This window comes from Ictidomys tridecemlineatus, chromosome 13, assembly GCF_052094955.1.
Source record: "Ictidomys tridecemlineatus isolate mIctTri1 chromosome 13, mIctTri1.hap1, whole genome shotgun sequence".
NCBI lineage: Eukaryota > Metazoa > Chordata > Mammalia > Rodentia > Sciuridae > Ictidomys > Ictidomys tridecemlineatus.
Window position 1 is genome coordinate 74,850,692 of NC_135489.1, and position 288,358 is coordinate 75,139,049.

The following is a 288,358-nucleotide window of genomic DNA, read 5'->3' on the forward strand; positions in this document are numbered from 1 at the left end:
CAGGGCTTTTCTCATGCTGGCACCGTCCAGGGCACATGGGAGGGGTGAGCACATGCAGTCCTCCAGGTACCAGGCTGCAGAAGAGACCAAGAGAGCAGCTGTGGCACCTCCTGGGCTGCAGGGACAGCAGAGGACACAGAGAGCAACTGTCTTAGCATGTTTGCTGCTGTGACTAAAAGATCTGACCAGAACAGTCAGAGGGGAAGAGAAGTTTATTTGGGGGCTCACGGGGTGGTCTCCATCCATAGACAACAGACTCCATTCCTGGGGGCTTCAGGGGAGGCAGGACAAACATGGCGGAAGAGCGTGGCTGGGGGAGGCAGCTCACATCATCAGGAAGCAGAGTGTGAGACTCCACTCACCAGACACAAAATGTATACCCCACAGCTGCGGCCCATGAACTGCTTCTTCCAGCCACACCCCACCTGCCCCCAGTTACCACTCAGTCAATCCCATCAGGGATCAGTTAACTGATACGGTTAAGGCTGTAACCCAACCATTTCTCCTCCAAACCTTCTTGCATTGTCTCCTACATGAGTTTTGGGGGGACACCTCATCTAAACCATAACAGTAATGAACAGTTGAAGGACACTGGGAGAAGTGGATAGGCCCCTGTGGGGCTCAGAAGAAAGGGCCTCACTCACGGTCACTAATGGGATTCTCACACCGGCTGGTGAGGGGTTTTCAAATTGAGTGTGGGGTTGGGGCGTGGAGGGAGGACTCTAGGTTAGATTTTGAGTGCAAGGATTTGGATATTTTGATTCTTTAAATACCTGTGAGGATCACAGCATCTTACACATTGACTCATCCCAGAAGTGGAAAGGAGGTCGAGCCAATGTCGCACAGCTCTCAATGGGACTGTGTGGACTTGATCCTGGGCCTGAGGATTCCCATGCCCTGGTCTTTCCATGGTGCTGTGTGAACTGGCTCTAGCAGGTCCAACTTGAACCTGTGGTCCTCCGAGTTTAGTTACTGGAAAGTCCTGTTAACCTGGCTCAAAGGTGGGGCCTCAGCTTACGTACACAGAACACCGGGCTATTATTGATGCCCCTTTAAATTGCTTTGAACAATTTCTTCTGCACTAAACTAATGAGCCTTGTACTGCACTTCTGAGAAGCCTCTCACCTTGTGAAATAAAGTCCATCAGATCAAGCTCTGAATATTAACCTTGCTAGAAAGAAAAGAAAAATAAGCAATAGCCAAGATTGGTTTTCCCCATGCAAAGAAAATACTTTTCCATGAGCCACTAAGTGTAATTCATATTTTTAGATTAAGAGTATGTTTCCCACTGAGGAAAAAAAATCATTACAAACTATTACCAATATCGTGATGCCAAGTAATGAAGGCATTTAAACACCCCCATCTGCGGCAGGCTTCATGCATAAAAAAGAGGAATGTGACATGGCAGGAGCTAATGGGACATTAAGGAGTCTACATCAGCCCCGGTTGTCCACATTCGTCCTCCGGTCCACACCTCGGGGCTCCAGCCAGCTCCCTTCTCTCCAGGCAGGGGCACTTCCAAGTCAAAGATTTATAGGAAAACACACCAGATCCCTGTGCTAAGGAACAGGGAGCCAAGAACTTCCTGTCCTGGGCGGTGAGGCCAAATGCCTTTGGGAAGATCAGAAGCTGTAGGAAGGAACCCACTCAGGGCCATGGAGCCTCAAACAGAAGGCAGGAAGAATCTTATTTCCCCTAATTTTGAAAATGGGGAACCCGAAGCTCCAAGATGCAGGGTCTCCACCTGCTCATCCAATCTCAATTAATAAAAGAGACAGGACTGGAACTCAGGGTGACTTCTTCCTGGTCCCAACCCTCTTCCTTCTAAGAGCCAGGAGGCAGTGACCTGGTCTGTTTTTGCTCCTTAGGACCATGTCTTGTGTGTGGCATACAGAAGTTGCTCAATAAATGTTTGCTGAAGGCTTTGTTGTGCCTGTCACTCCCCAAAAGCATAGTGCAGTAGGAGGGTCAAGGGACTGGAAAGCGGACCCCCCCCAGAGCCACCCCGGCTCAGCAGAGGACTTCCTGCAACTGCATTGATAAGTGAGCGGCAGCCCAAGCTCTTGGACTCTTTTCTGTAAATGCAGAGGATTCTTATCAGCCCTTGCCAGGAAGAGGAGATTTCAGGATAAAGCCAGACAGGGTGATGGACATGCCCTCCCAACAGGCCATGGTCACTGGGCCATGGCTGCTTCCAAAGTGAGGGCAACTCTCCCAGAAACCTGTGCTTCCTCATCATCATGCCGAGGCTGTATGCAGCCTGTAGCTTCCCAGATGTCTTCCAGACTGTACTGGAGACCTCAGGGCAGCTCCTGATGTCTGAATGAGCCTCCGTCTGCTCCATCCCTCTTTGCCACAGCCAGGGTGATGTGTGGTGGCCCCTCCCAGCCCAGTGTGCTCCACCACTACAGGCTAGGGGCTTCCTAAACCTGGGTCCATCTGCAGTAGCTGTGGCTGGAAGGGGGTCCTTGTCCATGGTTCTCCATGCCCCAGTGAAGAAGCAGGCATGGGTCCCACTCAGAATTGCTGGCCACTCCATGCAGGGCATGCTTCTTAACTTTCTCAGCCTTAGTGTCCTTACTGTAGTGAGAGAACATCCACTGCCATTTGGGTAGCTCAGTGGACTGGCTACCTTCTCCTCAGCACTCTAAGGGGAGTGGCTGGGGCAGCCACTGTCATCGTGGAGAGAGAACCCATGATCAATCCTGTCTGAGAAAGGCACGGCAGTTCTAACTGCAAAAGACACATGGGGTGTTCAGCAGGAACCCAACCCAGGGCTTCATTTTAGTTACTTCTCTCGTGTCGGCTTCTGTCTTTCAGGTGACCTTCAATGGTGTGTGTGTGTGTGTGTGTGTGTGTGTAGGGGAGTGTTTTGCAGGGTTTGTGTCCCCACTGCCTTTCAGGGTATAGTTTGTGGACTACTGTGCGAATCTGATCACAGAGGAACCCTGGGCCTGGCACAGAGCCACAGTGAGCTCATGACCCAGAGTGAAGGTTCTGGGCTTTTCCTAAGGGACTTGCCAAGAAGACAAGGCAGTGACCCCCAGGGAACACCCTGGCAGGGGTCTGTGGCCTCTGGCAGCAAAATCGATGGCAGCCCAACCCCCAGGACTTGGTAAAGAAGGTGACAGTGGGTGGGTCCAGTGAACGGTCATGTTAACAAATGACCCGAGAATAGTGGCTGGACTCCCTGGAAGATGGGAGACCCAAAATGACTTCACCTGCCACCAGAGAGGGCAGGATCACAAACCCATGGAAATGTGCACCTTGTCCCTGAGCAGCAAGAGGAGAGGAGCGGCACTGAGGAGCCACATGCGTCCCCACCTGGGTGTCCTCTTCCCATTCATGCCTTCTGAGTGTCTCTGACGCCTTTCACATGCCAAGGCAGAAGTTCTAACGGGGTGGGCTCTGCTTATTTCTGTAGTCTACTCAGGGATGGTCTGACAAAGCTTTACAAACCCTGCAGTGTTACTTGCAGGCCTGGGCCGTACAGCACTTTTAAAAGGCAAAATTCTATTCTCTAACAAAAAGAATAATAATAAAAAAATCTTGTGCATGAGAAAACATCCAAAAACAACCTAGAAAATGTTGGAGAATATACATATAACCACAAGGTCAAACTAACAAGGAACTTAGAGTGTTTCTCCAACGTTTTAAAAAATGAATTTCCCAAAGTAGCAAACTAGGTCTGCCTCCTGCAATTCTGCAGCATTTTCCAGTCATTGAATCCCTTCAAGTCCTGTGGAAGGTCACATCAGGCCCGATCATCAAACTCATTTTTCCTTCGCAGAGTAAATACACCACTTCCCCAAATTCTGCCGCCTTGTATCCAGAGTGTTCACCTTGACCTTGTGAACGGAAACGGTGCCCCCTCTCTTCACCCACGAAGAGAAAATGTGCCAGAGACCACGCCTTCTGAAGCTTTTGTCTTGGGTGGTTGAGGTGACAGAGGGTCAGTAATAGCTGACCAGCCTTTGGGTCACCATTCACAAATGAGGTGACAGAGAGCTGCCCGCATGGCCGGAGGCCAGACCTGGCCCTAAGAGGCACCCTCATGGTCCTGGAAGCAGTCACAGAAATGTAGCCACAGATATCTCTAGAAAGACAGAGGCCTGGGGGCTACAGAGGACCTGGTCAACCAGGTGGCTGGTTCATGCAGGGTTGAGAACGCGGTGGTGTGGGGGGGGTAGCAATCAAAAGCAGAGACACGCGATGGCACCAGGGTGGGGACCCCAAAGGTGCCGGTGCCAGGGCCGCTGCATACTTACTGTGTTCCCTAAGGTGCTGGCACTTTGGATGCATCTTCTGTGGCCTCTGTTACACATAACTGCAGCCCAGTGGCTGAGAGCAACTCTGGTTTACTACAGCTCTAGAGGTCAGGACTCTGACGCTGTCCTTCTGGGGCTAAACCAAGGTCTCTCTTTTTATGGGGTGGGAAAGAGCCTCCCTAGCCTCTTGGGCTGCCATATGCCATGGCTCACGGCCATCGCTATCTGACCTCTGCTTCCATTCTCACGTCTCTTTAGGGGTCTCTGACCCTCATTTCCCTCTTGCAGGACCTCTGAGAGCCTGCAGAGTCCCCCTGCACAGTCCAGGTTGTCCCTTCATCTCAGAGTCCTCAACGTGTTCGTCTGGAGGGCCTCTTGGCTCTTAAGAACACAGTTGCAGATTCTGGGGACTGAGGCAAAGCCACCTCTGGGTGGCCCCATTATGCCTACTACACACTTTAGAGCCAGAGGGGAGAAGAGAGATGGGCTGTGCTGTAAGGAGTTCAGGTCGCTAGGAGAAGAGGGAGGGGCTTGAGGATTTAGGAGAGAATGGTGACCACTGTTTGCTCCAGAACGCAGGGACCCCAGGAGGGTGTAGAAGTGGCAAAAGGCGCATGGGTGTGGGTGTGCATGTGTGGGTGGGTGTGTATAACCTCAGTAAGGCTATGCTGGTTCCATGAGAGGGGAAAAGCTGGAGGTGGGGCACAGAGGGTCATGATGTGGGAGGAAATGCCACAGTGGGTCTGATGGCTGGGATACCAGCAAAGCTCAGAGTATGCACTTGCGAGCCAGCTGCTCAGGTGACTAAACAGTGTTAATGGAGGTCCCTAGGTCAGATGCAGAAACCACTCCCACTCAGAGGCTGAGAGGAGACAGTGTGGGTAGGAAACCCACCCAGGACCGAGTCCTAGAATCTCATGAGTGTGGGGAAGAGCTCTGGGGGCTTGGGAGAGGACAGTGCAATCAGAGGCCATGAGCTGCCGAGGAGGAGCAGAGGCACGGGGGTGATGGAAAAGGTCTTCCCAGGGACACCAAGAAGGCCGACCTCACCTCTGAGCTTTGAATATTGAGGCTCTGAGGATGGGAGAGGAGAGGGAAGCAGCTCACCCCAAAGAAAGACAGGCGACCTTTCTGCTGTGCGCCCCCAGCTGGGCTGTGGGCTTCATCTGTAGCTGCATTTTCTTTCTCTGCCCAGCAGAAGGCAGGCCTATGAGGGTGGCTCAGTCCATGTCCCCAGTGCTCAGACAGGGTGGCCACATACCAGTGAAAGGGGAGAGAAGAGGAGAGGGGCAGGAAGGACAAGAGAAAGGAAGAAGAAAGGAGGGCAAGTGTATCCACACGCCTTGGGTCAGCTGGGGAGGGTGCAGGTCTCTGCAAAGGTGAAGCAGGAGGAAAGTTCCGAAGGCCACACTGGAAGGGACAGAAGGGAGCAGAGTCACAGGAGAGGCATTTGGGAGGGGCTGAGGAGCTAAGCAGAGGAGTATTCGGAGATGTCTACCTAGGGATTCTGTACCTGGCCCCTGGCCCCGTCTCTGTGACGTGCAGGGGGCTTACTCTGGTCACGACTGGCACCTGGCAGGGAGTGAGCTCTCACAGCTAGTGTCTGGCTCCAGGGAAACAGCACCAGGAAAGGTACCTCCTAGTCTCCCTTCCCAGATGGCTTCAGGTGACAGCCACGTGCCTTTCAGGGATGTCCTATGACTGGAAGTAACATGAGATGACATCCGGGGTCTCTTTTAATTCCTAAGTCATCAAATGGCCAAAGGGACAAATTGTCCCCTCTTTCTCCCAGGCTACACTCCAGCTGCTGTGCTCATGATGGTAGGGCAGAATGACCTCTTGCAAATGTCACCCACAACTTGGAACTTGGTGGGAAAAGGGTGGCATTGCAGCTCTGGGTGGACCAGGTGGAGGCAGCTGAGGAGCACAGCCCTCCAGAGCCCTCGGGAGCAGGCGGCTCGTGAGTTGCATTTCTCATTACCATGGCAACCTGGAGGCTATTGTTGCTACAAAGGTTAAACGCAAGCAAGTGTTCATCAGGACCTTCCACTAGTGAATCCGGCCAGATCCTTGTTGGTGTGCAAGCCCACAGCTGTGTGATTCAGGGTGCTAAAGAGCTGGATCATCCCCAAGCCAGGGAGTGTGAACTGTGTAATCAACCTTGGGATTGAAATTGGTCTCCGGCTGATGCAGTGGCTCCATCTGTAACACGCATGAAATAACGATAATTGAGAGGGGAAGCGTAATAACGTTCTGAGAATTTGTCTGGAGCAAGGCTTATTATTTTTGTCATTCTTGCAAAACCATTTTTAAAAACAAATAAAAATCTTCCTTTTTATTTTTGAGGGGTAATAATAATCCTTTCAAAATAAAGAGCCCGATATTTCCTCTATTGATTGACCTCAGTCTAGTGGACATCCTGCCCAGCGTTAGCCACCACCCCAGCAGCTTCATCAGAAGGCATCCTTGATGTGGGCACGGGTGGGTGGGTGAGAAGTGGCTCAGAAAGCCCACTGGTGCAGATGCAGTGCCTGTCTAGGGCCCCCAGAATCTTTGGTCAAGGGTGGGGCTGTGCCACCCTGGGTGGTGGGTGGGCACAAGGGGCGTCGGTGGCCCCCGCTGGGCTTCCTTTCTCTCAGTGGCTTCCTGGTCAAGGCCTCATCCCCAAGCTAGACTCATAGGTGCCACTAAGGGTCGCCATGGAGCCTGGTTCAGTCTCGCCATCACAGGATGCCCGGGTTGGGTTCGGGCAGTCAGGATCCTCCTTGCACCTGATCCTGGAGTTTCCTGGAGTCCTGGGATGGGCAGAGATGTCCCGTGTGTCAAAGAGAGGGTCAAAGGATCATTTAACCTCCCCACCAGAGAAAATGCCTTGATACTGCATGTTTATTAGAGCTTCACACATAGCCATTTAAAATTTTTGTAGTTGTAGATGGACTGTGAGCCTTTATTTCATTTGTGTATTTATGTGTGGTGCTAAGGATGGAACCAGGGCCTCAGGCACGCTAGGCAAGCGCTCTGCCCCTGAGCCCCAGCCCAGCCCCCACACCATCATTTATAATGAAGAGTCCCACTGCAACAGACAGCAGTCACCACCACGGGTGGCTCTGTGAGCACTGCAGTTGCACTGCCCCGGTGGCTCTGTCACTGGGCTTACCTGATGAGGGGGATTCCGAAACCCAGTGTTAAACTTTCACTTGGGACTTTAGAAAAGCCCAGCTGGCCCAGGGTTTCCAACTTCCTCTGGTTTTGGCTGCCAAGGGTGCCCTCTGAATGAGCTCCACGTACGGGGGCCAGGGCTCTGGATCCTGCTCCCCAGGGTGGAGGGCGGCTGTGCCGTGATGGCACTCTCTCTCTTGCAGGAGCCAGGGGTGGGCCGCTGCAGGCCCCCTGCCTTGGTGTGTTCATAAGAATCTAACGAAATGAGAAATGTCAGTACGGACTCAGTGAAGGGTCTCTCGGGCGCATGTGGACACGTAGATGAAGACACTGGGGGCTGTGCAGGCTGCCCGCCGGGCCCAGGGCTCAGCCATGCTCCTCAGCGAGGAAGAGGCAACAGGAAGAACTCTTGGGGGACCCAGGGTCAGTAAGGTAGAGCACCGAGGGCCACGGTCAATTCGGCAGATCCGGGAGGGAGACGTGTGGTCCCGTGAGCTTGTGTTCACGGAGGTCTACAGCGTGAACGGAGGGAGCAGATGAACCAAACCAAAGAACAAGAGCAAAGCATCACCTAAGGCAGCTCTGCTGGCTCATCTGTCTGGCGCGGGACTGGCAGAGGGCTCAGGAAACTGTGGCCACGTCCCCTCCTCCCGCTCTGCAGCCTCACTCTCCCCCAACACCCTGGGTATTCACTGGAGCCCGGCACCGCGGTAAGCACCTTATTTCAGTGATCAGATGCAATTGTCAAAGGGAAATGCCACCCTTATTCTCCCTTTGAAGATAGGAAAGCCAGGCCTGAGAGGAACTGGACACTTTCTTCCCTCCCTTTCCCTCCCCCTGACATCATTCACCAATCACCTGTAATTCTCCGCCCTGGGGACCTGGAACGAACCCCACCCAGAGCTCCCGTCCTGGACACCCAGGTCATTCACCCAGCTGTTCACTGATCAAGGACTGGTACCCAGAGTCTGCATAAAATAGAAGAATAGGAAAATTATAGCCTTATGTGATAACACAAGGGGCTTCCTGGGTGGAACGGCGACTCTCCTGGGCAAAAGGAAACTGTTGAGTGGCCTCTGAAAAATGCCCGCTCTGTCTTGCTTGGAGGTGGGAGATCGGGTCCTGAGACTCCAAAGGCCTGAAGCCTCGTGGAAGTGAGCGCCTGAGTGCAGGGGCCTCAGGCCTTCCTCCTGCTGTCCGTGTCCTTGAGTACAGTGTGTCAAGATTTCAAGAAAGTTGTGTCTTGAACAAGTGTCACAACTGCCCTGGGGCCACAGAACCCAGAACACAGGAGTCTGCTGCCACGCAGAAGAGTGTGGCTGGACAGGTCACCACGCAGTGCCTGCGGTGTGCAGGGAAGGCGTAGTGGCACTGTGTGGGCTTCTCTTAGGGACAGGCTGAGATGGTGTCTGCAAGTGTGTCACAGCTGGTGGGAAGCTGCCTCAGGGAGGGGCCGTATAGGAGAACACGCAGGGTTCCGTGTCTCCCAGCCTCTGCCATGCCAGAGCCCACCCATGATCACAGCATCCTGTAACCAGCTATGGAAAATGGTAAGAGAAGACACTGGAGATTAATTCTCCTTAAGAAGCTGAGTTTTGCAGAGCAGCTTATCTGAGTCCTAAAATCTCCACTTGCTCCATAGCCTCATCAAAAACCAGGAGACCAGTTGACATCTTTTCTTCTTCTTCTTCTGTTGATCTCCTCAGTGTATCTGAAGGCCTGTAGCAGTTATGATCCAAGGTCCACGTGGAAGCAGTCTGGGCAACACGAACCTCCATCAGCCGCGCTCAGGAATCACTGGGTAGACTCCTTCTTCCTGTCATGGTTTTCGGTCCTTGAAGACCATCTTCTTTAGGACGAAGTGGATGACAGAGCCAGTGTTGTCACATCAACAGGCCCCAAGGCAGCACAGAGCCACCTGTTCCCCAGTGAACAGTCTCAGAAATTGTCTCCCTCAACACTGTCCCTTGGTACACTCTATGGAGAGAGAAGGTGGGTGTTCCCACGATGCTCTAGATGATGAGGCCGCCAACTGGACGGGTCTGGATCCCAGGTCCCCCTCACCCTGGAATTTGCCTCTGCCTGGTGGCTGCCCTTTCTCTGGTTTCTATGCCACCAGTTGCTGACTAAATGACAACCTGCCCCGTCCACGCCCTGTGCCCAACACTCCTAACGGGAATCCACGTACAGTTTGTCAACTACTTACTTGGTAATAGTCAGAGCAGTTACCTAGTGCCCTGTCCATGCTCTGGCGAGGGACACAGCAATGGACATGACACACTTGACACTGCTCTCTTCATGATGTCACAGACAGAAGTGCTGGGTGGATTAATGCGAGGTAGCATGGAAGAGAATACCAGCCTCTTTTTTCCATGAGCTTTTAGGTGGCTGGTGGTTCCATTTATACTGAGGTGACATCGCCTTGGTAGTCCCCCTGACCACGCCAGAGAGATGTGGTGTAGCAAATAGCTTCAGGATTCTAGAGGCCTGGGGAGAGGCCCATGGCCTCTGCTTCTCACCCCACCCAGCAGTACATGACTCAGCCTTCTCAGGCTGTTCCATTTAAAAGAAATTAATGGATCTGAGCAACTCCAATTTTTGATCAGACACCAGAAAGTGCTATCATAGGCATTAATTAATTCATGCAAGAAATTAAAGTATATTTTTCTTCAAATTATAAGCATTAGCATTCGGAGAAGCTAGCCGACTCAGCATGTCTGAGGCGCTGCCCAGCTTGGAGTCCTTTAGCTCCGGATCCTCACCATCAAAGCTCAAGGAAGTCTCCCAAACGCTGTCCAGAGCAGCCCCGATTCTTGAGTTTCTCATGGCAGAGAATGACTTCATAACTTCTCAGCAGAGTGTCCGTATGATTGTAGCTCAGTGACGTGACATCTTCAAAACAGATCACATCACACACACTACATTGGAATGGTGGAAAAGAGGGTCGGGAAAAGTCCAGAAGTCCTGGAATGTCTGATTGAAAACAGGGAATGGTTCAAACTTTTTATACTTTCTTAGCTAAGCAATTTGGTTCTTTAGTAAATCCACAAAATCTACTAATTTCTCTGTGTGAGTCTTAAAAATTGAGACCCTCACCATAAATGAATCTAGCCAACCTCCAAAAAGCCAGTTTTCGGTGGCTCCACTCCTCGCTATACACTAACAAGGGGTGGTCATGTGATCTGGAACTAAGAATACCACCCTTTCTTTTTGATTTTGGGGAAAGAAAAGACCCAGTGCTTGCCATGGGCGTTCAAATTTCCCAGATGCCTTTGTGTGTCTGAGGGCCACATGTTACAGCTGGCATCAGGTACTGGTACTTACTAGTGTTGGCCACTGTGCTACAAATGTTTCATAATTTTTCTCTTTGAATCCAACAATCACATGAAGGAGAAACTGGGGCCGCCCTTCGTCTTCTCAATGAGGAAAGCGTGGCACAGAATGTCAAGGTGAACTGCCTGACGAGGGCCACATCACTGATAAATCATAACACTGGTATATGAACGTTGTGCATTTGAAGAACCTGTTTTCTGAACTTCCAGGTTCTGCCACACGATCGGAAAGCTGTCTCTGTTGAAGCCTTTTGTCAATTCTGCCAGACACTTCCTGCTTTTGGAAAGCACCATGTCTCCATGACACAAAGGCGGGGAGGCTGCAGCAGACAGGTGATCTGTAGCTTTCTTTTCTGGTAGCATCTTCGTCTGGCTTTGATAGCAGGGTAACGCTACCTTCATACGATGCATTTGGAAGTGTTCTCTCTCTTCCAGTTTTTTGGAAGAGTTTGAGAAGGATGGGTGTAATTCTTCTTTAACTGTTTCGTAGACCAATCATCTGGCCTTAGAAGTTCTTGGCTGGGAGATTTTTGATCAATGGTTCAATTTGCATGTTCCTTATTGATTTGTTTAGACTTTATACTTCTTCCTCATTCACTCTGGGGAGGGTATCGGTTTCTAGAAACTTATGCATTTAAAGTTGTTCAGTTTGTTAGCATATAATTATCTTACAATTCTTTTTATCTCTGTGGTTTGGTCACAGCATCTCCTTTTTCATTTATGAAAATTATGTTTTGATTTTATTTGACTATTATGAATGAAGCTGCTATAAACATGTCTCACTCTAGCAAGATGGCTTGAATTCTTTAGGATAAATACTGAGGAGTGCTATAGTGGTCATGTGGTGGTTCTATGCCTAGCCTTTTGAGGAACCTCCATACTGATTGCCACAGTACATACTAGTTTACAATCCCACCAACAGTGTAAAAGTGTTACTTTTTATCCACATTCTCACTAACATTTATTACCATATGTGTTCTTGATTACTGCCAGTCTGACTGGAGCGAGATGATATCTCACTGTAGTTTATATTTGCGTTTCCTTAATTGCTCATGGTAGGGAACAGTTTTTCATGTATTTCTTGGCCATTTGTATTTCTTCTTTTGAGAAGTATCTGTTTAATTCATTTGCCCATTTATTAATTAGGGTATTTTTTGCTACTAAATCTTCTTTTTTTCTTAGCCTAGCCAAAGGCTTATCATATATATGTATATATATATATATATATATATATATATATATATATATATATATATATATGCTTTTCAAAAAAAAATCCAACTTTTCTATCATATGATTCAATATCCCACTCTACCTCTGGGTATTTGTCCAAAAGAACTGATACCAAGGTTTTAAAGAGGTCTTACGAAGATGTAATGGGAAGATAATGTTCACTGTAGCATGGACATCAGATGAGATGTGGAAATGGCAGATGAATGGATACAGAAAAAAATGTGGTGTGTGCATCAGTGGAATGCGACTAAGTCTTGAAAAAGAAGGAACTGCGATATGCAACAACATGGACAGACCGGAACATTCTAGTAAGTGAAATGAGCCAGAGACAGGAAACAGTCTTCTATGTCCACTTACGTGACGTATCTCACACACTCAAATACACTGGGTGAACGTGTGGTGTGGGGTGGGGAGACGGGGAGCTGCTGGTGACCAGTATGAAGTTTCTGTTAAGCAGGATGAGGAGGCTCCGGAGACCCCCCAGGGCAATGCTGCCCCAACTAGGCAATGCTGGGGCATTGGTTACCGGGTCAGAGCATCTGATGGATTTGGTCCTCAGAACATCTCTGGGATCTTTCCAGAGAATGGTCTCACAATGCCACGGCTGGACATCAAGGATGCTTGTCAGGGAGGGACCGCACTGAGACGTGGCTATTTCTCAGAAATGTTTGGAGGGCCGAGGAAGAGGGCACAGGGGATGCAGCTTCAGGCAGGGAGGGAGGGAGGGAGGTCTGCTTGGCCACGCCAGGAGGGTACGGCCCCTGTTTGAGTCCACGGGCCTGATGTTCTTGCCCAGGACATCCCCCAAGACTGTCACACCCTCGTCTCTAGGCGAGGAGCACAGCCACATGGCATAAAACATCCCATCACATTTACAAAGAACGCTTGACAGAGGGGCGATGAGCTGCCTAGTGCAGAATGGACGAGCTGCGTCTGGACAGAAATGGAGGAGGAGTGAGCGGTAATCACTGGGGAAGTTCTGTTTGTTTTATAGTCTGAGGTCACAATCACATTAGAGCTCAATACACTCATGTGCAGCTTTAGAGATGGCGAGGCTCAGAGCCATCGTGCAGGGGACCTGTAGACGGAAGGGAACGTGCCTCCCCAAATTTAATAGGATCTAGAATAATTTTAAGCAAAGCAGAGACCACTGAGTCTCTTCCCTGTATTGTTATGTCTTTGCTTCAGAGTATTGCAGAAGCATCATGCAGAACACTTCCAATTAAGTACCGACGGTGTAATGGCATCAGGATTGTGCTGTGAGATGCTCTGATGTATTAAGTGAAGCAGACAAACTTAAAGTTGTGTGTGCACAGTGGAATGAATGTCAGAACAGTAGACAAGAAACACTGCAGCTATGTTACGATGAGGGCTTATAAGAGATTCCTCCTCCAAACATGTCTATCAGTTATGGAAGACAGTTACATTTCTTAAAAAGAAGGAAATAAAATCAACCTTGGATCCCTTCATTTAAAAATCTTGACTGCTCATAGTTCTGGGAATTTTCTGAAGCCAGAGTTCTTGCCCTGGGTTCATGGATGCCTGAAATTGATATTGTGTGGCTTAAGTGCACAGGGGACTGTTCTGCTTTTATCAGGTCTCCTGGGGGCTCCTGACTTCACAGAGGATAAGTGCCACAGATGAGGAGCGTCTGGAGGAGCGTTTGCACCCCCGTTGTGATTCTGCCTGCAGCTAGCTGACGAGCCCCTCCTCGTCCCAGGGCTCTTCCTTTGGGGAACCACAGCTACAGATGGGCAGCCTCCCTCCCACTCCAAAGAGCTTCCATCAATGCCACTGTGAGATGACACATGTGTCACCCCCAGAGTCCTCTGTGGACACTTGTATGGTGTGATGGGCAGGGGTAGCTGCACAAGCACTGTGCATTCAGCTCATCCCTGTGGGCTAATTATGGGAGTGGAGTTCCAATGACAATGCCCTGGGCTTGTGGCTCTATTTATATCCTCTGCCTCCTTAAAAATCTCCCTCAGGACAGCATTCTTAGTGCACAGTGAGCAGCATGATCATGCCCTGCTGAGAATGTGGGTTTGGGTCCCAGATTTGCCCCATGAATCTATGGGATCCAGATGCAGGTGTCTTCATCTATAACCCGGGGTAGCCACTGTCTGCCTCAGGGAGCTCTCAGGGGATGAGATGAGAAGGCAGGTGCCAGTTCCCACGCGGGTGCTCCATGCATGTGAGTCTCCTTCCGTTTTAAACAATTTCCCTGTGTTAACCCAACTCTCACCGACCTGATGATGGAGCACTTACCACGTGTGGGGCACAGTGGCAGGTACCAGGGAGAGACGGATCAAAGTGGTCTTTGCAGAATCACAGGCTGTTTGAGACTTCACATTTAAAAGCAGTGTATGCTGAGGGCCCCATGAATTGCCATGCGCCTGGATATTTTATTTGCAAATGGGCTCATTCATTTCAACACCTTAGTGATCATTCACAATGTGCCGATCCCTGTTTAAGAGCAAGATAGACAGACCTGGATGATAAGAGATCTTGCAGAGGTGTGCGGGTGGTGATGGTTTCAGGCTAGAGAAGCAAAGGCCCTGGAACGGGAGTGATATGGCACCTTCCAGCAGTAGAAAGAGCTCCGTCCATCATGAGCATGCTGAAGGAATATGTGAGCCATCACTCTGTGGATGGATTGGCAAGGATCAAGTGGCCAACCAGATGTGGAGAGAAAAAGGCACTGCGTGGCTTGGGAATTTCAGTGCGACTGAGTGTTGAGGCAAAGACTGGAACATACACTCAGGAAAAGACTGACAGGTCCTAAGTGGCGTCTACAATCCTGGTGACTCACTGCGCACAGTGGCTCACCAGAGTGGTTTGGATGACTCACTCGGGCAGTCCTTGGTGGGCACTCAATACGTTCTGAATTCCACAAGAAAATTATCAAAATTTCAGCATCAAATTGCCAATGACCCAGTTACTTGAATGGGATTAAATTAAACCTTTTTTTTAACACTTTGGGGAAAAAAAGTTCAATGGAGAAGAAAAAAAAGTGTATCCATGAGTAGTATACATAAGTGGGGCATATTTTAAGTGACTCAAAAAGACATAAAGGAAGAAAGAATATCCTGTGATTGCATTGTATGGCTGGAACTTACAAATATTTTAACACAAAATATGGGGGCTTGTATTGCATTCAACATATTTTTTTTTCCTCCTCTCTCCAAGGCCATTAGCCAATAACCTTTATCCTACTAAACACTGAAATTAGAGTCTGGCATTATCTTGGTCTATCAATTGTGGTCAGGCACTTCAGAATGCAACATGAGTTTTCATATTTGGTTCATTTTCTAACATTTTTAGAAGGTCGAAGGGAATTACTGTATAACAGATATAAAAGGTGGGTGAGACGGCGAAAAGAGCCTTTCTTTCCCCAGAGTAGAACTAATAATAAATACCCACTCCACACCTGGATGTAGCTTTGATTCTATAGGTAATTTGGAAGGCATTGAACTTTATCTATTTAGAAACCCATGAAGACACAGAGGCTGGATTCCATTAGGAACTCTGCATCTTGGTTCTTCACTTCATATGATAAAACCACATGTCAGACATGGGCTGTGCTCATAATCTTATTACCTGCTAATAGGATTTGTACTTGGAACTCCCAGGAACCCCTTCACCAATGTGCCCACATGTCCAATGTCAAATGCATTTGATAACAGTTTGTTCAGATAGAAAGTAAGACCCACTAACCTGCTTAAGCAGGCTTTAAATATCTCCCAGAAACACTCTTGGGTTGTAATTCAGCAATTCCTTGTTAACATTTCATAAGCAGCCAGACACAAGTCGAGATTTCGAAGAAGCCTGTTAAATAACTTGGATGTAATGATATTCCAAGACTCAAATCCCTTCTGTCTTGTTGGGGAATCGCATGACATGGGTGGTTCCATTGAAGATCTTGCTTCCCAGGAAATGTCACATGACTCATTGGTCCTATTCTACATACCAAGGAGAGAGTGTCACTGTGTGACATGCATCTGCAAGAGGAGTGGGCCAGGGAGTGGGTCAGGGAGAGGGTGTTGTGTCTTGATGATATAGTCCTTAGGAAGGACGCATATGGGTAGGTTGGTCAAAGGACTGAGACCACAAGTGCCACTCAAGCCACAGCCTGGGCCCCATTACCTGGAGGAGGAGCACTGATCCAGGTACCCTGAGCGCTACAGGTGCCAAAGCAAACTCAATTCTGCTTGCAGCAGGCTCTGCCAATGCCCATCCTTAGCCCAGGTCTTATCATCCTGCCCACCTGAGACTGGACTTCAGAGCCTGTCTCCTTGCAGGAAGACTCTCCCCAGGGGCACAGAAGCAGCTCTATTCTGCACGGTGGCCAGGGGCACTGTGGAATAAACACCTTGGCAGCAGCCTTCAGCCATCCATTCATGCTCTCCAGAGCTCCTACAGTCTCTCTGGCAACTCCCCCTTTCTTTCTTATTTCGTGACACTGCTCCCTGGCATTTCTTGTGGACGGACAGCTCTGTATGCTCCCGTGGAAGCCACTGGCTGGCTGGCTGACTCCTGAGCTGCTTCCCCTCGCTGTCCTGTTCCTTACTTTCCTGATGGTGCATGCTGCTCCAAAATGAACCCTCAATTATTCTGCCTGAATCCTGGCCACAGTGCTGGCCTCTAGGGAAGCCAACAGTGGACACCCAGTGGCCCTTCCTGATTCACCACATCTCTGAAAAGCATGTGTCCCCCTCCTTATCCCCAGGAGAGATGCTGATTATTCCAGTAGGCCTTGAGCTGCTCCCCTGCTCAGCATCTGCTCCTCCTCTCCTTAGCAAGCCCTGTCTTGCTGTGTCCTTACACCAATGGGGACATCTGGGTTCATTCCCATGCTGGGCAACCCAAGCAGCCATCTGCCTTCCTTCAAAGACTGTCTTAGGTCTTTTGAGTGACAACCACAACATTCTCTGTGTTTCTAGTAAAGGTATTTGAGCACAGTCTGTGGATACGGCTCTCTGGGCACAGGGTTCCATTTTGCTCATGGAACATATAGAATCCTTGCTCTCCAGACGACGTGCTATCTGAATGACCATCAGAATGACATGGTCATAGTCACCTGGGTCCTGAAGCAATCGTCCACGTGTTGGGAGAATTAGAGCAGCACATACTTAGTTGCAGAGATGGACAGTTGTCCTCCACTCTTCTGGAGCCATTCCAGCCTGGAGGAGAAGCCACCCTCCCAGGAAGACACCAGCAGGGCACTACCTCTGAGCAATGACCCAAGGAATTGGCGGGAAAGTAGTTGGCAGGGGCTTGGGAAAATGAGAACCTCCGAAGAAATCAAGACAGAAATGGAAACTTTTCCCTTTTTAAAATGCCATGCTGAGTCAATTATGCATCTGTGAGTCAATTATGCATTTGTAAGTCAATTACAAAAAAGAAAACAGATGAGTTTTAAGACTTCTAATACTCAGTGCTGGAAAGGGCTTCAATATAGGAGAACAATAATTTTAAAAAATGGTTTTAGGTCAAATGAGAAGGGAAGGCTTCCAAAATGCCTCCTGGAAATTAAATTAAAAATGAGTAAACTAATTTTATTTGCAGCTTAAATAAAACTCCCCTGAACTGTTTAATGGGCACCTACCTCCTTTAGGTATATTCTAGAGAAAACTCAATTTCCAATTACAAGGCTAAGGAGATTAATGAATAACTACATTTTACTTGTATTAGAACAAGTGATTAGAAAGATTTTTTTTCCCTGAGTTAGAACCACAGCGAGCTAGCCAAAAATATGGGCTGAGCTTTCCCATTGACCTAGTTTGGCAGCCTGTATATTTCCTTAGGTTCAGGGACCAAAGATTTTTATCTTTCCATAAGGAGGGTGCTGAGCCCCCTGCTGGCATACAGTAGGAGCCTAAGAAGGATAGATGAAATAAATCAGCCTCGATAATGTTTGCCACTGCCTGCATTTTAAATAAATGGTCAGGGGGCGATGATGCCTCTGGAGGCCTGCGCACCTCCAGGTTGCAGATATCACTTGCTGAACAAATTTACTTTGCTCCCTCGTGCCACAGAGATGGTAGTTTTGTTTCTTTTGTCATAGTGGAATTCCTGTCCCCAAATGGCATCCTGGTGCATAGTAGGTGCTCAGAGTTATCAGATGGAGGAACATGGCGGAAGTAATGAAAAATTCTTTTAAGACCAAGCCGTGTTCTAGAAAATTCAGCTCTCATCAGGCATTTGACATATGTATTTCATTAAGTTTCTTTTTATGAAGCAATTACTGCTATGTAATAGTAATATATAAAATGATTCCAATAGTACTTCTGAGCAATGTGCCAGACACTTCATGTACATTACCTCTTATAAATTTTACACCAATCTGTTCAGGTGGGACCTGTTACCTTCACTTACGGATAAGACAGTGCAGCATGAGAGAGTGACCGGCCAGCAGCCTCAGCTGCCAAGGCCAGGCCAAGCTGGAGTGGACTTGACTAGGCTCCTTGGACTGATCCTGACACAAGGACTTGGGGTGGAATCAGGGCACAGGAGTGAGAGAAGGGAGAGGGAGAGGAGGAAGGAGAAAACTATCCCTGAACACAGATGTGTGCCTGAGCTGGGACCACTGGACACCCTGTGGCTTCTCCCACTGGGGACCTCCCAGGAATCACACCAAAGACAACCCCAGTTGCCCTTCTGCAGGCAGGGGCCTGGGCACCCATCTGCTGACTGGTCACCTCTGCCCCTGGAGGCTGCCTTCCATGAGCATCCCCATTCAGGGATGCTTCCAATGGGACATGAGCATCCCCATTCAGGGCTGCCTGGTGTGAAAGGCAGTTGCCTTGGCATTGGAAAAGCTGCAGCTGCCCATGGGAAGATGCTGGCTGGGAGAAGGGTATGCCCAGCCCCGTGGCAGCCCAGCCCCAGCTCCACGTGGCACAGGGTGGGGACCATGATCACTGTGCTTCCCAAGTGCATTTCCACCAAGCAGCTACCTTTCCTCCCTGGAGAGGGGAGCCCGGGGAAGGCAGGCAGTGTATGTGGGGGCCAGCCTGCGCCTCTGGGTTCCTCTGCAGCTGATGCCCAGGAGGGCAGCAGGGATGGGGTGCGTCCTTCTACAAGTGAAGTCAGGGCTGCAGGGAGAGCTGTACAGGAGGGAGGGAGGGAGGGAGATGCTTCTTTTGCAGGTGGTGCCCATCGCCTCTCCCCACCACCCTGCTTTTATTTTTATCATCTGCATCTATTACTTCTTTTTCTCCAAAATAAAAATATGAACTTGGTGATCTGGATCCTGAGGTTATGGGCTACTTTGTTTTCCGCTTTAGATATTTCCGTAAAGTAAAAGCCACAGGCTAACAGATTTTTTTTTAAAGTTATGCCTCATCTATAAAATGAAGAAGCATAGAGTCATTAAAGAGAAAGAGGACGATGCAAAGCACAGAGCCCAAGAAATCCTGTTAGGGAGAAAGCAATGCAGAGCCAGCCCTGGGGAGGCTTCCAGTCTGGCCAAACATACCTAGAGAGGAAGACACGTGCACTCGGTTTTGAACAAAACTTCTGTGGGTGCACACCAAACAGGGGGCCACCCTGGGGAGGCGCTGAGGGAGGTTTTGGTGCAGAGGAGGAGTTTTTCATTTGGAATCAGCCTCTGTAGCCTTGGGCCCTCTGTGCCAGGACTTGGCCTGGGTGTATTCAACCAATGTCAGATCAAAAACACTCAGGAAAAACTGCATCAGTACTGAAATCATGCAGGTATTTTTTCTTGCTCTCATCTCCTGCACCATGCAGTTGAACTGTACCTATGGCATTATGCTGTATGGGGTGTGAGAAGTAATCTAGAGAGGGTTTACCATACATGGGAGGATGAGTGCAAGTTCTTTGCAAATGCTGTAGTGTTTCAGCAAGGGACCTGACCACACCCAGATTTTGGTATCTGTGGGATTCCTGGAACCAACGACCCAGGGAAGTCAAGGGATGACTATCTACAGTTTTGCGGGTCTGGGGTACTGTATGTCCTTGGTACTGAAGGTGCCTCTTGACTGTGGGTGTGTGGCCTCCCTCAGGGTGTAGCCCATAGGTTGGAAACATTTTACTTAAGAATGCACTAGATACATCTGATCTACCAAAGGGCTCAACCCAATAGCTCAGCACACTGAAGAGCACCTGCAGCTTCCTGCCGCTGCCCAGCATGGAGGGAGAGGATCAGACCACACATCCCAGCTCAGGGAAGGACCCCTCCTAAATGTGGAGCAAGGTTTTTACTGAGTGTTGCTTTTTCACCATCTTGTAGTTTGAAAATGGACGAACTTGTGGGGAGGAGAGAAATAAGGTCCTGCGGCGGGGACAGACCAACCCTGAAACTGAGGTGAGAAGCTGGGAAATCTGGGATATTAGAATCCAGGAGCGTTGGCTGCTCCTGGGGGATCCTGTGGGCTCCCAGCGGGCAGAGCCAGTGACGCCTGACATTCTGAAACCTGGGCAGTCCTCTCATAAGGAAGTCTCCCACTTTTCCTCAGGGTCCCAGCAAGGATTCAAGGAAGTTCTTTGAGCCAAGAACCTAACTCTACATATGAACAAAAGAGTCTCTGAGTGATTTTTGTCTGTGCTGAACAGAGGAACTTTGCCATCTGTACCTCTGTGTCCCCTCTAACCAGCGTCTCCCCCACAGAACAGTCTGAGCCATCCTACTGCTCCATGCCCAAGCTGATTCAGGGCACACAGGTGTGAACATTTGACATCATTACATCTTCTGGTGGAGCCAGGCCTGAACATTAACGTTTGAAAATACATGATATTTGGGGCTGGGGATGTGGCTCAAGAGGTAGCGCGCTCGCCTGGCATGTGTGCGGCCCGGGTTCGATCCTCAGCACCACATACCAACAAAGATGTTGTGTCCACCAAGAACTAAAAAATAAATATTAAAAATTCTCTCTCTCTCTCTCTCTCTCTCTCTCTCTCTCTCTCTCTCTCTCTCTCTCTCTCACTCTCTCTTTAAAACATGTTATTTTATTGAAAACCACGTTCTTTTAATTTTTCCGTTGTAGTCAAGTCATGGCATGATCTCAGTTTTTTTCCCTAAAGTTATGTGTGCAGATAGTGACCTTATGTACAGAGGAACGGGACACAGGAGGCTCTGCATCATGCGGATGCCTCTGGGGCCAGGTGGGCTCCTGGAAATGGCCTTGAAGTGGTGCTTCAGGGGAGGACTGGCCCTTCCTCAGGCACCTGAGTGCATATTCTCTATGAAGACACTGGAAAAACCCAAGCATCCCCTGTCTTGTCCCAGCCCCAGAACTTCCAGGGTGGGACTTCCATTCTGGGAAGTGGTGAATCACTATGAATCATGGGGGACCAAAGCAATTCATCTGTCCAGAAGCAGCAGTTGGTCTCCCGAGCAAGGACCTCACAGAGCACACTGTGACTTTCCACCCTCCTAAGATATATTATTTCATTATAACAAAATGGGGCTAATGCGTAGCGCTAGATACTGCGTTTGTGTGGTTGCTAGGTAACCAATTCGCTCCCAGGGTTTCTGAAGCAGGTGAAGGTGCCAACTCTCACATCATCAATCAGGGCGCATGAACCTCGGATGCTCTAAGCATGTCTGAAGGGCAGCTTGCAGCTGGTTAGTGATGGGATGGAAGCATTTTGTGTTCAAATGAAATTTAAAAATCTAGACACGCAAACAAGAAGGGGACTTATTATATCAAAGTTTCAAGAAAAACTGGAGAAAAGGAAATGTAGTCTCATATGTAAATCAGGCAGTACAATGAAATTAATAGGAGACCAAGCACCAACCACTCGGGATGAGGGAGGCGCTCAGGAACAGCACCAGAGCTTGACTGGCATCTCGCCATCAAGGACACAAGCCCCCGAGGTACATATGCCACCGTCTCATTAATGAGAAAACTGAGGTTCTGTGGTCCCCTGGGTTCACCAGTCACCAGACAGAGCTGGGTCGACACTGAGGAGCCAGAGGTGGGCACACGCAGAGCATTCTGCACAGGGAGCATCTGTGCTCTGAGCACTGAGGGGCGTGGTTTGGCTGATAACACCTGGAGGATTTCAGGTGGCCTGGATGTCCTCTCCCTGGGGGGTAGGACAGCATACCTGGGAGCCCTACTCAGGACAGAGCACTCAGGAGAGCTGGTGACTGAGCCCGGGCAAGGCACAAAGCTGAGCGGCAGTCGAGGGTATGGGGGACAGGCAGCACTGGGACCCACTGCCCCGTGGAGGTGGCAGCAGCAGTGGCAGTGGCAGGGGTGAGAGCAATAGCAACAGGCTGCTTTCCAGCACCTGCTCCAAGTAGAGCTGTGGGGGCAGGAGATCCAGCTTGACCCCTAGCACCTGTTTTTCTATAAGGAAGTAAACAACAACAGAGACAGCAGTGCCTACACTCTGGGATCTCTTCTTCTTTTTCAAGTCATTCCTCTGGTGGCCATTGGAGTCCTAGGTCCGTGTCAAGACCTCAAGGTCTTGTCCAACAGGGCTCAAAGTCCAGCTCTGCTGCTTAGTAGCCACTGACCTTAGAAAAATTGCCCAGCCTCTAGACTTCTGGATTTTTTTTAATGTCTACAATGAGAATATTACTAAGACACTCACTTCATGTTGTGAAGATTCAATTATAATGTCTGTGAAGAATTTATTTATTTTATTTATTTATTTTTTTTAAGAGACAGTGAGAGAGGAGAGAGAGAGAGAGAGAATTTTTAATATTTATTTTTCAATTCTCGGCGGACACAACATCTTTGTTGGTATGTGGTGCTGAGGATCGAACCCGGGTCGCACGAATGCCAGGCGAGCGCGCTACCGCTTGAGCCACATCCCCAGCCCCCATCTGTGAAGAATTTAGCAGAGCATATGGCATAAGAGGGTGTGTTTAGAAAAATCAGAGACTGCTATTGTCATCAGCAGTAGCAATGATACTAACAGACTGGCTCACATGACCACATTTAAATTGTCTTGGCAGGCTTGGGACATCAGAAGTAGAGGTGCCAGCCAGCTAAGCCTCAGGGAGAACAAGGAGCCCCAAAGGAACAATCATGGGTTGCCGCATTCAGTTCACCTAGATCCAGGCTCTAACAGGCCTGTGCCCACCTCTAATCCTGCATCGTTCAGGTATCTGTTGGGGCCTCTTTTGGCCAAGGTTCAAGGGATGGATAACACTGGGGTATGAGATGCTCGTACCTCCTGAGCCATGGGGAGGACCCAGGATGGCCAAGTGGCTTCAGTCCAGGGGCACCATTTGTGTGGGCTCTGTCCTCCTGGGGGTGCTATTTGCACAGGCCGCAGGCTGGGTGGCCATGCTCTGAAGGTGGGCTGTCTGGCAGCCCTTCCTGACCACAGGTGGCTGACTGCTCAAGCAATGAGAAGCCACCTGGTACAGCTGCATCTGAACACCAGAGAATCAAACCCCTGGTCTCCACCCCAGCCTCTCTGAGGAGATGTCGTGAGAAGAAGGGTGCTGGGCAGACATTCTGGATGCATTCTTTAGAAGTCTTTTCTCTGTGGCCCAAGACTCCCTCTGAGTTTTCTAAGATATCTGTTAAATCTTCTTCAAAGAAATCCTTTGAAATTTTCCAGTCTGAGGATGCTCCTTCCCTGCCGATTTCCTGCAGTGCCATCTGGCATCCATTATTAGGGCCAAATGAGAAGACAGACGTGGCCCTTGGACACCATACCAATCTAGGAAGCTAAGAGTCGGCTTTACATCATACCTTTATAACAAAGCGCCATTCACACTATGTCCTGTTGACACGCTTGGTTTAAAGTCGAGGACATTTCAGAATGAACTGGGTATAGCCCCCCTTTGTTCATTCTGACCAGGGTTGTTCAAGTGCCTACTATGTGTCAGGCATCGTCCTAGCTGCAGGGGACATAATGGTGAGTGACAGCAAACCAACAGAGTCCCTGCTCTCCCGGGAGTCTCTGCTCTCCCAGAGTCCAGTGTGGGCTGATGTGAGTTTCCTCACAACATGATGACTTCCAAGTAGGACACCAAAAATAAGATTCCCAGTGAATAAGGTGGACACCACCTGGCCTTTCACGACCTTGTCTCAGAAGGCACAACGTCACTTCCACACAGCAGGGTGGCATTGGTTATGAGCAAGTCCTTGGTCCACTTAGATCCAAGGTCCTCACATCTTCAGTGTGTCAAGGTCACATGATGAAGAGCATGCAGCTTGGGAGAGATTCTGTCCTCTTTGAAAAAGGCAATGTGACAAACTTATTTTAAACTAAAATTCTTCTTAAGAACTATTTTTAGTACACAGACTTCCATAAATTACCTTCACTTATATTTATTTATAACCTCATCATTATAGAAAGAGCATATTTCAAAACACTTGACAACTTACAAAGTGCTCTTAATTGATCATTATAATAAGCCTGGTAATTATCAGGGCAAAATATTATCCCCACACTGTTAAGACAAGAGAACTGAGACCAAGCTTCTCACAGCCACAAAGACAGACAAGGCAGGACCTGAATCCAGAAAGAACGGAAGCATCTACAGAGATACCCCATCCACCAGGATGTGTCAGGGCAGAGGAGCATCAGGACTCACAGTCTGATGGTCTTTGTAGCTTTTTCAGGGCACAAAGCAACTGAGCAGCCGTGGCTTTGAATTATACCAGAATATGAAAAAGCCATTGTTTTAAACAGCATCCATTATAGGCTGAATATAAAGACTATTTCCAAATTGCTTCCAACATTTTTTGTCCTCTCTTCTGCAAATAATTAAGGGTTAGCAACTTTAAAATTAATTCTAGTGGTATAGCTTTGCATCTGGCTTAATGGATTCCATAAACCAATCCCATGAGATAAAATCTATTTGAAGAACTCCACTGAAAAGGTGCTATTTCAAAGAAGGCATTGTTTTATTTCTCTCCTCGGGGCAGCAGCCTAAGCCCTCACAATCTAACCTCAGAGAAACTTTCTCCATTCGTGGAGACCCTGTTAGAAATGCAAAAATGAAATTCCCAGGACTGGCACCAGCCCTACTGTAGCGGATTGAATGGTGGATCCCTAAAAGATGTACCAACATTTTAAAGAGGGGCGTCTTTAGCAGACAGAATTAAGTCAGAAATCTTGAGAGGAGATGGTTCTGGATTACCCGGGTGGGCGCTCAATCCAATGGCAGATGTTTTTCTAAGAGAAAGGCAGAGGGAGATTTGAGACGAGGAGGAGAGATGCTGAGAATCTGGAAGCAGAGCTTGGAGTGATGTGACTGTAAGCCAAGGGATGCTGGAGCCATCAGGAGATGGCAGAGGCAGGGCGGGTCCTTCCCTGCCCTGTAGGATGAGGCCTTGCCATCATCTTGACTTTGGATCTATTATTTCCAGAACTGGACAACCACTTTCATTGGCTTTAAGCTCCCATGTCCTTGGTGAGCTTTTCCAGCAGCCCTAGAACATGAAGGCCCTACTGGGTAAGCGTGGGGCCCAGCGGTCAGTGCTTAGCACGAGCTCCTGCGAGTCCCTAGCAGTTTCAGGACTGAGGACCAGTGCAGAGTAATTAGACAATGGCTGTGTTTGTGGCTGGCTAAAGACACTTTCAGAAGAAGGCACTTTACAGAAGATACCAGAGCCTCCCTGGGGCCTATAGTAGACCAAGTTTGGGCACTGGGCACCTGCGGGGGGGGGGGGCGGGCGGAGAATGAGAGTCTCGTGGCAGGTGAGTGAGTTGCTGCAGTTGGTTCTCCTGAGCTTTCTCACTGGGATTTCTGCATTTGCAAGAGAGATTCTTTTGCTCGGCATGTGGATGGCACTGTGGGATAAGTAGCCATGAGACTTGGTTTCTGTGGCAGAGCTCTGATGGCTCATTTGAGAAACGGGACAAGAGGGTACAAGCAGCAGCTCTTTCCTCTCTGGTCTGCCCAAGCATGATGTCTTCCAAATGTGTGCTCAGAACTCATCAAATGCGCAATTCTCAAAGGTACAAGTGTACCCCTGGCGGAACTCCTCCTAAGCTCTGGGCGGCATTAAATCCATACCTTGCTTCAAAACTCCCAGCTCCTACTGTCCAATGCATAATGCATGGGCTTCCCCAGCCTCTTCCTCCAGGTTCTTTTGCATATGAAGAGAAGCAGATCTTCTGAGTCACATCAGAGCAAGGCCCATGCACTCCTGGGTGCACTTTCTAGTGGTTTTCCAAATTTGAGCTTCTGAGGGAGACTGAGAGGCCAGAATGCATCCAGACAGAGCAAGAACAGATGAGCTTTGGCAGCTGATGAGAGGCAGCCTCTTCCTACCCAAGGGCGGAACTTCTTGATGGCCTAAATTTGTCCTAAAGGCTGTGGGGTGTCTGTTACCACGGAAGCCCCTCTTAGTCCAAATGATGGGTTAGCACTGTGATCCCCAGGCCCTGGGTGACCCTGCCTGACGGGAGAGGAATTCTGGGCAGGAGCCAAGAGACATTCTAGGGGGTAAAGCTGAATGCAGGGCACAGGATGGCACAGGGTGGCACAGGGTGGCACAGGGCCCAGGTTGGGTCTTCAGGTGTTGGAACCAAGGCTCCTGGGTGTGGCACTCACGGTGAGGCCCTGAACAAATTCCAGATCATCTCAGAGCCTTGGTATCTTCAGCTATAGCATGGGACAATAACAGGCACTAGCTTAGAGGGTCATTATGAGGACCAAGGAAGCAAAGCCCAGGAAGTGCTGACGGCGATGTCCAGCCACATGTCTGCTCCCCTCCTCCTCCCTGGAGTCACCTCTGCAGCCAAGTCCCAGGGTTAAACACAATCTTCCTTCAATTGCTGTGTAACCTCAGGAAAGCCATGAGCCTCAGGGCCCACCCCAGGCCAGGCTGACCTGCCTGTGATCTCACTGGTGGGCAGGGTCAGAGGTGCCCTAATCCCCTGGGCAGGGCTTAACCCCCAGGGCCTTGGGTAAAAGGCATCTGCATGACTCACAGTAGGAGGAGGGCCCGGCTCCTTTCAAAGGGAACCCACAGGGGGGTCAGCTAGCCTGAGGCTCCTGCAGACCCCTGCTTCCCTGTGCGCTCTCAGCAGTGACCCAGCATGTCACAGACAGGCACTGTGCTACCCCACTCTCCCCACAGCCCTCTGAGGCAGGGAATGGACCTCCCCACTCCACAGACCCTGAAACTGGTGTTCAGAAAGGAGAAATAAATTTCCACAGCCTCGCAAAAGTGAATTAGAATCAGGTCCAGGCTGAGCTTGGTGTAGCCGCTGACTACTGCCCACCTCTGTGTGACCAGCACCTGCATGCACCTTCCAGCAAGGGCCATGTGGGAGCAGAGCTCTGTAAGTGCACTTGGCCCTGCCCTTCAGTATGGGAGGGCGGGGAGGCTCTTGCAGAAGAGCCCTGTCACAGTGCACCCTCTGGCTCCAGGAGTCAGGCCTGGCCACCTGTTGCTGCTGTACGAGCAGCTGGCTTGGGAAGAAGGCCGTGCGTCGCCATCAAATCCTCTGTACAGCTTTGATTGAGGACGGGGTGGCCACTGGCAAGTCTCAGGACTCAGTCCGGCCTCTTCTCTCCCGCCACATAGCCTGTCCATCAGTGCCAGCCCCTCCCAACGCACATGGGTCCTGGCTCTTGCCTCCTTTGCCACTGTTTCTGTTGGGTGCACAGCATGACCGCCCTTCCCCCTGGGCCACCTGCCTCTGTTCTCATCCAATCAGTGCGCTCCAGATGCCAGCAGAGAGGCCCCACAGAACTCCACCGAGAGCAATTACTCTGCTCAAACCCAGGTGCTCAACTCTCCCTGGTGGCAAAAGCCAGGCTCCTTAGGTGCCTGCATGTTTAGATGTGATCCATCCCCCTGCCTTGCGCTCTCTCCCCACCTACTCCACCTATCCTGCCTCCTCTCAGGCCTCAACACACCAGATGTGCCTCTCCCTCAGGACCTTTGTATGTGCTATTCCCTCTGTTTGGGGAGCTCTCCCTCCAATGATCAGGTGGCTTCTTTGTCCCTTTAAATTGGAGCTGTGCTCAAAGTTAACTTCCTGAGACAAGCCTTCCCTGACCATGGTACTCAGATGACATGGCCTGTCCCTGTCCAGGCTCACTGGGCTCTGCAGCTCTCATGGCCTAAGACACCACACATGCCTGCTCCCGTGCTTACTGTCTCCCTGCACTAGGAGGGACCACGTGCTCATGAGGCCACAGCCCGGAATTAGCAGCTGTTCATTAAATGAATGTGTGAACATGTGCTGAGCCTCACCCGGCCCCGCCTTCAGTGGAACCACACAGTGATACATGTGCCGTGTTCCCTCCACACAAGACTTTGGGCCAGGGAGTGGAGCCCTAGGGCTACCTTGGTTCCTGGAGGCTGTGGTGTGCCAATAAAGATGGACCACATTTCTAGTCACTGGGCTCTGGCAGCAGAGTGGGACAGGAGTTCTGGTCTGGCTTCCAATGCCTCCTGCAGAGAAAGACCATCTTGGCTCACCCTGCACTGCGCCTGCCGTCCATCACCATAAACGAGCACACATCCTGGCAAAAGTCCCTCAGCAGCCTCTGCCTGTCCCCACAGCCCCTCCTGGAGGGACAGTAATATTCCCAGGAGAACATTTCCTTTCCCAGAGCACAGGGGCCCATGCAGACCCAGCGCCTGGCCCACCCAGGAGGCACGTCCATGGGCACCTCCTGCACTAGGGTGGCACCAGCTTCGGGTAACATGGTCTCAGGGAACAGCCCTAGATCTGTCCCTGTCTGGATGTTGGGGACACTGTGTCTTGCCTTTAAATAGTATTTTTTTTCTGTCAGGGAACTTCTGTGGCTTGTGAACTTCCTGTGGCTCCTGCGTTTCCCAGGCCTGGGCACCCACCCCAGCCCTGTCTGCATCCTGCCCCCTCCTCCCTGGCCTCACCCTCCCTCCTGACCCAGATTCCCTCACCCTCTTGAGCAGCCCAGGCCTCCTCCCCCTGGAAGCTTTCCCTGGAGCATTTCCTTTGTCTATTTCCTCTGTAATTTAAAGAGTGTGCCCCATAATTTAGCGTGTAATTGCACAAGATCTTCCACTGCTATTCTACCATGTGTGCCGATTCTGTCTCTGAGCCTGATGGTACCGCGCATCATCTTTTGCTGGTTTATTTTGCAGCCTAGGGCTGGGTCTGCGGAGGCATGGTCCCCAGTGAGGGGCTGGAGCTGCTCTCCAAGAGCCCTCCTGCCCCTGCTGAGCGACTCCAGGAGACGGCAAGGGCTCCTGCCTTGCTTTTGCTGTGAGATCTGCCTCCCAGAGCAGCTTCGGCGTTCACCAGGGGAGCCGTCACCACCACGGCAAAGGTTCTGGAATCTAATTTAGTTCTATAAATCCATGAAATAGCATGCACAATCTCGGCTCATTGCTTTCAAGAACTAACTTGTGTTAATTTTAACGGCAATCATAAATAATCTATAATATGAGTTATAAATAAAGCCAGTGCTCATTATGTGTAGCTCATAAGCCCTGTGCTATGCATCCTTCAAAATCAGTGATTAGATGCCTTATCTGTGCCCCTGCAGATGGGGACACTGAGTCGTTGGTGAGTCTAGGTGTCTTGCACAGGGACATGAAGCTCTGAGACAGCAGGGCAGGATGGCAGGTCAGGCCATCAAGGTCACCCAGAGAAGACAAGAAGAGCAACATGCTCAGGGTGGCCTTGGGAGTGCATGGAGCTGATCTTTGGTTGTTCTGATTATAGGGGACATTACTGGCATCTAGAAGAGATGGCATAGATGGTGATGTCCCTGAAGTTTAGGGCTCTTGCTTTGTAGAGACTGCACACAGAACTCTGGATGGCCTGGGGCCTTCTCTTGGTGGGTAATCATGCCCTGAATGAGGTGTTCAGAGTCTGAGGGCAGCTTGAGCTTCCACTAAACCCTCTTGCAGAGCTGCACGGATGGCACTTCACAGAACACAGCCTGTGGTGGCAGAGGGCTGGCTTTCTGTTCGCCTCCAGAGGTCACTTAACACAAGGCACAGTAAGCGTCACTAGAGTGACCAATGTACGAGAGGCCCGGGTTCCTTTGCTCTTGTGGTAGATGTGATGTGTTCCTAGGGATTTCGTGGGAAGATACTTGGGTCCCACAGTGTCATTATGTCCTCTGGGCTGGTTGTACTTGGGCATTTACACATTGACCTAGACATTAGAAATTATTTTCCCTCTGTTTCATCCTTGGGTTTATTATTTTGTTTTAAAATATGTGTAGACAGGTTTAAATCTAGACAGGCCCAGAAGGATGCTAAGGAGCATCTTGGAGGTATTGATTAGCCTCTCGGGGTCCCTGGCCAGCAGGTGGTGGAGGCAGCAGAGGCCACAGACTCAGCCCCAACAGCACACACCATTTTTTGGTCCAATGACACAAATTCTAATGCAAGGTTCGAGTCAGGAATCAGGAATGCAATATTCGAAAGCTAAGAAGAGCAAGATCAGGTGCAGGAAATGGCCAGCCAGGAGCCAGGCCTCGGCCTAGGTAGCTGTCAAGTGGTCAGCTCCAGTGGGCTTGATGTGCATCTGCTTCGTGGCAGGTGTGAGGGCAGACCTCTTCCTAGTCTGAGGCTCTTTCCTTGCTTGCTTCAGCCCCTGTGCAAAAAGCCATCTCACCAGAGCCTGGTCATGCCTGGGGGAACAAGGACTATGATCTGACAGTTTGAGAAGCCAGCAGGAAGCAGCAGAGCCCAGAGCCCTGGGACCCTGAGAGGGGAGAGTGGATGAATCAGCTGTCACTCAAGGACAGACCCTAGGAGGACTGGTGCCCTGGCTTTGTTTACTTAAGAGTAGCAAAGTGGATGTTGGCATATCTTGGTTGGGATACTCCCTGGAAACTGAGGACCGAGAGATGGTCACCTGGGCTGGGGACGTTGGACACTGAGCACAGCTTTGCTCCTGACTCTCTAATCTCTGCCTGCCCAAGAAGGATGGTGTGGGCAGTCCTACCATGATGAACCTCACTGCCTTGTTTGTTTCAGGCACAGAAATATTGAGATGAGGAAGAAACCCCAGGCAGAAGGCAACGGAGAGAACACATGCATAGAGAGTGAGATGCCCTTGAATTTGTGGACAGTGTTGATCATGGAAGGAGCTGCCGAGGCCGGCTGCCAGCTAGAGTGTGCTTGGCACTGCTCCAAAGAACGAGAATCAACCTGACCTTTCCGACAGTTTATCCAGACCCTGGAGGGATCTTCCAGGGCCGGAGCCCCTCGACAGAGAGGGCTTCACTGAGACCGACCCAAACCTCCACCAAGAAGAAACTCTAAGCAAGAGGCCTGTCTGCAGACGCATATACATGTGTCGACACATAAGGTGCATGCATGCCTGCCTAGAAAGCATCTGCAAGGACACGCAGTAGCATCAGGAGTGGGAATCTCAGGGCAATTTTAGGTTCTTGGTTTTGCCACACCGACTTTCCTAAACTTCTACAGTGCCTAGGTAATATATGTGTGATGATATTTTTCTTTGATTAAACAAATAAAGAGCGATTATGTGTTCCAGATGTGTGCCCGAGTTTGAGAAGCAGCATTTGAAGCACTACCTCTGGTTCCTTGGAGATAAGCAGCAGCCCTGAGCCTGAGCTCCCAGCAGCCCCCGCCCTCCCCTGTCCTGTGGTGCCACAGGCCTCTCATGAACCTGCTCCACGTGGCAGGGGGGCTAGAGTAGGACTGAGCACTTCTGAGTCTCAGCTTCACACCAGTGTCTGAGGCTTTCTGGAATATTCCATGCTCCTCCTATCCCCACTTAGCCACACCTGGCCAGACCCCACCGCCAGGACTCAGAGAGCGTGGATTTTGCTGGGAAAATTGCAAGCACAGGTAAGGCCCTAGCAAAAGCCCCAGATGCAGGCTGCAGATGGAAGCTACTTCCAGCCCAGGGGAGACTCTCATCACAGAATGAACATAAACCAACGGCAGGGCCTGGGCCCCATTAGTCCAGCATTGGAGAGGGACACCAAGCTCTGAGGTCACCGAACACCATCTGAATGCAGACCCACAAGGCAATGTTCTCTGCACGGTGAGAGGCCACTCATTTTTCTCAGCTGAAGGAGCCAGGACACTTTAGTTCTCAAACTCAGATGTACCCAGGGAAGTGCAAGGAATGCAGATTCCCAGGCCATAGTTTCTGAAGACTTTAATTCACTGGGTTTGAGGGGCCCTCTAGAATTTGCAGTGGATAAAGATCTCTCACTAAGATACAGCGATAAGCTAAGTTACACCATGAGGAAGTGACCAGATAGGAAGTTCAGAAAGTAGGAACTTAAGCAGAATAAATGATCTGACCTCAGCAATCCAGTATCATGTAAAAGTAAAGGATAGAAAATTAAAGGATGAGGCAGACGAGGGGAGGGGGGGCCATGGCACTGGGTCGCTCAGGCCACAGAGTTCATGGGGATGGGTGGAGTTAGCACAGGCCTGGTGAGGGCCTGGGCATCTTTAGCTTTAAAGGAACAACTAATTGTAAGGGATACCTGTGGGCCAACTGAGCTGATTTCCTTATAGAAAGAAACAATTTTTTTTTCCTATAGAAAAATACAATCCGTGTGTGTGTGTGTGTGTGTGTGTGTGTGTGTGCACGTGTGTGCACACGATGCTGGGGATGGAACCAGGGCCTGTGTACACCAGGCAAACACTCCACCACCAAGCTATGTCCGCAGCCCTGGAGACTTTTAACTAAGGAAATCAGTTTTGAAAATAGCATGCATGATGCCATTTCACTTTGTTCAAAGATATATAACACATACGCTTACACACATGCATACATACACGTACACACTCTGCTAAGAAACTGGAGGGACCACATTAAGACTGCTGGTCTCCAAGTTCTTGCTTTTGTTTATATGACTTATCTAAATTTCTACCAAACACATGTGATGTTTCATAATAATAAAATTTTTTAAATTAATAAAACAAAGACCAGTCTGGGTGAGAAGCAAGTCTTCTAGCAGTTTCTTAACTTCCTGGGGAAGTGGGATCACCTGGGGCACCCATCAGGCTGGCTTCTCAGGGTCCCAGGGACTTCTCAGGGACTCTATGGGAGGGGGGCTTTCAGATGGACCTGGGTCCTTCTTCAGCAGCCAGGTTGAGAACCTCTCCCTTAGTCCAGCTCTGGGGGTCTGGGTCACATCATGGGGTTCCCCTGGGCAGGCCTGGGGACAAGCCCCTGATTCTCAAATCCTAATAATCCCCAAGTGACAGTACGCTGCTGCCCCTGCCACACTAGGGAGCCAAGGTGGCGGGCAGACAGGAAGACACCTGGAGCCTTCCCAGAGAAACGCCTGGCATGCCCTGTCAACAGGGCTTCCCTGGAGACATGTGGACAAGGGACACCAAAGCAAGGGTCCACAACAGCCTCCCAAAGACTGTGAAAAGGCAGAGTGCGAGGCGATAGGGCCTGGTGGGGACTGTAGCAGCCCTGATCCAGATAGGCAGCTGCTGCCGAGTGCTGAGAGTCTTAAATGAAATCTCATTTTGAAAACATGGCACAGTTCAAACAAAATAAACCTGCCAGCCAGGCCTCAGGCCAGGAAAGTGCCCTACATCTCACTGAGAGTAGGTGAGCTCCAAGATGGGGTTTAACCAAAATCACTCTTGCTGACATTGAAAGCAAAAAGCCTACATGACAGAGATTTGTGAATACTCAACTCCTTTGAATTACAGTGAACACAATGAGAATTAACTCCAGTTGGCACTTGGACATGCTGTGTAGACTCTGTGTCCCAAGGCAGAGAAGGAGGACCGCAGAGGGGAAGGGTGGGGGACTATCGCAGGGGCCGGCGGGCGTCCTGAGAGGGCCAGATATTGGACACCTCTTCCCTTTAGCTTCTGTCAACTAACCATCTCACAGGTGGACATTCTCAACCACATCTGAGACTTGCCCTGAGTCAAAGTTCTTGAGATTTGCAAGAAAAACCTTCGGAAGCTCCACAGGCAAGCGGACTCATGAATCCTATTTACATTGCTCACCTCTCTGATTGCTCACCTCTCTGATTTCTGAGCACTGTTTGGGGGGAGGCCTGCTCCGTTCATTTACTTCAGGTTTCTAACTGACCAGGGTGACAGTCCCCCACAGGACCATGCCACTCCTGTGCTACATCAGGAAAATGCACCCAAAAGCTAGTACCCATCTAGAGCTCCCCAAGTCCCAACCTTCCAGAGTCACAGCAACTTGGGAAACAGGGACCGGCCGGGAGTGCCGACACCTGCCACAGGTAATTAGCTCTCAGTGGAGAAGGAAAACCTCAGCCCACCCTGGGGGGCCTCTTCCTGCAGGGGCCTCAGCTCTCAGCCTCAGGAATCACACAGCTAACGGGGGCACCCACAGTGTCACAGGTGAGCTGGGGACAGCTGCTGTGGTTCACCTGGGTGAGTTTCTGCCGTGGACACGAGAGCCTGGTTGACCGACCGCCCGTGTCTGACCCTCCTCTTCTGACCTGTGATACAGTTGAAGAACATGGGGACTTAGTCTTCCCATCCTTCCTTGCAACTAGGAGTGGGTGTGGGATTCAACCCTGGCCAAGTGCAGTGCGGCCCAAGTGTCTTACAGTAGAGGGGACCTGGGCTTCCCAGGCTCAATGACCATGAAGGAGCAGGCAATGCTTCTTCCCATTTAGGAGGGTGGCATTGAGGCCACCCTGACGTCATCCATCAACATCTGCAGTCCTCAAATGACTCCCAAATCATTTACGCCACCGTGGTCAGAATTTTCATTACTTGTAGCCAAACACCGTCATAAAATATATAACTCCTTATAAAATTAGATAAGAATACAAACTCTTTCCTAGAAGCACGTGACCACATAGAGCAAGGGGGCCCTACTTCACAGTAGAGCCTGCATCCCCAATGGAGGGCTTTATGGTAACTCTCTCTGGATGTGGCAGATGGCTCTGAGAATCCTATTCCTGTGGCTTCTAGGTATCTCTCTGTTGCCCGAGTGTCAGTATCACACCCAGAGAACTGACCCAGAGATATATTTGCTTTCACTTAAGGGAGTTGTCACTAGCAAGTCCCATTTAAAAGTGGGAAGTCATTGAGGTCCCTGACCAGGTATCTCTGCCTCCGACAGTCCAGTACCCTGGGAACAGCACTCCTCTGTGGCCAAGTCCTGATGCTGGCTTTATTGGGTGGTTGCTTTTGGATTTGATTAAGAGACTGTTGCTGCTGCTCTAGGCTAATCAGGGCTTGTCAGTGAAGGATCTGGGACCCTGAGTCCAGCTCCACTTCAAACCCAGCACAGCTGATATTTTCTCAACGCATACATGTTTCCAACTAGCTTGCCCTCCCAACCTGGGAGGTGGGCCCACTGTGATTGCAGATGAGTGATGGGTTGAGAAAACCACAGTGACTGTGAAGCATCCACAGCTGCACATAGAGAGGCTGGGTCTAGAATCTGGGTTGCCTGAAGCTGAGGGTCAGGTTCTATAGGATTATGATAAGCTACATCTTAATAACCACCCAAAGGCGCTCAAAGTGGGAGGGGTCCACGTTAGAGAGAGGCATATAACGTCTACCAGTCCCCTCTCCTTCCTTCAGCCCATAGGTGAAGGTGGGCCAGCTAGGAACAACAAACATGGCTAGGTACCAAGGCTCTATGTGTGCCCCATTGTCCTCAGCCTCTCTGCAGTCAGGTGAGGCCACATGACTAGTCCTGGCTATGGGGCTGAGAACAGATGTGACACATTTCATTCCTGGGCTGAGCAAGGTAAGAGCAGAAGTCATTCTGATCCCTCTTCCCATGCATGAGTGACCACAGAGACCGCATGTTCCGTAGGCATTAGCTGCCAGATTGAGGGGGGCAGTCCTGCCATATCAGACATCATCAAGGAATCATTTTGTCTCATGAAAGTACAGAGGCTGGGTTTTTTTGTTACTGCGGCATAGCTGAGCTTATCCTGAGAGGTGCTCAGGCTACCTCATGTGGAGCAATCAAGCAAAAGTAGGGATTCCAGACTGGAAGCTGTCATAATAGGGTTTCATTTATCACTGGGGCCACTCTGCATCCAAATCACAGGGTGTCTTATCTGCCTAATGAGGCGGACAACTTCTGAGCATTAACAAGAAGATGTTACTTGTGTTACAAAATTTGGCACTACTTAATGGAGACAGTGATCCTCTCTAATTTCAACTAATACTTCCAGCTGCTGTCTCTTAAGAATTTTGTACTTTCGTTCGATATTTTATAGGGTGAAATGTTTGCGAAATAGATGTATAAGTATCTGCATGCTAACGGATGTAATTTCATGACCCATTACACTCTTCACACCAGTGTGGAGGCAGTGGGACTGCTGCACTGGGAGTTGGCTGGTGTTTGCCAGCTGCCTGGGTTTAACAATGAACCTGAAGAGCTTATTGGGGATAAAAATAAACATTGGTTCATTAAAGTACTTACTGAGCATATACTATGTGACAGACTCTTTCCTAGAGGGTGGCCATACCATGGTAACTAAGAAAGAGACCCTGCCCACGGGGCTACTATAGAAGAAATAGAAAAACAGCCTGCCAAGGTGCTGGGTTGGAGGGCTCAGGGGGATGACTTGCATATGGGGGATGTTTGGCAGGAACTCAGCCCCTAAGCTCTAGTTGCCAATAGCAGTCGCCAGTTATGACAATAATAGCCCTCTACAGTCATTACCAAATGGACCCTGGACTTCGGAGGGGGAGGGGGCACAGCCAGAATCAGCCCCAGTTGAGAACCACTTCTGTATCTGGAGCAGAATGGGAAAGGGACATTGCTGGGACGGCTGGGTGGCTTGACTTGGGCCTGTAGTTTGGAGCGGCCTGACTTGCCCGTGTGCGTGGCGGTGATGTGGGAGAGTGTCCTTCTTCAGGGAATACTCAGTGGAGCCCTGAGTGGGAGGGGCCTCTCCAAGTTTCATATGGTCCACAAGGCTGAGGTGGATATCCAGAGCCAGGCCCTGGGGGTGCTTTGTTCTGTTCTTGAGACTTTGCTCTAAGTTTGAAATCATCTCAAAATACCCTGCTTTCACGAATGTAACTGACACCATCAGCCTTGAGTACTCTCTGTGCTAGTTGGTGGGGACGGTGGTGGGGATGGTGGAGAAGGGAGAAGCTGGTGCCTGTCAGCTGTGGAGCGAGATGGGACTGGGTCATGGTTTCACTTCCTTCTCCAGTGTCCCTGGGTGGGGCAGTTGCTATTCTCCCAGGGAGGAGGAAGCAGAGGTTCTAAGAAGGCAAGCCACTTACACATGGGCACACGGTGAGGACCTGCCCAGTGGGGTTGAAGCCCTGTGTACAGGTCCCTGGGCTGCATTCCAAGTCATTAGGTTGCAGGAGCAAGTTTTAGCCTCTGTTGTCCACACAGGGCCCAGGATGAAGCAGCCACTCCGTATGTGTGTGTGTATGTGTGTCTGTGTGTGTGCACGTGTGCGCCCACACGCATGCAGGAGCCAGGTTGCCGAGAATCAGCCAGACACACCGGTGTCCCTGTCATTCCACACTTGTGAATTCAAATGTAAGAAATTCCTTGGCAGCAACTCTAGCCTGTAGAAGCCACAGACAGGTGGGGTGACCTCATAAGGGAGGGGCTCATCTTCCTGCCTTATCCCCTATTCCTGGGTCCAGACCTGGGCAACCTTTACCTGCAGTTATTTGGCCCAGATAGACCATCAGGGACACAAGTGAGCTCCTGTGAGTGTTGGAGTTACGGAGGTGACGTGGGACGGAGTGATGTGCAGAGTGGTGGCTGCCTGGTGACTGGGGAGAGGGAGAATCTGTAAAGAGCTTACAGCTTATAGGGTTCAAGACCCGAAATCTAGAAGAGCTGCATGGCAGGGTTTGGAGGGGTCTTGCTCATATGATCTTGGCTTAAAGAACTGCAGAGTTGAAGGGAAGGAGTGCGACTCTCCAGGTCATGGCTGGCTGTAGTTAGAGAGGCCTGGGAACACCCAGAGGCAGGCAGGTGCCACCCAGTGTCATGAGTCCAGAAAGATGGGTGTGGGGCAGCAGAAAGGGGAGGGCCCGCGCCCTGGGCGTCCAGCAGTGAGGAGCCGGTGGAGGCTGGAGAGACGTGCTGGGTCTGGATGCCACAGAGGAGACGTGATCTTCAGAAAGCAGAGAAGGGAACATTGGCCTCAGTGATCAGTGAAAACCTAATCAGGAGTTCTACTATCTGCCAAGGACAAATGGATTTAGCATGTAGCTAGGGACAGGAGGCTGCAGCTAAGAACCCAGGGAAACTTTAACACCAAAACAAGGTATTCTTAATCAATCTGAACGTGGTCATCTCACACGAGGACCACGGACAGTGGGTTATATAGCCCCCCATGGAGTGTCTGCCTCCAGGGGGGGGGACAGTTCTGTGCTCCAGCTGGTAGCTGCCTCCTAGTGGACAGTTCTCTCCTCTCTCTCTCTAGAAGGACAGGGCAGGCCTTGGGTGACGCACCTGATGAAACTTTCCATTCACCATCCGTCTTGCTGCTCTGAGGCTACACAATGAATACTGGCCAATGAGTTGAAGCTAAGGTGCACTTGGGAGGGGTGCTGCAGGTCTGGAGCACAGGTGTGAAGGCTGGAGGTCCAGCAGCCACCTCCAGCCATGCAGCCCTGACAGTGGAGGGCGTGTGCTGAGGACAGCTGAGCCTTGGGGCTGTGGCCATCTCCAGGTGCCACATCACAAGCTCTGGGGTATGTCATGTGAGAGAATGAACTTCTCACTGTCATTTGAGATTGTTTTCTGATCCATGCTGCTGAGCCTCACCCTAAGGCAGGTAGATGGGAGGCTTTCAACTGTACCTGTCATGTCCCATACCCTAAAACACACCTGGGGACAAGAGGAGAAAGGACAGGCTGATGGAGGGTGGCCCATGAGGGTTAACTTCCTCCTCCTGCTGTTTGAGAATTTTAAACAAACACAGGAAAGCACAAAGAACAACAGTGGGAGGCTGTGCCCCTCCATCTGGGATCACCAGCTGTTAGCCTGACCACCTTGCTGTGTCATTATATTATTAAAGAAATAACACATTGCACACCAAGCCTGGTCCCTTTATCCACCGCACACTGTCCCATCCCTTCACACTGTGCATGTCCTCGTCTGTTTAATGTCATCTGAGGTGCATGTTCACTTCCAAGGACATTGTATTTATTGTTTTTTATATGTGCAATGTATGACTTTAAAAATTAATTATATCCCATGAAATATGCTTTAAACTTGGCTTTCTCTTTTTGAGCTCTTTGTTAACTTTACTTATATATAGAAACATTATATATAATGATTATATAAAGTTTTTGCACTCTCTCTGCAACATTTATATAAACTGACTTAATGTATAAACAAAATATTTGGTTCATTCCTTTGAATTATAATATTTTTAATAGTTGATTTTTTTGTACTCCATTAGCCCATTTTTCTCCCAGCTCACATCAAAGCAACTTCTAATTTATTGCTTTTTAAGCAATGCAGCAATGACCGCCTATGAGTGTCACCTTGTGCACACGTATGATCCTTCCTGAAGACTGAGAAGCCAGGAGATGGCAAATATGTGGTCTTGTCATTTCAGGAAGGCATCTGAAAAATCCTCTTTGGATCTTGCGCTACAGCCATTGGGAAAGAAGGGCTGGGCCAGCAGCCTCTCGGGGGCTTGTAACTGGTGGTCAACCTCTCCCACCCCTGCATAGTGGGTTTCTAAGCAGAGATGTCTCACAGTGTGGCAGACCTGTGACTGTACTCACTTCAACATCCACCCAGCCAATGTCTCCCAGTGCCTGGATACCAAGAGCCATGGTGGACACTGGCCCACAGAGTCCACTGCACCTGCACAGCTCTTGACACACAGTTGGCAACTGAGGAACATGTGTTGGCTGACACTGGAGAGAGATGTGATTGCTGCCTCCTACATCAGACAGAGCTCTTCTTGCTTTGGTAGATTCAGGGAGCTGCCTGTGAGTGTAAGAGTTAGTTTTGATTTGCATTTCTCTAATTGCTAAAGATGTTTAACACTTTTTAAAACATCTGTTGATGGATTGTATTTCTTCTTCTGTGAAGGGTCTGTTCAGTTCCTTGGCTCATTTATTGATTGGGTCGTTTGTTTTTTTTTGGTGTTAAGTTTTTTGAGTTCTTTATATCCTGGAGATTAATGTAGTATCTGAGGTGCATGTGGTAAAGATTTTCTCCCATTCTGTAGGCTCTCTCTTCATGTTATTGATTGTTTCCTTTGCTGTGAAGAAGCTTTTTAGTTTGAATTTGTCAAATTTATTGATTCTTGATTTATTTCTTGAATTATAGGAGTCTTGTTAGGAAGTCAGATCCTAGGCCAATATAGTGAAGATTTGTACCTACTTTTTCTTCTATTAGGCACAGGGTCTAGTGCCTAAGTCTTTGATCCACTTTTAATTGGTGCAACCACTATGGAAAGCAGTATGGAGATTCCTCAGAAAACTTGGAATGGAACCACCATTTGACCCAGCTATCCCACTTTTTGGTTTATACCCAAAGGACTTAAAATCAGCATATAACAGTGATGCAGCCACATCAATGTTTATATAGCTAAACTATGGAACCAATCTTGGTGCCCTTCAACAGATGAATGGACTAAATATATTATATATATATATATATATATATATATATATATATATATATTTCTGGGGTCACTAAGGTGCTAAGGAAAATATCAGGAAGACCTTTATGCCTTTATGTCTGCTACCTGGGGAAAGCCAATGCAGAGAAAAATAGAGCAAAGGAATATAGGTAAGATTCTTGACAATGCAGGAAGAGCACCTAGATATAGCCATCCCTGAAGCTGATGTTGGCATTTTAAATGAGTTTTTATATTCTTTTTCCTGCTTAACTCACTGGGGCTGGGTTCCCAAGAAATCCTGACAACACTGTGCCTGATTTTGCCTCTCTCACCTGGATCTCATGAGCCCTCCCAGCCCCATTTTAGTCCTCATCAGAGCCGCTCTCCTATGTTCTCAGATTAAGCCTTAACCTTTCACATCTTTGTACCATGTTCCCTCTGCCCACAGCAAACTTCCTGCTTATCCAGAGGGGATGACCCTAAATCTTGGTATTTCACTCACCTCTCTCCCCACTCTCAGCACCCAGAGGACTCTTATGAGTGTACAGCGTACAAACCTCCCTTCCTCCATTCACCCTGAGTTCTGTTCCAGAGCTGCCTGTCTGCTCACCTCCAAGGTCCCAGGGTCCCCCAACTTATTTCCTTGCACACGACAGAGACTCCACTGGTGTCTGTGGGATGAGGACAATCTGCCATCCACACACATCCTGTTCCACCATGGCTGGTGGTTGTATCACTCCACACTCTGACTGTCCTTGCCAAGAATTGCAGAGACAACCGCAGCTGTGTGCCAGCCCCCTATGGCCTGGACCCAGGGTGGGGTGGCTCAGCTCGTCTTTAAAAATTAATTAGTTCATTAATTAAGAAGCATGCTCATTTCTAATTAACCAAACTTCTATGTAATGTAAACAGATCCAAGTAACTAAACATTTTTGCCCCGCTCATCATGTACGTGGGACAAGGACCTAGAAGCCGGTTGCAGCTCCGTGGTGGCAGGTTGGGCTCTGGCTTACATGGGTGGAATTAAAGGAACCAGAGAGGGAGTGTGTCAGCTCCCAAGCCCTACCTAGCAATGAATTCCCCTCTACCCTGTATCACTACAGCCTTTCAGAATGTCTGGAGATGCAAATCTCTACAGCTGAGAAAGAGTTGATTCAAGCTCTTGCTCTTTGAGCACACGCACACATGCATGTCTGCATACACACACACAGACCCCATGTATGCATACACACACATGCTGCTCATGTGGCAATGTGGCCGCCTGGGGCTGTTCTGAACAGGATCTGGCTGGTTTTCAGACATGCCCATGGAAGCAGCAAATTCGCACTAGGAGAAGGTGGAGCTTGAGGGACACAGGAGGCAACATATCATAGATTTGATTTTTTTTTTGGTACTGGGGATTTAAGGGTCACTTAACCACTGAATAACATCCCCACTGTTTTTGCATTTTATTTAGACAGGGTCTTGTGGAGTTGCTCATGGCCTGGGTTAGTTGCTCAGCCTCGCCTTCCAGGCTGTGGGGATCACAAGTGTGCACCCCTTGTGGGCGGCTATCAAGACTCCTGAGTGATACCCACCCGATGCCCTCAGAGGCAGAGGAGCCCAGAGCCTGTTGATAGACTTCTGCCTTCACGCATCTCGCCGGTGTACTCTCCGCCTCCTGAAGGGCTGTGAGTCCAAGCTTGAAGTTCTTGACACCTTGACAGTGACAAATGCACAACCCAGGGAACCCCAGTCTGGAGACTGCTCTGGACATGGATATTACATCACCAAGTCAGACGTCAGTGAGCCCTGCAGTGTGTACGCCAATGGCCAACTTCATCAGAGAAGAAAATGTGGCCTCTTTAGAGATGTGAATAAAGAACAAATACACTCCCCACTTTTCCAGAAGCAAGCACCTCTTCTACCTTAGAAACCAGTGAAATATGGCTTGGAATCTCTTGGAAGGTAACTCAATTCTTTTCTCCCAGTAGTGAAAAGGATTCAAGAACAGTTCCACCTTGAATACAATATAGGTGTATTTAAATAAGCCTGAGGCGCAATGTGGGTTTTTCCAGAATTTCAGAATTTGTGGGTCAAAGTGCTGGACTCAGTCTATTTTTCCTCCATTTGAATCATGTGAACCCCATCTTTGCTTTAGGAAAAAGCAGCAGAGCTTGCAGGCTAATTTGTGGGTGTGTCTCTAGCTGGCCCCTCAGCTGGCCAAGTCACGCTCCCTCTGTCCCTGGAGGCTGGCCTGAAGGACCATTTGGGCCCTTTGACTCCCTGTTGGGGTTAGGGATGAGGACGGGGTGGTCGAGGTCAGAGCGCTGTGTCCTGCCATACCTGGGACGAGTTCCCCCAATGGGCCTAGGTGACCCTCTCCTCACAGGCCTTAACCTCCCCTGACCTCCCCAGGACCAGGGATGGCAGCAGCTCTTTCCTGACAGCCTGAGCGGCACCCTGTCCTATGCCTTGGGCCACACAGGGGCCTATGCTTTGCTCCTCTTTGTAAACAGACGCTTCTACAACTGCCCGAATCCAACCATGCCATCTGGTCCCTAGGGGGGTGCTGACACACACAGAAAATGTTCTCAATATCATTTTTTAAACATTTTCTCATGGAAATAACCAAACACTTCCACACTCTGGGTTTGGAAAAGTTTTCAGAGCTAAATTTAAAATTGGTGATAAAGAAGATCAATTCTATCAAAATGACTATGAACCATTTAGGGAAATGATCTTAGTGCTTTATTTCTAAAATCGTATAGATTTTCATAAAGATTCCATTTGGCTCTACAAAATGTCTACAGCTTGGCTTCCCTAGCCCTACATTCACGGGCAGTGAGGGCGCTCTGTGCTGTCACCCAAGCACAGTTAATGCCATGACCTGTCTGTCTACCCACCTGCAAGTTGGTTCACAGAGAGCAGCATTGTCTCTCCATGTCCTCTAACGAGGGGAGGAGACCCGGCCATAATAGATCTGCATCCCCATTTCTTACCCTGGATGTGGGGCAAAAATGGCCCAGGGCACGAGTTCTGTGCCAAGCACCCTGACGCACAGATCTGGAACTTCTTGGTCTGATATGACACACAGGTGAAAGGAGCAAGTCTGGCGCCAGACTCCTGAGGTTTGAATCTCAGCTTCCCCTCTCCTAGTCAAGGGACCCTGGGTAAATACCCCACCTCCCTGAGACTCAGTGCCCACACTCATAAAGAACTGAACTTCTCTTCCAAGCCTGTTGCAGAAGTGAAAATGAGTGAGCGGTGTGTGTGCAAACTGTCGCACAGTGTAGCCCACAGCAACAAAGGTGCATCCAACCATCACAAGCAAAGGTGACCTAGACACCCACACAGGTGGGTCTGGACCACTGCAGACAGGTCCTTCTGCCCTCCCAGTCCTCCTGGGCACTGCAGCAGTGAGCCGAGCAGGGCTGGGAGACGCCTGCTTATGCCTACTTTGTTTTCTGGCCTGAATGTCAGCAATCTACGAAAGTCCAGTGTCACTGTGTATTTATTATCAGTGTATTTTACATTGACTTTAAAACTCTACCCTAGATCTAATAAATGATGTGGTTATAATCATGGGAAGAATATTGTAGGCCTTTCTTAGTTATGTATCAAAATAAATAGATTAAAGCAGCAAAAGGTCATTGCTAGGCCACCTTGGATGATCTTGATGTCAGCAGGCACACACGCGGCTTATGTTAAGAGACTGCTCTTGCAGATAAGGCTCCCAGGTCAGGAGAGACGAAGGGGCACAGCAGGCCAAAGGGAGGACAAGAGGGCAGTGGGAGGACAGGGACCACTGATGAGGGAAAGAAGTGGTGGATGGTGAAACTAAAGACGCAGGGAGAGAAGGGTGATGGCTGAAAGAGAAGGGCCCCGGAGGGTCGGTGTGCAGAATTACGGGCTCAGCTAATGGGTGACATGGAGAGGATGGAGCTGATGATTCAGGAATTCTAAAATCAAGGTAAGGGAGAGGCAAGAGAGGCTGGGCATGCAGAGAACAGGAGGGCGCTAAGTCTGGGAAGTCATTTCTGAGGGTCTCGGCTCTTTCTCAAGGTGGAGTTCAAGGTCACCTGCAGGGTAGGGGTCTAGGGGAGTCAGTGGTTGAGCTCACGTTTCACCTTGACTTTGGCTACACGATGGATATTTTGTGTGTGCAACAAACAAACCCAAGAGTTACAGTTTGGCAATGGCTATTGTTCCTAGAGAAAGGCTGTTGGTGGGGGTCACAGAAAGTGACCTTAGACAAGGTGTCTGTGATGGACAGGAGAGGCATCAAGATGAGCAGGGATCTGGTCACACTGAAAGGGGAGGCAGATCTGGACCTGTTGTGTATAGTGGAAGGTACATTCAGGAAGGCACAGCGGCCTTTTTACTAGGAAGATACACCACTATCAGAAAGAGAGTCAGTTTTCAAATGTTTAAGAAAAAAAGACAATTGGAAATGTTTGAGGTGGCTCAGATAAAAGAGCTGAGGAGTGAAGACACATCCTGAATTTTGGCTTATAACAAGCAATCTGATTTTCTCCACAGTTAGTTACCATGTAGGAAAGGAAAACTAACAGAATGAGGATTTGGGACAATAATACATTAAACACACAACATATGCACTTCATATTTGTCTCACTCGCACATGTGGAATTATTCAGGTGCAGAAAACAAAACACTTGAGGCTCAGGCCATTGTGATGAGACTAATTGCTGAGCTTATAAAATAAGCATAGTAAGGTCCATATTAAAAGAGCATTTCCACAAGTTTGCAGAGTACCAGATCAATACGCAAAATCAATTGTATCTCTGTTTAATGACAATGAATGATACAAAATAAAACTAGAAATGATTCAATATATAATAGAATCAAAAAGTAAAATACTTAGGAATATAACAGGCAAGACTTGTATGTTGAGAATCACGAGGCATTGGTGAGGAATATTCAGGATGTGAGCCACGGATAGGCATCCCATGTTCATGGACTAGAAGTCCCAATATTGGTAGAAGAGCCAAGCTCTTTTAATTGATCCAAGATCCACCCGACGCAATGCCAGTCGAAATCCCACTTACCTTCTGTTAGTTTCCACAGAACTTGACAAGTTGATTTTTCGATTCATACGGAAATGAATTGTGGTGACGACCCCATCCCATCAATGCCCTTCAGAATAGACGAAGGATCTTAGAAAAGAAATGCCAGTCCACGCCACATGGTGCCCTGACTTCCTCACAGTGAGGCAGCTGTACTTAAGGAGGATGAGGATGCCCCGGAGGCTGGATGGATAGGGACCTCGTGCACCCCTCACAGGAAAAAAAATGTGCGCCTGCCTTGGATCATTGTCTGAACATTTCTCAAATGGTTAATGCAGAGTTACTTCAGGGGCCAGAGAGCCAATGTCCAGATAGCACTCAGGAGAAATGAAAACAGGCCTGACCCTAACTCACCCTAACAGCACTGTTCACACTCGCAAAACAGCGGTGAGGACCCCCCACCCATCCCTGTGTGAGTGGGTGAATGCAGTCAAACAATGAAAACTCCAAGGGAAATCTGCTCCATAGATCCTGTTGAGCCACATCAACAAACAACGTCAGGACAGATGTGACAGCTCGATGTGCCCCGAGGGTGTCATCACAGAAGGAGAAGGGGGGGCCTGTGCTGCAGGAGAGCCCCAACAGGCCTGCCCAGGGAGGCTCAGGTGGGGTGGGGGGGGCCAGGAGCGATGGCCACTGTGACAGGATTTCACTGGAGGTGACTGTGCACCCCCGCTGAGGTGGGGTGTTGCAGGACTGTGACATACACACTGAATTGTCCTTCGCTCTGAAGACCATGCCATGCAGTGTTCAGTGTGCCATGGTCAGGCTGTGGCACCTGGCCACAGGAGAGAAGCTCCAGGGGTCAAGCTTGCCTGTGTCCAAACGTGGGCCACACAGTCTGCATGGAGAAGTGCTGAACCAAGGCGTCTCTTGTCAGGGGTGCAGGGGTGCTGAGTGCCAAGCTGCCCCTGAGCTCCAGATTCCAGACACCCAGGGATCTTGGAGGTGATCGGGGCGTGACATTCTAAACAGATACGCCCAGGGAGGTACTCTACACACCTGTGGCAGGACACTGTCCAGGGACACTAAGAAGCTGTGCAGCTGTCACTGGCTGATGGCTAAGGGGCCAGGTTGGGGCTTCTGCTGACCTGTCTCAATGATGGTGGTGCTTTGTCCCAGAGCAGGCGCTATGTCCTGCTGTGTCATTTTCACTTGGCACTGCCCCGTCTGTGACAGGCATCTACCCTGGAAACCAGGTGGACCGTGGTCATGGTAGGAGACTTCTGGAAGCTGAATGGGTCTGGGGCTGCCCATGGGGTCCTCAGCCCAGCTGGGCACCCTGTTCACCTGAAAATCTAAAGCATTTGTGAGGAGAGCTTCGCCAGCCTGCCCAGAGGGCCTGTCACCAACCAGGGACATGGCAGACAAACAGCCCGCATGAAAGGAGAGTGGAAAACAGGGGGAAAAGGGAAAAGAGGGAAACTCCCAACCCTTGGGAAGTCTGGAGAGTCTCCTGAATAATGGAGGAGCTTTGGTTCTGTGAGATCCGGATCAACCACAGGCATCATTTGAGCAAGGACAAGGACGTGCACGTCTATTGACATCTTTCTTTGACATGGGGAGCTGGGTTCTGGGCCCATGTTTTATAAAACACACACTTGGAAGATGTCACGTGGCCTCTGCCCACAGCCCCAGCCTTCAGAACCTCGGTTGTGAAGAGGGTGGGCTTCCTCACGGGTCACTCAGGGCTGCTCAAAGGAACACTCACCAGGTGAAGGGACTTGAGTGTCCTGGGGGCGGGAATGCCTGGTGGCTCTGGGTTCTGACCTCGGGAGGGCGGGGTCAGATCTGCCCCTGGGCTCCCCAAGAGCCCCCTTCCCCAGCTCTCCAGGGGAGATACCATTTTTTCTACCTGAGGTTCACAGACCTTCCTGGCTAAAGGCCCTGTAGCCTCAGGGACCTCTGGGTTCTCCTGAATGTCTCCCAAGGGACCTCTAGGGGACAGTTGGGTGGCATCTGAGAAGGCCACCACCACTAAGCATGGGCTCCCAGTGACCTGGCAGGGCTGGCCCTTAAAATACAACCCTAGGAGGTGGGTGTAGCTCTGTCTCCCTCCCCCCACCCCCTCCCCCTCTCCCCCACATACACACACGTACACACACACACACACACACACACACACACACACACACGTCATGTGTCATGGTTTAGATATGAGATGTCCCCTAAAAGCTCATGCGTGAGACCATGCCAGGATCTTTAGAGGTGAATGACTAGATGGTGGCCTGCCAGGAGACTGATCCACTGCTGTGGACGGTGGGTGGGGCTGCAGGCGGGCAGGGTAGCTGAGGACCTGGGTCCCTGGCGTATGTATTTTGTCCCCAGCAGGTAACTCTGCCTCCTGGTGGCCACCTGAGCTGCTTTCCTCCTTTCCTTCTCACGTGTGCCAAGAGCTGTGGAGCTGGCTGGCTGTGGACAGAGACCTCTGAAACCTTGAGCCAAACTAAACTTTTCTTTCTCTATGTTGTCCTTGCTGGGGCCCTGTGGTCACAACAGTGAAAAAGGTGACAAAGCAACACCTGTACACACACACACACACACACACACACACACAAACACACACATGTACATATACATACACACACGGTAGGTAAGCAGATGCCTTCTAGGCCTTGGGGCAGCACGGGCATGACCCTAACACCACCATGGGGTTGGAGGAAGGGCAGTGGAGGCTGCAGATGGGAGGAAATGGAAGCACACAGGAGGAGGAGTCACCTGGGACTGAGTTTAAACCTGAGCGTCACCCACCAGCTGCGTGACCTTGGGGAAGTAACCTAACCTCCCTGAGCATCTGTTCAACAGTTGCAGAATCTCCTGGAGACTATCAGTTCTACTCCCTGGCAGGTACCTCACCACTCCTATCGGGGCTCATGAGAGCTGGCTGACTTCCTCCTGGGCCCCAGTGACCACCAAGTACAGGACACGCTCATCTGCTGGCCTCCTGCTGGCCTGTGAGCTGTGTGTAGCTGGCCCCTCCCCAAGCGCAGCCTGTCTGGCACCTAGTGGGCCCTCTGGAGATATTTGCTGAATAAAGACAAACATTTAAAAAAGGAATAAAAAGGGGAGTTTACAGAGATTCAGAATTCCTGATGCTCACGACTATTTGTTCATGGAGTCTATTTATCATGGGCCTGGGACTGCAGAAGGCTGAAATCGAGGGGTGACAGCAAATCACGGGGTCCCTGCCTGAGAGCTGGTGGCTGAGGACACTGCTTTCCTCTCCCCTCAGCCCACGTGGAGTGAGAAGCCTATTAGGGCTGAATAAGGCCCGGACAGCAACCAACACAGAGAACCAGTCGAAATCCAGGAGCCCCACTCAGGGTGGGCTCAGCACCAAAACCGTGTGTGATCTCTTCTCACCACTCCCGATGCCAGTCTGGTCCAGGTCATGGTCATCTTTGGCTTCGAAGGCTGAAATGGCCCTGTCACCCTCCTTTCCTTCTCCACTGAGTGGCACATGTTTTCTTGTACCAGTGGGTTCAGATGTGACCACTCTCCTACTTAAACTTCCCCCAGGCCTCCCTAGGGGACAACATGACCCCAACCTACAGGCCTGGAAACCAGTCTGTAGACTTTTGTGCAAAGCATCAGAGAGTGCATAGTTTGGGCTCCGTCGAAGGTACAGTCTCGGTTCCAGCCACCCAGTCACAGCAGCATCACAGGGAAACAGACATGGTCAGTATGTGGAGAGTGGGCAGGGCCGTCCAATACCACCTGATTTTAGAAACAGGCACGGGCCAGACCTGGCCCAGGGCCTCATCTGTTGGCTCTTGCACAGACACCCTGACCTGCCTGCCTCCGGGAACTCTCCTGGGCTTGCTCCTACATTTCCCAGACACATGGCCACATGCCTGCCCCCTCCTCTGCCACTCCTGCCCCCAGACCTTGGCATATTCTGGTACTCTACCTGCAGCACTTCTCCAGGCCCTGCCTCCTGGGCTCCCAGGTCACTGGGCTCAGCGGGGCCCCTCCCTGACCTCGCCTTCATTCTGTCACCTCACCTGGCTCTATCTGACCCAAAGGATCTAAATTACCTTTGTTCATTTAGCAGATTCTCTCATCCTTGCCACACACTATAGCTGCCTTGGAAACAGAGTCCTGGAGGGCCTTGGTTGCCCCCATCCCAGCACCTAGAATGTGACCCAGCTGGTAGCAGCTGCCCAGTGACCACGTGAAGGAATTCCTTCAACAAAATGATGATAAGGAGCTTATGGAGATAAAGCTGTCCCTGAACCTGCAGCACTCGATGCCACGTGGACCTGCTGTTCACCCTCAGCCGCAGCAAAGAGCTCCCTGTGCTGCAGAGAGGGGACGCTCGGACATGGGGTCGCTTCCTGGGACAGCCCAGGTGCTCTCCTGCCACAGCTCAGGGCGTCTACTCTGTATGCTCACTGTCACTCGATTTCCATTTTTGACTAGACATTCCCATCAGAGTTATTCTTTGAAAAGGTTGTGGAAAGATCAGTCGCTTTCTGAAGCTACGGAAGCTGCTTTACCCTGTCTCCACTTTGAACTGTTGTTTTAATGGAGTTAATTAAATTTACATCTTATTTTCAAATGTTTGAGGCCACAAATCCTCTCCCAAGTGAAGAGTGGAGGAAGGAGGGCTTCTTGCTCACCTCTGAGCACGTCCTCAGACTAATGCACAGAGCTGTCCAATGCCTTCTTTGATAGGGAAGCAAATGATGTAATCCCGTAGGCCATGTCGCCCAGTGCCCCTGGAATGCAAAGGTCTACCAGAGTGACACTAGCAGTGGGGAGACAGGCACACAGCCTGGCCTGGGAATAAAACCTCATGGTGGAGTGGAGAGCCAGTCAGGAAGCAAAGAGGCATCCCCAACCCATCTCCAGCCCCAGGGATGTACAGTCAACTTAGGGTCAAAGGGGACTATGGGAAAGAGAAGAGAATCACAAGCATCACTCAAATCCAAATCAAACTGCAAAGGCACATCCTCCGTCCTCAGTCCCACTTACATGAATTCATACTAAGTAAATTGTCACCAGACAGGGAAGGGATTCTGCTCCCTGCAGAACTGATTGAAAGTGAGAGCATCTTTGGTCCACAGGGGACTGGATGACTGGCAGATGGTGGGGCTGGACACTAGCTGTTGGCAACAGCGATGCAGCTCAATGTTCATTGATTAACAAAAGCTTCCCTGGGACCCCTGGTGCAGAGTGCCTTGCAAAAAGGCAGGTCCACTGCCCATCTCTCCCTGGGCAGAGATGCCTGGGCATCTGCAGGGTCTCCCAAGGGCCACCATCTCTGGTGAAATGTGGTATGATTGCACCTTTTTTTTTTCCACTTTGAAAAGCTAAAAAAAAATTGCATTTAAAAAAAAGTTTTAATTCTTAGAAATCAAACAACATGGTTGCACACCTCAAACGTTCCAGAAGCCCTGGGATCTGCTGGGACAGCCAGAAGGAAAGACGTTTTAAGTTTCTGAAAATATCAGTGAAGACAGGCTTGACCATAGGTGGCCTGAAAGCTGTGTCCCATGGGAAGAGGCAACCGTGAAAGGACCTTAGTGCCAGGCCAACTCAGCAAGCTGAGGATGCTGCTGCCCTGAGACAGGCGATAAATGTCAGCTGTCAGATGTCACAGCCATCCTTACTTAGCGCAAGCCACCCTGGGAAATAGCAGCTGCCAGGCAGATTGAGCCCCCAGGCAGCCTCTCTGAAGGGCCACTTGATGGGCCATTTCCCTCCCTCCTGCCTGGTGGGACTTGTTTAAGGATTAAGGTGATTTGTGTCCCGAGGAGGAGAGACCCAGGTCATCCTGGGAACAATAAAGGGCAAATGCCCGTCCTGCCCTCACATCACCTCTCCAGAGAGGGCCTTCCCGTAAGCCCAGGTTCCGTCCCTCCTGGGATAAGCAGCCAGGCTGGCTGTGACCTAGCTGTGATGCCCATCTCCCTGCATGGCATGAATACAGGAGGGGCTGAGTGCCCTCAGCCCAGGGAGCGGCACAGAGGGGTGCTCAGAGTGCCCCTGAGGGCAGGCAGTATAAACACCACCGTGGCCTTTCTCAGGCGGGGGGTTGGAGACCAAGAGAGTCCTCACATTGCCTGTCTCCCCAACAGCCCTCAGAGCTGCTCCCCCTGCATGGGGCAGGGATACAGTCTCCCAGTTCCCCTGGTGGCCTCCAAAGTGGCTGGGGCAGGGCAGGAGGCAGAGCCCAGGCCAAGCCCATGGCTCCATGCAGTATCTTGCTACAAGGGGCCCTGGGAGCCCCAGCTCCCAGTTTACCCTGTGCATGGCCGAGGTTGAAGTGATGCTGGACATGGTTCCTACCCGCTATCTTCTCCTCAGGCTGGGGGACGGGCATCCCAGCGCTCACTCCTTGGCTGGGACAACTCTGCTGTGTGTGCTTGATGTCCCATCCCCAGAGCTCCCCCAAAGCTCAAGCTGAGAAGTCTACTCTGCTAGCCACCTTAATGTCATGCCTGCAAATTCTGGCCTATTGTCCCCACGTGCCCCTGCACCTCCCTGATGTGCCGCACACCCTCACGGGGTCTCTTCTGGGAGGAAGCCCAGCTGCCTTTTGTTCCTCATGGGTAGCTCCTCACAGAGGTGCCCAGAAGGCCACTGGCAGGAACACCTGTAAGTTGGTGCTGACAGGCTCCAGGGGCTTTGGCACTGTGCCTCCAGAGTTCCCAGGGCCCTGTCCTCCTCCTCCCATGCTCATCATGTCCTGCAATGCCTTGGACTTTCAGAAAACACTAGTCTCCCACAGAGTTCTGGCTGTGGAGCCCCCAGAGTCTGGCTCAGGCCCCATAAATCAATGCCTTGTGACGCCGTGAAAGGAGCAGGTTGTGATCCGCTAAGTTCAAACACCATTATTTCCTGTTGATCTGCCTTCATGCAGGAGTGATTCCCCCAAATAACACCCTGGAGTTTCGCACGGAGCTGCTGGGAATGGTCTCCTGTCTGCACGTACAGATAAATATGGGTGACCTTCCTCCATGATGGACCGACGCTGATGGCATTCAGGTACATGGGGACATGGAAATGATGCCTGTTTGTGGGAGATGAATTCTCCTTCACACTAACTGTGTGTCCCTTAGCTTTACCTGTGCTGAAGGGTACACTGTCAGAATGAAAAGAAGAATCACAGGATTAACAACACACCAGCGTTTCCTGCACAGTTATTACACTCTAAGCTCTGGGTGAGACACTGTCTCGCTTGATCCTCCCTCAGTCTCCAAGGCGGGCACTAGTGCGTCCACCCCCTCGTACAGACAGGGCAGCTGAGGCTTCCAGAGGTCCAGAAATTGGCCCGAGGTCTCGCCTTGCTTAGAAGCTGAGCAGAGTGGCCGACCCAGTGCTGGGCCCAGTGCAGAACAAAGACGTGGAGCCCCATGTGCCACAAACATTAAAGGTTTCAAGATGGTGACAACAGGGCATCAGGAAAGCAGGGTCCTTCTGAGCATGAGGCTTTATGAAGTTGTGTGGCCATACCCCGTGCAGCCAGTCATGGGTCTGTGGGCTCAGGAGAGTGCTGTGGGCCATGACTAGGGCCTCGGGTCTATCCTATGTGCTTTGGAGATGGGCAGCAGCTGGCCTTGTACTGTGTGGATTTGGTGAGCCTGGTGATTGGGCAGAAGTGCTGGCCATTTTCTGTCAGGATACGAACCAGCTGATCCAGCAGAGCTGTATGATACCCTCTCCTACAAGCCAAGCCTGCAAAGAGCACATGATGCCAGCCAGGGATCTGAAAAGGACCCCAGTGGCCAAACAGGAACAGACATGGTCCATTATACTCAGACCTGGAGCAGGATCTGAGCAGGACAGCCTTGCACATGTGGCCAGAACTTCACCACAGAAGGGAGGCAGATTGGCAGCTGCCTGTCAGCCAAATGAGCACATCTACACCATTCTCTCTCCCCCATCCTGCCCTTGGAGAGGCCATGGCCAGCGCCAACACAGAGCGTGGTTTAAAGAGCTCGTGCGTGCCCTCAGCCAGATACATGAACACCGATTCCCTCTTCTCCATCAGCTGCCCAGTGTGGGCACGTTTCCAAACCTCTGTGAGGTTCAGTGTTCTTATCTGTAAGATGGATAGGGGTGTCCATCTCTCAGTAAGGCCCGGCTGGTGGGGGAAGTGGCACAGTGGATCAAAAGCCCCTGGTGGGGGCTGGGGATGTGGCTCAAGCGGTAGCACACTCGCCTGGCATGCGTGTGGCCCCGGGTTGGATCCTCAGCACCACATATAAACAAACAAAGATGTTGTGTCCTTCGAGAACTAAAAAATAAATATTAAAAAATTCTCTCTCTCTCTCTCTCTCTCTCTCTCTCTCTCTCTCTCTCTTTCTTTAAAAGAAAAAAAATAAGCCCCTGGCACCCAGGAAGGTTGAATTCCGTGCATCGACAGTCCCAGGGCCATTTTCATCATGAAGTGTATGGGACAGGTGCAAGAGCATGTGACCAGGGAAGACCAGACAGAATATCAAGGTCCTCCCCCACCTCCTACTTATGATCTTGGCTCTCCACATTCAGCATCCTTTCTGTAAACATGTATGCTCAACACTCCCGATACACAGGATTCTAAAAGCCACAGATGAGCGGGGTGCTGTGGAACTGCGAGAGGTGGCCCGTCTGATGGCCTGCCACGGTTGGCATAGGTTGGTCTGGGCTGGGGAGGGGCAGGAAAGGGCCTGCTCCCGGCTCTCCCAGGTTTGCTCTGTGTCATGGAGTCCACGGCCGTCTCTCCTGAAGCTCTCCTACAGGGTGCAAAGTAATCCGAGTGGTTTTCCTCCAAAAGCTTTCTATAAAATTTCCACATTCATGACCTGAATGTGACCCACTCCATTCCGATGCTTCCTCTAGAGATAAACCCAGGGACCCTGATGAAAGAAAACCAGGCCAAGCTACGTATTGTCAGCGGCAGCTACTTTACACAGAGGCCCAAGCCCGGCGCGTGGCTTTATGGGATAATACCAATCACAAATCAAAGCTCCTGTGTTTCCATGTTCCTGAAGATGTCTCTACCCCTAACGGATAGCTCTGTGCTTTAAGAAATCCAGTGTGCTTTAAAGATTCTATTTTTCTTCAAAAATATGACATGTATATGAAACAATCTGATGCTCTTTCCTAAACATTAAGAAGGATGGGGGGGGGAGTTGGCCATCATCTAATCACATCTAATCATCTAATCACAGTAGCAGAGGAGAAGCCTGGATCAATGGAGTGGGAGCAAAGCACAGAAACAACAGATGGACTCGTGAGCCATTTTGAAGAAAAACAATTTAGGAAGCACTTCAATGACCTTTCTTGACTCTGATAGTTTTTCTTTGGGCAAAATATTTAAATGGAGTAACAAATCACACATAGTCTAAACTGCTGTTTTGAGATGACATGGTTGAACATCCGGGCGTCAGAGGAGGGCATGTGGCCACATCACGTACACTTCTCTGCCGCAGTCCTCAGATCCCGGAGAATGAAGGGCGCGTATCAGACACACTCTAACCTGGGGAGACCCGGCTTCTCCTTTGGAGATGAAGATGTCTGCCACCCAAGTCAGTGTTTTCCATCCACGTTGCCTCCTGAGGCACTAAAAGGCTTTCCAGCACAGATGCTGCCATTTATGCCATTTCTGGAACACCTCTTAGGAACTTCCACTTGAGCCAATCTACCAGTTATAAACAAAAGTGGCACTCATTTCTTTTCTTTCGAATATCTTATAAGAGAGCACATTTGTAATGCTAGAACTGTGATCCTCGGCAAGTTCACTGTGGGCAACTGGAGATACACATCGCCTTACCATGGGGTATTCCTGATTAGGCGTGACTGTGAGTGCAAAGTAACCATGTGTTTGATGACATTCTACTTTGGAAGTCATGCAAAGCTAAGACGCCAGCGTTTGCCCCTAGATGAGGAGGAGACGAGACCCATTGACGGGGAGTTGCTGTGACATTAACCTGATAAAACCCTCCTGCAAAGTGGTTCAGAAGCAGGTCTCCAGAACCTCAGAGATGCCCACAGCTCAATTATGTAAAAACTCCCTGGAAGTGAGCTCACAGGATTTTTGTAAACCATGTATACCATTTGCATACAACACGTTGAGGGTTGAGAGGGGTTGTAAGATTTCTAAAAATTATATTTTCCACCAAAGGTACAATAGTTGTTGTGATAAGAAAATGATAAAACTAGCCCTAACTCATTATCAAGGTGATGCTTAACCTGCCCACTCTTTTGTACCTGAGTCTTACATATTTAACATCTTATCAATTTATTCATTTCAGTTTGGGTAGAAACATATATATTCTATATTAGTTGAGAGCATACTCATGGTCCCATCAGATCATAGGCAACTAGAGCAGCCTTTTGCAGTGTTTAATAATTAGTGCTTTGAATAATGCAATTCCTATTAAAATTAAAGTGATGTTCTTCATAGAAAAAGCTTTGAAAATCTTTACCACCAGCACCTCAGATAGAGTATTGATCACCAGGATATAAAAAGAACTCAAAAAACTTAACACCAGAAAACAATCAAACAAAAAAACAGTCAATAAATGGGCAAAGGAACTGAACAGGCACTTCACAGAAGAAGAAATATGAATGGTCAAAAAGTATATGAAAAATATGGTCAACATCTCTAGAAATTAGAGAAATGCAAATAAAAACTACATTGAGATTCCATCTTACCCTTGACCTAGAAGGGCAATTACCAAGAATACAAGTAACAATAAATGTGGGCAAGGATGTGGGGAGAAAGGTTTACTTATACATTGTTGATGGAACTGCAATATGGAGACTCCTTGGAAAACCTAGAATGGAACCACCATTTAACCAAGTTATCCCACTCTTTGGTTTACACTCAAAGGACTTAAAATCTGCACAGTACAGTGACATATCCACTTCAATGTTTATAGCAGATTGATTCATAATAACCAAGCTATAGAACCAACCTAGGTGCCCTACAACAGATGAATGGATAAGGAAAATGTGATGTATATACACAACAGAATATTACTCAGCCATAAAGAAGAATGAAATTATGGCATTTTTCCAGTAAATAGAGAAAACTGGAGGATGTCCTGCTGAGTGAAATAAGCCAGTCCTCAAAAACGAAAGGCAGAATGTTCTCTCTGATATGTGGATGCTAACCCACAATAAGCAAGGTGAAGAACAGAAGTTCATTGGACTAGACAAATGGAATGATGGGAAGGGAGAGGAATAGGCAGGAGAGTAGAGTGAACCAGACATATCTTTCCAATCCTTATATATGAATCCTTATGTATTCATATATCCTTATTTATGAATACAACCAGTGTAACTCCACATCATATACAACCACAATAATGGAATCCTAATTGGAACAAAGTATGCTTATTCTAAGTACATATAATATGTCAAAATACACTCTACTGTAATGTATATCCAAAAAGAACAAATGTAAACAATTTTTAAAAGTACTAATAGGTATTCTTATTGAGTTTCTGTGATCCTCACTCTTGCCCACCTTCTATAATTTCACAAATATGCAACAAGACTCCCTCAAAAGTACAGCTTCACGATCACTGAAATTGCCCTGGACTTGGAGTCAGAACCCTGACTTCAGCTCAGTTCCCTTGCCTCCCAGGAGATGTGGTGGGCACGATGATGCTCTCTCCTGCTCCAAGATCTTTATCCGTAATCACTGGAACCTGCAAATATGTTCGTTTACCTGATAAAGAGGAATAGAGTTGCAGATCAATTGACCCTAAAAGAGAAAGAAGAGCTTGGATTTTCTGGGTGGCCCTCAAGGTCCTTGAGAAGAAAGGACAGGAGGTCAGAGCAGTGGGCTGTGGAGACAGAGAAAGGCCACCAGCTGAGAGAGGTGGGCAGTCCCCATAGGCTGGGAAGGTGGGAAAGGGATTCTCCCCTGGAGTGGCCAGAAACTAATGTAGCTCTGCAGACACCTGGATTTTAGCCCTGTGTCAACCATGTCAGACACCACCCCTGCAGAACTGCAAGGTGACAAGGGTGTGTTGGTTGTGAGTCCCTGCGTTTGGGGTACTTTGTTACAGAGGCCGTGTGATTTATTGTTCTCATCAGAACGCTTTTTAGAATGAAAGTAGGTAGTATTAACAGTTAAGCCAAAACAACGAGTAAAAAGCAAAGTCATCCCCGGTCACCCGGGAGTATGGGTGACCTCATGGTGGTAAGCCACAGGCCTTCAGGGTGCCCTCTGCGTGAGCAACAAATGGTATGTCCCATACCTGTCTCAGGTTTATTGTTAAGGACTGGAAAGGTGAATGAGTGGTCAACACAATTCCAGGCCTGGGGCACATTCTGAATGCCGGCTTGTCATGCAGAGGAGAGTTTGGAGACCTTGGCATGAGTCTCCTGGGCATTTCCACCACCCGGGGTGCTCCCCACATCAAGATCCCCATGGCATCCCAATGAGCCCCAAGCAGCAGCACTTGGGCATTCCCTGGCTGGTGTGTGTGTGGATGTGGGGTTGCCCCACCCTTTTCGCAGGGCCCCCCCAGGAGAAGCCCCCATCTCCCAGTCAGTAGTCAGATACTGTCAGTAGTTAGATACTGGCTCACGTGTTTGCAGCACACTGGGCCAACACCCCGGAGTCAGCATACAATCACTTTCCTATCGCAATAATCCAGGTTTCTCTTTGGGGAGAGAAATTGCATTTCAAAATATTTTTCTCAGCTTTATTTCCTTATTCAAGTTGAACTTCATTATGGACCAACTCCTAGAGGAGGGTTACCTGGGCCAGACATCCTCAGCCTTTAGAACACTCCTCCACCTTCATCCGCACAGTTATGTGTGGCCCCTCCTCCCTAGATGGACTTACTCCATGTTTACAGCTGCCTCTAAAATCAATCAAAGGGGTAAAAATCTTTCCTACTTGTTAGGATACTAATTAAAGATCCTGATGCTATTTGTAAATCTTGCTCTGTTTAGAGTTTTGTACTTCCTTTCTCAATGTAAAATTTTGCTTTTTATTTTTTTTTCTTTCTTTTTAACTAGATGTAATGGAAACATTTTTTCTGTGTATGCATGCTCATAACCACAGTGTACTTTGAGGGCATTTTTCTATTTAACTTTTGAAGTAACTTTAATTAGGTGGAAGAAATCTATGCATATATTCAAAAAAAATTTACTTAAGCAGGTTGGGTGAGGTCCTAGTGAATACCCTCTGCCTCGGGGGGGGGGGCGGGGGAACAGGCTGAAAATTTTAATTGGTTGGAGTAGAAATTGTATAAATCATGGATGATGGAATTATGCCGGATCCATTAAGGAGAGGCACAAGGGTTAAGTAGATTTCTTTGCAAAGATGAAAAATATAATACTTTTGAAAACAAAGCCACAGCAGAACAATTACTAGGGATTTTGTTTTCACTTGCCCTCTCCTCTCTTCCAGAGTGAAACTCAGAGGGATAGGATTCAATACAAGTCTTTTTTTTTAAGTTTATAGATTTAAATTCATTTGGTTAAATAGTATTAAAATTTATTTTATTAAATATTATGTTCTCTAAAAATTACAGTTAATATGTAAAAAAATTAAAGTATAGCCTAATGAATTCCAGATAGGTTAAGGTATTAGGAGAGAAAAGTCATTTAATGTTTATGTAACAGAGTAGAGAAGACCTCTTTCTGAGCCAGAATTAAAGGCATTCTTACCATGTAAATTATTCATAGATTAAGCTACTTAAATGCAAGCTTTTTATATGACTAAAATATCATAATGAGATAAACAGAAAACTGAAAAATAGGTATGTCACATAAGATATCAGCTTATCTTGAATATACAAGAAGTTGGTTAAAAATTAATAGGAAAAGAATGGAAATTAGCAAAACTAAAAATTAAAATTTTTCGGATCTAAAATTTTTAAAAGACTGTAAAAAATATTATAGAATGAGATATTTTTTAACATAAAATAATTAGCAAAGGCTAAGTCTGCATTTGGCAAACTTGTGAGAAAACAAGTTCTCATACATTTCTGATGTTGAAACCTCATTCTTAAATAGAATTTTGTCAATGCTCCACACAAGACTGGAAAGATTCACTTGTAGAAATCTAGCCATGGTGTGTGTGTATGTGCGTGTGTGCATGTGTGTGTGTGTGTGTGTGTGTACGCGCGCGCGCGCACACGTGTTAACATGCATGCTTATTTCAATATTTCTTTTTTTTGGGGGGGTACCAGGGATTGAACTCAGGGGTATTCAACCACTAAGCCACATTCCCAGCCCTATTTTATATTTTATTTAGAGACAGGGTCTCACTGAGTTGCTTAGCACCTTGCTTTTGCTGAGGCTGGCTTTGAACTTTCGATCCTTCTGCCTCAGTCTCCTGAACTGCTGGAATTATAGGTGTGTGCCACCATACCCAGCCTCAATATTTCTTAAATATAGGAAAAACCAGAAACGCCACAATGTTCTAAGAGTAGAGTAATGAAGTATGCACACAGTGAAACCACATCACAGAACACTTTATAAAATGTAAAGATATATTAATAATAAAGTCTTTGTGAATGCAATATACATATGAAATAAAAATATGACTGAAAAACTATATATGAGAGATATAGTGCATCGTATTAATTTCAGAGTTAAAAAGAATAAATAAGATTTATTTAAAAATTGCAACCTATTCAGACAGTGACTGTCGTCAAATGGGGCACCATGTACTGTTATTAAAACTCAGGGACGCCTGGCCCTTGAGCACTGCTGAGAAGTGCGGAGCCTGCAGCACATGCACATGAGATTGACAGGATTAGAGCAGAACATGGTATCACTATGTTTTTTTTAGTCTTCACAGGTCTCTAAATTTTTAGATAAAAGAAGAATTTCAATGCACTTGACCCAACATGGAACTTGGTCTCATCAGCTCTATCGTGTGAACCATCGCTGTTGTCGATGTCTGCTTTCTCTGTCATGCTGCACTTTTAATCTCGCTGATAAATTCTATGAACCAGGAAAGAGCTGAAATTCCAAGCATGGACTTTCCATTCGGGGAGCCAGGACTTCAAGTTCCACTTCTCTCTCCTGCCGGCTCTGTGATTTTTAAGGTATTCAGTCACCATCTTCAAATCTCGATCGCCTCATCTTCACAATGGAAGAGTAGAACCTATCTCACAGAAAATAAGTAAGATTTGTAAAGCACTTAGCGAAATCCCTGGGCACACAAAAAGGGCTAAATAAACAGCAGCCACTAGAACCTTTGAAGTGTCACATGAGACAACTGTTTTGGTTGGCTGTTCATCTCTGTGAGCAAAGAACAATGTAGGAGAGGAAAAGTTTGTCTTGACTCCTTACATAACAGAGGTTCAGTCCAGGGATGAAGGCGTGGTGGGTGGAGGAGGGCTGCTCCACTCACTGGGCCCAGGAAGCAAGGAGCAGAGAGAGGGCCACAGAAGGATGTACCTGTCCAGGGCAGGCCCCAGTGTTCACCTTCTCCAGCCATGCTCCACTTGTCACAGTTATCATGCAGTCAGTCCTTTCAAACTAGGAGGCACTTATTAAATTGTAGCCCCACAATCCAATAATTTCACCTCTGAACACTCCTACATTAGCACAGGAGCTTTGGGGGACACCTCACATTCAAACCATGACAACCACCAAAGTGCAGCCCACCGTGACCAGCTATGCCATGTGCAGTGGAATCACCAGCTGACAAAGCCTAGTGCCCACGATGCCTCTGCTGCGGGAGGGTGGCACTCATTGTCCATTTTCTTAGGGCCTTGCAGGTTTGGAATGGGCAGGTGAAGATCTGGAAGCAGTGGTCACTCACTCAAGCTTAGCCCTGATCCGACTCAAAACTGACAGAGAGCCCGTGTCCTTATACTCCCAGCTCTTCTCCATGACTCTTGGCTTTTCCCGTTTCCTGTCACAGCTCTGCCTGTGTGATGGCATATTTTATGAGACCTGCTCCACTCCTTTATCACCAGTTTTGTTTAGTAATTTAAATCTTATTCTCCTTGTTCTAAATGAAAAATATTGATGATTTCAATATTTTATATTTATCTCCCCAAGTAAATTGTGAAGTTTGATTTATTAGTCTATAATACTCAATTAATTCTGTATTTTCCATGCCCAGGAACAACCACAACAAAAAGGTTTCTTGTGCCGGGACTAGAGGAATGAGCTACCGGGAGGCTCACCCTGGCTTGGAGGACTTCTGGTCCCCATGTCTCAGTGGGGCTGAATGGTGCCTCTGCCAGGCAGTGCAACCCTGGGGACTGGGCCAAGGGAGGGCATGTCAAAGAGGACCCCAGACATCCACCCTGAAAACCCAGACCTGCCAAGAGTTTAAAGAGAACATCAGGTTCCACCCTAAACCTGAACAGCACCGTAAAACTGTCCTCTCAATTATCGTCAGTTGACACAGACAGGAAGCGACCATGTAAGAGGTCTGCCCAGAGAACCCGTCCATCCTTCCGTCCATGCCTCAGTATCACTTGGCCCTTTTTTGTTGTTGTTTTACGTGAAATGCCTGTGCATATACCCAATGTGTTTTCACATATATCTCAATGAATAATAACTGGATATTTTTTCACCTGTGTTTTTTTATTTTTAGTCCCTCTTTTGAGTCCGCATTAAGATCTTAACCCAGCTCTGATTTTTAGGAACCAGCAGAGGGTTGGACCAAGTGTGCTCAGCAGCGACTTCAAGGGAAAGATGGCACCGCCATCTGGACAGAGAGAAAACTGCCTGCAGTTAAAAAGGCACGCCCTGGCCACTTGCCCTTGCAGACATTTCCAAGGTTGGAAGGATGACACTGGTGCTCACCAAGCAAAACATCTTTGATTTTCAACTGGCCACCAGGGAGGGTGTTTCAGGGAGAGGGATCCCTGACACAAGGAGCCGCTGTGTGCAGGCATCAAGGTGCTACATGGAGACTCCCGTCAGGGTGTGCTAGAGGCCAAGTTCATGCCACGGAAGGAGGCAGCAGCTGGTGTTGGGCAGACAGAATCACATGGCTCCTCGTGGGACCATTCACTCAGGTCAAGCCTCCCAAGATTACAACTGTCCAGGTACTGGGCAAGACCTTCCTTACCACTCTTAAAAAGCGAACATAGGAACACAGTTCTGACAGTAGTAATGACTTCTCATGGACCTCTGGAGGCCAGGAAGCTTCCAAATGCGAGAGTGCACCAAAAAAGATACAGGAAATGGAGTTATTTGATCTTGACCAAAGGAGGCAGGTCACTTTCCCAGGTAACACAGACTCAGGAAAACACAGAAAGAGCCCCACCCCACCCCCAAACAAGCCCTGCATGTGCCTCTTTCCCAGCAGCAGCGGGAGGCTGTCACACACTCGGCAGGTGTCAGGTGCTATGCTGTCCCCAGTACTTAGCTTTCCCATTTTCCTTGTTACCCCATGATGGTCTTGTTTTCCCACGATGGTCTTGTTGTTACCCCCACTTCTCAGAGAGAAAACTGAGGCTGGCTGCTCCCACCTGCAGGGATCTCTCCTTTGGCTAAACTCCACCAACCAAATCCAAACAGAAACAGCAGACCAAGCTTGGTTTCTAGTCCAGGCCTGTTTACTAGCCAAGTGACCCTGAGTGACCTACAGTCCAGGCCTCAGTTGCCTCATCTGTGAGTGGGAGCTGTGTGGTGGGTTAGCTTTTTCCTCCAGTGGCAAAATAACCCTGATATTCTACCATTGTAGGACAAACTGGAACAGGGCAGAGTTCCTTGCAGAGTGCCCGAGCACCCTGGAGGCACTAGCTAAAGAAGAACACGTTGTAAGAGCCAAGAGCCAAACCCACGGCAAGATGGCCAGCCAAAGCTCCGAGAATGAGGCTGTGCCTCGTGTGGAGTTTGGAGTGTAAAGTCAGCGTGTGAGGAGGAAAGCAGCAAGATGTCCCCTTGACATGGGTAAAGTGGCCTAACGTCCAGTACTGTCCTCTCTCTGTAATCCAGCACCCTTTTCTGACCCTTGTGGCTTGGTGGCTGACCTCCTGCTGAGCCCCAGGGGGATTCCAGGCCATCTTCACAGGGAACAGGTGAGAAGAGCTCACCCTCTCTTCCAGGGCTGGTACCACACATGGCTTGGGACAGCTCTCATCAGACTGCCTATCACCTTTCTGAGGGCAGCTGCTTGTTGAGCAGAGGGGGAATAGTCACTCCCCGCTGGGCTATGTAAACAGTTCTCTCTCCATTTTTCCAAGTGAAAGTTGGCTTGTGTGGAAACTAAATGGGCATAAAATAAACCATACCCTGGTAATTTAGGCATGGATTTCCTGCCCGTCCCAAGGGGTAGGGGGCATCCATTGGACATGATTATCAGAACGGAGCTCCTGGAAGGTGAAGGCAGTTCACAGTGTTATCTACCCATTTATAGACAGCTGTGATTTGACCATATGGGAGTGGCCTTGATAAACTGGCAACTGAACACATGGACAGGCAATCTCAGGGATATTCTGCCCATTATGGGGCATATTGATCACATCTGACCAATCAGCCAGGCTCCCCAATCTGAGAGGTCTCTGTCCTGGAGGTCATCTGATCTAATTGTACATTATCTAAGCCATCTTTGTATAGGAAATTACTTGTGTCATTATTGATCTTGCTTTTAATTTCAAATCAGTTTGGCATTTTTCCTGTACATTTATCTAATCAGCAGTTACACATTACAATGCTTGAAAGAACTGGTACAAAAAAAAAAAAACCCACACATTTTTTTTTGTGTATGAAATACTTCCCCAGTTGGGAAGATAATTGGATAAAAAAGAAGAAGAACAATACAGAAAATATTATAGATTGTCAGTTTCCCACAGGGTGGTGGGGGTGAACAAAAGTTTATTAAAAATGAATAATACTAGACACAACATGCATAGCTCATTACACTTGGGCATATTTTTGATTAGGGCTATGCCAGACAACAGCTCTTCAGATGAGATTTGACAGCAGGTAAATTACATGGCATAGAGTTTAAGTTGATCTACAGAACAACAATGTCTTGTTCACAAATAGGATTTGTGTGCTGGAAAATACATTCCATCATTAATGGAACAGACAAATGAACTGAGAAACATCACATTGCAGCATAGTTTTAAATAGCTTACCTTAGCAATGGCGTGTGGGTAGTAAGCCATGCATAAAACCTTATAAAAGCCCATTAAGTCAGGATCAATTTATTCAAAACAGCACATATTTCAAGCAACTGCTCTTCCTTAGCAAATTCCAGACACTATTGTCTAACGACATCAACTAAAATAATGGAAAACAAATCAATTGTAACTCATTATAAGTTATGTCCTTCCAAGACTCTTGCATTTTAAATTGGACAGTACTCCAAACATCTTGTATTGGTAAAGATCCTTGGGAGCCATCCATTGGCATGGCCCATCCAATACTCCATGTCAAAATTCCTCCTTTAAGTATTGCATAGCCAGGGCCCCTTTGATTTTGGACTAAGAACTTCTAAAAATGGTGGTTTCACTCTTTTTATTTATTTCTTCATTTTTAAGTGATTTGTTTACTGGGTTGTTAACATGGAGTAAACTTACTGAAAAGGCAGTTGCTAGATCTCTGTCCTGCTCAAAGTTTAGTGGCAATGTGCTTGTGATGCAGAGTTCTGATATGCCAAGAGGTCTACAGAGAAGGCTGAGTTGATATCTATATCTACATTTGCAAAATCCACAACTTTAAAGATAATTGTCCCCAAAGATCTCAAGTCACCAACATATCTGTCAAAATATCAATAGCTGTGAAAACTTCCAGATACTCAGAATTCAAAGAATCCCATTTAAAAGTGTGTGTAGGGGTGTCATTTATTTTATGTTGCCACCTATAAAATGTGAATGGCCCAGGAGAGGTCTTCACAGTGTTTAAAGCAGTTTGAAACCTATGAATATGTACATGGGATTTCTGTGGAACCCCATCGCCCATCTCTTCTACAGCAGAACTGACTCCCCAGCCCCTGTAGAAGCTGCCTGGCCTCTGATCCTCCCTGTGACTCCCTGAGATGAGCATAGGGTTAACCTGTTATTTACAACAGGCTGTGCACAGTGCCCCAGGACCATGGGAACAGCTATGGTGCAGATTTTCCGAGGCTGAGATCTCATGGATTTTCCTACACCCACAAGCTGCTACCTTGATGCTGCCAAATTTTGCATGCAGATTTGCAGTTTAGGTTTGGAAGCAGACAGAAGGAACTGAGCTTTGAGGTTTATTTGGCTTTATTCCCTGATGTAGGAGATATGAGTCTGTATTTTCTAGCACCCCTTTTTCCATTTTATGAGAAATAGCACCCTACTTATCTTTGCACCATTACCCCTCCATTTCCTGTGGTCTTGGTGGGTCTGTCAGTCACACTGTGATTTCCTCCAATCCTGCGTGTGAGGCGGGACCCAACCACAGCCAGTAAGAAACTCTCCTGACAATGGCAACCTTGATGCAATGGTCCCTGCATAGAATCTCCGTTCCTGGCTGGGGTCCCCAGAATGGAACTCTTCCTGCTCTTTCTGAGACCCAGCTGTTGGATTTTAAATTTGTAGACTATGGCCAGCATTCATCCAGTGATTCTCCTCATGCTTTCAATGGTCAGTTCATGCCTGTCCTTCCATCACAGAACCTTGGGCAGCTCATCTGAGAAAACTGCTCTGAGCTGCTCCCCATGTGTATGGGCATGAACTTAGCCTCCTCATCTGCATTGGCCTGCTGTGCTGGACAGACCAGGGTAAGACATGGACTGACCCTTCCAAAGCAGGACGTGAAAAGAACACAGGGTATGAGCAGCGCATCAGTCTGTCACCAGGAGAGACAGTAAGGCAAGGATCCTTCCTGCATCAGGAGAGGGTGCAGAGTCTATCCAACCTGAGGAAGCTGGCTCTGAAGAGAGCACCCTGGGTGCCCCAGACTTCTGCTCTTGGAGTGACACCCATTGAGTTCAGCCCCAGGGTCCAGACCTTATTGACTGCAAGACCACAAACAGCTTGCTTCCCTGAAACTCAGTTTCTGACTCACGAAATGGAATCATGTGAAAAAAAATAGAAATCTCTTGTTATGTCAGTGGGGATCCATGTGCACATACATTCACACATGTGCTTTTGGGAATTCTCAGGAATTACTAGGAGATTAATAGATTACTATAAGTACCACAAGGAGGGAGAAGATGGGTCACAATGGGCTTTCTCTGATGTTTATGTGCCCCTGGGCTCTGGAACACACACAAATCCAACCACTTGTATTTATTTCTGTTTTTTTAACGAGTCTCCATGCTGCCAAGCACCTCATTTCACACCCGAGAAGCCTGCTTCCTGATAAAGAAGTAGACTTGCTCCAAGACCCACAAGAGGCCTTGGAGGAATGGGGACAGGTGACCAAGACTTGGGATGAATTTTCAGCTCTACTGATTCATGTGACAACCAGGAACTTGAGACCCAGTCAAGGATCTAATTGCATCACAGACATGACAGAGTTCTGAAGAACAGAAGGGAGACATCAGAGTGAGTGAGGGAGGAGTGAGGCTGTGTGTGAGGACCTCCCACTTTGGACGGGAGAGGAGCTGTGGCTGCATCTGCCCAGGCAGAGGACAACTTCCTGTCTGGGCACTTGGTGTGAGTGTTATGGTTTCCCTGGAACCATCTGTAAGGTGGATGTGGCAACTAGTCATGAGATCTGACTGCTGTGGCTCCTCTCTGCCTTCCAAGGATCTGGGTGACCTATCACAAGGGCTGCTTTCTCTGGTCCTTTGATAGTCTGAAGCAAATATCTTGCAGGGAAAGAGTCTCAGCTTCAGGGGCTTGGTGGATGCTGTTTTCTCCAGGGGAATGTCAGATCCAGGGCTGGGGGCAACCTGTTGGTCTCTACATGGCCAAAACCCTGCCCAGCCCTCTGTCCATGCACAAGGGTCAATTTTGAAGGACCAGAGGAGAGAAGCAGAAATAGCTCAAAGGAGGACTTCATGAGCAGAGGGAGTTGGGTGCTGGCCAGGTACCTGTGAGGCACCTGTAGGGCCCTGCCCCAGCCGAGGCAGGAAAAGAGATTTGGCTGAGGTTCACGGACGGGTTCCTGCTTCCCTGTGAAATCCACACATGCTTTTTCCACTGCCTGCCTTCACACATGTGCCTGGGTAGAAGCACATACCCATCCTTACGCATGTTCACTAAAGTACACACAAACATATTCACACACAGAGTTCCAAAGTCTGTAGAATTTCCACTACTCATTTCCTGTTTCTCAATCAACAATCACAGAAACTAATTTACCTTATCCAAAATGCAATTACTCAGAATCTTAGACTGCTATTTATTTGACAGCCTTCTAATTTTCCCACTTTTACCTAATTTGACAGGGAATGTTATAGACATAACTAGTCTTTCAAAATGACTTTCACAAGGTTAGTTCACTTGTTAATTGATCCTCTGTGATGGAAATTTATGAAGCATATTAATTTCATCTGTCACTTCCAACACAAAATAAATGTGGAAAATAGTCTATCTTTCATAAGGGACCTTATAAAAGAAATATGTCGGAATTCTTAATTAATATATGCATATTCTCTCAAACATTGATGCTGTGTGGAACTTTCATACCCACTCATCTGAAGCTGTCTCCCTTTTATATATGTTTTGTTACTTCTTCATGATGAAGGAGAGATGCCATCACCAAGGAGCATTCTGCCAGGGAGATGAATCACTGCCTCCAAATGAAGCAGCCATTCGTCTGGCAGGGTTTCTGGAGCCACAGAGGCAAAGTTAAAAACTAAAATCCTGTGCAGTGGTAGCAAAGGGCCTTTTACAGAGGGCTGTCTACCCCGAGTGTCCCCCACCCTAGCCGCGTGCTCTATGAGGGGATAAGACAGAGCAGTTGCTCACAAGATGGAAGAGGCAGCGGTGGACCCTTGAAGACTGCACCCTAGACCATGAGGCTTTGACTTTCATCTTCCCTTCTCCTGGACCTCCCAGAGCCCCCACTCCATCTCAACCTAAGTCCTTCCTACATCACTTTGGAACCTGTGGCAGGCAAGTACTTGGTACCCAGCCTTAGGTGATCAGATACAAGCTCAGTGCTTGACGGGACTCCATGCAGGCAGAACAGGCAAGGAGGTCAGCAGAATACAAGATCATTAAAATAGGGAAGGAGCCTGCCCAGAGTGAGGGGCAGTACTGGAGACTGGGGCACAGAGCCTGCACATTCTTACTGGGAGACTCCCCAGTCCTCCCCCGCCCCCACCCTGCCCAACCCTGGCTCATGGACTTCCTTCCTTCCCAGCATCCCAGTTAGCTTCTGCTCCCAAGTCCATTCCAGCAACATGCCCAGGTTACTCACGGGCAACTGTGTTGTTCCCAGGTTCTTCCTCCTGGACTTACTCAGCTCTGACACGTGCCCCCCCCGATAAGCTGCTGCAAAGGAAGAGCTTCATCTCTGCACCCAGCCAGAGGAAACATCCACTTAGGAAGTTCTTGACATTGATCAGCACTGTCAGTTCTTGACATTGATCACCATCATCTCCAGCTACAGCACCAAGCATGTATTAGCGGAAAATAATCACTAATCGCTCCCTGCTGGGATGCTGTTGCTTGCTAATGTGCTGAAGGGCAACAGCATCCAGGGGGAGGAGAGCTCCTCTTCCTTTAGTCCCAGGGTCCAGCATTAACATTTTATTAAAGCCTCTGTAGGTAATGGCATCTCTGACTTTGCCATCTCCAGTACCTTTTTCCTGCCATTTGCCTTGTACTGAAAACTGCCTTCTCCCTTTATGAAAAGTCTTAATGCAATTTTCAAGTTTAGGGTCTCCATGCAGGAGGTCTCCAGAAAAGATTAGTCTCCCCTATTGGAACTCAACATCTCACTGGAAAAACACAGGATATGCTAAAGCTGAGTTTAGCCACATCATTTATGTTTTCTGTAGTCAAAAAGAGAACTTTTTCTTTCCTTGAAAGATCTTGTTAATAAACTCCCTAAAAGGTCATTCTTGGCTTTGAACAAAGCACAAAATAGATGTTAGGAAAGAGAATGGCTAACCCTTAACTTGACGGTAATGGTACTGTACGGGCTGGAGATTTCCTTTGTTAAAACAGCACACACACACACACACACACACACACAGCCATCTGGGGCACAGTAAGGGAATCTAAAACCATGTTAGGGAATCTTAATCTCTGACTTTCCACAACATATTTAGTAAGAGCCTATTTTAGAGCTTTAAAACGAGAATCATTTGACTTCTGATTGAGACATCCATGCCAATGATTTATACACAGAGCCTTTTTTTAAAATGCAAATCATGAAGGTGCTGTGCTGCAATATCCTCATCAATCATAAAAAAACACATACTTTGAATTAGTGTTGAAACACAAAATCTATACCTCATGGATCTCAGCACGGAAGCACCATCATCTCAAGCTACAGCACCAAGCATGTATTATAGGAAAATAATCACTAATCGCTCCCTGCTGCGATGCTGTTGCTTGCTAATGTGCTGAAGGGCAACAGCATCCAGGGGGAGGAGACCTCCTTTTCCTTTAGTCCCAGGGCCAAAAATCTAGGTGTGTGTGTGTGTGTGTGTGTGTGTGTGTGTGTGTGTGTAGGTGTATCTGTAGGTGTGTGTTTGTGTAGGTATGTGTGTGTGCAGGTGTGTGGAGGTGGGTCTGCAGGTGTGTGTATGTGTAGGTGTGTGTGCAGGGGTGTATGTAGGTGTGTGAATGTGTGTGGGGGTGTGTAGTTGTGTATAGGTGTGTGTATGTGTTGGTGTGGGGGGTGGGTGTATGTGTGTGGTGTGGGGAATGTATGTAGGTGTACGGTATATGTAAGTAGGTGTGTGCATGTGTGTAGGAGTGTGTAGCTGTGTATAGATGTGTATATATGTAGTGTGGGGGGTGAGTGTGTAGGTGTGAGGTGTGTGTAGGTGTGTGTGGTGCAGTGTACACACACAGTGTCTTTTCTTTCTCTTCAAGGTTATCAAAAACACCTTTTATAATGTTTTTCTACCTCTCGTCTCACAGTGGCTGAATCACGCCCCCATGCCTTTCCAGACTCTGTGTAGCAGAGTTGATTTTTTGTTTATACCAAACATATAAAACCCCAGGGGAAGGAATTTGTGGTTAAGTAGAGTTTCCAGGGCCTTGAAGGAGTGGATGCTCCTATTAGTGAAACTACCTTAAAATGTTCTTCAGAACTACCCACAGATCTGCAGACAGGGCAATTAGACTTTAGCTGGGGGAGAGGAAGTCTGGAACATTCCTGTGGGTTAAGATTTGTCCAGTGAACCCTGGGTCCCTGTTGCCCAGTGCTGTCACACAGCTGAGTCCAGCTCTGAGCTGACCCTTCTTCCCAGGGGAACACTCAGTGCTGAACCCCGACACCTGATTTTCATGGATTATCCAAGGAAGAGTGGGGAAGGGGTGGCCCCACATCACTCCTAGGACACCTTCAGCTATGGCAGCAGTGAAGACAAGACCCCCGCTGTTGACATTACTTGTTTCCAAATGTTGCTTCTTATCTGGAGCTGAGCTTGGAGAGATTATTCCAGCTGAAAAAGCTTTAATTTGTTCTCCTGTTCTCACGTATGACTATCTAGGGGCTTAGCAAACAAATGTAGGGGTGTGCTTTTTCTCAACTTTAGGTATGTCCCAACCTTGTTTGTGGAACACTTGCTGAGAGGGGGCACGTTCTTCCACAGTCTGGAGCAGTGGTCCTTCACCAGGGAGGATTTGACTACCTCGACCCCACCTCAGGGAATATTTGACCACGTCTAGGGACACTCTGGTTGCTGCATAGGTCAGTCCCCTTACAGCAAAGAATAACTGGGCCCCCAATGTCAAAGTTCTGGGGCGGGGGCTGGGAAGGTCCACTCTAAAGTGGGATGACCCTTGCAGTGCTCATGTGGAGAGTGCAGTGAGGATTTTGCCATTCTACAGGGCAAATGAGGACAGAGAACCTAAGAGTCCAAGCACGGTGATAGCTGTGATTCACTGAGCTTCTACCATGTGCTCTGCTGGCTCTCTCCGGAGTAGCTTTTCTTATACTCTCCCCTGGTCAAAACTGCAAGGCAAGCAGTACTCACTCAATTTGTGGATGAAAGAAAATGGGAAATGAGTTGTCTAAGATCATAGTTCCTAACTGGCCTAAGACAGGAGCTCTCTGGTGTCCAGTGATGCAGCCTATGTCCCACTGCATCAAGGTCATGGCTCCTGAGGGCAGTCCTGAAGGTATCATCTTAACTTGTAGCCTGTTCTCACTGTGTCCCATGGAAGGAAGACAAAGCCTTCAAAAGCACATGGCATTAAACAATCTGGAATCAGATTGAAAATGTCAGGGCCTGCTGGGCACACAGGTAGATTATGTTACGAATCCTTTAATCTGCCAGATACACAGGTAGATTAGGGAGTCAATCCTCAGAAGGGACATCATATGGGAGTGCCCATGTCCACAGTCCCCTCCTACACAGCTGGATGCCTAGAAACAGAGATAGGTAATGATATTAAGCAACACCCTCACTCCCTGCTCCTCTGTGTACCAGGCTTAAGTACTGATAAGTCATGGACAGCAGGACAGTCCTTTGAACATGCAGACCACAGGCAGGGATGCCTCCAGAGGATGCGGCTCTGGTTTTACTCCCTGCTCTCACATTAAGAGCTTTCTATTTTAGATGGTGAAGCTCCCAGGTCTGAGGAGAATGCATGGTTCATTCTGATGACTCATACTTTAAAGCTTAAAGAGAACACTCTTGTGCAAAATATGCAAAGTGGAAGACTTCTGCCATGCACAGGTGAGTAGAGCACTCAGCCACTCAATAAACTACAAACAAGAGAGGGAAGGAGGGAGGGAGAGAGGAGAGGAGGAGCGGAGGGAGGAGGAGGAGGAGATGACCACTGAAGCTTGACTCATCCTTATTAGCAGCTTCACCAAGGGGATTCAAGCACATGAATAAACCATAGCCTATTAACCCATAGGAAGCTGCTGGATGCCTCACTCATAAACATGTCGTCTACTCTTCCCCTCGTACAACAGGAACATCACTAGGATCCCTCATGTCAGTCAAGAACTTGTGCTAATGGACATTTCCATATGATATTCATTTATTTATCTAGCCAACTCATATCCCACACATATTAAGAACAGGATCTATCCTCTGGTAGTTGTTCTGTTTTGATTGTATTGGTTCTGGATAGCCACCTCTTAAATTCTGATTTTCTCAGATGTATCATCCCTTTAATGTAGATTTCTAGAATTGTGGAATCTTGGGAAAAAACAGAATCATAACTTTGAGCTCCTTTTCTTCTCCTCAACTCTCCCACAAAGCCAGCACTGGATCTCTGCTTCTAGAATTACCAACACGACCTTGTTTTCTGAGACCCCAATCTGGTCTCACCCTCCATTCCATTTAGTTGAGATTAAACAAAATCATCCAATCTCATGTATTCCCTGCTTCAAATATTCTAGTGAGCTACTACTGTTCCTTTAAGATAAAACCCATATTTCTTTCTGAGACAGGGTCTCACTAAGCTGCCTAGGACCTCACTAAATTACTGAGGCTGGCCTTGAGCTTGTGACCCTCCTGCCTCTGCCTCCCAAGTTGCTGGGATTATAGGTGTGCTCAGCTGCATCTGGCAAAATCCATATTTCTTATCATGGCTTATAAAGTCCTTCAAATCTAGCCCCTTTGTCCCCCTTCAGCTCAATCTTCTATCGCTAGTCAGGTCTCTAACACCACCCCTAGGGTTCAGTCAAATGAAAACACACGGAATTTCCCCAAATGATTATAATCTTTGATGTCCAATGCTGTTGCGCATGCTGGACAGGTGTTCTCTCTACCTCTAACACCTAACACCTATTCATCCCACAGGCCAGGCCAGCACCAAAGTCCTCAGGGAAAACCCCTTCTGGTAATGTCTTAGTGTTCTGCACTTGAGATTCTGACTCAGCTGTCATGAGAATCCAGTCTCCCTTGCTAAACCTCTAGTTTAAGGGTAGGTAGGTGACAATTCTGGCCTCTGTTGAAAAGTGTGCAGGGACCCTTCTGTCCCTTCCTCCTGCTCTCAAAACAGACAGAAAAAGCACCTTCCTTCTTCTCTCTGATGGTGACTCGTTGTGCCAGCACTTGGGGGGCCAACTTGATACCAGCCAAGAGCAACCATCAGACTGGAAATGACAGTGGCCAGAATAAACCCAAGAGATGTAAAGATCCTGAGACCTTGATGAGATTTTTGAGCCACTGCATGACTGCCCCTGGGAGCTCATCCTTCTCCTTACCTCCCAGTTTGATAGAATTTCTTTTCTCACTTAAGTGGAGATCAGTTCGAGTTAGAGATCTGTTACTTGAAGCTAAAGCGCCTCACTGCCTCACCTTCTCTGATATCCCCTGGTATCTCACAAAGCGCCGATGCACAGGAGGAACTCGGTAAATATTTCTGCAGAAAGAATGATGAATAATTAAGTGAGGCCCGGTTTTTCTCTGCTGAAGTTGACTGATGAGCCAGGGCGACTGAGGGGGAAGATGGAGGCTCCTACAGAGAGTGGGGAGAGAGCAGAGTGTATGCCATCCACGGAACCTGCTTTCCAGGCTGAGACCCGAGCCAGGAAGTGCACGGTAGGGCAGAGCCGTCTGTAGCCTCTTTCCCTGGTGATCATTTTGCAAATTCATCTTTTTTCATGACCCAAAGTGAAAACTTGCCAAACGGCCAAAATAAGGGGATAATAAAGAGAAACATGCGGAGTGGCAAATTAAGATTTCTCTTGCCACTGCTAAAATGTGACGAGACCCAGGACTTGGAAAGACGTGACCTCCATTCAGATTGGCTAATCCAGGTTGCCAAACAGCGAACGTGACAAGATTCCATTTTGGTAAAATCGTGTGTGTATTTATGGACTAAATGAAAGTCCAGGAGATTTTCAGACACTGCTTATCTTTTGGTGGCAAGACTATTGGTGATTTTTACTGCTTATGCCTTTTAGAGTGCTTAAATCTCTCCAAGAAGCACGTGCAACATTTACCCTCAGAAACAGTAAAGGCTACAAACTTATTGGGAAATTAAATAAAGCAGAGGAGATCCCCTAGAGATAACACATCCCTGGTAATACTGTTATTGGAAAAGACATCACACTGCGTACAGTGAAAATCCAGAAGCACTTCCCACCTGGGTCACAGAACCTGTCTCTTGCAATCCTCAGTGAAGCGGGTAAGCTGGGGGTGCTGGGCAGGGTTGCCTAGACCCAGGGTCTTTCCAGGTCCAAAGGCAGTGTGGAGGGCCTGTGCCATGGCTGTTTGGAAGGTTTTCCCATGGAAACCCACAGTCTTGCTTCTTGGGATTTTTAGGTGCTCAGGAAACCCAGACTGAATGCTAAACCTAGGAGTCTTATAAATTTTTTTAATGCAACAAAATGAACCGGGAGCTTGTTGAATGTTCTTTTTTTTCTTTTGTGAGGCATTAATTTTGCAGGGCAGAGCAGGACACTGGAATCCATTACTGATGATGTTGGTGCCTGTTAATGGAGGCTGTGCACAGGGATGTGTGGCTTTCAATCATTATCATTTTTGCTGGCTTAGTTATGCTCAAAAATAAATAATATTTTTTTCTTGTATTGATGTCTTCCATCTTTTCTCTTGTCACCAATCTGCACAGATCAGAATAGAGGTATAAGCTTCTTCAAGAAGGTCCAGGTCTCTCTTTAAAACAGTCTCAGGCATTTAAAAATCTAGCTTGAATGCCCTGCAATTATTCTATTTACTCCATTCTTCCATCAGCTGTTTATTTTCTCATAGAACATATGTTAAGCATTTGTGTGTGAGATGTTGTCTGGACCAAAGCCCCATTTGACCTTGAAGTCTCCTTGACTGGTGGAAGCATGTCAGGTTCTGTCTGGCCGGTGGTCTGAGTACCTTACATATCGGGGACTCTCCAGCATGTCAGCAGAGGCATCAGACTTCAGGGACCACTGAGAAGAGCGCATGACACACAGGTGGCCTTCCCAGAGTGCCCACTGGAAGAAGGGGCACAGCAAGGTTGGGGACAAAGCGAGGATGGCTGGGACAGTGCTGGTGGCTGTCCCCCACCTTCTCTCCCTACTCTTCTTTATGCCTCTTCCTCTCCCACTGGCTCGGCTGCAATGAAAATGGCCTGTCGCCTTCCGGGGCCTTTCTCCTCCCCGTCCTCCACAGAGGCCTTTCCAAAACACCTGCCGGACCTCACGGCTCCTTTATTCACAAAACCTGCGCTAGCTCTCATCTCCTCCAATAGCTCCTCTCAGCCTATGAATGTACCAATCCACTACGAAGGTGACAGAGACAGTCACCCCTTCTTTCCAGTACATGCGTTAATGAATTACTTGGTTCTAAATGCAATCTGCTACTGTAAGCTGCGGAATATTCACATTTTGGTAAGACTGGGCAGAGAAGATGTCACAAAGACATCATTACCTGCCACGGAAACCGTGCCCTGCTGGCTGACAGGTCCCCAGGGGGCATGGGAGTGTTGCTCTCATTGAGACCTGAACATGTGTGGCAGTCATGACAGACCTCAGGATTCTCACCTTTGTCCCATGCCCCTCCCTGCTTCAAGTTCATTGCCTTCAACCATGCTCACAGCTCCCTGGGTTTGTTCTTCCCACCTGGAACTCGTGGGATCTGGGCCATCTCTGGGCACTTGTCTTGCGAGCACTGACCACAGAATATACCTTCTGCCACAGCCCATCTGACTGGGGTGGTTATGAATCTCAGTGGGATGGGATGTTCTCATGTGTGAAGTGGACTTAAGTCACAGGTAAGTTATGAAGACCACAACAGCACAGGCACAGAGGAGAGAGAACCACAAAGAACCGGAGGAAAAACCTATCTTGAAACTGTGTCATGGGCAGGACAGAAAACATCTTTACTGAGCAAAGAAGGTTAAGAAAGTCCAAGGACACAGGGTAGAAAAATTCACCCCGAGAAGTCCCCAGTGCATGGGAGGATGCAGAAGCCTCTGTGTCCAACGTTTAGAGTGTGGTTTTCAACAAGGCTAATAGATAGGCACAACTCTAATTCCCTCAATTAAAACCATTTATCCACAGCAGTCACATGAGCCCTGGCTTGGAGCCCTTGGTGCTCTGAGCTACACAGTTCAGACACACCATGGATTTTCTGTCTTTCCCAGCTTACAGGGTCTCAAAGTACATATGTGACAAGTGACTGCAAGGCCTAAATGAAACAATGCTGGTTAAGGGGCTAACCTGGCTCCTGGTAAACTGCAACACCCCTAGAGACGGTGGAGGTTCTTTTTACCACTGTTTTCAGCATTCTATGCTGTAAAATAAGGTAGCCAAGAAATGCCTTGTCACCGAAGCTTCTGTGTTCATCTTTCCTGGCCCTGCTCATGACTAAAATTCTGCTTCCCAGGCAGCTCCACCAGCACAGAAAGAGTGTGTTGACATACAATTAAGGACATCTAGTTTAACCTACAATTATGGTTCTCATGACCAGTCACTCTATTGACATTGTGGCTTACGTACTCATCTCTAACAAATTTGTTTACTGAAAGCCCATCTCCAGGATCAAAACCAACTCTGAATGAAGACCCCAAGCCAAGCTCCAGGTCTGTGAAGATGATGGCATCATGGACTTTGGGCACAGAGAAGGTCTTTCTTCTAAGTAGCTTTGTACATCAACCAGGTGAACGTCCCCAGTGACCACCAAGGACACCACTGGGGATTCAAGTTCTTTGCCTTCCAATGGAAGTCTGCTCCATGTCCATTTGTCTGCACATGTTGTATCTCCCAAAGCAGAACAAAAGTCCCAGAAGGCCGGGGTACAGGTAAGGCCCGGGTCTCTGTATCTGTTGCTGTAAACCTGGGAGCATTGAATAAATGCTTCCTATAAAAATCACCTAAGGAAGGCTGGGGTCTGACTTCACATCAGAGGATTTGGTCCTGATCAGATTCGTGTAGCACAAAAAAACCTGTCCTGAAAGTTCGGTGCACCTTCTGTTGTTGATGGCCCATTTTAAAAAGACAGTCTTTAAAAAGCACTTGGAAACAGAACTCAATATTGCCTTGTAATTGTTGAGCTAACGTCGAATGCAATGTACACTGCTATTATATAATTGACCCAAGTGTCTGGTTAGTAACTTCAGTCCAAGAGACAGGCTTAATTATAAATTCAGTCATTTATCCAATACCAATAAAACCATGATATCAAGCATTAGAATCTAATTACACAGTAAGAGTTGTAAAACACTTTCTTCTAAAGGCAAATTCATTTGTTTCATAAAAAAACCTACTTAGTTCTCATTAATATATTATTCGGTGTAAGAATAAATAAAGAAAAAGAATCAGAGTACAATCAGGCTAAACTAATGGAACTGCTCAAGTTTTTATAATACTGATTTTCTGAATATACCCTGAGGACATTCGCAGAAATTCAGTGCTAATTAATAGTTGTTTTTCTTTAATGAACATCCCAGTAATTTCAATTCAAATATTCATAATTATTTTTATAATCCAAAGGAAATGGCCGACTTGGTGAGCATATCCAACAGCCTCATGGGGGCTGGGGGATCGTGGCTCTTGACTTGAGTCGAGTGGCCTTACTCCTAACAGACATAGAGGTTGCAAAACAAAGATGTTTCTGGATGTTTTGTCTGTGGCTGAAGCTGCTCACTTTGATAATGCTCTCCCCACAGCCAGAAGGGGACATGCTGAGCATTTCCAACAGCTGGTAGGACAGAAGAGGCACCAGAAATCCATCAGTTCCAAACAAGCCCCATGTGGAAAAGTGATCCTCAGACAGTGGACAGATTTGGTGTGTGAGAAGGAAATTGGGACCCAAAGCAACAAAGTAGTATTAATAAGCCCTTGGAACAGTCTTGCAGTGAGGAAGGGAAGTGCCCAGAGACCCCTGCGTCACCACAGTTGTGTGTCAATCACGCTTCCCTGATATCTGTGCTCAGGTTTTGGTTGACAGCAACCAAAAAAGGCTTAAACAGAAATGACTGCATTGATCTTAGGTCTAGTTACAACCTGTCACTTTTAAAATTTGTATTTTCTGAACCAAATTTAAACAAAGCTGGTGACAGAAGCTGACGGTGAAAAACGACATCTAAAGGCCATTATAAGTGAACCCCAGCTCCTCAGATGAATTCAATCAGGCATAGCCCTTGGGAGCAGGTGTGATTAAAAGTGATGTCATACATCTGTATATTGAAAAACAATTTGATGAACATTGACCTGATCAAGGTGACATTAGCTACATAAAAAATAATCATAGGAAACACTTTTTGAATATACATGGAACCTGTATGAGATGAATTTAAGGGGCAACTGAGGGCATTTTTTAAAATAATTCAGGCATAAGTCCCACTGGACATAAATTCAGGTCAAAGTAAGTCGGGCTGAATTATCTGCCTTTCCTTGTGGTAAGCACCATGGGATTTGGGTTATTAGTAGCCAGGGTTAGTTTGATTTTTAGCTATGCTGGACACTTGTGAGAACCACAAGTAAATCTTTTGGAAATCAACTGATTGAAGTCCTACCTTGAATTGTCTTTCCATTGGGGTAATAAGGCAGTGGATGGTGGGGGTTTTGAACAGTTTTCTCCCTGTAACATGCCCGAGGTGAGTGAGTGTGCTCCACCTGCTGTCCTGATATCAAGAGGGAGGGGAAGGGACAACACTGCAGGCAGTCACCACACAAGAGCTTCTGACGGCAGGTGGGAGCTGGATGGAGAAGGGGTGCAACGTGGCCAGGCACAACGGCCACGCCTACCATCCCAGGGGCTCGGAGGCTGAGGTGGGAGGATAGAGAGTTCAAAGGCAGCCTCAGCAACTTAGCAAGGCCCTTAACAACTCAGTGAGACCCTGTCTCTAAATAAGATATAAAAAAGGTTATGGCTAAACACTCCTGGATTAATCCTCAGTACAAAAGAGCCGTGGACATGGACCAAGGAGGAGGAGTTCTGTCCTGCTAGGACAGGGAGCTGGATGTAAGTCCCATGTTTCTTGGAGAGGGTGGCTGGAGAGTCAGCTGTTTGGAAAGATGCCTCGGTTTGAACATCTTTGTGACCATTCTCAGTGAAAGGAGAATGGAGCGTGAAGGGTCAGTGGTGTCACACTCACCCCTCGGCACAGTGGTGAGGAGAGGACCTGTGAGCTACAGCGACATATAGCCCACGCGGACCTAACCAATGGTGACAGGAAGGAACCTGCACAAAAGGGACACGCTGTACAGCTACATGTAGAAAGACTCAAAACCTGCCACTTGTATCTGTGCCACTGGACATCAGGAGTGGCCACCATGGAGGAGGGACCGTGACTGGAAGGGGCTGCAAAAGGGAAGTGCCCTCTCCTTCTATTTGGCTGGAGGACACCCCTCAGGGGAAATTTCTGCAAAGGTCCAGAGAGCAGAATCCACCACCTTCTGCATGCCGATTTTCTGAGAGACCATCATGAACCAGCCCCCGTACCACCAGGAAAGGAGATTCCCCATTTCACAGGTGAGGAAACAGACCCCAAGAGATAAGCCACCTGCCCAAGGTTGAGCAGCTAACAAGGACGCGGTTAGATAAACCCACTCCTGGTCTCCACCATGGGGCAACAGGCTCTGTGGTGTGCCTGGCATTTTGTAAATTCCAACTCACACATGTGGGGGGTCTTTTAAGATTGAATCCTACATATTCACCATATCAAAGCAGCCGTGATAAAGAAAAAAGAGTAAAAGGAACTTAGGTCCCCTTGAGGGGCGGTCTCAACCCTGGCTGTGCGGTAGCATCACCTTAAAATATTGAGAAATAGCAGCATTGGGGCCCACACTGGACAGCGGCCAGGGCACATGCATTTTTTAAAGCACTACAGGTGATTCTGAGGTACATCCACAAGCCCAGGGAGAAGGTGCTAGCAGACGTCAGAAGCAATGACAGTAATATACCAGAAACAGTGAGATCAATACACCTGGGTCCCAATGTTGACATTTTAATTTCCAACAGCAGAAGTCCAAAGGGCTGAGGTTGGACCACATGCTCTTTGTGCCTGGAGGACACCGGGGTGGACGGACACTCAGTCCAGACAGTGAGCTCAGGTCCTGGCCTTCAGCAAAATTGTGTCTCACTGGGTTTTGTGGCCTGGGACCAGGGACAGCCCACCATGTTCCTCACTTCTGTTCCACTAAAGACTCACTTGATAAATGAAGGAGACTCACATTTTCTCTTTCAAAAGGGCAAGTCATGGTGATGTTCAACCCCTTAAGGGAGCTGTAGCAAGCAGCCAGTTAATGAGCCCAGGTAGGTTGATTTTTCTCTTGCAAATACAATTGACATCTCCATTATGCAAATCTAGGTGAATGTTCAAAAGGATGCAAATACCATTATCTTCTCCAACCAATATTCTTTAATGTTTTAGACGCTGCTTTCATCAACAGCATTAATTTCCATTCAGAGGCGCATTTCAAGTGATTGCCATGCAGCCGCTCCTACTGCAGGGAAATGGAGATGCACCCACTTGAGCTTTATGAAAGGGAAGATAATTTGTCTTGGGGGTGTGGGATATTTGTTGAAGGCTCTCTGGGAAAAAGTTAAGTAATCAGTTTCCCAGCACAGGTCTTGAGATGCATGCTTTCTTCTTGATAAAGCCCTGCCACATGAATGTCACCACCCAGAGGCCCTGCATGCACAGCTGGCTCCCTGTGAACCCCTGGGGGATGGGTGGGTGGCTTTCAAGGGGCTCAGGTTGCTGCCACCTCTTCCTGCCTTGCGCTCACCTCTGCATGTTTACCTTGTCTCTTGCTTTCTCCATCTTTCCTTCTGGTTATTAACAGGACCCACACCGTGGGCTTTATACTCATTTGATTCCTTCCTCCCTTCCAACCCCTTAAGCTCCCTTAAGGGGTTGAACATCACTGTGACTTGCCCTTTTGAAAGAGAAAATGTGAGTTTCCTTCATTTATCAACAAAGTCATTAAGCTAGTCATTTCACCTCTCTGCCCTTCTGTCAGTAAGAGACATGGGCCATAGGTTGCTGGGACTTTAGCTAATCAGTGAAATGCACGATTCCTTTGGCAAAGCCTTCCCCAGCCCTCCAGGGTGGGCACTAACTAGGGAACCAGTGAGCTGCACCCACGGGAGTCAGGAGGGGCTTGCTTTCTGCACTCTCTGAAAGGATGTGCCAAAAAACTCGGTCATAAAGATAAATGAGGTCAAAATGCAATACATTTTTTAAAAATGGCAATTACTTAAAAAAAACATTTTAAACGGAGATAGGATCAATTACAGGGCAGAGATACACCACATTGGAATCAAAGACAAAAGGAAAATCAGCGATGCTCATATCGAAAATTGGGTATTTTGTTCATTATAGATTTTCTGCATTAATATTGATGATGACTTTATTTAAAAATTTGCACCTTATGGATTTTTATGCATTGATTCTGAGAGTTTACATGCTGCATTAAAATGCTCTTACTCTTGAAGACTAAGGTTTTTGGCCTCCAAATAGAATCTCTCACTGGTCCCATTCAGATCACCCTGGTCTGGGCTTCTTTGGTGACTGCCATGTCTTACAGGAGGTCTTCATCTGTTAATAAGGACATTTTCTTTCTTGCTGGAAGCCAACCCGTAGGATCACAAGGATACCTGAGTCCCCCAGACAAATGCACTTCTTCTAAAGGTCAAGGAGCCATGGCAAAATTTAAAGAAACACCAAAGGAAAAAGAAAGTTCATGTGAGAAGAGCCAGATGCAGAAAGGTCCCTGAGCCCGAGCTGACATTTGTGCAGGAAGAGTGTGTGGGAAGCAGCCGGAACTTTCACACTGAAAACAGTCACGGGACAGCTGCGACCAGTGCCCAGAGCCTGCCTGGTGCTCTGGCTTTATCTTATAACACCTCTGTCAAGCACAGGCCTTTGTGTCTTCAGCTTATCCTGAAAATGGTTTAGAAAAAGACAAGCACCTAATGTTATGCTATGCTGGAGTATGCCATCTCATATTAATCACACATTAATTCTATTATGTATTAATTATATGAGTCACATTTGTGTTCACCATGCTCATTATACTTATATTAGATTTACATTTCTCAGATTCTGTGATAGTGTGCTTTGCTATATTATGCAGTTAAATAACCTGCTGTTTTCTTTGCACTGAATTAACCAGAGATGTTCCCAGCCTGTGACAAGGTTGGCATTTGGAAAATGTTAGTCCTTCCTTCCCCTGAAAATTTTCTGTTTTTTCACAGCCATCTGAACTCTTTAGTATTTGCCTCTATTTTTTTTCCCTGCAGGCCATCAAGATTTTGAGTCTCATTATGCTGCCTGCACGATTATAAACATACCCAAGTGAGTGGTCTTCTTGATTCCTGCCTGTGATGTAGGCAGCAGTTTTGAATCCCATGTTTTTAAGATGTGGAAACTGAGGTCTAAGGGGCACCTTGCCTGGGGTCAAACAGCTAGCGACTCCCACCATCTCAAACTAAGTCCCGGCTCTGACTACTCCCATGTTCCTTGCAGGTAGTCTCCATTCAGGATTGAAAATCCAAAATGAGAAGCCGAAAGTAAGGGATGTACGAAGGTCCCCAAACTTCCCCAAACTAGAGTTGATCTGATGCATTCCTGTGACTGGTCACCACTCCAGGACTCCACTTGGCTAGGAATACGTCTGTGGAAGCAAGTGCTGAGGAACTCAAAGGCCGCGGCCCGTGGCTTCAGATCCTGGGAGCGCTGTGATTGGCTCTGCTGAGTGCAGGTCGCCCTTGCAGTCATCCTGTAGATTGGAGGACTTATTGTGGGGCACGCTCTAGGACAGACATTAGACAGACTATGGTGGATGAAATAAGCCCCTGCCGCCAGGAGCTTCCCGTTACAGACAGGAAAGTAATTCACCAGAACGTCATTCCAGCTGCAGGCGGTTGGAAGGCAAAGCACATGGCGAAGGTGTGACGCTGTGGGAGTCTGGCAGAGGGGGACTGTTGCTGATTGAAGCTAAGACCTCAGAAGGCAGAGTGGAAGACCAGGGGAAGGTGGGATGGAGAGGAACCTCATGCGCAGTGGCAAGGATTCCAAAGCCACCTGGGGGCACCTCCTCTGAGGCGCGACAGATGCTCCTGTGGAAGTGTCCTCAACATGCTGGGCCTGCAGCCTGAGCCTCACGCCAAGCCAGTACCATCTGCCAGCTGCCCAGGTGATTCCAACACTCAGCCAGGTCAGAGGACCCCGAGTCAGGGACTTAAAAAGTGTCCATCAAGACTGAAGGGACTGGAGACGGGCTTCTGGGAAGAGGACCCAAATACACTGAGTGGCCGAGTCAGCAGGGGGAGGTTTTCTGCTCTGAACCCACAGACTCCCAGTCTCCTCTCTCAACAATCTAATGAAGGAGGAGTGAAGAACTGCGTGAACTCCCACTACCCGGCCTGATGCTGGCCTGGAAGCACTGGGCAAAGAATCTCATTGAAATGACAATCATATTCATAAGGTCACATGATAGCCTGTCAGCCATGGAGACCATCTGACCAAGAAAATGACAGGGTGAAGCTGTGCTTTGAGGAAACCCACCCATTTGCTCACCTGAAGGAAGGGGAAACGGGGCATTTAGAAGACCCTGCAATTGGTCTGCTGGGGGGAAGACTTACTCTCAGGAAACCGCAGGACACTGCTGACTTTTCTGTGTTCTCTGTCTTGTTGATTTCAAGGAGTTTTCTATATTGAGGACAGTAGCTGTCTGTTATATATGTCACAAAATTTTCTGTCCTGTTGTCATTTGTCTTGTTAATAAAAAAAAAAAGGAAACCCGTAGGATCTCTCAAATATACAGGAGTTTTAGTTATTGATCCACTTTTATTTATTGCTTTTGGGACTGGAAACTTCTTATAGAGTCCTTTTTTCCTAGTGGAATAAAAGAAAGTCCTGTTTTTAACTTCTCCTATATGATCTTTTTGTGTGTTTTATGGTTTTTCATGTTTAGGTCTCATCCATCTGAAAATGTGTACTGCTCTAAGAGGAGGAGGCTAATGATGTCCTTCCCATAGGTATGCCCACTTGTTCCGACTCCGTGTTTTTAATAGCCAGGCCTTCCAGGGTGATTTGGGCCCATTAATAAAAATGTACAAATTGCCCCGACCTTTAAGGTGAGATTTAATACCCATTTTTAGCGACAGTTTCTAGAGCAGGTAGCTATGTGCAGTGTTTGAATGATGCTAACGTCCTCCCTCACCTGGGACGCTGATAGTTCAACCATAGCATTTGTGCTATGGTTTTGTCTAATAGAATTTTAAAACAATTATTTTGTGTGCACATTCAGGAGCCCCTTGGCATCGGGAATATTTTAAATTCAAACTCAAGAATGGAAAGGGGGCCTACATCTCCACTAACAAATCCTCAGGGATGGAATATTTACTTCCTCCTCTACTTCAGATCTATAAAAGGAGTTGACTTACAATGACTTAATTGGAATAAATCTAGCTCTGACATTTGGCTCGTTTGTATCTACTGTTTAGAATTTTTACCTTGAGCCTCCTGGAGATCTTAAAGCCATTTCCTCTGACTAAATATCAAGTTCAAATCTGATGTGAGGGAAAAAAATGTTAAAATGAGATGAATTTGCACAAAAGGAGACAAAAACTGAATTCAGAATTGGTTGATTCATTCTCCCACAAAAGAGCACCATTCACAATAAAAGTAAAAAGGAAACCTCTGGCAGTGAGTCCCCAGGGTGCTGCCTGCTTTCTGTGCCACCAGGCCCTGTGAGCTGATGGCATGTAAGAAGGTGTCCACACCATTATCATAAAGAGGAAAGGCCCCCGACCGGTGGCGCCCTCCAGTCCCAAGGTCAGCGTGGTGCACACTGCAGTATTGTGCTGTGCTGGTGGACACAGGCCTGAGTGCTGCCATGGGATTCAGGTACAGTAGGTGCTAGGTCACTCTGGGCCACAGCAGTGAGGGATGTGCTTATTACACCCCTAATTGTCATCGTAGTACACGTTCTTTCTACTTATAAAAGCACTTACTGAAAAACAGTTTATGCCAAACCTCCTGCTCAACACTGTGCACTTTGTCTCTGAGACGTTTTGCTTGCTGTTCTGTAAACCATAATTCATCTTGCATGCTTTGTCTATAATCTGTCTCTAATTTTTCATTTGCATAAAAACATTTGTCAATAAGCTGTTCCTAAATATTGTAAATCTATAAACTGTTTTATATTATTGCAAATAGATATTGCATATCAAATGACCACTTAGATGGTATTTACATTCTTCTGTAGCTTCCCTCTCTGCTAGAATTTTTAAACATATGTGCTAATGTTTGTTTCTTTCCACATGTTGAAACTGAACTACTGAAATGCATGGAATTTCAAGGAGAGGTCTTTTGCATTAGATGAAAGAGTCAGAGCCCTCATGAGGGGAATTAATTACCTTGTAAAGAGGCCCAAGATAATTTGCTTTTCCCTTGCACTTTATGAGGACCCACCTGGAAGCCACCATCCTAGTGGAAAGAGGCCCTCACTGGACAACTGCAGGGGCCTTGACCTCTACCAGCATGAACTGGGTGGAACAGATTTTGGTTGTTCATAAGCTACAAACACTTGGGTATTTTGTAATAGCAACCTGAATGGGACTTTTCCTCCACTTTACAAATGTTCCTTCTAAACAATTCCTGTAGGCATATTGTTCCCAGAACCTCAGCCTCACTTGAATGTCTAGTGGTGCTCTGGTAAAACCTGACTCTCTGGAGAGGAATGCAGGCGATGTGTAGCCTTTGTCAGTTTCTGTGGTAGATGCATTTCCACCTTGGCTGGTTTTAAGCAATCAACATCTAGATCAAAAATTTTCTGAGTATCTCCTCTCGACTGTTGGAAGGCAGACATCTCCCACTCAACAACACCCCTCTGCCCATTCCTGCTCAGACCCGAGGTCTTCCCAGCCATTGGGATGGGTATCATTCTGGATATTTCTTTACTCTGTTTCTGAACTGGATTTTTATTTCCAGAATCACACTATTTCTTATGTGGTTTGCTCTTACACAAACTAAAAAAAATTTCAAAAATTCACCAACAGAAGACAAAAGTTCAGAGATTTCACAATATTTTAAAGCCTTTTTTTTCCCTCCCACTTTACCTATTCAATAGTTTTTGTGGGCTGGGGTTGTACATCAGTGGAAGAGCACTTACCAAGCATGTGTGAGGCATTGGGTTTTATTCTCAGCACCACATATAAATAAATAAAATTAAGGTCCATCAACAACTAAAACATATTTAAAAACTAGTTTTTACTACATTACACATTTAAATTTTCTTCAGAAATATTGCCATTATATTCCTTCAAATGTCTTTTTGAGTACATTTTTTTGTCTCCCTGGACACATTTAATAATTATTTTATACTTAATGTTCCAAGTAGATGCATAGAGAATAGGAAAAAAAAAGAGTTTTGTTAGGGGATTAATGCAGGAAGAGGTGATGGGGTCTGCTACTTTGTGTTTGAACTAAGAATATTTGCATAAGCAATCTTATTTCTGGACATGTTTTGAACACATAGCTGACAGAATTTGGTTATCATTCATTTGGATGTGAGCCATGAGAAAGAGAATGAAAAATAACCCCCAATATTCTTATGTGAGCATTTGAGTGTGAGTCACTGAAGGAAAATTCAAGCCACAAGTTTTAGGTGGAAATTGAAAATTCAGATTTTGACATGCTACACTTGAATTTTATCATTATATAGGTAATTTCAATGAAATCATACAGAAGACAAGTGTAGATAGGTGAAAGAAGGTTATTAAGGTTTAAATGTGTCCCATCCAAAATTCAAGTGCTGCTGATGTGGTAGAACTAAGAGGTGAATAGGTCACAAGTTTCCTCCCTAGTGAGTGAAATTGGCTGGTTCATAAAGGGTCCTACAAAGGAAGCCCATCCTAGCTTCCCCTTATGCCATATGAGGGTAGAGAAAGCAGGCTGTGCCTCAATCTTAAGACTTCCAAGCCCTCTGATCTCGGACAAATTAATTTCTGTTCTGTATAAATTACCCAGCCTCAGGTATTTTATAAAAATGGACCAGGGCAAAGAGAATCGAGGACTGATTTTTGGCACATTGCAGCATTTAATATTCAATATTTAGATTATAAATTACTAAAATGATCTAGCAAAGGATTATGAGAAAGAGTAAGTAGGGAGGTAATACAAATACCAAAGGGGATTGCATCACCTTAGTTAAAGGGAGAAAGGGAAAATGAATTTCTGCTTCAAGATGCAGGCAGTAACCATAAGTGTCACCACTGTCAGATTGTCACCATAAGATGAGGACAGATGATTAATCATGCATAAGCAATGGAACAGAGTGAATACAGGTAAGTCTTCCCAAGAATTTGCAATTATAGAGAGAAGAGAAACTGATGATAGATAGAAGTGTTCAGTAAAGGCACTTGAAGGTGGGAGGTGGTACAAGATCTATTATTCTGGAGGAAAGAACTTGTTACTAAGGGACTATTATTGCTAAGAAGACCAGGGCTAATTGCAAGTACAAGATCTAGTACACAATGAGAGTGAATAATTTGATGATTGAATTAGTTCATTGAGGGTAAATACTTTGAATGGTGCTTGTTAAAATCTCAAAGAACTTTCAATAGGTGCTATTATGGTATTATAGATTGGTCTTCAATTTGATCAAAAATTGTATTTTTTTCAAAGTCTTCTTTATTTGTCATTGTAATTTGGCTTTTCCCCCAACATTTTTGTTAATTATTTTGGTAGCCTCTTTCTTCTCCTTTTAATTGTGGTGGGTTCATATTTAAATCATTAATTTAATTATCACTGTATTGGGTTCTAAGTTAAAGTAAACATGTGGTTCACCAACCATCAATAACTAGAATTCTCATTCATAAGAAAACGTTTCCTCATTGACCTTGGGTTTTATGAATATTTTCTTATTTTACAGATGTAATATCTAAATCAAGAGTATTTAGAGTGGTATTTTCTAATGTCAACACATAAATAAATATTGTATGTAACTGTAAATATATCTAATGCCTGAACAGTGCTATGTTTTCAACCAATTGAATTAAAAGGGTGTAAATAAGAACTGGCACTTATTTCATCCATATTTTAAATTCTTGGAAACTCTTCAAACAATTTAAAATACATTTAGTATCAACGTACAACTTGGGTTAGAAAACAAAATAGGTTCACTTGATTTGGGTCATCTACTACATCATTGTCCGCAGTCACTGGTCAAAGTGCTTTCAAAGTGGTTATTTTAGAGCCAAATAACCCTGAAACAAAGACAAAACAATAACTGTTTTTTATGCACTAGACATTAGTAATTTAAGAATTCTTCAAGTTGGAGACATCATTCTGGCTGGTATATAATTAAATCATTCCAGAATGTGCCACTAACTTTAGGCTACTCTACCAAAATTGCAGGCTTCTGTGGGAATTTACTGTGGTATAAATTGTTAATCCAAGGCTCCTTCAAACTAATACTGACTATCAATCTCCAAATAAACTACTGTTATCCAAAGCAACAAAGTGAGCCACTAAAACTGATCTGCTAGACACTTGGTGATACAGTGATCATTGGAGGAAACAGGAAAAATATGAAATACAAAACATTTCAATAATTGAAGTTTAAAGAGAAGAACTTTTAGCTTTTCTGTCTGTAGCACAATATTAAAACTTTTATCTTCACATTACTGCATATATGTAGACTATTGGTCTACTAAAAGGAACCACAGCATTAAGTCAATATACACATCCAGTCAAATAATTGAACAAATAGATGGAAAAATGCCTGAGACTGCACTTACACTAATTCTTTGTTTTTAAACCTTAACTATGTTTATTTTTAAAAAATTTGTTCTAATTAGTTATACATAACAGTAGAATGCACTTTGGCACATCATACATAAATGAAGTATAATTTCTTATTCTTCTGGTTGTACATGATGTGGAATCACATCAATTGTTTAGTCATATAAGTTCATAAAGTAATAATATCAGATTCATTCTACTATTCTTCAAACCCTCATACCCACTCCCCTCCCTTCATTCCCTTCTACCTAATCTAAAGTAACTCTATTTTTCCCTAGCCCCAACCACCCCCATTGTGAATTAGCATTCTCATAGCCGAGAAAACATTGGTTTTTTGGGGAACTGGCTTATTTTGCTTAGCATATATTCTCCAGCTCCATCCATTTACTGGAAAACATCATATTGTTTTTGTAGACTTAGTAATATTCCATTGTGTATATGTACCACATTTTATTTATCCATTCATCTGCTCTGCTGAAGGACACCTCGGTTGATTCCATAGTTTAGTTATTGTGAGTTGAGCTGCTATAAACACTGATTTGGCTGCATCACTGTAGTAGCCTGATTTTAAGTCCTTTGGGTATAGACCAAGGAGTGAAACAGCTGGGTCAAATGGTGGTTCTATTCCAAGTTTTCTGAGGAACCTCCATACTGCTTTCCAGAGTAGTTGCACCACCAGTGAATGAGTATACCTTGTTCCAACATTTATTGTTGCTTGGATTCTTGATGATTGCCATTCTGACTGCAGTGAGATGAAATTGCAGTCCTTTTGATTTGCATTTTTCTAATTGCTAGAGATGTTGAACATTTTTTTTCATATGTTTATTGATCAACTGCATTTCCTTAGCTATTTATGGATTGGGTTGTTTATATTCTAATAATTAGATTCAGCTTGTTTTAAACATGACATGGTTTTGTTTAAGCCATTATGATCAATCTATGTGTATGAGATGGAACACAGTCATGTTGTAAAGATTATGAAATCAAATAAAATAATAACATATTTTATAAGTGTTTGAAAGATCTGAGATGTCTGGGATGTGCCTCCTAACAGGCAAAGCCCCTAGGAATATTATCTGTTTGTAAGGACCTTCAAATCAGCAAAAGGAAAACAGCATAGTGCTCAGCTTTCTATCTCCATGTGGATATTATTTTCAAAAGTCTCAGAAAACATCGGGCAGAGTAAGAAAGCTCATTGGGGGTAGGCACACAGAATTTGTATTAGAACATTAACAATTTGTATGGAAAAGCGTTGTCAGAAGAATGCTATAGGCAGCCTTTTGATGAAAAGAATAACCTCCGTGGAAAGGCTTGATAAGCTTTAAATCCCAGCTCAACAATTACCTAGACGTGTGACACTAGGAAATGCATTTAAATTCTTGAGGCCATCGTTTCCTTATCCCTAAGTAACAGAAAGTGACGATTTAATGACATAACATGTGTAAAATCCTGGACTGTAGTGCAAGAATAAATGTTATTTTCGATGATCCAATTAGAATTTTATATTTTATTTTTATGTACATGTACACCTATAGCCACGGTGGTAATATTTGTCTTGCCTGACCTTTCTAAATCCTCCAGTGCTTATACGAGTAAGTGAATATTTAATCTTAGTATTTATTGTTAGAATTCAAAGGTCACCGTCTCCAAGCAACCCTGATCATTTTTTGTTACACTTAAAATATGTATGACTGAAATAGAAATCTTAGGTCTAAATATCAGTAAACTCAAATCAAATCAACTAACTAACTGAATCAAAAATACATTTTAAACGCATTCAATATGTTTTAATTAACTATTACTTCTTCAAGCAGAAGCAAAAATAGGGCACATAAGCTTGTTTTGATATCTTTTCACAAGAAACAAAGCCCATTCACTCAAATTATGTGCATTCAAATACATCTGAGGAGAACATATTTATTACTAGTACATTGACAGTTTCTTCCTAAATCTGAAGGTCAGTGTTTGGTATGGCAAACAATATATCACCCTCAGCAGATATCTAGATATGTGCACGTTGAAGTGAAATTCTGTTTACTAGGTCTTCTGCAAGATTAAAAGGAGTCTGTGTGTCCCCTTAAACCCTGGTGAGTCTATGCTAGTTATTCTCACCTCTAAGCAATGACCAGACCTTGGCAACACTAGAAAGGGCATGAAATCTAGGAGCCAATACTATGCACATCTAGCACCTGCAGTTGGCCATGATGCTAAATGCATTTCTGGAAATACTGACGGATCCACTAAGTGGGAACTTGTAACACACACACACAAAAAAAAAATCCTGAAGTTGAAGAGAGGCATATAGAACTAAAGTTGCTAGAACCTTTTGTTTTGTTTGCTTTACTTTCTTTTGTTTGATGAATTAATATTGTATATAGTAAAAATACACATGTAGGCATAATAGCATTGTTGCTGTTGCATTGAAATTATAATATTCTCATCAATGTAAAAGTGCTATCATGAAATTATTTATTTTTAAAGCAACTAGATTGTATGATGTATTGATAATCTCATGAAGGGGAAGATCAAGGTGATAACATCCTTGCTCACATTCTTGGTCCATAATGGGGGAGAAGTTGAGATTTCAACATTTCAGGTGTTTCATGCTTGTACAAGTCATGGACATCAGTGTAATTCACCTACCCAAACTATGCAGGGCCTGTCAATGCTCCCTCTATGAATAGTTAACCCCTGTTCTATTTTCCATCATATACTTCAAGACATGACTTCCCCAAAACGCAATGCAATTCAGAAATTTTGTGGTATAGCAAGCTAAAATCCACTACACATATTGCAATTCATCTTTCTAATGCTTTAATCATCAGGTATGTTGACTTCATTTTTAGGTTACTACAACTGAAATCTGACCCATCTATGGAAGATTTATAGTCCCATATTTCAAAATGTTGTGCAAGAGGAGTAGATTCCCAATCTTTTCAATAACTCTTGCAAATTTTCTTATTTGTTTCCTTCGTTAAATTTTCCAGTTTACTCATTTGACCACCTCTGGATGAGGTGTAATGTCCTGGCTTGCTGTTTCTTTCAACAGACATGTTAATTTCTGGAAAATGAAGCCATGTGTAACACACACATACCCAATGCCATCTAGACCTGTGCTAAGTTAGTGGATGAATGGATAGGAGAGTAGATGAGTAGGTTAAAAAAAACCATTTCTTTTTCTTGAAGCTGAAGATAAAATTCTATAGCTCACTTGAATCCACTTTTTATTAAAGTGGATCGTGATTCTAATTGTTTCCCAAATCACCAGAAAGCATCTGGAAACATGTCAACAGGAAGCAGAGACAGACACCACTACCCAGGGACAGAACAGGAACCCCAAAGGCACACCCCAATGAGCCCCTCCTTCAGCCACAGCCACCTGTGTTCAGTTACCACTCATCTCATCCCTATCAGGGGAATAATTCACTGATTGGATTGTGACTTTCACAGCCCAATCAGTTTACCTCGAAGCCTTCTTGCTTTGTCTCCCACATGAGCTCTGGTGGGGGGTGGGGGGGATCAACTCACATAGGAACAACAACAGAATCTGAGTTATTCTTTTGGCAGAATTTCATAATTCCACCAATCTTTCCATGACACCTCAGGAAGAGCATCTCATCACTACTGAGGTGATGGAGAAACACCAATAGTCTTCCCTGAGGCACAGAGAGTTGCTGGTATAAATGACTTATGCATCCGACTTGGTAATTATAGTAGTTTTATGAAGATGCCTTTTGGGCCACTTCTTTTAAATTGTTTTGAATCAATTTGAAATACACTGTTTGCATTTTAAATGATTCTTGAGTATGGATTAGACTTTGTTTTGTTTTAGGTTTTGTTTTCAACTGTGTCTAGAGCTGGTACACAAAGACTCTCCAAATCAATTAAGTCTATAAAGAGGACAAAATCTTTTCACCGTGATAGATCAAGAAAAATCCTTTTCTCAGAACATTTTCTAATGAAAGACACAGTACTGTATGCAAGCATCTTGTGTCAAGATGATTGACTTTCAGTTCATTAACCAAAGAGCTGGCTCTTTCTTAAAAGCTCAGCCCACATCTCAGCAAATATTTGATTGCAGAAAACTAGGTGTGAAGATTTAGAGGAAGAATTCATTACTGATATTAAATAAAGTTCAATTCATTTAACAATATACCAGTAAGTTTAAAAATAATGGAAATTAAATGGCACTTCTCAGAATAGGTTTTTTAAAGGATATTTTCTGAACTATTTGTTTCAGTTTTTTTTTCTTTTTTGTCATGTTTATAACGGAATGTGATTCAACAGAGCTGGTCAGTCAAATTAGTTTTCCACATTATTAATATGAACTGATGAAGTCTTACGAAGTTTGCACACTAAGTCTAGAAGCTCTAAAACTTTCCAGAGACAAGAATTTTAAAAAAATAATTTATGTAATTAATGACAGGAAAACATGTATGTCTTCCTTCTTTTTTTTTTTTAGATTTCTTTTCACTAGTATATCTTTAAAATACCACTCAGCTTGATTAAAATTGAACAAACATTTTTTTTCTGATTCTAGCCCTCTGCCCCTCATCCTCACAACTCCCCAGGGTACATACTTCAGAAAATTAAAGAATTGCAAATTTTTTCTTTGTCCCTTTCAGAAATAAATGGCCTCTTGCCAGCTTCCAAATCAAAAGTATCATTTTCATGAACTTAGGACCCATTCTTTTGAAATGTAACTGTAAAGAGAGGGCCCTCTCTACTCTGTAGGATCTGACTTCTGTAGTGGCAATCAGCACACCAGATGGACTGATGACAATGATGAACCTCTCCCTAAGTTCTCCAGTACTTCTCCACTAGCTCAACCGAGGACTTAAAAAATTCTCCCATGTTGTTTGGGTAGGAGTTAAGTTCAAGCTCTCTTCCCTATCGCATTAGTCCTGACATTTACTGCCATGCTCTTGAGGAAAACCTCCCTTGCCTGTTTAACGTTTCCCTTTGACATTCATAATTTTATTAAAACAAATTTTTTGTTACCTTTTCTACAATTTCTATTTCCTGCCCTTTTTTATTTTCTATGCAAAACTGAATATGGTAAAGGATTACAAATATGAGGCCTTTAAACCCAAATGGTATGTTTTTCTTCCCTTCTCTCTTTTACAATCAATTAAATGTCTTCTCAGGTCACATGAAACATATTTGTTTACCTGTAGGAGAGATTGTTAAAAATCTGCACAACACATACTTAATACTTGATGTTACAGAAGACAGTTTAGGTGGCACTTAGAAGAGTTGCATTTTATTTTCATTGCCATATATTTAATAATATTTTACACTTAATGTTATATTACTATATTTTTTGTTGTCATAAAAACAAATTGTATTTAAAATATGTGCTCAAGTGTCAGTCCATCTGTGAGAATGATGGTGCAAAGACACCTTCCCACAGGCACAGGACCCTGTGATAGCTCAGATCCTTGGCCATAGGCTGGGAAATTCAACCAAGTAAAAATGAACAACTATTACAAATTTTAAAATACTTCCAGCTTGAATTCTATGTTAAAAATTATTTGCTCATAGGTAAATTTAATAATTGAGGTTATGAGTTTATTAATTTTTCGTCTCAAATATTTATAAAAGCCAACTACTGGTCAAAAGTACTCTTCTTCTGGAATGAGAGAGAGAACAACAGCAACAAAAAACTATAAAGACAAACTTTTCTGATGATGTCATAATCCAAAGGGCCCAAAACTGTCATCACACCAGATGTACTGCTAAGACACTTTGGAAAGACATTCAATTAATAGAAAGGGAGAATACAATGTGAAGAAACATCAGAATTTATCAACAGAGAAGAGAGGAAAGACAGTCCTGGAAAGAGACCCAGTCCCCAGCTCTGTCCAGGAGAAGAGATGGAACACTGTGGCATTTGGGGACAAGGAGAGGATAGAGCTGTTTTTTGGAATGAAAAAAATGAGATTAAATCCTCATGCATTGCCAATGACTTTAGAATTAGCTTAGTTTAGATTTATCTTACTTTTTATGGTTTTATAGCTTTTGTTTCCTTTAATTTTTAATTTTTAAATTTCTTCTATATCTCTTATAAAGAGTAATAACCATTTTTATGTAGTTTTGAAATTTTTTGCAATATTATGTGACAGTCTCAGTCTTACATTTAGTATATTAATCATAAAATTTAACTTAGTTTTACCATCTTTTAAAACCTCTACATTAAATTGCAATTGACACAAAATAAATCACACCTCATTTTTAAAAGCCACTGACACAATGTATTCATCATCTCAAAGGTTTTCTTGTGCCCCTTTGCAAATCCTCCATCCCACTTCCCCAGAAAACCCTGATCTGCTTTTGTCCCTGGATTATTTTGCATTTTCTAAAATGTTATGCAAATGAATCATACATTAAACACTTTTTGGCACGTAGGCTTCTTTTCAAAGTGTAACTATTTTGAGATTTCCCCACCTTCTTAGTACATTACGGGTCCATTTTCTTATTACTGAGTTACAATCCATGGTGAATTCATGCCTCCACGTTCTTTCAAGCGACTGTTGATAGACAGCAAATACATGTGTAATGATCACTGTAGGGCCATGCACTTTCCTCTCTATGCAAATACCCACAAGTGGAGTGACTAAGTCCTAATGTAGGTCAATGTTCACTTATTTAAGTAATTGACAAATTATTTGCCATTTAAGTTCCATTTAAGAGGAGGTGGGTGGGAGTCCCAGATCTTCCATCTCTTCCCATGCGTATTTTAAGCTTTATCCTAGTACGAAAGTGATGTTTTTTTTTTCTCTTATTATTGATAGTCAAAGGTTTTTTACATGTTGTGGGTAAACATCGTTCATCAGATTTTCTCCTAGAGTGGGACTTTTTAAAATTCAAGTCAAGTCTTCCAAAGGGGAGAAATTTCTAATTGTGATGAATTTAAACATACAACATTGTATGCAACTTTTGGCCCACACCCATGGACAGTATAATTAGTCCATTTGAAATTGTTCTTCAGCTCACTGATGCTTTGGTCATTTATTTATTGGTGTTCAGCATATGTTCCTAGTGTTTCATTGCGTTGATCCTGTTGCTGTGTCTTCATGAGCTCCATAGCAAAGTCAATCTTCTATTCATTCCATCCAGCATATTTTTTTTTCATCTTAGACACACTAAGTTTCATTGGAAAATATAATTGAGTCTTTTTATACATTCTATGTCTCTACCTATGAATATATAAAGTAGAATTATCATTTCTGTTTTGATGTGCTTATCTGCTAATTCTAACATCTGTGTGGGTGCTTGCTGCATGGATTGCAATTCTTGATTTTTCTTCTCATTATGGATTGTATTAAATGGAAAGCTTTTAATTTCTTTTCTTTCTGGAACTTAAAAAAAATCCTTTATATATTAATGAGATTCGTACAGGGATACAGTTACTACTTGGACCAGTTTTACCTTTAGGAATTGTCTGATACAGATGGTTAGGTAGTAACCCAACCTTTTTAATTTCAGAGTTTTTTCCTACTATTGAGGCAAGACTCATCTCTGTTCCCTGCAAGCAGTCTGTGAACATAAAGTCATTCGAGCCAGGCTGGTGGGACTAGGTACCAATTCAGGTCTTGTGTGAGCACTGGGTTCCATTCCTTGTAACTCAGTGGATCTTCCCCTTATTGGGGGATTTTCTCATGTGCATGCCCTGATCAGACCTCTGTGGATTCCCGAGGAGGACTCTCTGTTATCTAGGCTTCCTCTCCATACACCTTTCTCTCAGGTAGTCTTATCTACCTTTCCAGTTTCCAACTCCAACTTCTGGATTTTCCTTATGAAACTCTCTTATCAATTATGAGAAGGCGCAGTGGAGAGAAACAGGAAATAAGGCAATGCCATTTAGGAGCCAGGAGGAGGAACAAAAAAGATAAGCCACCAACACACCATGAATTGAAAAAGATGGCATCATGGTGAACCATGCTTTGGAGTCTTGCAACACACGGTGTGCCCAAAGCTGAAGAGAATGGGAGATTCCTCAGCACACAGCTTCTTTTGAAACACAGGGACCCTTCAGTTTCTCACTTGCTATGTGTTTTCCGACTCTCTTTTTACCTCTTCTCTTCAGTTAGTTCTTTAACTTTCTTTTCTCCTTTTTTATTTTCTATTCAGTTTCTGCTACTGTTTTCCTTCCTCTCCCCTCCAGCATTGCACTTATGCCAGTGTAAATACCTGAATTGTTTATCTAAATTACAACCCTCTACTGTCGTAATCTATTCATTATCCCATATATATATACATGATATATATATATACACACAGACTTTTAAACTACAGCTGTTGTAATAAATAATTTTATTTGAAATTAGCTTTTCAATATTATGACAGAAGAATAATAAGGCACTTACTATTTTATAAAAGCCTAGAAAGTTGTAAAAATCTTAACTGTGTGCATTAGAAATCCCTCCATAAAAGATTTCATGGGTGCGCTTTCTATTAAAAAAAAAGGGAAACATTTCCTTACTCATGATAGCAAATCAATTCTCAGTGCTACTTTAATTTTTTGTCTTTCTTTGACTATACATTTGTCTTATGTCTTGAAAATATTAAAATTTAGAATCCTCTGATAAACCCCACATTTTACATGACATTCAGACAAAGAACATTTTTTGTTTCTTCATAAACTACTGAAAATAAAATGATTTTTTTTAAAAAAATATTTTTTAGTTGTAGTTGGACACAATACCTTTATTTTATTTATTTATTTTTATGTGCTGCTGAGGATCGAACCCAGGGCCTTGCACATGCTAGGCGAGCACCCTACTGCTGAGCCACAATCCCAGCCCCATAAAATGATTTTAAATAATTTGTAGAAATAAAAATAAGGTACAATTAATGAATTTAATTTTTTTCAAATAATTTTATTATTTATTCATTTTTGACCATGTTTGAAAAGAAAGACCATTAATTTTTCCATTATAGAAAGTTGTCTTCAAGCAAAGATATATTTTTTTTTTTCTGTGCAGTCAGGAGAGAACCCAGGGAATTGTGAGTGATAGGAAAGTACTCTACCCCAAACCCAGATGTCCAGATCCATGGATGACTTTTAAGTAGAGATTGACACAGCCCAGGAAGTGTAGCTGTTATCTTCTTTAAAAACTTGGATTTTGACTTCTAGTCTTCTAATCCCAGAAAATAGATTTTTCATAGCAAAGTGTATGCAGTGATATAAAGTTCCTGGTGCTCCCAGGTTAATCCTCTGAGAATCACGTGGACAGTCTTTTTTTTTCCACCCCACGTGGACTCCCATCTTCCAAGGAGTGTCAGGCACCACATGTTTCAAGTTATTTGTGCTGTGAGCTTAGCCTTCAGTGACTGGAACAGTTTCCCCTCCTCTCTCACTGGCTCACTCTTCTTATGATTTTATTTTCCCAGTGAATTTTTGGTCAATCAATGATTACCAAACCATGGTGGGTTGAAAGTAGTCATAGTGAGGTATTTTATTATAAAAATAAGTTTATTCTAAAAACTTTTAAATGCTTTGAATTTTTAAAAATAAATTGTACACACAAATTCTTAAGGAGTTGGTAGAATCATTGTGATATTTCTGTTCATGTGGCAGGTACTGAAGTTGTCTGTTACATACATATTTTAAATATTTTGGTACATTTTGAAAGGAATATTAACTATCAAGATGGAAAGTAAGTGCAATAGAATGTAAGATTGAAATTCATGGGTGGAAATGCAGACTTTGAAGAGAGTTACATATTTTCCTGTTCCCTTAGGCAACTTATGCTAACTCAGCAAGCAGTAGAAGGCAGATGGATCATGTAGACAATGAACTTGGTAGAATTCTGGTGTTTGAAGTTTTGACAAAGACAGACTATTATCAAATAATGAATTTGTCAGGGAAATCTTCATCATTAGATATATGTTCCTTCAATTTGGGGAAAGAAATCAAATTATATCACAATTATTATACACCATTAAAATGTTTGGATTAACCTTACAATGTTCTTAAATCTGTGGGTTTTGGAGCATGTGTACAAGCCACATTAATTGCTATGCCATCTTATTTGCTAAATGGAGAAGCTGTGTTTTTCTCAACTACATCTTCTTGAACAAAATGTTACCTCTTTCTCCTAAAAATTTGCTAAAAGTATTTGTTATCAGGTTTAAAAATGTCCCTGTTGTTGAATTTACAAACTGGTTGGACACAGAAAAAAAATATTTATTTTAAGAATTACATTTTTTGGTAATTTTTTTAATAGTTTATGACAATCTGAACAAAATGAAAATTTTTTTCTTCTTTTGTAGCCTCACCTTTATTCTTATATTGGATCTCTAATTTTTCAGTCAGGGCAGCATTCAGAATTTTGCTGTCATATAAAACAAGCCTGTAACATTCTATTTTTCCATTTCTGTTTATACTCAATTTTTTAATGATTTTTATGTTTTCTACTAACTTCATGAACTAATTTGTTTTAAGATGAAGCTTAAAATTAATTAAAATATGATTTCTTATCTAGGTGAGATTACTTTATTTAAATGGTGCATTCCCAACATATGCTTTGAATCTAAGAGAAATAGTTGACTTTCAGAAGAAATATTGTAAAAATGTAAAGAACAACTAAAAAAGAAAAAAATTATCTAGTTTGGTTTCAATTATAATGAGATTGATATATAACCTTGAAATAATAGATATAGTCTCCAGTACTTAGTATTCTGAGAGGTACTTGGAATAAAGTGAGATTTTATCATTTCAATCTTAAAATTACCGAAATAAATTTTGGAATAAAACATGAAAATATAATTATCAGTTACATTATTTTTTTTCTTTCTCTATTAAGCAAAAGTCGTTTAAATATATATGGAATTGAAAATTATAAATTTAATGATTCCTGTTTTAAAATTCTGAGAGTGTTTTGGGGTTTTAGTTATTGTATTTCTCTCCTATTTTGTGCACTTGCTCTACAGCAATGAATAACTTGTATACCATTAAATCATTATAAGTACTACAGATAACATGCTTTGGCCAATTAATAAAATGGGTGCCTCAACTGTCAAAAAATTATCTAGAATTTGTTCAAGATTTCAAGTGTCAAAAATTGTCTTTCTTTCATCGGATTATGCCTAATTTTCCCTTGGTAATGTCGTTTCTGAATCCATACTTTCAGATATTTTTTTGGCTGTGAATGACTCTGCTCTGCACTTTCACTGCTCCCTGGGATTTGGAACTTGATTCTTTTGTCTCCTTTAGTTCTGCTTGCCTTCCAAACTCAGCGTCTTCCATTGTCTCAGATAGCCACTCCTGTCTCCAAGATGAAGTTCTTTGACTCCTCTTCCCTGTACTACTTCAGATGATATATTTTTGGACCCGAATTGGCTCTGTATACACAGAGATAAAAATTTAAACACTCTTGGTCTTTGAAATCTCATAATTTTATGTGAAATAATGTTTATATAATAATAATAATAATATAACCTGAGGAAATGCAAATTTGATATTGGCTATTAAGAAGTGTATGCCCTAAATGCACCCCCCCATCTTTACACACTTATTAACTCAAGGTTAAGTGAGTACACTTGAAGGATAATAATAAATGGAGTCTTTGTAGTTCATGTTCATTGTTCTTCCAGTATCATTTTATAGAAACTGGAAATAGAAAATATTCGATTGTTGCGATGCCTAACTGAATACCACAAATTTTATTTTGATTTATAACTCAGAGGATAAAATCATTTTATTATTCTGTTATTTTCATATTGAAAAACTAGATCTAATATCAGAAGTCATTGTTATAATGAAAATATGTTCATATGTGAATACATTAAATAAGCATATCAAAGAGAAGGCATCCGCTGTACTTCAACTTAATTCAAAAGACAATTTGCTGGTTATATTATGTATTGAAATAGATAAATATCATCTAAACTCATGTTTTGACAGGAAATTTAAAAAGAAACCCTCTATTCTATAATCACCCATGACAAGATTCTTATGTATTTTCCAGGATTGGCATTTAAATGTTTTATAATTCAAAAGCTTCACTTTGCTGCTTCCTAACAGCAACTCTGTAAGGTCTCTCCACAACTCCATCAGAGGATGAAGGGAAGGCAGGCAGAGCAGGGTGAGGAAGAGTCAGCTGCGACCAACAAGGAATGCATCCTTCTCACTTCCTTGAAGATTTCTAATTCTAGAATGGATTTCACATTTTAAAGTTCACCTGAAATCAGGTGGAACCAAAACAATTTACAAATATAAAAGCTTAATACTTGAACACAAGATCTATTTCCTGTGTATGTGTAGGCATTCAGGCAGGTATTTCTGTATATCAACAAAGCTTATATATAATAACTGACAAATGTTCTTTCCTTTTTATAAGTCTTTTATTTTTTCTAAAACCACACTAGATTATTATTACTCTTCATCACATACAAATAAGTGAACAGAAATAGAAGTCATTGCTCTCTAAAAAGATAATTTTATTTATGTATTATCTTCTACTGACTTGCTTATTTACCACCTCAATATCTTGAGAAATAGACAAGTTCCTTAAGGTTACTTCAGCCTGTTCCCACGAATTTGTTATTTCCATTTCTTTAACTGCTCCCATTACTTGATTGATTCAATTTCAAGTGTCTTTTAAAGTCCTCTTTTCCCCTTAGTGCAGGGAAGATCTGGTGCTTGAGTGGATGGATCAGAGGTGGCCCGCTAGGTTTGATGTCTGGAGGTTGTGGTTGGGAGCTCTTCTCCCAGAGGAGAAAATGATGTCCCCAGCTGGCTACCAACGTGAGCTCCTAGTTATTTCCCACACTGGTCATAACTGCTCTTAGTTTTGATGTATCTTCCTTAATGTGTTGCTCACTTTCTGGACAAGATATTTTAATTCTGAATCTCTTTGAGCAAGATCTACTTTACATTAAAAATAACTTGTGTTACCCTTGCCATACCAACTACAGCTCTTTCCACTTTCAGCTCTCTCAAACTTCTTAAGCCCCTGTTCTGTGTCTCAGGTACTGCTAGTCCAATGGCTGACTAATGTGAATCAAAACATATTCCCATCAGCTTGATTTAGCTGAAGGGATTATATGATGTTATTGTCATTCAGATTTTTCTGAAGAAGAAAGAGTGGAGTGGGTCACCTACTCAACATTATGTGTTTCCCCAAATGAATGCACTGGCCACTGTTCCTTTTTTAGCCCTTTTTTCTGCTGAGGGAGGACTGAATTGTCATGTTTAATCAAGCCATTCTGGGTATGGCTGTACCTTCAGCTCTTTGCTCTGTGAACTTGGATTGTGGGGCTGCCTAAAATCCTGCCAACATCCAATTAAAAGTGATGCTGGAAATGTCCAGGTCAATTAATCACAGGGTAAAATTTCTATTGACCCAATTGGACTAAAGTTCTTTGAAATCATTGATTGCTTTCTAATAATATTTGTATCTTTGAGGTGACAATTTGGGAAAAGCATATACATTGTTAAATGTTTAATAGAAGATAAAGATGTTTAGATCATTTCAGAACCTTGGTTGACTAATGCATTTTTCTTTGTTGATGTCATGAATTTCATGTACTGTGAGCATTTGTTTTTATTTAAAGATTCAGAACAATAGGACTCTAAACAGCTTTAAAATTCAAAAATATGTGACCAAATAATTGGATGGATAATTCTATGAGGATAAAATTATAACAAGCAAGATGGACTATTTTTTGAAAGAAATAACCAAGATCAAGAAACTAAAATCACAAAAAATGCACTAGTTTATTTCATCATAAAAAGATATGCAACTAACCACTTGCTAAGTAACAATGATTTTTCCAAACATAAACAACACATATACTGTATCTAATATTTAATATAAGAATGGTTAAAATCATAAAGCAGATGCAGTCTCTTATTTTAGGATGTATTATATGTCTCAGTTGTTGAATATACATTAAGGCTCTTAGCATCTTCACTGTGTAAAATCAAACAAAGATGGAACATCCAAACTAAAGAGGGGACAAATGTATGGTATGAGAAGATGGAGTAAAATTAATTGTATTAGTTATTTGGAGTAGTTTAGAGGGCTGTAAAAAGGGATTTAACATAATCATCTCAATGGGTATAAAAATATTTATCAAAGTCGAACAGCCTTTCTTGAGATGACAACAAATTAGATATACTAGAATTATCTCAAAATATTCACATAAAAAGCCCAGTTAAAAGGCACACTGATGACATTATATTTAATGATAAGCAAATTGAAAGCTTTCACTCTAATATATGGAAAAAATCCAGGGTGTTTAGTTGTTACATTTCAGTTCAACATTGTGCTAGAGATTGCCATCAGGGCAACAGAGCAAGAAAACTAAAGTCATTTGGACTGGAAAAGAAGGGGTAAATTCTCTGTTAAGGACAAAATGTTCATATGCATATATAATTGTATGAAATAGATGTATATTTATATGTATTTTTTACATATATCTTTATAAACATATGAAAATTCTAAGGAATTCACTGAAAAGCAATCATAACTAATAAAACAATGCATCATGATTGCAGGTTCTAAGACACAATAATAATAATAATATAATAAATCAAGCAAGTGAAAAGAAAATCCACAGAATAAAAAAAATTGCAAATCATATATGTTAAGGAACTTGCATCTAAAAAGTATAGAATAGTCATAACTCAAAAATATATGCAAACAGGGTTGTTTGTAATAAAAGGAATATGCATTTAAATAAACATTTCTGCAGCAAAGGAGACAAACAGCAAGTAAAATCTCAATGTCATTAACTTACAAGGAAATACAACTCAAAACCATAATGTGTTGCCATTTCACACACTCTGAAATAGTGATAATCAATATGATAAAGGATAAATGAGAATGTGAAGAAATCAGAATTCCCATACACCCACTGTTAGGAATGTAAAATGTGTATGTAGCCCCTTGGAAGGCAATGTGAAAGTTCCTCAAAATATGAGTCTTACATGCTCAGAAAATCCTGAGTGTTTACTCAGGAAGTATGGGAATACCTGTTCACACCGAAAGTTGAATATTAATGTTCCTAACATCACTGTTCCAAGTGGCCACAAGAAAGCAACAACATCAGATGGTGAGTGGATAAGTAGATGTGATATGTGGGTAAGATGGCAGCTTTTTATAAAAAGAAATAGAGTGGTGACATTCTACAATGTGTCACCACTGGATACATACATTACTGAATGAACCTTGAAAACATTGCTAAGTGAAAGAAGCCAGCGACAATTACCACATACCACATGGTTCCATGCAGAGGTAGTCCCTGACTTAGGAGGGTTTCACTTCCAATGTTTTAAAGCTACAGTGGTGTGAAAGTGATATGAATTCAGTAAACACTGTACTGTGGATTTTGAACTTGGACCTTCTCCTTCGCCTGCTAGTGATATGTAATATGATGCTTTTTTTGTGGTGCAAGGCAGCAGCAGCAAACCTGAACTCCAAGTCAGCCAGATGAGCATGAGGGTTAGCAACAATATTTGCTACAGTAAACTGTATTGCTGAGCTACAAGGTTCAATAGAGTAGGTTAAAAATATATTTTTAAATTTACTATGCATCAATGTATGATGGGATTATTGGGACATAATCTATTATAAATTGAAGGGGATCTGTATGTGAAAAGTCCAGAATAAGTAACTATAGAGAGGTATAAAGTAGACTAGTGGTTGTCTGGGGGAGGGAGGTACAAGATCATAGAGTGGTCAGGAAAATAAGAGACAGATTTCTTCCTGGAATAAAACAAACAAACAAATAAAAAACAAAAATAAAACAAACCCCCCCCAAAGCCAAAACATTCTAAAATGAGGTTATGATGATGATTGTATAACATGGAGATTATCTAGTAAAAATAATGAATCAAAGCATTTAATTAGGTGATTTACATAGAATGCATGCTATATATCAATAGAGTGGTTTAAAATAAAAGAAATGAAAGGGGAAAAAAGATATTGCTAGCATTACCACTAAGGAGGTGAGAATGTATTGTCAATGCATGAGCTTAGCGCACGGCTTGGCACGTTATGTCCTACTACTTAAAATGCCTCATTAGATGTTCTATAATCAGTTCACCATGTAAAAATTCAAACTCATTGTGGTTATCATAATTCATGACAGAAAATATTTTAAAAGGGAAGTGAATGTACCTTTTTGTTTGAAGTAAAAGGTAAGTAAGTCTAAATGAATTATTGGACATCTGCTTGCTCAGCCTTTGGAAGAGGTCTGGGGCCCTTTGCATAACTTGGGTGAAGAAGATAGGTTTATAAGCACAACAGTTTAGGATTGCTAACACTGTGCTCAGTAAGCACTCTGGAATCACACTATAAAATTTCCCAAATTAAGGGCATTCTGAAAGTATGGCATATAGACAGAAAATTTTGAGAATATGATTATGCTGTGGTTCAACACAAGTAACCTATAATTTAGATGGTTGACTTGAGAGAATATTCAGTGGAATAATCGCCTTTGGCTAGATGCATAAAGTGACATTATGTGTGAATGGGGGCATCTTGCCATTTCCTTATTCATGGGGAATTTGAGCCAAGTCCACATTTCCCCATTTTGATTAACCATGATGAATAACTGAGAATTATCCTCAGCAGTCAGCTTTGAGCATTACTTCAGCTATCCAGAATTGCTGCAGAACAAACTTCAGGTAACTTTTATGATCATGACAATGAATGAAGTAAAACTTTTGATTGCACAAATAATCTTTCTGGTAGTTTTCTTTGACTAGTTAAGAGGGCAAGTTTCTTATATACTAATAGTAAACTATAAAAAAGTTAAGTATTTCTGCCAATTACTTTGGTTGAACTTGACATTTGAAAGATTATTTAAAAAGGACAATGGTTAAGGGGGACTGGTATGCCATCCTTACTGATTCCTTCAGTATTAATTTTGGAGTCCAGCTGAACAGCTTGGATTCACGCGGACTGGATTCCAGCTTGTGTTTACTGCAATGCCCCAAAGATGCTAGAATCAGCTGCCCAGCTGTCATAATTCAGTATGACAAGACATGGGCTTGACAATCACGAAGGTAGTTTATGAGAGCTGTTCATTTATAATATTATATCCCCAGAGAAAGCATCACAGAGGTGTGGCAAACTGTAATCACCCAAAAGACAAAAAGAATCTTCTCCTCAAATGTAGCTTAAATGCAAGGATTTATTTAAGTCTGAAATTCCTGGAGCAATTGTGGACATTCTTTAAACTTTCAGAAATGGGTTATCTCTCACTGACTCTTCCATTAAGTGAGAATCTCAGTTACTAGCAGGCTGCTCAGATTTAGAGAAAATCTCATTCTTCAAAGAATTCTGTTGATACTGATTCCCAACGGATCAGAAAGCTACCTGAATTTCAATGGAGGCTCAGCCAAAACAGCATTTAAAGTTTTACAAAAGACTAAGGCTCAGGCAGTCTTGCTGGGTTCTTGTGAACTGATAGTTCCTGTAATATTAGCAGAATATGCAAAGAGAATACACATAGACTGGTGTCTCACACAAAAATCACACAAGGCTACCAGCAGAGAGCTCTTGGGGTTTTTACACTTGAAAATCTGCCTAATGCAATTCCTTAGCATAGCTCATATGAAAGACAATTGCTGGCTTCTCTCTGGAGGGTAGTTGATACTACTGCATTAGAAAATTTGGAGAGCAGAAATAATACCAATACTCATAATGTCTGAGTGATTATGGAGAGACTTTTGAGCCCAGCAAAAGTCACTCATTTGGAGGAGGTGTTATTTTGAAGATCATGTACCTAAGGGAATCCAAGAGCAAGGCATTGTCTATACAGGCAAGTTGCTCTAATGCTGGTAAAACAGTTGTGCAAACATCCCAACACCTCTTTTCCTTCATTGTGATCTTACAGCTATGTCTGGTTCTTTGAAGAGAAATTCTTTGCCTGTTTTTTTTGATTGAGAGCACCTTGCTGTGTGTTGATCAACAGTAATATTCCATGCAGAAGGCCAATTTCAAATAAATAAGGAGTGGGAAAGTCAGCAGAGTGTATGCAATGGAGAATTGAAATTAGTGTCATGCTCCTTGGGAAGTGTTAGGATATTTATAAAACTTTAGTTCATAACCAATGGCCTCACTATAAGGTCAGGCCAGAGATAACAAGAAAATGATAAGAATAAAAATCCACTCTAATGAGGACACTATATTACAAAAATTTCTAAGGGAATTTGGAGTATTCAAGTGAGCTATGGGTGTATATACTTTAAAGTCAAGTTTTCAATGCAGAGGGGGATCAGTATGCTAAAGCAGAAGTCTTAGCTGCCCTTGTGAATGGGTGTACCCATGTGCATGAGCTGTAATCACTTGATTAAGGTATAAAGCATACCTCTTTGCACCTCCTGCAACCACTACATGATAAAAACACCTTTATCAACACCAGTAGAAAAGGAATTAGTTAAAAATTACCATAGGTGGAATTTCCTGAGGATATCACCAATGCACAGGAGACAAGTGGATTATATTGACAGTCTGGCAGAAGCCCTAAGGAACGGGTTACAGCAGTGTATTAACTGGGATTAAGATTTATACCCTAGGATCTTCTTAGTCTGTAATAGAAGGAAACAGATACTTCAATCTGAAAATTTAAAAAGTGATTTCCCTAAATTTGAACTATGTGAATATATTTATTTTGATTAAATCAGATAGTCTAATGTTACTGGTTTATGAAAATGGTAAAAAACATAATATTGTGGAAAAATACTATTCACAATTCTTATCATTGAAACTGTGCCTTTGGTTAAATTTAAAATAGTCAAGTTGCACAAATTAGTTGATTGGCCATGTTTGAATGCTTTACTTTCTTCACTAAGTTGTTGGTAGATTGAATATGAATGAATGAATGAATGATGGAGATATCACTGGAAATTTTTCTGAGATTATGAAGAGGAAATAAGATGAAAAAAAAAGGATTCAAGGATGAAATTTCACTTCATTTCTTTCTTGTTTACTTTTATTGTGAGGGTGGGTGGTAGCAGGGACTTAACCTACTTATCCACTTATCCACTGAGCCACATTCCCAGCCCTTTTTATTTTTTTTTAATTGGAGACAGGGTCTCACTAAATTGCTGATGGCCTTGCTAAATTGCTCAGTCTGACTTTGAAGTTGCGATCCTCATGATTATTTTTTATTAAAAATTCTTTATTAATATTTAAGAGCAAATGCATAAATAGTGGTTTCATAAGCATGCCCACCTTACCAGCCAGAGGTTATGTGGAGATTTTGGGAACTGGTCTTGATGTTCAGCATCAGGACAAAAGAACATTATTAAAAGCTTATCATCATGCTTTGCCTTGGTAACCACATAGGAGTCCTAGAAGATTGGTTTGTGTCCAGTCAGTTAGGAGGAATAATAATGCCAACAATAAAATATTTCATGAATGAATAAATGCTTTAGGAAAGCACCATGTCAATCAACAACATGGGGGTAAGGACTCCTACTTTTGTTATTCTAATCACTTGGAGTCTAACACTTCTGCTTATCAATGGTCAGGAGTTCTGTGAACCTAGTCTAGGAGGATATATTTATGGGAACACATGATAACCCTGAATTAAGAAAGATGACAATGGACAATTGGTGTGGTTCTAGTCATATTCCATAATGAACAGGATGCTACACATTAAAAATATTTTTTTTCTACTCATTCTCTAAATCTTGTTTACGCGCCAAATATTTGGGTGACAAATTACATATCATTGTATTGATGTTAAAAATTTTCTGATTTAGATAATTATGTTGTGGTTATATAAAAAATATTCTGAATCTTGAGATTTATGCTCTAAATTAAAGAGTCATGATGGCTTTGAAAAAAAGGTTCAGAAAAATACATTCTATGCATGTATAAATATATGTATATACTTTTACACCCACATAAATAGACAGAGAAGAGAAAGATTTCAAGCAAATAAGTCAATAGTTAAAATGGATAAAACAGATAGATAGAATATAATCAAAATAGGCAAAAATATGAACAATCTTGAAAAAGATAAAGGGTAAGGAGAATTTATTTCAGTGTTTCTGCTATTTTCTCTGGGTTACAGTTACGTATACTTTAGAAATTTATTCCCCCAAAGCATAATAATTTGTGACTAGGTAGACTTTTTTCAGGAAAAAAAAATGATCCAATTTAAAATAATCATCATATAATCATCCACATAAGCAATAAAACAATTTGATAGAGTAAAACACCATTTATGATTCATACATTCTTAGATATGTAACCTTAGAGAGAGATTTAATGTGAAGAAATATATGCACAAAATATCTACAGTAAATAATTATATTTAATGAATTACAATGTCTCCTGAAATTGGGAAAATGGAAAGAATATTCTATATCACAATATATAATACCACTTACAATTGATGTTTGATTCTGTGCTATAGGAATTTTTAAAGCTTTAAATTTTTGTAAAGGAGGAAATGCAACTCTTCAAAAATGACATAATTACATGTGGAAAAACTTTAATAATTACAGAATAACTTTTAAGTTTTGAATATAATACTTTTTGAGTGTAGGATCCATAGGCCAAATTCAATCATATTTTTATATACTAAATTCGAACACATGAAACATAAATATAAAGAATATTGTCTTTTACATTAGCATAAAAAATAAGTACTGTGAACTGGATGTAGTGGGACAGGCATGTAAGTCCAGTTACTCAGGAGGCCGAGGTAAGACAAGTGTGAAATTCTGGACCATCTTGGATAACTTAGTGAGGCCCTGTCTCATGGTGGAAGTAACTGAGTGATAACAATACCCTTGGGTTCAGTTCTCAGTACTAACAAACAAAACAAAACAAAACAACAACAACAAATATATACCAAAAGACATAAACCTATACACCTATACAGATGAACTGAAAAATATTATTGAGAGAAGTTAAATAAGATATAACAAATTAAACGATATGTCATATTAACTGATTAGGAAACTCAATATTATTGAGCTGTCAGTCCCTCCAAAATTGTATAGATTTGATGAAATCTCAATCACTAATCCCATTAGAAAACTTGTCAAAAGTGACAAGCTTATTTTTGAGTTGATATGAAAAAATAGAGTCAAGAATAGCCAAAACCATTTTTTTAAAAATAGAGCTGGAGGAATGAAAAAAAATTAGTTATCAAGGTGTATTATAAAATATAGAAACTAGGACAGCATAGAGTTGGTAGAAGTAGAAGTTGATATTTTGATAGAATAGAGTCTGAAAACAAACACAAATATATTTCTTGCAATATTGCTTCAAATTAAATTGGGGAAACTTAACTTAAAATAATTGTTTTTTGATTAATTGGATATTCACATTTATGTAGAATAATCTTCACCCAAATTGTCAACATTTAACTTAAATTAAAAGTGAAACAAAATAAACTTCCAATATAAAGGAATAATGCAGAAAGTTTGTAAACTTCACATTTTTAAAATAGCATAAAAATAGCTATCCATAAATTAAATTTAATTTCATTATAAATAATAAGTTCTCTTTGCCACAATCTTCAGTTAATCAAAATGCAAGACCCCAAAATTAGTGTGAATATGTGTATTAGATACAGATGTTGTGCTAACCTGTAGTGAAACAAATTGAATAATGGTCTCCTATAAAACTAAGTAGGGAAAAACAAACAAACAAAGAAGCTAATGTTTAAAAGAAGTATGGAGGTATCTCACAAGAGAGAATGGACAAATATCAAGTTAACACATTCATGACATGATGAGTATTAGGTAGAAAACAGAAACAAAAACATCAAAACCAGAGCATTCTTGAAAGAACTGCTAAAATCAAATCAACTATGAATAGAATGATACGACTACTTTGGAAACTGACATTCCTCCTAAATCTGAACATATTCATAAATCTTTGAACACCAAACATTTTCATTCATAAGCAAACTCATGATAAAAATCACGAAGATATATTTATGAAGAGACATATTTATAAAAAGACAAGTATGAACATGGTCAGCATCTCAATGGGAATCAATGTGTACATTTGTTACTTTAAACTGTTATAATTTACAATTATTTATTTTGCCACAAAAGATAATTTTGTAGATCTCCACTCCCCAGAGTTCGCTATGTGTCTCTTCTGGCCATTAGGAAAGGAAATGTGACTCTACCCCAAAATATAATCATATTGAATTCTTAAAGCATGCAAAGAAGGCAGGAATTTTGTCAAGGTTTTAAGCTATCCAACCTAATATTAGGAATAAAATATAGTTCTGCTCCTGAGTTTGGACAGTTAAATTGAATTTTTTTTTATTTGAGAAATCATATATAGAAAGTGTTCAGAGACTTGAAAATTGCATTATCAATACAACTTTTCCGTATGACTACATATTTGGGGAAAAAATACTATTTCTTTTCTAATGACTTTTCAATTACATTTTAACCTATTCTTTTATGGGTGTTATAATTAATGCAGATTATAAAGGGGAAACCAACTACTCCTTTCTTGCATTTTCCTCTATTATAGTTGCAGAGAATCAGAATTTTACAAGCATAAAGTTATTATAATTCATGGTAACTTTCAATTTATTTTGGGTATAGAGATTATCATGGTTGTATAAATATTAAATAAAATATTTGGAAAGGAATTGAGAAATCACAAATGCCTAGTTACTATAAGGGAGTAATGTTAAGATTTCCTTTATACATATGCTTTTGTTCCCCTGCAGTTGTAGAAAATGCATGATGTGTGAGAATAAAAAATGTGTTCCTATTAAAGACACAAGATGTCACTAATATATGGGGAATTATAGGTGTAATCATTACATTTAAATGTATTTTGATGATATAATATGAGGACACTGTAATTTATATTTTTCACATTAAAAGTCCAACAGAAAATAAATTTTTCTCTGTTAAGATGGAACAAAAGTTTAAAAACAAAAAATTATAGATATATCCAAATTTAGAATAACAGGACATTTTCTCATAAAAGGACAAGATTCTGGTTCCATTGAATAAGATAGGACCAGGATATACACAATTTCCATTACAATAAACAGTGGGAACAGCAGCCAGTGAAGTGCTGGAATCTCATTTAGGACATTGCTTGTAACCTCCTTTTTTTCAGTGATGCCTTAGGAAGGCCCACCCCCATGCTTTCACTCCTTTTTTGATGCACAGTGTGCTGTGATTTACATGTGTTACCAGGACAACAGGTGTACAGCCCTCATGGGAGAATTAAGGCGTCTGGTGAGAGGAAGGGAAAAGACATCTAGGAGAGCATCAGCATCGAATGTTCAAGTTCTCATCCACAAGTGCTCATGCAGGTTCAAAATAACCCTAGCCACACATAGCTAAAATCCGCCAAACCTCAGACTTCATAGGCTAATTAGGAACACAGACTTTGCACTCAGTGCTGCATTAAAATCCATGTCTTTGTTTATTACCCCCCTTTTTTATTACCCCTTTGTTCAGCCTTGATTTTCTTGTCTTTCCCATGTACCCTGGAGTCTGTATGGACTAGGGTGGTTCATAGTGCCATGGCTCTCAGGCCACCACACAGAGCAGAGTGAAGTGAGTGACTGACCCTTCCCAAAGATAACTGTTCCCAGCCACCTTTCTACAGGTCCCCCCCCCCCAACCATATCATCCCACAAGTAACTTTATCCCACTACTGAAATAGACCAAAATTTCATAAAATAAGGAAAGGGTTATAGAATTTGTCCCAGTTGTTGAGAAGCTGGTCATCAGGTGGTGAGGTACACCCCTGGTCAGGCAATTATAACCTGTACTGTGAAAAATCTCTATCCACTTTTTTTTTAAAGAGAGAGTGAGAGAGGAGAGAGAGTGAGAGAGAGAGAGAGAGAGAGAGAATTTTTAATATTTATTTTTTATTTCTCGGTGGACACAACATCTTTGTTGGTATGTGGTGCTGAGTAACGAACCCGGGCCGCACACATGCCAGGCGAGCGCGCTACCGCTAGAGCCACATCCCCAGCCCTCTATCCACTTTTGAAAGATGTAGTTTTGCATTCATAACCCCAAGGACCAGTTAGGTATCTCCTGGTCAAAGTTCAGTGACTTCACCTCAAAGTGGTAATCCAGCTGCCATGCCTTGAGGTTCTTCCTTGGGATCCCTGCATTTCCTGGCTGCTGTGTACAGGAAATAGACATTTTCAAATCAGAAAATGCTGTGATGGACACACAGTGGTCAGGATAGTTGGCCACACCAGTGTGCTCCTTCAGGTTCCAAGTCTCAAACTGAGTGTCATAACAGTGGGAGTGTGCACAAGTGAGAGTAGCTGAAGGTCTCCTCTGTCACTTGGGCAAGCATATTGCTGTCTAGACATCAGAGAGGAGCCAGAATTGGTCATTGAAAGTGCTCAGGAGATAGTCACCAGTGACATGCAGGCTGAAGCTGTCACAGAATTCTTCTGTTCCAAACACCCTGCAACAAGAGGCATTTGGGATAAACCAAATCTTTATAATGACCTTGAGAAAGGGAAGAAAAGAACAGAGAAACCTGCAATTCAGCACTGGAGACTCTCTTGGTCTATGACCCTGGGACTGGTCAGGATTTGGTCACAACTCCTGTTGGAGGGGAGCACAGTCAGGTATTGAAAGGGGCAGAGTCCAGTTTGAGGATACCCAGAGCTATTTTTGTGCCACCTATATAGGAATTCATGTCTGCTGAGCCAGGTTCTTGGCTCTGAGCTCTTCCCACAACCTAGACCTTCTTTTACTTCGTGGTTTGCCCAGTTCCTCCTTCAGGGACAACTCATAGATAATCTTGGGAATTGTCCTCACCATCTCACTCAAATCCATTGCTTTATAATAAGTTACAAGGATTTCTATAAAAGTGCAGTATATACAATAACTTGAATATGCAGAGATAATCATATAGTTAGCAATCTATGTATTATTGAAGAAGAAGGTGATGATGCTTATATTGATGGTGGTGATTTCTGTTGGGTTTTAATCAGTGCATTCATATAATATTAAATCCAATATGTTTTCATTCATGTGCATACCTACATGCACACACATGCTCCAGCAATAGTACATATGCCAAATAATTTTGTACAAAGTCATAAAAGTAATTGACACAGGGGCTGGGGATGTGGCTCAAGCGGTAGCGCGCTCGCCTGCCATGCGTGCAGCCGGGGTTCCATCCTCAGCACCACATACCAACAAAGATGTTGTGTCCGCCAAGAACTAAAAAAATAAATATTAAAAAAAAAATTCTCTCTCTCTCTCTCTCTCCTCTCTCACTCTATCTTTAAAAAAAAGTAATTGACACATAATTATCTTCCTATTTTGCTGATAAGGCTGGAGTTTACTGAAGGACATAAAATCAGGGAGGACAAGGGATTCAGATGTGTTTGTATGACTTCTGCTTTCAGTAACATCTCCCTGTGATTCCTCTTGAAGAAATATAAAATAAATTCATACATTCTAGCATTTCAAATCAGCTTCCAGTTAAATATGATGAAAAATGGTGAAAAGATGCAGAGAATAAAAGATTTAGCAGAAAACAGTCAAAATGTAACAATATTTTCATTACAGGTTATCAGATGTGCAACAGATGAAAATTTAGCACAATTTGCAAAGCTGACGGGAGTTCATTTAGAAGAATGCAGGAGCATTGTTTATCGCCTCATTCTTAACAGAGTTCTGGTATTGATATCCATCAAACGGTGGCATAAATTCAAATAAACAGAGCAGTGTCCTCTAAACTCTGCCTCCTTTCAAACCAAAGAACAAATCAACAGACTAAAACAACAATGACAACAGTAACAAATATGTGTCATGAGACCTACCTTAGGGATTGCATTTTTCTGAGACCCATACATTTAAAACAATGGATTTGGTTGTACCCACACACATAATGCCCCTCACATTCTGTCCCCCAAGACACCCTTCTCTCTATGATTGGCAGGAGGTTTGACCTCCATGTGGTGCTCCTCTCTTATGCTTTCTTTTTACAGACTCATGCTAGTTGATCAGGCTGTCATTGGATGGTATGGTTTAGATGTGTCTCCAAAAGCTCATGTGTGACTCAAAGCAAATGGTTTCAGAGGTAAAAAGATTGGATTATGAGAACCTTCACTTAATCGTGTATTAATCCATTGATAAGGATTAACTGGATTGGAACTGTAGGACGATAGGGTGTGGCTGGAGGAGGTGGGTCATTCTGGGCTTGCTCTCTCTCTCTCTCTGCTTCCTGGTGAGATTCTCAGCTGTTTTTCTCCACCATTTCCTTCCACCCTGAAGTTCCGTCTCACATCAAGGCCCAAGGTATGAAGGCAGTCTGCTGTGAACTGAGACCTCAGGAATCAGAAGTCCTAAAATAAACTTTTCTTCCTCTATGTTGTTCTCATCAGTTCTTTTTGTGAAAGAGATGAAATAATTGACTAAAAAGTGCACCAACTGGGAAGTTGACCACAAAAGGATAGTTGTAAAAATGTAATCATCTCATCCACTTGCAGAGCCTGGAAATATGCATTTATTTAGTTTATACTACATAAGTTGAGAATCATTAACTTAATGTGTTTTGTGTCCAATTTCTAAAGATTTTTAGTAACATTTTGTGTATAAATCTACAGCCGATCTCTTCTTCCAAAAAGGGAAATGATAGCCAAAAGAGATTTACAGTCACAAGTCTGTCATTCAATACCTGAAATGTGGAAGGCCCTGTTTTCAGCACTATTAAATGTTTTATCATTTAGAGCTTTTCAACATTCTCATTCTTGAGTTCCTCATTTACCTTGATTTTTGGTAATATTTGGTATATTTGATTGATCTCCTATCAGAGAAGGAATTCTGCAGTGTTTCACACCATGGTCTCTTGACTTCATCTTGGTGAAGACTTTGGAAAGGTTACTTGCACACCTGTGTCCTAGTTTCTTATTTGGAAAGCATTTATAATAATATCACATACTGAATAGAGATGTCACAGGGCATAAATGAGCATGCTTAGGCTAGTGCCAGACCAGAAACACCCTTCAGTGTACTTTAGAGTCATTTGACTTCCATTTTCCTTAACATGACTTCACATGGACTTTGAAACTTTTTACAAATTGTCTGACTTAGCAGTGTTGATATTCTTGTAATTGTATCAAAGTTCAGAACATGCAAAACAGACTGGAATTATTTTTCGATTTTCCAGCACCATGGGAGTTTGTGCCACATTATTAGGAATGCTTTGGGGTCTAGAAAATATCCATCTTCTTCACAGAAATAAATTATGTTTCCATAATTTGTCTTCTGGGTTTGGCTTGTGCATCACTCATTGTTTTCATTACGGTTTGGTCATGTGTGATCATGAGTCTCTGGTGGCTTAAGGCAACATGTTTATGTCAGTCAGTAGTGATGGCAGTAATTGTCCTGGAAGAGTTTGCATACATGCAGGACTTTGTAGTTTCCAAGCCTTTTCACATTCATCATCTTATTTGATCCTCGTAATAATTTTAAATAACAAAAAGCAATCCTTTATCTTTAAAAGAAACTTAAAAATGAATGTTCAAGGCAGCCAATTTGCCAAAAGTAACAAAGGAATGAGGAGCGGTGCGCTTCTCTCTGTGGCCAAGAAATAGCTTGAACTCTTGAACCCAACACCATGCTTTCCTAGTAGATTCTCTTTGTAATATTCCTTTCAGTGAAGATGATTTGTATAGTCAGGTGCCCTTGGCACAGGCATAAAGTTAGAAGTTAACCCAACTAGAATAAATGAACTCTCTGACTATATATGACTGCATTCTTTCAACAAAGTTCACCGGTCTGCAGATTAAAATCATCACTAGGCAGAAGTAAAGGTTGGGATAAAGCTAAGCCAGTATAGGAAAGTGCAGACAGGATCAAACTTAGTCTTCAATACAAGGAGCAGTACCCTGTGAGAAGGACAGACCCCAGTGGACCTATTAATTTTTTTCTAGGTGCCAACACCTTTCCATAATTATTTTGTTTTCTTGGACATGACTACTTTTCTTTTTTTTCTTAAAAGTAAAATTATATATGAAAAAATCTCTTAATAAAATGCAAAGCGCAAGTCATACTGACAAGTCAGTAGCTTCATCTCTATATAAGGAGAGGACATTTCCATATATAGAAAATGGTTTCTGATGGAGCTCTTAACTTTTCAAAAATTAGAGCCTGAATCGCAAACATGTTTTGTTTGCTCACTTGGCAAGGAAGCAGAAGATTGTTTGTTTGTTTTGTTTTACCATTTTAGTTATTTTTCACTATGTTATTTTCTGTGCCATTTCACATTCTCATTCTCTTTCCAGAATTCTGATGGGTAGAATTTGATTTTGAGTTAATTTATTTGGGGAGGTGGATTAATAATGAAAACAGGACCATCATGTGAGTGTGTGTGTGTGTGTGTGTGTGTGTGTGTGTGATTTTCAACATTCAACATACATGCTGAATTAAAAATAATAAGAAAATTAAAAGCTAGGAAGAAAGCTTTACTCAAACATAGTCATTAAGGTTATAATAAAACATTTGTCCATGGTATTTTTTTGAATATTGATCCTTAAAACTTACCACTTACATATGAACATTGACAGCTTTGGGGAGAAATCAATTGCCTTGAAGCATGAAAAGATAAACAAACATTTCCGTACTGAATTGGATTTTTTCTTTCTCAATTAGTTATATCATTGCTGACAATTGTATGATTATACTCTCTTACTTTCATGCCACGCAAACATGGGCACAGAAATAGTGTTGTATTACTTATTTTGTATTCCCAAGATTAAGAGTCTACATACAAACTTTTCACAAAAATGCATATTTATTAATGAGTAATTGTTATTTGTTTTATTTTAAAAATCCCCTGTAATTAAAAACCAGTCTTATAATATGAATCTAGTACATTGTTGAGCCTATTGAACTCTTATTTATTTATTTATTATTTCTAATCAGTTGCACATGACAGTAGAAAGCTCTTCAATTCATTGTATACAGATGGAACAGAATACTTAACTTCTCTGGTTGTACATGAAGTAGAGTCACACCATTCATGAAATCATACATGTATCTAAGGTAATGATGTCTGTCTCATTCCACCATCTTTTATACCTCTGTGACCCTTCCAAGCTCCCTTTTGCCCAATCCAAATTTCCTGTGCTCATCCCATGCCCCTCCCATTAAGGATTAGCATCTACTTATCAGAGAAAACATTTAGCCCCTGTTGTTTGGGGATTAGTTTATTTCATTTAGCATGACATTCTCCAACTCCATCCACTTACCTGCAAATGAACATGATTCTATTGTTAGAGGATCTAAAAACTTCCAAGAGAAAACTGCTAAAATTAATAAATGAATTCAGCAAAGTAGCAGGTTATAAAATCAATACTAACAAATCAAGTGCATTTCTATACATCAGTGATGAATCCACTGAAAGAGAAATTAGGAAAACTACCCCATTCACAATAGTCTCAAAAAAAAATACTTGGGAATTCAAGCAAAAGAGGTGAAAAAACTCTATGATGAAAACTATAGGACACTAAAGAAAGAAACTGAAGGAGACCTTAGGATATGGAAAGATCTCCCAGGCTCTTGGATATGCAGAATCAATATTGTCAAAATGGCCATACTACCCAAAATGTTCTACAGATTCAATTAAAATCCCAATGTCATTCTTTATAGAAATAGAAAAAGCAACCCATGAAATTCATTTGGAAAAATAAGAGACCCAGAATAGCGAAAGCAATCTTTAGCAAGAAGAGTGAAACAAGAGGCATCACAATACCATCCTTTAAACTATACTACAAAGGTATAATAACAAAAATGACAAGGTATTGGTACCAAAATAGGCATGTAAACCAATGATACAGAATAGAAGACACAGAGACAAACCCCCATAGTTATCACATACTAAGCAAAGGTCTCAAAAACATACAGTGTAGAAAAGATAGCCTCATCAACAAATGGTGCTGGGAAAACTAGAAAGCCATCTGCAGAAAAATGAAACTAAACCCCTATTTCTCACCCTACACAAGACTCAACTTAAAGTGGATCGAGGACCTAGAAATTAGACCAGAGATCCTATGCCTGATGGAAAGTAGGCCCAAATCTTCATTATATAGGATTAGAGCCTGGCACCTTAACAAGACTCCTAAAGAGCAAGAAATAAAATCAAGAATCAATAAATGGGATGGATTCAAATGATAAAGCTTCTTCTCAGCAAAAGAAACAATTAATGAGGTGAAAAGAGAGAGCCTACATTTTGGGAGCAAATTTTTGCCACCATACATCATATAGAGCACTAATCTCCAGGATATATAAAGTACTTAAAAAAATTTAACACCAAAAAAACAAAAAACAGCCCAATCAATAAATGGGCTAAAGAGCTGAGCAGACACTATTCAGAAGAAGATACACAATTGATCAACAAATATATGAAAAGATGAGTACTGGTTATTTTATCTTCTGCAGACTGCTTCTTCTTCCTTCCTTCCTCTGTTCTTTTTTTTTTTCCTATTACTCCTTTTATCCTTCAAACAATGCAGCACCATCTAAGGTAAAAATAAACTCCAAGGCACTTTGCAGGTATAACTCTATTTTATGTTAGAATTTTTAAAAAGTGTGCCTTTAAAAGACTGGCTTGGTTTTTGTTCAGCCTGGTTTTATCATCCTTAGTGGAACACTGCTCTGTTTCCTTGAGTAGCATACAGGGCTTATTTGGGGATGGAAGGACAAATTCTTTTTAAGGCCGTAGTTTGACCAATGTACCTAACAAAATCACAATTTATGTTGTGAACACTAATGCAACAAATGTACAGCATAGTCACTGCCATCTCTCAAATACTTATCTCTGCTCTGTAATTTGCATCAAAATGACATTAGCAAAAGCTCTAGGATGAGCTCACTCACTGTTGTTGCACAATGACCCCCCCACACACACAGTGTCACAGGCACAGGAAATTCAACAATTCTGGTAATTTTATTATCAACAATAGCTTTATCAATCTTTGAAGCTAATAAAACTCCTGATCAGCATGTCAATAGCTGTGCTTTCTCCTCATTTAAGGATTACATCATTTCTTGCAGAGACAGCTGAGTACCTTAAGGATAGTTACATCTCTGCTGCTCTATCACTTCTCATATTTATCAATTTTTCAATCTTGTTCAGTAAGATCTGAAATGTGCATCTTTTAAAATTAGTTGATGAAATAAAAGTGGGTCTGCTGTGGGGAATCTGATCAAATACTTGCTTTTCTACATGGCGAGAATGGTAGAAGATTTTAATGCCTACATGCAATTTGGGTGTGTGTGTTGTTGGATTAAGTTTGTGTTGGTATATTATCTGAGCCATAATATTGCTGTTGCAAAACAGATTTAAGCTCTGAGCCTTGTCTAAGTTTATTTTTGTTTTCTGCTCATTTAAATGGCACTTCTCAAAAAATAACAGTCAATACAAAAATAAAATGTACTGCCTGCTTGGCTGATGTCTGGAAGGAAGATGACAAAGCACACAGTAATTATACTGGGGCCATAATTTTGACAGTTTTTCAGTGTCTTCTATAATTAATCTGAGAACCAAATACTCTTTTACTCATCCATATGATAAAGTGGAAGAACTTAGTTTGTTGGAGATTAATAAAGTTTCTGGCAACATTGAAATGTCTCTGAACAATATATATATAGATAGATAGAGAGAGAGAGAGAGAGAGAGAGAGAGAGAGAGATTATATGTCCTGGTCTGAAACTATTTGTTTTGTTTGTTCTTTGAGAAACACATAAATAAAATAATTTTACTAATGAATTACTACACATAACTCACGTTATGTGTTGCTTTTAAAATGTATGCCTATCTTTGTTTTGGTTTTAAGAATAAGCAACCTCTAGAAGGGCCAGTGCCTATCTTTCAACTTGGAATTATTATTATTGTAAAAATGAATGCCTTAATAATTAAATTAGCCTAGGTTCTTCAGACTGGAATGATATGGGATGATGATTTCTGCATGGAATATTGTTTTTTTTACACTTAAAGGAATAACACAGACTCAAATCATTTATTTTAATGACTCCATAGGAGCCTACAGATGTGTGTAAGACTGTATGAATTTACCTGCATATTTGGGTGTGTGTGTATGTGGAGAAACTATGATATTGTATTGGTTAAAATTTTCAACTCTTTGATAAACCACAAGATTATAATAATAAATTAAATGCAATTTATTGTATTATTTCCTTTTTTCTTATTCTTGATGAAAATTAAAGAGAACTGTTTTGTGAAATATCATTCAATATCCAAGTTTTATTTTCTGAGTTCAAAATTTCCTATTTCACCAAATATTTTTCTCATTTAAATTTCACTCTGTTTTTTTTCCAAATTTTCTGTATCTCTCCATAAAAATGCAAGAAAATGTTGACAATAAAGGATTGTTTAACCTTGCAAAACAGCTGCAAATATATCACTGTACCTCTGATTCATGCTCAGCAATTTATCTATTAAGATCCCTAAATATTACCAGATGGATAATATCTGATCTATGACTTTTCCTTTAGTAGAATTATTATCAGTGGAAATACTAGCAGGCACCAGGATTGGAGGTGAAACTGATGGAAGAGACCCCATCATGTGCTGAGCAGTGACAACCAGTGAAATGTGCTTCATGGGTTTAATGGAAATTTATAATCAGGGGAACGCTGACAGAACTCAGCACTAGGAGAATGGGACCTGTGGATCTAGCCACTAACATCATACAGTGACCTACCTGCACAATCAGGTGGGCAGTTGGATAAATGCAATTTAAAGACTTTTCCAATGACAAAGATTTATTATTCTAAATACTGCACTATCATACCCAATACCTGTAATTTCAAGGACCAGATAATGTTCTAAGCATGAGCTGTGAAGGGTGGTAATTGGGTTCATATAAACACTACAAGAGATTCCAGTGGTTTTGATTGAAGTCTTTGGGGAAGTGAGGGGAGAGAAGGTGGTGGTGTTGAGGGATAGACTCACTATTACTGGTTATGATAGCTGTAGCCAAATATGATGGTATTAGTTCTTAACATTTTTCACTTTCTTTAAAGTAAGCTAATTAAAATTTGCTTCTACAGCCCACAAGATTTTGGTTAAAATATCATTTGAGAGAGGAAAGTATCTAAAATAAATTATTGACATAATTATTTAAAGGGAAGCTATGCAGAGGAGACAATTACCTTTTACCTTTGCGTCTGTGGTCTCCTGTGGAAAATCACCTGAGAACATCATTAACACTGTTTCATCTACAAGACCCTAGATCAAATTGCATGAGCAACTGTCTTTAAAACCGAAAAACTTAGAGCCACCTAACAGCATTGTTCCCTCTGCTTTCTTTACAGAGCTGAATGACAGTAATGACATTAGGGTTATAAATGATGTCTTAACATATTGTGCTGTGGTTGGAAAAGGAATTGTTGCTCTTTGCATCATCCTACTGTGCAGAATTCTCTCACTACAACAAGGGCTCTGAAGGAAGATGTGGTGGGCAGTTTGTACCTGCCCTTAAATCCACTCATGATGAGCTGGTCAGATTCCATTAATGAATGGCACAGCCTCTATACTCATCTGAATCTGTTTTTGCATGTCATGGTGTTTATTCAAATTATGAACTGTATGCTAGATTGCCTGTGATCTTGCAAACCTAAAACATGTAGACCCCAGGGGGCTCACGACCGTTGAGCCTGGAGTCACAGCAGCTCTTACACACTTTCTTTCCACTGCTGTGTAGAGACAACATGGCCTCATAATGGAAGAAATGCACTAAGAAGGAGAGAATCATCAAGAAAATTGGAGCTTTTTACACTGAGCTCATTTTTTTCTACTACACCTTCCCTCTGAGTAAGGTACTTTTCAACTGAGGAACCTCACAACCCATTTAATAATTATCTTGATACATACACATTCCACCATTTACCACTGCATGTGATCACTATTGTGAAACCAAACAGAGCTATTTGGAATTGAAAAGTGTATGGGACCATTCCATCAAGAAGAATAGAGCAAATTTTCTTCATGTAAGAAACTGGAGGTATTACTCCAGGCCTGCTTTCAGCTACTGTGGTTGCAGACATAACTTTTAAAAGAATGCTTAGTTTCAGCTTTATGTGACCAAAGGAAAAGGATTTTTAAATCAAATAACAACATGGCATGGAAAATTTTGCCATCTGATAGATCTTGAGAACGGTAATTTTAGAACATGTTAACATCTTTGATGCTCATGAGAACAGTCTGTTAAAATCAGGTGCCTGACAGACTCACAGCCCAGGTTTAAAAATTGAAGAGGACACATAAGTTCACAGGAATATGAAAGGATACATAATTTGGTCATCCAAATAATTGGATTACTTAATCATCTACTTATTCTCAAATATAATTTATTTTCAACAATTCTTTGAAAGTGCATTAGGATTATAAACCCTGTGTTTCTTCTATGCAGCTGCTTGCATACAAACATACTTGAAAACATAGATAAGACAATATATATATATATATATATATATATATATATATATATATATATATATATGTGTGTGTGTGTGTGTGTGTGTGTGTGTGTGTGTGTGTGTGTGTTACATGAGCCCATTAATTTTTGGCAATACCAGTCAATGTTAATTTTTGATATATTTTGTGTTTATTAAAATTATGATGTGCAATGCTGTATGAAAATTTATTTTCATGATTGTTTAGCATCACTCTCATCATAGGGCACCGGTCAATCTGAATTCCTACTGACATTTATCTATTCCAAGCACTCTCCTTCTTATCCACATTCAATTCAACCTCAGGCAGGCCCCACAACTATCCTGTTTTATTCCTTAGTCACTTCACAATTATATACAAAATGGCAACCCTTAGTGGAATACTCTTAGACTCTATGCACATTTGTCAATAAATACATTCTTAAATTATCTTTATCTTTCAGGCAGTGACTTTGCCTGCAGCATGGAGCTGAGTTTAGCAGTCTTCTTCAGCTAATCCAGAGACAAGGCCTTCCCAGGGTGCATTAGGAATCGAAATCCCATATGGCTTCCTTGGCAAGATGGTGTTCAAACCATACGGTACCACTCCACACACCCATGACAACCATAGTTGTTTTTCTTGATTGCTTTCTAGTATTATAGCTCTGCAGCAGCCAAGGGTACATCAAAACCATATATGCCTTCAAATGTTATATAGACTCATATTTTCTGGGTTCTTTGCCATTTATTGGGCTCTGTTTTCATCCCTTTTTAAACCCACATTAGAGTTCTTGGAAGTAGACACTGTGTTTTATGATAGAAGGCAAAATATTGATGGAGTGAGGGCTCAAATGAATTTTGCTATAAAGAGTAAGTTATTGGTATACAGAATTTAATTGCAAGTAAAAGACTATGTAAAGAGTTGTAACTTTTTCAAGATTATGTTTAAGATAACATTGAATATATATATGTACCATATATATCAACATAATATTGTATATTTAAGTTAAAAAAACATGATTTTTAGAATTCTCTAAGTGGTTCATCTCAGGTTATTTATGGTATATTTGGATGAGACAGAAGTATAAGTAACTGCAATATGTTGCTTTTCTGGTATTTCTGTAATAAGTTATTCCCAGGGTGTAAGGAAATGGTAAATCATCTGATCATTTCAAGCTCTAATTACAGTCAGTTTGCGCAGACCATTGAGCTTGTATGATTCTGATATTTGGGACATATTCCAACTCCTCTTGGTTTCAACTGACTTGGCATGTGATCAGGACTAATGTGCAGTGACAACAGGTGAAATAGGAAATATAAGTACTTAGAACACTCTTGCTCATGTCAAGGTATTCCATGTGGTTTTCAAAAAGACATTCCTTTTAACAGTGAATATTTCTAAACAGTCTATTCAATATCATTTTCAAGAGTGATAAGATTGTAGAGGACTTAAAATTTCATAAAGACAGGTTTTTATAAAACTTTTATTCTGTTTTCATTCATTCACCAAAGGTCTCAGCTGTTTCCAAAATTCTTACCTTATACAACCTCTTTCTTAAATCTTTTATCCATCCTAATGTCGTTTGTAGATACACTATTACACTATAAGAATGAAACAAGTGTATATACATACACATGCATACATGTATGTCTATATATATGTATTATATATATATATATATATATATTTTATGACAAAGGATAGAATGGAATAAAATATATGAACCATATGCTGAATATATATGCATATATATATGTACATATATTATGACTTGTGTTTCTTTAGGAAAAACATGAGTGATAAATGTCCAGAAAAAATTATATATATAAACAATAAGCAGGACATATATTGACTAAATATTCATATGTGTATGAATATTTATATATTTACATATATATAAATGTCTATACATGTATATACATATAGATAGGTAGATAGATGTCGAAGCTATGTAGAGTATAGAAAACATTATATTCATGATATATTCTTTGTAGGAGTATAGAAAACATTATATTCATGATATATTCTTTGTAGTTTCTAAATGATCTAAACACAGAGTATCTTTTTATGACTTAGAGACAAAGGAAAAAAATTAAGGGCAGAAATTGCCATGAAATGAGGATATTTTTTTAAAAAGGGTATGCATAAATAATAAAATGTTTCAGGTTTCTTGTTATAAAAACTAACAGACTATAACATACTCTCACTTCTATTTGTAGAGATTACTGTAGAAAAAAGAATGGTAACTGATAATGCATTTGAATGAAAAAATATTGTTTCAAGAGTTTTTCTTTATTACTTCATGTCTCTAAGAATAGAAATATGTGGTAGAAACCTACTTTTGGAGGATAAACACTTGAGTGTATATTTTGTTTTATATAGGAAGACACAAATTCTTGGATTATACTTGATGAGACACTTGACGAAATGGAGGTAGTTGTACATAAAGAATTGAAACAGGACAAAAACACATATCTCTCCTCTTTTTGAAAAATAAAAAACCGCAAATTGTATATGTGTGTATTTATATATGTATACAAACATATAAGTGTATATGTATATATAAGTATGTGTATATATGTGTGTGTATGTATTTTTTTCTGAAAGAACACATAAACTAAAGAAAACTGTCTCTGAAAAGGATCAAACGGAAGACCACAGCCACTTGGTGGCAGGCAGGCTTCACTAGTGATGTTGTGTCAATCTTGATTTCTGAATCAACAGAAAGTCCCATTCAGCACAAGGGGTTGCATTAGTGGTGTTGTGAGAAAGTATAGGCTGTGTCTGCACTTGGAATGAAGCTACAGGAGAGTAAATCAGCAATAAAGAGCTCAGTTTAAGATCAAAGTCCATAGGTAGGAAAGGGTGAGCCACATACAATACTTGAAAAATAGAGAAAAGTCAAAAACCGTGAGAAGGTAAGAAGGTTCTCTACCATTATGAAGCCATGGAAATCTGTTTGTTGTTGTTTACAGAGCTCTCTACAGCAGCATGGAATGGATTTTTAAATACAACCCTGTAAATTAGAAACATGAACTTTTGGGAACAATGGTCAGTGTTAGTGGTCTGATAAAAACAACCTTATTCCATGAGACACATTTCTTTTGATTGAGGTTTCAAAGGAAGATCAAAAGGATGTCTATTTTTTTCTTGGGGGATAAAAACAAAGAGAAAAACAGAGATCCATGTGCCTATAATATTATGATATTGTTAAATGGTTATTTCTTGAGACCGTGTCTGTTGTGGTGTTTGAGTCCCTATGGAGTTTCTATCGCAAGAAAACTTGTTCTAAGAGGTAGCTGGTGATACCATTTAGGGCATTTTGTCAAGAACCAAACTTGTATACAATCTGTCTTTTCATTCACAAACTGTCAATCAAGATAGTCTAAGTAAACCTCCAAGCCCTGTCCCTTAAAAAAAAAGTTACTTCCTTTGTTTCCTTAATACTTTTTATTATGGGTTGGACATAATCACCACATTAGTCATTCAGAGAGTTCCATGAAAAATATCCGAATTCTTATAAGCTGAAAAATTTAGAAACAGAATCCTCAGTTTCAAAAAGAAGAGAGGGTCCATGTGCATTTTCATGTGTGTGCATGCTGTGTGGGATTTTATTTATGCTATGGTTTCTTAATGGCACATTTAATTTCATCTCAGACAAAATTGGATGAAATGAGCCTCTTGGCCATGATTAACTGCAAACACAGGAGGAAAGTTGGTCAGCAACGAGAATGTTTATCGAGCAAATGTTTGTTGTTTTCAAGAAGCTTAATGCTGCAGAGCTGATGCTTTTCAAACACAAAGATGGTACTGGGTTCCTCTACTGTGAAAAAAAAATATTCTCCTGATAAAAATATGCTTTGCTGCTTGAATCACAGGAATGGGAAAAAATACAAACATAGAGGTAATGAGAGAAATATTTGATTAGTAAGCAATATTTACATAATGAGCTATGCAACTAAGGCAGCAAGATAGAATGGACTTCAGATACTAGTGTGTGGCTAAACGTGATACATACCCAGAGAAGTTAAAAAACAGGTGGCATCCTACATCTGGCCACATGACTTTGTGCCCTTCTATTAGGATAGCAGATGGTATTTGAAAATAAATATTTTCAAAGACAGTCATGTTGTGATCCCCAATATCTCCAAGATGGAGTGGAATCTGGGGCCTGAATTTTAACTTTACCTCTCATCAGGGGAAAGATTACTATAACTTGGGGAATTGATTATGTGTTCATTTTAGTTGAGATTGAGTAAATAGCTACCTGAATTATGTCTATGAAATGCAGAGAGGGAGATTTATTTTCTTAATTGCTTTGCAGTTGAACAAAGTGGAACTAGATGTAGTAAATGGGGATATAACACTGTAGGGTCAAGTTCTATGTATATACCAGTGAAGGTAAGCAATGATATTTGGATGATGGGAGCGATAAACTATTGGTTTTTCTACAGTACCTTTCTCTTTTATTTCCATCATATAAGAATTTTCATCTAGGCAAATAGCCATCCAACCTAAATCACTTATCCAGATAGTCATATGTAGTTAAATTCTGACCATTGGTATTAGTACAAGGAGGACTTCAATTTTACACCAGTAATGGCCCTCATCCAACTTTAGGTAACAATTACATTCAATAATTTAGTTGTGTGCAGAGAGAGCTATAACCATTTTAACTGTTGTATTCTGCACCTCACACTTTCCATGTCTCATCATGTTGCTGAATTCAGGAAAAGTGTGTTAACTGAGGAAGACCCTAATTGTGATATGGGCATCATAGAAACAGATGGGATTCAGAAACCTGAGAGAGATCCAGCAGTAATGCATTCCAGTATCTGAGAAGCAGCTGAAGTACTGTACATCACAGCTCATGCCCCTTAGTTACCAGATGCACCAGCTGTTCCAGTGCCTAGGTACCACCTGCAGTTACAGTAAGAAGGTAACAAAACATTTATTGACTAAGTGAATTTCCAAATGACTAAATGTATTTGGGAACCAAAGATCAAATGAGTTCTATAATATACAAACTTTGATTTTGTCTATAAATCTGATTTTTGGCCAGCGATTTTCATAACTTTCATTAATCAAATTAAAGTGCATGTGTAAGATGACCTTAGAAGGAACATCTCCTAAAATGGCAAATATCAAATACAAAAATACCATTGTTTGGATTATAGATGGAGTGTTGAATTAGCCAGGTAATACTCTACCTCAAATATCTTTGGGGGGTGATGTTTTATGAAGACCACAGAAGACAATTAATAAATCTTTCAATTTTTTTTTAATTTAAATTTCATTATTTTTAATGTTTTAGATCTGTTACTTTATTGTTGGTTTTTCCTGAAAAATGACTTAATTAACAAATTTGTGTGTTAAATATACTAATCTTATTGCCATGTTTTGGTCTTAATATCTGTCATTTTGCTACTAAATTTAACTGTATGATTAGTTTTGAAAATCTTTTAAATTTTATTATCATTACAGTTTTTATTCCTGTGATTTAGATGTAGCTCGTACATTAATGGACTTTAATAGAAGACTTTCTATATTCCTATGCTAATATTTAATGTCATCTGTTATTGACATAACACTGATATGTTTTACATATGTGGTATGCATAGACTTTGAGTTTTGTGTTAATTTTGTATAATCAGAAATATTTAAAGTAACTTTTTAAAAAATAACACTTTTCATCTTAAGTATTCTATGTTCACTTCTAATATAAAGTGAAGAAATGTGAAGGGTTGAAGTGTGCATTAAACTATATGGTTTTAAAAAAGAACTGTAATTGCAGCTGACTAATAGATGATAGAAATAGACATGTACATCTGTATTCTATAAAAGTCATAACTCTACATACATTTTCAAAACAAAAATGTGTTATACAATGTCTTTTACTGTGATTTAAAAAGAGATATTTTAAAGGCCTTTAAAAAATGTTTTAGAATGTCACTTTTTTTGGTAAGGGGAAGTGTGACATACATCTGAGTAAAGTGAATGAAAATTATTATGTTAGCTTCCCCATCCATCGTGTTGAAATTTTTTTTTTGCTATTTTCCCTGTCATATCTATGAATATTTATTAAATACCTAGAATTTTGACTGCATTTTTTTTCATTGCAAGTACAATACCTTATCAGAGTGCAAAAACCATGAAATAGTTTCCACAATGATTATGACAAATCCAAACCCCAGCATAAAGCTTAAAAAACAATTTGATCACACAAGATTATTAGATAAATAACATTGGCAATACAATCTAATGATCCCAGGAATGGGATTGATCTCTTTGTTCATGTCACCCATATTTACTGAGCATTTAGGATCTCATTGAAAAAGAATATATAGTGTCAAGTACTTGGATCAGTGGATACATTAGAAGGTACAAAATGCATTCATCCTGTCTTCTCCCTGGTAGCTGGAGGTATGCTGCTCAAGAACTTTGGGTGCTCTGTGTGTGTATTCTTGGGTTTGTCAATAGCAATTATCTTCCCATCGTTTTGTAAAATAAGTTTTAAAGCTATGTCATAATGATTCTGAGGAATTTTCATACAGACATATTAGATGCATAGTAGGTAAGACTCCTCCCACCCTCCATCTGCATAGGTTAGTTAAAGGATGTGTGTTGTCCAGATAATGAATATGAACTTGGATGGAATCTAAGTTTGCAGCCAAGTGAAATGTAAATGGGGCTGAGAGCTGGGGGCTGCCTCAGCCATTGATTCACCATTTTCTTATTTATTTTAAAATATTTGAAAAATGCTGCCAATTCAATATCATTTTTCATTGTTAGAGTGATTCCTTCAGGATTTCTCTTCACTCTTTAGATATTCTTTTATTTTATGAACACCTACTGGAATGCTCTGTTCTATCCCCATGAAAACAAATGAAGTGCAAGTCTGTTTGTTCCTTTTTTTGTTTTGTTTTGTTTGTTGGTTTTTATATTTTAGATAAGAGGGAACAAAGGAACATTTAATTAAGCCACATTATTTTATCACCAGAAAGAGAAGGTGTATAATTTGGTACCGTGAAAATATGTGAAGTAGACTGTCTGAATTAGTGTTCAATGTTATTTATTTATAGTGCTTAAAAATAAAAGAGCATACTATAGGGATACAGCTACATCAATGTTCATAGCAGCACGATTCACAGTAGCTAGACTGTATAACCACCCTAGATGCCCTTCAATAGATGAATGGATAAAAAAAAATGTGGCATTTATTCACAGTGGAATATTACTTGGCACTAAAAATAACAAAATCATGGCATTTGCAGGGAAATGGATGGCATTAGAGCAGATTATGCTAAGTGAAGTTAACCAATCCCTAAAAAACAAATGCCAAATGTATTCTATGATATTAGGAGGGCGACTCAAAAAACAGAAGAAAGGAAGAGCATGAGAAGAAGATTAACATTAAGCAGGCACAAGATGTGGGAGGGAATGGAAGAGAGAAGGGGAATTGCATGGAAATGGAAGGAGACCCTCATTGTTATACAAAATTACATTTAAGAGGATGTGAGGGGAAAGGGGAAAAAAAAGAGAGAGAAATGAATTACAGTACATGAGGCAGAGAGAGAAGATGAGAGGGGAGGGGAGGGGAGGCGGGATAGTAGGGGATAGAAAAAGCAGCAGAATACAACAGACACTAGTATGGCAGTATGTATAAATGTGAATGTGTAACCAAGGTGATCCTGCAATCTGTACACGTGGTAAAAATGGGAGTTCATAACCCACTTGATTAAAATGTATGAAATATGCTATGTAAAGAGCATTGTAATGTTTTGAGCAACCAATAAAAAATACATACATACATACATACATACATGATTCATCTTTTCATTAAGAACCTTCTTTTATGTCAAATTCTGCCTGCTGTGCAAACTATTGCTGTCTACCAAACTGTCTATCATTCAAAAAATTAGTGACTACATTTTTTTTGTTAAATAATTTTAGCAATTGGATGGCCATATATATTAATGAATGCATCTTGAGGTATGGAATATGCATTTTTAATAGTTCTATAGACAATTATTCTTTATGGATTAAAGAACATTTGAAGTTATTGATAATGCATTTTCTAAAAAAAAATAATTCTGAAGATTGACAAATATGTCCCACAAATCCTAGAAGTGGTATTTTATGTTTCCATAATTTTAGTAGTTACCCCTTAGTGATCTAATACTTAAATAACAATTTCCTGACTTGAGAGTGTTTCCAAGATGCATCGATATTTATTTATATAATTAAAAGTTATCAGTCAAGAAGAAGAATGCTGATGTTTACTTTTTTACTGATAGAGAATTTATATTCTCTGGTATGTTTCAAATCTCTTGTTCTCTCACATTGTTACTTATCATCACAGAGAGTGCCTGTCTGCGTTTTCCAAAAGCTAACAGAGTGTGAGAAGTTTTTCCTAGGAGAAGAGCACATAATGAATTGATTTCACCTTCCTTGACTCACAACTGTGACTCAATATAATCTCCTGATGCAGATCATTATCTTTTGACCATCACACTGATGTTTGAAACTCTCTTAAACAAATTTTGCAAAGATTTTGAGAGAGGGGCAGCTTATTTATAAGATTCATGGCAATTGCTTGCTTGAAAGTACTCTGCAATCTAAAAATAAGTGTAAAAATAAAACTTAGAAGTTCTATATTTTTAAATGGGAATAATTTACATAGTTTTAAAAGATTATGTGTATTACAATAGATTTTTCATGTTCTAAATTTTTAAAACATATTCATGTTAAATCCCAAGAATCTTAAATATGAAAATAACTTATTTCTTAATGTTTTTTCATCTAAGAACTTCTATAAATTTATTTGCAATTTTTTTGCATTTGTTGTATAAAAAATTAACTGTTTTAATAATGTAAATTTTATACAGAAATCTCCCACAAGAAAACTTTATATAATTTTTAGTATAAAAATTTCATTTTTATATTTTTCCCAGCCATTGTTCCTAATTTTTAAAAGTTCTTATATATTTCATTTTCAAAAGATCCTGTAGCATTTAATTACATCTATTTGTTTATCTAATCACCTACCTACTTGTTGGGGTTTGAGTGTGCAGAGTTTAGCTCCCTCAGGCCTGACTTTTTGCAAGAGCTGTGGCTGTGATTTAGGTCAGCTGAGGCAAACCTCAGGTAGGAGGAGGAAAAGTTCTCTTCCCCTTATCGCAAGTCACAAGTTCTGCATGGTTTGGCCAAGAGGAAGAAGCTTCCTGCATACTGGACCTGGGAACAGTACATTCTAAAGAAGCAAATACATCCTCAGGGGATTAGATAATGTCTACAAAGAACTTTGGGAGGGTACTTATCAAAAAGAACAGGAACAATTTGAATTTATCTCTGTATACCTGCTGAGGCATGATATTTGGGCAATGTGGGTGAAGTGTTACTGAAGAATTGCTTGCTTTGTTAGAAGAAGAATATAAAAGGAACTTGCAAATAAACCTCAGCATGCAGTTGCAATTGCTGCCTTGGCTCTGCATCCCCTGTGTCCTGGTTATTTCGCGACCCTTACCCAGGGACCCAAATGCTCTAGGCGTTCACACCTACTTAGTGTATTTTCCCATACACAAGTGGAATGAAACTGTATATATTGTCTCTAACATAGTTGTTCTAATCATTTTCTCTATTGTAAAACATAGACATACTTTATTCTTAATGGCTGAATAGTATTTTGCAGCTGAATGTGCAAAAAACTAACTACTCATCTATTGGTGAATATTTAGTTTTTTTATGTTTTAAATAATACTTCTGTTCATATTTGCACAAAACCATTTTGTTCATAAACTGGCATTTCCATAGAACACATTCACAAAAGAGAAAGGGAACATCAAATGGCATGACACTCCCCAAGCCTTAAAAGTGGCCAGCATTTTTTCAGATCAAAGGAGTTCAATTATATCCTCTTCCTCTGAAGTTTGATGACAATGTGTTTTCCTCATATTCTATATATTGAAGACATAACAGAATTTTTTTAAAAATTTAACTTACTCTTATGTTAGTTGATTTTAACCCCTGTAATATCATTGGCTATTTGTATTTTTCATGTGAATTCCCTGTTTATACAACTTGCCCTTTTAAAAAAAATGGGTGTTTGTCTTTCTCTCATTACTTGGAATATAGTTTTCATATACTCTTAACATTAATTTTATGCTATTCATATTACAAACATTTTCAAAATCCTGGTCCTTCTTATGGATTTTTTCTTCATGTATAAACAAATATATATTAAAACATGTAAAAAATTTAAAAAAAATGGTTCTTTATTAAATGTTTGACTTTTTTAATGTAGGTTTTTCTTTTGAAACTCAGTATTTGAATCTGTCAGGTTTTTGCTTCATGGTTTCTACTTTATGTTGTGTTTGTTGGAAAAAGCCTTTCCTTCAAATGCTTTTTTTTTTCATTTTTACTTAAAAAGTGACTTTATTTTATGCTAAATTTATAAATGTATTATGCATAACTCCTTTTCTTGCCTTTGTTTGGTATTCTATTTGTTGATTATTGTCCCAATATAATCTAAATAATATTTGGTTATATATTTTTGCTCTATTTAAAGATAACATGTAAATATATAAATGTATGATATAAAATATTACCCTGGTTAATATACCAGAGAAAATGGCATGTGCCTGAGTCCTTGCTACTCTGGAGGCTGAAGCAGGAACACTATTTGAGAGTGGAGTTTGAGACAAATCTTGGCAACATAATGTAGTAAGACCTTATATGCAAAACCCAAAAAAATTAAGAGGGGGCTATATTTACATAAATCAAATGTGTTAATAATGGGTGGCTGATAGATTTATTAATAGTAAATATCTCATTTAACAGTAAATTTTGATAGAATGCAGATAAAACTTTTGTACTTTTGCTTCTAAATTCTACTTTAATGTGTTTAAAATGGCTACAAGAGAAAATTAGTGATAGGAGAAATGAAAAAATGATATGCTTTCTAGGTCTGTATTTATAAATATTATTTTATTAGTATAGCAATTTATTTTTCCAAATAATCAATTACCTGAGAATATTTGACCATATAATTGAAATTCTAGAACATTCTGATATTTGAAATGTGTCATTTGTTAAATATTTTTAGCAACAATTTGTATTTTATAAAATTTTATTCTATTTATTTGGTTTTACAATGAGTTTTAGTATTGTATATATTTTTTAAATTTTTACATACTTTAATATATATTTGTTTATACATGAAGAAAAAATCCATAACAAGATATACTAGAATTCTAACTAAAAGATAACAATAGAACAACTCTGAAGATTCTCTCCATGCACAATTTTGAACTTTTAATGAAACAAACTTTAAACATCTAAAGAGAAAAAAAAATACACATTGAATAGTATCAGTGAAAGATAAGTGAGAAATTTTAATAAATGTCTGGATTTCTGCATTTTCTATCTTGTCTCCTCAAATAAGGAATGAGATTTAATGCTGTCAACAGGAACCAATTAAATGAAATTCAAGTGTCTTGTGTCCCTGGTGGTGTGGTGGATCCAGAGATGAGCTTGTCTCACACTGCTGGAGGGCAGAGGAGACATGCATGCAGCTGGCAATGAAAACCTCATCATGAAGTTAAAAGAAAGCTTCAGGTGAATACTGGAGGTCTGCTACCTCTCACCAAAATCAATCAGGAATAAGATGGCTGTTCAGTGAACTTGATGTTTGTTTAATTGTCATAGATAATAGAATGGTAATTCAGATAACTGAAATAAATCCATACCAATATTTTAATTAGTCTTGAGACTGAAGGATGGTAGTTTCGTATGTATAGACTACTTGTAAAAATTAGGGACTGAATCTCAATTATTCTATCTTGTAATTGTCATGTGAACTTGGGCACTTTACTTTAAAAAATGACAGCTCTTTATTTTACATATTTTTAAAATTAATGTCAGCCTCATTTTGATGATTGAATAAAACAAATGCAATATCACGGACAACCTTCCTACCCACAGCCCCGCTTCTTGAGGGGTCTTTACATTTCCTTCTCTTTTCTTTTCACCTTGTGTTTTGAGTTCCTGTCTTACATTCCAGATGTAGGAATCTGAGATTACATTTTGTTTTGTAGCTGGAAATTTTCTTAATGATTACTGACTTTATTTTAATGATTCCTGTTGTTGTCTCATAGTTTAGCTCATTTAAATCCTTTCAAGTTGTTGTTTTGCTTTTTTATCTGATGGATGACTATTATTGCTCTCTGTTGTCCAAGTGGGATTGTCCTAAAGAAACATTTTTCCTTCTCCTGTTTTGCAGTTTTCTGGTTGCTTTGACATGTTTGGGTGGGAATCTCACCTCTGTACAAATACAATCTAATTCTTTTGAAGAGATCCCTTGAAAAGGAATGCGACTGATAGAGGAAAAGCTAATAGAGGAAAAGCTGTGGATATTGTACTCCACATAGAAGAGAAAGGTTAGAGAGTTGTCTGATGAATTTAGTATGTCATGACCCTTCAGAGTAACAAACATGTTATGATGGGATGTGAAACAGATGTCTACCAAAAATCTCAGGTGTCAATGCAGAAATGTTCAGAGGTGAAATGATTATATTATGAGAGCTCTGACTTCATCTGTAGATTAATCCACTTGATGGATTGGTAAATTGAATGGCTTAGTGGGTGGTAACTGTAGGCATGGGGGGCATGGCTGGAGGGAATAGGGCACTGGGAGGATACCTATGGGGATTATATTTGTCCCTGGCCCCTTGCTGTCTCCCTGTCTCTATCTGTTCCCCAACTGTGATGACTGAGCAGCTTTCCTGTGCCCTGCCCTTCTGCCATGACAGTCTGCTTCACACTGGGCCCAGAACAGGGGCGTCAACTCACCACGAGAATTAGACAAAATACACTAAGACAGTCTCTGATAATTTTATCTTGAAAGGAAAAATGTTTATAGGATTGGGTCTCTTCCTCTGTAGTCCACTTACTTCTTTATGACTATTTCACAGTTCAGTTAAATTTTTCTAAGTCTTTTTAAGTGAGAATATTCTTATATTCATATATTCTGATATATTTCTAAAGATTAAAAACTTTTTTAAAAAGAATTAAAAATTTTAGAGATTACACTTTACTATTCAAGACTATAAATTTTCTTATGAGAGGTGAGTATTAATATTAAAATGAATCAACTAATGTTTTAGATTTATATGATCTTTTCCCTTGCAATATATTGTTAGCAATGACAAGGTTTCCCAGACATCAGCATTTTTAAAAAATGAAACTACAAATGTATTAAAATAAGCCATAGATGAATGTTTTTATATATATCTAATTATTTCACTTTATTTTAATTTATAATTGCATGCTTGTATATTTTAATATCAAGTTCAAACTAAATGTGTGACATAAAAAGTCTCTTTAGCCCATTCTAATCATTCCCTTTATTTTCTCTAGGATTTATCTGCAAGGCCTACCTAATTAAATGTTCATTCCTAGTTCTATGATAGAACTGCTTACACTGTATGATAGTTATGTTTTTGCTCCATTAACTCCTTAAAGACAATTTACATGTTTTTGATTTTTCTCCCAGAAGTTCCTAGTAAATAGTGTATGTTTAATAGATGTTTGAAAATAAACATTCAAAACAATGTATTGAACAATGTAAAAATAACTTTGATTTCTCTATTGAGCCTCTAAAGACAAAATGTATTGGGGGTAATCTATAGAAAACTATTGAATATTATAGATGGTAGTGTTGGAGGATAGAACCCTAAATGAAGAAGATGTTATCAAGTACTTAGCTTTCTAAAGTAAGTATAAAATGTGTCTATATAAGGGTCAAAAACTATAATAATAAAGATGATTATTTAAAGAGTCATTGTATTATTAAAACATTGATCTATTGAGAAGTGATAAATGGTGACTTTTCCCTTCCCTGACATGATTGTTGTGGGGAGGGAATGTCCTTCCTACTCTCTTTTCTCCAGTGTCCTTGAAAGGCATGGCTGAAGACTTTCTGGTCTTCGTGCTCCACTCAGACTAAGAACGTTTGGAAAGGAATCAGAACACATAACATTGCACAGAAAGCTGTACACCAGGAAGGTGAACTCCTTCTTGGAGAGTGACCTTGTGTGAGGAGGTCAACACTGAAAATATGTGTTAGGGTGAAAAGATCTTCAAGTTAATTATGGACAGAGTACACAGTGAGTCTCACGATATCAGCACAGGCCAACTACTAGGAAAGATCACTATTAGCCCAAGAGGGATACAGGTTATTTTCACATCACTGACCAGTAATTGACTATGCAAGATAACTCCAGCCACCTCCTATTTCCAAAACATTAAATGTGTAAGAGCTTATAATCATGCTTCCACTCCAAGGATAATGGAGGTGAATGAAGGTGAAAAAAAGCATGCTAAACTCACCTTTTCTTCTCAAGTCACCAAAGTAACCCTGAACATTAATGTTGGAGACTATTAGACTTTAGAAAATTGCTATGAGTGGACATTGAATCAACTATAAGGGTCACACTTTGTATAACTTTTGATTAAAAGTGATTGGACAGTGGTTGGCGGTGTAGCTCAGTGGTAGAGTGCCTGCCTTGCATGTGTGAGGCACTGGGTTTGTTCCTCAGCACCACATAAAAATAAATAAATGAAGATATTGTGCCCATCTATAACTAATTTTTTAAATTAGTGATTGGAGAACAATTGATTCAACATGAAAAAAATCACTAAAAAATAGAAAAGAAAGATTGAACAAAACAAAGTTAAAGGAATAATTAAAAAAAATTCTTATATTTGTACCATCACTGATTTCTGAATATTTAATAGACTGGTTATATATACATAATTATGTCACCATAATCTTTACAATTTTTAGTTGCTATTGAACTTGTTTGTGACTTTAAAGTTTATTAGACTTTAATTTAGGCATGAAGTAACAATTCTATGAATCCATATGATTATGCGCAAATGCTTATGTTCTGTGCTTTTCACCATGCTATACTTTAATTTGCATGCATCTGTTATTAACAATTTTGGCTTCATTTATCATTTCTGTAGTCAGGCTTGTGACATTGATGCTAATTAATGTTCAATTAACAAGTAGTTACTGTCTATCTATTTTGTTTCCATTAAGGTTATAAGGAGGATAATTTACACAGTGAGTTTTTTTTTTTTTATTCATCAAGACAGTTTTACAAACCTATTTGTAAATCAGATAAAAGTGGATGGCTATGTTCTGAGATAAAGAGATAGATCAGCTCTTTTTATTGGTGTGATTATCTATTTTCTATGCATCAAATAAAACATCTCCTCCACTGTTTGCACTAATAATTGGAATACCTGCTGAAAACCTTGACCTATTAAGCGCTACTCTGAGTGTTATGGAATGAAAAATTTTTTGGACTCTCATCATTGCTTTATAGTGGAGCATCTTCTACATCTGCATTCTACTTTGTTTCCTTCTTTCATTTCTGTGTAGGTCCTTTGAAGTTGTTATGTAGAAGTTGAACTCTTTTAATTAGCTTCACTTCTTCTTGAATCCCATTCAGAAGGCTGAGGCCCAAATTAATATCCTGGCTTTATTGGTCTACCTTTGGGAAAGACATTCATTTTAAGACATTTAAGTGGTTTATGATGTTTTGTGATGTTTTCTGCTGTTATCACCCTTTCAAGTGAGCTAATTTTTCATTAAGCTTTAATAAATCTTCTACATATAAGACATATCATTGTTCCCAAACAAGCTATTTGGGGTGTCCAGTGAAGTAAAAGTTATGATCATAAGAATTTTTGTACATATTACAACAATTATTGATTTTAAAAGATTCAATTTTATCATAGAAAATTGAATATTCATATGATAACTGAACACTACAGAGAATATAAACAAACAAAATTAAGAAGGTAAATATTGGAAATAAAAATTACCAGGGGAGACATTTTAACCAAGATACAATCTGAGCTGGGTATTAAAGACAAATATTTTATTTCAAGAGTAATTAACTATACCAAGAAGAAGCAAGTATATGGTAATGGGAATGTTGTTTACAGTAGCATAAAGATATGAGGAAGCATTTAGTTTAATTTGTATATTTTGTTAGTTTATAAACTTCAAATGATTTTAACAATTATTTTGAAATGTTATTATTCAATCATTTTGTTGTTTAAAAATGGGAGAAAATTTGATCTATCAAGTCTAAAAATGCACACTTACTTTGTGGAACAGGAGACAATTCAAATAGATGATATTGTGAGTCAGACCTGACTAAGCTTAAATTGTCTCATAATTTGCTAGCTGAGTAGGATGTGTTTCATTTTCTTAAAACATGTCTTACTTATTTAACTATTTTTCAAAAAAATGAATTGATGATAGGCTATAAAATAATTCTATATTTTATATATAATTGAAATACAGTTTATAAAATAATTAAAATATTTTTAAATGAATGATATAATACACCAGACATAGATGTTAATTTATTTATTCTTGATAATTTTTCATAAATATATTTTTAAAAATTATTATTTTATTTTAACTCAAAGGATGAAATAAAGCAAGCTCAAGTACAAATTTAGTATGATTTTGTGATACATTATTAAATGTAACTAGAAAAATCTATGAAGAATACATATCCAAATCTGACTCAGAAATATGACATTGAAATCCTGATGATGTCAGTTAAAACTGGCCGGGATCAAATTATGCTGTCGATCAACATAGTGCTGGGACCTCAGCACTTGCTAGTGTTGAAAAGCTCTCACAGAAACTCTGTATGTATGTGCAAACTATTTCACTAAAAAGATTATGATGTTACAGAACAGATTGCCAACACACAACCATGGAGACAGTTTGCACAGTACACTTTCTGGGGCAGAAGCAATGGTGAAGAGTAATAGAATTAACAGATGCAGAGATAAATCAGGAGGCTGGGAGCAGTTTAAAATTAATTTTCTGCCTTTGGTAACTTTTTTCTTAAAGCGTATTTTAACAAATCAAGTAAATTTTCAGATACCATGAATGTGCAAGCTATTTCCCAATGTGCTTTTAGTATATCACTGGGGAAATGTATAAATTATTTTTGACCATTTTGGCACCAAAGGAGACAAGCCTATACTAGACTAATATACTATTTCAAGGCACAGAGCTCCCCTTTGGGGTGTTTCAGTAGCTGCTGTATTTCATCTATAATGGTCAGGCATTAAACACATGACAGTTAAGATCTATTGCCAAGAATATCAGTGATAAGCCATTCTAAGTGAGCTTGTTCTTTATGTTCAGATTATTTGGCTCTTTAAGGACCTAACATCCAAAACTATTAATGCGATACAGTAATAGAGTGTCAACTTCCACCAAAGGCAGGACACAATTTATATAGCATCACAATTCTAGAAGTAGAAAAATAAACCTTCTCCCCCACATACCGTGAAACAAGTGCAATGGATGTACAAATAGAGGTACTCTACTGGATAGTTTTCCAGTCCTTTGCCACACTGGATTTAATGTATGATTACATAAATAGAAGTCATTAGGGATGCAGTCCAATGTTGGAAACTTTTGCCATGGTAGAGCCTCTAAATATGAACTATGTAGGACATTATAAAATGCTTTTACTCTTATTGGTTAAATTCAATGTTTGCATAATAAGGTGGAAATCAATAAATAATATAGTTAAGTGAAAGCATTATCTCTGAATGACTGCAAGTGGAGACATGGGCTTGTCCGCACATGGCTGGACTGTGTTGCTGCAGCTGCTTTTTGTATAATGCAAACCCTCACCTCCCTCCCAGGTCCTCAGACCAGACCGCTACTCATCCTTTCCTCTTGCTCTCAGGCACTCACTGAAAATTCCTTGGGAGGTTTTTGACTTTTTAAAACTAAACAAATGCAAGAACAATACATCATTTGATAAAATAGTAATGATATTTAGCTAGAAGTATCAAAATTTTTTAATACTCAAACCTTAAAATTTAACCTCTAGGCAATTAAATATTGCTGGCTTCAGTTGCCAGAGTAAGGCTAGTTTTATTCTAGCAGGTTCTCTGAACTGAAGGGTCAGAACAAATAGGATAAAAAAGAAAATGGATAAGTAAAAATGTAGTTAAAATCCCATTAACAGTTCTAATATAAAATCACAATTTCAAAGATTACTGAAAAAATTTGGACCAGAATGCAATGACAATATGAGAACTTTCCTCAGATCACCATAGAAGGCTACTGGTTATTATCTCTAAAAGTAGGTGCCACAGTTCTAAAAAGGACACCAAAGATGATTAGACTACAGTGGCTAGATTTAACATTCTGGGTTGGCAAAGAGAAAAGAATGAATGCCAACTGCACAGCACAGAGAGGGGAAGCAAAAAACAGAGATGCTGTCACCTCCTTTCATGCAGCACAATTTAGCGCTCAATCTCAGAGAGACTTGTCTAAATGACTGTGTCAGAGGAGAAACTGGAGGTGGCCCTTGCCAGGTCACAGTGCTGGGAGACAAAGATACTTTACCCTGAACCACAGTAAACAAAGGAGATAGACTTATAGAGTAGAAATCTTTGCTTCTTAAGGTTTTAAAGTCAATAATTCTGAACCTAAGTTTCTTGTGACCAGACTGCAAGTATCACATTATTATGCCAGCAACAGCAGCCCAAATTCAGAAAGGAAAGTGAGCCAGAAGGCCACAGCAAGGAAATTCAAGAGAAAAAAAAATGAAAATATTATTGGTAGAATAGCTCTGTAATAGCAGCCAAAAAACAATATGAGTAAAATCATAAATGGGGATGTATATAGCAGAGAGATTAAAGAAAATCCTATACATAAAATAAAAAATCGGTGGCAATGATTTAAAAATGGTAAAATGAAAATAAGTGAAAAAACTCTGCAATGCATAACCTTAATATTCACAAAGGAGCAAACAGAATGCAGCAGAGAGAGTAGTCTGAACTATCTTGACATACAGAAAACTTGGATACAATGTCCAGGGAAAATGGATGCAGAATGAACATTAAGACACAATGGCTATTTACAGAATTTCAATAGATGATAACAAATCATCTTAGGAATAGAGGGTCAGAAAAGCCAGATCAACAAATCTTTAAAAGAGGCAAATGCAGGCTACCAAGTAGGCCTCCAACTGATCTAAGTACTCTTGAGCAGATGATCATGAAACTATCTCCATCAAATTCAGAGAAAGTGTGAAACAATTATACACTGTTAAGATTTACTTTATGCACAGCAGACAATGAATAGTTTTTCAAAAATGCAAAATTCAGACTTGGGCATGTCTATCTTATTATTGAAATCAAACAAATTTGAAAGAACAATCCTGTTGAATATAAACTAAAGTTTTAGAAGCAATAGTTAAAAAGATTGAGGGGCTCATGGTATGTACCTGTAGTTCCATTTCTTTGGAAGCCCAAGCAGGAGAATGTCTTGAGCCCAGGAGTTGGAAACTAGCCTGGGAAACATCACAAGACAACATCTCAATAAAATAATAATAATAAAATAAGAAGAATAATTATGGTTTTCAAATCAATTTAATGTTGTCCAGAGAAAACAAAAATAACTAGTGATAATAATAATAATATTTTTAAAATTAAAGAAAATTGAAAATAGAACCCAAGAAATTATTGATATAGAACAGAATACAAATAACAAATAAATCAGTAGTGTATAACATAACCAGATCTTTTCCTGGTATGTCATAGGAATTCAATAAATATACTTTGGATTAAAGAAAAAATAATAAATGAAGTAACAAAGGTTTAGAAATATCAAATAAGTGGCATACCAAAGAAACCTATGTATTCTCATTTTCATATTATTGCAAAAGTCATTAATTTTGAAACATAAATATAAATACAATAATTAAACATTCCCCAGTGCATACATATTTCAAAATAATAAACTGACAATGATAAATATATACAATCATTTCTCCATTTAAAATAAATTAAATTAATAAGAAAATAAATATACAAAACCCACAGATCTATAATAACTGCAATTAAAAAATGAAAAATAGATTTTCTTTGAATTAATAAAAGAATAATCAGAGTCTCCAAACTTTTAGAGTGTTTTATAATTACATATATTAATTACACTTTTATAATTACTTTTTAAAATGATCCTTTTTGTGCATAAGAAATTCACTGAAGTTCAACATGTGTTGCTTATTTTTCTTCTGTTAGAGTATATAAAATTAGAATTAATATATGTATTCAGTGCTATATGAACTATGATCTCATTTTTGGTAATGATTCTGTCCACTTTTTTATCTGTTTATATTCACAAGAATTTGTGTAATGATGTATCCTATTTAGACAGAGGCTATTTCTGGGCTGATGAGGGCAGAATATTGACCTCTCACTGTTTTTTTTTCTTTTTTTAGCAGAAAGAAGCATAATATTAAACCATTTCTGAACTAAGTGTAAATCAATAAATTCCTCAGATGTTTATTCTATGTGAATTGGAAAATTAAAATTGTAATTTATGTAATAAAATCACATTATTTATTAGATTATATATAGGTATCTCAGTTTTGTATCTTATTTATCATAAGACAACATGTTGAGAAAAAATATAAATAATTGAAATTTTCTCAATTAAATGCTCTGGACAATTTGAATGCATGGCTACATTGTTCTCCTTTTATCTGTATATTAGTCAAATAGTTTGACTAAATTTAACATAGAAAATTCATTGTTTTCTTAAATTGACATAATACCAAAAGTCATCCATCCATTTTTAATTAATCATTTTAGAATCACTGGGACAATAGCAGATATGTAACTGTGGGCAGTGGGCATAACTCATTTGGGGATAAAGATACAATGTTTGGTAGCCTACTTCCAGTGCTTGGTATAATGACATAGCTTGAAGTCAGCAATTTTTTCCTGTGGAATCTGTGGGGTTACATAATGTCTTTCCAAAATCCATGTCCTTCCTAGAACTTCACATTGTGATCTGATTTGGAAATAGGTTTGATGCCCATGTAACTACTTAAGATGAGGTCATATTGGAGCAGATTTCCAACATCCAGGACTGGAGAAGAAACTTCTTTTGGTTTAAGCTACCTTCATTATGGTTCTTGATTATAGCTGCACATTATATCATGATTACATATAATATGATTACACATAAAATTAAGTTATGCTTGCTTATTTTCAGATACCTATAAGAATAAATAATAGTGAACCCCCAAATATAGGAGCTCCACACAAAAATTTACATTTATTAATTCATTTAATACTCAGAACAACATAATCAGAGAAATAGTATTAGGATTCCCATTTTGCAGATGTTGAAATTGACACTAAGTGAGATTTATGTAGGATATATAGTCCATGTCTGTTAGTATGTGGTAAACCTTGTATTTGAATGACTCTAGAGCCCTCATTTTTACCATTTTACCCCTGACATTATGCTATTATAAATGGTTAAGTAAATTTCATATATTGAACTATTAAAATTTTAATCAAAAGTTTTTATAAAATTAAAGCTTAAATCCTCATAAGTTAATCTACATCCCAACATAGACTATAAATATGTTTAAGTATGTTTTTATAAATTCTCATTACTGTTCTAGTTTAATCATTGTAATCTAAGAGTTAGATTCTGATTTTATAATATTAAATAATTATCTCTCTTTTTGAAGCATTTGTTCAAATTATATCCTTCTGTTGAGATTTTAGCATTAGCTAGTGCAATTAACCATTCAGTATTTCTTTTCAACCATATAATTTAAATTTAACTATTAACTACAAATTCAAGACATGTAGACCATTTATTTATACTGAAGCAAATATTTTATGTAACAAAATAATGTGCAAATTATGTATAAAACACTAAAATAGGATATGTTTGCAAAAGGTACTTAACAGAAAACTGCTCCCCCCCCAAAAAAAAGAAATAACTTGTAATATTTTGACAAATTAAAAGAGCATTTGGAAAAACATCAATGTAACATTGTTGAGATACCGATCTCTATTTGAACTAGAATTTATTTGGGGGGTGATACAATGACTGTGACTGAAAGGCATGAACAACTAACAATAAGCTATCTCCTAAAATCAGTTTTCTCACAAATCTGCTGTGATCAAACTGATGCTGTTTACAAGGAAGATGATTTATAATTTGCATACAGTAAATTGCTTATGGAAATAATTCAAGATATATGATAATTATTTTGAAAGACTCCTTTTTCCAACAAAGATTATATATTAGCCTTCAAACACATAGGCTAAATTTAACTTTTTTTTAACAATTTTAACATTGTTTTTCCCAAATTTATTTATAGTACTTGGCAAATTCTGTTTCCTTAGACATTTTTGCTGAAATTGTGGAATCTTTGTTTTTTGATGAAACTTTTATCCCTTTGTGTAGTGCACTGAGGGGTTTCCAATGGAATGTTTTATTCCTTTTTCAAAGTCCAGAACTCCTCATAATCTCCGAATCTGGTGATTTTTTCCCTCTTACAGCAGTTGGTAGGGATGGCAGGTTGTGAAGGAGACCCTTCCCCGGGCTCCTTCACTTCATACCCAGCTTCACTTGTCCCCCACCCCTAACCTTCTCCTTCAAACTGCTTTCCTTTCAGAGAATCTAACTTCCAAATGGGATTTCAGACTGACAGGAGAAAAAAGAAAAAAAATATTGCTCAAAGTTGTTTTTCACTTCAAAGCTTCTTCAGTGACAACCTCTCTTTTCTCCGAAAGCAGAAAATAGCAAAGGTGAAAGGTTGTGGCTATACATTTGAAAGCGTCTATTTCTGTTAGGAGTGAATTTAATCTGATCCAACTCTGCTTCAGAACTATATATATTGGCCAGTGTTTGGGTGTTGTGCATCCTCCTTCATTACCATTTTAATATGTATTTGCTTTAGTTAGAAAAACAAATCCTATGTAAACAATTGTGTATAAAGATACAGCTTGGAATTTAGATCTAAGTTAATACAAATATTATGTTCTCAGAGTCACTGATATTTGCTAGGGAGATTGTATTTTCCATGAAGTAATGATAGAATTTTTTGGATTTCATCTGTTGAAGCAGGGCAACTTCTAATGGAAACCCTTGTGGTCTTTCCATTCTCTTTGCATGGTGAAGTTACAGGACTAGTTTTGTTACTTAGCTTTCTGAATGTTTTGTGGTGGATTCATTACATGTTTGGGTTATTTTGAAAGCAGGCAGGAACTATCTTCATCCAAAATGGTGATAGCCACATACTTCCCTTTAGTTAACTCTGTCTGTGGTGAACATCAAGTTAGGAAACTGCTTTTTGGAGGATTGTACAGCTATACATTTTCTTTCTTGAATCAACTGCTGTGGTAGATGCAGAGTACCACAGCATTGTATAATGACATTCCAAACTATACATTTGATTGTTTCCAGATAAAATATTTGCCATGAGAAAGCAAGCAATTAATTAAAATGATGGAAAGACATGATATTACCAATTTATGAATAAGGAAATTGGGTATTTTAGATGGACTATACTAATCAGATTAATTAATAGCCTCATATTTCTAGTACAGTAACAAACAAATCACCTAAACAAAAATAGAATGTGGGCTGGGGGTATAGCTCAATTGGTAGAGTGCTTTCCTTGCATGCACAAGTCCCTGGGTTCACCTCCTAGCACCACCAGGGGGGAAAAAAAACAACAGAATGTTTGGATCTTTATAAAGGCAATACTTTGAATTTGGAAGATGTGTAGATGCTTCACGACTATTACTGAATTAAAATTTTAAGCTCCAAAACATGATTTAATGGTACACATTTTTATGCAAAATTAAGTGAATCTTGTTCCTTTTCTTTCGAAGAGGTAGTCTCATGAACTGTTTTCAAAGGCATGATGTTTATGTTTTTTTAGAGATTGAGAATTAGAATAGACAGTTTCTTTTCACATCTTTCTACTTTGTTTCCATGGATCCCTTGAGAGCTTAAGGATGGGCTATCAGGGATGAAATATGCCTCCTAAAGATTCCAATTCCATAAGCAGATAACCAATTGTTACCAGATTTTTAAAAGAACTTTATAAAGCAAAAGATCACAATAGTGGTACTACAAACAGCTAGGCATATAAGGAAATAGTTAAGAATTTGGAATCCATTAAGCCAGAGAACATAAAGGTGAATGATTAAAGGTGAGGATGGTTCACGATGAGACCATTTAGAGCACAAGTAACATCTGGACATTGTTAGCAGGTCATGGCCTCTAGGATGTATGATTTTCATGAGTAATAATACTTAAATGAGATGACAAGCCAACTAAAATAGGAACCAAGGTATGGGTTGTATTTTGCTAAACTATGGAAAAGAAAAACAAATGAGGACTATGATTTACCATCTGCTATGCTTGAGATGTGATTAGAGTGTTCCTCAAGTGTCTGTTGTGGTTGAGAGCTTGGTCCCCAAGGTGATGACACTGGACAGTATGATAGGACTTTTAGGAGGCGAGGCCTTGTTGGAAATCTTTAGGTCATTAGGAGTGTGATCTCAGAAAGTAAGTCTCCTGCAGAGCATGGTCACTCAGACCTGTAATCCTAGGGACTCTCCAGGCTGAGGCAGGAAGATTGCAAATTCAAGGCCAGGTTCAGTAACTTAGCAAGAATCTGGCTCAAAATAAAAAAATAAATAAATAAAAAGAACTGGTGTAGCTAAGCAGCAGTTCTTCCAAAAGGATTGTTATAAAGCATGAGCTTGGCTCACCCCTATTCTTTCTGCTCCTGGGCTTTTCTGTAATTATTTCTTTTCTCCCACATGAGCTCCCACCAATGCTGTCTACACCCTGAGGTGATGCAGCCCAGAGGTGGACCTCACCTGCTAGCCTATACATGCCAATTAGACCGTAAGCCTCCAAAACTATGAGCTAAATAAAATGACTTTACAAGGAGGCTGAGTTAGGTATCTAATTATACTGATGCAGTGCTAATACATCATCTATTATCTTCCAATTGATTTCTAAGAAGTAGAAAAGTTTTTTCAAAATAAAAGATACATTGAACTTATATAGAAAACTCATGACATTCTCCACATTCTTATCACTCTGCCAGTCAGACAGCTGTGAGTGGCAGTATCCTCAGGAAGGCATTTGGTCTGCGGATCAGTGTTTGGAAGCCACTGCTGCGTGCAATGCAGAAGGAGTGTTGCAGGCTTCAGGGAGGCTGAAGCATTCACTCTGGGCCTGCAGTTGGTAAGTGGTGGCATGGACATGGCTCCTGACAAGCATAGGGCATTCTGGGAAAATGTGCCATACTGACGATGAGTCAAAAGAGAAATTAAATGACTACATGATTTCCCCTCTGTTGTGTTGGATTCATTTATATAAAGAAAAACACATCTGCCAAGCTGTCTTAATGGGATAAAATTTACACTTACTACTTTAAACAGCATATGACTAAAAATGATTACTATTGAGTGATCAATTATTACTAATTTGCTCAAAATTATAGATACTGTTCACACATTACTGGCAAACTAGAAATGGGATGGCAATTTCTGAGCCTGTTACAAAACGTCTGAAATCCTTCAGCCAAATTCTTTAATAGTGAGGAAATAGTCAAAGTTTCCCTCTGTGCTCAGGAGTAAAACAATGATTTCCAGCAACTCCAGTGTTGTTAATGGCCCAACAAAAATTATTCAGGGAAAAAAAAATCTAAGAATTTCCACTGAAAGAATAAATACAATTTAATAGATTTGCAAGTGGTAAAATTGTGTTTGTATTAGTCCACAGGGATTTCTAAATAGTTAAATACAAAGTTAATAAAGTTACTGGGTTCAAAGAAAGTATACACAAGCATATTTACATCGATGTGATTATAACATGAATAGAAAATTAAACACATAAAAATAAGATTGATAATAACACCAGCAACAACCATGGGGCATCTCAGGATGGCTAAGGAGGGATGCTCCAGACCTTTCTCTGAAAGTTCCACAGTCTTGTGAATAATTAAATACTTTAACACACAGAGTGATAACTTATGAAATTGAGTTATAATTATGATATTGACATTATATTAAAGTTGTCTGCATATTCCATGACTCTACTAAAAATCAAGTTGGATTTAAATTTTTCTTTTCTTTCTTTCTTTTTCTTTTTTTTTTTGTGTGTGGGATTGGTATGGTTCCTAAAGTTTACATGGAAAGGTGAAGGGCCTAGAGTAGCTATGGCAATTTGGAAGGAAAGAGTAAAAGTTGAATAATTTATACTACCAGGTAGTAATGAGTACATATTTACTGCAACTAACACAGTGTGCCTTCAGTACCATTTTAGACAAATAAATCAATATAACAAAGTCTGCAGAAGCAACTGAGTATGTCTCTTAGTAGATGCTGCCAAAAAATCAGTGGGGAGAGAGGGGGAGATGACCAGTGTATGAACACGAGCCAAGTTAGGTGGGTATTCATAAGAACAGATGGAATTTTAAAAACAAAAATTTAGTTGTAGATAGATAGAACGTCTTTATTTTGTTTATCTTTATATGGTGCTGAGGATCAAACCCAGTTCCTTTTGTATGCTAGGCAAGTGCTCTGCCACTGAGCTACAGCCCCAGCCCCAAGAAGAAACGGGCCTAAAACTTTACAGAGGGCCATACAAAATTTATTTTCAATAAACCACAGCATAACTTAAGAGTGCTTTGACAATGAAATGTCTAGAAAAAGAAGGTTTAAAACTATCTTCATGATTTTCTATGTCAACAAATTAAACATAAAAAAATACTAACCATAAATATAGGATTCATGAACAAAAATTTGTTAAAATTAACAATTTATGTTTACTGAAAGATAACATTAGTATATTGAAAATCTCATCTGCAGACTCTGAAGATATATTTGTGTATCAATCTGCCCAAGGTTTCATGTGCAGAACGTATAGAGTGTAATGATGAGAAATCAATAAACATTGGTGACCCAATTATATATAGTAAAAGGCTATAGATAGTACAGTTCTTTGGATAACATTGACATATATTTCTGTAAAAATGAGTGAAACTCTTCTTATATGCACAGTTTGCTATTTTGGGGAAGAAAAAAAATCTTTAATTTTTTTGTTTTGTTTGAATCCTCCTATCCTTCTATCCTCCTGTCAAGGAAAATATGTGTCTGTCTAGATAAGTCTTTTAATTTGGTCCACAGACCATCATGCATTCTGAGACTTCAAACTTTAAAATATTGATATAGATTGAATAAATACACAACTTAAACATTTGACATCTTCTAGAAATTTTTAACATTTGAATTGTTTTTCTTTTTAGGATATATTCTACTTTCATTGAAATCACATTTTCCCCATCACTCATCTAAAATATTTTCTGTAAATAAATCTTATAATTCTGATGGCTAGGATAAGAAAATAGTATAAAGTAACTCAAAAGGAGTTTTGATAGACTAATTAATTGAATTATTAGTTATATATACCCCTTATCATCGAGTCAAAAAGGCATTGTTTATTTGTCTTTAAATAAATATTAGAAATTCCTTTGAGGTATTTTTACCATGAAAATGAAAAAAAAATCCACACCTATCAACCTGTAGAATGAACAATTTTTGCTTCTGTTTAAGCAGAATCATATCTAAAATACAAATTTCAATTATTTTGGTAATGTTTGTTTTACATCTATGATCTATCAAAGAAAGAAAGAAAAATTACTTCATTCTGTATACATTATCACTTCATACATAAATTTTTGTATATTTTTTTCTCACTGTATCAATGGGACATGAACAGTGACACATTTCTGTAATTTTCAGGTGCTGTTCTGCATTTATTTTACATTACCCTATTTTTTTCTTTTTTTTCTTAACTTCACATACTTCTTTTTTTAAATATATATTTTCAATTGTTGGTGGACCTTTATTTTATTCATCTATTTATATGCAGTGCTGAGAATCAAACCCAGTGCCTCACACACGGGAGGTAAACACTCTACCACTGAGCCACAACCCCAGCCCTATATCTTTAGAATATTTCTTTTACTCAAACTCACCAGAGAGCCCAAAATTGTCAGTTTTATTTAGCATTTGTAGTTTGGTTGGTTGATTGACTTTGCCCCTTAATTATATTCATGAAATGAAATTCTTTGCTAAAATTTAATAAATATTTAGATTTAATTTTATTCATATTACTTTTATGGAGATAGCATTTTGTCCTTAATGCTATATTTTTACATTTAAAAAAAAGATATCTCCAATAACCTCCCATTTAAAAATTTAGATTTAACAGAGATATTTCCAAGACACATAAAAGCTACCCATCTTTATTTCATTAATAAATATAATATTCAAAACTTCTCCCTCTCTCTCTCTCTCTCTTTTTTTTTTGTACCAGGGATTGAACTCAGGTTCACATAACCACTGAGCCACATCCGCAGTGTCCCTCCTGTTTTTTCTAATTTTTTAAAATTTTGAGACAGGTTTTCCCTAAGTTACTTAGGGCCTTGTTAAGTTTCTGAGGCTGGCTTTGAACTTGTAATCCACCTGACTCAGTCCTGAATCTCTGGCAGTACACAGGCATGTACCACCATGCCCAGCTCAAAAAATTTAAAACAATTTTGTTATTAGGAGCAAAACCAATCACTAAGGCATACAGGTGTAGCTGTGGTAATGGTGAACTCAAGTGCTCATTATCTCACTGTTTTATTTTTCTGGTTCTGTGGTGTGTGGACCAAATCTTTTGGTGAGGTTTAAGCAAACTTTATTTTCAATGGATGTCAAATATCTTTGAATACACACACACACACACACACACACACACACACACACAAATAAATAAATGCTTCGGGGTGTTTTTCCCACTTCAGATCAGATTTCCTTTTCCAATTTTTGGTTTTCTCATTTTCTTCAGACTTGGTATATTTGTGGCTTTCACTATAATCCATGATGTCAAACTCACTATTATTGGAAATGCATTATAGTCAAGAAAAGTTTAAGGGCTTGTTTCAGTTCAGAGAAATAACCTCACTTAGGTTGCTTTATCACAATTGCATGTCACCTACTCAAACCTTCTGAGTTTGTGAAACTCAACTGAGAATTCTAGAAGAAAATGCAAGCTTTATAGCAAGATTTAATCTTCCTGCAAGCAGTCAGTCCAGAAATACCGTAACAACAGCTGTTCTCATAGAATATTAGCATTTCTGCTTTTGGACTCAGCTGCTTCTCAGAAGTGCAAAGAAATGCAAACATGGGAAAAATGTTCATTTTTAACATTAGCTTGAATTTGAAAATCAGGGGACATTCATCAGCCCCCGAAAGCAATGGGTGCACAATTTTGCTAAATATTTTTTTTCTTGAACTGGTGCATGATATATGCATATCTCATAGAATATCTTTATTAGCTATAAAAAAGATGCATATTCATGATTTAGCAGCACCATTTTCAACTATTGTCCAGAAATGGGTGTGGAGTTCGCATGTGAGACAAAAAACCAGTCAGATTCTCATCCATTTGCTGTTCTTGAATTTCAGCCCTTTACCCCTCATATTCATAACTAAGAAAATGGAAAATTTGAAACTGTAACAAGTGTGAGAATATTTTAAGTGCATAAACTAATTTTTCCAATCCTGAATAATGAGAATAATGTTTTCATGGATCATTTCCAAAAGTGAGTGTGTGTGTGGGGGGGGGGGGTTGTCATAAGGGCAACTGTCTTTTAATTCATTTTAAAATTTCTTTTCCTGAATACTTGTAGTCTATGTATTTATTAAGCCACACAAATAACATAATCCTCTTTTATTACATCAAATAAGCTTTGTTTTCAACCATAATAACATCAAGGCAGTAAGAATCATACTTTCTCAGTTATTTGAGCACTTTGCTAAATATGAAGTTCTTGATAATTCTTTATAAATAACAAAATTCTTAACACAATGTTTACTCCTCCTAGGGATATTAGCATGCTATTAGAATAAAAATGATGGATTATGCTTCTAAAATTGTGATTAGTCAAATAGTTATTTGTCTTTCTTAGATAACTTCTACTTATTATTTCACTTTCCAAGTTCATCCACAGTGTACTTGAGGATCTTGAAGCTTTTTGGATGGGTTCTTCCTTTTAAAAAATTTACTTAAAATCATATTAGAAGAGAATATTTCATTATGGAACTTCACAATGAAAGCAATATTTAAGAAAAGAATTCAGATGTGGAATTAATGATGTATAATTAAATAAACAGCCACTTTGGATGCATGTAGAACAGAAACCCAAGATTTTCCTATTGGAAATTCAAAACCATGCCTTCTCTTTCTTCAACCCAAATCCTAATGTGCTCTTGTCCTTCAGACTTGCTTTTGCTTTCTTTTATCAAAATGATGGATTCATCATGGAATATTTACTCTATTATGTATAGGAGATTTCAAGAATTCATGCTGAGGAAGCAGCTTTGCCTGCAAAATGCTTATTTAACTTTGTTTCTAATATATTTTGAACATATCTATGCAAAACTCTAGGATAAGATGTTGGAATTTCCTCCTTTTGGTTTATAATACATTTTCTCATTTGCTTTCCAAAATCTGTTTATGTTGTCTTTACCTTTATTTTTATCAGAACCATAGCAAAGGAAGGGCTGATGTCTGAAGTTTAGGAATTACCTTGAATTTTGTAGAAAAAAAATCTTTGTTGTGCAATATTTCGTAAAAAGTTCCCATGCTTGAAAATAAAAAGAAAGAAAGAAAGAAAGAAAGAAAGAAAGAAAGAAAGAAACAAACAAACAAACAAACAAACTAACTCTTTGTTTGTCGTGACCCCTCACCAGCAAGGAAGACACGACTCAGGAATCTTCTCTCAGCAGTTTATTCAGGCCTTTACTCAGACATGTCTTCAAGCATTCTCTATCCGCTCGCACCTCTCACACTTAATAAAGCACACCAAGCCCCAATGCAAAGCCGCCACATGGACCTTTCTCATAGGGTGTTAAACAATGACGCACCAACTCTCCCTAATAAGGAGTTGTTTGTCACAGACCACAGCGAAAACCGGCACCATCTTGTAATGGTGGCCACAGTCCGCTGAAACGGCTCACCACATTTGTTTCCTAGTTGGCCCTCTAAAATATAAACTTGAAAATATACTTTAGGATTTGATCATGTCATGGCAATGTGTACCATGGTATACGTTGTACCAAGAATTATACTTTTTATTAAACAAGCCAGGTAGTTTAAATGACTATGACATTTCATTTAAAGAGAGTTCAAGAAATCAGACTTGTTATGCTTTAGATATGAGGTGTTCCCTAAAAGCTCATGTGGAAGACCGATGCAAGAAAGTTTAAAGGTGAAACAGTTGGGTTTTTATAATCTTAACCTAATCAGCTCATTAATCCACAATAGAAATTCACTGGGCAGTAACTGGAGGCAGGTGGGTCTGAGTCTTGCCTTTGGGGTCTGTTTGGCCATGTCCTGAGCAGTTTTTGTTCTGCCTCAACCTTCAACTATTACGTTCTGCCTCACCTTGGGCCCCTGGAAGTGGAATCCGCCATCTGTGGCCTGAGACCAGGAGTCCCAAATAAACTTTCCCTCCTCTTAACTTGTTGTTGGATTTTTCAGCCATAGGGGCAAAAAAGGAAAAAAAAATAAAATAAAAACTGACCAAAACAAAAACGATTTAGATAAACCATTTTGTATGTTTTTCGTGTGTAATTAAATAAGTAAGCTAGTTAAATTTGAAAAATATGGTTATCTATTATCTTAAAGAGAGAATGAAGGGAGGGTCTGGTAAGAGAGAGAAGGGAGAATGCAATGGAGAATAAGCCTCCATAAGCTTAAGAGATTATACGCAGTATAAAGGATCAGGGAAGATTACACAGAGGAGATGGTATCGCAAATAGATTTTTAGCAATAGATAAGATTTGTAGAAAGAGTGGCAAGTGGGAAGAATATCCTTAGGGAATAATGTGGAAGTGTAGAGTGAATATCAGGAATATCAAGAGCCAAAGGAGAAATCTAGCTTGACTTAACAGTTGAGTTTCAAAGGAAAGCTGTAGGATACGAAGTAAAATGTAGCAAGCCAGATAGTGGAAGTTCAGGAACATCAGACTGAGGAGTGCCTCCTTGATTTGGAAGGCCCAGGGGAGCCATTTTGGGAGTTTTAAGGGGAATCTGGCTGTACACATCAGAAAAATCATTCCTTTAAGGCACAGAATCCCATGATGTTCTCTAAAGTATTCCAGAACTGAAAAACCCCTGGGCTCAAATTGTTCAGATTTGGTTATAGTCTTTCAATGTTGACGCTGTTGTTTATAAGTGTAATTTCATTAGGAAAGAATACAGGGCTATTTATTTATTAAATAGGTTGCAGGAGGCACCTTCTCCTCTACAATGCTCATCATGTGCTTTTTAGAAAATTGGGACTTGCCATGAACTGCAGGCCTCTTTGTCCTGGTCAGCTTTCAACATCTGTGACCAGCTCCCTGGGCAGCTGCTTCTCTTGGTCTAACAGGAAGAGACAAAACTTGCACAGTGAAGGTCTTCCAAGAGCAGCACCTAAAGTAGTAGTTGTCAGCAACCCCATGGGACGCCGTCTTCTCCAATTTGTTCTGATTACAACTTTTACCGCAGTTCTAGAGTTAAAACACAATTTTTAAGTATTCAAAAAGCTATCATGCATTTCTCTGCCACTCCAAAGGCCCCCTCAGGGAGAAGGAGTCAGTCAGATAATTTAATTTGTTTTAAATACAAATGTCCCAGAGCAAAAAAGACACAGTTCCCCACCTTAGCCTTCATCAGCTCCTGTACCCCAGAGAAATCAATTTCCCATTGGTGAGGGATTCGCTCTATTTGTCAGGAAGTCCAGAAAAGTTAAGTAATCCTGCTGATTGGGCAAGAGACTATGGTGATAAGAGGTAGAGAAGCACAGTTTTATCCTTAACAGCAAGGAAATCAAAAGCAAAAAAAAAAGAAAAAGAAAAAAAAAAGTTCAGCATCAAACCATTCAAATATTAAACTTTCTTTTTGGTTAGAAATCATATGAATAATGTTTATTTGCTGAATTTGTTATATGATAAATACATTTGTAATTTGTTTAAATTCTCTAGGCTTATCTATCTCGATGCATAAGAAGGTTTTTACTTTATATGTGTCATAATAAGGAGCACTTTCAATAATGTAAATATTTGGCACATCTCAGTGAGTGGGAGTAGACAAGTAACTAGCTACATTTCTACATATGATTGAATTGGCAAGAGATAACTTATGGACAATTATAAATTATATTTTAATAACATATAAAAATATGACATTCTTAATTTTTTATTTCAATGTTTTGTGTCACCAAACTAAGGGAGGTTTGCCTGCTGATATGCCTTATAAATCCTGCTAGAAACAAATGGAATATTTGCAATATGTGTTTGGGCCAGGCTATATGGGCAATGACCAAACAGACTCCATTTTACCCTGAGACTCCATATCATGTAAGAAATGCTTCTCTCATGGGAAAGCCCCACCTCTGTACCTATTAATAGTTACCTAGCATAACATACTTGGTAACACAACATAGCAATTCTTACACAATCTAAAATTGCTCTCGTTGGTTTCCATTTTTCTTGGGCAATGTATCTTGTCAGAGATTGCCTAGACATTAGTAACCATTCTCTAAAGTGTACTGAACTAGAGTCATTTTGACCCCCTTCCCTTCTGCTTGCTTGCTGCTATGCCAACCTGGAAAGTCCCGTGGTAAATACCAATGTACCCATTGCATTGTCTCCTTAACTGCCCAATTCATCTCTGTACTTGTTTGTTTGCAGCTGCATCAACCCAGATGTGGGTTTGCCTTTAAATATCCTAAAATGCTTAGGCTCGGGCTGTTGCTTGCAAAGACAGTTACAGGTCCCATGGGGGGGGGTAGTCGCCGGCCGGCTGGCTAAATAAAAACTCTCCAATTTGGACAAAACTCGGACTTGGTTTGTTTTCTGAGTGACCTGTCCCATAACAGTGTGGTGATTTTTTAATGAGCCAGTTCAGGTTAAAATGGGAATATGGTTCCCTTTTCTATGTCCTCTAGGTAGATGTGGTAGGCAGGATAATTCTCCAAAGACATCCATGTCTGAATCTCTGTAGCCTATATGTTATGTTACTTTTCATGGCAAAAAAGTGTTTTGCAAATGTCATCAGGTTAAGAACCTGAGGCAAGATTATCCTGGTTATCGCTACAAATGGATCTTGTGAAACCACAAGGGTCCCTAAAATAGGGGGGCTGGAGGCAGAAGTCAGTGAAATACAGAAGACCATGAAAACAGTAGCTCAAGTGATGTGTTTGCCGTCTTTGAAGATGAAAAAGCAGTTATAAGTCAACACATTCAGAAGTCCGGAGTTGTGGAAGCTAAACAACTAAGGGAATACATCCTCCTCAGAGCTTACAAACATAAGACAGCCCGCCTGGTTATTTTATCCTTGTAAAACTCACCAGAATTATAAGGACATAAAGTGTTGTTTTAAACTATCAAATTTTGGGAAATTTTTGCAACAAAAATGGGAAACTAATTAAACAAGACAGATGTGCACAAGGTTTGTAAATTGAAAATAAAGAAAACAGTTTTTTTTTTTTGTTTTTTTTTTACACTTTAAAATTCAGAGTAATTCAGCATTTCAGGCAGTCCCTCTCTGGTACCTAGCTCACCTTGATGGTGTGGAATAACACTTCTGGCTCCTATAGGACCTCTTTCTTTGACTTCTGGTCCTGGTACCAAATATGTGTGCAGGAATATGGTGAAGGATGCTAACTTCTGTTGTGGGTCACCTATTCCATTGAGGTTGAAGGTGGTGAGAGATGAACACAAATTCTAGTGTGTCATCAAGGCCTGCAACTAGATGGAATGGTCATATGTAGATTTTTCTACCAGTTTCTACAAATGCATAAAGCCAAAACCTTAAAATGAATCCTGATTTTCTTATCAATAAGTGAATCTAGACCTTTAGAAATTTTACCTTCAGGATTTTGGAAAAAATTGAAGCAGTCCCTTGTAGATAAGCAATACTTTGAAATAAACAACTGTGACAAGTAATCTTAGTAGTGTTTCAGTACTTGACCAGCAAACCCCAAGTTTCCATTAGACCTCATCTGCCTCTAAAGTTGCTTTCGCCACATCAAAAATTTTAGCATGTGCAGCCTAGCCCATTATCAAATGTGACCACTATATATGACATCAGACCAAAAGAGACCCTGAAAGAGCAAGTTGTATGGGCAAGTAACTCATAATATCCACAGCCCATACTCCTGCTACATTGCCTCCTGCCTGTCAACCCACAAATGTGGCTTCATTGGTAACTCCCTGTAATGAACAAAGTAAGATTGAAAAAATTCAAGAATGGTTTAAAGTGCTTTAAGAACTGCATAATATGCTTCCTTTACCAAAAGTGAATGGCTCTAACATGATAGTTACACTCTGTTTTGACACAGAGAGACAATGGTGAAGGAGAATTCCCCCAGTTGGCAATGCTCTAGGTAGTATGTCTGGATGTTTATTTTACATGGAGGAGTAGATGGCAAGACAGAGGGACCTATGCTGCTAAATGAGAAGGTGATAATTTTTCATTACCCATGAGGAAGATAAGAGAAGAGGTATGCGGTTCCATCTCTCTGAAAGGGCACAGAATGTCAGGATGTTTGTGAGTCATGGAAATGCTTAGCAAAGAAAAATTTCAGCCAAGGAGGATCTTAATCAAGTGAACAACATGACTCATTCTCTCTCTGGCAGCTGCTTAATGCGGCCACCTGTGTTCTTGCTCAAAGGGTTCATAAACCAAGTGCCAAAAGGCAGCAAGGATGCAGGTTATACAATAAGAGCTGGAGCTACTGTTGTGTGCTCATCCTGTCAACCAGGAAGATCAACATGAAGTCCCAGGCAGTAGGCCCTCCTGTGGGGATGATGTTTCCAAAGCAACCTGATGGTGGACTGCAGTTCATCAGATTCACTCCCATGTTAGAAGCTCTTACTCCAGACGTGGATTTACCCCTGCCCACCACCCACAATGCTTCTGCTAAACTTCTTGTGGAATTACAAAAGGCCCAATCTATTATACTGGTGCTCCACCAACATCACCTCAGATGAGGAACCCATTTTACAGCACATAAAGTGGGGCAGTGTTTCATGCTCTTGGAAATACTGTCCCCTTGCTATGAAGAACTCTGAAGCAGCTAGTCTAAGAGAACAGTGGGACAGTCGAGACTCAATTCCTACAGTATTTGCCAAGCTCTTGAAGCATAGATGAAGATCCCCTGGGATGCAGTTGAGATTCTCGTTCTGAGAATAATGCTTGTTAATATTTCTTCAATAGGCAGGATTGGGAATCAGCTGGATGAAAATGGAAACAGATCACCTCACTATTGCTTTTTGTTATTCATTCATAAAATATTGTGAATAGGAATATCCTATTCCTACATGACCTTCAGCTCTAATGGTCTACAAATCTAGTTTCCAGGGAGGGCTGTACCTAGCAGAAGATGCAGTAGGGACCCCATCAGACTGGAAGGGGAGTCTGCCGCTGGAACACTTTGGGCTTCTTCTGCCAGTGAGTGCATGGTAAAGAAAGCTGCCAGGGTGCCATACAGGGAGCTCAATCCTGGCTTCCCAAGGAAAGTGAACAATTGCTAAGAAACAGCAGTGAGGAGAAGGTGGTCTGAGATGCAGAAGGGTTGCACCTTATATAGACACCTTATATTTCTCTGCATTTCAGTTACGAAACATAAAAGGCCATATGTTACTGAGAAAAAGCTAAGTGTAATGTTCCCAGAGATGTATAAAGTACTCTGCCTCCTCTTTGGGGGTAGTCAACCATTTTGTTTCTAGCTCTTTCAGAGGTAGGTGCATCCTACTTGGTTCAAGCATGATGTTGCTGTAGTCTGTGTCCAGAGTTAATCAGGGTTGGAGGGGGAATGTGAGGATGTGAAGTTGACAAGAAATGGACTGTCCCCGCTTGCTCCATGAAGTTTGTTCTCTGTGATGCTATGTTGGAGCCAGCCATAAGAGAATGAATTTGAAATTTAGAAGAAATGAAAGAGAGGCTCCGTACAGCCTTGGAGCTGTGCACTCGGCAAAGAGGCAGTTTGTTTATAATGTCACTGGCTGGCTCACCTTGTTGATATGAGGTGCACAATGGCCCAGAGCTCCTCTGTGGCTTCTTGGCGTTTGTTCTGGGTAGAAGGCAGCTCTCCTCCTGCATGTCAGATGACATGACAAGGGACAGTCACAGTTTTCTCCTCATTTTCATGTGCCCCATTTTGTGCAGAAGGATCCAGTTTCTCCTGTACTTCACAATCAGCTCTCCTTCCTGTCAGCCTGGCTGGCCAGATGGAAAGGACCAGCATATACTTTACCACCTCTGCAAGTTAAGTCTAATTTTCATGGTAAATTCCTCATTGCAAAGCAACCAAATCAATATAGCCCTCTAAGCCCGGCCTGAAAGAAGACATATAATACTTTTGTGAAAACATCCTTATAGGTGTGTGTGTGTGTGTGTGTGTGTGTGTGTGTGTGTGTGTGAAGAAATTGAAACGACCCGAAGCCGTTAGATGCCAGATCTGTTAGGTACCAGGAGAATCAAGTTATCATGATTACTTTCCAGTAAGAGTGTAGCTCATGGGGCCAGGTGATCATTGGATTTCTAACTAATGTGTGCATCTCAGTCAATCCAAACTGTCCCTGAACTTTCCCATGCTTCTTATCCTGACGGTTTAATTAGAATAACTTAGAACTAGAAAAGCCCACACCAAGGTTTTTACTTGTGAACTGAGAGCCATTGAGATGGTGATGGTCAAGTGTGACGCTCTAAAACCTTCTTCATCCACCACCACACAGATTTACAGCAGGATGATCGAAAATGATGAACACTATTATTTAAAAATCAAACGATCCTGTAGAAGTGGGGCCTAAAAATGCACATTTATTTGCAATCTGCCAGGACAAAAATCAACAAATTGTGCCAGGTAATTATGGAGCATCATAAAATGAAACAAATATTACCTCAATTGCAGCTAGCATGTCAGTATGGTATCCACACTTAAACAACTGACTGCAATCTCTGACACTGGGTATGTGACTATTGATCAAAATTAAGAATTCTCATTAAAATGTATTAATATTTTAAAAATACAACCCCAGAGAATGATACTTATAATATTTATAAACAACAGATTATTCATGATCAAATATAAAAATGACTATGTATAAGTAAACATTTTTGGTAATTTAATTGAAAGAAAGGCAGAAATATTTGGATGGGTTCTTCACAAAATATGACATGGAATCACTATTAAAATCTACTATCCATCAAGGTAAAATCCTAGTTTGATATCTCAAAACACCCACCAGAATTTCTAATGTGAAAAAGTAGATAACTATGTTGAAAGGATGTATAACCAAGTAATATTATATATATTAATGGCATGTAAATAGAAAAAAATCACAATAAAAAGTTATGCAGCTATACCTCTGCATCATGGTTTGAAAGTGAGGTATCCCCCAAAAGCTCAAGTGAGGGTTCTAAAAAATTGAGGGACCTGTCACCCCAAAAGCTCATGTGTGAGACAATGCAAGAAGATTTAGAGGAAAATTGAGGGCCAAAACGCAATAAGTACTTAATCCCCTGACCAGATTAAGTGAGTGGTAACTGAAGGAAGGTAGGTGTGGCTGGAGGAGGGGGTATTGGGGGCATGGCTGTGGAATATATAGTTTGTATCTGGCAACTGAATTGTCTCTGTTGTCTAATCATCATGTGAGCTGCTGTCACACTCTTCCACTATAATGTTCTGCCTCACCCCAAGCCCTGAAGAATTAAGCCACCTTGGTTTGGACTGAGATCTCTGAAACCATGAGCTTCAAATAAACTTTTTCTCCTCTGCAATTGTTCTGGTCAGGTCTTTTAACCACAGCAACGAAAAATCTGACTAAGACACTTTGTAAACCTTATTACCTAATGATTTATCTTCAAGGTACCTACCAAGGAAAAAAATTATATGTCTATCACAATAAATGTATGAAATCCTTAATAGAAGCATTGCTCATTATACTCTCAAAGTGATGGCCCATTTGTGCATAGATAAAAGGCTGAATAAACTGAAATGTAAATAGATTCCTAAAGAACGATAAGATTAAACAATTTAAAACTATGTCCAGTAGCATAGTAGGATCCCAAAAAAATAATGTTGAACAAAAGAAGATAAAGACACAGAATTTCAAGAAAATGCAAATCCATTCTTTAGTTTCTGGTGTCAGGATCATGGTTGTGCTATGGAGAGGCCAGGGACTTGAAAGCAGCTAAAGATGTACTAGGTCTTGCCATGGTGACAGTTATAAGGATGGGTCACTCTGAAATTTCCACTTTGGAAATTTAGCAACATGAAAACATATGATTATTATTTCTATTCATTTTATAATGTAATAAATATTTATTTGGTGAAAAGAACGATGGTGCAAATTCATTTTTTTTTTTTTTTGCTCAGGCTCATTCTTTTTTCTTCTGGTACAGTGTAGTCTTCAGGGTTTTTTTTGCCATCTGGCTGTCCTGAAGAACATCACTCTGGTGCACTATATTAATGCAGTCATGTTCATCGTGATTTCATTAGTCTGTGTGTAGGACTCTGAGCATTTTAACAAGATATATGCATTCCACCTGGTGGGAAGGAGGGTTCTAAAAGATTGAGGGACCTGTCACCCAATAACCCAAGGTATGATTCCTGTATACATATATCCTTTGAAGTACAAGACTGTTTTCTGCACTTTTTCTTCACCTTACTTAAACTTGCCAGACCTCTTTAAATTCTGGGCATGGCATGTATGACATCTGGCATGATATTTCAGGGCATTTAATAGCAGAATGCAAAGTCTGTCTACAAGAAAGCCTGCAGCAGGTCTATGCTGCAGTACCAGCTGCCTGCATGCCATGTGACTCCACTGATCTGAAGCTATTAGAGGTATCCAAGTAGATAAGACAGAGCATGGAATCTCTAGGAGGCCAAAAATATGAGGTACTGAACATATCTCTCACAAAATGAAGTCATGTCTTGCCTTCACTGGAAGAGAAACACAAATCATCTCAAAATCAGCCATGCAGTTCTGGTCCTATCAGGTCCAAGTGTCTGACCATGGAACATCAAGTGACTTCACAGCCAGAACAGCCATCCCGACCTGCTTACTCTGAGATCCATCAGGCATATTGGACAGCTGCTGCAGCAATCCATTTACGCTGGAAATATTACATTATAGATCTGGTCTGAGAAAGTCCAAAAGGCAAAAAATATGTTGAGTAATTAGATGGCTTAGATGCCTTTGTCACTTCTGTTAAATCAATGTTTCTTGCTTAGTTTATATATGCAGGCTTTCAGAGACTTTTCCATAACCTCGTAAAGGTGAAAAATCATCTTGTTCACAAATTTATTAGATTTCCATGCTGCATGATGGTGGCTGAGTCATACATTTACTCTTGACAGGCCAGCAAGGATGGCCCTGAAGGCAGTGGTCAAGGGAAATCTCCCCATTGAGCAGAGCAGTTAGTTGTGTCCTTGGTCATTCACCTTTTACAGAGAGATGCCTAAGGCTAAGACTTTTATGGATCCCTGGGCAAGGGCTCAGGTGTTTAGACAAAATCCCAAAAAAGCAATTTAATAGAGTTGGAGACAAGAAGTTCAGGAAATAGGCTATGTATGAGGATAAGCAGGACTGGGGAGAAAGAGTGACATTGTGTCTCATTTCCTGAGGAGCACAGTTACCCATCACCAAGGAGAACTGCTAAACAGATGGATCCCTCCAATGTTCGTCAGCTACTCCCTCTTCTCACCCAGAACAGCTTTTCTTCAAGGGTCCTCCCTGCATCACTCTCCACTGGGCCACAGAATATATGGTTTACCAAGAGGGACCCCACATAATACTGCATAGAACCAAAGGATGTCTTTTCAGGTCTGAATCAAAAGATTCATTGGCCCTACCAAACCACATCCCTTTGACAGGGCCATTAGGATCAATTATTACATCTTGGGGTTAAGATGACAGTTAAAAAACAAACAAACAAACAAAACACTCCATATGATGCGTGATTGTGATTTACACAGCACAGTGGATATATGGTTCTCTCCATGTATATACCCCAATAGTAGAAATCATGGCCTGAGAACCAGCAATATAAGTGGTATTGACTCCAGCAACATGGATCCTAGTGATGCATTTAAATGATATTTTCTTCTCAAAATTCTAAGTGTAAATTACTTTGGATTCAAATTTCTAGGGCTGAAGATTACATACTTCAGCTGAACACCAGTTGCATGGCTGTATGATGGGCTGGACATTTGTAGGATATGAATTTCAGGAATGAGGATAAGTGTTTCATACCTGTCTTATATCACTGGCCTATAGTGATTGCTGGACTCCTGTGATGACTCCACCTCTTGGCACAGGTGTAAACTGAGAGCAGTTCATCTCAGCTGCAATGTATGGGTAGCACTTTCTGTGCCCAGACCTTCTCTGATTTTACCATTTGGAGTATCTGTGGGGAATTTGGGCATTTTTGACACAAGAATCACACTGGAAAGGTCATTAATGCTTTGTACATAAGGAAATGGCTCATCTCTTAAGTTCTTTAGTGGAAAATGCCCAATTGCCCCCAAAGGTGATCAGCATTATAATGACCTCCCAAATTGACATTATATTTGTCTGGTTTTCTATGCACAGTATACACATGATCTCATTTCTGAAATACTTCTAACTTTAATAACAAAGTGGTTATTAGGATCATAATTTCTGAGCATGGTGGTGCACGTGCACACATGTAATTCCAGTGACTTGGGAGGCTACAGAAGAAGGATTGCATATTCCAGGTCACCTCTGACTCTAAGCCACTTAGCAAGACTCTGTCTGAATAAATCAACAAAGGACTAGGGATGCGGCTCAGTGAGTAGTTAAGTGCCCCTAGTTCCAATTCCTAGTACTGCACGCACGCACACACACACACACACACACACACACACACACACACACAAAGAAAAATTTCATATATGCAACTGAAAATATTTTTGTTTCAATATAATAGTCTTGACTCAATTGTATCAGGAATTACTGATTATTTTTTTTTAAAGAGAGAGTGAGAGAGGAGAGAGAGAGAGAGAGAGAGAGAGAATTTTTTTTTAATGTTTATTTTTTAGTTCTCGGCGGACACAACATCTTTGTTGGTATGTGGTGCTGAGGATCGAACCCAGGTCGCACGCATGCCAGGCGAGCTCGCTACCTCTTGAGCCACATCCCCAGCCCCTGATTATTAATATATGGGACATTCTAATAATGAAGATGTGCTTTGTCACAGTGCAAGCTATTTTACTTCATCTGCACTCAGCCCTGAGCACTAGAGCTTCAGCTCTGTCCACTGATGTATGCTGATTGCAAACTCACTGGAGTTAGGCTGTGGGAATACCTTTAGCAAATAACTTAATTTTATCTAGGATTTATTTTTCCTGCTGGCATGTGGTATAGGTAAACACTCCCAGAGAGCTTGCCTGACCTTAGATTCCTTAAAAGCAGGGCACTTGGCTAAGGTCAGCGCTCAGCACCAGCAGGAGATATAAGAGTGTTTGTCCTCAGAGCCATAAGTGGCTTTGCAACTAGAGTTGGGAAAGCAGAGAATTCACTGTGCCAATTTTCCTTTAATCCAAGAACCCTTGTCTGGATGTAGGCTTGCTCTCATTGCATGCTTGCCCTGTCTTCACAACATGGTAGAGTCTTTTATATTTGAGATTTTCAAATTCTACACAAGAAATTGAAAAGGAAAACATTGTACCAAGTATTTTCAAATTGCTTGGGCATCCCTTTTGAATGGACCCAAGGAGAACTGGAGCCAATATATGAGTATGTTGTTCTTAAAAATAAATGTACATTGTTCTTTAAAATAAATTTATCTTCCAAGGTAAGAGGTATTTGGTGACTGAACCAAAAGGACAATGTGTTTCTCATATTCATAAAGCTAAATTGATTCAACTTAAAACAACAAATATTTTAATGATCTTCATATTGCTTATTTAGAAAGAAGAATAAGAAAAAAAAGAATCTTATGGTATAAGAATGTAAGGATGAAATGGAGAAATAGATGATGTGAAGGCTGAATGAGAAAGAGGAACTAATTACTACCCACTGCCCTACCGCATAGCCTGCAAGAGTGCCCCTGAGCAGATGCCAGATCTTTGTTACAGGGAAGAATGACTTAGCCAGGTGCCATGGTGCACGCCTGTAATCCCAGCTTCTTGGGAAGCTGAGGCAGGAGGATGAAAGCGGCCTCAGCAATAGCAAAGTGCTAAGCAACTCAGTGAGACCCTTCCTCTAAAATACAAAATAGGGCTGGGGATGTGGCTCAATGTTCAAGTGCCCCTGGGTTCAATACCATGTACCCACTCACAAATAAAAAGGATGACTTCTTCTCAGGGCACAGCCTCTCCTTTCTTTCTATACAAATGACACAAGGGGCTTTGGATGGTGCTGCCTTTCTAGAAGCACTGAAATTGGCCATAATTGTAATGATATGCTTTTTTATTCCTTCCCTTTCTTTGTTACTAACTAGAATAATATCTGGCATGTTTGTGTTTTTATGTTGTGTGTACAATGATGAGTCATTCAATCTTTAAAGACATATATTTCACACAGGGACTTCTTACTTCCACCAGGAAACATGTGTCAGCAAGTATGTAAAAAAATTATCTTATTGGTTTTCAAACAGATTTTGGTACAGATGTCTGTATAATTGCTTTCAATGAGGAAGATTTTTCAGAAAAAAAAAACATTGTTAGTAATAGTGGTTAGGTTCAAGCTGGATCAAGCAAAAACACAAAAATAAGAGAAAGAAGGAAGGAAAGGAAGAAAAAGAGAAAGAGAGAAGAGAAGGAGAGAGAGGAAGGGAGGAAAGGAAGAAAGGAGAGAGAGTATTGACTCATGATATTCAACTTATTAGTACCATTTTTTATTCATAGAAGGGTAAAAAAATTACTTGAAGGAAAGATCAGAAAGATTTCCACTGTGAACATTCTCAGAACTACATAGTCTAGTTTACAATATTTCATTTGATTACAAGTATGTTGTTTTCCCATTTAATGTGTGGATCCTGAAATTTAGAGCTGCATACAACTTGTCCAAGATCACTTAGAATTTGTGAGCAGGTAAACTGGTACATAAACCCAATTCTGTCTGATTCATATATTTTTATCTCCTGGATCTTCATGGGATGGCCAAGAATTGGATGCTGCCTGAATTTTGTTCCAAGATCATAAAACCAGTTTATGGACAGTAAAGTTCAAAAGGTACTGGGCATCTTCACCTAAGCTCAGAAACATTTTTAAAAGACTATGCAAGAAACCTTATTAAAAACTTCACTTTAGTGAAAAGACTCAAAGCTATCTCTGGGTATCTGGGGGCTTGGATAACAGGCAAGAAGCAAAGAGAGGCCCAGCCTTTTCCTAAGGGTAGACAACAGGTGCCTCATAGGATTTGTGTACAAAATAGAGTCTAACTACAGTGTTTTTTATCATTAAAATAGTTAGCAGATAAATAATTTAGGTCAGCTACTTATGATCCACATAGTTAGAATCTCACTACATCAATCAGACAAGAAATGATTTTCCTTTGGATTACTGATACCAACTACTTAAAAATCTTAGCATAGGGAAGGAAACCTAGTTCTTCCTTTTGTTTGACTTTTTAATTAAGAGTTCCATTCCATAAAATGAGTAAAAATTCTTAGAATACATTTTAAAAGGAACAAATTTGAGTTGACACCTGGCCCCTTCCCTATGATCACTGCTTCCAGCAGTTTACCTGTGGTTGACTATCCGTTTGGTGAGTGGGGATTGACCACCTCTTACTATTTTACCATAAATGTTAATCCAAGGACAAAGCAGTCACTTAGGTCATTACACAAAAAATATGTATTCTTTCAAGCAGGATCTCAAGTCCACTATTTACAACTGACATAAATGACACTCAGAATGTTCTTTATGATTGGCTCATGGGAAAGTGGAAGGAACATATAACTCACTTTCATGAACTCTTTTAGATGCCAGAAGGAAGGAAGGAAAGAAAAATGAAAAAAAAGAAGGAAGGCAGAGAGAAAAGAAAAAAATGGATTACAGGTCCATGCCTTCCCTAAGGGGGGAAAAAAAAACCCTGACAGCTCACTATTCAAGTAATTTGCAGAGTAGTTTTTGTTGTATGTTCTGTGGCACATGCAAGTTCTGGGAAACGAAGGTTGTTTCCCACATACAAAAATGTAATGGGATCAGATATTTATATCCACAATTATTCCTTTAAAGGTGAAAATGTATTTTAGAAAAAATCTAATATCAGAATTACTGTGAGAAATAAAACTTGCTCTCCCTTTTTTCTGAAAGTAAATCACAAGCACGTTGAGTGTTTATGTGTGTGTGTGTGTGTGTTTATGATTTTAGAAATAAAAATTCTCCATTACCTTCCTACCAGTAAAATTCAAGAGTTTATTTTTTAAGTGGAGAATCTACATATCACACCAACATAAATGACAACACATTTTATATGCCAATATTTTGAGGAGGTCCTTGTATGTCACAGAGGGTTTCAATAGATGTCTTACATCCAAGATAATCCACACCATTACATTTATATGGTATTTAGACACAGTCCCTCATATTACTGGTCTTCCTTATTTTGAAGAAATATATGTGCTTTGCCATAGCTATTTTCATGTTTTCACATTTTATGGAAATTTTTTAAAATTAATTTTACTATTATAGTTTAGATATGAGATATCACCCATGAGCTCATGCAAGAGACAATGCAAGAATGTTCAGAGGTGAAATGATGAGATTCGGAGCATTAAATCCTTACTGGTGCATTAATGCACTGATAGGAATCAACTGGTGTAAACTGTAGGCAGGTAGGGTATGGCTGGAGGAGCAGGGTGCTGTTGGGGTTTATGTTTTGTCTGGAGTGAGCGGAGATCTTTCTCTGTTTCCTGTTTGCCATGTCCTGAGCTGCTTCTCACCTCCATACCCTTACCCTGTGAAGTTCTGCCTCTTCTTGGGCTCACAGCTGTGGAGTTGGCCAACCATAGACTGAGCCTCTGAAACTGGGAGTGCTAAATAAAAATTTCCTCCTCTTAAGTAGTTCATGTCACGTCTTTTTATCACTACAGGGATGACAAAACTGACTAAAATATTTTCTAGGTGGATTTTTATACATAAACATTTTTATTGGGGGGAGAGTGAGAAAGTGATTCAAAATTAGAGAGGTAGGAAAGATGGTGGAGTGAGATGAGCATCATTACCCAAGAAACATGTATGACTGCACATGTGGTGTGACTCCACATTGTGTACAAACAGAGAAATGAAGAATTGTGCTCCATTCGTGTACAATGAATCAACATGCATTCTGCTATCGTATATAACTAATTAGAACTATTTTTTTTTTAAAGAGAGAGAGAGAAAAAAAATGATTAACCTCTGAGTGGGGATGCTTTTTTAAAAAAGTTCTATCATTTTTAAATGATAAATTGTCTTTGACTTTACAATCTAAGTGCCAGAAGATATGAAAAATAGAGAATACACATTATTTCAATAACTTCAATTATTTAATTCTTCATTTTCATTTCAATATAAATTCTAGGATTTATATTGAAACCCAAGGATTTCCATAAGGCCAGGGTCTAAATATTAAAGCAATTAAGGATTGAGCACACTGTGAATTTTTTCTCTGATCTCTTTAGTAATAAGTTTGCTGCCATCCACCTTCCTTGAGTTCTGTCATGCTGGGAAGAATGGAGACAGTTTCCACCGTGATATGAAGCATACTTCATTTTGTAATGTGGTCCCAACGTTGATCACAGAATATTAATACACACTTTTGGTGACTGTTCTAACACCACAGCAGGGGAGAAAGCAATTAGGACTGATTCATATTATGTCCATTCTTTTTTCATGATGGGAATTCAGAAGTTAAAGTTAATTAGGTAAATTAATTCTTAAACTAACCTTTAATATATTTACATTGTAAACTTTGATTTTTCTGACACAGGGTTGATTACCTTCGTTAATTCTCTCTCAAATGTATGTTTACTTAAAACTGTGTGTGTGTGTGTGTGTGTGTGTGTGTGTGTGTGTGTGTGTGTACTAGGAGTAAGATCCAATTTTGATTTACTCTAAAAAATAATAAATGTGTTTTTTTCATTTTTCTTAATTTAATATTTTAGCTTTACATCTCTCATAATTAATAACTGGTTTCCATTTTACATTCTGTGACTTTCTGAATCCAGGAGTGATCTTAAATTCAGGAAAGATTAAAGAAAATTATTAAGGTATTATATGGTGGAATCTTTAGCAATTGGTGAGAGAATTACATTTTCCATTTCTTTAAAAGTAAAGTAATTACATAGATGGCATATTTTGGGGACTAATTTAATTGTGAAAGCCAGTGCTATGGTCTGAATGTTTATGTTCCCCCAAAATTCATGTGTTGAAACCCAATCCCCAACATGACGGTTCCAAGAGGTGGGTCCTTTGAAATATCACCAGGTTATGGAGGTTATATCCTCATAAATGTTATTAAAGCCCTTTTAAAAGAGATCTCAGGAGCTTCTTTGCCCCTCTGCCATGTGAGGACACAGGAGGCTTCAACCATGAACTAGGAAAGAGGCCCTTACCAAACACAGAATTCCATGTCTTGGATCTGTGTTTATCTGCCTCCAAAACTGCAAGAAATACATTCCTATATATATATATGCTACCTACTCTGTATAAGGGCAGACCAAATGGCCTGAGACAGCCATCTCACTCAAGTCAGCAGTTCTGACACCAAGGGGCAGGACAGGCGTTCCATGGGGAGAAGTACCTACTTCAGTGGCACCCAAGGTCTGTTTGCAGAATGAGAACCAAGTATAGTTGACCTCCTTAACTCTACTCATCTGACAGCAAAACAAATTCCAAACATGCATATAATTCCAGTGAAATATTCTGTTGGTTTAACAAAGAATTAGCCTACAAATAAATCAAATCTATAAAAGATGAATTGTGATTATTGTTTAGGTTCAAAATTTGTCTAAAACACTGAATTTGAAAACACAAATTAAAAGAATATTCTTACATTGGGGATGTATATTTTACCATACACTTCAACACCAACCCAATTATCTCCTCTGTGCTAGCTTTAATACAATCAATTTCACTGAAGTTTTAAAAGATGATGTCATTCAAAAATCAGAAAGTTATAACACCCTTTCCTAAAATAAAGCATCAACCATAATAGGTCTGCATATACATTGATAAATAATGCCATTTTATGGACAGTTTCTAGACCATTGTATTATTAGCAGTTTGGACAAGATAATGCTTTGCAAAGCAGCCTGTTCTGTGCAGTGTGGGAGGTTCAGCAGCATCCCTGCCATGAACCTATCCCAGTCATCTATCCACACACACACGCCTCCCAAGTATAACCAAACAAGTCTTCAGATATTGGCAAATAACCCAATTGCCAAATCACCTCTAGCTGGCAATTATTGAAGTAGTGTATTAAATGAAAACCTGAAAGTGCTAAAAATTACAAGAAAAATTGTCCTGACATTCATGAGGTGTGAAGGGAAGAAGGAGACAGGGTCATCTTCACAGAGCATGTTTTCCAAACAGCCTCTTGTAGTAGGATTATGACAGTGCCCCAGACAGCAGGACATAGTGGGTCAATCACAGAGGGTATGTTATGAGTGGCACTTACTTTTCAGAGCACGGTGGATAGTGGCTAGGGTTTCCAGAAAATGGGTGTTAATAAAGAAGAAAAAAATTCATGTGAGTTTTGTTCCACAATCTGCTCTGACAAGTTCAAACTTTCTGCTAGCTTTTTTTTTTTTTTTTTTTTTTTTTTTTTTTTTTTTTTTTTTTGCGGTAAACTCTAGAATTTTGGAGATGACAAGTCACCATTTGCATATTTGGAGATGGATAACATAAACTTTCTGGTTGAACTTTCACATTATGTGACTGTGGAGAAAATGAATATTACTTTTAACTCTTTTGTTATTCTTATCCTGTATTGAACAGTGTGTGCATGTTTGCTCAAGCCTTCTAATGTTTAGATCCAGCACCTTTCACATAAAAGAAATATGAGGATATGCTCTACAAATACATGAGCACATCCTTACCTGTGGTGCAGGGTGGGGTGAGATGAGCATTCTGTCCTGTGTCTAATGTATCTTTCTTCATTTTCTTCGTTCCCTTTGTCAATTAAGATAGATTTTTGTGAATAAACCTGACCTTTGTTCATTTACTTGCTTACTTCCTTATTCATTCTTATGCTCACCATTAGTAACAGATTGTCCCTTCTATAAAGGGCCAGGCTCTGTGCCAGTCACTGGGAAACAGCCATACATTGAAGAGTTATTGTTCTATGCCAAAGTGAATACATGTTCCATATGTGAAACATACCCACATGTCCATTAGGAAAAGATGAACACTTTGCCACATCCTGGCATGGGGTACTAATAGATTGCACATTGTAGTTATTTTAAAATGCAAAGCATAAATATAGATACATTAATCTTACTTTATACATGCAGAAAATGCTAAATTCTTAAAGGAAGAAATAAACTAAGACCTTGATTGTTTTACATCAGTAGCCCATAGGATAGACACCTGAATCTCTCATGTGTCCTAACCAGGACTTCACATGAAAATGTGCTGTTAAGGGCTACCTGTATTTTACTTATATAACTTTGAGTCTAAATAGAAATTGCTGTGATCCCCACTATGCTCTGTTCTCCCTCTAGGTGAATTTTTAACATTGCTCAGGATGTAATTAGCAGGAGAAACCTTCTAGTAAGAGTTCATTTAATTGAATAATTGCACCTAATTAATCAAATTACTGTTCAGAGGTAGTGAAATATATTATCCACAAACTGCACATGAAGTAGTGTACAAATAACCTGTGGAGACTAGCACACAATAAATTCTTAGCAAGAAAATGCTCCCTCCCACACACATATCCATATATATATATATATATATATATATATATATATATATATATATAAATGTATTGATGTATATGAATATATATGGATATAGATACATGGATGGAGATATTTTTGCATATATATAGATATAGATATGTATGATCTTATTGCATTGCTTTTCTAATGATTCTCTCTGATTCAGCAAAGTACTTATGAGAAAACAAAGGAGGTGACTTTTGTCTATTTCATGGAGGTAAGTGGTGACTTTAATGTAGGTGAAAGGTGGAAGGGTCTGGATGTTACATTAATTCTATTTAAGTCTATAAAAACAGAGGAACTAAGAGTAAAAACATATTGAGTTTGGATAGTTCAGGCACTCTGTGCCACATTCTTTCTTGAAATAACTTTCTTGAAAGTTATTTAACTTTTGACATATATAAATTTGATTTTCAATGAACAAAAAATAGAGAAAAAAGAAGGGAGTTGAGAGAAAGTATATAGAGCAGCAAGAAGAGGGAACATCTTTTAAGTAGCTTTGTTTGAATGTCTTGTGTGCAGACATTCTGTTTCTAACAAGTTATATCTGGATAAAGTAGCTCTGGATAAACACCAAACATAAGTTTCCAGAATGTTCGTTACAGCTGACTAAAATCATTGTGGGGCTAAAGGCAAAGAAAGTATCTTTTTTCCTGGTGTTGTATTAGCCTACAAGTCTTGCTGTCTCGATATACTCTTAGCAAATGGAGAACAGAATCCTGCAGGAGAGGGCTAAGGCTACTCAGAGGAATGTGAGTGACCCTGCACATCAGGACCTCTGTTGTGCAGCACTGGCTTGCTTCCTCTCACCTCACCTGTGATCAGTCCACTCTCTGAATCAACATGCTTGGCTTTTAGTACATAGGTTTCTTTCTTAAGTTTTGCCCTTGAAATTATTCAGTTTATAGGTATATTTTAACCTGTTCCTTGATGTCCATAGAAGATTGGTTCTAGGACTAATCTTGTGAAAACAAAAACCCATCAATGTTCAAGCCCCTTATATAAAATGGCATAAAGTTTTCATATGACTTCTGAACATCCTTTCTGTAACATGAAAATTCTGTGTAACTGGTTTTATCCAGTACTGTTTAGGGAACAATGACAAAGAAAGTTAGTATGTGTTCAATGTATACATAATTTTTAAAAACATTTTAGATCCATGGTTGATTATATTCTTGGATGTGTAACACATTGATACAGGAGTTTATCATATATGTTATTATTTCTACTGGTATATACTATGGCAACACATAATGGAGGATGGCATTTATAAAATTTACTTTCATCTCTGTACAACTAACATTTTTATACATTCTAAAACAAAAGTAATATATGATTCAAACTAGCTCAGAAACAATGCTGTTTAATGGAACTACAGCATGTCTTAATATATATATATATATATATATATATATATATATATATATATATAACTTTAATTATAAGATATGGTTTCTGAACGAAGAGTATGTCTCTCTTTTAATCAATGAATGTATAATTAATTGTTTGACAATTGGCTTAGTCTCTCATGGTATAAGGAGGAATTATTCCCCTAATATTGACAAAGTTTTCATTAATTTATTGTAGCATTGACTAAATAATTTTTTGTTAGAATGCCATATTTTCAAATTTTGTTCATTAAAAATACATATAATGGCTATTCATCTCACCATATTCTAGACTAGTTTTTCCTTCTTGCTACTATGTTATTCTAATTTGTTTGTAAATGAAACTTCCAGGTGAATATTCTACCACTCTGGAAATATAAAATAAAAAACTCTATACTTTGACATTTGGTATTCTTAATTGATAAGGTAATCTACTTGCTGTTTATAAGGGGTCAAACTATAAAATATACAGCATATAATATATACTTACACCAATATTAATGGCTCAAGTGACTCACATTAATTTTATTGTAAATACATTTTAATTTTGGTATATAGTGTAGACATTTTCCTAAAACTATTGTTCAACTCAAGAGTTGTTTGATATCCAAAGCTACAGTAATCAAGGTAGTACAATTATAAGGAGAAATAGACCAGTGGAATACAATAGGGATCAGAGAAATAAACCCTTCCATGCCTGGGAAAATGGCCTTGAACAAGGGAGACAGGATAACTTAATAGCCAAATGAAAGTTTCTTCAACACTGAATAGCCATGAAGAAAAAAAAAATTGAAGTTATCTCAAAACTGATTAAATACCTAAATTTAAGACCTAAAAACTTTGAAATTCCCAGAAGTAAATCTTCATGATTCTGGATTTAGCAGCTATTTATTGGATATAACCCTAAATGAACAAAGCACAGAAAGATAGATCAATGGATTACATTAAACATTAAAACTCTTATTCACCAAAGGAAACAATAAAACAGAAAAAAGGCATCATGTAGATCGGAAGAAAATATCTGAAAATCATTTCTATGATAGTAAGTTAATATTCAAAATACAGAAGGAGTTCCTACAAATCAACAACAGCAACAAAAATTGTATCACATGATTTCAGTAGACATAGAAATTGAATAGTGTTTTTGATGATCATGTACAAATGGACACAAATCACATGAAAAGATGCTCAACATCCCTAATCAGACACATGCAGGTAAAAGTAAAATGAGATATCACTCCACTCCAAATAGGAAGACCACCTTTGAAACAACAAGAGTTGGCAAGGACATGGAAAAACTGGAATCCTGTTGGTGAGTGCAATGTGATGCAACCACTCTAGAAAAAGAAAATATGAAAGTTTCTCAAGAATAAAATCCAAAAAGAAAAAACAAAACAAACAAACAACAACAACAACAACAACAAAACAAACAGACAAACAAAAGAACAGAACTACTAAGTGATCCAGACATTCCACTCAGGGGTGTATATCCAAAATAATTGAAATGAAGTCTTGAGGAGATACATGTACCCCCACTTTCATAGAAGCACTATTTCCACCAGCCCAAATATCCACAAATGAATAAATAAACAAAACAGTGCACACAGAATATTATTAAGCTTTAAAAATAAAGAAAATCGTGTAACATAATACAATATGGAAGAACCTCTGAGGACCTTGTGCTAAGTGAAATGGGTCTGTTTAATGGCTAGAGAGTTCAAAGGAAGGTGAAGGTGTTCTACAGATCTCGTTTTCAACCATGTGAATTTACCTCAGGCTACTCAATTTTGCATGTAAAAATGGGCAAGATGATAAATTTCATGTGATGTGGGACACAATAAAGTTTAAAACAACAACAACAAAAACACAACACAAAAATCCTGTAAGCATAGCCTTCCACCATCACCACATCCAACATCTCTTATTAGCTTTATAAAGTGCATCTTTTTTTCTTTTGTCTTACCACTCTGTGGTATGTTCTTGTCTTATCACTCTTCTAAGACCGACATTTCTTTAAATTGTAGATCACAGAGAGCCCTTCTTTGTTTCCAAACTTCTTCTTCTTCTTCTTCTCCTTCTCTTTCTTCTGGTTTTCATAGCTGTTCTTCACTGCAAGAGCTCCTTGACCTTCATTTGTCACCTAAATCTGACAGTCACCTAATGCAGATTCTCAAAGGGTGTCCCTGAAAGCCCTCTACTTCCCCTAAAACACATCATGGACTGTCACGTGGTGGGTGAATGATTACATCTGGGTGATGTTCTGCATCCTCACCTTGGCAGAACTTCTGCTTTTAATCTGTTTGCAAATTTGGTTGTGGTCTCAAAACTCATCTGAATGATTAAAAATAAAGAGCGGAAGAAAAAACAGAGCAAAAAAAAAGAAGGAGAGGAAGAAAAACAAAGAAAATGAAGAAAAACAAATGAAGATTTGGGGAATACCATATGAACACACAACCTTGAATGAAATACAAAACACACAGAGAACCTAATCCATTTGCATCGATGATACCTTGCTTTCCTTTTAGAAGACTCTGAAATCAGTGAATTTTTCTTATTTATCATAGTCCTGCAGAGAAATACTTAGAGCCCAAGACATAAAGGAAACAAAAAGGAAAGTTACTCTACAAAAAACAATAAGCTTATTTGTTCATGGTTCTTTCCTATTAGCGTTCCCTCTATGTCCAAGAGAAAGCATGCAAGAATGCTAATGCTTTTAGATGTTTCCACTTACATTCACAGCACAAATCCTTAATGAGCTCTTGGCACCACATATAATTTTGGAATGGTTTCATGATGGCCTAGTTTAACTTAATTACAGGCAACAAATTTGTCCAGCAAGGATAACAAGGAAACATTATAATGCTGTTTATTGCAACGTCAACCGGGTTTGGTAAACTCTGTTCCGATTTTTTTTTTTCATCAGAGCTGGCTTGGCAATGCATCATATTAAACACTGAAGACTCATCTTTTATATTCACCCACCATTGCCTTCCCATTTGCTAATCTGAACTCTCCTTGTCTGATTCTATTTGCTTGGGAGTTTTCCAAAGCCTTGACTTGGTACTCTGGCTTTTTGAACTGGCTCCTTCCCTGTGATCTGCATTAAGAAATCCTGCCACCCTATAGAACTCTTAATTGTCCCATATATCTTGAATTTTATTTTATATCTAGTCCAAGAAAGTCAGCACTGATCATTTCTGTTCTATGAGACCCTCTGAAGCAGAATCTCTTTTTGTCTCAATGAAGGAGATGTTAGAAGGATGAGTCAGTCTCAGGAGCCACCTTTACAAATCCAAAGGAAAACTAGTAGTTCCCAGACCTACCTTCACTGTAATAATTAGTGAGTTAATGCCACCTTCTACAAAGGCCTTAGTTACTATTTAAGGGACAAATGAGACTAACCAGGCTTCCACTCATCTGTACCTTTTTCTACTAGGAGCATAGGCACCATCAATTTGAGTCACAGGGATCATAATGCAAAGGGAACTTAAGTGCTATTACAGGGGAAATAAAATGATCAGTTTTTAACAACCAGAAAAATGTGGTCTATATTTTCAGGGGCAGGGAGTCTTTGGCTTCCTATAAAATACATGTTAGATAACTGTCAATTTTATTTGAATCAAAATCAGAAACTGCTGGCTATGTTAGGAGGGCAGTGGCCAGGCAAAATATGTATTTTCTTTCTCCTTTTCAGTGAGCCAGTTTAACAGAATGAGGTTTAAAAAATAAATCCTGTTTAGGGGGTAAAAAGAAAAAGAAAGGTTGAGTGATAAAAATCTCTGGGATTTACAATAAATTTCAAGATACTCAAACTCCTCAAATTCACTAAAGTTTCTAAAACAAAGCAAAACAAAACAAAAATAGTTCCTAGTTTGAATATTTTGCATGTTCAAATACTCTGTTTCTGAAACACAAGTTTGCCTTGTCAGACCCTTTCCTTCCCAAAAAGGGCATGGAAAATAATTTGTATCCAGCAACCGATTTAAATCATCTATTGACTATGAATTACATTCCTTTATTTACATATTGAAACCACTTGCAAGAGTAGCTAACCAAAATGTGTATCAATCACAGAGCAGCCATTTACACATGAACATCCACAAGGCAACTTCAAAACAAATGCGCAAAACTGATAGAATTTTAGGAATTAAATACACAAAGTTAAAAGATCTCCACAATCTGCAAATAATTGATAGAATAAAATGGAATAGTTAATAAGGTGGTTTATTTGGGAAAGCTACAAACTAACTAAACATAACTCACATGGTTAGAAAGTCAATTCAACACTGAAAAGTGCACTTATTTTCTTAAATGCACATGAAGAATTCACCAAATAAATCATAAGAACATAAAGTATCAACTTAAAGAAATGATACATTCAGGAGATAAATTTAAAAATAATTAATAAAATACATATTTAGAAAATCTTCCTAAATTTGGTAATTAACACACTTTAAAATAACTTAATAATTAAAATAGAAGACATAAAAAAGGAAATATTTCATAATAAGTGAGTAAAGGACAGTAAAAGGTTCTGAGATGCAGTTAAAACCATGCATATGTGATATTTGTACACTTAAAATTTATGTTTTAAAAGAAGTGTCTGAGGTTAATAGTTTTAACTTCCACTAATAATTTAAAACACTACAGTAAGAGAATAAGATGTATATCCATGAGTAAATAATAAAAATAATGGCAGAAACAATAAAATAGAGAACAGTGATAAAGTCAGCAAAGCTGAAATGTGGCCCATTCATAAAATGTATCTAAATAAAGTTGTCCAAGAGTGGGGAGAGGGACACACACACACACACACACACAGAGAGAGAGAGAGAGAGAGAGAGAGAGAGAGAGAGAGAGAGAGAGAGGAGAGAGAAATACACAAAATATAAAAACCAGGAATTAAAGAAGAAATCCCAAGAGATCTCCTATGAAATTCAATAAAGAATATGAACAACTTTATACTAGCTGACTCTGACAACCTAGCTGACAAGGGACAAAAGTAGAAATAAGAATGACATTATTTCTAGAAAACTTAATTCTGTATGCAAAGAAACGTCAGGAAAATATAAAAAAATCTATTATACATAATAAGCAATTCAACAAGGTATGGGACACAAAAATAATTGTTCTATTTATGAGCAACAAAACCATAGAAAATTAAATTTGAAACAATGCCTTCCATGGTAATGCCAAATTATAAACTAAGAGATTTATTTTTCAGAGTTGCATAAGATCATTTCTTTGAAAAGTATAGTATTGTATGTAAAGTATAACTAAGAAAGACCTAAATCAGAAGTTGGCAGTAAAATCAGAAATTGGCAGAAGGTCAGAAATTGGCATAAAGTCATCTGGGTAATGAAACAGATCAGGGTATTACAGAAGGGCAAGGAATTCAAGGTCCCAAACAACCAAATTGTTGGTTAGAGAGCTGCTGTACACCAAGTGGAGGTGTATTTCTGACTTCACCATCTGAAAACCAACTTCCAGAGGGAAATCATTACTAACAAACTTGTAGAGGAAAAATGCCAAGTCAATAGCTACATACCAGTTACCAGGGTATGTGTTGATTTCCAAAAGTGATGAAAATTGTCAATAGAAGTTTTCAAAATGAAAGAGACAGGAGGTAACCCATTGTATTAATGAGCTTATTTCAGACACCCATTTCTAGATGTCAGACATCATTAAAATTAGTTCATTATATTAAAGTCATTAAATTTAAAATCTTTATTTGGTCTTGACATTCTACTTGTTTGCAAATGTTTAGTAAATGTGGGTTTCCTTCTAAATCTTAGTGAAAAAGTTTGACTTTTTTTGTCTGTTTTCTGCTACTGATAATATTTACTTCTTCCTATGGATCTCAGTTTTTAAGGAAGTTGATGGGTGCTGAGTTGGGGTGAGTCTCTAATGAAGATAGGCTAAAGGTTAATATATTATTAATTTCTAATATTTTGTAACTATATATTTATCTTAATAAAGTATGAAATAATTCGAGGTAGAGTTCATGCATTTATTACAGAAAGATTGATAAGAAAGAGAGAAAAGAAAAAAACACTAGTACCTTAAATTCTTTCTGAACATCTTGTCAACAAGTGATGCTCTTGCTAAGAAGTGTACATTTCCTATCTGTAGGGATTAAGTAACTATTTTACATTTGTTTCACCATCTCAATACTAAGATAGCAATAGGGAATGTGAACTAGACTAAGAATATTCTGCTGTGATATTATCTATTTTGTTTTTAGATATACATGGCAATAGGGTGTATTTTGACAAATTATACATACATGGGGTAAAATATTAAAAGTTTGATTTCATTCTCCATGATGTGGAGTTGTACTGGTCATATATTCATATGGGAGCATAGAAAATTTATGTCTGATTCATTCTGCTCTTTCCTATTCTCACCCCCTCCCTACCCTCATTCCCCTTTATCTAATCCAATGAAATTCTATTTTCCCCTCTTTACACTCTCTTGTTATGTGTTAGAATCCATATATCAGAGAGCATATTCAACCTTTGGTTTGTTGGGACTGGCTTAATTCAATTAGCATGCTATTCTCCAGTTCCATCCACTTAACAGCAAGTGACATAATTTTATTCATCTTTATGACTAGATAATATTCAAATGTGTATATATACCACATTTTCTTTATCCACTCATCTGTCGAAGGGCACTTAGGTTGGTTCCATAGCATGGCTATGGAGAATTGAGTTGCTATAAACATTGATGTGGCTACATCTCTCCAGTATGCTGATTTTAAGTCCTTTGGTTTTAGACTGAGGAGTGAGACAACTGGGTCAAATGATGGTTCCATTTCAAGTTTTATAAGGAATCTCCATACTGCTTTCTGGAGAGGTTGTAAAAATTAGCAGTTTCACCAGTAAAGTTTGAGTGTACCTTTTTCCCCATGTTCTTGACAACACTGATTATTACTTGAATACTTGATAGTTGCTATTCTGACTGGAGTGAAATGAAATCTCAGTGTAGTTTAAATTCTCATTTCTTTAATTGCTAGAGATGTTTAACATTTTTTCCATATATTTTTGACCATTCATATTTCTTCTTCTGTCAAATTCCTATTCAGTTCTTTGCCCATTTATTGATTGTGTTATTATTAATTTTTGGTGTTAATTTTATTTAGTTCATTGTATGATCCTGGAGACTAATGCACTGTGGTGCAAATGGTAAAGGTTTCCTCCAATTATGTAGGCTCTGTATTCATGTTCTGTGTTGTTTCCTTTGCTGTGAAAAAGCTTTTTAGTTTGATGCCATCCCATTTATTGATTCATGATTTTAATTCTTGTGCTATAAAAAAAGCTCAAACTATCCCTATTTGCCCATAACATGATTCTGTATTAGAAGATTCAAAAAACTGCACCATAAAGTGTCTTGAAATCATAAACAAATTGAGCAAAGTAGCAGGATATAAAATTAATATCCATACATCAATTGTGTTCCTATACATCAATAACAAATTAGCTGAAAGAGAAATCAGGAAAACCAATTCATTCGCAATAGCCTCAACAAAAATAAAATACCTGGGAATCAATCTAAAAAAAAAAAAACAAGTTAAAGACATATACAATGAAAACTACAGAACACTAAAGAAAGAAAGTGAAGAAGACATTAGAAAATGGAAATACCTCCCATGTTCTTGGATAGGCAGAATTAATATTGTCAAAATGGTAATACTACCAAAAGCACTATGCAGAATTAATGCAATTCTCATTAAAATTCCAATGATGTTCTTCATAAAAATAGGAAAATCAGTCTTGAAATTCATTTGGAAAAATAAGAGGGCCATAATAGCCTAGAGCAATCCTTAGCAAGAGAAGTAATGCAGGAGTCATCACAATACCAGACCTTAAATTACACTACAGAGCTAAGGTAACAAAAATGGCATGGCATTGGCACAAAAACAGAATTGGAGACCATGGAACAGAATAGAAGACACAGAGACAAACCCACATCAGTAGAGTTACCTCATATTAGACAACAGTGCCATAAACATACATCAGAAAAAAAAATGTGGCCTATTCAACAAATGGTGCTGGGGAAACTGGAATTTCATATGTAGTAGATTGGAATTGAATCTCTATATCTTACCCTGCACAAAATTCAACTCATAGTGAGTCAAAGACCTTAGTCTTAGACCAGAGACCCTGTGCCTAGTAGAAGAAAAAGTAGACCCAACTCTCCATCACATTGACCCCTCATGGCTTTTTAAAGATATGAAAAACCCAGTTATTATTTGTTCTGTAAGTTGTAATATTTCATCAATAAAATTATTTTGTTGTTAATATTTTACCAACACTCCCAAGATTTCATGCCTGAAAATCTTCTTGGTTATCAGTTGTTACAAAGGGGTTTATTTTTGGTGTATTGTGTGTTTGTTTCTTCTGTGCATATATGTTTCTATTTGAAACATTTAAATTTAGGAACTAAACAGATTCATAGAGCCTCTGAATTATTACAGGTCTTATGTACATACCTGCTTCAACTTCTGTCCCTGGTTTTGTCACTATCTGACAAAACTAAATCAGCCTACTTTTCATTCTATTTTTTAAAAAAGAATAAAAAGCAAAATAAATAAATAAAATTATTAGGTTTCTTCCTGCTGAGCTCTACTTACCTTTCTTACCTAAGGCTAACTATTATCCTTCATGAAATTTCTTCTAACTTGAGAATATTAAGCTAAATTAGATTTTACAGGCTCAAAAACCATGTGCTTCTTCTGAAAAGTTACTTATTTTAGTTTCAACATTTGAATTCCAATCTCTCACAAAGCACTTTGCATCTGGTATATGTTTACTAAATATTCATTGAATGAATTTCCCATCATCATTTGAAATTTATCTTCTTGTATTTTGGTGCCTTTGCTATTTTACATGTTCTTATTTCTTTGGCAAATGCATATGTTTTAACTAATTAGGTTACTGGAATTGTTGCATTCCATGTGTCCACACTGTAACTGGAAAGAAGAAAAATAATCATGAAGTCCACCTGCAATAGAATTGCTGTTCTATCAAAGTAAATAGGGTTTTAATGATTTTTATATTATAAAAGTTGGTTTACAGTTTCTGATGATAAAATGACAATTGTATGGCTCAGAATTATAGTCTGAATCTAAGTTAAATTGCTGTCTATGAGTCCTGTAAATAGTAAACATTTTAAATGTAGTAGGAAGCATACCTTGCATTTTTGAATTTTCTCAGTTTGATGGGGAGTTAAATTTTGATACATACACCAGAAAAATGAATATCTGATACAAAGATAATAATAGGAGTATAATAACAAAATGCCTTTGTCTGGGCTATTCACAAATAATAACATCTGCCCATAGCTCTGGAAGCTGGGAAGTCCAGATCAAGGCCCCAGCAAATTTGGTCTGCAGGGGCTCATTCCCCAGAGGCAGCCCCTGCCAGATTCTTCCTCACTTGATAAAAGGTGCAAATAGGCTCCTTGGAGCCTCTTTTACAAATATGCTAATCCCATCCACGAGTCTGGAAACTTCATGACTTGGTCATTTCCTGAAAGTCCCACCTCTTATACCATCATATTCTGAATTCTGTTCCAATGTGTGGATTTTAGGTACAAGGATATTTATACCTAACACTCAATTGATTGGGAGCTTAATTGGATTATTGCTTTGTAGCTTGGTTTTCTGTCAAACCATACATAACTTTAAAAGTTTTCCTGAAACTGAAATGTACAAAAGTACAATGTAAATACATGGACAAGACTGTATTATGATAATCTTATGTAAAATCCACTCAATTGTTCACTAAAAATGGTATATTTTTCATAATCATCTTAATAATAGATTCATTTTTTAAAAAAAAATGCAGTATATCTATAAAATGAAATAAAGTGAGAACAAAATGGTTAAAGCAGAGCTCATTTACTCTTGAATCAGAATGTTAGAGCCTTCAAAGAAAGTTTGTCAATAGAGGCACATATATCAAATTTGCATTTAACTTATTCAACTATGGCTGCTTGGGCAAAGGCATAAAGATCTTGATAGGTAGTGGTAACTTCAGCAGTGACAGTGGGAGGAAAAAAGAAACTTGTGGAGTGAGGTTAGTCTCTCTTCCTACACCACTCACAGGCTAGTTAAAATTCATAGACTCTCTTGTGAGAGGGATAGAAGATAGGAGTACACTCCTCTCCATTTGGCCCCAGTTTGCAGATGCTGAACAAGAGCCAATTTATTAATCTGGTCTCATCCTAGAAGTGGGGACCAAGAAATAAACCTGGATGTGTTAGACACATTGACAGGCAGCATTTGGGGAACTTGGGACTCAATAAATTAGTTCCCTGCTTGAAATTGGAACAATTGAGAGACAAATAACTCACCTAGTAGCACTGAAAATATCATTCATTGTGTAGTGGTGTATCCCCAAAACATTTGTGGCATGGAGGAATAGAGAGTCTTATTTATTTTCTCTAGACAGATGCCATCCAAGACAGGGAGAAGCTGATCAACTCAAACTCAGTTCCTTTCCTCAAATCACAAATTCTTCAAAAAGTCATGTTGTAGCCTGGGAAGAAATGACTGAGGTTACCATGCACAGGGAACTTACTATAATAAGAGTCTTCCCCATAAGCTCCATTGAAATCTGGGATTGAATTCCTTTCTAAAGTGCATGTCAGTCCTCAGACTAACAACTTCCTTAAAATATTCTATCTAAATGGGATTAGATTTATCTTACATCTGAATTAGACCCTATCTTTTTCGCATTATTGAAACCTAATACAGGAGTCATAGTCCTTCACAAATGTCTTTCTTAATGCAGCTTTAAATTTTCTGGAGTTTAGCTTCTTTGCAAGTCAGAAACTATGTGTTTGTCATTTTTGTTTGTCTCAAGGCTTCACACACAATAAGTATTCCAGACATTTTTATTAAGGGGATGACTGAATATGAAATGAATGAATAAAGAGAATGATATTTTTATAATCACTAAAGTATTGGGTGACATTGTCTGAATAAACATGTTTGGTCAAATACACTAATTAAGTCACACACAAGGATTTTTAAACCCCAAAGACTACTCAGATATAAATACAGAGTCAACTTGGGACATGTGTGTCATTTTACCCTCATTTAAAGCCACAGCATTCTTGGAAGAACCAGCAAGACAGCATGATGCTTGAAGCATTTGGGATCTTTATGCAGTGGGGTATTTCATGACCTTTCCCTCCCCTGTCCTTGTTATAAATAAAATTTAATGAGAGGTACTTGGGTCTTTAGTGTTTTCCAAAGCGACTCCGGCCACTAATTGGCTGAATTGAACCGCTGCTGCCTACTTCATTTAGCACAGCATGAATTAAGCAGACTGCTTAATAAAAACCTCTACTACTCGCAGCAAACTAACCTCAGATGGGCAGGGCAGGAAGAAGACATTGTGCACCTTTGAGCAAACAGCAGAAAGTTCTGCAAACTTCTTTCAATGACAAGGAAGTGAAGCACTTCAACCACTTCAAGTTCAAAAGGGAAGGCAGAGTGGGTAACATTATCTGAAACTAAGGGGAAGATTTCTTCTCATAGTGAGTAGCAGAGGAAATGCTGTTTCACAGAGAAAGTCTTGAGGTTCACACAAAATTGAGCTTGTTTGGCATGGTTCCTCTGAATATGTGCCAAGCACAAATTAAGATTCGCTTTTCTCTTGGCAGCCTCCGATTGCATTAGGCAAGGGTTTCAAATCCATAAACTCTTTCTGAATAATTTCTTCTGGTGGTGGCCTTATCATACAGTATTGAAAAATATCCCCCTAGAAAGACCCTAAATGGATGCTTTTCCAAAATAGAAGTGTGGCGGGTCATGTGTTAATAGCATAATCTGACTAAACTGAAAGAAACTCTGCAGGGTAAAAATAGCTTTGGATCTGATGTTGAGAAGGAAGGAAACATTTTCACAATATCGAACAATTTGTCGCTATTTCAGAAAAAAAGAATTGATTGGAACGCATTGCAGACAAAATGTAATCAATGTAGAGACTCTGAGAACAATATTCAAACTCAACTGTGCAAATGCTAGCAACATAGAATTTTTTTTAGGTCACTTCTCACTTTGGTGCTTCTCATTTCCATTTCACCAGAGTGTGATCTTTCTTGAGCTGTAATATGAATTATATTTAAATTCTTTTAATAATAACAACTTCCAGCCCCTGAAGCCAAATGAACATTTTTTTTAAATATAATTAAATGAGGAAAAATGTTTTGAAACCTGGGTACACTTTGAGCATTCCTCTAGAACATTTTTTTGGCTTAAATGTGCCTGTGAATCATCAGTAGGGAAATATTAAAATGCAGCAATATGAGCTGCTTTGAATATTTTGGTTCAGTGAAGCTGGCCCTATGACAAAGCACCATTCTGAAATGAAAGCCTTATGAAGAAAACTGCATAAGGTGACTCTGAGGAATGTTTTGTTCAAAATTTGTCACTGTCTTCAAAAAGGTAAGGACTGAAGTTGAGAGTCAAGTTTCAGAAATATTTATAATAACTTGACAAAGTGATTTAATGTCTGGTAATTCTATCCATAAAATATGGTTCCTATTCTATGCTGTGCTGTCATGGCAGTTGAGGGCTTTTTAGACATTCTTTTAAAAAGGAAAATGACTATAGCAGTTTTAAGATAGAGAAAAATCCATAATTTAAGTTCATTTCAGTCAAAATTAATTAGAAAATTTAGGAGGAAGGAGCTTTTGAATTGGTGATTTAATTAATTCAATGCATTACAACATTGTATTACTATCATTTTGTTATTGATTCCTAGTTGCATCTAGGGAAACTTTCACATGTAGTTGGAAAATATGTCTGTTCTTCAGTGGTTGGGAATACATTGTGCTAACAAAGTCAATTCAGGCAAGTTGGCTACTAGTGCTGTTCAAACAATCCACATTTTCATGTTTATTTTCAATGTCTACTATCAATTAGAACAAAAAAGTTAAAATCGGCATATTATGAATTATATCTCTGCTATTAGGACATTCACAAACCAAAGCTAATATTACCAAGATAAGTTCAAACTCTGGTCAAAATAAAAAAAACACCAAGCAATAACAGAGGGATTCAGAGTAGAGCAAATACAGAGTGGGAATGCACCAGAGCAAATGATTCTGAGTTTGGAGAACATGAATTCTCCATAATTACTGCAAGTAAAGCTCTCTAAATGCAGAGGAGAGAGTATAATCCTTACACTAAACTTGCCTCTTCTCCAGAGGACAAGATGATTTCCATATTCCAAAGTTATTCACTGTTCAAATGTCCTTGAAAAGATAGTTTGAAATAAAATCTGCCAGTGTATTGGTCTTTATGTTTGCATGATAAAAATCAAAATTCCCAGGTAAATTTGGATTTCAAGTCAACAATGAATTCTTAGCATAAATATGTTTCCAGCAATCTGAGGGGTCATATTCATACTAAAATTTTTTCATGGGATATCTGAGCATCCTTAAATTTTATTTGCCAAATGTGGCTGTTATACTTGCTTGAAAATACAAACAAATGCCAAAGGCCCTCCACTAATTTTCTATCAGTGGTAAATTTTCCAAAGTCCTTTGCTTTTTATAACTTTATTCCCCAAGGGAAACCTCAGTTCCAAACCTGGGGAACATGCCATAATAGAAACATTTCTGTATCTCTGGTCATAGAAACCAGGAAAAATTCAGATAGATTAGAGACATGAGAGAATCTCAGAGAGGAGACAATAGGGAAAGGAATCTCAAATCTCTATGGTAAACTCATAACATTCTCAGTCAAGCCCCTATCTATGAATGCAGAAGAGTATAGACCCAAGCACCATATCAAAACTTAAATCACAAAAGTGAGGTTTGGCACATTCCCCAAAGAAGGGGAGACAGAGCTTTAAATCTGGCTCTAACTAAAATGATAGACTGCTAAAATAAAGTTGCCAATACCTCCAAGTGTTGAAAATAAAACTTTGAGTCTACACAACATAATAGTCATAAAATCCAGGATATAATCAAAAAGCACCAAATAAATCAGAAATTTTAAATCTAAAAAACAAAAAAAGTTATTTTTTTTCATATTCTCAAGGGAAAATGCAATCAAAATATGCTAATATTCAATTATTTAGATGTTGTATTATCAGAGAAGGATCTCAAAGCTCCTATAACCATGATCTTTGAAGCAAAGAAGAATATAAGTAAAATAAATTAAAATGGGCAATCTCAATAGAAAAAAATAAAAAGAAACAAAACTATAGAACTGATAGCTAAATTTCCAATTAAAAATATTGATAAGTAAGCTTAATTGCATAATTGAATTACAAAAATTTCAGAAACTTCAAATAGTTTAATGTAAATTTTGCGCTATGAGGGGCAGAAGAATACAAAAGAGTAGAATCGAAAGAAAATAAAAAGAAATGCTGGGGATATGTCAAAATGCAGAAGAAATTTGTAGTTGGAGTCCCAGAAGAATAAATGAGAGAATTTGGGCACAGTAGGATTTGAATAACAATGACTAAAATTTTCTAACACAGGGGGGAAATGGAAATTCAGATGAAGACCAGTAAGGACAAATTTTGGGTAAACAAAGCCTAGATATATATTTTTTTTAATCATCAAAGTGTTGAGGTCTGAAGAATTAAAAAGTAAAATCTTGAAAGAAGCGAGAAGTTGAACAGAAGTGATATCAGAAGGAGTCTGGACCTGTGGTAAAAAGAACAGGATAAAAATAGTAAATTATCAGGATAGACACAAAACATCATACTGGCTTCTGAAGTCATCTGAAGTGTATGTTCCAATTTAAAGCACCAACAAAAAGCAAAATAATTCTAGCTTTGGGACTTGGGGTGTCAACTGTGATAAGTAGAAGCCTGGCAGTTGCCACACCATTCCTATCAAGAGGGGAAAGCAGGACAAGATAAAAAAGAACTGGATAAACTTACTACCTGGGATCTATCAGGGAATTTGCTGGGAAGACTGCCATGCTGAAATCCAGAGGCGGGAGCATCAAGAGATATAAAGCCCATGTCATCCCGTCTCCAGGGGAAGCCAACCTGGTCAGAATACAAAGAATACAGAGTGGTGATCCCATTGAACTGCGGGGGCTGAGCAGGGCCATCTGAGAGGACATTCCCAGAAACATGAGTTTTGTGTGAATCCCCAAACTCTTTGTTTGCTCAATATGAATCCAAGTTCTTAGCACAAATACAACAAAGACACCATCATGGCTCTGGCAGGAGGAACCCAAGCAACACATGTAGAAGAATTTCAAATAACTGAAATAGGTAGTCCAGTCCCAAGAAGGTGAAGTTCCAACCCCACTGCTTAGAAATGGGCTATGCATGGTGACCTCTTTCCAAAGGGTGAAGGAGGGAGGGTGGGTGTGGTAGTGGAATCCCTCCACTAGGACCTTTTCAATGGCGAAACTGCCATTTATTTAATTGCCAGTATACGGTTTCTGTTAGTAAACATTGCCCACACTCCTGAATAAAATGTCATTTTCTCCTGTTCTTAGGAGTAACAGTCAGTTAAATTAATAATTTGATGAATAATATATAAAATGCTTTGATTTTTAAGTAATTTCTCTAAAAAAAGAAAAAACTAGTTTCTAATGATAATTAAATATTCTGTTTCTTCTTTCAGATATTTGTTCAGTTTCTTCTAAATGTTGTAAAGCTATACTATTAGAGTTTGTTTCTATTTAGACTTGTATCATAGTAATATATTGACATTTTTAAAAAGCAAATATTCCTTTAAGTGTTGGTAACATTGTTTATCTTAAAATGTATCTGAATTTTACACAGTTGATAAGGATTTCATGTAATCTTTTATTTATTTATTTATTTGTTTGTTTGTTTATTTATTTATTTATTGGTGTAAAAGAATGAACCCATAACCACTTAATCACTGAGACACAACCCCATATTCCCAGATCTCAACCCTTTTTTCCCCCACATCCCCACATTTCAATCTTTTTTTTTAATGCTTTATTTTGAGACCCAGTCATGCTAAGTCCTTAGGGCTTCCTAAATTGCTGAGATTGGTCTCAAATTTGTAATCATGCTGCCCCAGGCTCTGGGATTACAGGCATGCATCACTGAGTCTAGCTTTATGATCTGTTTTGGCATAATATACATATTTTTCTTTAACAGAGTGCATAGAAAAATCTGTAAAGCAGAGTAATTTATTTGCAAACTATACTTCTTACAAGGGGCTAACATCCAGATTATATAAAGAATTCCAAAAACTGGAACAGTAAAAAGAAATGACCTAACTAAGAGTGGACAATAGATATAAATAAACACTTTTTTAAAGGAAGCATGCAAATATGCAAAAGGTAGATGAAAAACATGTTCATTAACAGGAAAGTGGAAATCAACAGTACAATGAGATATCACAGACCAAAGGAAACAAGTATCACCAAGTCTGAAAAGTGTACCCCCACACACCACTGGTGGATTGTATACTAGTACAAGCACTGTGGAAAACAGTGTGGAGCTTTCTCAGAAAATTAGAACTAGAACTACCACATGATTAAGCTTTCCTACTCTTAGGTATATACCCCAAGGAAACCCAATCAGTATGTCAGAGAAGCTGCACTCCTGCATTTATTGCAGCAGTGTTTATGGCAGCCAAGAAATGGAGACAATCAAAGTGTCTATCAATGGAAGAACAGATAAAGAAAATTAGATATGTATATACTTTGGAATATTATTTTGCCCTATAAAGGATGATGTCCAATCAATTGCATGGATGGAACTTGAGACCAATGTACTATGTAAAATAAGCCTCACACACAAAAAGTGCACATGATCTCATTTATTCAAAATGTCAATCTTATATAGAAGTTGAGAATAGAATGGAAGCTACCAGAGACTGCAGAGAGTGTGGGAGGGAGGGTTTGGCAGAGGTTGATCAATGGGTACAAAGTGACAGACAGGAATAAGAAGTTTTGGTGTGCTAATGCAGAGAGGGTGACTATGGACAATGATAAGGTGTTGCAACTTTTTTTTAACTATAGAAAAAAGAGTTAAAGATGTTGGATTACAAACTTAAAATAAGTTCTCTTACATGTCAAATGTTTTGTGAGAAAACTACCTTTGTGAATCTTAGCAGAAGTGTAAGAGATTTGCATTTTCAGCTCACTTCCCAGATTTATCTGGTGCTATTGAATCATCGACCCTATGGAAAATAATAAGTGAAGAAAATTGCTACGGAGAAGAACTATACTACCTGTCTGTGTTGTTCCCCTTCAGATTCCAGTCCGTCCAGTAAAGCAAAATGTCTGGACAATTTGGTTCATTTCTTCTCATCTCAGCGATGCCACCGCATCTGTGGCAAATCTGCTGCTCTGTAGAGGCGCAGGCGGCTCTGCATCTCCTCAGGGATGGAAGCTGCAGTTGGCAGGTACCCAGCCCCAAAAGGTTTGCCCTTCTGTAAAATTTAATTTATTTAAGCTTCTCTGCTTCTACAGAAAAATAATGGCTTTTAGAAAGTTGGGAATTTGGATTTTTTCTTCTTTTTTTCCTGTGGCATAATTTTAAATTTTAAAAATATCTACATCTTTTTAAAAAGTGGGAAATTACCTAATTTGAATGATTTGAAAATAATTTAAATTTAAATTTAATTAATAAATGGGTGAATTTCAATATGTATCTGTACCTTATTTATTACAAAATATGATTTTAGATGATTTTAATTATATTAGAAAAGTTTATATTAATTATATTAGAAAAGTTTAAATTAAATACATACAAAATGGTTAAACAGTTTAAAATATACCTCAACTGCTTTTCTATTCAAATATATACTTTTCTATTCAAATATATTATAATTTAAAGTACATTTTGAGGTAAATTCTGGGCTTTTACCTATCCAAAGATTTTCCTCAAATTAATCTCTGGAATTATTATATTCATGTAAATTAAAATTTGCATTTTAGTTTTAATGGTAATTTAACATAATCATGTGAGGTAATATAATAACATATTAACATAGTGTCCAGAATGTTTTGCTCTTAATTTGGGAAAAAATATTTGCAAACTTTATAAAAAATAATTAGTACACTGCTTCAGGATATAAGCTTTCAATGGTTTATTATTAATAATGAAATGTCAAATGTATTCACATATGAAAAGATTTGAAAAGCTTTGTAATGTTGTCAATCTTCATTTTTTATTTTATAAATTTTTCTTAAAAAAATTCTCCATTTTCTCTTGCGAGATTATTCAAAATGAAGTTTTTAAGATTTAGATTATATTTTTAAAATGTATTGATGAGACAGTTTTTTAATAGAGAAAAAATATGCTGAGGCAAATTTCCTAAGAACAGATAATAAATTAAGACCCTTGAAAGCCAATTTAAGCCAATTTAACCATTTAAACTAGAGATCAGCTGCTGTGCCTTTTGCATCACTTGACCATCCTCCAGTTTTGGAAATAATTTTCTTGAAGGACAGTAGCTGCCCCACACATTCATGTTTTGTATAGCTCCTATTCTGCTATTAATGGTAAAGTTAAGTAGTTACAACAGAGACCTTAAGTATTGCAGAAACTAAAGCAGTTTCTAATTTTCCCTTTTCAGAAAAATAAAATAAAATAAAAAGTTTTTGATCTCCAGCTCTTCCTTTTCACATTTTAAAAATAGACATTTGATCCACGTTTTTGTCCTGTGTATTCTTACTTTAGGGCTTTTGTTTTCCTTTCACAGAGAATAGGGTTATTTAATAAAAGGGTGGAAATAGGATTCTGTATGTCTAAAAAATTTATTGTATTATTTTTCCTTACTTATTATCCCCAATTATTTTATGAAATATATTATCAGACACTTTGAGTCTTTATGCTGACATAATTAAATAATCTGTGTTGCACTTTTTTATTATAAAACATTTAATGTGAGGTACGCCAGATATACCTAAGCATAGTATTTTCTCCTTTGAACTTCTTCCCGGATTCTGTGTGTGTCTGGCTGACTGTCAACTAGAGATTTACCACTACTTTAATAGCACCACTCCATCTTCAGCCTTAACTTTTAATCACATCTGATGCTAAAGACATTTTGATTATCCCTTACCAAAATAATGAAGCAAAATCCAAGGAGACAGAAAATAAATTCTCAAAGATGCTTTTTCCTGGATTTGTAAATGTTACAGAACGTTCTTGTGAGATTGTGTAAAACACAGTCTCCCTCATACAACCTAATTAATGACCAAAGTTGCATAACAGAGAATTTAAATGTGCTACAGCTGTAGTCTGAAGGGTTCCTCAAAGGCACACGTGTGAAAGGCTTTGTCCTTTTGAGAGGAGGTAGGACTTTAAGAGATGGGTTTAGTAGAAGGAAATTACATCATTGGGGTATGTACTTGAAAGACACCTCAGCCTCTTCTTTACCCTTCTTTGCGTCCCAGTTTCCTGGAGGTAAACAGGCTGACTCAACTGCATGCTTCTGCCCTGGTATGCTACCACAGGCCCAAAGCAACAGCACCAAGGAGCCATAGTTTGAAATCTTTAAAAATATGAGTCAGTGCAAATCTTTTCTCCCTATAAGTTGGTGATCTCAGGTAGTTTGTTCATAGTGATGGAGAACTAAACAGACTTCAAACTTTAATATGATTGATTCCATCTCAATATAATCTGTATTTCTAGGGAGCTGTTCTCTGTAATTAAGTCTATAACTTTCAGCAAACCTGTGCATATTATTTATTATTTTTCATGTAATAGAAATGATTGCATGATAACGAAGTAACCTTTCTTTTTCTATAATGTGAACAAATAAAGCTTGCCTGAATCTCTCAGTGCTCTTCCAAAATGCTTTCACCTGCTAAAACAATTCATGTACCATGATAATTATACTTATGTCCATTGATGTAATTTATTGATGTAATTCCAAAAACTAGGAAAACATCTCAGATGCTTTCAAGAGAGACCAATAGTTAGGTTACAACAGGGAATAGGCTTACAAATTATAATCTCAAGGTGCCTGGGAGACTGGGTTTTTATCTTCCTAGGTGATTGATTTCAAAGAAGAATGAAGCCCAGAAACCTGGAGACTGGCTCCTTTGGAGATTTTATTCACATGCCAACGTGTTGCAGGAAGGAAATCTTTTTAGGGAAGGCAAGGATGGATGTTCCCTTCTCCATAATGAGCAGGAAAAACAAATTCATTTTCCTTAGCTCTCACATGTGCAAAATCCAGCCACTCATCCAGAAAAAATCCCCCCCTGGTTTCCATCATATCACCACAGTAGCAGAGGTCGGAGGCAAGGAGAAATGCTTACAATTTGCTGAAACACAATTAATAAAGAAATCAGTCTCTGATCCAGAACATATTGTGTTCACATTAAGGAAAAAAAATTATAAAGATCAATATTAAATAGCAATATAAAATGTACTGACAGATTTGAAAAATAATAATTATTTTTATATGAGATAATATATTCAAAAGTGAGAAAATTTGAAAAACAATTATTATTTTTTATATGAGATAATATATTCAAAAGTGAGAAGGTGGATATAGAGGAAGAATATTTGAAAATATAACTTCCAGATAATATGTTATGATTTTTTTTAATCTTCTTTAGGTATTGATTTATAACAAAATAAAAGCAGGGAGCAGCTGGGATGTGGCTCAGTGGTAAAACACTTGCCTGGCACGAACAGGGCCCTGAGTTTTATCCAGCACCACAAAATGATGAAGAAAGGGAAAATAGCTTATTTTGCTTATTAAATACCACTCTTTTCAATTATCTTTATTCTGTTCTGTAGAAAGGGGTTTTATCTGGCATAATTTTCTTTTATCTTGAAGAATTTCCCTAATTGATTTTAGCATTGTTCTACTATGGGAAAATTCTCTGACCTCGTATTTATCTAAAAGCATCTTAACTTCACCCTAATTTATGAAGATAATTCATGTTAGCATGAATTTTTAATACATTGCATTAGCAATTTAAAACATTTTGTGGGCAGCTGACTAAAATATAAATTGAAGGCAGCCAAAATCAAGAAAGGGATTTCAGTGAGGAAACTGTTGGAGTAAACGTGAACAAAATTGATGAATTGCTTGAAACAACAGGACTTATGGGAATTGCTGATTAATTAGAAAATGTATAATTAATAGGATGCCATTACTGATTGAATGAAGGGATGAATGATAGGAGTAGTGGGATCTAAATCTGGAAGGGTGCCCATATGTGTGGCCTAGAGAAATGGACATGTAGGAGGGCTGCTAATGGAGATAAAGATCAACATCAGCATTGTGGGGAGGGTCAATGAGTTCCCTTAGGGCCCACTAAGTCTTCGGACCCAGTTCAGTAGGCAATTGTATATGTGAATCTGAAAATCAGGAAAGTTACCTGGAGAGCAGAGTGTGTTTAGGAGTCCGCATCCTGGTAACTAGGGTCACTGGTATATATGATGGTTTCCCTAATGGTGGCTATGAGAAGAGGGCCAAGGAATGCTTGGAACAGCAGCTCATGAAAAAACAGAAGCTTGAAGGGATTCTGAGAAAGAGCAGCCCAGAGAGGCCGAGCAGGGTAAGGGGAGAGCAATGTCAGGGGAGCCAGGGGAGGATTCAGGAGGAGCAAGAATCTGCACGAGGAGGGGAGGAGTACAATCAAGGACTGTTGAATCTCTAAAGGGTATTTTAAAAGGTGACACAAAAAGACAGCTATAAAATGTCTTGCTACCCAGAGAGTAGATCTTGATTTGGAAAAATGGCTTATGTTCAGTTTCCTCACTTTTAAAATTTGCAAGTAGTTGGCTTACTACATGGAACAAACAATTTCCCTATTTAAAGTATTTACACTCTTACCTAGTCAGGACTACATATTATGTAAATACTTACTGTTATTACCTGAATCCATTTCCTTGTTTTTGTTCCTTGGATCTATTTATTGAGAGTGGAAGAGTTGAGTAGGGAAATGTACACATGAAAATATATTTCGGTAATACTTGTACTTCGATGCTGTTTTAATTTTGTTTGATTATAAGCAATAAAATATGCATCTTATCCTTGAATGCTAATGTTGGCGGCTATCATCACACACCAGAATGCACTGGGAGGAAGTCACTTGCCAGATGTGACTTGAGTTTGTTACTGCAGGAAAGAGTGTCAGATTTCTCCTTATCTCTCCAAATCATGTTCCCAAGGGTACAGCCAGACTAGAAAATGAGGGGTTAGATGTTGTCATGGTAATTGAGGGAAGGGGCTGGACCACTTTTTATTTGCTGAAGCTGTTTTCTCTGCACTATTTTTGGAAGGATAAGCTAAGTGTTCTTCTGAGCATCTCCCAGGTTGACTAATTCCACCTTCACTGCATTATGTTGATGACCTAAAGTGGACTACAGTCACCAAGAGGACATGTTGAAACACTTGGCAACTTCTCCCATCAAGAGAGTGAAAAAAAATGTGAGGGTAATTTTAATGGAGTAGTTGGAGAGAAAGCAAACCTGTAATAAATTTTGAGAACAAAGTACATGGTATACACAGGATTTCAGAAGATGAGGAAACTAATGTGGATGGCTTGAAAAACAGCCTTTAGCTTTGTCCATTACAGCATTAGAGCCAACCCACTTTCAGTTTCAGGTATTTTATATTGCAATTCTAAACTATCATTTCTATGTTTACATATAGATACAGATGCTTGTTAAAACCCAACATTTTTTTCATGCATATTCTCTAACTTTTCTTCACTATATTGTACTATGACTCTTTTGAAGTTCTCTGCTAATTCCAAGATTTTGATCATCTATCATCTATGGGACAACAGCAACTATTTATTGTTATCTTGACTATCTACTGTATGGACTTGTCTCTTTGCTTGTCTGGTATATGTGCATGTGTGTGTCTGTGTGTGTGAGAGTAGTTTTCTACCAGAATTTGTGTAAAGTAACACTACTGAAAATCCATAAGATATTTTCTACTAGTAGTGGTCATCTTTACTCTTCCATTTAAGGTCAAAGGCCAATAACCTCCAACTCAGAAGAGATTGATGGGCATAGAGTTGGGGCTACAGCTTTAATGTTATTCCATCTACCTCTAAGTGCTCTCTGTTTTCTTGAGTAGAGTTCAGCCCTGCTCTTGACTGAGAATCAGAATGACCTCATTCTCCTTAGCTATGAGAACATTAGAAGAGCTTATTCTTATTTGGGAAACTAATTTATTTAATCCTATTTTAGATTTTCAGAAATATGTTTTTGTAATCCACTTATGATTTGCAGTTGTTGCTATGGGAGCACTAAACTAACTCAATTTGCTACATGCTACTGAGAAACAGAATTATTGAACTACCCTTGAGAGTTTACCCAAGGTGTCAGCCTAAAGATAACATCATGTGAGACTTTGATAGTGTCCTTTCATCTGTGCAGTATGTATTTTGTGAAAGGTTACTATTACATAGAGAAGCAGCCCTAATATCTGCAATACCTAGTTCTAGGATCCAAGGAGGGAGGGAGGAGTCACTCTTTTCAACATTATATCAATTATCCGACTGTGAGGATTTTTATTTTTCAAGCTCTGTTTGATGGCTGGTTCTTGGAGTGGTGGTGATACGTGGTGACAGTGGTGGTGGACAGTTCATCAAGATAATTGAGTATGTGTTTGATTAAACCAAAGGTATAGCTGCCACCAGATCATACTTTGCTTTTCCTGTTGATACACCATCATGCAGAGAAATAGATTACTGTCATCTCAGGAATAACTAACTGACTATATTTACTATGAGAAAATAAGGTTATTGCTACATTCCAGGGTCTGAGACAAACACATTTTGAATTCAAAGAGTTCACTAAGCCATTTCAGCAAACACAATCTTGCTACCATGCGATGACTGGAGGTGCAAACCTCTCATGGAATAGGTGTCTGAGTTACTCAACCAGGAAAACAAGCTAGACTCCTAGCTGTGCTTGGCTGATGATGAAAAGATCTAGGACTAGTGGCAAAGAGAGATGACAAAAATGAATTTGGATCTTGAAACCAACTTCAGCCTATCTTGTTGTCATTGTAACTGGTCATTAGCATAAAAAAGTTAGAGAATGAGTAGATAGTAGCGTCGGAGAGAACCTGAGCACTTCAGTCGGGGGACTGGAAAGGATGCCCTGGGCTTGGCACACATCATCTCTACTTGAAACTACTAAGGGTTCCAAGGCTGCCTGTAACAACTCTTCATATTCCTTTCCTTGGGGCTTTCTTCTGGTTAGAAGAGCATACTCAGCATACAAGGATGACTATACCTGCTAGAGAGTTATTGTTCAAGTATCCACTATGGAACTCATCTATGGAACTGATAAATAAAATTCCTCCTCTTCTCATTCGGATGTCCTTATTGTCTCCCTTTTCTTCCAAGGACTGACCTTCAGCTGTCTTCGGAAGCAAGATGCCAGTGAGAGACCCTGTATGGGCTTCCTTCCATTCTCCATCTCCCATTCTCAGTAATTTACTGTAGTTTCCTTGGGTCATCCACCAACTTAAGTATTTGAACTAAAATCATTTTACTAGGATCTAAGCCCCAGTATCCTGTTCAAAAATAAGATAGGTGGCTGTTCCGTATTAAAGTATCAAAGCTATGTCTTAGCTATATTTGAAAAATACTATAATAGACTAGAGCAAAATTTATAATAATAACAATAAAATTTAAAGTGAAAATTAATTATACAGACAGGTAAATTTTAAAAGATGGGTAAATCTTAACTCCAAAGAAAAAATGAGCAAAATACATGAAAAATGTAGTTCACAAAATAGAAAACTTAAATTACCAGGAAATATATGGTCAGAGTACCATTCACATTAGTGATGACAATAATACAAATTAAACCATAAAACATATCCTTTCACACAGGATGCATCAGCAAATGTTAAGATTAATTTTACTTCCACTTGTAGTGTACGAAGTCTAGGTATTATGTAAAATGATGAAACAATTGCTAGCTACTTGACAATCAGTATTAAACATGAAAATGTGTATATATTCAGTCAGCCAACAATTCTTTTTCAAGGTATAAATATTAGAATAAATCTTTTATTTGTGCCATTATAATATAACAATATTATTTTTCATTGTAACATTATTTTTAATATTGAAAAATTCTGAGTACCATAAGTTTACTTCAAAAAATCGAAAAGAAATTTAGGGTATGCCCATGTAATTAAATGCTTATTGTTACAAACACTTACATAGAAAGTATTCAGGAACAAAAAATTAAAATTGAAAATGTAAACGTGAAGCAGATACACACTACATGATGCTAGTTAAAGGAAACGTGAACATAGGTGAACCACAATTTAGAACACAGGTGAACCATAACACAGAAGACACTCAGAATCAGGGCACTTAGAATCTCAATTTTGTATATATAGTCTTTGAACAAAATCCTCACGCTGGTCTTAGGTTTCTCATCTTTGCAATATAACAATGTAGATTTTTTTTAATTTTAATTTACCTATTTATAGAGTCTATTAGTTTTAGTGTTTTCTCCATCAATAGAGAAATACTTCAATTTCAAGACACATTCATGGATGGCTGTATTTAAAGTATTATTTATAAGTATTTTTGATTTATCTTCTTGTGGCCAAAGGGAAAAAAAAAACCTCTGCATAACATGGGATCTACCTTTTTAGTGTTTTAAGTGTATAAGGCAATGTTGTTAAGTATAAGCAAAATGTTGACCACAAGTTTCTAGTTTCCTTGTCCTCCATAAATGGCTCTTTATACCCACCAAACACCAGCTCCAAATCCTCCTCCCTCCATCCTTGGGAAGTCCTACTGTACTTTCTATCTGTATGAATTTGGTTTAGAGACCTTATACAATTGGATTCACGCCGGGTCTTTCTGTGACCTGGACTATTATTTTCTTATCAAGGACTGCTCAGTCTCTCTAATAAATTGGTGGGACAAGAAGCAATTCACACATTCTCTCCACATCTGCCTCACATTCTACCACTTGTTGTTGATGTTGTTTAGTTTGGATGAAAGCTTCAGAAATTAAGGGTGTTTTGTGTTTCCTGATTTCTGTGGTGTATGTTTCAGGAAACAACTGGTTTAACTTACTTCTCCACAAAATTCCCTCTCTGATTATTTTGTGTGTTTGGTTTACCTGGTAGAAACTACCTATGGTAACTTTCCTGCTTCCTTCAATACCTCTTTAACTTTCTAAGCTGCTAATTTTTTTCCCCAAGGTTGTTTAATTAGATATCAGCCAAACTCCTGGCACATATAAAACAGGAAAACTTGATATAAATGTGACTGAAAATGCTTTTCAACTCTTTCCTCTCTTCTACCTCTACTTGCTATAGGTCTCCAAATTGGCATTTTCACTTTAGGCTGAAATTATCTAAATAATTATGTCAGTAGACATGACTTTGGATTTAAAAATAAAATCATAGACACTTTATGATATAATATGTGGAGGCATTTGAAGTCTTCTGCAATTTTAATCTCCCCCGAAACCTTTTAAGGGACAAAAAGAGTTTAATTACAGTCATAGTAATTAATCACAAGATAATTTTAATCTACAAATAAATAAATAGCATAGCAAGTGCTTGAGGGCTGTTTTTATTGGCTTAGTAGTTGTAAACAGATGTCTTTTGGCTGCTAGCCATTTTTTTACATGTAATACAATAATTAAAACATACATGTGCCAATCTTTATTTCTACAGTGTCTACTGTTTTTTTATTAATTGTTCTTTCTACTTTTATATAACTTTTAATTCATTATTGCCTTGAAATAAATATTTTAAAATATCTTTTTAAAGAAAATAAATATATCCATTATCACTCATAGCATGTGTGAACATTTTGTGTGTGTATGTGTATGTGTGTGTGTGGCAAAGGCAATTAATATCTACTCATTCAGCAAAACTACTAAATACTACAGGAGTAACACTTTTGAAATCATAGAAACAAAAGGTATAACTTTGAACCTTGCAAATGATAGTAAAATATAGAATATAAAATGGTAATTTGGTGGGATTATGAATTATCAGTATATTTTAATTTTTAAATAAATATAATTATTTTGATTGAAAAATGATGACATGATTTCTAATGAAAAATTAATAGGTGAAAAAACAAAGGGTATTCCCACAAGAGACAATAAGGGCGAAATCTGACATATAATTCAAAAATATTATAGTAGTATGTATTAAGAATACCATACTAGGAGATTCAAAATGGCAGGTTGAGGAAGCCTGTATTCCTAGTTGCTCCATGGCTCAGGATTCAAGCAGCTGGAGTACTGCTTCTCAGCAAGGTGGGGGAAGAAGGGATTTCACTAAGATTTAATATTGGACAGTCAGAGTGCCTTAAAAACTCAGGAATTTGGCTGCATTGCATAAATAAAACAAATTAGTACATTGGAGCCAAGTCAGATGCTAAGAGTTGAACTCCCCTCCATATCTTTAACTTGAAGCCTCCTATGTACCATCTTCTCTGTGCCTGTTCCACCCCCGTTGTGCTTGGTACACTCCAGGATACACAGTAGGTGTTTGCTGCACTGGTTTGACAGTGTTTTCTAGGATCTCTTAGCTCCAGCTGGTCACTTCAAGATGGCTCCACCTTGGCTCTGAGCCACCAGTTGGGGAGTACAGAGCACCAGTGCAATGGGCAGTCTATGGATCAGGCTGCTTTCTGATCTCAGGTTTTCCATTTCAAATCTGTCCTTTGGGTTTCTCTTTGTGTTATCCCTCTCTCTGTGGTAAGCCAGCCCAGCTGTCATTGCTGTTGCTGGAGAGGATGTGGAGAGAAAGGAACACTTCTGTACTATTGGGGGAATTGTACATTAGTGTGACCATTATGGAAGTCAGTGTGGAGTTTCCTCAAAAAACTAGGAATGGAACCAACATATGACAAAGCTATATTGTGAGTATGTGAGTATTTATCCCAGAGAATTAAAGTCATCCTACTGTGGTAATACGCACTTTGGAACCAGCCTTGGAGTTCATCCATGGATGAATGGATTAAAAAAATCTCTCTCTCTCTCTCTCTCTCTCTCTCTCTCTCTCTCTCTCTCTCTCTCACACACACACACACACACACACACACACACACACACACACACACACACACGGGAATTTTATCCAGCCATAAAGAAATGATGTCATTTGCAGAAAAATGCATGGAACATGATAATGTTTTGTTAAGTGAATTAAGCTAAATTCAGAAGATCAAGGTCACATGTTTTCTTTCCTATGTGGAAGCTAGAGAAGAAAAAGAAAAGAAAGTTGATGTAAATCAAAGAGAAATCTGCACAGGAAACAGATGGGAGAGGGGTGAAGGAAAGGCAAAGGGGAAATATTGGAGAATGATTTTGATCAAATTATATTATTATATTATGTTCCTGTATGAATATATAAAAACAAATCGCACCATTATGTACAACTGTAATGCACTGATAAAAGTAGGAAATAAAATCACAGTGAGTCAAGATATTAGTAAAATTAAAGGGTCTGCAACAATAGAGTTAACAGGATTACATAGAATGAAATCATTGTAGAAAGGAATCTCTTTTTCATTGGTAAAATTATTTGAACATTTGATAGAATATATACAGATAAAATTGAGTTTGATTTTACCCAAATACTACCTCCAAATACATATCACTTGGAGTAAAGTCATAACTGCATAGAAGGAATTCATAAAATTCTAGAAAGTATATTAATAAGCAATTATTTGTGTGATAGTAAAAAATTTCTCTGTGCACCTGCAAAAAAAATTTAAAAAAATCTGACTTCCTAAATATGTATTTAATTTACAAATCAAGACAATAATTATGAGAGTCTAAAATAAAAGTTTGTGGACAAAAAATATACTTCAAAAACCAAGAGACTAATAGATATTTTTATATATTCCCCGGACAAACAACAAATGATTCTTAAATAAATATTGTGGCCAAACATTACTCTGATTTGGAAAAAAAATGGTTTTGAAACTTATCTGGATATCAATTTTTTATTTCTTTTTTCTCTTTTTTTTATTGGTTGTTCAAAACATTACAAAGCTCATGACATATCATCTTTCATGCATTTGATTCAAGTGGGTTATGAACTCCCATTTTTACCCCAAATACAAGTTGCAGAATCACATTGGTTACACATCCACATTTTTACATAATACCATATTAGTGACTGTTGTATTCTGCTACCTTTCCTATCCTCTACTATCCCCCTTCCCCTTCCCTCTCATCTTCCCTCTCTACCCCATCTGCTGTTATCCAATTCTCTTCCTTGTTTTTTTTCCCCCTTTCCCCTCACAAACTCTTATATGTAATTTTGTGTAACAATGAGGGTCTCCTTCCATTTCCATACGTTTCCCTTCTCTCACCCTTTCTCTCCCCCCACTTGTCTCTGTTTAATGTTAATCTTTTCCTCATGCTCTTCCTCCCTGTTCTGTTCTTAGTTGCTCTCTTTATATCAAAGAAGACATTTGGCATTTGTTTTTTTAAGGATTGGCTAGCTTCACTTAGCAGAATCTACTCTAATGCCATCCATTTCCCTGCAAAATCCATGATTTTGTCATTTATTAGTGCTGTGTAATACTCCATTGTGTATATAATGCCACAGATGAATGGATAAAAAATGTGGATATCAACTTTTTGAAAATTAAAATACTACACAGACAATTTGGTCATATTAATCAAAAACTTTGGAAAAGATTATCATCAGGAAATGACCTTGTAAATAATCACCTATTACCATAAGCATAGATTTTTTAAAAAAAAATTTAATGTGCCAGGTTGTTCACTAACTATATAACATTATATAAAGTGTAACAGGTGGAAATAGTCTAAATAAAGAGGAACAATCCAATAACTTTTTTCAAATCCATGTGATAGGATACACTCTGAATAAAAAATAAATATTCAATTAATGTATATCTTTCAATATAAGAAAGCATTTTCCTTTGCATGACAAGTGGAGAATGTTGAGTAGAAAATAATATTAAGGTATTAAATATATAAAGTGTGCCTGTGACTAAAGAAAAAAGAATATGAATAATCTATAAAACAATGATCATGATCTGTTTGATTTTAATTTATTTACAGCCAACATATTTTTCTATAAAAAAGGAATTCTACTGGTATTACTTCAAGTGTCTTTCTAAAAGATGATCAAGAATTTAAATGCAGCAGCAAGTTCAAAGCCATATCAGCAGTCAGTGGTCAGGGGGTATGCAAATTTCACTGTCAAAATAGAGCAGTGAGGCTAAATCTGGAACCGAGTCAGTAAAAAGGAAGATCAAAAAAATGGAAGTTGAGTCAGAGCCATCAATAAAACATCAAGGAAGCTCTGAGTGGAGCAGAAAGAATACATGGAATGAAAGTAAATCAACTCATTAGATTGTTTCCGTTTTAAACAGAAGCCCTTTTTATTTTGTTTTTTATTTTTGCCATGTAAGGAAGATGAAGCAGTAAAATCAAATTAATAATTAGGCTAGTGAGTTTGCAATGTGTTTAATTTATGAGAAACTGGTTTGTAATTATTCAATGACTTATAATTTTTAAAAATGGTAGACGTTGTTCAACTAAAATAATTCAAACATACTTGCTTACCACTTCTGTATTGAAATCGAGTACAAGTTCTCGAAAAAGAAAATTAAAAAGAATAAAATTGTGATATACCATGTTATGGTTTATATATGTGGTGAACTCCAAAAGCACATGTGAGACATTGCAAGAAGGTTTACAAGTCAAATGATTGGGTCAGGAGAGCCTTAAACCAATCACTGCATTAACCCACTGACAGGGATTAACTGGTACCTGTAGGCAGGTAGGGTGTGGCTGAGGAGGTGGGTCCCTGGAGGCCTGTCTTTGAAGTATATTTTGTCCTTGTTAAGTAGAGCTCCTTTTTTCTGCTTCCTGGTGCCATGTCCCCAGCTGCTTTTTTCTTCCACACACTTATGACATGATGTCCTACCTCATCTCCAGCCCTGAGGGATATTCTGTACACTAAGACCTCTGAAATCACGAGTCTCAAAGTAAACGTTTTCTCCTTGAAATTGTTCTTGTCTAGTTTTTTTTTAATCATAGTGGCAAAAAAGCTGACTAAAACACCCCACTTCAAAATATTTTAGTATTTTTTAAAGTTCTTCTCTGCCCTGTATTGCATTAATGTTTTAATCGTTTTTAAACCAAACTTAATTGTGCTGAATAGAGGATCTGTTTCTTTTGAGACTTTCTATGAAAATATTTCTTAATAATATAACCATCACATAGGTGGTTGAAGAACTCTCTTCCAAATGATTTATTATCCTGTTCTTGTCAGTGTGTAACCATATAGTGTTTGTACTTAAACTCAAAGTTTGTATCTGCAAGGATGTGCACATTTCTCTTCCATTCTTCCGTATTTTTAAATTATATCTATATACTTTATACATGTTAGATTTATTTTGTTATGATATTACATACATTACGTAAATATATTTTATTTTTTCAGCTTCACTGAGTCATAATTGACAAATAAAAATTGTATTTTATTCAGCTATATAGTATGATTTGATAGACATTTACATTGTAAAATGGTGCTAAGATGGAGTCAAGGAACACATCCCACACCTCATGCACTTTGTTATCATATGAGTGTAGTGAGAGCCATTAAGATCTAATCCCTGAGCAAATTTCAAGTATAAAACACGGTATTATTAACTTTAGTCACCACTGTGTGCATTAGATTGCAAGAACTTATTCATCTTATAACTGAAATTTTGTATGCTTTAGTGATTATTTCTCCATGTAGCCCATCCTCTAGCATTCAATGCTCTGTCTTGCAAATTCATATTAGATGATACAAAGAGGTTAACACACACACACACACACACACACATACACACACATACAAAAAATCCATAATATACTCATACAATTTGTAACAAAATTTGTTCTAATTAAAAGTATATTCTTACAATATTAAACACATTGGCAATATGTTTTCTGAAAGGTTAGTGCAAAATCAGAAAAGTAGAATTTTGGTTTTGGAAAAAAAATTTACTTTTTATTGTTCTTTTTAGATATACATGACAGTAGAGTGCCTTTTGACATATTAAACATACATGGAGTGCAACCCATTCCAAGTAGGAATTCATTCTTGTAGTTCTACATAATGTAGATTTACATTGGTTGTGTATTCATATATGTGCAAAGGAAAGTTATGTCAAATTATATTTTTTACATATTCATACAGGCACCTAATATAATAATATAATTTGGCCAATTTATAAAATTATGTTTGATTCTGATGTATTTTCTATTCCCATCTCCCCTTCCTTCCTTTCATTCCACTTTATCCAATCCAATGAACTTATATACTTTCCCCTCTATTCCCTCCTGTGTTGTCAGTAAGCATTCAAATATCAGAGAGCACATGTGGCCTTTGGCTTTTTGGGACTGGCTTATTTCAATTAGCATGATATTCTGTAATTCCATCCATTTACTGGCAAATGCCATAATTTTATTCTTCTAAATGGCTGAATAATATTCCATTGTGTGTATACACCACAAATTCCTTATCATTAATTGTTTGAAGGGCACCTAGTTGGTTACATAGTTTGTCTATTGTGAATTGGGCTGCCATAAACATTGATGTGGCTGTCTCTGTAGTATGCTGACTTAAAGTACTTTGTGTATAGATGAAGGAGTGAGACAACTGGGTCAAATGGTGGTTCCATTCCCAGTTTTCTGAGGAATCACCATCCTGCTTTCCAGCAAAGTATGAGTGAACTTTTCCCCCCACATCCTTGCCAACATTTATTGTTCCTTTTATTCTTGACAATTGCCATTCTGACTGGAGTGAGATGAAATCTCAGTGTAGTTTTAATTTCATTTTGTTTAATTACTACAGAAGTTGAACATTTTTTTCTTTTTTTTTTTGATCATTTGTATTTCTTCTGTGAGGTTTCTATTCAATTTTGTTGCCCATTTATTGATTGGCTTATGTGTTTGTTTTTTGATTTAAAATTTTGAGTTTTTTGTATCCTGGAGATTAAGGCTCTATGTGATGTGGAAGTGGTAAAGATTTTCTGTGTGTGTGTGTGTGTGTGTGTGTGTGTGTGTGTGTGTGTCTGTGGATGACGTATAAACTTAGTAGGTTTGCTAAACATAATAGCATTTTCAATTGAGCATTTTATTCATGTTAAGGGAAGGCATCTTATGCATAATTAATATGCTTAATATTCAAATACTTCTGCCAAACTGAAAGTCACAGGGTATATAATCTTGACCAGGGTCTTTTGTCCATTGAATATTTTATCTTATAATATTAATCATAGTGGCACCATATGCATCTATTAAGGTATGAAATGCGCCAGGCAATGATTTAACCTGCATTAGCCAATTTCCCTCCAAAGTGTTCTCAGAATCAAATAACATCTATTTCTCACTTTTCTGTGGCACAAACAGGTTAAATGATTTGCAGAAGGTCATTTTGAAAGTAAAGAATGAAAGGAAGTTACAGAACAGTCACCAGGAGGGAAGACATGCATGCATGTGCATAAAGCTTTTGTATCCATTCCTCAAGAATGTGCAGAAGGCTATGGAAGAGAATATCAGGGAGGAATCATTCTGTGGATGGTGAGGGTTTGCATGTAGGGGACATTGGTCTGAAACCTGATATATAAGAAGCTGTGCCTGTCACCAGTGAGGTGGCAGGAACATAAGACCCTGGGAGAGGCCTTGGGGATACAACAGAGAGCTTGGCAAGGTTTGCTCTTGTGTGACCTTTTCAAGCAGTTTGTCCAAGTGCCATATATTTTTAACGTATCTCCCTTTTTAGGCCTACCCCCACAAACTATTTTACAGATACTCAATACTAAATCAGAGGGCGAAGAAAGGGGAAGTGCTTATCAGAACGAATCAGCCAAGGACTATTAACTGGTTTATCTTTCACCACTTTGGTATTCTTTTTCCGTAAATGTGAATTATTTTTAATAATTTCCTATAAGCTTTTTGAATTCAAAACCTCACAATTCTTGAGTTTTCTGTATTGCATAACCAAATCTTCTTAACTTTTGGATATTTCCCTCTCTAAAAAAATTGGAAAAAAAAATAAAGCTGCAGAGCAAAACACATCTTCACAATTTTTATTTGAAAGTCTCTAGAGAATACAGTGAAGATAATTACTTAAAACTTTGTATCTGTACATTTTAGCCATGCAAAAAGATGGGTTTTTATTGTGGCATAGGCATATTGGTGCATGTGTAAAACATAATCTTATCGATTTCACTCTCCAGCGCTTCCCCATGCATTACAAGCCTTCTTTGCCTGTTTTTCTTCCTCTGTCCTATTGGTGCCCTGTCTACCTTTGTGATACCTTCTTTTCTTTGTTTGCCTCAATAGCTTCCACATATGAAAGAAAACGTGTGATACTTCTCTTCCTGAGTCTGCTGCACTTTGCTTACCATGATATTCTCCAGTTCCATTCATTTTCTGAAAATGAGATAATCTATTTTATATATTTATAATATTCTATTGTGTGTGTATGTGTGTGTGTGTGTGTGTGTGTTTCACGTTTTCTTTATCAATATGTCTCTTGAGTTATACCTAGGATAGTTCTATAACCTGGCTTTTGTGAATTGTGTTTTTATAAACATGGGCATGCATGCATCTCTAAAGTATGCTGATTTCAGGTCTTTTGGATAAAGACCAAAGAGTGGTAGAGTTGGATCATATTTTAATCCTTTTTTTTTCTTTTTTAGGAACCTCCACACTGATTTGCATAGTGACTGTACTAACTGCATGTCCACCAAGTGTATGGAAGTTCCCCATTTCCCACATCCTTGTCACCATTTATTGCTATTTGTATTCATGATGACTGACATCCTGACTGGCATGAGAGGGAATCTCAGTGTACTTTTAGTTTACATTTCCTTCATAGTTAAATACGTTCAACTTTTATTCTTCATATGATTGTTGGCCATTGTACTTTGAGAAGTATGTGTTCATTTCATGTAACTTTTTGGTGCAGGAACTGTGGTCGGAACTTTGTGGCATGTGGTAGAAATGCTCCTCGCTTGGGTCAACTCTCCCAGGAGTGTCCGGTGCACCCTGCCAGCTCTGCAGTGCTTCACCCCTGTGGCCAGTAGTGTAGGTGTGGGTGGGGAGTTTACAGAAACTGAGCTACTCAGGTGGGCTGTTCAAAGGTATTCCCTAGGGTAATATTTTCTGATGTCTCTCAGTGGGATGGAGATCGACAGATGTAATCCTTTCCAGAGTTACAGTCTTAGGTGTAGTTATTCCACCAATGCATGGAGAAAAGGTGAATTACTTCTCACACAGCAGGTCACTTTTCAGATTCTGCTTCAGCTTAATTCATTCTGACTTTCTCTTACACCACTGATTCTGAAGAAAGTTGATCAGCTTTGCTTCTTTTTCTCCCATTGTGACTCCTCTGACCTGAGACTGGTCCTATTGTCATGGGTGCAGAGTTCAGGCTAATGAATTCCTCTGTGCTTTTCATTCTGGAAACCAGAATTTATGAGTCTCTCCAAGTATCTAGGAGCCGAAAACTGCATCTCCATGCACTCCCTCTGTCCCTGCCTTGCCAGTCTGCTCTGGACTCCCTATCTTGGTTTCCACCTGCCGAGGAGCCAAGACATCATCTTGATGCTTAAAACTGTTCAACTCATTTCTTTATTTTTTTTACTATTTTAATAAATAAATAGATAGATAAATAAATAAATGGCAGTGGAATGCATTACAATTCTTATTATATACATATCCCACAATTTTTTAGTTAGTTATGGACAGTACAATGACCTTGACATATCTTACATTTGAATCAGATGGGATATAATTTCTCATTTTTATGAGTGTACAGATTGCAGAATCATATTGGTCATGCAGTCACATATACACACACTAATAATAATGTCTGTTTCATTCTACTATACTTCCTATCACCCTATCCCCTCCCCTCCTCTCCCATCACTTCTCTCTACCACAACTTTTCATATCTCTGTATATAAAATATTTTGATACCCAATTAGAGTCTTCATACATGTACTTTGGATAGTGATGTCTATCACATTCCACAGTTCTGGCTAATCCCCTGCCCCCTCCCTCACCCTCACACCCCTTTTCCCTCTCTAGAATTAATCTATTCCTCCTATACTCCCTCTCCCTACCTCATTATGAGTCAGCCTCCTTATATCAGAGAAAACATTCAGCATTTGTTTTTTTTAGATTGGCTAACTTCACTTAGCATTATCTTCTCCAGCGCCATCCATTTGCCTGCAAATGCTATGATTTTATTCTCTTTTATTGATGAGCAAAATTCCATTGTGTGTATATGCCACTTTTCTTATCCATTCATCCACTGAAGTGCATCTAGGTTGGCTCCACAGTTTAGGTATTGTGAATTGTTAATATTTCATACCTATGAAATATGCAATCAATATCAATTTCTTACCTATTTATTTTAAGTTTATTGAGACACAATTCATATGCTTATAAGTAATCCATTTAAACTGTACAATTCAGTGGTTCATAAAGAACAGATACATGTAACTACCACCACAATCAATTTAGAACTTTTTATAATCTTAATCTTACATGATATGTCCTTAGTCATTTCGTGCTATCTTCTACCCTACCAGACAACCACCAATAGATTATCTGAGTCTGGACTCTCTACCTACATAGACATCATTATTCTGAATTTTCCTTTGCATGGAATCATGCTGTAACTTGGTAGAAGTGGCTTCTTTCTCTTGGCAGCATATTTTCAACGGTCAATAATATTGTAGCATGGATCAGCTCTTTATCTCTATTTTATATAGTCAGTAATCAAGAACCTTCCAAATTAAATTTATTTATCCATTTGTCTGTCAATAGTGATTTATCTTTCATCTATCTTTTTGTCTATTACAAATAATGCTATTTTAGTCATTATGAAAAAATTTTCTCATGCAAATTTTTGCATAGGCTTTAGTTTGGTTATCCCTGTGATGAAAACACTCAACAAGAACAACTTAGAGGAGAAAAATTCATGGGATTCAAGGTTTCAGAGGTCTCTGTCCACGGATAGCCAACTCCATTGCTCTGTGCCCAAGGTAAAGGGGAGAGAGAGGGGGGGAGGGGGAGAGGGGAATGGAAAGGAGAGGAGGGGAGGGGAGGAGAGGATAGGAGTAGAAAGAGAGGAGAGAAGAAAAGAAAGGAAAAGGAGGGATGAGGAGAGAAAAGAAGAGAGAGATAGGAGAAGGGGGACTTCAGGAAGAACAACTTTTCCATGGAACAACCCATTTACCCAACTCCTCCATCCATACCCAACTTCCCTACAGTTATCACCCAATCTACTGATTAGTTTACTGATCTCATAATCCAATCATCTCATCTCAGAATGTTTCTTCATTAACAGAGCTTCTGGGGACACCTTGTACTCAAAACATAGCAGCATAGTTTCAATTCCCTTTGTATAAGTAACAGTGGAAATGGGAGGTCACATGGTAACTTCATGTTTAATGGTTTAAAGACCTGAAAAGCTGTTTTCAAAAATGGCTGTGCATCTCATGAACCTGTCAGTAGAACATAAGGATTCCAGTTTCTCCTCATCCTCATCAATGCTTGTTTTTTCTGACATTTTGAGTCCACTCAGTGTTTGTAAAGAAGCATCTTATTGTGGTTTTGTTTTGCATTTCCCTAATGACTCAAAATGTAGGTCATCTTTTTGTATCTACTTTGACAATTTTCATCCCTGGTTAGAGAAGAGTTCATTCAGGTCTGTTGTCTATTTTTAGTTTTGCCACATTTTTACTGGTAAGTGGGAAAATGTCATCATTACATTATTATTGAAAATATTATGATAGTGAAAATATTAATCTTTTGTTGAATTTACTCCTGTATGTCTTATTATTTTGATGCTACTAAAACCAGAATCACTTATGTTGATTTCTACATCCTTACACTTTCACTTGTCAAGCATCCTCATAGCTACCTCAATTTTCTGAGTATATTAAATCTTTACTTCTTATTATTTATTTATTTTCCAAATAATGCACAGGCTTGAATTTATGGCGTGCTCATCCCCTTCGGGCTTTCACGGTGTTTAATGCCAGAGCCAACTGTGCCTCTGAAGCATTGCCTGGTTTTTGTACCCACAGGCTGCTGGCAGTGAAGTGGGTTGCACAGTGTGAGAAAAAAAAGAAAGAAAACAATAAAATAGAATAAACATAAAAATAACCTCACAATAGTTTCAAGTGCATGGTCATAGCATTAAAAATTGGTTGTAAAAAAATAAGATAAATCAATGACAAAAAGAAATTAGGAAATCCTGCTAAGCAAATTAGTGGACAAAGCAGAAAGATGTCATTGAACATCTTCTGTATGTTAAACACAGTATTAAAAAAAAAAAACTGACTTTAAGAGTTTACCATCTGTTTATACAGAAGACACCTACATGTATTCAAATTAGAAGAATTTATATAATCACAGTAAATTATTTTATAGCACAAATATCACTTTATAAGTGCAGAGAAGAGACCAATTAATGTGTTATGAAATATAACTAAGACTTTGGAAGAAAACGGAGCTTGAAGCAGCGGTGGAAACAGCAGGGATGCTAGTCTGATTGAATAAAATGGATGAGGCCTGGATGCAAGAAGTGTCTCCTCTTGTAGATCTCTGCAAACTGGAAGCTTCACCATTTGATAGGAACAAAAATAGTAAATAATCAAACCACGATCTAGTACTGTACAGCTGAAGCAGTGAGTCTCAGCAAGAGGGTGAAAATGTGCTGGTTACACATAGCTAATTCTCTGTGTTCTGGAGAAATGAGAAGAGTGGGAAGGCCCAGGGAGCTTCATTAGCACATCAGGCCAAAAAGTAAGAGAAGGGTCGCAGTGCAAATGGAGAGTGGTGTATACAATGTGAAGATTTCAACCTTAACAAGGAGGACTTTGATGAAGACACACTGAGCTAACTTACGAGTTGACTATTTGTTCAGAACTTAGGAAGCAGTGAGACATTTCTTAAAACACTGCAGAGTTAAGACAGCAATGGCATGAAAGCCTTTTCAACATAAGTACGAGAAAACTTCTGCAATCAGTTCTTGGAAGTGTCTCCATGGTGATCATCATCTCTAGGACCTTGTTTCTATCATGGAGGGTTCTGAAAGAATGAAACCTGAGATAAGCAGCAGTGATGTCTTTTGTTTTGACTAAAGAATTTATAAAAGTTTCTTCCTTACTTTGCAGTGGTGAAATTATTATTATTTTTCTTTTTTTAAAGTAAAAAAAAAAAATGTGTATTCTCAAGAGAAGCGGGCCACTTATTTTCCAAAGTAAAAGAATTGGTGTTTCTGAAGGAGGAATTTCTGAGCTTAATTTCTCTGTCATTTGATTAAAATCTTTTTAGAAGTTTTCTAGAATTAGCATTTTACTTGTTTACATGAAGTAATATGAGCTGTGATCCTGAAGGAGTTATGCACAGTCTTTTTGTTCTTGTTGGTTTCTTTCATAGTCTTGTGATTGAAGTTTGAAATAAATTTATAATCATTTTCTTATAGAAGTCTTAATTTCTGGGTGTTTATCCCTCACTGTAGGTTGAATTCAAAGTTGTTTTTCCTCAACAGTCAGAATACATATACCAATAGCACATTCTCGTGGATCACACTCCATCCTTTATTCTCCAGCATTCCTACCCAGATTCTAAATAGTAGCAACAAAACCTGGTGGGTCATTTATGATTTCTAGTTAGTAACATTCCAAATATCTTTTTTTTGGATCCCTAGTGGTAATTATTAAAGTGAATACTGTCATTAGCATTATTCATTTCTTCCCAAGATTTGGTGGCTACAGTTATTTTCAATTTTAATAAGTTTTAATGGACTCTCTGATTTATTCACCACCATGGCTTCACATCTGTCTCACCGTTTTTCAAATGTGTACCCAGTGAAATGGCTGCACTAAAATGTATAAGTGAGGTTCGTTGCCATATTAGTCTCTGAAGTATAATGATCAATGTGTTTGTGTCTTTGATCAAGGCAAGGCAAGACAGCAGGACAGTACTGTTTCCCAGGTTAGCAGCAATGACCTTAGCTTTTCTCTTCCAGGTTACAGGCACAAAGTAACTCTCACTGCCAGGATCAGCTCCTAGTTCAGTTTTGTGAGGGCGAGAGAACTCTAGTACCACCTGTTGTAGAAAATGATAGATGCCAGGATGACACTGAAGTTACATGACCATAAATTCAGTCTTGGAGGTTCACATCTATCCATGCACATTCTCTATTTGTTTTGTTTAGAGATCATTTAAATAATATTTTTACTTTAAATTTTAAAGTAAAATTTAAAAAAATTTAAATTAAAGAAAAAAATTGAGTTTTTATTTTACCATGTATCAGTCATTGTAGGACTGCCAATTAGATTGCAGATTATCTTAGTTCTGATTCTAAAGTTACTTATTGTGGGCTGGGGTGTGGCTCAGTGGTAGAGTGCTTGCATAGCATGCATGAGGCACTGGGTTCGATCCTTAGCACCACATAAAAACAAAAAATAACAATATTGAGTTCACCTAAAACTAAAAAATAAATTTTAAAAAATAAAGTTACTTATTGTTATTCACAAAGCTCAAGTTTTCAGTTTCATGAAAAAAGAATATTATTTTTTCCAAACATAGAAGTATTAAAACAGAACAGAATTATATAAAGTACAATGTTGGAAAGTATAGAAGTATAGCACATTTTTCAAATGATTTCTGGTGTAGTCATCAGAATTTGAAATACTCGTGATCAACTATGGGCAAGAATTACAAAATGACAAAATTTGAAGATTTCATTGTAGTTACAAGCTTTAAGCATATTATTTTGTAGGAAAATTTTAAGAAATTACATTAACATTGAGAAAAAGAGAATCTAGTTCAATTCCTACCTTCATTTAATCTAATGAATCAGCAGAACACAGCAAATTTAAAAATATCTTCTTGCCATTAAACCAACAGTTGAAAACACCCACCTATATATGCTATGTTTGCATTTATCTTTTTTAATTACATAAAAAATTAGAAGCATTTAAAAAATCATTTTGGACAATAGCTCATTGAATATTAATACATAATGTATTAATACTAATAATAACCAGTGTATTAATCCTAATAATAAATTGTAAGCTCTATGATGATAGAGTATTTGTATATTTAGCTATTTTATTTTTGATGTCTTATATTCAATAACTAAGCACGAAGAAAATAGATGAATTAATTTGCCCAACAAATACATTTAAAAAGGCTAAATATTTCCCTAATGGATCTCAATTTCAGTGGAAATCACCAGTCCTAATGACACTCACCTCCTAGTAATCAAAGCAGTAAAAGGATGATAGAGATTGAAGATGTTGGTGTACTAGGAAATATATCCTTGGAAATTTGGTCACTGTAATTTTAGAAAGTGGATTTAATAATGAGTGATAGAGTATAAGCTATGTGAGGAAAATACAATTTTGGCCTGGTCTCTGTTTTATCTTTCTCATGTCTCTGATCAAAACACCCAACAAGAACAACAGAGGAGGAAAAGTTTACTTGGCACTCATGGTTACAGAGGTCTTAGTCCATAGATAGCTGACTCCATTGCTCTGGGCAAAACAACATGGTGGGAGTGTGTGGCAGAGGAAAGCAACTCAGAACATGGCACTAGGAAGCAGAGAAAGGTCTCTGCTCATGAAGGATACAATATATGCCCCACCCTCAAAGACCTACCTTGTCCAGCTACACCCTACCTGTCTACACTTACCATGTCATTAATCCATTTAAGTGAATCAATGTATAGATTAGTTTAAGGTTCTCATAACCCAATTATTTCACTTGTAAATTTCTTGCATTGTCTCACACATGAGCTTTTGGAAAACACTGCATATCTAAACCATTACAGTCTCTTGTTTCTAGCAATGGACTCTACTAGAGAGAAAGTGTTATTTATTTAATAAATACTAAATCTGATGAATTGTATCACATATATGTGAAGAAAGATGGTTTTAGGTTGAAATGGGAAAGCAGAGAGATATTTCTTCCCTATTGTTTTTATAACGAATTTTCCTAAACTTCTCGGCTTAAGCTAATAGCAACACACTCTTGCAATTCTGTGATTAGAGAGAGGTTAGATCCAGGTCTCACTGGAAGAACCTCCAGGTATTCATAGGACTGGGTTCATTCTGAAAGCTTCAAGGGAGATATACCTTCTAGCCTCTTTCAGACTTTGAAGGCTGCTAGTGTTCCCTGGCTCATGGCACCACATGGCCGCAACCTTTGTACTCACCATCTTCCCAATTTTTGCTGAAAGACCCTCCTGATTCACTTTCCTTTGTAATCTAATTGGGTTCCAGGATGATCCTGTCTTAAAACCTTTAACATAACCTCCCCTCTCTCTACAGAGTTAGGTGATAAATTCACAACTTCTTAGGATTAGAATTTGCACATACTTCAAGGGCCATTATTTTCCCTATCAAAGAAGAGACATGATCCACCATGAAGCTAAGAGATTTAGCTCTAAATATTAAATCTCTCTCAGCCAGTGACCATAGCTATGCCTATGAATGCATATGGTACAACTATGGGATTGAATTCATTTGGCTTATACAACCAAATTAAAAGTAGGGATGATGTTGAATTTTATAATTAAAGTTAACACAACAAATAAGTGAGTTAACTGTCATTGTAATTGTTCAAATAGACTTTTTAGGATAATCAAAGGGGACTTATTTTAGGTTAAAGGGATGGACTAGAAGATCAACATAAAACTTTACATCCATTTATTTCTTTGTTTTATTGTTAACTTATAAGATTTACAAGTAACAAGCAGTTTGGTGAAAAAAAAAGACATTACTTTGTGGAACTGATCTCATTGGTTATTATAAAGTGCTTTTTATGACATGGTTAGTTGTTAAAATACATAATTTGGAATATTGGGCATGGCAATTTTGCTTTCTAAGATACATGTTAATACTAAAAGAACTTACCCAAGTGACTTGGCCACCTGTATCCACAGAAAGTATGACTTCACCCTCTGATTTTCAAAATTCTAATTTTAAATTTAATATGATTTTATTAAATACTATCTGTGTACTACATTATCTGCAAAGCTTAGTATAAGTTTTGTGGGGGATCTAGAAATGAGAATGTAGCAATTATTATCCCAAAAGAATACATTTATAAACTGCATGCTTATCCATAAAAAAGACAACCAGCCTACTCTTTTTCCTCTGATTAATCAGTTGAAATACACAAAATGCAGCAGCAAAAAGATTGCTTTAGCAGTGCCTAGTTTGTTGGGAGGATATATCTGTATCTAAATTGGTTTTAAAAGTAGTATTTGTTTTTTTTTTCACATTAACAAATTCACAGATTTGACATCCTTATCTATCTTCCAATTAAAATAACACTGTAATTACCTCAAATTCCAGAAAGATGTTTTGTGAATCCAGTCAGTGAGGAAATATAATCATAAAATTAGAGTTAATGTTATTTGAGAAGTTGATTCTAATAGTAAAGCTTTATATCTGTTATGAAGTATCGTATCATTAGTATGCTCACAATTACATGGATAAACTCATTGTGAAACATTTCTTTCTGAAGTGAGTCTTATAAAAATGAATTTTATCAAAATTGTATAATCATCTTTTAATACTTAAATATATTCCCCTTCAAGTATTTATTTATTTTTATTTCCTGGATTTAAATAAAGGGGTATAACCCAAGTTTAACTTCAATTATGGAGCTGCTATATATATTTCTATTTAATTATTTTCTACAATGGGAAATATAACCTTGCTTCCAAAGGAAATAAATAAAGACTGATATTTGAGATAAAATACCCATTTAAAACATGAAAGCAGATCATTGATTCTTATGCATGCTGCTGTTGTCTCTCTGGAGCCTGAAGACTTAAATGACACTGATTATACCTGTTACACTAATGCATTATTCATGAAATTGGTGATGGAGCATCTTGAAACAGCCTGTCATTCCCCATTACATTCCATCAAAGAACCATATGCTGTTCATGCAGTGTTGATACTGAGGCATACATAACACACTCAGAAGGCATATGGAGGCATTAGAGGCTTTTGGGTAAGGCTTTGAAAATACTTTTTCAGTGTTTTGAATGGCTTACATGAATGTGCAATGGCTTGACTGTCCAGTTTCAAAAGAGAAGGCAATAGGTAGCCATCCCCTCAGCAACATTACCTGGCCTGTGACTAGCTCTCAGGCAGACTTCAGACACTGCAGCCTTATTGACTTTCCCCCTCACCAGTCACATGAGTTAACAATGTGGTTGTGAACTTGAGCTGAGTTCTGTCAGTGTCTGTAATTAATCCATTTCCTGTTACAAATAACACAATACCACAGAGTGGGTACATTTCAAAGAAAAGAGATTTATTTTGGCTCATTGTTTTGAAATTTCAAGATCAAAGGGTCACATTGGGTGATGATCTTCTTCCTGACAGGACCCCAAGATGTCACAGGGGACAGATGTGCTCATGGGTATGTACTCTGCTCTCTTATATAAGCATAGGTTTTCAACATGATGGGCAGCCTCACCTTGATTACCTTATCTAATCTATCTAATCCTAAAGCCTCCTAAAAATGCTGCCTTAAAATGCTTTTTTTTGGATTAAGTTTCCACTTTCTCAATACCTTACACTGGGAATTAAACTCCAAAAGGAATTTCAGAAAGGATAAACCATTTTCTAATTATTGTAGCCTCTGTCAGAATAATGATATTTAATAAATCCTGACTGTATTTGCCAGATTTCTGGCATGTAGTCAGGTAAAAACAGAGGCAGAAAGGCATCTTTGAAGAACAGGAAGTCACATTACAATTTGCACTAAAAGAGGCTCTGCATGTTTCTTATATTTTGAAGCAATCACCATTTTACTAAGTATATTCTTTTACACAATTTATTATGTTGTCCTATAAACCAAATGATATATAAGGGATCTTTGTGGCCAAGAGATTTTGAGGATTTTTTTTTTAACCCTGTGACCATTGGCAGTATCCAAAGCTTTCTTCTAGTTTGTCTGAGCCATATGCCATTGGATGATAGCATTTAGTTCTGTGTTCATTTTACCTTGAAAATGTGATGCTACATTTTTTATCAGTGGGAAACACAGTCAGAGTGGGTTTTGATTATTAAAATAGAAAACTTCTCTCTCTTCACCCTCCTTTTCATAATCAGTTAATAATAGTGGCAAAGAATTCATGTGCAGCTAGCTCTCTACCTAAGCACATTAAAGATTTGCTCATTTAAGATTAGGAAATAGCCAATTCCTTTGGACATGAATGTCCCTTAAAACTCAATAGAGTTATCTCTACTTTTCATTTTGGGATTATCCTTTTTATGCCTTTTGAGACAGAATTAACTATAAACTCACCATATGGGAAACATAAAATCAAAAAATAAACTGAATTAATTCTTTTAGAGTGACAATATGGGAAGACAAAGTATCAGCTCATAATCCAGCACTAAATTTTAGATTGTCAAAGAGTTAATATTTTAAAATTAGAGGATTATTTCTTGATGCTTGTAAAAATACTTGGATTTTGAGTTTAAGACCACATAGCTTCTGCTATGAAGTAATTTCTAAAATACACTGAAATGAAGATGTAACATTAATCAAATTACAAGTGATATTTATAACAGTTTTTCATTGAAAGCTAGCATTACAAACTGCTGATGTTTGTCAGAAGTATAAGACATTTATGGCTGAAATTGATATGAGTATTGAATGTTTATTCCTCTTAAATAATGCAATTGCTCCCCCAAAATCTTCAATAACAAATGAATGCATATGTGTGTGAGTATATCAATATGGATAGATCACATATATTTTAAATTATTTGGTGATGGATAAAATTATATAATGTATTATTATATAGCATTATGATATCTACATAACCAAAGCATGTATTATATGTGTGATGTATACATGCATTACATGTAAAACATATATAATAACTGAAGCAATTTGTTCATGAGATCTCTAACTCCTTGTGTTAATGCAGAAGGTAAAATCAGATTATGAAAACTTTCATCAGTGGACCAATACATTTGATGGATTAATAATTAAAAACATTAGTGGCCTGAGTAATAACTGTAGGCAGGTAGGTATAATAAGAGGAAGTTGGTCATTGGGGTATGCCTTGGTGGTTTGTTTTTTGTCCTTGGTGTCTCAGTCTCTGTGCTTTCTTGGTTCCCTGAGTTGAGCAACTTTCCTCTCTCCTACACTTTTGCCAGGATTTTCTGCCTCAGCTTGGGTCCAGAGTGATGGAGTCCAATGACCATGGACTGAATCTCTGAATTCCTGTGCCCCAAATGAATATTTCCTCCTCTGAGTTGTTCTTGTCAGATAGTTTGGTTAAATTGAGGCAAAGCTGACTTTCAAAATAATGTAATACTTATATACACAGCATAGACAATTTTTTTCTGAAAATAAAATGGTCACAGATCTCAAAAATAAACATGCAACTTTCTAAAAAATAAACATATACATGTTGCTGTACATGTCTGTCATGTGAATTTGTTCATAAGGAGATTTATAGTACAACATTTTGTTATTTTTGTATACTTAGAATAGTCTTTTACTTTGTGCTTTAGTCCTTCAGAATAATTATTGACAAGTCCAACTTACTACTTGAAATTCAATTAAAAGTTAGCCTGTGCTATGTTTTATGATTGAAATATTTTTTATAGTTAAATATGCATATGTTCTGGATATTATTTTTTAAGTAGTTGTATGTCATTAAATATACTGTGTGTTCTATGTAAAATAGAAAGTGTCTGATATCAGTGGGAAAAGATAGAGATCTACCTAGGATTTGTGTCTTGGTAGCTCTTTTATAGTTGTGATGACCTTTGTGCATTTTGATACCCATGGCTAGCTTTCATGTATATATTAATATATATGTTCATTTACTATCAGAATTTCTGTGCTTTTTTGAGCCTTGGATGGACACTCACTGCCTTATCCTGAAATCACACATCAGAGTTCTGACATCATAGCCTTAGAATGCCTTTTCACAACATCTAGTCTCATGATCAATGTTGGATATTTTCATCTTCCTTTCTCCTCAATTGTTGAAGTTTCCATATGGTTTTCCTTCTGTGTTTGGTTAGCATGCTAAAATCCATAGAAAGAGAGTTATTTTGTATTTCTTTTTAAATTGACAAAAATTGTATATATGCATGAGGTTAAATAAATTTTAAATATGAAATTAACCTTGTTATCTTGGGGTAAGACTTACTTGGTCATGATTTTGATAAACACACAAACACACACACACAGAGTTCACATTTATTATGTTTGTTTTAATAAAAATTTCTTAAGAATTTTCTTATAACATTTATGAAAGATGTTAGTATATATTTTTCTATTTTATAACATCAAGTATTGATTATGAGGATTAAGTTATCATCTTAAATAAGTTTAGAGTATATTTCTATTCTTGTATTTCCTGGGTGGGGGGGATGCTGAGTTTAGATGCATATTTCCCTTAAATATTGGATAAAACTCACAAGAAACCTATCTGGATTTGGAATTTGTGTTTGCATTTAATTTTTTTAGATATAATATGAGTTATTTAAATTTATTTCAAACAGTCTGGTTTATAAAAATAAATATTGAAAAATACAAACAGTGTAAAGTCTTCTGTATTACAGTTTTGACGCATACAATTCAGGAGGATGTAGTGTGTTCACAGTGCTCTGCAATAGTCACTTCCCAGGTCCACAGTATTTCCAGCCTCCTAAAAGGAAACCCACACCCATCATCTACTCTCTATCAGATACTCTACCAGCCCCCGACAGCCTTGCACACTCGCTTGCTGTAGCCACTGGCTCCTGTCCAGACTCTGACAACATTGATTCTCATCTTTTGATGTTTATTTGAAGGATCAAACCCTCAAAGACATTTTCCCATAACTATGTCCTGACTTTATTTCTCATCTTTCTGGAGTCATTAAAATTTAGAAAAAAATTTTAATTTGAATTGTTTTATTAACCTTTAAACTAAATACATAAGTAACCATTAATTATTGCAAATGAACCAATGAAACTGAATTTCTGTGATGTTGGGACTTGTCTGCAAGGGTAAAAGGAAAAGAAAGAGGGTAATGTTTATCACTGTTATTGTCGACTCCTGTGTGTTACAGAATACACTAAGAGATTGTCATTGTTCTCAGTGGCTAAGTGCCAATGAGTTCAATCCCCAGTAGCAAAAAAAAGGGGGGGGGATTGTCACTGTTTTTGTATTTATTCAAAACTTAGATTTCAAATGGAATTCAAACTCAGAATTTCCATCTTACTGTAGCAGAGCCTAGTCCTTAATAATAAATCACATTTATATAATCCCTCAATTTTTACTGTATTTTATATAATCTTCATTTTTATAAATAAGAAATGAATGCACACATTCTTAGGTAATTAGGTATAGATTACAAGGGTATGATGAGCACTGGGTGAGGCCAAAGCTTAAAAGTACACTTTCTGATGTTCCATCAAGTTCAATTTTACTCTATTTTTGTGACTTATGGTGTGTTTGTGAGAAACTTGCACATGCACACACACCAATAACAATAGAACTGTGCAAGTCTTCTTTCTCTCCTCATTCTATTTTCTTTTCTTTTGCTCTTATGTTAAGCTTATTAATGCCTTAATAAGTAGAACTATGAAAAATATTTTAGAATCTTTTAAACTTAAATATTATGATTTGGATTCATTCAGATGGACAAAGTTTTCTTCTCAAATGATGTCAGCCCTAATGGAATTAGCTGTAGAGCCAACGGGGCAGTAACCAGTTATATTCCTGAGGTATTTGTGATATATTTTCTAACATCTAGTATTTATTTTCTTTCCTAATTTCTTATTCTAATTCCTGGGCATTTCAGTGAATCTTGTGAGGCACCCAATCTCCTCATAATAAATTTGTTTTTAATTTAATCATTGCATTAGGACTAAGAAACCTGACTGGTCAGAATATTTTATTACATGTGAAGTTCAGTGAACTGAGTGCAATTCAGAAATGAGCTGTTGGTCCAAATGGGGCTGAAGTCATTTACAAACCAGCTGAAGTTCAAATGCTGGAAGATTATGATTGTGGTATATTATAGCAAGATAGCTAAATACATTATCACTGGGAGTTACCCTAATAAATTTTTCTTTGAAGAACAAGCTTTGAAGATCCATCAAAAATTATATGGCTGAGGGATAAGGTGATTGAATATCCATAAACATAAAGGATAATATATTTAAATTCCTAGAATTCTTAGTTAAAGAACAGTAGAAACCATAGGGGATTCCTACAACTGTTCTAAAGGAATCTATCTGTAAATATTCACAGAGCTAAAATATTACTACAGGTGCTAATTTATGCCTCAAGGATGCTAACATACAATTTTCATCTTCATCAAGTTTCATGAAATAAAGTATTTATCAGTTGGAGATTATGAAAATTTTAAAATAGATACTTTTGGAGTATCTATTTTGGTGAGTATTCCAGCTCCAATGTCACAGTGAGATCTTTTTTTTTTTTTTTTTTTTTTTTTTTTTTTAGAGAGAGAGAGAGAAAATATATGAAACTTTTTTGTAGATGGATACAACACAATGCCTTTATGTGATGCTGAGCCCGTGCTAGGCGAGCTCTCTACCCCTGAGCCACAATCCCAGCCCACAGTGAGATCTTCTAGACAATCAAAGAAGTCACTACTTCATTGAGTGGTAACTATTCTTGCCTTGTTTGAATATTACCACTCAAATGGGTTCCTTGAAACATAAAATTGGTTACCAAACTGAAATCTCCCCCATTGCCCATTCTTAGAAGAAACACAGATCAAATTTGGATAACAAAGTATCCTGGGAGGCAATTACAAATTCAAACCTTGAAGGAGTACTCCATTCAGAGAAATTCAGGGACTTTCTGAGTTAAATTCCCAGGAATCTAAGAAGTATGTGTGACTGAATAGAAGAGAGAAGTAGAAAATTCAGGTTGGGTTTCAATTAAAATGAATTAAATCTAGATTTCTAATTTGGAAATTTGGATTTTTCAGAAGCTCTACATGCAAGAACCTCTGGTACCACCAAGATTTCTTGTAGTCTCTTCTGAAATCGATTAGTAAGGGGAGAGCCAGCCTCTTTAAAGGACTTTGGTTGGATGTTTAAATTATTTTTTGCATGTTTTGGCTGATTGTGATGGTATTGCATTTTTATGGACTTTTCCATTTCAGTGGTGATAAGAGGTACTTTTCATCAGAGGCCACATGACATATTTTTGTTCTTTCCAATGGACCAGTCAGTGGTAATAACAACAACAAAAAACAAAAAAACAAAACAACAACAAAACAAAACAACAACAAAACAAAACAATGTTAAGGATGTGGATTCCAAGGAGAAATTCAAATGCTAACACAGGAATGAAAAAATAATGGGGAGAATCTGGACTATCCACTGGCACCCCTGAACTCAATGTAAAAAGCCAATAAAAAAGCTTGAGACCATACTGAAGCACCAGTTGTAAAGTCTGACTACTGTCCAAACATAGACACCAGTTTAGATGCTAAATAAAGACATAAGGCCATAGAAGTAAAGGAGATTGGTAGAAGAAAGACATGAAGGTCAGCAAAAGCTTATTACCCATTTCAGAGACAAAAATTACAATTTCTCTATTATTTTTCTTGGTGATGTGACAGTTACTATATATGATTATATTTTCCCCTTTCTTTCTTTGAACATGTAACTATTTTAGGGGAATAAAAATTATTTTTTCACACATTTATTTGCTAAAAATGGCTGGGCTCCTATAACATATGATTGAGAGAAAAACAAATACAAGTATGTGATAAAATTCATATGTGACAAATGAATCTTTTGAAATGAAAACACACACACACACAGAAGTAAATCTGTATTTTATTCATGTTAGTTTTGATAGAGAAGTGGATAGTTGTGAAGAAGTTTGAGTGGATAAAGAAGTACCATGTCATGGCAGTAAGCTGAAGGTGACTTAGGAAGGCCAGTAGGTTCCTTTCTTCCAGGTAAAGCAAGGGCACACTGACATAGAAGATCTGCTGCCCTGCCTTAAGAGAGAAGGATGAGAAGGCCAGAGAGGGAACTTTCCAGGTTTAACGCCCTGCCTCCGGAAGAACTTTGAGGGGAAGATGAAAGCAATCTTCTTGTGCTCAGATGCCTGAGTATGGCGGCCATTAGAATGGATGGATTTGGTGGTGGTGAGTAACCAACATTTAATGCATGGGTTGCTGAGATTTATCGTAAGAGAAAATGAATGAATGGGTACCACTCAGAGACTTGGCTGGGAGTTCTAATTACTAAGTGATAAAACATTGAGCTGTCTCAGAGGAAAAAAAATATTGTCAATGGTCTAAGGAAATTGTGCATTATATTAGTTTAGCTATTTATGTTAAGAGCCACATCTATGGAAAGAAAGATGTGTGATAATGTTTGTAGTTAATGTGGGTTGATTAGATAGTTATAATTTTGGGCTGTTTAGTTTCTGAATCCCTTGTTTAGAGACCATGGCCTATGGAGAGTTCTGGAAAACACTGCCATTTTTATCAAATTATAAAAGCAAGATACATTTGGCCTTTGTATTTAGCAATTAGGTAGCTGAAGATACCTATACTTAATAGGGTTTACTATATTCCAGCTACTATTCTAGATACACATATAGCATAACCATGGGAACTTATTAGAAGTCAATGTGAATAAAAATATAGAACAAAATATATAAACTTCCAACACTAAACATGAAGAAAAATACATAAATATCAAATTAATCTTTAAGCAGGAAAAATGGCTATTTGATATTAGTAACAGGTAGAGGATGAAGGTGTGGAACAGTTAGCATAGGTACAGTTTTTGATTAATAGTCCAAAGAAAAACTTTCAAAATCAGAAAATGAAGTCTGATATCCTATGTGTCCATAGAGAAGTAGTGAAGATTTTCAAGGAGACAGGAACATTTCCTCTGGCTGCCAAGTATGTAGCTCTTTGAAGTGAAGATATTAAGCAGATGAAGGATGGATTGTGAGGCTACATACAATGTTTGGCAAGGAAGTAGGTCATAAGAACCAAAGTGCACAGTGAAGGGCATAAAATGTACTCTAAAGGAAGGAAAGTCCCTGTGGAGAGGAAATTAAGGGGATTCATAGGAGTAAGAGGAAGTGCAGAAGCTGAGATCAGTTAAAGCAATAATCTAAAATTTCTGAAATAACTCAGTCTGTGGATGATAGCGATTTAGATAGAAATTTTAAAGGTAGACCAGTACACGTTCTTCCCTCCACATCCATGGATTCTAAACTCATGGATTCAACCAACTGCTGTTCAAAAATATTCAGAAAAACCATGCACTTCTACTGAACATGTACAGATTTTTTTGTCATTATGCCCTAAACAATATAATAGAACCACTGTAACCCAATATTCACATGTTGTGAATAATCTAGAGAGATTTTAGTATAGGAGGAAGTACATAGAATATATGCAAATTCTATACCATGTTACATAAGTCTTGAGCATCCACAGATTTTGGTATCTGCAGAGGGTTCCACAACCAAACTCCCATCCCCCATCCTCCAATGATCCTGAGAAACAATGGTAAAGTAAATAATTTAGTTAGTCTTCCTCCTGGAACTCTTGGAAGTCAAACTCTAGATGACCAGAGGAAAAAACAAGAAAAAGACTGCATTTTATTCCCAGGTCCTGGGAAATAGCCTCTAAATCCTTTAGATTTGCTGACTGATAATGTCTTTGTTATTCCTATTGGGCATTGAGAGTTCATACTAATTAGGTGACTCATAATGGACCCTGAGACACTTTATGCTAAGGAGATATTTCAGTATGGTGGCTGGACAAATGAAAATATGTCTTTGTGAAGACTTGCATACTCCTGAAGGAAATGTTTGTGGTTTGAATACAAGATGTGTGGATCTATGTGATAGAACTTAAAGAAATTCTGCTTATCCAGAAAGAATTTTAAAAAAATCAAAGTATATTTTGTAATTGTAACTTTTCACATTAAAGTTGAAATTTGAATAGCTTTGTAACTGAATTCAAAAATTAAGTACCTTAATCTATTAATAATGAAATATAGCAAATTTGTAGGTTATAACAAACTATTAATATCAATATCAATATTTACCTCAAAACATAGTAAGTATTGACTCTTTAAAAAAACAAGGTTCGAAAACCATAATGTCAACAGGAATAGGATTCCTACTTTTGTACTAATGTTCCTTTAAAACAGTTTATTGCTTATATCTTAATCCCTAATCATAGAAAACCTCTAAATCCATTAGAAGGGAAGCATTGCCAAAAATATCATAGTTTTCTCATTTAACTATTAACAAATATATGTGTGTATATATACACACACACACACAAACACATATATACACACATTTATATACATATATAATGATGTTATTTATCATTTATGTACTATTGATTCAGTTTCTAAGTACATTTAACTCATACTATTATATGCTCATAGAAACTAATTTTAAAAATTCTGTTAATTCCATTTTTTATCAAAAGCAAAAAAGAAAAAGAAGGCAATATCTCAAAGGATGTTAATATAAGCCATTGATAGAAAAGACAAAAAATTAAAATTGTACTTTTACTTTGTTTCTTCTCACTCTAACTTTTTATAGTAACATTTGACATTCAATTAGCTCTTTTTTCTATGTTATCCAGTTGGTTCACAGTTTGCCCACATAGAAGAACAACTCTGCCCCAATAAAAAGAAGGAAAATCCTTGGGGGCAGTAGAAAAGACGGCTAGGATCTCTTATAATGTTGAAGCCCTAGAGCTCCCAAACCCAAAGGCCTCCCACTTTCAGTTTAGACAGTTCAGAGGAGGGTCTGTGTTTCCGTACTTCCTTTGAAAAATCTCATCAGATGCCTGCAGAAACTCTTCTCTTGTTTGCAGAATCCCATTTAATGCTCACAATCTTCCTTTTGAATGTCTACAATTGCCATGCCCTTCACATGAACGAAGAAGCATCTGAACAGGGAGGCCAGGAAGCTTTCTCAGAAATGCAAGCTTTGGGTGTCTATCACCAGCCTGCCCAGTTGCAGAGCCTGCTGTGTCTGTCACTGCCTTGGCCCGTCTTCCTGATGTTCTGCTCTGCTCACTTTTCCTTCATCTCATCGTGCATGGCTCAGCTACTATTCAAGTTTAAACAATATAGTATATTGTGCAAAAAGTTTATTTCAGCCAAATTTATCTCTGGGACAAAGATATAACACTTGATATGGAGACTAGTATTGGATCATTGGGGGATGGGGTGGCATTTCTTATCACCCCCCCCCCAAAAAAAACATTTCAGCTACTATGCAAAATGATTACAAAAGGAAAATGGAACTACTCACAGATTTTTAAGAATAGTGTGTTTTAGAAATATTTACTATCTAGCAATATGCCCCTAAGTTTTACCAAAGTTGAGAACTTTCTGAAAGCTATGTTTTTATTTACTTTAAATGGGGAAAGACCAAATTGAATACTACAAAGTGGATGTCTCATTAATAAACTATATGTGTTCTTGTTTATGTTGCTATAGTGATAAAATAAAAGATTTAGAAATAAGATAGTAATACATATACTTACATTCATGGCTGAATTCAGAAGATATAGAGCAAAGGTTTCCTGCTGCCTTGATTATCAAGAATAATATAGAATAGAGTTTGCAAAAGCTGTCTTCAAAGATAGATGCCTTGTATCTGAATCTGTGATGCATGAAATTCCATCTAATTGACTACACAGCCCCACTCAACAATCTTATTCACAAAGATTAATGGGTCACTGAAGCCCTGAGAAGAATTAGCTGCTGAACAAAACATCACCTGATTCAATTCAACTTATTTCCAGAAATATGGCCTGGGTATTGCAATTGGTCATTAAGAGCAACTGGATGCTTGACAGAGTTTGGCTGCAGCATCCTGTACAAAAGGTTGAGCTGAAATCAGATACTACAGAGACTGCAAGCTGGAAAAACTACAGGTGCAATTTTATTATCTGTATAGTACACAACACTTCATAAAGATTTATTTTGATGCTGCATATGACCTACATATATTAGGATAACTATAGTTTTAGATATGTGTAGCCTTAGAATACCCAGACTGATGCCATTTTTGAAATGGGTTGTGAACACCTGGATTAACATAGTTTGGAGGTACTCAAGGGTTCTAATGAGTTTAGCACACATGATGGGAATCTTTCCCAGGCTGCCATAGGAGGTTTTATTTACTTATTCTTATTACTTATTTAGTGAGCTCCAAGTAAGAAGCATCATGTCAGGAAAAGTTAGAAATTAAGTAAATCAATAGGAATAAACCTTGTTTAAGTTTTCATAAAAGTTGATATTAGAGCAAAGAGTTTCTCAACAGGTGGAAATTTTAGAGCATAAAGTCTAATTGAATTACTATTCTGTGGGTTTTTATTTGAATTGACAGAAAGACGAAGTTAAATAATAGTGCAAGGAAGTTTAAAATGACTGCATTAGCCACAAACCAGAGACAAATTCATAAATATATCATGGACATTGGCACACAGCTTTTATAGTCAAAGCTAATAGTAAATATAAGCCTAATCCTCTCTATTATAGGGAAACTTGTTATATTTAAAAATTAATTTATAATTGTCTTGGATCCCATGCATATGATGAATTTTACAGGCCTAAATTTAGGCTGGCTGGACTGCATGAGGCATTAGTAAGAGAATTCTTTCATAAGTTGACCAGCATGTGATCATCTTCTATTTCCAATACAGTTAAAAGACTTTTCCATTTTTTTAGTGGAACCTCATTCAAAACATCTATTATTTTAAAGTATTATTCTTCAAATTTTTAAAACATTTGACCTCTTTTGCATACAAAACAATAATTTTTGTAAGATCAGTGACATAAATTTTAGAATGCTATTTAATTGATAAAAATGATTTTATAAATTAGGTTAAGTTCAATCATAATAAAGTGATTTTGACTAAGAATTTTGATTATTAATATACATTTAGTTTTATGAAACAGTGTCTCCCTCAGTTGCCCAGGTTGGCCCTGAACTTGTGATCCTTCTGCCTCAGTCTTCTGAATTAGTGGGATTATAGCAATGTACACTGTGCTCAATTTGATTATTAATTTGATGATTTGAGGGGATGAATATATTTGGTGACTCACATATAGATGAATGGTGATTTCTCTTTAAAAGTCAGCACACAATTTATTTAATAATATTATGCACCATTGAGAAAAGTCTAGTAATCTATTATGAATAGTAACCATTTTTCTTTTTTTTTTTTTTTTTTTTTTTTTATTGATTGTTCAAAACATTACAGAGCTCAAGACATATCATCTTTCATACATTTGACTCAATTGGGTTTTGTACTCCCCAAATACATAATACAGACTCACTTCTGTTACATACTCACATTTTTACATAATGGCTTATTAGTGACTGTTGTATTCTGCTACCTTTCCTATCCCCTACTATCCCCCCTCCCCTCCCCTCCCCTCCCATCTTCCCTCTCTACCTCCTCTGCTGTTGTTCAATTCTTTCCCCTTTTTTTTTCCCCCCACCCCCTTGCCCCTCATAACCTCTTATAATTTTGTGTATCACTGAAGGTCTCCTACCATTTCCATATGTTTTCCCTTCTCTCTTGCTTTCTCTCCCCCCATTCGTCTTAGTTTACTGTTAGTCTTTTCCTCATGCTCTTCCTTCCTGTTCTATTCTTAGTGGCTCTCTTTATATCAAAGAAGACATTTGACATTTGTTTTTTAGGGCTTGGCTAGCTTCACTTAGCATAATCTGCTCTAATGCCATCCATTTCCCTGCAAATTCTATGATTTTGTCGTTTCTTAGTGCTGCATAATACTCCATTGTGTATAGCTGCCACAATTTTTTTATCCACTCATCTATTGAAGGGCATCTAGGTTGGTTCCACAGTCTAGCTATTGTGAATTGTGCTGCTATAATCATTGATGTGGCCGTATCCGTATAGTGTGCTCTTTTAAGGTCCTCAGGGAATAGTCCAAGAAGGGCAATAGCTGGGTCAAATGGTGGATCCATTCCCAGCTTTCCCAGGAATCTCCATACTGCTTTCCAAATTGGCCTCACCATTTTGCAGTCCCACCAGCAGTGAACAAGTGTGCCCTTTTCCCCACATCCTCGCCAACACTTATTGTTGTTTGACTTAATAATGGCTGCCAATCTTACAGGAGTGAAATGGTATCTTAGGGTGGTTTTGATTTGCATTTCTCTGATTGCTAGAGATGGTGAGCATTTTCTCATGTGCTTGTGGATTGATTGTATGTCCTCCTCTGAGAAGTGTCTGTTCAGGTCCTTGGCCCATTTGTTGATTGGATTATTTGTTATCTTATTGTTTAATTTTTTGAGTTCTTTGTACATTCTGGATATTAGGGCTCAAAACTACAGAACCTTAAAGAGAGAGATAGAAGAAGATCTCAGAAGATGGAAAAATGTACCCTGTTCATGGATAGGCAGAACTAACATCATCAAAATGGCGATATTACCCAAAGTTCTCTACAGGCTTAATGCGATGCCAATCAGAATCCCAAAGACATTTCTTGTAGAAATAGATAAAGCAATCATGAAATTCATATGGAAAAACAAAAGACCCAGAATAGCAAAAGCAATTCTAAGCAGGAAGTGTGAATCTGGAGGTATAGCGATACCAGAGCTCAAACTGTACTACAAAGCAATAGTAACAAAAACAGCATGGTACTGGTACCAAAACAGGCAGGTGGACCAATGGTACAGAATAGAGGACACAGAGACTAATCCACAAAGTTACAACTATCTTATATTTGATAAAGGGGCTAAAAACATGCAATGGAGGAAGGATAGCATCTTCAACAAATGGTGCTGGGAAAATTGGAAATCCATATGCAACAAAATGAAATTGAATCCCTTTCTCTCGCCAGCCACAAAAGTTAACTCAAAATGGATCAAGGAGCTAGATATAAAAACAGAGACACTGCGTCTGATAGAAGGAAAAGTTGGCTACGATCTACATATTGTGGGGTCGGGCTCCAAATTCCTTAATAGAACGCCCGTAGCCCAAGAGTTAATGACAAGAATAAATAAATGGGACCTACTTAAACTAAAAAGTTTTTTCTCAGCAAGAGAAACAGTAAAAGAGGTAAATAGAGAGCCTACATCCTGGGAACAAATTTTAGTAACCATTTTTCAAGTGATTGTGTTTTAATCTCAAAATACCCTGGAATAAAACTAACATATATCTTCAAAGACAAGTGGTAGAAATTGTTTTTCAAATATCAATTACTGGAAGCAGCTAATTACTATTACTTTAAAATCAGAAATACTGATAGGCTTCTGTTACTATTGCTACTAGTAGCTTTACTAGTGATATTATCATAATTAATAGCAAGAACAGCGGATGTTGAAAGACCTATGAATATTGATTTTTTGATAAAGTTCTTCAAGTTTCTGTGTATAATTCACATTTGTAGAAAGGCTGTTCTTCAGCCTACAGAATTGTTTAATAGAGGTTTTTCATCTTGCAGAGCTAAATCCCAGAATTACCCTTCCAGGAGAAGGTTTGAACAAAAACCTGGTTGTCAAATTCAACAATAACAACAACAATAAATAACACATACAGGATGACAAATTTTGGTAAACCACAACAACTTTTTTTTTGTATAAGTATGTTCCAAATAACATAGAAACCTATTTGTACTAAAATATTATTCACTATTAACATGCAATTCAATTTAATTTGGAGTCCTACAGTTTATCAAACAAGCCTAGACAAATAGGGAACAAATTGTTCCCAATAATAAGATAATTAAGGCTCCACTAAAAATGCATGGCAGCATCCATGCAAATCTATGTTAGGTGACTTTTTCTCTATTTCTATATAGTTCCACAGAAAAACGCTCTTCTTCATCTTATGAATAGATAGCTCTAGGAATGAAATCTCTTATCTTAAAAAAAAAGAAATTCAACAGTGCAGTGGATGGGCACTAAGGGTCAGGAGGACAAGGAGGCTCCCCCCAGTGACAGCACCAGCCCAGGAGCCTCTTAACAGCCCTCAGGAACCTGTTACAGCCTTGCACTGCTGGAGTCTGGGTCAGAGCTTTGCCCCATCCAGTGAGTAGGAGGAAGAGGAGCCTGGAGAATGACTGGCCCAGGAGGAGGCCTGGGGACAGCTAGGATTGAAGTGCAGCATTCCCCAGTCCCATCGGCGTGTTCATGCAGTGCCTTGGAGAGAGTTTGAAAATATATGGAAAAGTTCAGAAGGCAGGCACTGCCAAGCTATTCCACCTTAGCGATGTGAGATTGGAATGGACAGGCTTACTCCAATGTTTGGTGGCTTTCCTATTATCTCCACCCTCAAAGCCACCTTCACTGGACCCTCTTTCCCAGGTCATTGCATTGCCTCAGACTACTCTGCCTTCTTTTTTCTCTTTGTGAGGACTCCTGTTATTTCCCAGGGACCCTCAGACTCATGCAGGGCAATTACAGTGGGCCCACCTGGGTACTCCAGAACTGGCTTTCTATTTCAAGATTCTTAAATTCATTGCACTGAAAAAAAAATGTTTACTTTACAAGAGGCTGTATTCACAGATATGGAAATTAGAATGTGGGCATTGTTCTGCCCACACCACTTTCATATAGATAAGGATTTAAATCAATTCCCCAAAGGTCAAGCTTGCACTCAGATATTTAATTGGTAAATTTATGGTCACCCTCAAACCCTCTTAATATAGGAAAGTATTACATCACTTTATCATTGCATTTATTAATTCCAATTTACAGAGTAAAAAACTGAGGTTTCCAGGGTAAGTCAACTTAATAAAAACTTATACAGCTAGTAAGTAGTCAGGCTACCCTTATGATCTCAATGATATTCCTAATCTCTATTGCCTCCAAGTAATATAAATATGGGACACAGAATACACAAATTTATAACTAATAAAATTATACTAAGACCAATTTTATAATAATCAAATATGCAAAAATAAACTTATTTTTTTCATGAGTGGCCATTAAACAAAAACAGTGCACAAAATGTGTCTGAGATTGCCTAGTATTCATTTAAAACCAACTCCAAGGAATATCAGTTTCTCAGAGAACAGTGACAATCATTAATATAAATGGCTTTGTGTGTTGATTTTCTTGATTACTCATATGTATCCAGGTCATTATGCATAGCTTTGGGAGGAAAGTTACAATTTTTCTTTATTTACTCTGACTACACTGCCAATCAAATTCCTGACAATGATTATGCTGTAGTTAGTTTGGGGAAATCAATTATTTCACTGATCAACTTCTAATAAGATTTCTGTATCTGAACTGAATATGTGGATTCCTATTTTTTAAGACAATCATTAACTTTTAAAGACACTGAAACATTTTTTTTCCTATTTACTTATCTGCCTGAACTTTCTAGAGACCATACCATGGAAATGGAGAGAAAGAACCAAAATAACTATAAAGTAATCATTGACTATAATGTCAGATCAAGTAGATTTGAATTTGAAATAATCATTGACTAAGATGGCAGATAAATATAGATTTGAAACCAGACCTTAGAATTTATTAACTAAGAGAACTTTAACACACCATTTAGCATCATTAATCCTCAACTTTATTATACACAAAGTGATATTTAAAAGATGAACAGTTATAGCGACATACTTGTCACATAGCAATAAACACAATGACTAATCTCTAGTTATTATTTATTATTTTGCTTCTCATATTTCAGTACTTTATATATATCAACTTATTTACAAATCATTCAAGATGGATAATATTATCATCCCCATTTTTCAGATGAGTAAATTTATGTTTTTAACATGAGAAAGTTTAGAAGCTGAGTTTTATTAAAAAGGAGAGATTTATGTAGCAATAGTAAAGAACAATTATAGGTAGCAGTAAAGCTACTTAAGAGTATAGGATTTTTATTATTTCCTTTTTGGGGGAGGGAGCAGCACTACTCAGGAACACTCAGCCACTGAGACCCATCCCTAGCCCTATTTTTTATTTTATTTAGAGACAGTTTCTCCCTGAGTTGCTTAGCCCCTCACTTTTTTCTGAGGTTGACTTTGAACTTGTGATCCTCCTGCCTCAGCTTTCTGAACTTCTGGGATTACACAGGTTCACAACTTCACCCAGATCCTATCTTTTTTTTAAATTTTTGTTTGTTTTGAGCATAATAATAGTCCTGCAAATTACATTTATGACTGAAAAGGCATACCTGAGCAAAAGGGATGTTGCTATTTTATTTAACCTATGAATAGTAGAATTCTTGTGACAAAGACAAAGTGATGACATATAATACTTTTCAAATATCAGGTGCCATATATTACACACATTGCTTCAATTGCATTCATTCATTTTCTCCTCAGGCAGTTCTGTCAGATGTACGGTGTTTGGAGAACATTTTATTTTTCTTAAGGTAAAACTGAGGTTTACACTGGTTGTTTTTTTACCCATTCTTACTATATTGAAGAGTCATAAAACCAGAATTTATATCATAGAAATTTAGTTACTGAGTCAAGACATCTCATCACTGTGAATCTATTCCTAATTTATCTAAATCCATCAATTTTCTGGTAATTTACTCTTATTTTAGTTGAAAATGTATTTTAAAAGTACTTTAAAAAGTATCTCATTTCCCTTACTTACTGGGCACTGGTGGAGCAAGTCAGATACATCCATTTTGTGCCGCATTCCACCCTACTGACTAAGGTATTTAAGTTGGGTGTTGGCTCCTCTGTAGAGGTGTTGACAGCAGTGAGGTGAACCTTTCATGAAGTGTGACCCACAGTGCTTAAAACTTTTAACACTCATAGATTTCAAGTTTCCTTTAATGCCCAAGGATGACAGTCATATAAAATGCTTATTTGGGCCATTGGGATCTAAAAACAAAGGCTCATACATTTTGGTACAGAAAAGCATGGAGTAGACAAAATTTTTCTTCTCTCCCCTTGTTCTGCACACTTGGGATTTTTTTGACTTAGAAATCCTGTCTTTTCATGGGGAAGTGCTCTCAATTTCCTGACCCCTTCCCATATACCCCTTTGTGTGTCTTGAGGTTAATATTGAAGAGCTCAGTGAGTTGCTTTCAGGGTGATCAAAAGATGACATCCACCTTGCCCCTGAATGGTTCGTTGCATTGAAAGTTTGCTTTCTGCCTGCATCCCCTCCCTTCACAACGTACAAGATGAAAAATAATATCTTCGACCATCAGTATGAACTTTCATCTATGTGTCTAATATCCATTGTTTGTTTCTCTCTCATTTTTATATTAGAAACACTTGCCTTCATGTTTTCATCAAACTCAGTGGCTCAACTTCATATTCCTTCACCTATGAACAACTGTCACTATTGTCTTCATTGCATATGAAATCAGCAATTATGTTAAAAGTGATGGTTAGCAGCTGGAAGTACTGTTCATTATTTTAATTGATCTTGGGCTGGTTATATAACCATGTTGGCCAATGGGAGGGGAACAGTCTGAGCCAAATCTTTGAGTGTGAATGTGTGGTTTTGGTTGGCCTCTTCTGCCCTTGCCATCTGCCCCAAGAGGAGCCAATTAAATGTGTATCTTTAACATGCTTCTTAGGTTGAAGATTTGCTGAACAGAATGAAATCTGAAAGGAAGGGCAAAGTCCAGCCAAATCCAGCCAAAGTCAAACATGACTTGCCAAACCACAATTAAACTTCAATCTCCAGAACCAGAACTGCAAAATAAATTATTCTGATGTTCGGCCTGATATATTTACTTTTTTCCCTGAATATTATTCTAGTATAATCTTAATGCATATTTTATCAGAGTAGACCTTTACAACCATATCCTCATAAAATTATTTACATTTCACTGATGAAGAAATTGAAGCACAGAGAAAAATGTGCTTTTTAAAAATCATGTATATAAGAAAGATGAAGCAGAACAACAAACCAAGTAACCTATTTCCATCCATGCATTAAACTTTTGTTGTTTATTTTTGTAATCAAGAAACATCTGGGTTTCCAGAGAGAAATAAACTCTATAAAAATTAAATTGTCATTCCTTCATTTACTTTGTTGCATAATCCAACCAAAACTCTTACAAATGTGTGTTAGTAGATAATCATAAAATATTTTTTAACTGATAAACACAATACACTATAGGCAAAAGCAAAGAAATAACTGTGATGGTGTTATGGTGGGTTGAGTATAGATGTGCTCACTACTTTGGTCAAGAAATTGAATACAACCTTCAATCCTAGGTACTTGGGAGGCTGAGGCAGCAAGATTGCAAGTTCAAGTCCAGCCTGGGCAACAGAGTGAGATACTCTGGGTGTAACTCAGTGGCAGAGCGCCCCTGGGTTCAATTACCAGTACTGGGAAGAACAACAGCAGACATACTGCAGGAACTGCAGAGCTTCAAAGATGCTTCATCCTAATTACCATCCCATCAACATCCCCTTTATGGAATCAAGAGGCTGGTGTTTGTGGCAATCCCTTCCTTGGTATGACCTAACTGTGGAACCCTCACCAACATAACACATGGGATACATAGGTCTCCCCTAACTATGTAACACGACTTCTGTAACTAGGTGTTCTAAGGAACTAATTAATATAAATATTGATTACAGTTATCATCTCATTATGCACTCTTACCTACATAACTATGTATTCCATGCAACTAACTTTTGTAAATAAGTGCATTTATATATTTATCTTTACTAAATACCATACCAACCTGTATTGTAGCTTTATAACAGATTTTCAAATAAGAAAGTAAATTTTTTTCTATTTTATTCTTCCTTTCCCAAATCATTTGACAACTCCATTCCATTTCACCCCCACATACATGTTAGAATGGCCATCTCTATGTTTCCCATTCCATATGGTGCCCCACTATTCTCCTATCAGCAACAGCGGAGAAGGCAGCCTTGATGACTGGGAGCCCATTTATTGGCCCATTCACAGCCATGAGTTTACCTGCGCCCTCTGGATCTGATTGTGTCTGACTCCAAATGCACTATTTTCATCTTCCAATGGGTTGTTATTGGTCTGTTCACCCTTGAGATGTAGTTGATATTAGGTCATTTAGGCTACGTGATTTCTGAGTACTCTGGTGAGGTATTCTATGTAAGGTGCTACAAGGTACTGTTTGAATGTTAAATAATTTCTTCCACAGAAGGCAAGTTCTTATTTTTGAACCTGAATTTTTCCACTGGGGCTCACTGGAAACTTAATATGACATCTTTCCCCACCATGGACAATGTTATCATGAAAGAAGGTGCGTTATATGACCCAAGTGGTAGAGATACCTGCTCCAATGCCTGCACACACCATAGCCTCTAAAAATCATTTATTTTATTGAAGTCAGAGTTATAGTCTGAAATAAGGAATATTATTAGATCTCCAGATACTGAAGAAGTTTCCAGCAATGTACTTCCTTCTTAGTGTTGGGGGTACGAAAGGCAAAATAGCTTTACTTTGTGGATGAATTCCTGTAAAGTCTTATATTTGATTTCTAAAATTTTCATAAATAAGACAGGTTTTGTATTTTCATGCAATTTATTCCCCACTTTCTGACTGTGTGTCATAAGTCTTCTCAAATATATTTCATACCTTGTTAATTCAGTCTGACTTGGAATGATATTGTCAATATGCCATATTAAAAACTGGAAAGTTCAGTAGCCTATCCAGAGACGTTGTGTCACTTAGGATTATAAGAACAACAAATATTTAGCAAGTAATACATCTCTGTAATAAAACCATATATTTATTGTTTAATTGCCTCTACTAGATGAACACAAACTACTTCTGAAAAGTAAACTCATCACATTAGTTTATATACTATCTACTTTATGCAACATAATCCACTGGAAGAAAATACTGCATCAGGTAACACAACTATAACTGGGGTTAGTAGAAGATGGGGTTTGCAGTTGAACACTAGCATCTTTTATAACAGTCTATCTGGGAAACAATCTGGATATTGTTCCTATAACCAAATCATTCTACAAAATCATTCATTCACATACTAGGAAAATGGCCCCTGGATAGGTATGTATGCTGTTGGGATGTGTTATGAGCTGGATCTGACCAGAATTTCATGTTATCTATACTCTGCTTATTCTCAAAAAAGTCATCGTTATTCTTCAGGTCTCTAGTTCAAAATGTCAATTTATGCACTGTGTTTACTAACCCTTTAAATGTGTAATACTTTCTGGGCACACTTGTAATCTCAGCGGTTCAGACAATGAGGCAAGAGGATCCTGAGTTAAAAGCCAGCCTCAGCAAAAGTGAGGCACTACAAACTCAGTGAGACCCTGTCTCTGAATAAAATACCAAATAGGGCTGGGGATGTGGCTCAGTGGTTGCATTTCCCTGAGTTCAGAATGTAGAGTATGGATCCAAGTAAATGTTGATAGGACCTGTGTGGGAAGGTCTTAGTACCATTCCAATGTCTTTTTCTCCTAGGATCTGGATAGTCTTGGACTTGGTATATGCTGGTTCTGAACACTAGCTCAAGTCTGGAAATGGGCAAAGGACTTCATTGGAATCTCATTCCTTGATTTCTCATGATTTCTAAAGATTGATAAATAATGCCATTGACTGCCCCTCTATCTTGTCTCTAGGGAAGCCATGTTTCATTAACCTTCCCGAGAATGACTCTATTTTATGAGCCAGAGCTTATTCCATTAGTAAGAAATTCTGTCTTAGCTCCTCAATATAAAATTATTTCCACCAGGTTTCTTATAGTGAAATATCACTCCATTGTTTTAAGGTCCTGTTGCCAAGATTATTACCATCTTTTAAGTACATCTCTTGTCAACATGGTTGCCTGTAGAAGACAGCCAACAGCTGGATTCTCAAAGACAAAGATATTTCTCCCAATAATGTGTAACTCAGTAACTCAAAGAGTGCCCTCCACTCATTGAATGGGCCTTCCACAGAGTACAACTGGCTATTGGGTTTTCTAACCCTTATGTCCTGTATCCATTAGAGCATGTTGACTTCTGTGATCACTTTTATATTTTACTGAAGTCATAGCATTCACTTCCTCAAGATTTTAAAAGCCATCCAAAGGTATATTAAATTCATCTTTTTGTAACAATAAATGTTGCTGAGAATATGGGGAGAAATGTGCATTGCTTGTGGAAATGCAAATTGGTACAAACATTCTGGTAAGCCGTATGGAGATTCCTCAGAAAACTTGGAATGGAACCACCATTTGACATGGCATTTGCCTGTAAATGGATGGAACTAGAGACTATCATGCTAAGCGAAATAAACCAATCCTCAAAATCCAAAGGCAGATGCAAACATGCAATGGAAGGGAGAAGGGAAGAATAGAAGTTCATTGGATTAGTCAAAGGGAAACGAAAGGAATGAGGGGGGAAGGGAATAAGAAAGACAGTGGAATGAATCTGACATAACTTTTCTAAGTTCATATATGAATACACAACCAGTGTAACTCTACATCATGTACAATCACAAGAATGGGAAGTTATACCCCATGTATGCATAAGGTGTCAATATAGATTCTACTGTCAAGCATATCAAAAAGAACAAAGAAAAAATGTAAAAATAAATCTCTTGGGATACATTTCAGATTATTAACTATTTCATGGGATGGAGATAATTTCTATATTAATAAACTATCTTTTATTTAACTTTGTATTTGACCTCATCTCCCAATCCAATACTCTAAGGTCAAGTCCTTTAACTATTCTGTAGGGGTAATATATATTTTTATGCTTCTGCCAATCTTTCCAGGTGTGTTTCCTTTCTTTCCTTTGCAGATCCACACATTTATGGCAATACACGTTATAGTTTAACCATAGCTATTGGTTTATGATTGAGATGGGATGTGGCACTACTTCCAGATTCAGGTATGTTCTTACAAAGAAGAGAGGTCTTCATCTTATTCAAGCAAAGAGAAGCAATAAACAACTTATCAGGGAGGAGTGGGCTATTTTTGCTGTCACAAAGTTTTGGGATACATGAGATAGCCCAAAGCTGTTGCCCCATTCTTTATCCCAGAATCCCAAACCATCTTCATCACTGCCCGGATCTTGAAATGGCAAGTTTTCCAAAGCTGAGATGTAAACACTCTGTGGAGCTCTCACACCTGTTACAGAGTCTGATTCTCATCTTTGTCTTTCTTTCTATTGCAGAAGATTAGCAGAAGCCTCCTAGATTTGCCATAATTTAATGATTAATTCATCTTGACCTTTCAACAAGTTTTTTGATTAATCAATATTCTGCAGCACCAGACATTTAATACAACTTCTCTTGTATCTTGAATGCTTGGTGTATCATATTACCAAGGCATGAGCTTCAGAAATCAGTCTATCCTGAAATACTGCCAATGATTTTTAAGACTTCTTTACTGCCTTGTTCTAAGTATTGCAACTATATGACAGAGAAGGGTCCACACTATCACCCAAAAACAGATGATATGTACCCAAAGCACGCTTTCAAGTCTGCTGCAAGAACAACTCTTGGTAGAGTATTATTGAGCAGATTTTCCAAGAACCACTTTCTGAACCAGAAGATTGCTTCACAGGGGATTATGGAGCATTATTCTCAGAAACAAAAGCTATAAGGGTGAGGGAAGAATTAGAACAAAGAAAATAAATTGTGACATAAGAATTACAGAGACCCAGTTGACTCAATGTAAAGTTTTCATCTTGGAAGGCCCATTAGATATATTCTAAACTGTACACATCAAAACAACAAGAGTGTGGGGAACCCTTGCTTGGAGAGTCCATAAAGCCTTGAGCAAAACAGGTTCTTTGGAAGGAAAGCAATACCTAGAGATGCACTTAGATCTGAGGTTTTGGACCACAGTACTCTGACAGAAGAATTGTGGAATGGTAAAAGAGATTCCTGAACAGCACAATACATCTGATCCATCATGTTTTCAACAAACGATAAAACATGTTAGTAGCATTAAAACGACGCCTCATCATTTGCATGTGCTGCTGCTTAAATCATGCAGGCACCTTAAATTATACTGGCATGTAGCAACAGCATAAGTACTTTGGATACAGATGCTTTTCCTCACCTCTTGTATGTTCTTTAATTTCTTTGAAAATAATAAATCATTCTTTATATCATCAGAATTGTCATACTGTTTTTATTATTAAAGCAATTTTTTCTATTTAAAAACAGTAACATTTTTTTTAAAAAAGATTCGTATTTACTCTAAATTCTGGTATGCTTTTAGATTTTTAGTTTTCAAATCACATAAAAAGCAAATGAGGGTTGAGGTTGTGGCTCATTGTCAGAGTGCTTGCCTAGCACATGTGAGACTGGGTTGCATCTTGAGTGCCAGGGATAAAAAAAAAAATTAAAAAACTTTATATTTACTCAGCCATTCTTTTTAATTAAAATAACTCAGTTTGAACTTTTTTTTTAATCTTACATCTGTTTTGGAGAGTTCAGTTAAATGTTTGCAATCACTCCCGTTTCTTTGTTAAGATGCATTAAACTGCTCTTATTTTGTACATTTTATGAGTGCAATGTAAATGAACTGAATCTTTCAGTGTTTATATTTCTTGTTTCTATTTTATGCCTCTTGTAACCACAGTGCGCTGTGGTGTTATTTCAATTTCTAGGTGAAATTTGTATTATCTTTTGGTGATATTTTTCAAGAAATTGTTTGTAGGTCAACGTCCTTGTGTTCTCTGCGGAGACTGTCATTTTCCTCCATACGGCCTTTAACAAGCCTTTCTCCCGGAACTGCAGCTAGCAGTGAGACTAACAGGCTTTTGAAGTTGCTTGTTAGATTTTCTTTGATGTGTTTCTGAAGACTGTGGAGAACACAATCAACCCCTGGTGTGTTCCTATATGTTTTGATCTCTTTTCAAATCCAATTTTTATTTCTAAAGTGTAGAAGTTCACAGCCACATTTTCTAACAGTGTCTGTCTTTCTGAACTAACATTTTTCAGACCCTCACCTTAATCACTCAGCAAACATTAAAATGTCCACTACTTCTGTGTTCTTTCAAATTGAAAATAGATCATGGTATTCAAATATGCTTGTGAGAGAACAGGGTATATATCAGAACTTATATATGGGCCTATAAAATTTTATGGTTCAATTGGAATTTATATTTGTTTTATGAAGGAATTTTCTGGATAAAATCATAGTGGGAAGAGGATCTGGAGTAATAAGCAAACTCACAGAATATGCCCTGGCTTTCTCCAAGCAGTTTCACTAGGAATGAGGGAATATTTCTGAACAACTATTCCAAAAGGAATTTCTGTAATTAATTGGACTACTGATGAGTTGCTTTTACTTTTGGGATACAAGAGATCATTATTAATAATGAGATTCTCCAAATTGTAGCATCACCTCTAAAAGCCAAAGCTCTGATTGTCAGGTATCATATGTTTCCTATGCTTTAATCCTATGTCATTCTACTGTCAGTGAAATCCCAGTGGAAATTCATGATGGCTGCCTCAGAAACTGTGAGAAGAGCAATATGCACAACAGGTATGTATTACAGAGAAAAGAAAGTGAATGATATTTGCAAAATTACAATTACTTCAGTAATAGTTTCTAGTGTCTATACTAAGTGAATAAATGCTCATTTAGAGTTTAAGCGATTCTTATTGCCCTATTGTGATTCTGACTGCATCTTGGTGCAATTAATTATATCTGCTGAAAACTCATTTACACTTAATGGGAGTGAAGGAATCAAGTTTAATGCTTGATGTTCCAGAGCTAGTTTTTCTTCATGTGGTGTCACACTGACAGCTATAGCAACTCTCCACCTGCTTTTGGCAACACCACTTAAGCTTAAAGACTAATAGCAAGAAAAACTGTGAGGTCTCAAGGGAACAGCAATCTTATTCTCTAGAGATCTTCAAACATACCAACCTCAAAAATGTGGCTAGATGAGGTCCCTACTGTCCCCCACACAGGCTAATAGCTCTATTGAGCATACCTCCTTGTTTTTGTCTGTTAATATGTCTTTACCTATATGTCAGTTTACAGGAAGCCATGTCTTCATCATTTATCCCTAGAACCTGACATAAAATAGATGGCCAATAAACATTAGTTTCATATAATGAACACCATATTTTAAAATTTTCTGCCAACGTGGTAGATTTGTAAGGCAATCTCTTCCCTCAAAAGTCAATATTAGTGAAACTATAAAGGGAACTTAGATGAAGGAAATAACCAATAACAATAATGACAAAACAAGAGAAACAACTTAAATGCAGAGGCAAAAAAAAGAAGAGACAAGAAAAAAAAGCAGGATACTTTAGAAGAATATATGCATATTTTATCTAAAAACCCCAATTATGCATGAAAAATATAATATTAATTCTACTTCATTGCCTATACTACACTTCATTTTCTAATAAAAGACTTTATTAGAAAAGTGGAAGTGCAAGGCAAAGAGGAGAATATATTTTGCAATATATAAAGAAGAAACTGAAATTCAGAATTCAAGGAAAATACAAGTACATCAACAGGAAAAAACAGAAATTATGCCACACAGCAATATGAGCATATGCTGTACCAAAAGAAAATATGGAATAAAAAAGAAAAAAAATGGGTAAATTTTTGAACACTAATTTCATTACTGGGACAAAACTACTTTTATTAAACATAGGAAAATAACCCAATTTATACATTAATACCCAAAGGGAATGTAAATTACAATAATTCATAACATTATCCCTGATGGATGAAATTTAAAAGTCTAATTATACCAAGTGTTGTAAGAAATGAAAAACTTGAAAATCTTGCATCTAGCTTGTTAGAATGCAAATTTCTTCAATTGTGTTGGGGGTAGTTGAGTATTATCTACTGATCCAAACCCATCATGTTAAGAGAAATTCCACTGCTGGTGTGTTCCAAGGAATTTTGCACAACTGTGCATAGTATCATGTTAATAATCGAACTGTTTAGAAAAGGAACCAAAACATTTTAAAATCACATAAATGTTCATCATTAGCAGAACTCATGCTTATTGCACCACTGTTGCCCCATGGATTACTTTGTAATGATGAAAATAAATGAAATGCTGCTATACCCATGATCATAGATACATATGTCTCCTAAACTTAATGATATGAGAGAAGCCAGATATGAATATGTAAATACTGTATGATTTCAGAGACCCAGATTGAAAACAGCAGCAGCAGAATGCCTGTTGTTCCCAGGATGACACCTACTTTATTAAGTAACTGGACAAGCTCAGAGCTGGTACCCAACTTGAGTTAAGTAAAGGTAGAAACTGCTCTGCAATACAAACAGCAATGTTGTAAACCAGAAATAAATGGACAAAGTTTCCCCATGGAGCTTTTAAAAGTGATTATATGCTACAGACTTCATAAACAAGCAACCGATAATTGCAAAAAAAAGTATGGTCATATGTGTCTTTCTCCAGTAGTTATTTTGAGAAAAAAAATCATGAATAAAACAAAAAAGCTTTTTTTCTATCCCCATAAATCTGTACTTCTGCCCCATTATAAAGAGTTTGGTTAGACCTTGAAACCTTGCTCAGTGTACATGATCCCTGCTGCATGATGCATTTGTTAAGTTTGAATAGTTATTAATATTCAGATATATTATTTAATTAAGAAAATTCACATTAATTCCAGTTAATGTCTTTTAAGTCTAAGCTAAAGTGCACTCTCTTCTAAAAAGAATTTTAGTAAATTAGAAGTCAAGTAATTTATTTTTCTATCAGACTAATAGTCATTAATGTCTGTAATACTTAATAAATAATTAATCAGTCTGTTTCTAGACAAAACTATTATTGTTCATAAGACATTTTTATTCCTTTTATTGCTAAACAGGTCATGCGCTTTCACTATTTTCTGTACACGTGAGAAAATAAGCCTCTTAAAAGTATTAATACTTAAAAGTTTTAGAGTATATATTGAAGTCCACATAGGCATCAAATCTTCTATTCACATACTAATATTTCTCTATGTAAATGTGTCATAAAATTAATGAGTCAAACTGCAGGTAGCATTTTGCTATTATGAAGAATATTTTCTGTGGATTCTAGGTATTATTTATTACTGGGAAATATTTAAGGTTTGAAAACTACTAAACATTGTTTGCCAACAAGTTAATGATTTCTTATTTAAAAGAATCCTTGCTCATTATAGAGAAAGTGGAGTTCGTTCTGTAAAGTGATAGTCAATTTAATATTTTCATAATGATTAATGAACATATATACATATATATTCATACAACAACATTATATAATTAATACTGGTAATAACCAATAAATTGGGCCGTCATAATTCCAATGTAAATAGTATTATTATCATAGAAAATTTGCTTCTGCTGCCATCAATTTTTGGTGACCTATACTAGATTTCTTAATTTAGCTTTTGAACACAAAAATATCTCAATTAAAAAACACATATCTTTATTCTTGGGGAGGGTATTATGCTTCTAGAACATGATTTTTTAACATTTTATTACTGCTTAGACCCTCCTTGAAATGAGTTCCTGAGAGATAAGAAAGCCATGGGGATAGACAAATGGTTTTAAAGGCTTGTGATAGCTCATTTTCCCAGAAGTTTTTGAAGCAAAGGCTGTAATTTCCACTGTTACAGTAAGCCATTTATTCTAAAAACTGGAAGGGAATATCTATCATTTGGATATTTTAAAACAGCCTCCATAATACATTTCTGACAAATGAGCCTTTGCACTGCTGGGCTGTAATGGAGTAGCTAAGAGATAATATTCTTTGTGGAATGGTCCCCACTTCTGCCAAAAACTGCCTCCCTTATATTGCAGACTAATTTTTTTAGGTTGGTTTTGAAATGTGGTAACCCTTAATTATAACATCAAAAGTCACTTAAGAGTTATTTTATCCCTGAATTTATTGGAAGCATTCATCAGAATAGCTCTTGCCCTTTGATTTTTTTTCTTTCTAGTATTTACCTTTGATGGTGAATTGGCTCCACCATTCAGGATGACACTCTTATCCTACTTTTATACAATAGTTCTTATTGCAATGTCAAGGAAGTGATAAGTAGCCCTGAAAAGTCCTGGCTCAGACAGCATGATGCTCAAGAACTTCACTCCTTCTCTTGACTGATGTGATAATTTAGTAAATGAACTAAAATATCTAATTTTAGAAAGAGAGAACTCCGAGGTCTAATGTACCCTTTTCAGTTTGATGGATGTGGCATTTTAGGAGATTGTAAGTGACCCCATGGAATGTTGCTTTACTTATACCTCTCTACAGGGAAGGAATGAGTAATATCTGATGTAGTTGAGTAGGACTTTTCTCACAGAGATCTGCAAAGAGAAAAGATTTGTTCATATAAAAATTTTTAACACGGGAAAAATAGCTTATATGAATTTGAGAGGTTTTGAAATTGGCTTATCAGAGAAAAGGGAAAGATATTTAAACATTCCCACAACATGTCTAATTGTACAGGTATTACAGAAATAAATCACTCAAAGGTTTTTTGATTGCTCCATACTGAATAGAAACAGTGCATTCCTGTGTTCCTTTTAAAAATATCTGTTGTCTACCTTCTTATCAGGAATTGTGTTCATGAAAATTCAGGAACTGAAAAATATATTTTCCCCTAAATAATAGTATTCTGCATTCACTAATTTATATTTTAAAAAGTGAATATATAAGGCATTGTGTTTTACTTTTATTTTTTATTTAATTAAATGTGTTTACTTTTTGTAGTACTTGGAATTGAACCCAGGTCTTTGCACATACTAGACTAATGCTATTCTACTAAGCTACATCTCCAGGGCCAGTGTTGTTATTTTTAATAATAAGTCAAACTATTTTACATAAATATACTTTTCTACTAAATATATATACTACTAGAAAAAAGTATTTTGCTAAGAATTGAAACCAGGGCCTCACCTATGCTAAGAAAATCACTGAAATGTATCTTTAGCCCCTAGACAAATATTTTGCATAAATAATTAGAGTCCAGTCCAACATGATTCTTTAAAAATTCTTGAATCATGGAATTGCATCATAAGAGTCCAGTAATAAAAGATATGATTCATCATAATTTTGCTAAGTATAGCACCTATGCAAGTCTGAATCTTATAAATCCAGGACATTATCAAACCCAAGGAATATACATGTATATGTTTCATAGTCTGATAACATGAAAAGTAGCCACAATTAATACAATCACTAAGTACACAATGGTCTCAAGATAATATTTAGCATAAGAAAATTACCTCTTAAGTATACATATGCGTAAATCCAAGCAATAACATTCTCTATTACTTTCATCTGTGTTCTTCTCTCAATAACTGGTCAGTTGCCATTTCTCATTCCATTTGTGTTGCAATAACAAACACCTGAGGCTGGGTAATGTATAAAGAATAAAGAGATTAATTTGTCTCACAATATTGGCAGTGAAGAATCAAAATAGTAGTATGGTGTCTGGTGAGGAATGCATCTAGGCTGTGTCACAAGATGGTAGAGAAGCTGAAATGGAAATTGTTTTTGGACAAGGGTAAACCTGGCCAAGGTGTGATGAAATGAAGTCACTGACTTTTGAGAATGAATACATTTTAACATTCAGAGTATAAGGTTTATAAATAGCAAAATTTAGCTGTATATTTCACAAATATTTCAATTGTAAAATGAAGGTTTTGTGACATGTGTCAGGGAAACAGGGTAAGGGGAGGTGAGAGCAACCTTCCTGCCTCTGTTGTTTCCTCAAACAAGATGCCATGCCTTTGTGCATTGGGTTGTAAGTCCCATCAGAGTTTTTCCCTATAGCTGATGATAAGGTCAGATCCATCCTCCAACATCCCTCCTTGACCTCATGGTTGAGTAGTTGAGATTAGTGCCAGTTCCCCCAGAAATTAGCTAAATGTCTAATTAGAGATAGACATTTTTTAAAAAAACTGTCCTGCACTGCAAAACATTCTATACTCAATTGATGAATCATCATACTGGTAATGTATCTACTGTTTGTTTGAGCAGTCTTACACAAAAACCACACTACCAAGAACTTTTTGTTGTCAGATCTGAAGTGCTCTTTCTACTGCAAGAGACTGAATAAAACCAAATTCCTTGCTTGCTCTAGTCTTTAACAAATGTTTAATGTAGTGATATTTTGATATAGAAGTAAATATACAACAGTGAGTATGTTTAAACCCAGCTCATGAGGTATATTTTTCTAAGATCAACTCTGCAAACCCACTAAACCAACAAATAAATAATACGTTTACATTATTATTATTATTAATTATATTATACATTATATTATTATATTATTAATTAATATATCACATTATTTTAAATTATTATCAATTAATTTTTTATTAGCATTCATTTATTATTTTGTCATGTCTTCATTTGTGTTAATTTCTGTAAAACTATGTTGACTTGCTTATTGTCTTCATGAGCTTAAATGGAAAAAATATATCTCTGTTTCAAAATATGTTGACATGCTTTAATATGTATAAGAAAACCTACTGAATACGAAATGTGTTACTGAATATGAAATGTGTTACAAACTCTGAAGTGGTATGATCGCTCAATAAGGAATGGGGAGTCCAGCTAGGTAGAGCATCACATAGAAAGAAAAATGAAAACACATAATGTGTCCTAAGAACACACAATTTTTGTCTGGGTGCAGTGGTGCATGTCTGTGATCCCAGGGACTTGGGAGGCTGAGGCATGAGCATCCAAAGTTCAGGTCCAGCCCAAGCAATTTAGTAACCTCCTGTCTTTAAAAAAAATAAATAAAAGAATTAAAAAGGACTGGGGATAAAGCTTGGTAGTTAAGTGTTTCTGGGTTCAATCATATTACCAATAAATAAATAAATAAAGTAGCAAAGAAACAAATGAAAAACCAAAAGGCACATTTTAGCAAAACAAATATAATTTATTTTTCTGTTTTCTAGATTTCTTGTTAAGGCATGCACTAAAACTCACCCCCTACATTTTCTTCTCTTTTATGTTGTTTTATTTATTTTGTTGTTGGTTTTTTGTACATTTAATCTAACCCACCCAGAGTATTGTTTTTGTATTTGGTGTATCATAGTAATAAATTTATATTCTCTTTTTGAGGTCAGTCAACTTTTACCACTGAGTTTTCAAAATAAGTTATATTGAGTTCCTACTTTATTAATGTACCTGTTTCACTACAAGTTTCACTCTTATGTATTTTTAGAACTATCTATGAATTGTCGATTTTGTACCACTTCCCTAAATATCTAAATCCATTTGAAAACATAGTACTTTATGTTATTTTCTCTTTTAAGAAAAATTACAATCTCTATTCAATATTCTTTCTCTTTCTTTATTCCATATATTGACTTTCATGGTGCACACTTTATGGGAATTTCATCTAACTATAGAAGAAAATGGTTTAAAACATCATTAGGTTCTAACTAAAAAATCATTATTTAATTTATATGTCTACATTTTGGGAGAATTGACATTATGTAATGTTTCTTTCCATCCAAGAACTTCCATACCTTTCCAGTTTCTTAGACAATTTTTAAGATCTTAAATGCAATTTTGTGTTTTTTTCTGTATGAGTCTTTATTATTAAATTTATCCTTAAGATATTAATGCACATTGCCTGAATGTTTGCCAGAAAGATAAATGGACATTTCTCTTCATTGTTTCAATCTTAAGCAAATTATTTTATTTTTTTGTATTATATTTACCAGAATTCCTCAAATAACAATTAGATAATGATGATCATGGAGCACATTTCTCTAGTTGCTGACTTAACTTTTCATGACTTAAGAGATCTTCTATTTCGAATCATTGCAATTATAGGATATATTCACATTATTTTTATCTTAGATGAGTAGTTTTAGGCTACTACATCATTTTTTCTTTAAATAGACTATTTTTTTTTGGAGTGGTTGTAGGTTCACAGCAGAACTGCACGCAAAACACACATACTCCCAGCCCCCACACAGGTCAGCCTCCCTTCTTGTCTCCCATTAGAAGACATCACAGCTGATGAGCCTACACTGACACATCCTCAGTGCTCTGAATCCATCCTTTACATTACAGTTTACTCTTGGTGTGCTCCATGCAATGAGTTTTGATGAGTCAGTTTCATTGCCCTTGAAATTCATGTCCCGTATAGATCCCTCCTCTGTGTTGATTCTTAGGAGAAGGCTATTACCATTAGACAGGATGGCAGCTAGAGGTTTCTGTAGGTGTTTTTATCCGATTGAAGATGGATCCCTCCATTCCTTGTTTTCTGGGAGCTCATCACTTTTTTTTTCATTTTCTTGAGTAAGAGTGCTACGTTAATTCATCAATATATATTGAGAGTTTCTTCTTGAATTTATTTTTTTGCAATAAATGGTGATAAATCATTATTGGAATGAATTGCCATTTATCACTTTATGTTATAGTTCAGTAGTTTTCTTTTTATATTTTTAGGGCTTAACCAGTTTTATTTGTTGCATTTATGTAATTATTAGTCAGTATTATAATCTGATTTTACCATATTATTAATGGTCATTTTGTCCTCCCTCAGAATTAAACACGTTTAATTTGCTTAAAAGGATGAAAGATAAGAAAACAAAAAATAGTGATTAATAATACAACACAATATTTCTCTACCTTTTCTCCTTCTTCCTTTCCTCTTACAATATTTGCTTCTTGAATATTTTCACTTCCTCTTTTTCTGAAGGCTCCATTGTCTATTATCAGTTTCTTGAAGGACTTTTTCTTTGATCTTGATATTTTATCCCCATTCTTGGATTTCCTAAGATATAGGCACTTTTCATTGTCAACTATCATCAGAATTTCCGTTGTCTTCTCTATTTTAAGAATCATCATTCAGTATTGTATTGCATATTCCCAGCAAGTCCCTGCACATCTCTCTATGCAGCTAAAGCTTCATGTTTACTAAGACTTCGGTCCTTCTGTCTGTCCAGTTCTCTGTTCAAAAGCATTGCAGTTTGGAGTAATATTTTCTTTTTACTTCCTGAAGAGGAGTCTCAGCATGTGTAAATATTTGCTTATCTGCAAATATCTTTCTATACTTCTGATACATGGATAATATAGCTGCTTCCTGTGTACAAGGTTCTGAGTAACATATATTTCTCTTAGTTATTTATACATCATTTCATTCAGTTTTGCTTATAAGAAGCCCAAAGTCAAATATTTTTTATTATTCACTTGTTTTCAACATGTTAATATTATTATAAGAATTGTTAATTAACAATCCTTCTAATAATACAATTTTTCTTTTATCCTTGAAAATTTTTAATTTCATCAATATGTTTCTTCTCAGTATTCCAACCTGGAATGTGGTAATTTTTTTTTCAATATGCTGATTCAAGTCTTTCTATCTTAGACAAAACACAATCTCTTTTCTATTTATATTTGCTCTGTCTTTTCCTTTTCCTTTACTCATCTGCCATGCCTATTATAAGACTTTTTTCTCTTCTGATTTTATACTTTTGGTTTTGTTGTTGTTTGTTTTATTCATTTTACTGGCCTTCTGTTTTATAACATGGGATACTAATTTGAATCTAGAAAGGATCATCTTCCACCTCAGATTGACAATAAATGTTTCGTTTATTTTTTTTTAATTTGAAAAATCTCAGTTCTGTGTATCAAATTGTTTATAAGGGGAGGAGGAAGATGACCAGCAAGAAAGCTATTGGAACAACTCACAGGAGAGAGATGGTGGAAGGGACTGGTGTGGTAGTATAGAGATGCTGAGAAGCAGACCAGTTCTGCCCAGGTGTTTAAGGAAGGACTGAGAAATGTTACTGACACATGGAATATACGATGTAATAGACAGAGCCACAGACCAGCTTCAAATTGAAGCTTTATGACCAACAACCTGAAAAGATGTGATCGATTAGTTGAGATCGAGTATTCTATAACATAAGCACATTTCTCTGGGAAGATCAGAAATTTGGTGTTTGCCTTGTTATATCTGAAGTGACTCTTAGATACCTAAATTGGTTCACTAGTCATTTATGTATATTTCACTAAAATATAAGGAAAATCTACTAGCTAGAGATAAAAATGTAGAGCTCAGTGGCATAGATTTTTGTTGAAAGATACGAAACTGGAAACAAAGGAGTTAATACAGATAAGAGAAGAAGAAGAAAAGGAGGAAGCACATTCAATGGATACAAACAAATACACCTGTTTAGAATCAAGACAGTAAGAATGAGTCTGACACAGAGTGGCCACTGAGGAAAACCATTACAGAAACTATGCCATGGAATTTATATACAGAATGGTTATTAGGAGAAAAAGAAGAAATCACCCATCTCAAAGCTTCCAATGATGTGAGAATTGGGAATTAGTATTTGATGAGGAAGAAATCATCAGAAGCCCTGGTGGAACCAGATCTGGTAGAGTGGTGCAGGAAACTGCTGGCACAGACTGGGTCAAAAGATGATGCCCAGAGCCTGGTGTGTTTGCACACATTTCTAATCCCAGCAGCTCAGGAGACTGAGGCACGAGAATTGTGAGTTCAAATCTAGCCTCAGCAATGGCAAGGTGCTCAGCAACTCAGTGAGACCCTGTTTCTAATTAAAATACAAAATAGGACTTGGGATATAGCTTAGTGGTCGAGTGCCCCTGGATTCAATCCCTGGTACCCCAAAATAAAAAAAAGATGATACCCAGAAAGGAGCTGAAGGCAGAAGGGAGGCATTGATTTCCAGGATAATTTTGGTTTGTTTTTATTGTACTGAGAATTGAACACAGGGGCATTTTACCACTGAACGACATCTCTAGCCCTTTTAATTTTTTTTTTTGACATTATCTTGCTAAGTTGTTCACTTTCTAGGATTTTACATGTAAAGATGAACAAACAGATGAGGCAATGGTGGAATAAAGCACATTAACATGATCTGTTCATTTCTCACTTTGGGAGAAAATATCAGCTTCTCTGTGGACGGATGTGTTGTACTGTAGTGAAGTAAGGGGGACTTTATGTCAGTAATGTCCATGATCAGGTGAGACAGAAAGACATGGTGAACTGTTCCTTTACTCTGCGCTGCTGTCTTGTTCACATCAGGCTTCATGACCCGTGTACTGCAATTGCCATAATATAAAACTCTGCAGGTAGATTGTAAAACTAGCCCACTCCTTTCTGTTTTCATAATTTCATTAGATCTTATTTTAAAATTTGTTTTCATTTTCTGGTTACTTTGTAGGCTTTGCCCAGATTTACGAGGTATAGTTTGTGTTTTGAATCATCTGTACAGTGGGTAATGATCAACTCAGAGTAATTAGCTCATCTATCACCTTAACTTTTATTATTCCTTTATGACAAATGCATTCAAAATCCTCTCTTCATAATTTATTTTTACTGTTTTCTTATTTTCTTTTTAAGATAAAATTTTCAATACCTATCTTCTTATTTTCAAAGTTTGGAGTCTTGAAAAAAATGAAATTATCTGATGAAAGGACGCTGAGATGATCTAAGCAGTGAACATTAATGAGGACATGCACAGGATATTGACTCAAGACTGCACTAAAGGGAATTTTTAAAGTATGTAACACAATACAGAGATGTGGGTTCTCACTCATCTAGTCATTTTATTTTCATAGAGTAGCAGAGGACAGAACATCCTGTCTGCCCATGTGTATTAGATGACATACTCATCACTAAATTACAAAATTGCCACGTGAAATAGCTAAATTCTCACATAAAAGATTTCCTCTCAAATTGGAGCACATTTGCAAAATCACAGAAAATACAATGAATATTTAAGTCAGAAAAAATACAGACATATTTAAGTTAGAATTAGAAACCTTAAGGTAGTATTCTCCTTAATTAAATTCCCAGGTTTAAACACTTCCTATTTGGTGCATGGACCACACACACACCACCAGATGCACCCAGTGACTGGCAAAGGCAGTGTCTGCATCCACTAGCACCTTTGTCGTGAATTTGATGAGGCTTTCAGGTGTTATTTTTGATAATTCATACTAGTTTTCTTAATTTACTATCACTGAAAGGGGAAGGAGTCCTCAGTAATGAATTTTTTAAAAATCCTCAATTAAATAAATTTCCTCAGAAGGATAGGGGATAATTATTACCACCACTAATTCCCACAGGGCAGGGATCTTAAAATAATGACTTTGTAAAATAACTAGGTTTTAGAGTCTCTTTACATGTAGGTTTTATGGCAACTTGGCTCTTATTATTTTCTTTGCAGACACATATGTCTGATTCACCAGAAAACATCTAAGCCTACTCACAAATTTGTTTGCCATACTTACAGGTCTAGATCTTGAAGTAATTAATAAAGAAGGCAATCTGTTTCAAAGTGGACTTCAGTGTATGTCCATATACTTCAAATTCTTCTCATTTCCTAAATAATTGTGTTACCATTGCCTATGATAGTTTTGAAAAATATTTACATAGCTGTTGAGAAAATATTATCACCAAAGTATTTCCAAGTGCATTAACCTTCATTAGGTAGTAAAACCCACAACCATAACTTTTTTATGTCGTGACCTTTCTTGAAATGCTCACACCCATTGGGAACACTGCTAGGTCAACTAGTGGTGAACTTTACCTGTAAACACTGACCCAATCCTTCCTTCCCAACATTAAGATTGAGAAACACACAGACACACACACACACATAAACACAAGCATATGTATGTAAATGTGTATATAAATTATTATCATATAAATTATGTATTTGTAATATATATATATATATATATATATATATATATATATATATATATATATATATATATATGTCTGTGTGTATTTTTAACATTTCCAAATTAAAAAAATGAATCTGAAAATGAGTGAAAAATTTAAACTTTACATATATTATCTATGAATTCAATTAAATATTTGAAGAAATTTATTGTTTAGAAGTACTACTTAAATATGATATAATTGACATGATTTTAAATATAGTATTTGAAAGACATAAATTTGAAAATTAAGAAGAAAATAGATATTAGCCTTTTTGAAAAATTTTTAGAAATGAATATGAGTTTTTGCTTAGTTTTCCTTAAATACAACCCAAACCTCACACACGGACTTTTTCATTTCTGAGTTGTTGGATTACTTTTAACACATTGATTCCTCATTTTTAGGTCTTCTGTGACTCACACGTTCATATCACTTGGCTAGTTTTCTGCTATGGTCCATTATTTTCTTATTGGCAGAAGCATTTGCTTCTTTTACACAGGTTGCATTCCTGGGGGAAGGGAGGAATCCAGCAGGCTACCAGAAAGCTCTTGTCAATAGACCTCTGGATAAATAGATAAGTGATATTCCCTACTGTAACCTGATCATATAAACACTTTGTTCATTGTTAGGTGACCCTAGCCAATGGATTACTCTCAGTAAGTAGGGATTTGTGAGGCATGGCTCCCAGGAAAATATAGTATGAGCTATCTTAATTTCTAGGGTACCAAACAAAAATGTCTTATAAGACACCTCATTGTGTGCATTAAACTTATTGAAACTTGTTTGGATCTATCTTCTAAGATTGTGTACCACAGAACAGGAGAAAATGTGAGAAGGATTGGCGTGGGGACAATTATGACCTTGCTTTGTCTGTATCTCTGGATTGCTTTATCACTGAAATAATTAGAAAAGTGTGGGTTGGGTGTTTCAGTTCCTAAGTCTGATTTGTCAACCTGAACCTGTGTGTTTAATGACTAATTCCCCCTTAAATATATTTTAAAATATTATTGTATGAAGTACTGACTCCTTTTGGTGTTGCAATTATGTGATTTTTAAAAACTGTCTTTGCTAGTGCCAGAGGTAAAACAAAGGGCAAAAACTTTAGATGAAGGGTTTGCTTGTTTGTTTTAGTAAAACAAAGAAAACAAAAAAAGAAAGAAAGAAAGAAAATGGAAGAAAAGAAAAGTCGAAAATCACACAATTTGAAGGCAAACATCCTAATTCCTTTTGGGAAGAATTTATAAAATCATTTATCTTTGTTATTTTTTTTACTCACAGCTTTCTTTGAAAGACATAAATGCATATATATATATATATATATATATATATATATATATATATATATACAGTCTGCTTTTCACACCTCTTATTGCAAAGTGTGCACTTTTCACTTTTGCTTATTATTCCTTCAAAAAACTACCAGAAGATACAAGCACTCCCAGTATGAACAGCCACATCCATGTCCCCTGTGGCCCCATGGGAAACTACTTAAGAATACACTCAGTCACAGTGTTGCTAGGTCATTACACTTATCATGCTCAATTTAAATAAGAACTTTCAGATACTTTTTGAAAAATGTCTGCACAATTTTAATTCCCAGAGCTGTAATATTCTACAGTTTCTTCTTCTTATACAAAGGTGTCTAAATACATGCTATGCCTTTGTTTAATGCTTTAGACAAGGCATTGGTGTATGATGCTATTGCTTCTTTATATGAAAGATAAGTATCAGCATTCTGAAATCATTATGTGACTTACTAGATTTGCTAATGTGTATAACAATAACTGTTTACTTATTTATATATAACTATAGCTGATTATTTATTTATGCATTTTGTATTACAAGATCAGGCACTAATAGTGTTTGATCAATGTTCTATATTACAAGATCAAGCCTTAAAAGTGTATGATCAATGATCATGAGTGGAGTGTGTGTTAAGGTGTGTGTGTGGTGTGTGTGTGTGTGTGTGTGTGTGTGTGTGTGTTTGTGTGTGTGTTTGTGGTTATTATCCTTCGTTATCAATATCTGTCAGGGTTTTTTTTTTTTATTACCCGCTCCCCCTATAAATATCAATATCTGAATGCCCAAGTCCATTATATAAAATTGTACTAAATTTGCATAAGCTCATGTACATCTTCCCATATCCCTTAGAAATCTCTTATAATTCCCAGTTCAATGTAAATGCTGGGTAAGTAGTTGGTATGATGTATTATTTAGGCAATAATGACAAAAAAATGGATGTATGCAGTACACATTCAATTTTTCTTTTTGACTTTTAATATTTTTGACCTTTGTTTGGTTGGATCTGCCGATGTGGAACCTGCAGATATGGAGGCTCTCCATGTGTGTACTCTATATGTGGTGGGGTAGGGGTGTATGCACCCATGTATATCTCCACTCTTGATCATTGATCACAAGTTGCTAGTGCTCCATCTTGTACTGTAGAAATTCACAGGTATATAAACAGTTACAGTTCAGAGTCAGGTCTCTGGAAGCAGGTGCAGTGCCACCACCATTTACTGTGATTTTGAGCAATTTATCTCAGTTTCCCCAAACTTCTTGGTTACCTCATTTGTTTAAGGGCATCAGGTTTAAAGAACAGCTTTGAGAACTACATGAGGTAATGCATATCAAACACTTAGAATCCTGTCCTTCCCACAATAAGTCAGTAAGAAATAAATCTTTCCTGCATTTCTTAGTGTCCTTGTCAAAGCTTTGGCTTTCTGAGCCATGAAAATGATTTTTCCCCCATAAACTTTTCTTTTTTTTCATGCCAGGAGGATTAAACATAATGTATTTTTTTCTGCTATAGATGAATCTAATTGTTTTCATTCCAGAAAAAAATGATCTCTTTCTTCCATCTCCCAGAGTCATATGTTCCCCAAGTGGGATAGATACCTGATTAAATGCCAAGGTCAACAGCTCAGACATCTCTGGGGTTAGTGTTTGAATTTCAAGGGCTGGTATCCAGGAGAGCCAGGAAATCCCTAGGAATGTCCACCTGATAAGGAGGGGTCTTTTATTTCTACTAAGAAGTTTTATTTACACTCCAAAGGGTTCAGAGTGAAAACCCAGGCTCCTTTACATCCCATCTCTATGGAGACTCTTAGCAAAAGAGGGGATGGCTGGCTGTGTCTTTTATACAGTCACTCAGATTCACATTTCTTTGGCATTTCCTGCTTTTATTAATATGTATTGTGTTATAAGTGGTCCCATGTTGTCCCCAGCGTAAGACTTGGGTACATGGAAGCACAAGGTCATGATCCTTTTGTAAATAGGTGCTTTGGGGGTCGTATTAATAAATATGGCTGTTACAAACCTAACAATATAGTAGGATAATAATTACAGAGAAGGATAATTAATTGAATTTAATGTTAGAAAACGTCTTTGACATCAGGCATTTTCATGTTGGAGTCTGAGTATTAAGAAAGGTACAGAAGACTGTCCAGTAGATAAATGGTTCCAACTAGAGTGAAGGAAATTAATGATCAGATCATTAACTTTCATATATTCTCTTTCTCAAAAATCAATATAGCCGAGTGTCCCTGTGGTCCCCTAGCTGTCTTCGGTGGTGGTTTTCCCTTTCAAAATGTCTGTCCTCTCACTTCACAAAAGGAAGGTGTGCTGCCCTCCTGTGTGAACTTGTACATCCTCCCTTAACTCAACAGGAATAAAGAAAGACTTCATGACTACAGAGGAGGAATCTGTGTGGAATTCGTGGATCCTGTTGGCAAGTCCCACAGAACAAAACCAAAGTGTCTCTGTCATTAATATTATGGAGCTTGCTTTACGTTTTTTTCTCCAAGTCATGTTTATAAGAACTTTGGCCAGTGCCTTCCTTCCTCCTTTCCTTTTCTTTTCACATCTTTTTTATTTTCACTATCTTTGAATTTAGAGTTAAGATGGTTTTCCTGGGCAACTAATGGTATTTTTTTATTTGAATTTATTTTTTTTAAAGAGAGAGAAAATTTTTTAATATTTATTTTTTAGTTTCTGGTGGACAGAATATCTTTGTTTTATTTTTATCTGGTGCTGAGGATCGAACCCAGCATCCCACACATGCCAGACGAGCGTGCTACTGCTTGAGCCACATCCCCAGCCCTTGAATTTAAAATTTGATGACAGTTTTTCCATATAAAGTAAATCTGATTAAATGATCATTGTCTGTAGTTGGGTCTGGCCTTGCTGATTAGATAATCTGATGACAATTTCTTTAGGGGTATGAAATAAATAGGCAGTGTCTTTATTTTTACAAAAATAGGTTTAACACTCACATACAATATGAAAACCAGAGAAAACTATTCTCTTTGCAATAGTTCAAGCTTAAAAGTTTTTGAATGTTCACATGATAATGTACAACTGAACAGAGAGGTTCTCAAAATTATCTCAAAAAATATGGCACCCATGTTTGAGAAACAGTGGAAGATTTTTCTCCTTCTATAACTTACTAGAACCAAAACCAAGTCGCAAAGACAGTGAACCTTTTTTCTTTTCTTCTTCTCCTTCTCTTTCTCCTCCTCCTCCTCCTCTTCCTTCTTATTCCTCCTCCTCCTCTACCTCCTTCTCCTCCTCCTCCTTCTTTTTTTTCATTATCAGAGAAATGCACTGGACCAAGTTAGCTCTCAACTTTTCTAATTACAAATGACTAGATTTCACATTATATGTTTATTCAACTAAATTGTTCCTAATACAATTTTTATAACACCCCCCCATTCATATACTGAAACCATAACCACCAATGTGAGTTTATCTGGAGAATGTGTTTTCAGGAATTAATTAAGATTAAAGAAAGTTGGGAGCCTAATCTGATAACATTGTAGACACATAAGATGATCACGGACTTTCTTTCTTCTCTCTTCTCTCCTCTCTCTTCTCCATCCTTTCCTTGTACCCTTTCCACATTCTCCTCTGTCCCCTCTCCTTTCTCTGCCTCTCTCAGCCTAAGTCTCTTTCATCTCAGGACTACACTCATGGACGGAATGCAGCCCACTCACCTGCCCTCGTGGGAGCTTGAGCCATTAGTCACCGCAGCACAATGCCCTCTTAGTTTGTGGAAGTAAAGGGAACGTGCACCAGTGTAGAATTTTGCTGGTCCCCCAGGTCTGGAGTTCAGAGAGAGCAAGGGGCAGATCAGAGAGGTCAGGAAGTTGGCAGGCCCTCTTTAACAACAGTAAGCCTTGACATCGGGAAACGACTTTGAGGTGCTTGAAGCTAACAGAGGTGAGGACAGATAGGGAGACCCGGCTGCACCCACCACCGCTGGTTTCTGGGTGCTCAGGGATTGACATTGCTTGCTGTAGCGTTGGAATTTGATTTCCAATGTAATGATGTGGAGAGGAAGGAATTCTGCATCAGAAATTGAACCCTTTGTGGACCTTGATTTTGGACTTTAAGAACTGTGACAAATCAAATTGTGTTTTTTTAACCAATTGAATTATTTCATTTTAATGGCTCAAGTTGACTATGGCATTTGCTAACAAATTACCCAAAAACTTAGTAGCAAAAAACAACATTACAATATTTTGCACTCAAGCTGAAGCCAGGATTTCAGGGAATGTTTGTCAGGAGTTGCAGCAGGAAGTGTACTATGCTGTGGTCCCTCCTAAGGTGCCACTGGACCCTCCTAGAATGGACTCATTCCCTAGATGGACAATTGGTGTTGGTTATGGGGGTCCTCATTATGATTTCAGCTGGATGAATGTGACCACCTGTGTCCTCTTCATCTGGGCACTGATGGATTTGGATTTGTACATTTTGGCTTTTTCCCTCTTCAGGGAGCATCACTATAGAACTGGGAGGAAGTTTCAGGACCTTTTCTAACCTAGCCTCACCAGTTACCCAGCATTGTTTCGAGACATCCTATTGTTTAAAGCAGTCAAAAGCCCACCCATCTTTATGGGGAGGGGAAAGATCACACTACTTATAGGAGGTGCAGTGAGGAATCGATGACCTCAAGAACATTAATCACACGAGAGTTGGAGCTAAAACTCTAAACCACAGTTCTTGTGTTCCAACAAAGGAAAATTTAAAGCCAGACACCAAAAGCCTAGCAAGTGAACTCTATTATAAGTAAAAGTAAAGTGAATTCAAGAGAATAGCACTGTCCAGATAGAGTGGGTCATCTCCAAACAGAACAAAAGAAACATTGCTGTTTCCAAATTTATTATTGTTGATGTTTGGTAAGAGAATTGGGTTTCACTTTCTTCATTCTTTAACAATCAGATGTTTATTTTCCCCCTCATGTTGGGCAGGGTAGTTTTTTGTTCCTCTCTGGAATTGTCATGGTGACCATCTACAAGGGGTCTTCCTCTACAAGTCAATCCTATGTGGATGTGGGTATTGGGGTCAGTGGCCAGACCAAATTTACCTTAGCACAACCTGCAATAATAAAGAAAGTTGTCTTCTGAAATTCATTGAGAAACCTATAGCCATAAATTTTAACTTTACAGTGACCTCAGTAGACCCTGCCAGGAGTTAGTCCCATTGATCTTTCCTTCTTGATATATTGCTTAATTGACTCCCTTTGTTTCCGCTGTTTATTTTCAAGCTTTATGCCCCTGTTATTTTTCTCTAAGTTATTCAATTTTGCATCTGCCTTAAGTGCAATTTAAATAGTACTTTAAAAGTAACTTAAAGAAAACTGGTGACCCTGCCATGTGATTTGCTTTCCAATGTTCATTACTAACTAATCACTGCTGAAAAATTAATATTCACATTGTAGATGCATATGTGTAACAAATGGTTTGTATTTTTGTGATGAAAATACTCCAGAACATTCTATAGCAAATGTCTTGTGTTGAAGTATAGCACAGCACAAACACATATTCTGATGGGAGAAACAGCACACCAAAATGTAATAGCTAGGATTCCCTGTCATTGTCCTGTTATGCCCTAATGGTTCATCAGTATATTTTCATGTTTTGTCCTTGCTGGGTAATCATCCTACTTTTTGTTCTGATTCCAATGATTGATTTTACTTCAAATTTGAAGCAAATGCAAAAGGAAAAATGTACCCCTATTACATTTATTTTGTGTACTATCTGGAGTAGCATATTTACACAAATAAAACTCCTTCAAATCAAGTTTTTCTGAAATGAGGTTTTAAGTATATGTATATCATACATTATATGCTGTGATTAACTGTTGAGAATCAATTAAAGCTCAAGTATCATTGTCCTGAATGTCATGAGGGAAAAATTAAATATTTAAAAATTGAAATAAAAAAATATAAGAGCCATTAGACATCAAATTTCTCTTCTCCAGTTGTTACATGTTTCTGATTGAAATACCTGAAGAAAATATATGGCATGTATAAAAATTTTCAAATTTTCTCAACATCTACCTGAAGACTTTTGGAAAATAGTTTGAAAATAGCTATTACTTTTAAATACTATTATAAAAAGTGGAATATAAGTATATTTATTCTATTAAAAAGGCTTATAAAATATCTTCTCTTTTAAAATACAATTGCATTAAAATATAAAATACAAACTGAGCCTATTCCTTAGTAATTATCTTAAAATGTGGCATCATTCTAGCCTAAAACAATTCTTTGCACAAACTCTAATTTAGTGATGGCAAGGTCAGATTTTAATCAAGGTCAGATTTTAATTGCTGCATACAATATAGTTTTATGTCCCCAAAATATCCTTTTACATCAAGGGAGTTTTTCTGTAATGATCATAAAATTATTCAGGTGACAATATAATAATCAATAAATGTACTTCCTTTCGTTCTATTAGGACAACAACTCAAAGGATGTGATAATCATGAAAAATTAACTCAGCTCTTAAATTAATTACCTGCAAATAAAATTCTCATTTTAGAGTAATAGTGCCTGTCACTTGGCAGTCATTAAGGCATAGTAATTGGTGTAGTACTTTGAAAAAATAAGATGATAAATACTTATTTTCTTTAATTCATGATGTTGTTTAGCTTCACAACCACTAAATCGCTGAGTTTTAGTATATCAGAGAAAGAGCAATAACGGCTTAGTAATATATTTATTGCTCAGTTTTTAACTGTCAGTTTTGACTTTCTGATTTCATACTATGATTATAATCTTATCAGTGAGGCCTAGACAGAAAATAGCCTCATATAATTGGAAGAGTTAATTTTTATATATCAAGAGGTAATTCTAGTCAACTCAAATAGAAATTTTTACTGAGTTAGAACTTAAATAAACACTCACTCTTTATTTCTTAGTAACAATTTCACAGTTTTGTGTAGGGTAGTTTCTAATCTTATCCCAGACCTTAAGTTGCCATTGGTCTTTGCCAACCATGACAATGGCTTTCCTTTGCGCCAGGTACTCACTTTCCCAATTCTGGGGTTGAAGGTGATGTGAGTTAATACAAGTGATGTTTAAGGAATGGCGTGTTGGGGACTTCTGAGAAAATTTTTGGTTGTATCCAGGTAAAAAGAAAGTCCTTCTATGCCATAACATCTCAATTGCCTGTTAGGAGGCTAGTGTGAGTGAAACTCAACCACACTGAAACAGACTGGAAGCATGGGGGGACATACCAGCAAGGGTCAACTCAACTTACAGAATTATCAGGAGAGAAAAAGCCTCTATTAGTTTCAGTCACCATCACATGTATTTTCATGACTATCAGTTTAAGACATTTCTAACAGAAAGTCCCAAAATATGGAATTTGATAACAAAGAGTAAGGCAAGGATAAGCTACTTTGTATATCCCAAATTCTGCTAAAGAAGAGGCAGTAGAAAGAAACATTATCAAGAAAGGCTATTGACAAGATTAGAGCCCCAATTTTCTTCAATGCTCATGTTAACTATTTTATTCCAAACAACTGGGGTAAAAAAATGGCAAAGTCCACGTTAAGACTCACCTTCTACCCGAAACAATTGTTTACATTGCTCAGGGCAGAGCCTAGAGCTAAGAGTTTGAAGTACAGCAGAGAACACAGTCCAGTGAGCAAAGAACAGAAATAAAAAGAAACAACAACAACAGACAACAAAATTTGATAACAACAAATAAACTGGCAAATAAAAAAAAATGCTACCCACCTTGTAGACTGTATTTAGAGAAGACATTTTGCTTAAATTCTTTAAATTGAGCAGATATGAATATTTGGGATCTCAATAAATGAGAATATATACAGTTCTTAAAACCCATCAAGTCTGAAGCACGATGAGAAGTTAATATTCACTTCCTAAAATTACCTCAAGCTTCCAAATTGGTATCATTTGGCATGAAAACTGACCATGATCTAAATTTAAAATCCTTCTAATAGGTAATTCATGGATGGCCTTGAAGAGTGGTGGACAAAGGATCCAATCCTCTCCCCAACTGGATTCATTGTGGAGAGAACCAATGTCAGATTCTCAGGAATGAAGTTATAATTTACCCCATAAGTCCAGCAGCCCAGACCAGCTGAAGTCAAAAGAAAGACTCTCTTAATTATAGCACTGGCTGTAGAAACAGGTTTTACTGTGTTTCTAGAAGGGGGATTGGCAGAATTTTCCTATAATAAGCTGATTATAGTAAATATTTTAGGTTTCTTATGCCATCTACCTGAGATATCACTTATTTTTATTTTGTTTTTCCTACGTACTCTTTAAATTTATAAGAGCCCTCAATCACAGATACTCAAAAATAGAAGAAGGGACTAGACTTAGCTCCATCATTGGATGACCCTCTATTTAGAAGATTGCAAGTATCCACAGCCTTGAAGAACTGGGTATTCCCTTCTTTTGAGGGGAAAAAGTAAGGACATCTGACTTCACAGTGACACTCTGGTATCCTAAGTGTATACAAGCAGATCTTATTTATGCAAATTATAGGCTCAACTACATGCAGCTTATGTATCTGTCCAGATTCATGTCTATGCTTTCTGGGCAGAGCAGGCTTCCAGAGGACAACTCTGATCTCGTGTCATGCAGCTGAGTTGCTGTTCTTTCCTTGTCTGTCACTACTGACCAGCAGGCCACTGAAGCTTTTGCAACTCAACAATGCTATGCCTTATATGCTATACATTCTTCTCACATCGCACTGAGAACCTTCTTACATTTTCTCTGAAACAATCTGGTAAGAATGGATTGTTAGCCCTGTAACAAACCTTAAGATTCCCTGTTTTTCTTTCTCACTTTGTTGTCCCCTAATTACTATGACCCTGGATTTATGCTTCTTTTGTTAGTTATTATCACATAAATATTTTTCTTAGTTTTTTTTCCCCCTAGAATGTTAAGACAGAAAACACAACCAAAGAGTACCTAACTGATTGCAAGTTATATTAGAGAGGAGTACACAGGGAGACTCAATGGATAAATCTAACCCATTGAAAGGTAGAAGTCTGTCCTGGGAAGGAAGTGAGAGACCAGATGCCAATGTCTTCAGGTCTTCCATTTCCCTTGTAAGTAATACTTAAAGTTGGGAGGAATAAAAAAGCCTAGATTGTTCTAAAAGAAAGTAGCAAAATAAAGCTTGAAAGTATCACTTATCATTTTGAATCCTGGAAGAAAACTGCCTAACAAATTTGTCACAATGCATAGATCAAACTTGATGTGTTTGGGGAAACAGAAAAGTCCTGAGCTTGACCAGTCCTCCCCCTTTGCTGCATCTTGCCTAATTAGAGAGGGTCAGGTGTTTCTGAATGCTCATCAGGTGAAGCTTAGAGGACAGCAGCCCTTGCGATCTGACAGGGTGAGCAGGGTTACAGACAGTGAGCCACAGAGGTAACCTGCCAGCCATGTCCAGGACCAATAAAGGAAAGGAAAGGATGTTTCTACCTGTCATTGCTCCTCATACACACCAAGATTATCAGTGCTTTTAAAAATTCAATACTTCAGTTTTGATTATGTGGCATATATTTAAGCAGACAGATGCTTTGGGGGGGGGGTCTAGGGCTTACAATGTTTCCCAGTATTTAAAATGTGTCAATATTTTATTCTCAATATTAAATCTTTTTGATATAAATTTGCTATTACAACTTAATTTTTTTTCTGTAAGGTATTAATGTTTATAAAATTCCAGAATATATTACTTATTTCAGTTTTTATTATATATGCTTTTTAACTTATAAAAAGGTGACCCTCTCATAAACCCATCAAAGTTGAAAATATCATTGATCAAAAATGCTTTTAATACACCTAACCTACCAACACCATAGTTTAGCAACTAGGACACTGTGAACTACCAGGTGTTTTCTCAGGATGGTGGTTGAGAGCTTGAGCTCACTGCTGCTGCCCAGTGTTACAAAAGAATATCACCAGGTATAATACCAGCCCAGGAAAACATGAAAATTCAAAATTTGAAGTATTGAAAATAAAAAAAAATGTATGACTAGTAATTATCTTAAGTCTCACAGTAAAAAAAACTATCTGTATTGTGTTTTTGTGTGGTGTTAAATGAATTTTCTTGATTCTTTTTGGTAGACTCTCAATACAATCATGTTACTTAAAATATACTGAGCTATCTAGAAACATGTGGCAGAATAAAACCTCCCAAGTTCGATGAGGGACAAGTATACTTTTCTGAGTTACTCAACACAAGACAGTTTTAAAACGTGTAGAAGTTATGGATGAATATAGTATGTACTGGAAGGTATAATAATTTTTGTAAAGTGCAGCCAAGAATGCCTCTTTCTATAATAGCTATTGAATTTACAAACACAATTAAGGAGAGCCACTAGGCTCATGCATCAATTGGAGCTGAAGTCTTTACTGAAAACTCCCATTAGTGTCAAAAACAAGAAATAAGAGCAAGTTTTACTAACATCGCTAGATTTTTCTAATGTAAGGGGGGATAGCAATGAGATTTCTGTTGAATGTAACCACATGGTAGTTTTAACAAATTACTATAGACACAGCATACCTGTACCTTTAACTTATCTGGAGTGCACTTATTCATAAAACTATATCATGAGGGAAAAATAAACATGCCACACAAGTTAGGAAAAATTCTAAATATAATCAATTTTTTGTTCATTATTTTCCATTTTCATAAAAACCTGTACCCCCTCATTTAAAGATGATTTATTGATTGTTGGTTATATGATTGCTAAACCCAGACATCTTTCATGTGTTAATACTTGAATGTGTAGAATGGAATGAAGCAAGCGAAAACAGAATGTGAAAAATAATTTTAATATATAAAGTTAGATGGGAAAATACATCTGAAATATAGAAAAGAATAAATCATGTGCTATATAATATGTAATGGAGGAACACTTTTTATTTTTATAAGTATTTATAACAGTTCATAGAGCTAGGTGATGCCAAATGACTTGCCTGCATTATATGACTTAAATTTATTTTAATAAATTTAAATTTTATTATGTTGTCTCAAAGGAGTTTTTGTTTTCTTATTAAATACAATAGTGCCTCAAGGATTCATCAGTGTCTCCTTAAAGTAACCTTGTTATTGATTTACTCAGCATTAATGAAAAACTATAAAATTTAGAAAAATGTACCTTCCTTTTTTCTTATTTTTGCAAAAAACAAACAACCCAGTCAATAAATGAGCTAAGGAGCTGAACAGATAATTCTCAGAAAAAATATGCATTCCATCCACAAGTATAAGGAAAAATACTCAACATCTCTAGTAATTAGAGGAATGCAAATCAAAACTACTCTAAGATTTCTTCTCATTCCAGTCAGAATGGCAGTTATCAAGAATACAAACAACACATATGTTGGCAAAGTTGTGGGGGAAAAGGCACACTCATACATTGCTGGTGGGACTGCAAATTGGTGCCACCAATCTGGAATGCAATAAGTAGATTCTTTAGAAATCTTGGAATGGAACCACCATTTGACCCAGATATCCCACTCCTCAGTCTATACCCAAATGACTTAAAATTAGCATATTATAGTAATGCACCCACATCGATGTTTATAGCAGCACAATTCACAGTAGCTAAGCTGTGGAAGCAACATAGATGCCCTTCAAAACATGAATGGATAAAGAAATTGTGGTATATATACATCATGGAATATTACTCACCATTAAAAGAGAATAAAATTATGTCATTTGCAGATAAATGCATGAAGTTGGAGGATATCATGCTATGTGAAGTAAGCCAATCCCCCAAAACAAAGGCCAAATGTTCTCTCTGATAAGTGGATGCTGATCCATATTGGCGGAGCATAGGGAAAATGGAGGAACTCTGATGGGGCAAAGGTGGTGGAGGGTTGGGGAGGGGAAGTAGGAGCAGGAAAGATGGTGGAATGAGGTTGACATCATAGCCCTAGATACACCTATGACTGCACATATGCTGCAATGCTACATCTTGTACACCAGAAAAATGAAAAGTTGTGCTGCAATTATGTACAATGAATCAAAATGCATTCTGCTGTCACATATTCCTAATTAAAATTAATGAATTAATCAATAAAAAATGTTTTTTGAAAACATTTGTCCTTCAAGGAAAGTGTTGTTTATCATTAATTCTTCAATTTTATAATACATACCTTAATGAGCTATGCACCTGATGGATACGTTTTATGTCTTTTTTGACTTATACCAAAAACAATAGGGAATTTGAAGACTCTAAATTAAGACAAGTCTCAATATTTTTGCTGATGGAGATGAAACAGTATTATAAGGTGTGTGAAGTCCCTTAAAACAAGGCCTTAATTTTTTTTCTCTGACCTAGCAGATATAAGCCTTTAAGCAGATTTGATATATCTGCTCCAGATTATCTCATTTATGGGTCACAAATTTGCAAACCATGGTTATGATGAACACACACTTAAATGCTTTTACACAAGATGTGCATGCTCTATTTGCTCCTTTTGATTTCCCAACATACTTATGTGCTCTATATACAATACATTGAATATGTGCTCTGGACCTATGCCTGGAGTCGTAGAACTGAGAGTCTACCATCAGCTCTCTGCCTGACTTCTTGGTTCCATCTTTTACTCAAATAATTTCTATATAAGCCTCCGTGACAGTTGGTCTTTTATCTCACTCTTATTCACTTTCTCTCACTCTCTAACTCACATACACACACACACACACACACACACACACACACACACACACATGCCTGTCTTAGAAACTGCACTAAATAAAAAGTAGCTACCATGCAATGGATATAGAAAATTTTCTTAAAGTCTCCTGATTTAAATAAGTTTTCTTCCTGGACATATTTCTCCTCTCTTCTTGAATATGACAGATTGTGCAAGAATCAACCATATGGGAATGACAATATGCTCCCATTTTTAACCCATCAGGCAGGAGGTTCTGGGTTCAATTCCACTACCATAAAAAATAAAATAAAAATAAATAAAAATAAAAAATAAAACAAGACCCCAAAATTTTGTTAATTGGTTGTTAAATATCAATTAACAAAAATAAAAACAAATATTCAGCAATAAATATATATATACTGAAACATCACAAAGTGCCCCATAAATATCTACAGATTTTATATATATATATAAATTAAAATAAATTAATTTAAGAAATGTCTTAAAAATCCTTAGAAATTTATTGCATACAAAAATAAACATGAAGTTTTCCTTGTGGACAATAGTTAGGTGCCACTTTTCCTTTGTTTCCCACTGCACCCCAATCCAGGGTCAGGCAAGTAGCTTTAAGGTACAAAACTCCAAAACTCATTTCAATGCTGGAAAAAGGGGCAATTTTTGCATCTGGAAGTAAGATTACATCAAATCAGTATTTTCTGAGTCCAATAAATTCATGAAAAAGAAATTGAATAAGACAAAATCGCAAATCTTAAAACAAGATTCAAAAGACTCCTTCTTGGTATAGAAGGGTGTACAGAATCTGTCAAACATATTGTTCCTTCTGAAGGCCAAAAAGGGATCACTCTTATGATAATGATTTTCAGTTGTGCACATTATAAACCATTAAATAATTTTACAATCATTATTTAACATCAATCTATGTATTCTATTTTTCACACAAAAAGATATTGAAGGTAGCTATTATATTTATAATAAAAAAATTCTTAATAATTATTCTGAAATTCTGTTCAGTGTGTCAATATTAACCCATAGGGATGTTGCAATCACTAGTTTAATAAAAACGAAGGAGAGAAATAGCTATACTTATCGAGCTTTTATTCCAAAAAAATACACTAGATTGTGTACAATTAATGTATCAATATTCAAATAATTCTTTAATTGTATTATAAAAATTGTTAATCAGCATTTTTATTGCAAAATTAATTTTCATACAACATAAGACCATAGAATGTTTACCATTAAATTTTAAATTTCACATGCGTTAACTTTGCGATGTTGCATACATCCAAACCAAATTTGTACTTAGTGGTATTCAAAGATTCACTCTTTTCATTATGTATATACTTAGCAGTGAACTTAGACTAATTTAGGGGTAACAAATGAAAAGCATTTTTTACTAGTTGAGAAAATATGCTTCAGTCATTAAAAAACACACATGTCTCCTCATATACATATTTTTTCTCTTTCGTATATGACCATCTGTTTTTTTTAAGTAATAATGACCTGAGTTTCATATTTCCTGGCAGAAAAAAAATAATTACATTGGTACCTGCTTGGAAAACTCCATACATAGGACACTAAAACTATTATAAACCATGAATATACAAAGAGAAATAAATTGAAGACAATGTAGCTTACATTTTTATTGATTCCAAGACTTTTAGAGGAAGTGGAGTAGAAATGATAAGCTTTTATCTCAAGGTGATGAAAATATCATGTAACCATGTTGAATAGTAGTCATTGTAGTAGTAATTCCATTTTAGTAAGACTATTTTATTTTAGTATATTTCTGTTAACTTATTATCAGCATGGAAATATTTAAAAGATTTGATGTCTCTCAAATTTCAGTTTAAAATGAATTATTTGCGATATTTTTCCCTTGAAAAGTATGATTTTTAAATTATTTATTAAAATACAATTAAATATATTTTTAAAGATTATCTTTGATTCTGGGCATTTTATTTTTCACAAGAACTAAATTATTTATGGAAATTTATGTATTGGTGAGTGGGTGTGGGTGGGTGTTATGAGTGATATATGCAAAGCTAATCTATAACCTTGAAGTTGATTTTAGTAAACTCATTTTTATTCTCAATTTGACATTTTCATCTCCAAACCATCTACCTTTATCTGAGTACCAGAGAAAAAATTTGTAATATTTTAGGCAATTCAATATGACAATCATTAGGCACCCCCCCAAAACTCAAGAAATAACACTACCTCAAAATTTCAAAATAATAACATTAGAAATTTTAAAATGCACATAAGAATGAGAAAAATGGTTCTATTTGTTTCTATTAATATAAATTGCATGCATTTCTAATATTAAAGTATTTTAACGTTTAAAACATTCAGAATTTTTCAAAGCACATAGTTTTTTTTTTTATTTTTGCTGAATTTTGTATTACTGTTTGGAGGTCCCCTTCATATTTTGAATTGATGTGAAATTTAAAGTGATTTATATCTACCTGACAAAAGTTGTGAAGATTTCAGGTGAAAATATGGCCTCTTTTCGATTTTAGGGACACATCAATATACCTTACATAGTAGGTACTTATCAGAAGATTTAAAATAATAATAAAATGGAAAGATGTTCTAAGTATTATGAATTCAAGTAAAATATAAGTTTGAAACTATGGCTATTATATGTATACACATACATGAGTGACACATTTTAAAATAGATTACTGTCTATCAGATTCAAAGTAATTCAAATAAAAACCTGGATTATATTTAAATAAAGGAAATTCTTGAAGGCAAATGTAAGAATTATCATATTATTTGCTGAAAACACTCATAAAAATAACATATATTACAAAGTATGTAGTAGTACTAGTCAACTATCTTTATTATACAAATTGTTACAACTTTAATATAAGTATGAACTGTCATAAAAATGCACCAATGTGGGCTGGGGTTGTGGCTCAATGGGTAGAGCATTTGCATTGCATGTTTGAGGCACTGGGTTTAGTCTTCAGCACCGCATAAAAAATAATAAATAAAATAAAGGTATTAAAACAAATTCTTAGTTTAAAAATATATCAATTAACCAAATTACTTTCATAATTCAGTATCCATATTTCTTTTGTTTATTTAAGGGGTTTATTATGGAAAGATAACATTTCTGAAATCTGTTAATTCAATTTTCTTCTCTGGATTATTTAGTGGGTGATTTTCTGTCATCCGTTCAGCCAGAGACAACTAATTTCATAGGAGATAATGAAATTATTATTGCCGTACTCTACCAGAAAATGTTAACTTCTTTAGCTCTTGTTTCCAAAATAGATTTTTAATTTGCAAGATGGCAATGGCCGTGAAGTCCAGAAATTTTTGTGAAATGTTTTTCTCCCCAAACCAATCACATACATATCAAGAAATAAATATGGACATTTTTAAATGATTTTTTTTAGTTGTCAATGGATCTTTATTTTATTTTATTTATATGCAGTGCTGAGAATCAAGCCCAGTGTCTCACTCATGCTAGGCAAGTGCTCTGTCTCTGAGCCACAACCTCAGCCCTGGAAATTCTGGTTGCTGTGAAGACTGGGTAGCTTTTACTACTAACAGAAATGGTGTGACTCAACTTTGTGTGCAACCAGAGACATGAAAAATTGTGCACTGTTTGTGTAATGTGAATTTAATTGCATACTGCTCTCATATATAACAAAGTAGAATAAATAAAATAAAATCCAAAAAGAAAAAAATCAAATCAAATCCACAAAAAAGAAAGAAAGAATTTTAAAAATGCTAAGGAGAACAATTGTGAACTCTGTATGAAAGATCACATTCAGTTGTTCAAAAGTCCTGAAGATTAATAAAAAAATGGGATGAAATGTTATTTTAGGATAAAAGTAAGCATACTATTTGAAAGTGTCATTTACTGGGCTGTTCTCTTCAAGCACCCTACCCTACCCTTATCCAGAGTACAAAGAAGACCATATCTAGTTAGGATGTACTCAAGTTTCAAAGGACTAAATAGAAATAATAATCTTGTAGAAATTAACATACTGATTGCAAGATTAATTGTTCAGCTTTATCTATTAAGATGATATAATAGTATATACAAAGATTGGCAAACCATCAAATTAACAAAATAGTGTTTGGAAAATTTTATATATGATCTAAGTAGATTTACCATTAATGCACCATTATAATTGGTTAGGAAAATAAAGCCTTTTCCAAAAACTGCCTTAGATACATTTGCTATATGAATGAGAATGAGCAAGCACTAACTCATGTCTTAGTTAAATCACAGGTTAATTGTTAACCTTTAAGTCTGAAAATACTGGTGAAATTTTCAAAGAGAAAATCTTGTAATAATGGATAATGTAAATATTTAAGAATGACACAAAATAGAAGTTATTAAGTAAAATATTGATGAATTAGAGCATACTAAAAAATTTTCTTCTCATCAAATATATTGTTAAGAGACAAATTTGAAAGCTATAATCTGAACAAAATTTTTGCTATATAAATATCTGATAAAGGTCTGACATTCAGAAGAGCTGCAGAACTGATATTCTATATCGGTTTAGTACCCAAATACTTGACAAAAAAATATAGGAATTACCACTAAGCCCTTCTATCCCCAAACTAATTTGCTCAAAACCATTGAATATCAGGAAACTACAAGGGAATACCAATATACATCTATAAGAACAGCTAAAATATCAGTGTTTGGAACAAACATGAAGTAGCTGGAAATCTCTCACATTGCTGTGTACCATGTACAAATATCAGAGGTATTTGGAGAAAAAATTAGAAATTTCTTATAAATTTCAGTATGTACCTACTCTATGGCCCAGCAATTCTAAATTCCAGGTATTTATCTAAGCAAAGAAAACGAATGTTCACAAAGACCTGTTCTGGACTGTTTAATTTTATTCACAACTGCTTCAGATTGGAAACCAACCAAAAGTTCATCAGCTGGAAAATGGAAAAAAACCAAATGATCCCACATTCCTACAACTGAATTCTACTCAGCAAGAAAAAGCAGAAAACCTTTGCACTGGAACACGACATAGATGAATTCCTAGAGAATACACTATGGGTCTTTCTGGGTTGAAAGAAATGCTGATGAACTCCAAATTATAGACTCTATCTCTGCATTTCTTGTCCATTTAAAGCTTTACCTCATATAAACAAATGTAAAAGCCTGGTATACTGAAAATGGAGAGTTTAAATGTGATACACAAATGACAGAAAGTCAAAATTATCAAGTAAGTATACATATAAAAGAATTAGGCACTGTCGGTTTTTAGAATAATGACGAATGAGTAGGGAAAGATTGGTATATATGGGTTCAGGCTCTTCCTTCTTACTGTCAGGCATTACTGGGAAGATTATGAATAAGATAGTAAGAAAAGAAAGAAAATAAGAATGATATGGTAAAAAAATCAGAATGAGACTTCTTTATAGTTCATGAGATTTGAATGGTAAATATTTGCACTCAATTGCCCATGCAATCTAGACTCAAATTGTGTACACATAATATGTGCAGATTTTGCAGTATCTACATGACATGTCAATAAAAATATTTAGTAAAACAGTTGGGGGAGGATATGCTAGTCTTCCAAATAAAGAAAAATTTCCCTACAAACTCTAGGGAGATTCCCTGTAACCAGCAAGCAGTGGGGAGCCACCTGACCTCCCCCTGGGTGATTATGAACAATTCTCTGTGGTGATAACAATATTGTCCATGGAGCTTCCAAGGCACAATATAATAAAATGCTTCTAAAGTAACTCTAAAGAAGAGGGAAGCTCAACCATGGTAGCAGAGACTCCCAAGCAATTTGACAGAACAGAGCTAATTTTCCCAACCAAGGACTTGAACATGGAAAGCCAGAGCTGCTATGCAAAGTGTGACATCCAGAGGATCTCTGGCTCTGGAGTCCTTTTGAATTTGAGCTGACTATGAGTAATAAAGCTCTATTGTTATCTATTTTCTAAGATTAACATTTATATTTTTATTATAATTACATTGATGGCCAAGAAATATCATGTTCTCATATATGGCTAACAGTTCATTCTGCTAATTTCTTAGACTTCTTTATTTTATGAACTGAAAATCTGGGAAATGAAGTAATATATGTGCATAAACGAGACATTTCACTCCATATCCATATAGAAAAGTGGAGAAAATAAGTTGAAAATTTTGTTTGAGGACAAATTGTGAATACAGGAAATAGCAAGAGCAGGGAACGGAATGGGTCCAGCATCTAGTAGGTACTTACTATATTCAAGAAATTATGAAACCACTTTTCTTTTTATATTCCCTGGGATATTCAATAGATAATTTAAAGTTGTCTCAAAGAGAATGAACAATAACGTAAATAACTGTGAACAAAATGCTAACATAGCAGAGCAAAAACACATAGAATTGAAATAGAAAATCTATGGTAAGAGTTTTATACCAAGATGCTAGAAATTGTTCCTTTTAAGTAATGCTTCAAATAAAAATAAAATGTCTACCTGGTGAATAATAATATTGTCATTATCCCTAAAGAGAAATAATATACAGTTCCATTGGGGGAATCATAGATTTTCTCTGAGCTGAGACATAAAATATTTTCCTCTATGTCAAGTTAAACAATGCCAAAAGCCTTAAATGGTGTGCAGAATTACAAGGCCATGTATTGAATAATCACTCAGTGGTAGTGGAGGGCAAATCCTGGACATATAAAGTGATTGAAAATCCATTGATTTACACAGATAATGATGTTTAAAGAGGTTCAATATAGCAAAGAAGGCACAGATTTAGGGCTGTTAGTGACCAAATTACCAGGTAGTAACATTTATACATGCATTCAATCACTGATTTCTGCAGTATCTATTACTGGTCCAACACTATCAAATGCACTATAGACAAAAAAAAATGTAGTGTAACTTTCCTCCTTTATGAACTTTCAAACTAGTAGAGCCCAATGGGTAGATAAGAACTTGTCAGTGGATTGGAATTAATTAACTAGGACACACTGTTCTAGATGAGAGAATTAAGAATGAATAATAGTGTTTGGGTTCCAAATCAATGAATGTGAATTTGGTTAGGATTATAGTTCCTCAAAAGTTTTTAAATGATTGGAACAAAACAGAATAAAATTGGATGGAATTGAAACACATGTGAGATAGAAAATCCAGCACACATTCAAGGCAAAGATCTTTCCAATATATCGTTTTACTTTGGTCATGGTTTAGGATAGCCATAGCCATAGCTTTCCCAGGACATTTCTGGCCTATTGATAAATACAGTTGCTATCACTCTCAAAGTATTTGGAAAGTGAATTATATAATTAAATAGTCAATCTTCTTGTACCAGATTTTCTTTTTTTACTTCTATTCATTATTATCAAAGTCTAGAGTCCCACAAACATCAAGTAATGGATGAAGAAGGAATCTATGTATCCATAATTGATTCCAGATATGCTCCAAATCTGATGACTCAAGCTTGAACTTAGGACCCTAGTCTTTTTTAAAAAATTAAAAATTAATTTATTAAATCTATTCCCAATTTAAATCTCCTACATGCTAATTAGAAAGTTAAAATCACAGAGGCCCAGGATCATCCCACCACTCGCAGACCCCCCAATGGAGGGTATGTGAGGTATGACTAGGTTCTGACTACACCAACCTGCTCAAGAATCCAAGAGCAGGGTAAGGCCCGGGTTCATCCCACCACCAGAAGACACCTGCGCCAGATCTCAGGCTCCTGGCCAAGACCACTTTTACAAACCTGCGTGGGTGCCCAGGCCTTGGGTAGACCCAGGTCTGCCATCCCTACCCCCACCTGGGAGCCCAAGCCTAACCTACTTCTGTCTTGGGACACTACACACATCCCCATAGACTTCCCCACACAGTAGTTTCTACCTTACGAAAACAGACAGGGCCTAGAAGCATCTGCATCTTGGAACAGGCATTTCAAAGCCAGTGTAAGGCTCACCCTTTCAACAGCATCTCTGAAAGATGTTGCATCCATCTTGGGGCACCTCCACTGCTATCTCCAGTTACCTCCACTATAGCTGCCACCACATTTAGCTGCAATAGTATCCATCATGGCACACTGGTAGGGTCTGGAAGCCCAAAACCAAGGTGAGGTACAGAAAATCTACATGGATACTACAAGATTATAGGATAGAAACTACAATATCTCATATCCACACTGCAAGAAATGAAGACAAATAGACAACATGAAAAAACAAGGGATGAAAGTGCCTTAAACACACCAGGATACTACAAAACCAGATCCCATGGACAGTGCAGTTGATGAAATGTCAAAGAAGTAGTTCAGAATGTTCATAATTAAAATGATCTGTGAAGAGTGACGTAAGTGAACAAATGAGGAAAAAAATTAATCACTCCAACAAGGAGATAACAGAGAAAATACAGGCATCCATTGATCACACTAACAAAGAGATAAGGAAGCAAATACAGTAGGAAAAGATTACTTAAAGAAAGAGATAAAGACTTTGAAAAAATTCAGAAATCATTGAAATGAAAGAAACTAAATAAATACTCAATAGAAAGCATAACCAACAGACTAGATAACTTGGAAGACAGAATGTCAGATAATGAAGACACAGTATACAATCTTAAAAATAAAGTTGACCACACAGTGAAGATAGTAAGAAACCATGAACATAACATCCAAGAATAATGGGATAGCCTTCAAAGAACAAATCTAAGAGTTATTAGGATAGAGGAAGGCACATAGTTTCAAACCAAAGGAATGCACAACCTCTTTAATGAGATAATATAAAAAAAATGCCAAACAAGAAGAATGAGTTGGAAAATCAAACATAAGAGGCTTACAGGACACCAAATGTACATAATTAAAACAGATCTACACCAAGGCACATTATAATGAAAATAGCATACAGAATAAGGTTAGAATTGTAAAGGCCACAAGAGAGAGGAAACAGATCATATATAGGGGGAGACCAATTTGTATGTCAGAAGAATTTCCAACCTAGACCCTCAAAGCCAGGAGATCCTGGGACAACATATACCAAGCTCTGAAAGAAAACAGATGCCAATCAAGAATCTTATATCCAGCAAAATTGAACTTTAGATTTGATGATGAAATTAAAAACTTCTATGATAAACAAAAGTTAAAATAATTTACAACTAGAAAGCCTGTACTACAGAACATCCTCCACAAAATATTCCATGAAGAGGAAATGAAAAATGTCAATGAAAACCAGCAGAGGGAGGTATTACACTAAAGGGAAAACTAACCAAGGGAGAAATGGGCCAAGGAAATAAACAGTCACTTCTCAGAAGATGATATGCAATCAATCAACAAACATATTAAAAAAATATTCAACATCTCTAGCAATTAGAGAAATTCAAATCAAAAGTACTCTAAGATTTCATCTCATCCCAGTCAGAATGTCATCTATTATGAATACAACCAACAATAAGTGTTGGTGAGGTTGTGGGGAAAAAGGCACATTCATACATTGCTGGTGGGACTGAAAATTGGTACATCCAATATGGAAAGCAGTATGGAGAATCCTTGGAAAACTAGGAATGGAACCACTATTTGACCCAGCTATCCCACTCCTTGCTCTATACCCAAAGGACTTAAAAACAGCACATTACAGGGACACAGCCACATCAACGTTTATAGCAGCACAATTCACAATAGCTAAACTTTGGAACCAACCTAGATGCCCTTCAGTTGATGAAGGGATAAAGAAAATGTGGTATATATACACAATGGAATATTACTCAGCATTAAAAGAGAAAAAAAACATGGCATTTGCAGGTAAATGAATGGAGTAGAATATAATGCTAAGTGAAGTTAACCAATGCCAAAAAAACAGATGCTGAATGTTTTCTCTCATATAAGGATGCTTATTCATGATGGGATTGAAGGGTGAGCATGGGAAAATTAGACAAACTCTAGATAGAGCAAAGGGGAGGGAGGGAAAGATAGAGGGCATGGAGGTAGGAAAGATGATAGAATGAGATGGACATCATTGTCCTAAGTATATGTATAAATACATGAAAGGTGTAACTCTACTTTGCATACAATCGGAGATAAGAAAAATCATGCTCTATAGGTATAGTATAAATTTTAATGCATTCTGCTGTCATATGTAACAAATTAGAATTAAAATAATTTTTAAAAAGAAGGGGGAAAAGAACGTTAAAAGACAAACTACTAAATAAGAAAATAAATCTTCAGAATTCTAATGTGAAGTTATTGTACAAATTTATTTCATGAAATATTCAAATTCAGAGTAAATATTAGACTAATTATATTCTTTCCAATATTTTTGATGTCAATGGAAAATGTCTCTATTAGAGCAAGAGGGAAAAAGGGTCTTGCAATATCACAGAAATTCAACAGACAAAAATTTATAAGTATTGACAGTTATCTTACACTATAGTTGTAGTTCTTGATAAAGTTAAATTATTTCTGCCAAAATTTAAATAAAGAGTAGTTTCTTTAAAAAGATGTAGCAATGTAAAAATCTGATGTTAAGAGAAGGACCCTTAGATATATTCCAATAATATTGTAAATATGATTAATTGCACATTTCTCAATGAAAATTATTTTGAAGCTATTTTGATTAACCTTTGGATTTCATAAATATTCTTAAAAAAACTAAAAAAACCCCACAATATTGGTGAACAGATCACTCATCTGAGGAGATAATAAATAAAGAATTCTCTGTCCCCTTTTCTGGTAGAATATTTAAGATAGTTTCATTATGTTTTGTTTTGCTTTAACAAGTTGTAAAAATAATTTAACTTATTATGCATGGCAAATTCAGACCTGCAGAATAATATAATTAATTTTGTGCAGTTATATAATGTTGTGAATTAAGTATTAAATTTATTATGAGAATAAAGTAAATAAAATTTAGCAGTAGATGTATTTGTTTGAAATAATAATCTCTTAAAAAAACAAACAAACAAGAATTCCTTTAAAAACAGGCTTCAAGGCACCAAACTGACATTTCCCTCTCCCTTCATTTTGTCACATACCAACACTAGACTGACCTATATACACTGAATCTCAAACCCAGGCTCATAAGTAGGGATTATAATAAATAGCAATTTCAGTGATACCAGATGGAGACAAAGATTTGAAGCATATTCTTTGTGAGATAATGTTCCAGCAAAAATTAAATTTAACCAAGAAATTTCAGTGAAATTGGAATTCAGATTGTCCCCAATTGTATCCAATGGGGAACTTCAAAATTACCCATTTCCTCTTTTTTTTTTTTTTTTTTTTTTTAGTGAGAGAGGAGAGAGAGAGAGAGAGAATTTTTAATATCTATTTTTTAGTTCTCGGCGGACACAACATCTTTGTTGGTATGTGGTGCTGAGGATCGAACCTGGGCCGCACGCATGCCAGGCGAGCGCACTACCGCTTGAGCCACATCCCCAGCCCCCCATTTCCTCTTTTGATTCTTCTTACTATTATCATAGTTACACTCTTCTTTGTTTCTTGTTTACCTTATTTTATTCCATTATTTAAATGGAGCCAAAGGGATAAACAGTGTGTAAATATCTGATTTGCAAGCTGCTCCACTGTGGGATTATATAATTGGTTCCAAAGGCCATCTCTAACTCTGCAAGGTGCTCTATGTTCTTGGCTTGCTCCAGCAAAAGAGTAGTAAATGGTCACTGTTCCTCCTGTGACCCTGTCCTTAATAAACCAAGCACATCAAGTCTCTGTGCTACATGTACTGGAACACATTTTGGTCAGATATAAAATGGAATAATTTCAAAATTGAAGGACTTTAAAATATTAACTGCTTAGAATTATTCCTGTTATTCTGGACAGAATACATGTCATGTTCAAATCCCCTAATTTTCATCACAGATGTATCTCTGAAATTTTCTCTGAAGGCCACTGGCTACTGTCAGAGGCATAGGGACATGGCTATGAAATTGAAACTCCATTCTGACTCTTCAAATAATATAAGCCTGTCCCAGGATGAGGAATCTGTAGTGTGGGACGCCATCTGCTTCCAAAATGAATGTGAGGTCAGTGTGCATATATTCTGGGCTCACATGAAATATCAGTTCATATCACTCATATTCTGTAACCTTTTGGATTTTGGTCATCTTTCTCTGGGAATCAGTTTACATCTCATTTAGAGTCTTATTTTATTTCAAAATTATTAATTTTTTCTGGGGAATTTCAAATATTTATGTTTCGAGTGAATCTGTATATTCTATCAAGATTTTATTTTATTTTTCAAATATACTTTTTACTCTATGATTAGGTCTACTATTTCTTTTCTGGTTAGAATGCAGCAATTAGGCCCAAATTAGATTCTTTCCATCTCCCACATGAAAACTGATGTCTTCCAATAAATGCCAGCATATGTATCAGAGGTTTCCTTGAATGCTATCTTAATGCACATTATTAGTTTTTGTTAGAATGTGTGTGGGCAGCAATTCCTGAGTGTATCTTTTAGGAAACAGAGAATAATGCACACCCCACTTTGATGTTTCAAGAGCCATTGAAGAAAAGGAACCAAACAGAATTTCACTTCTGAATCTGCTAATGGATGAGAGTACAATATGAAACAGGCTATCCAGTTGTACAGGATCCTTCTTTCCAAACACTGGTGATACTGCTTCTGTGAGAGCCAACTTATTTCTGCCTCCACTAGGTGGTGGAACTCCAGCCACTAACCCATTGCTTAGTGGTCAAGACTAATCACTGAGTGGTATAAACGTCTGTTCACTACTTTGAATGGGACACCATCTATGCCATTTAGAACTCATATTTGAAAGATAACAGTTTTTCTATTTAAAAGGTCATTTGTGATGTGATATAAGCTTCTATAATACTTCTTTTCATATTTATGGTTTATCAATAGGCCATAAGCCTTATTAATCAAATCAGATTCCAAGATCCACCCTCATCTGAACTAAATCAACAGATCAGGAATGTGTCAGAGAAATCTAAATTTTAGCAAGTTTTTCACATAAATCTGAGATTTTTTTTTTTTTTTTTAGTGTTGAGGATAAGGCCCAGGGCTGCATACATGCTAAACGTGTAATCTACCAAAGAGATTCATCAGCATGTGGAAATATTTTAAATAAAAAAGTAGCATTTATGAAATTATTTCTCATATTTTACCTTAAAATATAAGTCAAAGCCAATATAACATGAAGGTTTAATCTGAATGAGGTATTGCTTTTCATTATTTGAGTAGATTCCTTCCCATGTTCTAGACAACACTCTTAAAATGGGAAGTCAGTATAAGAGAATCCCAAGCCATCTCAGCGCTGATCACATACCATGAACATCCAGCAAGCCATCCCCCTGGCACTACTTGGTGAGAGGCTAAATTATACATAGTATGCCATTATATATACACCTGTATGTAACATTTATCTTCTCAATATGAAAGGAAATGCATTTGTCCACTCTGCCTAAGTGTGTTCTGGGTGGTAGAAAAACCGAAGAGGATAAAGCCTGGAAAGGAAGGCTTAAAAGTGAGGTCAAGTTTGTAGAGTGATGAAATGTGACCCTGGCCAGGAACAAGGGAGAAAGTGATACTTCACCTAGGTGGGATAAATGTTATATAAACTGGTTCTCTACATATAGAACAGGGAAATGTTAGGATGTCTTATGCATATCACTAAAAATCTGGAAGTTTCTATTTTCCAAACTTCTCAGTTATTGTGGCTGTTTATTCAAATGACTAATTTCATTTGCCATTCCTGAATTTCTAAATCAGAGCATGTGGACAAATGACTCAGAAATGAGTCTTTTTTACAAACAATCCAGGTACCATTTGTGATTAGAAAAGCAGGGAAATGGATGGCACTAGAGCAGATTATGCTAAGTGAAGCTAGCCAATCCCTAAAAAAAAAAAAAAGCCAAATATCATCTTTCATATAAGGAGAGCAACTAAGAACAGAATAGGGAGGAAGACCATGAGAAGAAGATCACCATTAAACAGGGTCAAGAGGGGGGGGAGGGAAATAGAGAGAAAAGGGAAATTGCATGGAAATGGAAGGAGACCCTCAGTGTTATACAAAATTACATATAAGAGGAAGTGAGGGGAAAGGGGAAAACAACAAGAGAGAGAAATGAATTTCAGTAGATGGGGTAGAGAGAGAATATGGGAGGAGAGGGGAGGGGAGGGGGAATAGTAGAGGATAGGAAGGGCAGCAGAATACAACAGACAATAGTATGTCAGTATGTAAAAAAGTGGATGTGGAACTGATGTGAATCTGCAATATGTATATGGGGTAAAAATGGGAGTTCATAATCTGCTTGAATCAAATGTATGAAATATGATATGTCAAGAGCTTTGTAATGTTTTGAACAACTAATAATAAAAAAAGAATCAAAAAAAGAAAAGCTTGTGTAAAATATATGCCTTCATCATGAGAATTTAAACAGGCATTCTTATTATTCAGACATAATAAGAATATAAAGTAATAAAAATTTGCTTATGTTTCCAGATCCTTAATGAATGAATTTTTCCTAAGAATCTATTCAAAACACTTGTATACACAAAATTCCAAAGTTAATGTCTGTGTCTGTGCAATACCAGCTCCAGTGATGCTGGAAGATTTATGGGCATGTCTGATGCAGAGTTCAGCCTAGGGAGGCACCATGTCCCAGGTCAGCCTCAGACTTCAGTAGTCTCTGCTGGTCCCAGGTAACACCAAGGACTCGATTCAGCCCAGAAGTGTACGATTGCAGAGTTGGAAGCAGAATCAAGTAAACCATGCACTTTGAGCAGGATAAAGTTAATCCTGTGCTCTAAATCATTTTTAATAACATTTTAGAAATAATTGGAAGACTTTTAAAAATCTGAGGGAAGGACTATTTTACTCAAAAATCCCATGGCAAATATGGCTGAGTCTGGAGGGAAGATACATTGTTAGAGCAGGTGTTTTAATACAGGTGAGACAAATCAGATCAGTGTCAAACCAGGCATTCTCAAGTGCTTTTACATCCATCATCTAAGAATATCTTAGCAGTCATTCTATTTTTAAAAAGTAAGACAAAAAAAAAAACTAGCCTGAGTTTTAACAAAAGGACTTTGTTTTAATCAGGCTTTGTTTATTAGATTTCCCTGTGACCAAAAGACTTGACATTGGACAAGAATTATTTTAGAGGAAGGAAAGTTTATATGATACTCATGATTTCAGAGGTCACATACACAACCACATCGCTCTATGCCCAAGGTGAGGCAGAAGGGTTTGGTGAAGAGAAGCAGCTTAGGCCATGGCAAAAGAAATACAGAGGGTTCCACTCACCAGAGACAAAATATATACCCCATTGACTCCCCTCCTCTAGTTTTACCCTACCTGCCTACAGTTACCATTCAGTTAATCCCTAATAGTGGCTTGTTACAACTCTTATAATCTTATCACATCACCTATGAATGCCTTTGTATTGTCTCACAAATAAGTTTGGGGCAACATCTCATATCTCAGTCACAACAGAGGGATTGACAAGGACTTTATGCTGAAGAATAAGTTAAAAAGATATTTAAGTCTTTCTATCTATGTAGTATCGATCACTTTAAACCTGAGTGTATTTTTTTTTATTCCAGTGTCTAGGAAATGACATTTAATTATCCTTTTTTAAAAAGAATAATCCCTAAAAGCTAATGAAAAAAGGAAAAAATATGTAGCTATTTGAGTATATAACACACAGGTAGATATATGGAATATGAATTATTAATCATTTTTCAACCTTCTGAAGTAGAACCGTTTTTGAAAAAATGTATGTTCAGTTAAGACTAACAATTTTGGGATAAAACTTTAAAAATATTTTAATAAAAGACCAAGTCTGAAAATATTCCTTATGCCTGACTTAATACAAGAAGTGTTTCTTTGTTTTCATGTATTATCTCTAATTAATGGATATGCTGCTAAAATTTTTGAGGATAAAATTGATTAGTTCAGAACCCAAAGGCAGTTTTTATTTTATTTATTTATTTTTATTTCTTTGATATTCTTAAAGGAATGAGATCCAGAAATGCATGAGGACTTTATATATGATATACCAAATAAGGGAGGATTAATTATTTCTTAGGGTATCCTGGCATCCACTGTCCCCCTTTTTCTTCTCTATGCTTTATTTAGAAGAAAAATAAAGTTTATTCATTTTCATTGATCATTCAGTAATCCAATTTGGGAAAGTTACTTTTCTCATATTAATTGGAAATGAGATCTTATTTTAGGATAACTGTTTCCATTTATTTTTCCTGTGGAGGATCTGGTTTCAAAGTTTTGGAAGTGCTTTATGCATCATGCATGATGAATATGCAATAGACAAAAATGTTGCCAGAAGGTAATTTAACTCACTTTGATAGTGACATATGAAAACAAGGCTCCCACAATTTGAGTTTATAACATGTAAATCAGAGATAAATAAAATAATAACAAAAAATTCTCCTTTTAGAAAGAAAAACTTCACATCCTACTCTTTTTTTCCCCCACATATTGTTGTTAGGCAGTAAACATGCTCTTTTTTGAGCAACATCGTAATTGCTCAAAAATATTAAGCAAATGGCAATCACTGCTAAAAAAATTATTTGTGTTCCTTTTTTGATAACTTGAGGAAATATTTGGGGGCTTCAGCTAGATGTTCTTTTATTTGATTTAGTTGAATATTTTCTTGAGTGCCATGAATACCACAAAAGAGCAATAAAATCATGTATCTAGAAAGCATTATGTATAGATGCAACCCAGCAACTGTGGTACATGCGATGTCCCTGCAGGATGGATTTTAAGGTCTTGTTAGATTTAAACACCTGTGTAAAATGATCTTGGTTTGCAGTTACAGAGGGCTCATTTGCATTTTAATGTGGACAGTACCAATCTGGATGCCACTGGGCCCTATTTGGAGAAGTTCAAGGACACTCCTCAGGAGCCTCTTGACATATTACAAGTTAGGTTTGTAGTTAATGCAGGTACAGTGAAAGAGCTGTGGTTTACATCCTAAAATGTAAATGTGAAGCAATCCTGGCTCTTATTACTTTATTATAATATCTGAATCTCCGTAAAATGCAGCAGAGTCTGAGCATGAATACAGATTGATTTGAAGTGCCTGTAAATTCATACTATAAAAGAAAATTCTGTTTCACATCATTTTTCCTTTCCTAGTTGGGTTCCCTTTATATTTCAAGAAAAAAAAATTAAAAATAAGTAAACAAATACAAACTCAGTGCCCTAGAACAATCTGTCTCAACCATAAACTATAAAGAACAAGTTAGTTATATTGTTCAGATTCTTTATTGGAGATTTTATGAAATTTATTGGAATATAATGAATAAGTCACATATTCTTTTACCTCTTTTAATATTTTTTTCCCTTGATAAACTATAATTTTAAAAGTAAATAGTTAAATAAATATAGTTTAATAAGTATAATAAATACTGGTTTCCATATTCAGCAATTTAGAAGGAATAAAGAATATTTAGTAACTTGTAAACAGTGTTCTCTCTAATAGCTACAAATACTAAGGAAAACATTAATCACAGTGAGAGAGGTGTTATTATCTTAAATCTATTTCCAATGTAAGGAAACTCTCCTAGGACCCTTTGTTTTAAGATATTTTTATTTTAATTATACTTAGACAACATTCTAGGATCAAAACATTTTTTCTAATATTAAAATTTTGTAAGGTAAAGTTTTACTTAACCATCACTGTATTTCATTTCCACATATTCTTACTTAAGTTAGTTTTCTGCATATATGAGCAATATAATTAGGAAAAAAATTCTCCAGCAAATTATTTATTCTATGCTATTTCAATTTAAAAAATATTTTCCTAGTTTTAAGTAATATCATTTCATTACAAATAGGCTAAATTATTTTGTACCCATAGAAGAAATACTGTCCTAATATACTAATTTTATTTCTAAATATTACATGAAAACATATATTTTTTATCAATCTATCATCTTTTCTCTCTTTCTTTCATCTTGTTAATGAGCAATGGACCTTTA

The 288,358-nt window shown here is 38.5% G+C and overlaps 1 non-coding gene across 1 annotated transcript; it reads left to right on the forward strand.

Moving 5' to 3' along the window:
• Positions 1-212,804: 212,804 nt before the first annotated feature.
• Positions 212,805-212,940, forward strand: LOC144370227 (small nucleolar RNA SNORA42/SNORA80 family). Its single transcript, XR_013430126.1, has one exon. It is a non-coding gene; the product is annotated as a small nucleolar RNA SNORA42/SNORA80 family (small nucleolar RNA).
• Positions 212,941-288,358: the final 75,418 nt, after the last annotated feature.